This window comes from Schistocerca gregaria, chromosome 1, assembly GCF_023897955.1.
Source record: "Schistocerca gregaria isolate iqSchGreg1 chromosome 1, iqSchGreg1.2, whole genome shotgun sequence".
Lineage (NCBI taxonomy): Eukaryota > Metazoa > Arthropoda > Insecta > Orthoptera > Acrididae > Schistocerca > Schistocerca gregaria.
The window spans coordinates 472,361,513-472,569,659 of record NC_064920.1 but is presented as its reverse complement, the minus strand read 5'-3'; the positions used below and the strand labels follow the sequence as shown (position 1 = coordinate 472,569,659).

The window sequence follows — 208,147 nt, the reverse complement described above, 5'->3', positions numbered from 1 at the left end:
GTGTGTTGGAGGTCTCTAATCCCATTATCATTGGTTTGTACTCATTAGGCAGCCCACCTAACAAGATATATCCCAGCCACTCGTCTTTCACTTCAGAGTTAAGATCATTCAATTAACTCGAACAGTCCATGGGTACACTGCCGGTTCATTGTGTCCAACGGGCACAATATTTCGGCGATCAGACATGTCGCCATCGTCAGGTGCGCTGACGAACTGAGCTCCTGAGGGCGGGCGGCCGATTTAAATCCCCTGCCCCCATTGGCCGCTCTCTTCGCCGTCCGCGCTCGCGCGCCGGCGGTCGCGGAGACGTGGGCGTCGGAATCTGTCATAGCGTCGATGTTCTTGCTACGACCGCCCTGGTCGACAATTCGTACTTCTTGCTGAGAGTCTTCTTAATTTCATTCAAAGCCTTGCTGAGATTGTAGGCGCAATCTCGGTTGATAAGATCTTCCCTGGTGCGAATTTCGATAGAATCCCATATAATGCTGTCCAAATATTTAGAGCTCTGAGTCAGGACCTTATTACGCTCATAATCCATCTCGTGTTTCTCGGACAACCAGTGCTCTGCTATCGCCGACTTATTTAGATGTTTCAGCCGAGTGTGCCTTTGATGTTCTCGGCAACGATCTTCGATGGTGCGTACTGTTTGTCCGATATAAGTCTTCCCACACTCACAGGGAATTTGGTATATGCTGGCCTTCCTCAAACCGAGGTCATCTTTCACACTTTCCAGTAATGCCCATGTTTTATTGGGCAGGCAAAAGACGGTTTTAACTTGGTGTTTCTTTAATATACGGCCCATTTTCCCCGATAGTGCGCCATCGTACGGAATAAAGGCAGTGGCTACCTCCTCTTCCGTGACTCCATCCGTCTCCACAGGTTGTGCTGTGATGGTTGGACAGAGAGCGCGTCTAATATGCCATTCCGAGTACCCGTTTTTTCGGAACACTGTTTTGAGGTGTAGACAAAACACAACCATGTTAATAGGAACGTCTATAAAAGCGTCCGTGTCAACTGCGGCAAAGATAAATATGTAGCAGAGGCATCGATTCTAAATTCCAACAGATATGTTACCCTTAATGTTATTTTCCAAATATGACTGATGTGTTCTCTCCAGGTCAACTTGGAGTCAATATGGAATTGTAAAAGTTTAATCGTTCTATTTTCAGTATTAGTAGATAGTCCTAAAAGAAGACAATGGGTCTTGTCACGGTTACATAGAAGTCTGTTACAGGAGAACCATTTAACTGCAGCATCCTGTGACTTTTGTTGTAATACTGATGTATCTTGATGAGGTGTAATTGTCATCATGTCATCTGCAGAACAGTCCACAGATTTGGGAATATGATGTGGCAAATTGTTGGTTGCATTTATGGAAAAGAATGGTCAAAGAACTGATCCCTATAGTATGCCTTCTCAACAGTTTTCTTAAGAGAATTTCTGTTCTCACTGAGACTTATTGTTTTGTGTTACATAAGTCAGAAGCAATTACTTTTATTGATTTATTATACACCCCATAAAATTCAAGCCTCTCAAACAATATTTCACAAGGAATACAATCAAAGGCTTTACTTAGGTCTCATGAAACAAGTGAGAGCTCACTCTTATTTTCACAAGCAGTGATTATCTGGCTTACAATGTTGAGAACTGCTGAAGTGGTTCTTTTTCCTGTCTGTAACCAAGCGGAGTGTTTCAAAGAACATTATTTCTTCAGTCTGGATGACTTTCCTGATATCTTCCCCTTTTCCTAGACCTCTCCTTCACCCCTCTTCCTTCCCCTTCAACCCTTCTGCCTGAAGAAGGAGCCACTGGCTCCGAAAGCTTGGCTAATTACAACCCTCTTTTATGAGGATGTTCTGCTGCCGCTTTGATGAGTAGATTTTTTATCTTTCCAGTTAAATTATTTTGTCAAAAATTGATTGTTCTGTTGTTATAATAGCATATGTAACTGAACCTAAACAGTTAAGCAGATCATCAAAGTGTTCCTTGCGGTTCAATTTGTCATCAATGCACACACCCAGAAATTTTGGATGTTTTGCCCTAGCCAAAGACTTCTGTTCAAAGTCGGTATTTATCATTGGTGTTAAGACATTTGCTGTACAGAACTGTACATATTGTGTTTTCTGAAAATTTAGTGAGACTCATCTAGCAGAGAACTTTACAATTTCTTCAGCTAATTCTTGTTTTTTGAGTGTGACTACTATACTTCTACCATCAGCAAAAATAAGCAGTTTTGCATCTTCTTGAATATAGAGTGACAAGTGATTAGTTCATATTAAGAACAATAAGGAACCCAAGACTGAACCCTGTGGGACACCATTCTTGATACATCCTCAATTAGAGGGCTGCTGATTTTTGTGGTCTATCTGAACTGTTAATTTCAACCTTCAGCATTCATCCAGTTAAATATAGATTAAACCATTTGTGCACTGTCATACTCATACCACGATACTTAAGTTTATCTATGAGAATTTCATGATTACACAGTCAAATGCCTATCAGAGATCACAAAATATCTCAATGGGTGATGTTCTGTAATGCAGAACATTTAATACTTGATCAGTGGAAGCATATATAGCATTTTCTGTGGAAAAGTCATTCTGAAAACTAAATTGACATTTTCTTAGTACTTCATTTTTACAAATATGTGAAGTTACTCTTGAATACAATACTTTTTCTAGAATTTTGGATAAAGCTGTCAGAAATGGGATTTGGTGGTAGTTGCCAGCATCAGACTTAACCCCTTTTTTAAGCAATGGCTTAATAATAGCATATTTCAGTCTATACAGAACACTGTCATTTCACTGAGCTATTATGTATGTGGTGAGAAACTTACTTATCTGTTGGCAACACACTTTTAGAACTCTATTGGAAATGCCATCACTTTCATGCAAGCTTTTACTTTTGAGTGACTTTATAATTCTCATAATTTCAGTAGCAGGGATGTGTTGAATTTCAATTTTATCAAACTGTATAGATAGTGCCTCTTCCATAAGTACAGCCTTGCATTTTCTAATGAACGGCTGGATTCTATTTTCTCTATAAGACTTAAAAAATAATTATTAAAAGTATTTTCTAATTCTGAATTTTTGTTAACAAACTTTTCATTGAGACTGATAGTCTCCCTGAGCTCTCTGTTGCACTCTTTCCTTTTAACAATATTCCAAATTGTTTTAATTTTATTATCAGAAGTGCTAATTTCAGACATAATGCACATACTTCTGTACTTTTTAATAAATTTCCTTAATGCAGTGCAGTAGTTTTTATAACATTCGACTGTTTCTGGATCATTATTCATTCTAATTGTAAGATACATTTCCCTTTCCTGTTTACAAGATATTTTTATCCTTTTAGTAAGCCATGGCTTTTTAGATGATTTCTTATAATTATGTTCCACTGTTTTCTTAGGGAAACTGTTTTCAAATATATTCATAAGCTATCATGCAATGGGTTAAATTTTGATTTACTGGTGGGTTCTGTGTACACCTATCCCAGTCTGTCTGTTGCAAGCTTTCCCTAAAATTTGCAACTGTTAAATTGTTAATTGAACACACTATTTTGGATGACTGTTTTGAATTGCCATATGGAGCTATGTTATATACTGTAGCTAGTTGTGCATCATGACCAGAAAGATCATTCTTAGCAGGAAAATTTTTATTAGATTAAATGTATCTTGGTCTACCAACGTACTGCTTTCCTGGACTACCCGAGCAGGAAAATCAATAACTGGTGTCACATAGAAAGAATCACATAATACTTCAAAATCATGATTTATAACAGACTCTTCTGCCTGACAGATAGCACAGCAGAAAATCCAAGATTTTCAGAAATAGCTGACTGCTTCCCAGTGGGGTCCTAAAAATAGCTACAGTTATAAAAGTATAAGTGGATGGAAGTGAATGACTGAGGATGGAAAAAATCACTTTCTCACACATTGTGCTTAAAAATAAGATATAAAACATTTTGAGTAGCATTTTAGGCATCAGTGAAGTGCAGGGATGTAGTCGGAATTTTCTAGAAAGTTTCTTTTAAACCGGATTTTTCCATAAAGTTCCAAAACCTTATAAGATATATATAGCTGAAAATTATAACAACATTACTATCAATATCTTTTCTTCGGTTTCCAAAATCTGAATGCTGTGCAATATCAAAATCAAATATATCAAATTTCGAATGTGAGTATAAGTTGCAGCTCGGATAACCATAGATAACATACATGGTCTATGTTTTTGACAGTCACATTATAACCATAACTGAGAGAGGATCAAAACCAAGAATACCAAAAAGTAAAAAGTAAACATTGAAATAATAAAGTGATTTGGAAAAAAATTACTACTCAAATAATAAACTGATTTCTTAAAGAAACATACTTTTTCTTACTATGTATTCAACTGTTTCCTTAAAATCTTTAACAAAGTGAGCATAAGCATTTTTTTACTTGTGTTATGTATTGCTAATGATTTACAGAAAGTCTTTGAGAGTACTGGATGTAACTCCCAAAGACTTAGAAGATAATGCAAGTGTAAAGACAGGAGTATCAATTTTCTAATATTGTCATGCCATTTTCTCAAATAACTGCTTGTCATTCCAATACTGACTCCAACGAATGAAACAAATGCCCACTTTAAAAAGTCATTTGTAAGGCAGCACATAAAAACACCTGAACAACTCATAAGCTAAATATAACAGGATATTATCAAAAATCATACCAACAACGCCAACAGCAGTAGCAATTGAAAAGTCACCAATAGCCGAAAGCTTACCAGCAACAAGAACCCCTATATCACACCTACGATAGCAGTAACAACACCAACATCAACTACAACCATCCCAGTGACAAGAGGAAGTTCAGCAATTCCAGTGAGAAGAAATGTAAGGCGACCATGTCAAATGTAATATTTTTTATTTCCAAAAAGCCTCAAGATCAAATTAGGATAAATAGTGCACCTGTCAACAACACCTCCAGTAGCAATCCTTGGAGCAAAAAAAGAAACCACATCAACATCAACCACACAAGAAGAATGACCAAAGATATGGAGAACTGCCCCTTTTCACCATCAAAACATTTTCTTATGACCAGTGGAGAAAACCAACTCATGCTTCAAGATGAGGAGGAAGATATCCCACATAATTTAAATTCAGGAATAAAGGTGTGTGGTCAATCAAGTACAATCAGAAAAAAAACTAAAATCTCACCAGGTCACTCTTCCTTATCAGAATATACAGTCACTTAGGAGTAGAGTAAGTGAGCTGGAAATCTTGTTATCAAATGAACTCAGATATGTTAATATACTTTGCTTAACTGAACACTGGCTGAAAGAAAATGAGATAAAGACAGTGAAAAATAATGGTTTATGTGTTAGCAGCAAAAAATTGTAGAAATCAGTTTACACATGGAGGGAACTGCATATACATAAAGAAACATATCGAATTCAATAACTTGGACAATGTTTAATCCTTAAACACTAAGAAAGATTTTGATATGTCAGGCATAGAAATTCCAGCATTCAAGTTAATTGTAATATGTTTACATAGATCTCCAGATAGTCACTTAAAAAATTCAACACTCAACTTGATACTTTGCTAAATAATGTAGTAACAAACCGAACAACAGTTCTAATATGTGGAGACCTAAATGTAGACTTTAATAAGTGAAGCAGTTCAAATGTTGATGAACATAGTAACAGCCAACAATTTGGAGATTACGATCCACTCCCCTACAGATGAAATGAATCATTCTAGTACTACCACAGACCAAATAATAATTAGCTGCAAAACAAAATATAAATAAGCTGTAATTAAAACTGGACTGGCAGGCCATCATGCATATGCTACAAGGTTTTGTATAAACACTAATTCATCCTATAATTATATGAGGAAGACTACACACGTGGGCAGAATTTTCAGTATTATCTGCAACAAGTATCATGGGAGACAGTATATAGTACAGAAAATATTTCTGATAAGTTTCAGACATTCAAGAATATATTTAAATATTATTTGGTCTTGCTTTTCCTTTGAAAACCAAAACAACCCAAACCACTAAATGCAACAAGTGGATTACTAGTGGTATAAGGAAATCTTGTGCTAGAAAATAGTACCTACACAATATTCCAAGAAGGTACAACACAACTCCGGAGTTCGATAGTTACTTCAAAAAATATAAATCTATCTTGAATAACATAGTAAAGGAGGCAAAGAAACGAGACTATGACAGATACATAGAACATGCTTCAAACAAAATCAAAGCAATCTGGCAAGTTGTACAGAAAGAAACTCAATCTGATAAAAATAGGTTAATAATATTGTATTAAAGGCTGGCTTGGAAAATATTAATAACCCAGAGGGAGTAGCTAATATACTTAATAACTATTTTATAAGTGTAACAGAGAAACTAGTACAACAGGCCTCCAACAGAAAACAGCATACAGAAACAGGGGAAAAGGTCTCAAGCAAATCAGTGTTCTTGTACTCAACAAATGTAGAAGTAGTACAGGTTACAATAAAAAGTCTCATAATGAAACACTCTGCAGGAATAGATGATATACTTGATTTCATTACAAAGAAATGTGGGGACCTCATTACTGAGTCCTTAACTAACCCACTTTTGCTATAGGAACTTTTCCTTCATGTTTGAAAATAGCAAAAGTAAAGCCATTGTACAATAAAGGTAACAAAGATGAAATTTGCAACTACAGACCATTGGCACTTTTGTCTGTTTTCTCAAAAATATTGGAAAGGCTCTTCAATAACAGACTTCTTAGAGGATACTGGCATTCTGTTAGAACCTCAACATGGATTTAGAGCAAACTGTTAAATTGAATCAACAGTTCACTTCATTCTATTTGAGGTGCTGTTAGCATTAGATAACAAAAAACTTACCATGGGCATATTTTTAGATTTGTAAAAGGTATTTGACACTATAAATCATGAAAAGTTGTTACACAAGCTAGAAAATCTTGGCGTCAGAGGAACCGCTAACAACTGGCTCAGCTCTTATCTTAAGAACAGGGAACAGTATGTGGAAATAGATCAGGAAAGGCATAATGTCATTAGGAAATACACACTTCTAATCAAGCTGCGGAGCTATGGGGTATCGTCTCAGTTGTGCGACTGGATTCGTGATTTCCTGTCAGGAAGGTCGCAGTTCGTAGTAATAGACGGCAAATCATAGAGTAAAACTGAAGTGATATCAGGTGTTCCCCAGGGAAGCGTCCTGGGACCTCTGCTGTTCCTGATCTATATAAATGACCTGGGTGACAATCTGAGCAGTTCTCTTAGATTGTTCGCAGATGATGCTGTAATTTACCGTCTAGTAAGGTCATCCGAAGACCAGTATCAGTTGCAAAGCAATTTAGAAAAGATTGCTGTATGGTGTGGCAGGTGGCAGTTGACGCTAAATAACGAAAAGTGTGAGATGATCCACATGAGTTCCAAAAGAAATCCGTTGGAATTCGATTACTCGATAAATAGTACAATTCTCAAGGCTGTCAATTCAACTAAGTACCTGGGTGCTAAAATTACGAACAACTTCAGTTGGAAGGACCACATACATAATATTGTCAGGAAGGCGAGCCAAAGGTTACGTTTCATTGGCAGGACACTTAGAAGATGCAACAAGTCCACTAAAGAGACAGCTTACACTACACTCGTTCGTCCTCTGTTAGAATATTGCTGCGTGGTGTGGGATCCTTACCAGGCGGGATTGACGGAGGACATCGAAAGGGTGCAAAAAAGGGCAGCTCGTTTTGTATTATCACGTTATAGGGGAGAGAGTGTGGCAGATATGATACACGAGTTGGGATGGAAGTCATTACAGCATAGACATTTTTCGTCGCGGCGAGACCTTTTTACGAAATTTCAGTCACCAACTTTCTCTTCCGAATGCGAAAATATTTTGTTGAGCCCAACCTACATAGGTAGGAATGATCATCAAAATAAAATAAGAGAAATCAGAGCTCGAACAGAAAGGTTTAGGTGTTCGTTTTTCCCGCTCGCTGTTTGGGAGTGGAACAGTAGAGAGATAGTATGATTGTGGCTCGATGAACCCTCTGCCGAGCACTTAAATGTGAATTGCAGAGTAGTAATGTAGATGTAGATGTAGATGTACCAAGCTACTGACTGTTAAATACGGTGTACCACAAGGATCAGTAATGGGTTCAGTCCCATTCTTACTCTATGTAAATGACCTAAACATAAGCACTGACAGCAGTAAAATATTTCAATTTGCTGGTGGTACAAGCATTCTAATTACAGGGAACTCAGAAGAAACCCTTGTAAAAAACATAAGAGAAGCCACTGACAGGCTAAAATGTTACTTTGACTTAATAACCACTGGGAAAACTGTAGCTGTGGATATACACACAGCCCAAACAAAACAATCTGATATAACCCAATTTAGAGCTATATGGACAGATGATTACCAAAACATCCCATACCAAATTTCTTGGATTTCATCCACAAGACAGCTCAAGGTGGAAAGTACATATTGAGCAAATTAACAAAAAATTAAAGACTTCTTGTTTTGTGTTGTGTATATTAAAAATTTGTACCAGCTACAACACTCAACCAGTTGTATATTATACAGATGTACAATCTCACCTCCGGTATGGGATTATATTGTGGGGAAATTCTGGAGATGCCATCAAAAATTCAAAATTTAAAAAAAAATTGTAATAATAATGGAAGGGGTAGATAATTGCAAATCATGTAGATGATAGTTTCAAAAAAGGATGATCCTGCCTCTTGAAAGAAACTTCCACATGCATACATATCTTCTCCGATGGCAATAGGATCCTTTCAGTAGTAAAACTGTCATTTTCACAAGGCCAGAATCATGTGGCAGGAGCTCGTGCAGCACAATAGTGAAGTGTTGTTGATGTCTTGAGCTCCAAATTTACCAAATCTGAACATGATGGAACACATCTGGGACACTATCAGTCACCAGCTTCATGCCCACAAACCATCTTCCTAAAATTTACTGGAACTATTTGACTTCTGCATAGACACCAGGAAAATTGCAAAGGATTTGTTGAATCGATGTGGTATAAAATCTTGGCTGTATTGCATTCCATAGGTGGACCAACATTCTATTAAGCTGGTGTTCATAATGTTCTGACTCATCAGAGTTCAGAGTAAAGTATGGGAAGGTAATGTATTGAATTCTGGCTCTAGTCAGGACAAACAGGCCCTATTGACTGCCATGTCATCCTCAGCCAGTGGCACCATCGAATGCAGTAGGGGGGACCATGTGGACACCAAGTCTCTCTCCCAGTCATCATCAGGTTTCTTGACCTCTGAACCAATACTAACCAGATGAGTAGCACCTCATCTGGTCTCACAAGGCTGAGTGCATACCATCCCAATCCTTCCACGAAGGAAAAGTGTGTGGCAGCACCAAGAATCAGGTCCAGGTCGCCTGCATGTCAGTCAGCCAAGTTGACCACACTGCCATGGAGACAGGTAGTGTAAAGAAAATAAGTGAGTTATAATATAATGCAGAAAATTCTTTTTTGTTTCAGGCACTTTTGACTAAGTAGATAAAGAGAGCTGTTGACTTTCACATGCATGTACATTTGGAAGCAAAAAAGGATTTTGTTGCTGTAGATAAGTTAAAACACACGATACAATTCTCATTAAATGAGTGTATAAAAACAGTCTGTTGTATCTGTCTCATTTTATTTAATCATTTCATAAAACAATAAATACTCCTTGATTTTTCTTTTCATGTCGAGAGCCAAGAACATAGGTACTGAGAATAGTGTATATGAAATATAAAAATGGCAGCATGAGCTACAAGAAATACACAATAATTCTGATCATTTAGAGCAAAGTAGATCATAAAGATATCTTTCTGGACAAAAATAGGTTCAAGATGAGATTTTTCAATTAGCTTTTATAAAGAAACTGCCACTCATATGCAGATAATCATTTTATTTGTATAAAACTGACATCTTATATATAGCTTTTAAGGAATATATATTAAAGAGTGCAGTGACTGCCACTTCATGTCACTGCCAGATGAGAAGCAACACAGTCCAAGCAATGAAGGCACAGTGTCTGGCTACAACTACCTTGGACAATCCACCAAAGAGATAAACAACAACAACACTATCCACAGCGTGCTGGGAAGACTCACTGGCTAGCCAGCAGGCCAAATTCTATATGACGAATAGAGGGCTAACCATCGTGACCTGGAAGCAAGTCTTGCCTTCCCCTATCACCACACTTATGCAGGCACAAATACTATGAGCGGCCTTATTTAAATGAGCATGCAAGCTCCTACAGCCATTTCATCTCGTGTCACTATGCTAGTTGCTATCGATGCCAACAATTTCAATTTAAAACCATGCTCCGAATTCTGGGCTAGCATTTTGGTGTCTTCTATTATTGACTGTCTACACTTGACCTGACTACCTGGATACTGTTAATTAGAATGGACTCTGGTGTGTGAACTGGACTTGTATTTTCATTGTGTGCAATAAAAATGTGTCAGTAATTGATCTTGCGTTCTTTCAGTCATAATAAAGAGTAAAATGCAATTCTCTTTTTTAAGAATAATGTTGTACTAAAGTATTAAGTTCGTTATTGGTCCTTAAAGCTACTGATACTTTAGCAAATACTGGATTGCAAATAAGTTATTTTACAGGCAAATTCTCACAGTGCATTTTTTAAAAAAACAAGCAGCATTTTTGCGAAAACAGAATTAAGTTATTTCATTCATGACGTGGTAACTTTATGAGAGAAAAATTTCCTGTCGGTACACAATCAACATAGAGTTTTTCAAATCTAACCTCTTTTTGAATACACATTACAGCTGATTACTTGTGGTTCTCTTTCCAAACTACTGTGTTAGCTCCTGCCACACTGGTGAGTATGGTGTGTGTGAACATTGCTCCAGCTTTGAGTTGGAAAATTTTGTCTGTACAGGATTTCTTGTGTATTAAATTTTAGTTGATAAAGATATCTTGTGGTATAATGTATGCAGTCAGGTTTTACCATATATTATTTAAATTTGTGGCACAAAATTTTATCCATTACCTTGTCTCCATTTTATTGAGGTTTTATGAAACAAAGATCACTTATATGTTTCTAGCTCTGGTCTCATTAATAAATTATCCTAAAGGTTGATAGCTGGCAGAACATACAATAGTTGTCACAGTTGCTGATATCTCTCATAAACAGAAAACAAGAGCAGATGTTTGTCCTTTATAAGCTACGAAAATTTTGCAACTTGATCCCTAAATGTTATGTGCAGTGACTTTGATATGGCGAAAGGAAGGAACTGTGCAAATATACAAATACTTATTAGTGCCCATATAACTTCAGTGTTTTCCATAAACATAAGTATACCCATTACCATATGTAGTAAGTATCATTTCTACATAAAGACTTCACTCTGAATACAGAAAACTGCTTCTGGATTTAAAAAAAGGGTATATCAAAAATTCAGGAAATCAAACTTTTTATGAAGCAACTTGCCCTGATTGCAGTAATGATGTGGTGGATTATCATAATGCCAATTACACTGAACATAAAATTATATGCTTCCACTCTTTATTCATAAATATTGCAAATGTATGACTATTAGAAACACAAAAAACAGTTCTCCACTAAAGTGACAGTCATTTTCTTTTGATGGAAACTGCCATCTGCTGGCCTGTGAAACTTTTCCTGTCAAAATACTTTTATCACCAATGATATATAAATTTATAAAAAACTGCCAACCTGACAGTGTCCAAGAACATACTGGCAAAATTTTGAATTAATTTTATATTAACATTGTCCTAGGTTGCAGCCTTGTGTTGAACATCCACAAACATATTCATCCAAATATTAGTATCCTTTATGTGAAGCACATAGATGGATGCGATCTGTTGCATTGGTATATTCTTCAAAATCCTGAGTATTGCCGTAGGAATCAGTCCAGTTACCTGAGAAAATATAATTAAATTTTTTTATAGTATACAGAAAACAATAAAGAGGATGACATATCTGTCTCTCTCTCTCTCTCTCTCTCTCTCTCTCTCTCTCACACACACACACACACACACACACACACAATCACCACACTTTTCTAAAAGGATTTGCTCCTTTCGAATGCCATGATGTCTTCCTGTGGACATGTTACTTGTTAGTTTAAAATGTTCTTTTGGGATATTATCAAAAAATATTCTCATCATGAAACCATATCATAGCATTCTTTTGAGCTGGAATGCTATTATCAGTATCTTGCAATTGAAGCTCAAAAATATTCTCATCATACAAACATATCGTAGCATCCTTTTCAGCTCTGATGCAATTGTCAGGCTCCTGCACCTGAAGCTACAGTTGTGTGTCCTTAATCTCTTTTTTATATTTCTGTGATAGGAAGAGTGGAGGAACTTCATAGCATTTTTAGGAGGCAAAAGATGTACATGTTAAGGGCCCATCTATGACATGATGTAGTGTAATTTATAGAACATTGGCTTGAAACTGAGTAACCTTTCTGTAATTCATATTACAAACTATAATGCACATTAAAAACTATTTCAGAACTTTCAAAAGAGGTGGTGCTTATGTGATATTACTTAGGAATAGTACTCAGTTTTTCAAACTATAGAAAAAAGTGCCTTAATATTTAGAAACATTTTTCTCTTGTTGAGATTAGGCAATCAAAACTTATCATTATCTGTATCTAAGGTGCAACAGATGGTACCTATTTCAGTGAAAATTTGAACAAATTATGATCCTCTGTATGACCAAAAGCAAAGAAATTACATTGTGTGATGATTTAAATAATATTAACTTTGCAGTTGAATCAACTGATTTATCTACTGAGTACATTATTTTTGCAAACATGGCCAAACTACAAACAAGAGTAACACTTCAGTTGATGCCATGTTTATGAAACCTATCTCTACAGCAGAACTCAATTTACATAATTTGACAAATGGGCTTTCTGACCACGGAGGCTCCCTACATAAAACACAACAGATGCACATGAGTAGAAACAGATCATAATTACCAAAACTGATCTTCAAGTCTCATATCAAAGATTACAAGAATTTAACAACAAAAGGGCAGGGTGCAACCAGCTGTGGAATGTGGTGCATGTTGGAACAAATGATGCCCATCATCTGGACTCTGAGACCATGCTAAGATTATTCCAGTGATTGACACAAAATAATAAAAAGAGCAACCTTGCTTATGAGATTCCAGTGAAGCTTGCAATCTACAGCTTTGCTCCAGAACTGATCTTGGCCCCAAGGTTCTGAATCAAATGGAAGGCCTGAACCAGAGATTTTGAAGGTTGTGTGACAACCTAGGCAGTGACTTCTTATGTTTGGATCATAAGAGTTGATAATTACTGGGTTACCATAATTGGGTCTTGATAACACTACACATCAGTTGCTGCTACAAAGGTAGCCAAGTGTGCTGCTGCAGGTAGCTGACTGTCAGTGTGGTGCACACAAGGTTTTTTTAGATTAGGAAATTCTCCATCCAGTCCAGAAAATGACAGCTGTAGGAGACCATGAAGTATTATTGTAAGATATAAAGACAGGCTCCTAGGGGTGAGAGTACTAAGATCCAAATGACCAACTGCTGAAGCAATTGCAATGAAGCACCAGAGTTTGAAGTGCTCCTCATAGCTCACAAATACTGGGGCTTATGGGCGCTCAACATCGAGGTCATCAGCGTCACAAATACTAAGCACAGGAAGTTGGTAAAAACTTAAAATTGATATTAGTGGGATTTTTGGGGTAATTTAAATGCACATAGTAGGACAGGCTAATGGGATGCGAAGGTTATGTATTCATTGCAGTAGACTCTCAAGCTCAGATATAGATATGGAAACGGCATGTGACATCCTTTGGGCAGGGCTAAGTATCAATGGTGGGCATAAACTGAATAGTAGGTCTTATCAACCCCCTGACTCACACCCAGATGTAACCAAAACTTTAGAGCAGGTATCACCTTGCTAGTAAATGTGTTCCCAAGTCAAATTATCATCAATGAAGGAGATTTTCATCATACAACAACTGACCAGGTTAATTACTGCTTTGTAAATGATGGACATGTCAAAACATCATGTACAACAACGCTAAATGATTACTCTGTAACCACTTAGAAAAGATAGTTTAGAAGCCCACTAGTAACAAAAATATATTAGAGCTATTGGAAACAAGTTTACTTCCCTTCTTTGAGGATATTCACATTGAATCTCATGTCAATGGCCATGAGATAGTTGTAGCAACTACATAAAGAGGCAGAAGTACATCTCAAGGAGGAATCTGAAACATTTAGTTTTGGGCAGCAGGATGTAGAAGAACTGTGGCTCAAGTTTTGTAGGATAGTTTACCAAGCACTGGGTAAATATGTACGTAGCAGAATAGTTCATGATGAGAGAAGAGTCGTTGTAAAGAAACCTCTAGAAATCCGTGACTACTGCACAAGAGATGTAACACAATACGTAGGGCTGTAGGTAGAGAGACACTAAAGGGAACATGTTTGGTACTCTAAAGAGATGTGCTTGACCTGGCAGACTGTATTAATAGCAAACTAACACCTTTCACAGATAAACAGTTAAAAATACAATGAAGTAATGTCTCAAAATAACTGCTAAATATTCGACCAGATCTTGAAATGTTTCAAAATAGTGCAAAGAGTCTCAATTTGCTTTAAGTGAACAGAAATGGAAATATGTCAACATTCTATGAATACAACATCAATTTAAGTCACAGATGAAATCAGTCGACTAACACAAATACACTGAAGAGGCAAAGAAACTGATACACCAACCAAACATCGTGTAGGGCACCCGCGAGCATACAGAAGTGCTGCAACATGACATCGCATGGACTCAATGTCTGAAGTAGGGCTGGAGGGAACTGATACCATGAATCCTCCAGGGCTCTCCATAAATCCATAAGAGTACGAGGGGATGGAGATCACTTCTCAACAACATGTTGCAGGCATCCCAGATATTCTCAAAAATGTTCATATCCAGGGAGTTTGGTGATACGTGGAAGTGTTTAAACCCAGAAGGGCGTTCCTGGAGCCACTCTGTAGCAATTCTGAATGTGTGGGGTGTTGCATTGTCCTGCTGAAATTTTGCAAATCCATCGGAATGCACAATGGAGATGAATGGATGTGGGTGATCAGACAGGATGTTTATATATGTGTCACCTAGCAGAGTCATATGTAGACATATCAGGGGTTCCATATCACGCCAACTGCACACACCCCACACCATTACAGAGCCTCCATCAGCTTGAATAGTCCCTGCTAACATTCAGAGTCCATCGATTCACGAAGTTGTCTCCATATCTGTACATGTCCATCCACTCAATACAATTTGAAATGAGACTCATTTGACCAGGCAACATGTTTCCAGTCATCAACAGTACAATGTCAGTGTTGACCAGCTCATGTGAGGCATAATGCTTTGTGTTGTGCAGTCATCAAGGGAAAAGGAGTGGGCCCTCGACTCTGAAAGCCAATATCGACGATGTTTCATTGAATGGTTTGCATGCTGATACTTGTTGATGGCTCAGCATTGAAATCTGCAGCAATTTACAGAAGGATTCCACTTCTGTCACATTGAATGATTGTCTTTTGTTGTTGTTGGTCCTGTTCTTGCAGGATCTTTTTGCGGCTGCAGTGCTATTGGAGATTTGATGTTTTCAGAATGAAATTTTTACTCTGCAGCCCGAGTGTGCACTGATATGAACACAGTTTTAATCTGCCAGGAAGTTTCATTTGATGTTTTACTGGATTCATGATATTCACAGTACACTCGTGAAATGGTCATACGGGAATATTCCCACTTCGTCACTACCTCACAGATGCTGTGTTGCATTGCTCATGTGCCAACTATAACACCATGTTCAAATTCACTTAAATCTGGATAACCTGTGATTGTAGCAGCAGTAACCAATCTAACAACTGCATCAGACACTTGTTGTCTTACATAGGCGTTGCTGACCACAGCATCATATTCTGCCTCTTTACATAACTCTGTATTTGCATGTGCACGCCTATACTAGTTTCTTTGGTGCTTCAGTGTGGCTGGTTGGCAAAATTTTTCGAGATATGAAGTGGAAAGATCATGTAAGCTTCATTATTAAGCAGGAGGCATACTTCAAGCTCATTGGCAGTATACAAGGGAAATACAACCTACCTACACATAAGACTGCTTACAGAACATTACTGCAACTCACCACATAATATGCTTAAGTGTGTAGAATTTGTATCAAATAACACTGACCGGAGTACCTGGACTCATGAATGTAACTCTGCAGAACTTTAGTATTCATACTGGATAGACCATGAATTTACCAATATACAGAGAGCTAATACTGTTCTGTATGAAACAATATACTTTGTTTGAAGTATTAGATAATAACAGCAGCTGTGTAGTATAGAAGGAGAGGAGTGGCTTTTTGCAAAGTAGCTATTTTTCTCCTAACATACATATATATAACGTAATTTAGATGTAATCCCATAATAATCAGATTGAGTACATTAGAATTATTCATAATTTGTTGTTAGTGTACTTTAGAGTAGTAGCCAGCAGTGGTTGTTTCTGCCTGTTAACTCATTCCATATTCCTGAAGGCTCTCCTTCCAGATGGGACTGACAGAAAACAGTGTATGGATGAATGAATGGTCACAGGTTTGTCTGATCCATGAAAAGGCATCAAAGAAAACCTGAAAAACTTGAACTGGTAGGCATTTGAATACAGCCACTTATGATTCACCAAAAGCCAAGTTACAGTTCAAGAACCAATGTATAATGAGGTATCTATGAATATACTGCGACCTTTTCCCATTCAGGTAACACTGACTTTGTGGCATCATTTACCATCCACTATAAAGTTGAAGTAGTTAGTATACTTTAGAGAAGTAACCAGCAGTGGTTGTTTCTGCCTGTTAACTCATTCCTTATTCCTGAAGGCTCTCCTTCCAGATGGGACTGACAGGAAACAGTGTGTGGATGAGTGATGGTCACAGGTTTGCCTGACCCATAAAACGGCATGGTTGTCATGGTTTGCATGCTGTTTAAGATAAAAGAACATACAAATTCAGCTGCATACTGGCTGTTAACAGGGGAGTAGATCTAGCTAGAGATGTGGTTGTCATTTTGTCAGCTTTTCTCTGTGCAACTTAAGAGAAATTCCATTTGTAACGTGTTCCGTATTCAAAGTTAATACAGAGCTAAAGCCTTTACATTTGTTGAATGAGCCACATTACTTCATAATTGCCAACACTTTCCCTGAAACTGTAAAGCTGCTGTTGCCACAACTTGTGGCTAGAACAATTTAAAATACTGAGTGTTCTCAGGGACAGACGTTTCAGGTCACTAAGGTGTGGCAACCTTGAAAGTTTCATGTTAAAAGTGAGACCCACAAAACTCATGGTGTCTTAAAATTAAGAACAGTATCCCTCATATTCAACTCAGGAAAGTTTAAAACTGAATGGGAATTGTTAAAAGTACACACACGGACTTCTTGCTTGACAATTTAAAACTTCTCCTCCAACTGTTGAAGAGTCACTTACATGTGACAAATTGTTGCAAGGCATGAAGAGGAAATTCTCAGCAAAAAAGGGCACTGGACAGGATATTTAACAATGGACATGATCTTATTAATAGCTATGGCCAAGACAGTGACACTTAAGACATTACCTAGAGGGACACTATTCTCTTGCTCAAAGGAATCAGAGAGGACATCACTGACTCAATGTCTAAAATAGCAGAGCGAGGCGAAGGATGTTATGAAGATGGACAGACTTCCTCAAAAACCCCATTCATGGAGCTGCCCAAGGATAATATTCTACCAAAAGGTACTGTAGGCCTTCTTGATGTCAAAAAGTATAGCCAGGAGATGACGCCAGTGCATTAAAGCCTATTTTATATCTGTTTCTAGAAGAGCTAGCTTATCAAAGGTGATGTGATACCCCCTGAAGCCACACTGAATGCATCTAAGGAGCTGTCTGGATTCTAAGATCCAGAGAAGGCGCTATTTGGCCATCTGCTCCATGGTCTTTCCCACACCATTAGAGAGGGCAACAATATGATAACTACTTGGGTATGCTCAGTACTTCCCACGTCTTAAGAATGGAATTAAAATGCCCTCTCACCACAAGTCAGGAAGGTGACAGATGCCCAAATGTGGTTAAAAAGACTAAGGAGGATTTCTTTGCTACACCATGTGAGCTGCCGTAATGTGCTATAAGTGACCCTATGGAGACCAGGTGATGTGTCACAAGCTGCAGCTAGGGAAGAATCCAGCTCCCTCATGGAGAAGGGGCAGTTGTATTCTTCATCAGTGATTGAATGGAAGTTTCAACTCTGGAAATCTCAATTCTGGCTGACAGTGGTGGTAGCTATTGCAAAATAGGCCACCATAGTCTGGGCAATGTCTTGCAGAGTGGTCTATAGACTTCTGATCACCTTTACAACAGCCACTGTGCACTTGACACCTCTTCCAGAAATCCTCCTAATGGCCTTCCATATAACTGTACTTTTAGTGGAATGGTGTAGGGTTGTCAGAAACTGTTACCACACTCCCTTCTTGTGCTCCGTAATAAGTCAGTAACACATTGCCCTTGCTTCCCAAAAGGCTCCAAGGTTCTCTCCAGTTGGGTAGCATTTGAACCTGGGCAGAGCAGCCCACCTGGACCTGATTGCAGAATGGCATTGATCATTCCACCAAGAACAAGTTGCCTTTCCAACTGGGCTGAAGAATGTGGAATGGCTTACCCTTTTAGCCAGTTCCTATACTATCCTCTTTCTCCTTCTTCAATAGGGACTGATAACATCAGCAGTTTGGTCCCATAGGACATTACCACAATTTTTCCTTCTTCAAACAGATTGCAGTACCAGATCTACCTTTATTTACACTATTTTCACAAAGTATTAAACTTCTTGTCTCATTGTCCTCATCAAAAGAAAAAGCGATTCCTTTTTTTTCTATCATGAAGACACCAATTTTAAATGTAGGATGTTACATATTACTACATAGTTTTGCAAGAAACTAGTTGTAAATGAAACACTGTAGTTTTGTTCAAAACAAAGAACTTGAAATTATGGATACACTAGGTGGGTCAAATTTACTGTTTCTACTTCAGGCATTGATTACTTATTCTTATGATGAGACAAACATGCTATCTAACTTAATGGAAATACTGTATACTGAAAATCTTTGTTTAATCCACCCCACTCATACTTTAAAGTATTATTCATTAAGTTTGAAGTATTGGAAAATAAGGAAAGTTTTGTGGTAAGTAAATCATTGTAAAGTTAAGAATCTTGTAAATATTACAAGATTGATGATGCTGATTTGCTATACTGCATCTGTTTTCATTATGGTTTATGAAATTTTTATGATGCTGACATTTGCTGGTGGTATGACTGTGTATAATAGAATCTAACTACAGTGCTGAACACACACTCTTAGTTGGCCCCTCTGTGATCCATGGAAGTTGTCTAATTTTGTGCCACTATGGAATAGTTATGTTCAGTGTCAACCGTAGCTATACAACAGTATTGTTCCCCCTAACAATAAGTAGTTGTTGTGAAAATAGTGTTGATCTGTGTGCACTGTTGTGTGTAGTGATTGTTAATATTATTTACAAAAATGAGCAAAGAGGCTGTGCCTGATCCTTCTAGTGACTCACTATACACTTCATGACATATGAATCTACGACTTGTTTGTTTAATTTGTACACTATAATCTGGCTGCTTTGGGGGAAAGGAGGTGGGGCTTGTCTCAGTAGCCAACGTGCTATGAACTGATCGCAAGCTTCTGCTCTCAGCATATTCCATTCAGGGGCCAAGTAAAAGTGTGCAGTCAGTACACTGATAACCTGTAGCAATCAGAGACGTAGAAACCTATAAACTAAACTATATATTGAACTTGTCAACAGCTGAGAGGCAATTTCTTCTTTTATGTTTTAGCCTCCTGGCCTATCACTTCAGTATCCTGTCTTCTGGGTTTCTCTGTGGTGAGGTTTTTATTATATGAACAATGATGCACTGTGTTCATGATGTTGTTGTTATGTGGAAGGTGGTTGTGACACTGTTGTTATCAAGATGATGATGATGATGATGATGATGATGATGATGATGATGATGATGATGATGATGATGATTGCAGAGTATTATGGGAGCTTATGAAGTATTATGTGAGGAATATGTTGATTTTATGGTTAGGAAATAATTGTTATAAAATATCAATTATGTTCATGGAATCATATGGCAATGAATACACAATGAATTATACGATTCTGGAGAGCAATTAATAGTATAGTTAATGACAAGATAGAATGTAAAGTGGTAATTGTGATTTACTGGTACTGTGTGTGAAAAACAGTGGAAATCCTTGGTTCAAATCAATAACTTTATTATGAATACAAGTACATGGGATAATGATTCATTCTTAAACAACTAAACAATCATTAGAAACTGTCTTGCTATAATTACTGTTTGGAATGACACCAGACTGGAGGAGGAGGGGGGCGGGGGAAGAGAGAATCTTCTAATGAAACACACTGTCTGTGAAATTGTGCCTGCAAATGCAATATGTTCACATTATGCTGGGGGAGGGGGAGTTAACACTTGAATAACTTGTTATTGACATAGTTAACTAAGGATTATTTTTCAACATTACACTATGTGGAGGAACTGCAATCCCCATTCTTAATCAAGAGCTGAAACTAGAGATGGCAGAGACCTTGGATGCTGGTGCATGGAGCAAAGTTGTGCTGATATGATCATCATCTCCAACCTGCTCATCTGTTGTACACAATAAACAATGCTGTAAAATGTGTTAAAACCTTCTGCATTTAACATTTTTCAAGTTCAATATGGTTATCACACTCCAACCATAAAAAACACCTCTGTACCGTAACAACCACCTCTTGTGTAATTCACTCTTGGCACTCCACATGATGGATGGAAACACTCTGCAGACATTCCCAAAACCAAAACTCTTCAAGTCTACTTCACAATCACATCACAATCACATCACCTGCTTTGGCAGCTACAGAAGGGCTGAGATGGCTCTGATGGATTTCTGAAAATTGTAATATGGAAGGAGAATCGTCAACTTAGGTTTGTGGGGTTAATTTTAGAAAAGTGTTGTTCATCTGTAAAGGAGACCATGTCTAGAAGACTAGTGTGACACATTCTTGAATACGGCTCAATTGTTTGGAGTCTCCACAACCAATTCACAGATGGTTACTAGATTTATTACCACTGCATTTAATCAACATCCAAGTATAACATAGATGCTTCAGGAACTCAAGTGGGAATCCCTGGAAGAAAGGCGATGTTCTTTTTGAGGAACACTGCTGAGAAAATTTAGAGAACTGGCATTTGAAGCTGACTGTGGAATGATCCTACTGCTGCCAACAGACATTTTACATAAGGACCATTAAAATAAGATACCAGAAATTAGGGCTCATGCGGAGGCATTCAAAAACATTACACCAGTCTATCTGCCAAACTGCAGTCCTGGCTTATGTATTCAGCCAGCACAATGTATCTAAACAGATATTGTGTGTGTGTGTGTTTGTTTCAGTGAGTTAGCGAGTTTGTACCTTTACTTCTTAATTAATCACATTCAGCAAGAGCTTTTTATACCATACTGAAATGCAATACTAATTTCTAATGTTTGTCCAGTATCCTAATCTGATTATCAATAAATGTACCTATTGCCTCATGCCTGTATTTTCATTGTGGATGTTCACCTGGGAATGTGATATGTCCTATCAGCGAGGCACAAACCGTGCCCAGAATGCAGGAGCTGTCTCGATGATGCCTGGAATGTTGCTGTCTGGCAAAGGCATGCCATCTGGCTCGACTGAAAAGTTCTGCAGGAGTGTCGAGAATGTGAGAAACAAATTCTGGCGGGAAAAAGTCTCTCCAGCACACAGACGTTTACCTGCAACATAGAGGGGTCTGTATGTGTACATATTCTTCTTCTGTTATCAGCAAAAGTCTAGCAAGTCTTAAATGACATGCAGTAAGACAAAGATAAAAACTGGGGTTCAAATATAATTGTGGCAATTTGTTATGACATGAACAACTCAATGATAGTGAGTACTTTCTCTCTCTTAAACACAACTTATATAATACTTTTCTTGTAGTGATGCATTGTTCAAAGGTGGGTATCAGTGTTACCAGATTGGATTCTTGGTAAATCTAAAAAATGACTGTAACACTAAAGAGGCAGTATACATACCAGCCCCAAATGGCAGGGTAAAGTCTTTCTTGCTGAGTTTTCCATCAGTATCCAAAAACCGCTCAGGTCTGAAGTTGTTTGGATCACCCCACAGATCTCCATCCATGTGTATGCTAACCAAGCATGTTATCACAACAGTTCCCTACAATAAGAAAATCACATATTCAGTTCTTTCACATATTGTTTTAATTTGTAACTCACATACAAGGAAGGAATTAGTATTCTGATGGAAAATTCACTCTCAACTGAAAGTCAAGAATTATTCATTACCCCCATGTTTTTGATATTCACTGAAGCTGAAGCCTGTAACGCAATCCCTTGTTCCAAAAATACCAGAAAAAGATTCAAAAACAACAGTATATAAATCTGTATACAGTGCACAAGATCTACAATCTAGACTAATCCTTGTTTGAACTAGTTTATTCTAATACTGAAATAAATGAATGTTAGTACAGATTGCTACTCATCACATAGAGGAGGCTTTGATTGAGACAAGCACATTTTCCACACACACACACACACACACACACAGGCACTTCTAAATCCAATGAATCGGATAGCTTAGATTACTTTTCAATATACTTTTGCAAATGCCGGTCTGTCACTCAACACTTCCTCTATGGGGTAATTTATATTGTTGTTTAGACATAGTTAAGGAAGTATTCATAACTGAAGACTCATGGAAACTTCTTGCACTTAAAAATCTGACTCTGCTAAGAATTACTTGTTTTAGGACTCACACATCTTATTTGAAACCCTCATTTTGTTCTTTACAAAGAAGAAAACTTTATCTTCCTTGAGAATTTGTGTAATTCAAAAAGTTTTTTATTCAACATATTGTTGTGAAAATAATTCCACAATGTTTTAATCTTAAAATGTAATTGTTTTAAAATTTTAGTGTTACTGTCTTGTAGCCATTCTTCCCTGTGTCAAAGAATGCATCATTTTACTGCAAAAATATGTTTCATATACCAACTTTTCGCTAGGCGTGATGTACAGTGCCCCTGGCAGACATTCTCTATCAGTCTCCATTTAGCAATCAACTTCAATACTTTAAGAAGTCAGTCTCAAAACCTGTTTAGCAAAGAAATTAACATGTTTTTGTAAAATCAGCCTCAGTTTAGCCGCCTGCAATAAGTTATCATCTGCATAGTTAGTCTCTGAACTTAATTTTCAATAAATTTTCAAGAAAATTTGAACTATGAAGTTGACCACTGTTAAAATGACACTGACTAAATCACAAATATTGATGGATAGCAAAGTAGATGAATTAATTTGAATATTATCCTAACTATCAGTTCCTGTATACAACATTTGTTAGCTCAGATATTGAAAAGGACAGTATTAAATGCATCAATGACACAGCTAATTTACACACACCAAGAGAATTTTTGGAAAGGTAAGTATACTTTCTTATGTTAGGAGTGTGTTACTCTGGTTTTGTTGCTATTGTTGTTGTATTCAGTTCAAAGAGTGGCTTTATGCAGCTCTCCATGATAATCTATCCTGTACAAGCATCTTCATCTCAGAACAACTGCTGCAACTTAAATCTATTTGAACACACTTAGTATAATCATACCTTGGTCTCCTTCTACAATTTTTGCTCCCCTCACTTCCCTAATTACCAAACTGATGATTCCTTCTTTCCTCAAGATGTATCCTGTCAACTGAGTTCTTCTTAGTCAAGTTGTGCCATAAATTTCTTTTTCTCCCAGTTTGACCCAGTACTTCCCGATTATTTAATCTACACATCTAATATTCAGCATGCTTTGTACCAACATACACTCCTGGAAATTGAAATAAGAACATCGTGAATTCATTGTCCCAGGAAGGGGAAACTTTATTGACACATTCCTGGGGTCAGATACATCACATGATCACACTGACAGAACCACAAGCACATAGACACAGGCAACAGAGCATGCACAATGTCGGCACTAGTAAAGTGTATATCCACCTTTCGCAGCAATGCACGCTGCTATTCTCCCATGGAGACAATCGTAGAGATGCTGGATGTAGTCTTGTGGAACGGCTTGCCATGCCATTTCCACCTGGCGCCTCAGTTGGACCAGCGTTCGTGCTGGACGTGCAGACCACGTGAGACGATGCTTCATCCAGTTCCAAACATGCTCAATGGGGGACAGATCCGGAGATCTTGCTGGCCAGGGTAGTTGACTTACACCTTCTAGAGCACGTTGGGTGGCACGGGATACATGCGGACGTGCATTGTCCTGTTGGAACAGCAAGTTCCCTTGCCGGTCTAGGAATGGTAGAACGATGGGTTCGATGACGCTTTGGATGTACCGTGCACTATTCAGTGTCCCCTCGACGATCACCAGAGGTGTACGGCCAGTGTAGGAGATCGCTCCCCACACCATGATGCCGGGTGTTGGCCCTGTGTGCCTCGGTCGTATGCAGTCCTGATTGTGGCGCTCACCTGCATGGCGCCAAACACGCATACGACCATCATTGGCACCAACGCAGAAGCGACTCTCATCGCTGAAGACGACACGTCTCCATTCGTCCCTCCATTCACGCCTGTCGCGACACCACTGGAGGCAGGCTGCACGATGTTGGGGCGTGAGCGGAAGACGGCCTAACGGTGTGCGGGACCATAGCCCAGCTTCATGGAGACGGTTGCGAATGGTCCTCGCCGATACCCCAGGAGCAACAGTGTCCCTAATTTGCTGGGAAGTGGCGGTGCGGTCCCCTACGGCACTGCGTAGGATCCTACGGTCTTGGCGTGCATCCGTGCGGCGCTGCGGTCCAGTCCCAGGTCGACGGGCACGTGCACCTTCCGCTGACCACTGGCGACAACATCGATGTACTGTGGAGACCTCACACCCCACGTGTTGAGCAATTCGGCGGTACGTCCACGCGGTCTCCTGCATGCCCACTATACGCCCTCTCTCAAAATCCGTCAACTGCACATACGGTTCACGTCCACGCTGTCGCGGCATGGTACCAGTGTTAAAGACTGTGATGGAGCTTCGTATGCCACGGCAAACTGGCTGACACTGACGGCGGCGGTGCACAAATGCTGCGCAGCTAGCGCTCTTCGACGGCCAACACCGCGGTTCCTGGTGTGTCCGCTGTGCCGTGCGTGTGATCATTGCTTGTACAGCCCTCTCGCAGTGTCCGGAGCAAGTATGGTGGGTCTGACACACCGGTGTCAATGTGTTCTTTTTTCCATTTCCAGGAGTGTATTTCAAAACCTTCTATTCCATTCTTGTCTGAGCTGCTTATCACATTTCACTTCTGTACAAGGCAACACTCCAGAAATACAATTTCAGGAAGGACTCGCTAATTCTTAAATTAATATTATATGGTAACAAATTTCTCTTTTTCAGAAATGTGTTTCTTTCTTTTGCTATCTGTACTTTATATCCTATTTAATTCAATTCAAACACCAAACCCAACTGTTACTTTTAGTGTCTCATTTCCTACTCTAACGCCTTCAACATCACCTTATTTAATTCAACTACATTCTATCAAACTTGTTTTACTTCTGTGGTGTTCATCTTATAGGCCCTAATATCTTTTCAAGATGCTACTCATTCCTTTACTGTATGTGATAGAATTACGTCACTGGCAAACCTCAAAGTTTTTATTTCTTCTCACTGAACTTTAATTTCCTTTACAAATTTCATTACATTTAAGTTGAATGAAGCTCTCATCCTAGATTGCCACCTGATGTGACCAATGACTTGTTGCACCCAAGTCGTTTTATGTTAGGAGAAAGTTCTGCTCCTAAATAAGGCTAACAAAAGAACTGCATGCTTTTCTACTTAAAAATGACTACAGGCAGTGGCAGCTGCTGTGTAAGAGCATGTGAACATCCTAACTTTCGATACCTTACAGATTTAGTGGTTATTTTTCTCTGATTGCTTTTAAATTAACATAAATGCTGCAATGTGAAAGATACGGTACTTAAATGTAACATATTACTGTTTCTCTAGACTCCATAAAACATGGCATCAGCGTCACAAGCACACATTTTGTTATGCACATTTTTAGGAACTTTTTTGTGTATGTGCAACTCGCATGATGTAATTGCCTCATGTGCCAAATTCATACGCATTAAACAATGTGCTCAACTAGAAGTTCATATCAGTGCCACCAGGTGATAGCACATTGCGGTAGACTTTTATCCTCATTCACTCGGCATAAATCCTACTATAAGAGTAAGCCTGATGCAAGCAAACAAAGTATCTTGGTGTAACCTTGGGCTCTCATCTTAACGTGGAGCCCCACATACATGAGGTCTACAGAAAGTTATGTGCCAGAATGTCCATCCTACACCCAATCCTCAACACATTTAGCACCCTTCCCTGCTCAGTAGGAGTAAATGTGTATCAGGCAATTAATTATATGGCCAGTAATGCAGTATGCATGTCCTGTCTGGGGAAATGCGGCGAAGCAGCATCTGGACAAACTCCAGAGGCTCCAGGACTGTGCCCTCAGGAGGGCACTGCATCTACCCCTGGGTTTCCCCACTGATGTTCTGCACGCCACAGCTGAAATCCTCTTCCTGAATGAGGATTTCCAAGAACACACAGAACATTCATGATGTTACACAGACATCCAAAAATCACAACAACAAAAATCACACACACCATCAAACACTTGGAGTAAAAGCCCAAACAGTCCAAACTCCTCAACACACTCCCCCAAAGAGGGGAAAGTATCAGATGAGAGTGAGGGAAACAAACGAATGCAATAATTGGTCAGCAGCCATAGCCCTCGTACCCCATGGTCTTTTGGAAGTAGATCTACCTTACGTATTAGATATCTTATTACTACGTCACTGTAAAAGCATCTTTAAGACATTCTGATGTATTAACAGCCACCAACGTTTTTCTTAATCATACTTTCAACTATGCAACTTTTATTTTAAAAATCATACTGTGAAAATGGATAACACTGCTTCCTGCTTCAAAGTGAAACATGCACGCAGAACACTGTCAATGGCGAGAAATGAGTTGTTCTTAATGTTTTTCACAAGATTACATAGAAAAATCAGCTTTTGATGTTTTCAAGACACACTATGTAATAAATAAAAGAGAAAGTATGTTACTTGTATGCGTGGCGTAATCGGTAGCTTAGTGGAATGATTATCGTGTATTCTGGCGGGTGGCGGTTAAACTTGTTGTGAGCTACAATGTCTTTATGTTTGGTTTGAATTCTGAAGTCATTTAAATATAGGAGTCATCAAATGTACATTAATTAATTCATATTTAACCACCATTTTTCAAGAAAATTGGATGTCTTCCAGTTTCTAATGACATATCACACCTAAAACTTTGGTTTTCATTGCAAATATACATTCTTAATTATCGAAATTTACAAAAAATTGTTAAAGACTTTTGAAATTAAGAGAACATTACACAATTAAATTTTCTGGAGAAAAATGAAAAATTAAATATTCTTCATTTTAATATGCCAATTGTTTTGTAGGATAGATGTGGTCTCTCAAGAGACAGAGTGAAAAGCATTGTAGAAACGTGGAAAACAATTTTCACGGCATCGAGCACACTGTATAAATGTTGCATTTTTTAGTTGTCTCCATAATATTGCAATCTGAACCCAATATAACTGATCTGGAGGCAAGTTAAGGGATCTGTCACGAGAAATAACAAGACATTTAAGCTGCAACATGTACTGGAACTAATGCACTAAGCTTTGTAACACGTCTCTGCCGAGCGATGGCGAAATGCAGAGCAGCACGTCATGAAGGAGGAGGAGAAAATGTGGATTTTTTTGTTGGCTTGGGATTTTGTTGCTCATTGCCTCATTATCAATGTAGCAAATGTAATGTATGCCCTCGGAGTACAATACGGAAGGAGTTTAAAGATTACCAGACGAGTGACTGTAATACCTTCAGTAACTTCAACCAGTATTTAACTATATGGAAAATCAGCACCTTTATGCCACACATAGCTCATGAAGAAAAATTACCCTTCTTAAAGTCAGGAATTCTCATCACTTTTGTCTTCAATTACAATACTATGTTAGGTAAGATTGAGAGCACGTTATGTTTTCCGTCCAGTCACCTAAGAAGCATATCGCCTGAGTTTTGCCATATATTACTTCATTCTGTTTAAAAATTAAATGACATTCAAAGCTATATTGTTTTTCTGCTCGTGTTTTTATTCGTTTTCACATCACAGCAGGTTAGTAGGATCACTTGCCTGGCCAATGCTGTCCAAGTAAAAAGCACCGGTAAAGCTGTTGCCTCTTATCATCACTGAGTTGATGTATGTGTAACACACAGCATAAAACATATCCTAATTATTGTATTTTGACTGTACTCGAGACAGCTTGGCTTCCGCTTCACGTGAAATGAAATTTAATGAGATTCCAGCAAACGCAAAAGATTACATAGTGTAACGTTTACATAAAGTTTGTTCTTATCATGACAGCATACTCTTCAGATTAATAATTCATTCAATGTTGAGAAATTAGATCAGACGCCAGTATATGTTAATGTTGTACTGTCAGCAAACATATTTTGTGGATTTCTGAATGAGTTGTAGTAAGTTATGTATTTTATAATACAGTAATCCATTTGAGGTGCTGAGGATCATAAGGGTCTAAAGCACATCACTGTCAGTTATGAGACTGGAGCTTTCATTCATGCTTCTGATGTCTATTGATCCTATGGTGAGTCAGGTTTGCCTGCTTTAGGCCCACATTATATATATGAAAATTGACGAAAAGCTGTATCACTGGTTTTTCTGATGTTCACTCAAATGAGGGATCGACGGTGGTGTGATTTAGGCCCTTATGGATCTCATTTGTATTCTAGTCAAGTGACCATGTTGATAGACATTACTACTTGAATTTAATCATTCCCACAAATGGCACTTCGTGTTTAGAGTTGGCTGTTTACTGTGTGGGAATTGGCTTTCGAACTACGTTGTTGAATTTATTTTAATTGCTAACAAAAAAGTAAAGCTGTGAGGATGAGTCATGATTCTACTTGGGTAGCTCAGTCGGTAGACCACTTGCCCACGAAAGGCAAAGGTCCTGAGTTCGTGTCTCGGTCTGGCACTCAGCTTCAATCTGCCAGGAACTTTCATATCAGCGCACACTCCGCTATAGAGTAAAATGTCAATCTGGCAACAGAAAAGTAAATTGCCAGGAAAAGTTAGCTGCAAAGGAACTAGGGCTTTTGAGAACACATCCCTTGGGTGAGAGAGCAACAAAAATCAAATAAGCATGACTACAAGCAAACATTTAACAAGAAACTGTGAACTTAGCATAAGTTGTTGTATAGGTGCAGTGTAAGGATATCTGATTTTCAGCCCAGGAATAAATTCGTGAACAAAAAAATCTGTCAGGGATCTTGTAAATTTGTCCAAAAAATGTAAAAGTATGGAAACTCCCACTTACACAGAAGAAGAAAGGAGAGTCTACACATTATTTCGTTATTGTCCTAACCTGTACTTAACTATGTAAAAAACAACACACTACCACAAGAACAATTCTTTCTTGTGTCAGATAAGTTATGCATCTTATTATTATTATTATTATTATTATTATTATTATTATTATTATTATTATTAAACAATGGAAAATCCAGAATGGAATGCACAGATATTATGAAAAGGGTATTTGCTACTCACCACAAAGCAGAGATGCTGAATCCCAGAAAGGGACGACAAACAGACTGTCGGAAAGTTAGCTTTCAGCCAACAAGGCCTTTGCCAACAGAGACTGTGGTCATGAACAAGTGAGTGGTGTGTGTGTGTGTGTGTGTGTGTGTGTGTGTGTTTGGAAAAGGCCTTGTTGGCCGAAAGCTAACTTTCCGACAGTCTTTTTATTGCACTTTTCTGTGAGTCAGCTTCTCCAGTATATGGTGAGTAGCAACTATCCTCTTCATAATATTGTTATTATTATTGTTGTTGTTGTTATTATTGGCAGGAGCTGTAGCTGTATAAACCTGTTGATAAGTATAACTGTTATACAGCAGATGCTTCACACTCTCAAATTTTTTTGAATCTAAAAATTTGTGAACACCCAGAATGTTTACTCACAAGCTGCCACTGACTGCACATCAAAAGATAACCTTCTTTACATCATGTCTCCATTGTAGTTTACTCTTAAATGTCAAATCAAGATAGACTAAATTCCATTTGTTACAATACAAGACCAAGTTATGAGATACATATGAACACAAAAGATGTGGTTCAAATAGTATTAAACTGTGTATTAGGTGAGCTATAAATATAAAACTATTTGTAAAAGACACTTCTTTAAAAAGTCTGTGATGATATTTCTCTTGTGGACTTGTGTATAAATAACCTCACAGCATATTGGCCACTGCAGCATGTGCATACTTCTTTAACCCATGATACAAATTGCTCATTAATTTTTTGTAAAATTTCCAGCTCACTTGCAGATTTTTTGGTTCGACATATTCACTGCAGAACTAAAGAAGCACATAAATAAAGACTCACTTTGGGCACAGTATAACCCTGGAGGGTTGTGTCTTCCATGGCCTTATGGAGTATAGAGATGGGGGTGACGGTTCGAATCCTCATCACCTCCCGTAGTGTTGCTTCTGTATACGGCAGGCTGCAAGAAGAAAGGAGCATAAGCACTCCAGTTTTCATGTGATATAGCTTAAAATGAATTTTAAATTTGGAAGTTGATGAGAAACTTGAAGAAATGTGGAATATTCATTGAAATTAATGGAGTAGCGAACAAAGATTAGCGAGATTTGTCCACAGACTGTGTTATGAAATTATGGTGAACCTTTTATTTTTATGTAATAGTTATCACAGTTTTCCATAACCACTAGATGCCAAACCATACATCTTAGGGCAAATAAATAAATAAACAAATCTGTGAGCAGATTTCCATTCACAAATAAAGAAGTAGGGGAGTGGGACAGTTTACCTAGAGAGGTCTTAAATCCCTAGTCTGAGACATTGCAATGATTCAGGAAAATGAAACAGGGATGAAATGAAACTCAGTGATTGTGGAGATACATAAGAATAACCTATATAACTAATCATATATATTGCAACAAAAGAATAAAATTTTCATTGCCAAGTAATTTAATTACAATAACAAGAATAATAATAATAAAAGAAGAGGGTCATTCAATAACCAAACAGACAAATAGTTGTACAGCAACCTGGTTTACTTAACCAAAACAACTTTCATTTTTCATTTTCCTTGAAATACCCTACAACTTATGTGCACTCTATATGTAAATAGAAGATGGATGACTGCTGTCAGCCAGAGCTGCCTTCACTTTACATATAATGTTTTTACAGCGGTGGGATCTTTGTGGTGTCTGTTCTTTGAAAGGAACAGACACCATGCATTCAAATAGTTGTATGCCCTCATATCATCATCTTTCAAATCTTCTTTCTTTGTGAAAAACTGTTTACCTTCATTTCGAAACAAATGTTGAACTTCGTTATTTATCTTTGTTTTACCATTGGACTTGATGTCATGCAAAGCTTCTTTCATGAGACCAAACAAAGACCCGAAAGGGCAAGGTCAGAGCTGTAAGGAATGTGAAGTAGGAACCATCCCATCCATTCTACCAGTAGTCTGCTGCATCGGTTGTAGTGTATGTGGTTGTACTTTGTCTTGAAGAAGCGGCATGCATTTCCTCTGCCCTCCTGGAAATTTCCTCCTCTGTGTGGGCTTGACTCTGTTCTCAGTCATGCCTGAGTAGTGTAGGCTGCTGATAGTATATTGCTCCTCTAAAAAATCACAGAAAATGTGGCTATGGCACTAAGAAAGATGGTTGATATTAGCATACCAGCCAATGGTTGCATTTTGTATTCATTATGAACAGGTGATCCAGAGTGTTTCCACTGCATGCTTTGACTCTTGGGGCTCTGGCACATAATTATGTACCTAAATTTCATCATAAGTTAAAATAAAGAAGAGGATACTTCACATACCACTATCATTTTCTCCTTCTTTAGTGTTGCATCTGCATATGATGTGTGGTAAGAATGATTGTTGGGGGCCTACATATAAGCTCAAATTTCTCTGAATTTACTACCAGCCTAGTAATTTCTACAGACCCATGCCTGAAGAAGTAAAATGGTTATCAGAAATTCAACAATAAACCTCTCATCTCTATGCAGTAGAAAATTTCTCATAGCAACTGCCATACGATTTTCATGAGCACCTCTGTAATGCTGTCATACTTACTAAATGAAAACCTGATGAAAATTTCAGCTTTTCTTTGTCTATTCTCTATCTCCTCTGTTCGTGTGAGAGTCCCAATTTATGAGTAATACTCAAGAAATGTCAAAAGAAAGATTTGCTAACTTCCACTTTCGTGGCTGAATTATATTTCAGTCAGATACTTCTAATAACTCTCAATCAAGCATCTGACTTTCCTGCAACAAGTTTTATGTTCATTTTCCATCTTCATTTATCCTGGAGAGGCACTTCTCGATATTTTGCCATTGTTGCTGTTTCTAGATATTGATTTTTAATTATGTAACTGAATAGTTATTTAACAAAATAATAGTGAACTGTTCACCTGTTTAGTTGCCATACATTACATTTATTTAATGTTAAAGGTTAACTATCAGTCTCTGTACAATTCTTCTACATCCTGCAGATCTTCCTGAAGTTCACTACAATTTCCTGATGTTACTGAGTTTACAACTGATTCACCATATCATTTTCATACACCAATGAGCCAAAACATTATGACCACCTGCTTAATTGCCACTTAATATAACTTTGGAACACAGTGCAGCAGAGATTTTGTGTGGCACCAATTCGACAAATCGTTGCTGGGGGTTCCAGAGATATATGGCACCATATATCTACCCACAGGTCACACAATTCCCCCATTCCCCTAAATTATGAGCTGCTGGTTTGGGAGCATGGAGCTAGTGCCTAATAGCATCCCAGATGTGTTCTAGTGGGTCAAATCAGAAGAATTTTGTGGCCAAGACATTAATGTGAGTTTTCTATCATGCTCTGTAAACCACTGCAACATAATTATGAACTTGTGGCATCGACAGTTATCCTGCTAAAAGAAGCTATTGCCATCAGGGAAGACATAGAATATGGATGGATGCAAGTGATCTGCAATAATGCTCACATAGTGTACAGCTGTCACTGTACCTTCAGTCACTACCACTGGCCTCTTGGAAGCCCAGGTGAGTGTCACCTATACGATTATACCATTCCCAGCAGCTAGCATCCGTGGCACAGTATATTTTTTGAAGATCTGTTCACCTACATGGCGACATATCTGATCATGACCATCAACTTGGTGTAATAAGGAATGTGATTCATTTGGCCAGGCAACATGTTACCACTGGTGCACAGTACAATCACAGAGAGCCAGTATGTGTTGAAGTCATAACTGAAAGTGTTGTTCAGTCAACATGGTAACATATAGGAGTCAGACATGGGTCTGTAGAAATTACTAGGTTGGTAAATTGAGAGAAATTTGAGCTCATATGTAGGCCCCCAACAATCATTCTTACCACCACATTTGCAGATGCAACACGAAAGAAGGAGAAAATGGTAGTGGTATGTGAAGTACCCCACGTTCGACAACGTGAGCTCAAAAACAAATGCGCCTGTACTAGAATAATACTCTGTCATCAGATCTGCTTTACAGAATAGGCAAGCCTCCAACCTACACATTCTGTTGTAAGATGAGGACATACAATACTTTGTCACCTACTCATGTTTTCAATCATTTTCCATAGGTGCTCATGACAGTAACACATGAGTAGCCAACCAGCTTCATCGTTTCAGAGATTCTTGTTCTCAGGTGCTGGGTTATAATAATCTGCCCTTTATTGAAAGCAGTTGGATTTTCCCATTTGCAACCTGTGTTACAAATTCCCTCCTCATCTCTGCCCCACTTGCATTCTTTTTTTACTACATCACATACCCACAATGGCACCAGGACAGATGCCTCATCAGTGTTATATCTGTCTGGTTAATTTTAGAATGACCCTCGTAGTAATGTGTATAAATATAAAGTCTGCTGAGATACGTGTGACATGCTCACTTGGGCCGATCGTCTAGTGTGGGTAGCCTCCCACGGCCCACGACTGCATCCAATTCGTCCTGCACCTTCCTCATCACTTCTGGGTTGTGAACCACATAGATGAGTGCCCACGTCAAGGTGGCTGATAGCACAGAGGCAGTCGGGAAGAAGAAATCCAGCAGAATCAGGGACAGCTGCTCTGCTGTAACAGCCAATGTTTCGATCACACTGCTGGCATTTTACTCAGATTACTGGATACCAATTTCTCATAATATGTGAGATGTGTAAAAATGGAAAGGAAAATTTGTAATTTGTTATGCTGTAACAGTCCAGTTTGTCGATATTTCCGTTGTTGTGCTGCTAAATACGTTTGAAAAGTATGTGTACAGTGTCAGCCATAGTAGATATTTAGTATGTTGTCATGTGTCAAAAAGGTAACATGTGTGAAATTTGAGTTTCTACCACCAAATAAAATTTTCAAACAACTTATGGGAATGCACCCGGGTGATGTCTTTGACAATAGCCAATGTTTCGCTTTTACGTTTATCTTTATTGATGTTGCATCATCTATTTGGACCATTTATGGCATTACATTTCATTGCAAGTAGTATGAAAGACGTTTTTATTTAGTTTACCAGTTTTTGGCTTACAAGGCCGTTATAAGACTCTGACTATCGTGATATGAAACTCTGGGCAGTGTGAAAAATATCTTGCTTTCCCAATCTGTTAGTGCATATATCCTCCTCTAGGGGCCCATTGTCAAAGAAGTAATTTTGTTGGTTTTTGTGACTGTCTCAGTGCTCTATTTCCAAGTTTTGTGACTTTTGATTAGTTTCTTCTTTGTTTGTGATTGGTAGGTGTTCAGTTTTGTGTGTTGTATCGGTTGTGGTCTGATGCATATGGATCCATCCATCTGCTTACGTGATATAGTCATTGTCAGGCTGTTGTTTACCACATACTTTCTTGGCTGCTGATGCTGTCGTTACGGATGCAGTCATTGTTACGTTATGGAAATTGATCTCCTGCGCGTGGTGTTTTTTTTCTGAGAATCTGTTTCACCCTCTGATAGGAAGTGTACTGCCTGCCTGCACTGCCAACTTTCTTTTATGTTATTCCTTTTTTTTTTTTTTGCATTGTGTCCATCGTTACTTTGCAGTCTCTGCATCCTCTGGTTACCTGTCTTATTCAGTGTGGTGTGTTGGTTTGCGTGTTCATCTTGTGTGTCTGGTCTTAACTTGATCTGAACGATTTGAGCGATATATGCCTCCAACAAAAACAGGGGTGCTGCTTGTGTATACTTTTATTTATATATGTTGGCAATGCTGACGCTGATTTTGTTTTTATCATTTGATGATGCCACTATGGCACCAGTATATTACGACACGTTTTCATAAGAAAAAGATCTGAATATGATCATTGCTGACCGAAACCGGTAGTCTGAGAACTTAAAAATTTGTGAACATAGACGTGAGGTAAAGCAAATTTAAGTAACAGTAAGACGGCTGAGTTGTGAGGGGAGTGTGGGGAGGAAGGCTTGGAAGTAAAACTCGCTTTAAATGTTGTTCGTAAACGAAACTGAAATCGTCATATATATATATATATATGTCTACTATGCGCTCACAAACTATTCCTCCGATTCCTATGAAATTTTGGTGATTTGTTCTCCGTACGCCCACGAAGGTTCCAAGCCGAAAAAGAAGAAATAAGACACATTCTTGGGGAGATATAACGTCATAAACAATGAGATGCCACCGCGGGAAAATACCCAAATTTATGCATCCACTATTTGAAAATGAGAGCACTTAGCGACTAGCAACAAACGTTACATACAATTTCAAACCTTTACGAAAATTTTTCTCGCTGACACCCCCCACAAAATATTGAAAGGAAAAAAGGTTGTCGCTTACTACATTTTCTCAGTACATACCGCAAATCTGCCGCAGTAGGCATGACGTTTTAATGTATTATTTCGTTACTATTAACTCTAATCCCAACATATTTCGCATACAGTATCCACATATATCAGTAAATGCACCGGCAAATTTATGTCTCTTTACGACATATAATTCAGGAGATATTACGTGGTAAACATCGAGATGCGTGAAAAAATTGCTGAGTCAGGCATAACGTTTTGTTCTATTATTTCTTCACTACTAACACTATTCGCAACACGTTTCGCAAACGTATTAAAAAGAAGTATAAAACCACGGGCGTATTCCTAAAAAACGTTGTGCCAAAATTTTAAATCAATCGGTCGACAATTTTCCGAGATTTCTTCCGTTGCGAAGCACGGGCGTACAGCTAGTGTTTAATAAATATCTTAACTGCAGCAATGAAGTACGCTTATCGCAAGGAAAGGAAACAGTCTGAAATAGAAATAAAATTTACGACGCAATGAATGGCAGATTGTTTTTAGTATTTATTCGAGATGTCATACTTTTGTAAAAACATTTAAAACCATGTGGTCCACCGTTTTCAGTGTCACTATGTTACCTTTCTCTGTTTGATTAAAATAGAACAGCTCTCACTGAAGATTTGTAAATGGGGTGAAGCAATTTTTTCTGCTCCCTTTCCCTTTCGCAGCATTCAACCACACGCAATATAGTTTTGCGAGCATCGCTACATAATACTAGTTTCCTTCTAACCGTGGGCCTACCAGTAGGGGCTGTTGGCGACTCCCGAGATGGGTCAGCAACTGCCTCTTCATTCATTTTGATAATGTTTAGCACAACTGCACAATAAAAACACGCAGAACAGTACAGCGCAAAACAAAAACGAAGCAGACGACAATGGCTACCTTGTACAACACAATCAGCTACGTAATGTTGGCAGCAGTCGAAACTGCCTACCGAAGCTACCCGACGTTTACCGACTTCTACCGATTCAGGACTAGGGACAGGTGTGCCATCTAAAAGTTTACACACTGTAGGAGGTACGTCTGTTTGTGGGTCACTTCTTTACACGTCATTGTTACAAACGGACGTTACACCTCTATATAGACACAAATTTAAATACAACGAGCAGACACGTCAATATCCGGGCGACCCGTTCGTAATTTTTTGAAAAAAAAAGAAAGAAAATAGTGCATGAGGGAGATTTGAACCCAAATCTCCCCCATCCGTAGTCTAACATCGTGACCACATGACCACAACGCCACTGTCCGACTACGTTACACAGTGTTGTAAAGACTGATCTGCGACCGTTCACGACGCACCACGAAGGAATTATCTGAATGGGATGGAAATCGGTAGATGTGATGTAGATGCACAGACAAACAAATATTCCCGCTACATTCGATCATTACTTCGTGGTGCCTAGTTTTTTTTATATATTTTATTTTGCTGTAGTGTACAAGCCGTATTATCGTCCTTCGTCGGCGTATCAGCGCCTACTGAGGGTACACATTTCCTCGCAGAGTGTTCTCTCGTTGCATTTGTGCCTTGAAAGTGATGGGTGTTCCCCCGTCCAAACGTCAGCGGTTGTCAAAGTCGTCACCGTCTGCAGTTGTTTGAACAAGATACATGGATTTTGGTAGTGTTGGCGTTTATTTGTTTTGTATAAAAATGAATGAGGAAAACTGTATTGAATTTTGCTGTAAGAAAGGTACAAAGAGCAGCAAAGTTTTATAAATGTAAAATATTGCTTTTGGTTAGTCTGCCTTGAGTTGAACAATGAGCAGTATAAGGGTTTCGAAGAAGGCCGTCAAGATGTTGAAGATGGTAGGTGTTAGTGATTGCCCCAACATACAATCAGCACACGAAATCGCAAAAAAGTGCAAGAAATGATTATGAACGATCACTGAATCCCCATCAGATATGTCCCAGATGATACTGGAGTATCAACCGACTCATACCACGAAACTTTTTCGGATGTTTTAGCTACGAAATACGTGACCACAGAATTTATTCTCAAACTATCAAAATTCGCCGAATAAAAGTTGCCCAGAACTCGCTAGATGAGGTAAACAACAATGCAGGAGACATGAAACACGTCCTAACAGAGGAGGAAACCTTTATATAGGGATGTGACGTCGAAACCAAAGCTGAATAGTCACAGTACAAACATTGTGTATTGCCTTCAAAGAAGAAAAACATTGACAAATGCAATCGAATGTAAAGGGTATGCTCTCCGTATTTTTCGGTTTTAACGTCTTAGTGAACCGTGAATTCTTCCTACTGAAACACGAGCAAGGAAAATCCGAAAGAAAGACCCAGATAGGGGGCTAAAAATTAATCAGTTTTGCACCATGAAGATGCAACTACTCATCCCTTGTTACCTGCTCCTGAATAATTTGGCCGAAAACAATACTGTAATGATGCCCCAGCCTCCAGATTTCCCAGACATTGGCCCATGTTCTGGTCCTAAATATAATAAAAACCTTAAAGCGGCATCGTGTCACAAGCATAGAGGGGATTTAAAATGCGTCGCTGAGAGAGCTGAAAGCCATCCCACAGGTTGAGTTCCAGAACTGTTTGGGGATTGGAGAAAGCGCTGGTGTAAGTGTATAATATCCAATAGGGGCTATTTTGAAGGCTGTAACACTGACGTAAATGAATTAACAAAATCATTTCTAAAAAAATAAATTGCCATTTTTTGAAACTCGTTGAACTGTGTGTCACATACTTTGAGAGTCAAAATTATAAAGGCGATTGAGGTATAGAACTAGCGGTCAGAAAGTAAGAGTTAGCGTCTTACATTTTTCAGCAGCAAGTTAAGTTCGCAGTAACTCTTCGGTTATTCAGATAATTGGTTACTCAGGGCGTCCATCCTAAGAGTCATTGGCAACGTTTTCTCTAGTATTTCGGGAGAAATCTGCAACTTTGGGAATGTCTAACTGGAGTCTGCGCAACAAACAAATACTGCCGATTACGTCTTTCATGTGACGCCCAATGTCGACAGAAAGCGTCATTTTGTCTTCCGTTATAAATAAAATGATTTTTAAAGAGGAATTTTACGTACCCATGTGATAGAGCGGTCCCAAATTAGTCTAGCTCGCGATGTTCGCTTTAACGATGCGTATTAACAAGGACAACGAAACTCGAGGAAAAACCAGTACTCCAGCAGCAACTGAGCAGTGCTGCTGCATAGCAGTAGCAGTCGGCGCGGGCCAGGGCAGTGCTGTCGCTGCTGGAGGAGTACGAGTTATTCTTCGAGTTTCACTGTCCCTGTTAATACGCATTGATAAAGCGAATATCGCGCGCTAGACTAATTTGGGACCGCTCTATCGAATTGTCACGTAAAATTCCGCTTTAAAAATAACTTTGTTTGTAGCAGAAAACAAAGCGGCGATTTCCGTCGACACTAGGCGCACGTTAAACACTTGATGGGCAGTATTTGTTTGCGCTGGCTCCAGCTACAAAGTGCAAAAATGAACTAGAAAATATCTGCCGATACATCAGAGAAAACGCGCCTGACGATTCTTAGGTGGGACATTCTGTATATTACGGGGTCACTTTGCATGATAAATCGTAACGACGTGCAGTGGGGCAACTTAAGACTACTAACATGAGTTCGCCAGGCAAAATATTAGTCATCTCATAAGAGAGGACACTGTTCGCTTTGCAGCAGAGTAGATGGTACAGAACTGGTATCAGGATGTCACATGACCTTCAGCTGCTGGCGCGTCATGGCAGTGAAGCGGTGTCTTTGTGCCAGCCAATTGCATGGAATCAGCGCAATACAAATGGTCGTCGCGAAGAGGTGACGGATTGACAGAAAGGAGTAATCGTGTCTGAACGTTCCCATGACCAAACTGTGCATGCACTTGCCCGATTTGTTAGTGTAGCAACACACATTGCCCAGCGTGTCTACAAGGAATTCTAAACCAATTGCAGCAATGCAACATAGCATAAAAAAGAATGGTCATAAAATATTCTGAGGGAGCAGAGTGTAAACGAGCGTCACGCGTTATCAGTAACAGTCGGCTCTGAGCACTATGGGACTTAACTTCTGAGGTCATCAGTCTCCTACAACTTAGAACCATTTAAGCCTAACTAAACTAAGTGACAGTCGGGTTTAAACTCGACAGGAATTGCTGCTGTTAGTGAATGCAAGTACCTCTCAACCAGCTGTTGAGCGAACATTGCGTAAGCCACTTGACGGTATATGGTGGAGGGTATTTTTGGTACCGCTAACTGATTTACCTCCCCCCCCCCTCCTCTTTCCCTACTCCACTCGCGAATGGTGCGTGGGAAGAACGATTCTCAGTAAGACTCTGCATTAGCTCTAGTTTCTCAAGTTTTCTCGCGAGATGTATGTGGGAGAAAGTAATATGTTGCCCGACTCTTCCCGGCCAGTACTCTCTCGAAATATCAGTACTAAACCTCTACGTGTTGCACGACGTCTCTCTCGTAGCGTCTGCCATTGGAGTTTGTTGAGCATCTCTGTAACGCTCTCGCACCCACCAGTCGATCCCGTGACGAAACGTGTCGTTCTTCGTTGGATCTTCTCTGCCTCTTCTATCATTCCTATCAGATGAGGGTCCCCAAATTGACGAACAATATTCAAGAATTGGTCGAACAAGAGCCCTGGATATTACTCCAAGATATTTTACCGTAGGATACCGTTTCCAGCAATTTTGTCGTAATAATGCAGTTGTGGATTTCTTTTCCTATGGATGCGAAATATGTTACATTTATTTACGTTCAGGGTCAACTGCCAGAGTCGGCACCATTCATCAATTCTCTGCAGGTCATTCTGCAAATCGATGCTCTCTTCAGGTGTTGCTACTTTGTTATAGACAATCGCCTCATGTGCGAAAAATCTGAAAGCTATTCCGACGCTTTCTGCTAGATCATTTATACACTTTGTAAACAGTAATGATCCCATTATACTTCCTTGAGGTTCTCCGGAAATTACCTTTAGATCTGTCGACTTTGTTCCGTTAAGAGAGACGCTTAAGTTCTGTTTGCAAGAAATCTTGACCCTGTCGCAAATCTGATCCGATACTCGGTAAGCTCGTGCTTTTTTCACTAAACGGTAGAGCGGGACGGTGTCAAATGTCTTCCGGAACTCAAAGAACACGTCATCAACCTGAACGCTCTCGTCTACAGCGCCATGGATTTCATGGACGAACAGGGCGAGCTGAGTTTCGCGAGCTGAGTTTGCGGAATCCATGTTGATTTTAATAGAGGAGATTTTCATTCTCCAAAAAATTCATAATTTTTTAACATAAAACATGTTCCACAATTCTACAACAGATTGGCGTCATCGATACAGGCCTGTAATTATAGTCTATTAAGTAAGATCGTGGTCGAGTTAATCAGTATGGAAATGTGTTTGATAACAAACTAGAACATATACATACATCATATATGATCTCCGAGACATGCTCGAAACCAAGTTTTCCGCATATTCATGTGGAAGAGACCTCCAAATGTGTCGAATTTGCGTTGACGGGTGTTTAAAAGTGAAGATCTTTTTTCCTTGCAAACTTCTTTTCGATGTAAGACCACGCATTTTGAATAGAATTAGCGTCAGGCGACTGTGAGGGCCAATCCAGTTCTTGCACACGTTTCTCCTTTCTTCAGTCGCTGCAAAACCTGCTGCGGTGCTTTGGATCATTGTTCTTCTGTAGTGTCCAATTTTCATTTTTGTCGATGAGGCAATGTTTGACAGGTGGTATGAAACATCTTTGACAAACGCGAAAGGTAAGCTCCACTCATATCTCTTGTTGTGTATCTCAGTCAAGGATTCAAAGTAAACTAATCCTGTATTGACACTGCGTGAAGGACAAAGGTTCCCTCTGTTGGCCTGTAAAAGTACTAAGGCAATATATGTGTGTGATGACGACCACGTTGTTACTTAACAGACTGTATGTGCATTGTCGCACGATCTTTCTAGAAAATGTGAATGACCTACGTTTTTCTCCAGTCGCTAGTTACACCCTTCGTTGATTCGGCGAACTACGATAAACTGCTCCTGGAAGGGGAGCAAGTTCTTTCGCATAATTTCTGTAGATTATCTCATCTGGCCCTGATACGTTTACGCTACTAAGCGACTGTAGTTGGTTTTCTGTTCCACTGCCGGCTATCTCACAATCGGTCATTTTGAGGTTCGTACGATGGTTGAAAGGAGGGACAGTGTAATCATCTTCCGCGGTGCAACAATTTCGGAAGACCGAATTCAGTATTTCCCTCTGTTAGCTTCCGTTTCGGTGCCAGTATTGTCACCGAGTGACTGAATACATGATTTCATATCGATTACTGATTTTACGTAATACCAAAACCAGGTAGGTTTTTTAGTCAGGTCGGTTGATAAAATTTTATTTTCAAAATCTTTGAACGCTTCTCCCGTTGCTCTTCTTGCGCTCATTTTCTCTTCGTTCAGCTTTTTTTTTAAAAAAAAGTTAGGTGCATTTTGACTTCCTTTGAATCGGTGGTACAGCTCTCTTTGATTATATATCAGTTTCCTAATACGGCTATTAAACCCTGGTGGGATTTTCCATCCCTTAAGGCCTTGCTCGGAACATACATTTCCGGAAAAAAATTAGTAAACGTTTCTAGAGGTATTCAGTTCACTCAAGATTTATTGTTGCAATACTGCATAAGTAGTGCATGAAATGATTATTTACAGTCAATAGCACAGGCGGTTCTGAGGTACTAGGTATCAACCCATGCTGAAACTTCCACATTAGTATGTGGCGTAGCCTCCAAGGGCGGCAATGCCGGCATTGGCTCTGGGATCGAGTCGATCGTGCTGATGGCGAATACTGTCCTCGGACCCGTTATGCCACGCCTGCTCGATCTGCTCACGTAATTCTGTAAGAGTTGTTTGATGGGTCGCACGAGTCACTTCTCGTCTAGTCATATGCCACACGTGCAGAGGTCATGCTGGCAGGGAAGTTGCCGCACGTCTTGCAAAGACGTTGATTTTCACGGGCAGCGCGTGGGCGAGCATTATCCCGTTGGAAATACACGTCATCTTCCTGTTGGAAGAACGAGTCTAACAACGTTCTGCACGTACCGAGCACTAGTTAGTGACCCCTCCAGAAACATCAAAGGTGACCGAGAATTGTAGCTTATCGCGCCCCAGACCATAAGGTCTGGGGTGCAGTCAGTGTGTCTTGCAAGAATGCACTCTACAAGAAAACGGTCACTTGGTCGATGTCGTACGCGCAAACGGCCATCACTTACATGCAGCAAAATGTGTTTTCAATGCGGAAGGCCGCAGCGCACCGCTCCATCTTCCAAGTGATCCTTTGACGGCACCAGTCGAACCGTGCGAGTCGACGCTGTTGCGGCAGTGCAGGCAGGCTAGAGATGTGCATGCCCTTAGTCCCACTGCTAATAACTGGTTCATAACAGTGCGTGTTGACACGTCTGGGCTCACAGCCTCTTATCTTTGCCGTGGTAGCTGTACGATCTGCCACTGCTGTCCTTGCAGTATGACGATCCTGGCAGGCGTCTGTTCTACGTGTGAGAATGTTCACATGACTCACGCAGCACGTCCAACTTGTGTGGCAGTTCTCCGAATGGACCATCCCGCCACAATCTGACCACCTTCAAACTCAGTCGGCTTAGGAAGTACGTTTTCTGCTTGCTTCACACGTTTGCACCACACTGTGCTTTCTGACGACTAACGTTCCCTATCAAAGGGTAAACATACATGACGCTCTGGTAGCTATGTCGCTAATGATCTGTTGGCGGATAACGGTGAAACCTTTATCAGTACATCTACCATCCCACAGGTGGCATACGCCGTCATTGGATCAAAATGGACCTTGTCTTTCCAGGTGTACTAATTTTTTTTCCGGCAGTGTAGTTATACTGAAAGATGCTTTTGAATTTTTTTTCACTTGCACTTCGCATCTTCGTCTTCAGCAAGAAATATTTGATGTTGCTACTACACAGATGCCCTGTAATTTTGTAATCTGCCACAACTGCTAAGCAAATGTTTTCCTACCTTTCTTAATATTCCTTGTAATAACAGCAGTTGTAGTTACTATCATAGCTTTATGATGATCGATACCTTCCTCTACGTTAACAATTCGATAAGCTCAGGACTGTTTGTTGCTAGGACGTCTAATACGTTACCTTCACGAGTTGGTTCTGTAATTTGTCTTCTCCAAGTAATTTTCGGACGAGACATTCAGGAAAGTGCCACATCATCCTTCCCTGTCTCTGGCACCAGTTTTGATTACCCGACTCTCGCAATCTATACCTAGCACGTTGAACTTACCACCTATTACAACGGCATGATCAGTGAGTTATTAACCATAATCTGCAAGTTCTCTCTGAAGCGCTCTGTCACTACAGCTCCTGACGCAGACGGTCTATAAAAGCATCTGTTTACCATTTTGATGGACCTTTGATGCTTAACTTCACCCAGTTTAATTATCATTCGGCATCCGTGATTACCTCGCTAGATATTATCGAATTCTTCACGGAAATAAATACCCCGCCACCATTGTAGACTAACACATCCTAACGACAAATATTCCGACCTGAACTTAGGACTGCTTTGCTATTCACTTCCGGTTTCAACCAAGTTTCTGTTCCTAATAGTATCAGGGCATTATGATCTTTGCCGGCCGGAGTGGCCGTGCGGTTCTAGGCGCTACAGTCTGGAGCCTAGCGACCGCTACGGTCGCAGGTTCGAATCCTGCCTCGGGCATGGATGTGTGTGATGTCATTAGGTTAGTTGGGTTTAATTAGTTCTAAGTTCTAGGCGACTGATGACCTTAGAAGCTAAGTCGCATGGCGCTCAGAGCCATTTGAACCATTATGATCTTTAATAAGCGATACTAATATTGGGACCTCTCCTTGGATGATCCTGCCGTTCACTAACATCACATTAACCTTCCCATATCTCATCTACAAGGACGAACCTTCCCTGAGAATATTCTGACTGATGCAACTTCGATTTTGGCAGGCGTTTCTTCTTTGAGCCTAAGGGAGATTTCCTCTAAACTAAAAAAAAAAAAAAAAGGCCACGTGCAACTCCGTGCCATAGAATCGGCTTCCTGCGTATAGCGCACACCTGACCTATTAAAGGAAACGCTACAATTCTCCATCTGATATCGGAGGTCGAGAAAATATCATCTGATATCACTGAAGAATCGCCTGAGCCTCTGGTTTGGACCTTTCACTCTGCTCGAGACTAGAAGATGTGACTGACCTGACTACGATGCAACAAATAGTGAGCTTACACTGCACCCCCCTCCCCCACTGTGCGATATTTGCTGCCTTCACCAAATCAACCATCTGCCGAAAGGAACCAAGTATGACCTGGGAACCCAAGCCGCAGGTGTTATTCATGCCCTCATGTGCCACTATTTCCAGCCCCTCGATAGCCGCTGGAAGGGTCTCCTCAACGTCTTGGACGAGACCCTCAGGCATACGCACCAGGTGCACACTGGCATTTATTTCCTCCCCTGCGTGCTGTTTTCCTGAGGAGGTCCATTACTAGCCTGACGTTGCAACTCCCATACGCCCTCTGCACTTGTCCGGACTGGGCAGAAAAATCGGCCGCTGACCGAACAGTAAACGAACTTGTACCGCGTCAGAAGTATTATTAACACTGGGTAGCAGCTCGCACCTGTTCTTAAATGTTAAGGAGCCAGACGTGCAGTGTGTCCCCTCTTTAGTATTCTGCCCAGTGATATGCAAACCCACCTCTGTCCGCCACTCCCTCTGCAGTGAAAAGGGACTGGTCAGATATTGTGTGTCGGAAGACGCAGCGATAGGCAGATCAACAGCGAATTCCAGAGGCATCAAAGGTGGCGCATGCCACGGCACTGTCGCCCGATGTCGCCGCAGCTTTGAGCACTAACCAGAAGTCCGCCGACCGTGGTCAAAGCAGCTTTCAGCTGTTTACAGACAGGAGCCAACTCTCATTGTGTCCGGCCACAACAATCACAGCTCCTAGTCATATTTTACTGTGCAAAGAAACTGACTAAGATCTAAAAAAAAGAAGAAAAATTGTCAGGTGTGACTGAGAAATATCCCCGCAAAAGAGAATATTGTCCGACAGTCCGGCGGCCGGAAGCTACCCGAGAAAGTTGCTTCATATAAAGACATGCACTAAAATTTATGCAAGAAACCTTAGAGTACGTTAGTAGACATTAGTCTACAGAATAAAATACACAGATGCACAGTTATGAAGGTGATTCTAGTGAAAACCTTAAATTTGTAATAACAAATCGAAATTTCGCTCCGTTATCCTGTAAGTTGGTAAGCGTGCTACAAACAGCGTGCAGAATGGCCTGTAGGTGGCAGCGTACTGTAACGTCGCAGTTTCAGTATAAAGATGGCAACCTACTTGCGGCTTGCACCAGGGAAGAACAGCGTTCTGTTATTCGGTTTTTGCGTAGTGAAGGTGTGAAACCTATTGAAATTCAGCGACGGTTGAAGGTTCAGCGCAGTGATGCATGTTTGTCACAGCAGCAAGTCTACGAATGGAGAAGGAAGTTCGCAGTGGAAGATGCTCCTCGTCCAGGTCAGGCACAACGAGTTGTGACTCCACAGAACATTGCAGCAGTTGATGCCATAGTGAAGGAAAACCGCCGAGTGGCACTGAATGACATTGCAGCATGTTTACGGATTAGTCATGTGTCAGCACACCACATTGTGCATGATGTGCTCCAGTTTCACAAGGTGTCTGCAAGATGGGTGCCACGGCAACTGACTTCTGAAATGAGAGAACGACGTGGTGATGCTTGTGAAGAACTACTGCGGCGCATTGAATGAGAAGGTGAGGGCTTCCTTGCAAGAATCGTTACTGGGGACGAAACCTGGGTTCACTTCCATCAACCGAAAACGAAGAGAGCGAGCAAGGAATGGCGCCATTCCTCATCACCAAAACCAAAGAAGTTTCGAACAGAACCATCAGCAGGGAAAGTGATGCTCACTCTCTTTTGGGACGAAAAAGGCGTTATTTTGCAGCATTACATGCCTAGAGGGACCACTGTCACTAGTGCATCATACACAGATCTCCTAAAAAATCACCTGTGGCCTGCAATCAAACCAAAGCGACGTGGATTGCTGTTAGCAGGTGTTCGTTTGCAACATGACAATGCAAGGCCCCACACTGCCCGTACAACAGTTGCAACAATCACAGACCTGCATTTTGAGTGTCTTCCTCATCCACCATACTCACCAGACCTTGCCCCAAGTGATTTCCATATGTTTGGACCACGCAAAGACGCAATGGAAGGAAAGAAGTTCCGCTCTGATGAAGAGGTATGCCACGCAGAGCATGAGTGATTGCGCGGACTACCAAAAGGATTTTTTTCTAAAGGAATTTATGCACTTTGTAAGCGCTGGAGGACTTGCATTGAGCGTGGGGGAGATTATGTTGGAAAGTAATACAGCTTTGTGCCACTTCTGCACAATAAATAATATTAAAAAAAATTTTAAGGTTTTCATTTGACTCACTCTCGTATTAAAATAACGGTAGTGTAGCTACTAGATACACAGACATGCCAGAAATTTGAGAATTTAGACTAAAGTGCACGCACTAAATGATATCAAGTCACTTCTAGTTATTAAAAGCTCGTAACAACTCACAAACGAAACGGTGTAGCCTGACATGTTGCTGACGGTAGGGAACAGCCGGGTACCTTGGAGAATGGCTTGTCTCACAACGGCACTTACAGTTGCACGCTTTCAGTGAGCCAAACAACACAGAAACTGGACAGCATCTGACTGGATGCTTGTGGTGTGGTCCACGAGTCGCGATTTTGCCTCTTTTCAAATGATGCCGAATATGGCGTGGGGCGAAGCTAGTTCAAACCAGACAAGTAAATATCAAACTTACACACTAGATAAGTACTAATTTCTGAGTAAATAGAATTACAGGTCAAATTTCCTGTGGATAAACATCATGTGTCTGTAATGCAGTGGTTTCCATTACCTTCTGCATCTTCATGCCGTTGACCATAGCTGATTCTTCAGTCTTCAGTGGCAGTATCCCACCCAAAGAGCAAGAGGGTGCTCTGATCTCTATCCACTTTCCCGCCCTCTTTGATGAGGGAGCTGGAAGGATCAGGGTGATTCCTTATACAGAAAATTTTGGGCCGCCATTGCTTAAAATTTTTATTCAAAATGTAAGCAGTGGCTGGGATCAAAATATGACATGAAGTAGTGATAAGCTGTAACGAACCAGCCAGAAGACTGACACAGACCGTCCCGTATAATACGTTTCTCTTGTGTTTGAGAATTAAAAAAAATTGTCCTGTATGTAACTTGTACCAGATGCTAAAATCCCCTTTTTTACTATTTCTCAGCTAATTTCTGCTATTTTTGTAAATCAATTGTCAAAATTAGGTTAATTTTACGCCTATATGTAGCTGAACAACGTACCGAAGTATGAATGTCTTATAAAACGTTTGTCAGAATGCGGTTCCGTACATCACATTATTTGTACAGTGCATTTCACTTTGAATTTGCTTTAGTTAAAATGTAGCCTAAGCCAAATGAGTTTGAAAAGTTGCGACAGCAAATTAATGTAAACGAGTCCAATACTGACTGCAACTATGAATCAACGGTGATTACCTGTACACAACAGACGTCGATCGTCAACGGTCGTCACTTGACATTACTTGTTTGTCATCCGAATACTATTAACATCGAAGTAATAATGTGTAATTCGCCTTATAGACGAATTAAACGACTATGTGTTTACCTGCAAAGATGGAAAAGAAGTGTCCTTGACTAGGAAGCGTCAAGAACAATTCATTCAAAGTGAAATGCGCGTACAATTACAGTTGTCAGTATGTTTTGAAATTGTTACGAATGACAAGAAACTGTTGACTAAACTAAAAGAAATAGGTGAATAGTATTTGTCAGAGGTTAGCCTCATGGTAAAGTTGTGTGTTACTGTACAGTGTTTAAATTCTTCAATGTTTTGTAAGCGTTTATACATTCAGAGTTCTCAATACAGTATTTTAGACTAAACTGATTAGCATTTGCTTTCTGGTTAATGCGTAGAGCATATCCTTCCCTTAATAAAAATTTGGAGTTGTAAAAATGTGGAGTTGTAAAAATGTGGAGTTGTCATTGAAGTCTCGTTCTGGGATGCTATAGAAGTTGGCAACTCTAATATGCACTTCCTGTGAAGTTCTTCGAGAAAAAGACGTGAGCACATAAAATACTGCCTGCCATCCTTGTCATACAGGAGCGAGACGACTGCAGTGAGGTAACAAAGTTTTCCCCGACTTACAGGTAAACGCTGTCGGTTCTCCAATCTTCTTTCGCTCTTCAATTTCCCGCAGGTACGAGTCGATGAAGTCCCGCATGTATTCGTCGGAGTACGTCTTCTTGTGTTCTTCAATACATTGCTGCGTAAATGCGAAACATACAAATAACAATGTAAACCAGAGTGAGAAGAAAGTGAAATAAAAAGAAGCCTCCGGCAGATGATTAAATATCACATAAAGTACGAGAGTTGTACCAAAAGTAAGGTTCCTAGTGAGCTACGGGCTCGAGGGAAGCTGCTACGCTAAATCCGACAACAGTGCCGTGTGCAGTGGTTTCCCCACTCTCGAGCCCGCCCGTCCGCGATTCAAATGGCTCTGAGCACTATGGGACTTAACTGCTGTGGTCATCAGTCCCCTAGAACTTAGAACTACTTAAACCTAACTAACCTAAGGACATCACACACATCCATGCCCGAGGCAGGATTCGAACCTGCGACCGTAGCGGTCGCGCGGTTCCAGACTGTAGCGCCTAGAACCGCTCGGCCACTCCGGCCGGCCGTCAGCGATTCGCTACGTCGCTCAGTGTTGGCTTGGCAGCTGTCAGAGATGGGAGCGTTGATCGCTGCTCCCGCCAAATGCGAGGTTCGAGCAGTAATCCGGTTTCCCCACGCAAGGAAGTTACCGCCTGTCGATTTATCGGCAAATGACAGGTTTATGGTGAAGAGTGCATGTCCATTCAGCAAGCCCGCAAATGGTGCAGGGCTTTTGCTGAGGGTCACACGGAAGTTCACGATGAAGAACGGAGTGGAATACTACCAGTTTCGGATGTGCTTGTCCAGAAGATCAACAGCGAGCTGCTCAAATATCACTGTCCGTGAACTTGTTGAACGCATTCCTGAAGCTTCCCATAGCACAATTGAAAGAACTTCAACAGAAACGTTGGGTTATCGCAAGATGTGAGGTCGCTGGGTTCCCGGATGCTGACTGATGGACACAGCGAGCAACGCCTCGACTGTGCTGGCAAGTTTCTTCAACAATGTGAGGGGGGAGGAAACAAGGAGAAGTGGTTGGACTCTATCGTCATGGGAGATGAAATGTGGGTGTTTCATTACACCCCCAAAACAAAACAACAATCTCGTCAGTGGCGTCACTCCGGTTCACCGCCACCAAAGACATTCAAACAAACACAGTTGGCAGAAAAGGTTATGGCGACTGTGTTTTGGGATCGGAAGGGGGTATTCCTCATCGATTTCATGCAACCCGAGACGACAATAAACTCAGACAGATATTGTGAATCATTGACCAAACTCCAGCGAGAAATCCAGAATCGCCAGAGAGGACGACTGATGGAGGGCATAATGCTTCTTCACGACAATGCTCGACCCCACATCGCTCGTCAGACACAGGAGGTTTTGAAGAAATTTGGGTGCACTGTTATGCCCCATCCCCCATACGGCCTGGACTTAGCTCCCAGTGATTATCAACTCTTCCCAAAGCTAAAGGAACACTTAGGAGGCAAATGCTTCAAGAGCGACGATGAAGTCCGATCAGAGGTCACATGGTTCCTGAACGGGTTGGCGGGAGACTTGTTCGACTTAGGAGTACATAAGCTGGAACACTGTCTTCAAAAGTTGGTCGAAAAAATTTGGAAATTTGCTGAGGTCACTGGTCCGTAGGTTTACACACTAGTTAATCTAACTTACGCTAAAGACAACATACACAGCCATGACCAAGGGAGGACTCGAACCTTTGATGGGGACAGCCACGCGAACCGTGGCAAGGCAGCTAAGACTGCACGGCTACCCCGCGAGCAAAAATGGAGACAGTGTTGAAAAATAGACAAAAGTGTAAGCTTTTCAATGATGCATAAATTAATAACAGTAAACAATGTTTTCTATTTGTAAAAAATATGGGAACCATACTTTTGGTACAACACTTATATGAAGCTAAAAGTGAATATTCACATCTGCTGAATAAATTTGTGATTCAACAATGGGATAATTATTAGCGGTAACCAAACAAAAGTTACTTACCAGAATGCATCTTTCACTCTGCAGTGGAATGTGATGTTTCGAAAGTTCCTGGCATATTAAAACAGTGTGCTTCTCCACGACTTCAACCCAGAACCTTGCCTTACCAACTGAGTTACCCAGGCTCTACTCACAACTCGATAACGGTGGATGTAAAGCTGTGATAGTGGATCGTGATTTGGCTCAGACACTGCCCGTGAATGGCAAGGTTTTGAGACCGAATTTCAGGTCAGCACACAGTTTTAATCTGCCAGGAACTCTAAAAATTAGTTAGTCACTCAAAAGCATTATGAATACTTTCTCCCTAATTCATGTCCATACTTATTAACACATTTATAGGGATTTTTAAAACGTTAGTATCACCAGATTGAACTAAAATACTGAAATAAATGGTTGTAGTTGTATCAGAAGTTGTACTGAGAAATATCTTTTTTTATTCCATGGTGGTGACTATTTTAGGACACCTGCGTCCATTTTCAAACCATCTGTATCGTAAGTGTGACATTACAGGCGGCAGCCTGTGTACAAAAACTGCTCCTGCAGTTACGATCAAAGCGGCACTATGGCCGACCATAGCAAGCGGACCACGTAGGATGGACATTAGAGAGTTTTCTAGTTAATCTCCCGTGCGAACTTGCTATTTGTAAAATATGGTCTAATAATACTTGCTGAAAAATGCTCCAGCCGGCGCACACCAAAGGCGAATATGGTCGTATACATCTATACCCTCTTTAAAAGACTAACAGAGAAGTGGGGAACCAACTACCTCAATATTCATTCCGTCTACGCTACCAAAAATGTTGGCATGTGAACGTGTTCACGCTCTTTTAACACAGCACATTCTAAATCCTTTTGCGGAGTCTCTCTTGTCATTAAGTTTTCATGATTAACACCTACCACTCACAGCCAATGTCCATGTATGTCTCTCGCCCAGAGCCTTCTTTTTCTCCCATTGATATACAGTACACTCCACCGCCACTGTCTCCTCTTTCGCTCACACTTTCTCCTTTTGTGTTTATTTCCTACTCCCGCTCTCCCCACCATACCTCGGCATTTCAGAAACTCTGGTTGTCCAACTTATTTTATCCCTGCACCTACGTGTTTCAAATTTCGGTCCAAATGCGCCCTCTTCTATGCCTACGTGTTAAAGTACGTCGGTCTGGGAGGATCTAGATCTCTAAGCCTATTTATATGGTCTACATTGAGTTGTATTTTTTGTTTCCACTGTCCCCTCTCTCTTTTGATCCCACTGATTCTATCTCCGTCCATCTCACTTTGTGTTTTACGTCCACTGTTTCTCACCGACCATCAATATCTTCTCTCTCTTTGGCTTCCACTGTTGCTGTCTTCATCAATCTCTCTCTCTCTCTTTCACTGCCACTTTGTCTTTCCCATCACTGATTCCTCTCTTTTCATTTCCCAATGAGGAACGGAAAATACGTTCAAAAATGAAAGAACGGGGAAAATGGAAGAATGTGGAAAACAGAGAAGGAAAAATAATGTGAACGAAACTGAAACTTAAATTAAGAATAAAAACGGAACATGCAACAGAAAAATGGATGTCCGGTGTGTGGGTCCCTTTTTGGATTAAAGTAAGAGCTTTAAACTCTTTATGTAGATCGTACTTGTTCTAGTATTAATTTTGAAAACTGAGCTGTTTGTTGGAAAACAAATGTGTTATATACGGCAAATTTCTTTACGGAGAGAAGAAGTAGATCATATGCCCAGTTTCTTGAACAGGCTTCTACTTTGCCATGAAGAGCCCCCCAAAAATTATGGTAGCCTAAAAATGTCACTGAGGAAAGAAAGTAAGCAAAGTAATCTACCTACTTTAATTTTATGTCACCTATGATAACATTCACATTGCAAATAAGGATTTATCTAGCCGCTAGGATTTGTTTAGCCGTTTCAGCAGTTCTGTGGCATGCTTCTCCCAATCAAGTTTATTGTGACGTTATAATCCTAGGAATTCTACACTGTCATCCTTTTCTGTTTGCTCTTCTTCATACTTTATGAATATGTTGGTTGGAAACCTTGTACACGTAATGAACTGCGAGCAGTGAATATTTTGAAAGGTTAATGGCAGTGAGTTATTAATGTACATGATAATATCAGTAGCAGTCCTTTCTAAAACTGTACTCAACTTGCTACTTACTGCAGTTATTGTATCATTAGAAAGCCTCTCTGCATCTGGCACTGTAACTGATAAGAGATCATTACTATATACAAGAAAAAGTAATGGCCCTAAGATGGACCGATGTGAGACAGAAAACATAATTAATTCCCAAGCTGATGATGACTGATAGCTTAAGACACTGGTTTGTCGTACTGGCACTCTTTGTTTCTTGTTTATGAATTATGATTTGAACACTTTCAAAGCATTGCTCGTGTTGAAACAGTATTCTAATTTACTTAAAAGGATGATGTAATGTACATAGTTAGATACTTTTGACTAATCACAGCAGAGAACTGCAACTTACAATTTATTATGTAATAAATTAAGTGTATTCTCACTATACAGGATGACTCTTATTAATGTTTTGAAAAAAACCAAAGCGACGTATGTGACGCTGAGACAATTAATTTAACGTAAGACACATGAGGTCGTAAATGTCGGGAAAAATGTTGAACATATGACGTCACCAGATGACCTTGCCGCACGTGCAATGGTTGGGCTTGCGCCTGAAGGGATGATTGAGCGATGCAATACTTGCACTCGTACAAACTGTGAAAATTTCGCACACTTTTTGTAAATGTAATCTCTTGTAAACACAGAAGTTACAAAATTATTACGATACGATATTGCAGTGCCTGTGTTATTCTGAATTACCATACAAAGTTCATTTGGACATGCATGCATGTCCAAAAGATCAGCGACTGCGGCGTTAGGAAATACATTAAATGTGCAGACAACCTTGTACATAGGACATTGGAATTCGGCTGTTTTATTCTATGACCTACCGCCTTTGAGCGGTGTTTTGTTTTAACGGACAACTAATGTTGGGTGAAAAGGTTACGAGCTTTACCCCTCTAATGTTTTAGTTATGTGAGTACTAGCATTTTGATACTCTCATGTAAAAGTTTTTAGTATTTTCTAAAATAATTTTAAAAATATTATAATCATCTTCCACACCAGTGTATATCTAAGGGTTGTTATTACTTCTGATTTATTGTTATACAGATATTCACCTGAAAATAGTGATCCAATAATAGAGGATTAAATACCCAAGATGTCATTAAATGTAACAGCAATTGCGAAAATGAGCTACCGTCAGCTGTAGAATGGAATGATAACAACGTAAATTTGTGTCGGACCGGGACTCGAATCCGGATTTCCCGCATATCGCGAGCGGACGCCGTACCATTTGGCTTACCGTGCACGACTCAGGGCCACACCCAGATTTCCATATTATGTAAACCAAGCGTGTACAACCTGTACTCGAACATCCATTATGTACGTTTTCGTACAGGTGAGACATTTTACTTAAATGTCGGCAGGTAAATATGATATTGCAGTGCCTGTGTTATTCTAAATTACGATGCAAAGCTCTTTTGGCTATGTATGCATGTCAGGAATATACATAATGGATGTACGAGTACAGGTTGCAGACGCATTGTTAACGACATATGGAAGCTTGGGTCTAGCTGTGAGCCGTGCACGGATGGTTTATTTTTTATTTTTGTTGTTGTAATTCCATTCTACAGTTGATGGTTGTCTGTATACATTTAATGTACAAAATTATTGTCCTCACTGTAACCAAGTAAAAGCCGTTCTTATTTTGTGATTGTTTCCTTTTGACCCTTCTTTTTTTTATTTAAAGACATTCTTCAGTAAAGAAAACGTAGGTCATCTTCTGGTAACGAGGCAGCTCGGATACTCATACGGTTGTGACGCAATATGGGAGGTTTTTGGTGTTCTGTACTTTGCAATAAACCAGCGGGACCGGCAAGCAAAATGATAAATCTTATCTCACAATAAATACAAAACTGTCTAATGCAGTGCAAAAAATACTACCTGGCAGACGCAAGACTCGGACCCTGAGCTCCACGCACTAAAGTCGCCTAAATAGGCCCAGAGCCACACGGACGTGAATACTTGACTTAGGTTGGGACGGTGAGGTGCGACAGACCGACAGGCTCAGCCGCTGCTCGTGCGGTGGTGTACGTCGTCTCTTGATGCGACTTGTTCAACATTTGTCAACCACTTTTGCGGTTTTCCAAACACTTGCGACCCCATGTGTCTTACATTAAATCACTTGTCTGAGTGTCAGTTACAGCGTTCAGAGATTTTTAAATGTTAGTAAGAATCACGCAGCCTTCCTCAGTACCCAAACTCTTCAGAAGTGCAAACTGTGTTTTGGACTGTATGTTATAAGGGGCGATCAAAAAGTTTCCGTTTGAATGCATTGCTGCAGCCGATATGCAACGCAGCACAAGTCAGTTGCAGGTATCGAAGCACTGACATTTAGGCAAGGGACTAGTGTGGTGTTCGTGTCTTTTTGATGTGTGTGCAGTAAATGCGGACACGTGGACTGTGTCGACGCTATTACCAAATGCATCCAAACAGGACCAATGTGCTGCCAAAGGAGAAACACCATTGGATGTCCATTGGAGAATGAAGAACGTATACGGGACAGCTTGTCTGTCGAAAACCACAATTGTGGAATGGTGCGCCAAGTTCCATGCAGCTCACGATTCGGAAGGAAGGAAGATTAGTCACGATTCGGCAGATCACACTGGTCGATCTGAGAGGCCAGCCTCACTCAAGTGGAAGACACTCGAGCACTCGCCCTATAGTTGTGACCCCTCCCCGTGTGATAATCAAGCCCTCAGTTGCTTAAAAAGGCTTCAAAGAGTCGACCATTACTGTCAGACGAGGATGTGCCGCAGGTAGTTATGCACCTCTATGCACTGCAGGACGCGGATCTTAACAAACAGGTGTCTTCAATCTGGTGCATTGCTGGGATGATCGCCTGTGCTCACGGCGATCTTCCTGATTGGCGTAGCGATTCTGGACAGTATCGCCTTTGGACGGAAACTTCGTGACTGCCCCTTATATTGTGGTCAGATGGTTAAGAAGCTGACTGTGCACTACCTTTTATAATAATAATCATCATCATTTAAGACTGATTATGCCATTCAGCATTCAGTCTGCAGCATAGCCCCCTTATAAAATTCCTCCATGATCCCCTATTCAGTGCTAACATTGGTATCTTTTCTGATGTTAAACCTATTACTTCAAAATCATTCTTAACCGAATCCAGGTACCTTCTCCTTGGCCTACCCCGACTCCTCCTACCCTCTACTGCTGAACCCATGAGTCTCTTGGGTAACCTTGCTTCTCCAATGCGTGTAACATGACCCCACCATCTAATCCTGTTCGCCCTGACTGCTACATCTATAGAGTTCATTTCCAGTTTTTCTTTGATTTCCTCATTGTGGACGCCCTCCTGCCATTGTTCCCATCTACTAGTATCTGCAATCATGTTAGCTATTTTCATATCCGTAACCTCAATCTTGTTGATAAGGTAACCTGAATCCACCCAGCTTTCGCTCCCATACAACAAAGTTGGCCGAAAGATTGAACGGTGCACAGATAAATTAGTCTTGGTACTGACTTCCTTCTTGCAGAAGAGAGTAGATCGTAGCTGAGCGCTCACTGCATTAGCTTTGCTACACCTCGCTTCCAGTTCTTTCACTATGTTGCCATCCTGCGAGAATATGCATCCTAAGTACTTGAAACCGTCCACCTGTTCTAACTTTGTTCCTCCTATTTGGCACTCAATCCATTTATATTTCTTTCCCACTGACATTACTTTCGTTTTGGAGATGCTAATCTTCATACCATAGTTCTTACATTTCTGATCTACAGGGTGTTTCAAAAATGACCGGTATATTTGAAATGGCAATAAAAACTAAACGAGCAGCTATAGAAATACACCATTTGTTGCAATATGCCTGGGACAACAGTACATTTTCAGGCGGACAAACTTTCGAAATTACAGTAGTTACAATTTTCAACAACAGATGGCGCTGCAAGTGATGTGAAAGATATATGTAGAAGACAACGCAGTCTGTGGGTGCGCCATTCTGTACGTCGTCTTTCTGCTGTAAGCGTGTGCTGTTCACAACGTGCAAGTGTGCTGTGGACAACATGGTTTATTCCTTAGAACAGAGGATTTTTCTGGTGTTGGAATTCCACCGCCTAGAACACAGTGTTGTTTCAACAAGACGAAGTTTTCAACGGAGGTTTAATGTAACCAAAGGACCGAAAAGCGATACAATAAAGGATCTGTTTGAAAAATTTCAACGGACTGGGAACGTGACGGATGAACGTGCTGGAAAGGTAGGGCGACCACGTACGGCAACCACAGAGGGCAACGCGCAGATAGTGCAGTAGGTGATCTAACAGCGGCCTCGGGTTTCCGTTCGCCGTGTTGCAGCTGCGGTCCAAATGACGCCAATGTCCACGTATCGTCTCATGCGCCAGAGTTTACACCTCTATCCATACAAAATTCAAACGCGGCAACCCCTCAGCGCCGCTACCATTGCTGCACCAGAGACATTCACTAACGATATAGTGCACAGGATTGATGACGGCGATATGCATGTGGGCAGCATTTGGTTTACTGACGAAGCTTATTTTTACATGGACGGCTTCGTCAATAAACAGAACTGGCGCATATGGGGAACCGAAAAGCCCCATGTTGCAGTCCCATCGTCCCTGCATCCTCAAAAAGTATTGGTCTGGGCCGCCATTTCTTCCATAGGAATCATTGGCCCATTTTTCAGAGCCGAAACGATTACTGCATCACGCTATCTGGACATTCTTCGTGAATTTGTGGCGGTACAAACTGCCTTAGACGACACTGCGAACACCTCGTGGTTTATGCAGGATGGTGCCCGGCCACATCGCATGGCCGACGTCTTTAATTTCCTGAATGAATATTTCGATGATCGTGTGATTGCTTTGGGCTATCCGAAACATACAGGAGGCGGCGTGGATTGGCCTCCCTATTCGCCAGACATGAACCCCTGTGACTTCTTTCTGTGGGGACACTTGAAAGACCAGGTGTACCGCCAGAATCCAGAAACAATTGAACAGCTGAAGCAGTACATCTCATCTGCATGTGAAGCCATTCCGCCAGACACGTTGTCAAAGGTTTCGGGTAATTTCAGTCAGAGACTACGCCATATTATTGCTACGCATGGTGGATATGTGGAAAATATTGTACTATAGAGTTTCCCAGACCGCAGCGCCATCTGTTGTTGACAATTGTAACTACTGTAATTTCGTAAGTTTGTCTCTCTGAAAATGTACTGTTGTCCCAAGCATATTGCAACAAACGGTGTATTTCTATCGCTGCTCGTTTAGTTTGTATTGCCGTTTCATATATACCGGTCATTTTTGAAACACCCTGTAGATCTGAAATATTACTCTGAAAACTTTCAATCGAATCTGCCATCACAACTAAGTCATACGCATATGCAAGACTGCTTGTTTCGTGTTCACATATCTTAATCTCACCCAGCCAGTCTATTGTTTTCAACATATGATCCATAAATAATATGAACAACAGTGGAGACAGGTTGCAGCCTTGTCTTACCCCTGAAACTACTCTGAACCATGAACTCAATTTACCGTCAACTCTAACTGCTACCTGACTATCCATGTAAAGACCTTTAATTGCTTGCAAAAGTTTGCCTCCTATTCCATAATCTCGTAGAACAGACAATAACTTCCTCCAATGAACCCGGTCATATGCCTTTTCTAGATCTATAAAGCATAGATACAATTCCCTGTTCCACTCATAACACGTCTCCATTATTTGCCGCAAGCTAAAGATCTGGTCCTGACAACCTCTAGGAGGCCTAAACCCACACTGATTTTCATCCAATTGGTCCTCAACTAATACTCGCACTTTCCTTTCAACAATACCTGGGAAGATTTTACCCACAACGCTGATTACCTCTGTAGTTGTTACAATCTTTTCTGTTTCTATGTTTAAAGATTGGTGTGATTACTGCTTTTGTCCAGTCTGATGGAACCTATCCCGACTCCCAGGCCATTTCAATTATCCTGTGTAGCCATTTAAGACCTGACATTCCACTGTATTTGATGAGTTCCGACTTAATTTCATCCACCCCACCTGCTTTATTGCACTGCAATCTATTGAGCATTTTCTCCACTTCCTCAAATGTGATCCTATTTCCATCATCATTCCTATCCCATTCTACCCCGAAATCTGAAACATTGCTGATCGTATTTTCACCTACATTGAGCAACTCTTCAAAATATTCCCTCCATCTGCCCAAAGCATCCACATGATTCACCAGCAGTTTTCCTGACCTGTCCAAAATACGTGTCATTTCCTTCTTACCTCCATTTCGAAAACTGCTAATTACACTCCAGAATGGTTTTCCAGCAGCTTGACCCATAGTCTCCAACCTGTTTCCATAGTCTTCCCAAGATTTTTTCTTGGATGCTGCAATTATCTGTTTGGCTTTGTTTCTTTCTTCAACATAACTTTCTCTGTCTACCTGAGTTCTAGTATGTAGCCATTTTTGATACGCCTTCTTTTAAAGGCTGCCTTGACTGTGTCATTCCACCAAGCTGTTTGATTCATCCTACTTTTACACACTACTGTCCCAAGACATTCTTTAGCCACTTGTAGTACTGTGTCCCTGTACCTTGTCCATTCCTTTTCCAATGACTGTAATTGACTACATTCAAGTAACTGGTACCTTTTTGAGATCGTTGCTATGTACTTGTGCCTGATTTCCTTTTCCAGAAATTTCTCCACTCTTATCCTCCTACATATGGACCTGACCTCCTGCACTTTCGGCCTCAGAATCCTAATTTCGCTGCAGATTAAATAATGATCAGTGTCATCAAAGAATCCCCTGAATACACGTGTGTCCCTCACAGCCCTCGTGAGTTCCTGATCTGTTATTATATAGTCAATGAAAGATCTGGTTCCCCTGCCTTCCCAAGTATACCGGTGAATGTTCTTATGTTTAAAAAATGAGTTTGTGATTACTAAGCCATACTGGCACAGAAATCCAAGAGTTGTTTCCCGTTCCTGTTGGCGTCCATATCCTCTCCAAATTTACCCACAACCTTTTCATACCCTGTCCTTTACTCTAACAACTACATCACTGAGTGCCTCATAAAAACTATCCATCTTATCTTGATCTGTCCCTTCACAATGCAAATATACTGACACAATCCTAATTTTCTTGCTAGACACTGTCAAATCTATCCACATCAGTCGTTCGTTTACAACCTTATTGCAACTACGCTGGGTTCCATTTCTTTCCTGATGTAAAGCCCTACACCCCATTGTGTTATTGCTGCTTTGACTCCTGACAGGTAGACCTTGTATTCTCCCACTTCCTCTTCTTTCTCACCCCTTACCCGAATGTCACTAATAGCTAAAACGTCCAGCTCCATCTTACTTGCAGCCTCTGCCAGCTATACCTTCTTCCCAGAGTAGCCCCCATTGATATTAATAGCTCCCCATCTCATTACCATTTGTTTGCCAAGTCGTATCTTAGGAGTCCCTGGTTTGTCAGTTAGAGGTGGGACTCCGTCATCTCCAAAGGTCCGAGGCATTTTGCTCTGATTGTTGCCAGCATCATATTTAAAGTACCAGGGAAGCAGGTTGCTAGCCTTACTTGCCCCGAGTCCCATTGAGTTTTACCCCTAACGGTTGAGGGACTAACCGGTGGATTTGGTAGTCTTTGCCGTATGAGCACAAAGGTGACCACGGCTCAGAATATGTCCGAGATGCCCTGCCTTATCCCAATTTAACTGGTATCTCGACTGTCGTGACCACTTACTCGCTACTCATACGTTGCCCGTGGTTCATGAACTAGGACATGACTACAGGAAGCCACACCATGAACCACCTTTTATAAAATTTCCGAAAATTCTGGAAAAAGTGAAATCCGTCTTTAGTTGACACCCTTTCTTTACGGCTAATTTTCGGGTCAAAAAAATTGGGAATCTGGCGTGGGGCTTGTAACAGCGCAGGGCTCTCGTAACATGTGCTGTGTGAGTAAACTGGCCCTGTAAGAAGAATGTGTATAGGACAGCAGAACTGTCGAAAGTTGTCATTGTGGAATGGTGCGCCCACTTTCATGCTGGTCACGATTCGACACATGACGCCAGTCGATCTGGGAAGCCAGCCTCACTCAAGTGGAAGACAATCGAATACCTAATCCCCATGAGATTATCACGTATTCAGTCCCTCAAAGAAAGCCTTGAAGGGTCGACGATTCCTGTGGGACGAGAATGTGCAGCAGGCAGTTACGCTCTTCTTCGCGCAGCATGACACAGCGTTTTACCAAATGGGTGTCTTCAACCTGGTGCGTTAATTGGACGATTGCCTCAGTGCTCATGGTGATTTTTCCTGATTGGATAGCGATTCCGGACCGTGCAGTATTCGAACAGAAACTTTTTGACTACCCATTACATTTGTGGTCAAATGGTTAAGAAGCTGTATGTGAGTCGCCTTTTCTGAAATTTTCGAGAATTCTGGCAAAAGTGAAACTGGGCTGCACTTTCTTGATTTTAATGTCAGGATATTTCACCCAATCAGAAAATGTTCTAATGGTTAATTTTCGCCTTGTAGAAATTGGGAGTCTGGTGTGGAGTACATGACAGCGCGGGACCCACGTCGCATGTGCTACGTGGGTAAACTGTCGCTGTGAGAAGCTCTGCTGACCTCCAGGAAGAGACGCATCTGCTCGGAGCTCTGGATGTGATCCCGGTAGCCGGAGAGGCGCGGCGCCAGCCACGACAGCCAGGGGTGGATCGTGAGGAAGCCGCCCGTGGAGTCGCTGGCCTTGGTGAACTGGAGCGCCGCGCGCCCCAGCATGCGGGCCGTCGCGTCCGCGGAGCGCGGCAGCCGCGCGCCCGTGTACACGTACAGCAGCCCGTTGATGAAGCCTGGCGCCAGCGCCTCCGGTAGCAGCACGCTGCTCGCACCTGACGACGGCCGCACCACCGCCTGCCAAAGCCACACACAGTGCCACGTGTAGCTTAGGGTTCCACTTCTTTTACTTGTTTCCTGTCCACTCAAAAGGTTCAGACTCGACTACGCTTGGACGAAAAAAGTAATCATATAGCAATACGCACATATACTGTTGGCGGTAGTGTCGCTTACACAATGTAAGGGTAGGGCATTGGCGGAGCCGTCATTTATACTCAGGTGATTCATGTGAAAAAGTTTCCAACGTGACTATGGTCGTACGACGGGAGATAACAGACTTCGAACGCAGGTTGGTAGTTGGAGCTGGATGCATGGGACATTCCATTCCGGAAATCGTTAGAGAAATCAATATTCCGAGATCCGCAGTATCAAGATTGTGCTGAGAATATCAGATTTCAAGCACGATCTCTCACAGCGGACAGCGGTCTTCACTTAACGACCGAGAGCGGCAGCGTTTGCGTAGAGTCGCTAGTGCAAACAGACTAGGCAGAAATCAATGTGGGACCTAGGACGACCGTTTCAGCCAGGACAGTGTGGAAAAGTTTGGCGTTAATGGGCTACGGAAGCAGCCGACCAACGTGAGTGTCTTTGCTAAGAGCCTGCACCGCCTCTCCTGGGCTCGTGACCATACCGTTTGGACCCTATATGGTTGGATGAGTCCCGATTTTAGTTGCTAAGAACTGATGGTAGGTTCGAGTGTGGGGCACACCACACGAGGCCGTGGATCCCAATTATCAACAAGGCACTGCACTATGAAAGTTGGTGGTGGCTCCATAAGGGTGTGAGCTGTTCTTACATGAAATGGACTGGGTTCTTCGGTTCAACTGAACTAATCATTGACTGGAAATGGTTACGTCCGGCTACCTGGAGACCATGTGCAGCCATTCATGAACTTCATGTTCCTAAACAACGATGGAATTTTTATAGATCAGTGACAATACACCCATGTCACATGGCCACAATTGTTTGCGATTGGTTATAAGAAACTCCTGGAGAGAATGGTTTTGCCCGACATGAATCCCACCGAACACTTACGGGACATAATCGAGAGGTCAGTTCGTGCACAGGATCCTCCACCAGCAACACTTTCGCAATTATAGTCGCCTATAGAGGCAGCATGGCTCAATATTTCTGCAAGGGATTTCCAACGACCTGTTTAGTCCATCCCACGTCGATTTGCTGCAGTACTCCGAGCAAAAGAAAGCCCGACGTGGTATGACTTTTGTCCCCTCAGTGTAATACAAAATAGAGTGTTGACCTTTCATGCGAAGTGCTGCGTTTTTGGTAAGTTAGTAGTGAAAATGGCAACGGCCTTGCCGCAATGGACACACCGGTTCCCGTGCGATCACCGAAGTTAAGCGCTGTCGGGCGTGGTCGGCGCTTGGATAGGTGACCATGCAGGGCGCCATGCGCTGTTGCCATTTTTCGGGGTGCCCTCAGTCTCGTGATGCCAGTTGAGGAGCTAATCGACCGAATAGCAGCGGCTTCGGTCAAGAATACCATCATAACGGTCGGGAGAAGCGGTGTGCTGACCACACGCCCCTCCTATTCACATCCTCCCCTGAGGAAGACACGGCGGTCGGCCTGAAGACGGAGTGAGTGTCGTCACCCGTGATGATTTTTTTCTAGAACATAATTGCCCACGTTTTCCATTTCAACCAAGTCGCGGCAGGCGTGCACAAGGTGTTGTTTTTCTTCGGAATTCACGGAGACGGATAAACTTTGCGCACACTTTTCTCTTCTTCAAAAAATCCTGGAGAATGTCTTGAACACTTGAATAGTGACGTTTCTCAATTGAGATTTGTGACACAACAATGTTGTTCGTACTTCACGCTTGAAACACTGCCTCCTCAAAACCGCTGCTCCCCCGTGTGTGTGTTGTCCTTAGCGTAAGTTAATTTAAGTTACATTAGGTAGTGTGTAAGCTTAGGGACCGATGACCTCAGCAGTTTGGTCTCATAACACCTTACCACAAATTGCCAATTTTCACAATTGGCTCGTCGAATGCAATCCGTTGTTTACAGTTGTTAGTTTCAGCTGCCAACATAGTTCCTGCACTAACATCGCTTATATGCCAGGAAGAAAAACAGTCTAAAAGCTTTTTGTTGGACGGTGTGTATATGAACGTCCTTACACTGAACATTCGTGAAGCAGAATTGATTATTTCTGCAGAATATTGTACTATTATAATTAATTTCATTAGAGGCATTCCATTAGAGATTAATTCTATTAGAGCACATAATTTTACATTTCTGAACTTGCCAATCTTCGCAGCACTTCAAAATCTTATTAATGTCTACCTGAATCCTTATGCAACTACTTCATTATAGATACCTGCATCATCCACGTCACATCGGCAAGGTGACTAATAAACAACATGAACAGCAAGAGTCCCGCACACTTACCTATTCCATAGTTGAAAATACTTTTAATTCTCTCGATAACTCACCATCCAACATTCCTTGTCCCTCCTATCAGATAATCCTCAGTCAAGTCACAAATTTCGCTTGATACCCGATACAGTCGCAATTTCGATAACAAGCGTAGGTGAGATATTGAGTCAAATCTTTTTCAGAAGTCCAAAAATTATGCATCTGTCTAACAGCCTTGATACTGATAAAATCCGGAACTGGAAGTTACACGCCTTCTTAAACGTCTAAGCGATGTAAATTTTTACATAACGGGTAATATCAGATTTTTGTGCTGAAAGTGTAAAAATTTGACTTGCGTTTCATTCACTTATCGCTGAGGAAAAAGGGGAATGGTTCAAAAGGCTCTGGGCACTATGAGACTTAACTTTTGATGCCATCAGTCTCCTAGAACTTAGAACTACTTAAACCTAACTAGCGTAAGAACATCACACACATCCATGTCCGAGGCAGGATTCGAACCTGCGACCGTAGCGGTCGCGCGGTTCCAGACGGTAGCGCCTAGAACCGCTCGGCCACCCTAGCCGGCGAAAAAGGGGGGGAATGCTTCGCTTAAATACGTAAGAAGCATAATTTATGACGGCCAATCTAGGTCATCTTTCATGCACTATTGTCAGACAGATGCACAGCACTATAGGGTTATATCAGTGACCCCTGTTTGTTGTTCATTTATGGAACCCCTTATACAATCACGTTTTATTATCTTTTTCAAGAATAAATATCTCCTCTATAGGGACTGAAACGCATTGTGCAAAAACTAAGATTCTTTGAAACTCACCTAATTCCATTCACCGACCAAATCTCATAGACTGTAAATAGCGTCGCATATTTTGATGATGTGTTCCTTGACTTTCGGAAAGAGTTCTATGATCTGCGCTATTACCAAGAGAACAAAATGCAAGTTTGTGGAATGACTGGTTCAAATGGCTCTGAGCGCTAAGGGACCTAACAGCTGAGGTCATCAGTCCCTTAGAACTTAGAACTACTTAAACCTAACTAACCTAACGACATCACACGCATCCATGCCTGAGGCAGGATTCGAACCTGCGACAGTAGCGGTCGCGCGGTTCCAGACTGAAGCGCCTAGAACCGCTCGGCCACACAGGCCGGCTTACAGAATATCTGACCGACTCAGTGATTGGGTTAAGAACTTCCTGGCCGATACAACTCCATGCATTGTTGTTGTTAACAGGCGTCAAATCAAGAGGAATAAGAGTAACTTCAGGAATATCGCAAGGCAGTGTTATACACTGAGGAGACAAAAGTCATGGGATATCTCCTAATATAGTGTCGGAAAACCTTTTGCCCAGCGTAGTGCAATAACTGGACGCTGCATGGACTCAAGAAGTCGTTGGAAGTCCCCTGCAGAAATATTGAGCCATGCTGCCTCTATAATCGTCCATAATTAAGAAAGTGTTGCTGCTGCAGTATTTTGTACACGAACTGAACTCTCGATTATGTCCCATAAATTTTCGGTGGGATTCACTTCGGGCTGCCTGCATGGCCAAATCATTCGCTCGAATTGTCCAGAATGTTCTTCAAACCAGTCGGGAACAACTATGCCCCAGCGACGTGGTGCATTGTCGTCCACAAAAATTCCATCATTGTTTGCGAACATGTAGTCCATGAATGGCTGCAAATGGTCTCGAAGTAGCCGAACATAACCATTTTCAGACAATGACGGTACTGTTGAAGTAGATGACCCAGTCCATTCCACGCGGCACAGCCCACACCATTATGGAGCCACCGCCAGCTTGCACAGTGCTTTGTTGATAACTAGGGTTCACGGCTTCGTGAGGCCTGCTCCAAACTCGAATCCTACCATCAGCTCTTACCAACTCTTACCAACTCTTACCAGCTCGTAACCACGACTCATCTGACCAGGCCACGACTTTCCAATCATCTAAGACCAACCGCTATGGTCATGAATCCAGGAGAGGCGCTGCAGATTTCGTATTGTTAGCAAAGGCACTAGCCTGTTAACGCCGGATTTCGCCACACTGTCCTATAGGATACTTTCGTCGTACTTCCCAGATTGATTTCTGCGCAGTCTCTTAGCACTGAAAACTCTACTCAAACGCCGCTGCTCTCAGTTGTTAAGTGAATGCCGTCGCCACTGCGTTGTCCATGGTGAGAGATAATAACTGCATATTGGCATTCTCGCCAGGCTTGTCACTGTGGATCTCAGAATACTGAATTCCATAACGATTTCCGAAATGGAATATCCCATGGGTTTAGCTACAAATACCATTCCGCTTTCAAAGTCTTAATTTCCGTCGTGCTGGCATAATCAGATCGGCAACCTTTTCACACGAATCACCTGAGTGCAAATGACAGCTACGGCAATGCACTCTCCTTTATATCTTATGTACGCGATACAACCGCAGTCTGTATATGTGCGTATCGTTGTGCCATGACCAGTCACCTCATTGTAGTATCTTTATTGTTTACATTTTATGCTAATGATCTAGCAGATAACGTCGGGAGCTCTGTGAGGCTGTTCACGGATGATGTTTTTGTATACAGCAGAGTGACAATGCGAGCCTTTACTGAACACTGCCCGGCTGGAGTGGCCGTGCGGTTCTAGGCGCTACAGTCTGGAACCGAGCGACCGCTACGGTCGCAGGTTCGAATCCTGCTTCGGGCACGGATATGCCCTTTAGGTTAGTTAGGCTTAATTAGTTCTAAGTTATAGGCGACTGATGACCTCAGAAGTTAAGTCGCATAGTGCTCAGAGCAATTTTTGCACTGAACATTGCCATAATACACTAATGAGCAAAAACATCACGACGACTGCCCACGGCAAGTGTGAGTGCTGCCTGGAGGCTTCGCAGGCACGTGACTTTAACAGACAACTAGGCAATAATTCTAGTCATGACACGAGCCAGAAGTGGGGAAATCGACTGCCATAAGCGACACTGACCATGACTAATGTTGTGTCTCACGCTGACACCCCTGCTGAGTACGCCTCCCCTCCATCGTATCTGCGATCGGCATAGCCCACATTAGCAGTAAAATGAGCTCCACTGGTCGTTCAAAGAGGCCCCAAGCACCGGCCGGACTACTTTGCCACGCCCACCATGTGCGCCAACCAAATACAACGAAGACATGATTGCGCTTGGAGAGCCGACTGGAAGGAGTTGTGATCTGCAGCAACAGCAACAGCCAGTCGCCTGTACGGTGAAATTACGTGCGGCCCGCCAGTGTGCCAGACACACATTGGCCAGCAGTCTTCAGTGTTCAGTCTCCAGGGAGTTCAATATTTCGTGGATAGTCAGTTGTCTGGGATCCAGTTCTTCAGCAGAATTCGTCTGGAAATAGCAACTGCATATTAGAATATGGCATTAACGTAAATAGGCACCCATAGTGCAGTGCGTGCCTACAGATTTAGTCTCTGGGCAAGTGTTCACTACTGGAAGTGACTATCGACAACAGAACTCTGTTCTCAGTCCGGACAGATTAAATGTGTAATCCGAGATAGATGTTAAGGCATTTGTGAATTACCATAAATAAGTGTTCTTGTGCTGGAGTCATTTATTTCGTGCACCTGTTGCAGAACTCTTACATTGGCAGTGCGTTACTGTTACAACAGGCAGACTGTGATGGCTCAGCTTCTGGAAGGAGCATCTCTGATGCGGCGAAGTTGGTTGCCAGTTTGCGTTCTATTATCGCTTGCATCTATTGAAAGTAGCCGGCGGATGGTGAAACCATGAGTAGACGACAAGGAGTTGGATGTCCACGCCTCACCAGAGAGCATGGAGGTGAGAGGCTCGCCAGCTGTCCGAGGCAGAACAGATGGCGATCAGTGGCAGATCTGACGACAGAGGACAATGGCGGTGCTGGTACAAGTGTTCTGGAACACACCATTCACTACAAGTTACTGGACATGTGGCTTCCGTGCACCCAACGTCACCATCAATTTCGTATGCAGTGGGTACTGGATCACCGAGACTGGACAGTGGAGCAATGGAAACCTATCACCTGGTCTGATGAGTCACGTTTCCTCATACACCAGGTCGTGTTCGGATACGCCGTCATCCAGAGGAACGGCTGCTAGAAGCATTCACTGCGCCAGGGATGCATGCTGTGTGGTCGGTATTATGCTACGGAGGACATTAACCTGCACTTTTATGTGGCTAGTGGTGGTAATTGAATACATTGCGACACCCATGCACTGCGTAAACATTACTGCAGACCTCCAGCATCCATTCGTACTTTATGTCTTCCCTGATAGTGGCAGCATCATCAAGCAGGATAATCTCCGTGTTGTAAGGTAAGAATAGTTCTAGAATAGTTTGAGGAACATGATACTGAACTCATGTTGACGTCTTGGCCACCAAATTCGCCTGATCTGAACCTAATGGAACACATCAGGAATGCTGTTGGGCGTCAGCTTCGCCCAGCAAACCAGTGGTCCATAATTTAGGAAAACTGCGTATCCTGTACGTACATAGGTGTGGCGTACACCCTCTGAAAACCTACCAAGGACTAGTCGAATGCATGACAAGCAGAATCGCTGCTGTATTGCGATTTAGAGTTGGAACAACACGCTGTACAGCGAAGTTTTGGCTCAACTGTGTACCAGCAATGGCAGTTTTAGAATCTTGCAGCTCTCTTATACATTTCTGTAGACTCATGTTGGAGCAGGTTATGGACGAAATCGGGGAGATTATCTTTTTAAATTGTTGGCGTATTCTTTGGCGACAGGGAGAATCTGGCAGCAAAGCAACCTTGACCGTCATCTAGAGTCGTAGCAGACGAACCCAGTAGGCTAGCAGAGAGACAGAGACCTCAACCCACCTGGTCTTCGCGTCCCCCGCGGATCAACTCCACCAGGTCTCGCAACTCCGCCCCCAATTCGGCCTCCAGCTTCTCAGAGCGACGGCCGAACCCGAAATCCCGCATGTTCCTCAGCGAGAACCGCCGCTGCTCCAGCCACTGGGGGCCATCCGTGAAGACGATGCCTGCAGAGCGACAACAGACATGTGTACAGCCGATGTCCTGGAAGCTAGTTGCTATCAGGAAATAGAAAAGTCCTTACACATTTTAAACTAATGGCTTCGATACAGAAAACATATTGCAGTTACAAGAATCGAAGGACATGAAAGGGAAACTGTAGATGAGAAGGTAATGAGGTGGGATTTTAGCGTATTCCATATTCAGTCTATGAACTGAGCAAGCAGTAACAGAAATCACGGAGAAATTTTGGAAAGGTGATAAAAGTTCAAGGAGACGAAGTTAAAAACCTTTATGTTTGTCGGTGACACTGTAATTCTGTCAGAGACAGCAAAGGAGTTGGAAGACACCTTGAACAGAGTGGACTACAGCCCTATACGTATCGCTCCATTAAGGATCTTGGAGACAAGATTAGATTAATTATAGTGCACACAGAGGCATTTAAACAGTCATTTCTTCCCGGCTCCATGCGTGCATAGAACGGGTAGAAGCCCTAATAACTGGTACAGTCGGAAGTAACCTCTCTCCACAGTGTTTTGCATAGCACAGATGAAGATGTTGATGTCTTGAAAACAGGTTATAAGTTGAACATAAGCAAAAGTAAAACAAGGGTAATCGAATGAAATACAATCAAATGAGATGAACATCTTCTGGGCTGTGAGCCCGTGGTCGATATATAAAACTACTGCTCGATGTTTCGACTCCGACTGCTGGAGACACTTTCGGAGGTAAAACGGCAACTGCATCAAAGGCTCGATGGGCAGCACAGAAGGCGGCACCACTCGTCACGTGAAGACAATTGAGTGATTAACTTTGATCGGCACCATCGTTCTCGATTAAAAGTCGTCGACAGTCATTCGGTTCGAGCAAAGTCGACATCGGCCGGCCGTTGTGACCGAGCGGCTCTAGGCGCTTCAGTCTGGAACCGCGCGACCGCTACGGTCGCAGGTTCGAATCCTGCCTCGGGCATGGATGTGGGTGATGTCCTTAGGTTAGTTACGTTTAAGTAGTTCTAAGTTCTAGGGGACTGATGACCTCAGATGTTAAGTCCTATAGTGCTCAGAGCCTTTTGAACCATTTGAAAGTCGACATCCATCTTTTATCTAACTTAATACCTAATTTTTTTCTATTAAAATTATTACGGTGTTTGTGAATCTCCATGGCCTCTGTATACAATGATCAGCCAGAACATGATGACCACACACCTAACAGCCGTTATGTCCACCTTTTACACGGATAACAGCGTCGACGCGTCGTGGTATGGAAACAGTGAGACCTTAGGAAGTTGGAACCGCATCTGCACACACAAGTCACCTAATTCCCGTAAATTCCGGAGATAGGGGCGACGAGCTCTAACGCCACGTCCCAGATGTGTTCACTGGAGTTCAGATCTGGCGAGTTGGGGGTCAGCACATCAATTGGAGATCGCCACTATGTTCCTCGAACCACTCCATCACATTCCTGGCCTTGAGAGATGGCTCATTATCTTGTTGAAAAAGTCACTACCATCAGGAAACATGTCATGAACGGGCGTACGCGGTCTGCAACCGGTTTACAATACTTCTTGGCGGTCATGATGCCTTGCACAAGCTCCGATGGACTCATGGACGCCCACGTGAATGTCCCCAGAGCATAATAAAGATCCCGTCAGCTTGTCTCCATCTCACAGTACAGGTGTCAAGGAGCTGTTCCCCTGGACGGCGACGATTCGCGCCCTTCCATCGGCATGATGAAGAAGGTATTGGGATTCATTAGAGCATGCAGCACTCTGACATTCCACAATGTCCAGTGCCGATGGTCATGTGCCTGTTTCAGTCGTGGCTGCCGATATCGTAGTGCTAACATTGGCACCGGCATGGGTCGTCGTCAGCGGAGGCCCATCGTTAGAAGTGTTTGGTGCACTGTGTGTTCAGACAGTCTTGCACTCTGCCCAGCATTAAAATCTGATGTTAGTTCCGCCACAGTTCACCGCCTGTCCTGTTTTACCAGTCTGCGCAGCCCATGTCGTCCGACATCTTTAATGAAGGGAGGCCGCCAGACCCCACGACGTCTGGATGTGGTTACACCTTGGCTTCGCCACGTGTTAAAAACACTCACCATAGCACTCCTCGAAGAACCAACAAGTAGTGCAGTTTCAGAAATGTTTGTGCCGAGCTTCCGGGCCATCATAATCTGTCCTCGGCCAAACTCAGCTAGATCACGCAGCTTCCCCATTCTACACACGAACAGCACACTCACTGATACTACACGCACCGTGCGTTTGTCTGGCTAGCAGGCATTCCTCGCCAGGTGACGCTGCTGTCACCTGGACGGGTTAATATCGATAGTAGGTCGGTGATCATAATGTCTGGCTGATCAATGTAAGCGCGCATGATAATGCGTTGTGATCGCAAACACGCTCGTCCCACTGAGTTTTATCTCGTGGTGTCCGTCACGGAAGAAATGTTATGCTATGGCTGATTTTAAATGAAAAAACAAGTTTACTGTTACCAGTCACCGTTTTAGTTATTTCCACGACGCGTTTCAAAGGTTTAAACCTCCATCATCGGGTGGTTCAAAATGGCTCTGAAGACTATGGGACTTAACATCTGAGGTCATCAGTCCACTAGAACTTAGAACTACTTATTCCTAACTAACTTAAGGACATCACACACATCCATGCCCGAGGCAGGATTCAAACCTGCGACCGTAGCGGTCACTCGGTTCCAGACTGAAGCGCTTAGAACCGCACGGCCACACCGGCCGGCCATCATCGGGTGGATTTACATTATTTAGTGTGACATTTGTGTGTGTGTTGTGTTACAATTTTTGGAGGAACGTGTGGCACTGCCTAGTGGAGAAAAAAGACACTATTTCAGAACATGGTTTTGGATTTCTTCTGAAAAAAATTAAACTGATATGGTAAACATGTTGTTGTTGTGTTCTTCAATCCTGAGACTAGTTTGATGCAGCTCTCCATGCTATTCTATCCTGTGCAAGCTTCTTCATCTCCCAGTACCTACTGCAGCCTACATCCTTCTGAATCTGCTTTGTGTATTCATCTATTGGTTTCCCTCTATGATTTTTACCCTCCACGCTGCCCTCCAATACTAAATTGGTGATCCCTCGATGTCTTAGAACATGTCCTACCAACCGATCCCTTCTTCTAGTCAAGTTGTGCCACAAGCTCCTCTTCTCCCCAAGTCTGTTCAATATCTCCTCATTAGTTATGTGATCTACCCATCTAATCTTCAGCATTCTTCTGTAGCACCACATTTCGAAAGCTTCTATTCTCTTCTTGTCCAAACTATTTATCGTCCACGTTTCACTTCCATACAAATACTTTCAGAAATGACTTCCTGACACTTAAATCTATACTCGATGTTAACAAATTTCTCTTCTTCAGAAACGCTTTCCTTGCCATTGCCAGTCTACATTTTATATCCTCTCTACTTCGACCATCATCAGTTATTTTGCTGCCCAAGTAGCAAAACTCCTCTACTACTTTAAGTGTCTCATTTCCTAATCTAATTCCCTCACTATCACCCGACTTAATTCGACTACATTCCATCATCGTCGTTTTGATTTTGTTGAGGTTCATCTTACACCCTCCTTTCAAGACACTGTCCATTCCGTTCAACTGCTCTTCCAAGTACTTTGCTGTCTCTGACAGAATTACAATGTCATCGGCGAACTTCAAGGTTTTTATTTCTTCTCCATGGATTTTAATACCTACTCCGAACTTTTCTTTTGTTTCCTTTACTGCTTGCTCAATATACAGATTGAATAACATCGGCGAGAGGCTACAACCTTGTCACACTCCCTTCCCAACCACAGCTTCTCTTTCACACCCCTCGTCTCTTATAACTTCTATGTGCTTAGTGTACCAAATTTTAAATAGCCTTTCGCTCTCTGTATTTTACCCCTGCCACTTTCAGAATTTGAAAGAGAGTATTCCAATCAACATTGTCAAAAGCTTTCTCTAAGTCTAAAAATGATAGAAACGTAGGTTTGCCTTTCCTTAATCTTTCTTCTAAGATAAGTCGTAGGATCAGTAAACATAAAATAAGTAAACTAGAGTACCTCCAGTGGTCACAGGTTCCTATTCACTGTCGTAACACATCACATGTATACTGTCACATTTGTATTTGGAATGACGTTATTCTTGAGATAATTCCTATTGAAGTGTGTTGTGTCGTCATTGCGACCTTTTCTGTACTGTTTTTGTACTCGAAAATAGCCTTGATTGCCTGCATGGGCAATGTCAACAACAGTCACGGTAAAACCTAACCTAAAATGTTCGCATTTAAAGTATAGCTGATTTGTCAGATTGTTCCAGGCGGCAGTTAATTTTGTGTTCAGCAATGAGCGTGTTAACACTTACAAGAGCTGCAGACAGCCAATAAACGACCAGCTTAGTCTCACAGAAGCCTTTTCTAAAGATCTTGGAATTCTTACACTCATTTCCCAATACCTTTACTCCTTAATAACTTTAGGCACTGACAATAAAACTTAGTTTCAGCTAAACTGTAATGTACATAACCACAATACAATACCTATAAAATTTTTCATCTGAACTTTGACTCCCTAGTTCATGGTTGATTGTGAACTCTGGTGTAAAAGTCTTCAACAAGCTACCCTCTAACAATGAGCAAGAAGTTTGACATCTCAACCAATTCAAAAGAATACAGCTGTATCGAAGACTTCATATGCATGCAAAAGCTTCTTTGTATAAAACTTTCGAAGTATTATGATTGGGGATATGAACGTGCGAAAGGCAGCTGCACTAAGGTCCACGCCCGCAACACAAATCATCTGTCCTTGTGCTTTGTTTATGGTCATTGTGCGGTGATATCAACAGATATCATGCCTTTACCCGCGCGAGTGTTATCTTTGTCTTTGTTCTAAGCGTCAGTGCTCGTAGCAAGTGATGAATGTTCACATAGCACATGTGTATGCTTTAGCACAATAAATCTATATGTAATATCACTCACAATGTTATGTATTAATAGAGGTGAAGCAATAATTCGTCCGTAGTAGTGACCGCAAGGTGAACGGTTTTCGTGCCGCTACATTCCATTTCCGAGGAAGTGCTTTACGAGGCGATGAATGGAACAATGGACACGCTTGGCAAACAAAAAAGTGAAACAAGAGGAGCTTTCAGCTCCGCAGTCAGTGTTGCATTCAGCGAACACCAGACCTCCGTCTTTTCCGGTGATAAGCAATAATCAGATCCTCGTAAGTTGCTCACCCAGGATCAGCAACGTAAAATTTTCTATATTCTGGCCCACCAAACCGAAGCTAAAATTCACACAAGTGAAATTATTTTTTGGTAACACGGTATTAGTAATGACTCGGAGAAGTTCATAGTGATAGTGAGTGATGGAGCAAATCGACCATGCTACATCTCAGGCCTCTCAACCCTGTCAGTCATAGCGAACGGACAGTTTTCATCCATAAGGACTTGCAAAGCTGTCAATTCGTGTGGCTCAGAGACGGTTCCGTACAACCTCCGTACTCACTCCACTATTCCGAGCCATTTAGGGCCTTTTTTAGGATAGGAAACTCGTTCGTCATTGCCAGAAACTGCACGCGGAATACAATGTCCATCGAACTGCTGAAGCCTGCACACGGACAACGGAGCCCTCCTCACTGCATATACCCCACACCCATTAAATTTGCTGTGGCCGAGCGGTTCTAGGCTCATCAGTCTGGAACCGCGATGCTCCTACGGTTGCAGGTTCGAATCCTGCCTCGGGCATGGATGTGTGTGATGTCATTAGGTTAGTTAGGTTCAAGTAGTTCTAAGTCTAGGGGAACGATGAGCTCAGATGTTAAGTCCCACAGTGCTTAGAGGCATTTGAACCATTAGATGTGCAGGCACATACCAACATCAAAAGACTGCGAGCTCCCGCCGCCTCGCAACCCTGCACCTCTTCGTACATTCTCTGGCAGGATAGTAAGGTGCAAGTTCTCGCAGGTGAAAGAAGCTTCTGGTTTCACGTCGACGGCGCCACGTCAAGATTCAGCAGATCGAGCGTATTGGCCAATGGCCAGCGGCTTACTCGATCCGTGAAAGATCTTACGCGGAGGAAACGGTGGTAAATGGTAAACGGTTTTTTTTGGCATCACTTTCTGCGCACTGCCAATGCAAGTCGTTGAAAAGAGCTCATTTCTGTTCCGCGACAAGCCACAACACAGTTAATCGCCTTCCCCAAAACTATTAGATAGGCAGAAAGATGTAAGTGATGTTTGCATCGTTTCAAGTCATCAGTAGGGCACTACACGGCATTCATCTCTTCAAAAAAAGGGAGGAACTGATGTGACAACATTGGTACATATCGTGTCGTCGCCAGTGGGATTATGAACGTTATCTCAGACTCATGTCTGTTATCTTTGTCGTGATATTGAGCGCTTGTAACAAATGATGATTATTCATGTAGCACGTGTGTATGCTATAGCACGATAAAGCTATAATTAATATCTCTCATCGTGTTCCACGTTAATATAGAGAATATAATAACCAATCCCCATAACGGTATAACAAAAGCTCATAGGGAATTGTGCACTTTTAAATCGAAATGGTAATTTATTAGGAATAAGCGGCATTTGGGATGTAAAAATTCGCTCCTCTGCGCCAGTTACCGTCAAAATTTCTGCTTGTGTGAATTTGCGTTGGAGGAAAGTGCCTTTAAGCCTGTGTGAGTGAAGGGTTCCGCGGAGCGAGATAACAGCATGTTGCTCTCGAGCAGACTTACATCGCGCCTCGATTTTGGAAGTGATTTCCAAAGTGCGAGTTACAGCCTGACGTTCTCGGGCTGCAGCAAATCTCTCCTCACGATTTCCAATGGATTCTTGAGATCACGTAGTCCTCAATCTTTTAGTCGTTCTGGTGTATCAAGAAAGACATGACCATTCTCTAGCCATGTTTATTCATGAATGAAACGAAATCAACATGCAGCATGTAGGCACCCAAATCACAAAGCAAACTAAGTAAATTAGATTCTTCTTAGCAAGAATATAAATAAAACCCATCGGAAGAAACAAAACAATGTCGTTAAGATTTTAATACACAAAGCGAAATCAGTATATCCATAGGGTATATCCCAGCCAAGTAAATTCAGTGTTAGCTGTCTTCATAAAGATAAGATTGCAGTGCTGACATAAATTTCTGAAAATGTTTCTGGCACTGATATAAAAAATAAAGCTTTCCTAGGAGAGAAGTTAAATATAAATGAAACCTATCGCAAGAAGCAAACCAATGTTGTTAAGTTTTTATCACACAAAACTAAAACAGGAAATCCGTACATACTAACCAAGTAAATGAGCTATTAGCCTGTATTCGTAATATCGCGGTGGTTAATTCTGTCACTGATATAAACTTTGGATAGCACATTTGTTACTGAGTTAAAAGAACTAGCACTGCCATCTACTGGTTCTTTGGCGAACAACGAAAACAACAGTCCCATAGATCGGCTCTTTGGTGTACTATGCCGTGTTGATTAAACATCGGAACTGTTAAGCTGAGCAAACAAGTTTGGATAAAACTTTAAATTACGATAGCTATTTTTTTCGTTTTCTGATTTTGCTTAAATAAAGCCTGTATGCTGTCCTAAGCTACGCTCAAGTTACCTGTGAAAGCACCATGAAAATGCATATAGTAGTTTGGATGTTCAAACAAACGGATCCGATGGTTTTTCACTTTTATTATTAGTATAAAAAATGGTTCAAATGGCTCTGAGCACTATGGGACTTAAAATCTGTGGTCATCAGTCCCCTAGAACTTAGAACTACTAAGGACACCCATCACACACATCCATGCCCGAGGCAGGATTCGAACCTGCGACCGTAGCAGTCACGCGGTTCCGGACTGAGCGCCTTAACCGCTATTATTAGTATAGATATAGTTATATGAGAGGATAGAGTAGGTCGTTTTTGTGCAGCTATTGTAAAACATACACACTTTGTTGCTTTCAGATATTTTGCCTCTCTTCTGGGAGAACGATAGTAGAAAAAATATCAGGTCCCCGCGAAACCGTTACAACTCGACACAGAAACAGAACAAACAAAGAAATGAAGATTAAGGAGACAGAAAGTACATTCTTATGGTAAGAGGATGCTCGGTGGGAATAGCTTAACTTACGATGTTTGCAGACTACTCCGTAGTCGTCAGATCTGCGCTTGTGCGCCGGCTGATGTGCCCGAGCGGTTCTAGGCGCTTCAGTCTGGAACCGCGAGACCGCTACGCTCGCAGGTTCGAATCCTGCCTCCGGCATGGATGTGTGTGATGTCGTTAGGTTAGTTAGGTTTAAGTAGTTCTAAGTTCTAGGGGACTGATGACCTCAGAAGTTAAGTCCCATAGTGCTCAGAGCCATTTGAACCATTTTTTGCGCTTGTGCAGTTTACAGTATATTCTAGATTTTAGAACGCCACACGCTGCACAGTCAGCTGATTACTGGCGCCACTATCCCATACCTGACGTGATTGTCGGCTCATTTACATTTACATCGAGAAGTCGATTTTGACCAGAAAGTCGCTCATATAGAACAGGTTTAAAAGTTAAGCTGCCGGTAGCAGATAAACAACGGGCATGCACTGTTAACAGTGTGGCCAGCTTTTTCCAAAGTAACAGCTTTCTTACTAATTACTTGATTAAATTAGCTGCCGTAAGTACGAATATCACTATGCAGTTCATTGATAGTTTCTTCTTGCCACCTATACATATTAAGTTTTTATGATTTGATTGTCTTATGTTAGCGTGTTCCTCGAATCTTCCCGCGTTGCTGCATATTCTTCTTCTCGGAGGGGTCTACAAAATGGTTCAAATGGATCGAAGCACTGTGGGACTTAACATCTGAGACTATCAGTCCCCTAGAGTTAGAACTACTTAAACCTAACTAACCTAATGACATCACACACATCCCTGCTCGGGGCAGTATTCGAACCTGCGACCGTAGCAGCAGCGCGGTTCCGGACTGAAGCGCCTAGAACCACTCGGCCACAGCGGCTGGCATATTGGTCTACAGAACATGATAAATGAGAAGTTTTCCCTTCATTGGGAGGGAGGATATTATGAATTTGTGATTACCTAGTTTCTTGCCGAACATCCTGTGCTCGAGCCCGATGTTGACGACGCGTCCCTGTAGGTGCGGGTTGTTGAGCGCCTCCTTGACCGACTCATAGTCACAGGCAGCGACGGCGGGGATGTTCCCGAAGTAGAAGCCGATCACTTTGCTCTTGTAGAGGCGCGTTAGCGGGTCCAGCACCTTGTACGGGTACTTGTAGTTGAACAGCAGCATCTGCACGTAGTTGCCCCATATAGGCATCGGAGGCGGCCCTGAAACATACGCACAGAAGATAAGCACTACCATGCACTCCCATCTCAGTAGGTCGTCTAAAGAACACTAACGCTGCTCACAGATCTTTAGGACAGTGCTACCCACAGTGTCAACGAGAGTTAATCTGTCAGTCATACACTATCTAGACAACACATACCCCTATTTAACGGGGAACTGACCACTACGTGTCACGGGAGGCGGTACCGCCAGCATAAAAGAAGGCTGGGAGCATAGCGTTGTCAGCAGAGTAGCAGTAGCAGCAGCATGGGTCGGTCAGGAGAGCTCACTGACTGGGAACGTGGACTAGACATTGGATGTCATCTGAGTAACAGATCCACTAGGGACATTTCAACCCTTCTGAAGCGGGCCATGTTGACTGTTGGTGAAGTGGTTGAGCAGTGGAATCGTGAGAGAACAACCACAGCAAAACCGTGATCAGGCAGACCACATCTATTGTAAGACAAGGACAGTCGAGCATTGCGTAGGATGGTTGTGAAAAAATGTCATGAAATCAGGGGAAGATACCAGTCGTGAGTTCCAAAGTGCTCCAGCAGCCCAGCTAGCACAATGAATGGGCACAATGGTCTAACAGCTCCTCATAAGCCACTTGTTTATGTAGGCAATGGTAACAGCAATATCCATGGACAGTGGATGACTGGGAACGAGTGATTTGCGGTGATCACTCTACATCCTGTGACAATCCGATGGAAGGGTTTGGATTTGGTGAATGCCTAGAGAACACAATGAAACAAATGGAACGCCGTTGCTACGAGCTAGAACGTCGACTTTGCACCAGACCCCAACGTCTAACATCGCTACCTTCTCTGGTTTCGGCTCCTGGGGAAGAATGGGCTGCCATTCCTCGACAGACATTCAGACGCCTCATCGGAAGAGTCCGCGGCAGAGTTAAAGCTGTCATAAAAGCTAAGCGGTGACACACGCCGTATTAGTGTTCACTAATAGGTGTCCCGATATTTTTGAGCTGATAGGTATGCCACGTATTGCAATAAATGGGAACCTTTGAATTAACAGATTATTAATGTAATGTGTTCTTAAATTTATTTATTTATGAGGTTACGTGAGACCGTACAAACCAAAGCTAATTGATTACGGAATGAGTCGGTACATAGATTATAGAATTCTCATCAGGTTGCCCTCCTGGTTAGGAAAACAGGAAAAATTGATAAGATGGAGTACAAGTAAATCACAGTGCAGAAAAGAACGTGAGGTGTACCACAAGGAGACCTTTCAACTTAGATTTGAACACTTGAGGTTTATAAATTTATTCAGTTCTTATGTAATGCTATTGCAAACGAAACCTCCTGAATAATGCACATCTTTCTGAACAATACTTGAGGAAGGCTTTGACGAAGTGTATATCGTTTTTCCGTTTAGCGTTCACTGAATGAATTAGTTTCTTCTGAATGAGTCAATGTTGTCAACAACAAACCTCACAATGGAGGGTATGCACAACGACGGCAGACAGGGTTGTCAGATTTCCCGATTTCAGCGGGACTGTCCCGAATTTCCAGTTGGAAACCCGACTTCCGATTAAACATTCTCGAGATAGTTAAAAATCCCTAGCAGACAAAAATGGACAATATATCATATAATATTATACTCTACTATTGAGGACCGAGTTCAAGAGTGAAAGGTGTAAAGTTTACTCTTGGCTTCAAAAAAGTAAGGATATTCATAATTCTCCCCCTCCTCCGTTTGTGCCGGTCCCTTGTCCGTTCGAAACTAGACTATGGGTGTTTCGTTTATGCATCTGCACCTCCGTCTGTCTTACGCCATCTTAATACAATGCACCATCGTGGTATTCGTTTGGCCACTGGGGCCTTTTACACTAGCCCGGTTGAGAGTCATTATGAAGAAGCTGCCAAACTACCGCTGACATACCGGCGTGATTTTCTTCTCAGTAGATACGCATGCCATTTGTCTGCCATGCCTGGTCTCCCATCCTATGTCTCGTTCTTCGACGACTTCTTTGATGTCAGTAAGAGGCGCGACCGTCTTCTCTGTTACCTCATGGAGTTCGCTTACGGCTCTTGCTCCGGCGGCTTAACTTCACGCTACCGGCCACGTTCCCAACGGGTGTGAACCCTTTACCACCTTGGCTTCGTGCGGTGGGCCGTGTTAACCTTGGTCTTCATTCGCTTCCTAAGGGCCTCACTCCAGACTCGCTCTATCGCCACAAGTTTCTCGACCCTCTCACGGAACTTCGCGACATTACCTTTGTGTACACTGACGGCTCTCGTACTGACCGTGATGTCAGGGATGCCTTGGTCTTTGGCACCGACGATTTTCGGTGTTGGCTTCTGGAACGCTGCTCAGTATTTTCAGCGGAACTCTTTTCCCTGTATCAGACTACATAGTACACCCGGCAACACAGGCTTCTCGACTGTCATCTGCTCCGTCTCTCTCAGTGCCCTTCAGAGCCTCTGTGTGATGTACACCGTCCATCCTTTAGTGCAACGGATCCAGGAAAGCTGTCACTTGCTTACTCTTGATGGAGTCACTGTGATGTTTATGTGGGTTCCTGATCTCTTAGGTCTGAGGGGAAACAAGGCCGCTGACGCTCTCTGTGTTGCCGTGTCAGCAGGTGGTGTCACTTTGGCATCGCCACTGACCTTTCGTTCATGGGAACAAGCGCCGGACAATTAAACCTCTCTCACCGGCTTGGCCGACCTCCTCTCGGCCCTCTCGCCGCGAAGGGCACTGTCTTTTTAGCCATCGCCATTTGTTAAGTTGTGATCCCCCATCACTTTGTGCTCATTGCCCTCAACTTTTGACGGTTCACCATTTCCTGACGCAATGTCACTTTCTTAACCGTTTACGTCCCCATTTATGTTTGCAGCCTGAGTTGTGGGCCGTTTTAGCGAACGACGCGCGGGCTGTCGACCGCGTTTTCATTTTATCCGCCGGAACAATATGGCGAAGGACATTTGTAAGTAAGCTGTTTAGGTTTTTATGTTGGTAACGCCACGTAGCGCTCTGTATGAAAATGACTAACTTTGCTGTGTGCAGTCTGTGGCTGCATTGTTGTAATATTCGCTCTTGTAGTGTTGGGCAGTTGAATGTGAACAGCACGTAGCGTTGTGCAGATGGAGGTGAGCCGCCAGCAGTGGTGGATGTGGAGAGAGAGATTGCAGAATTTTAAGAGCGGACGATCTGGACGTGTGTCCGCCAGAAAGAGTAAATTTGTAATACTGGATATCATGAACTGATATATACAGGGTGTCCGAGCTATCTTGTCCACCCAAAATATCTCTGGAACAATAACAGCTATTGGAAAACGACTTTCACCGGTATCAATGAAGGACTGGGGCCCATGAATGTACATATTTGGAAACATTCTAAAACGAAAGCATATGTGTTTTTTAACACAAACTTATGTTTTTTTTAAATGGACCTCCTATATTTTTTCTTCAGCAATCCATAGCATGACAAAGCACATACACAATGGCGTTGATTGCATCACAATATTCCCATTACGTCCCGAGATATTGAGACGCGAAGTAGACGCTTGAAACACCCGACATACGCTGCTAGCGCACGTCCTGAGGCTCAGGCGTGAACCCCATGCTGCCCGTAATCGCGATGTGATTGACACGTGTAATCACATCTCCATACTTATCAAGAAGTCCGAAACGAATAACACGGTCTGCTGCCATCAACTCTCATAAGCACATAATGGTTTCCCTCTTGCACGTTTTACGTATCTACGAACACAATATGAACCAGTACCGATCGGTGTACACCCGTCAAGTCGTCTTATTTATTCTGCACACCCAAAATAAGGTTTATCTAATGCGTTATATGACCCATTGTGCCTGTCGCGCTGGGCCTGGCTCTACCTAGTCAAGTGTCCAACGTAGTTCCCACTACTGCCACAGTTACCACTTCGCCTTGTTTATGATTTGCGATCCATGCAAACTCATGTACTCCACCACCCTCCGAGCATCCCATTTGTTGTTGCTTTGGCGTGCAGTACACCGCTTGCCAGTGTAGTCGTGCATCATAGTAATCTACTGACGGCACTGAGGTAGTACACATTGTGAATAAACGTTGTGTTGTGGAACTTATACTGTACAGTATAATGTACACACATCAAGATATGGTAGAAATGCTGCTGATCTATGGACAATGTACGTTGACGGGAAATACGTAATGAGATTGCTTGTTTGTTGATAGTACTGTTAGCGAACATTATGATTATTAAGTTAATATGTCTGTTTTCTACCCTACTCTACATACCTGTACTGTACCCTGTTGTAGGTGGACGAAATGCTGTTCAGGCAGAACGACTGTACAGAAGACGATTCCCTGACAAGCCATCGCCTTCGCGCCGTATGTTTGGTTGTCTCACATCTCGTCTACGTGAAACGGGAAGCTTAAATCCAAGACCTCGACATCGTCCTAGAACACGCACAGATGAACGTGCTGAAGTTGCTGTGCTCGCTACCATAGCTGTGAATCCTCAAATCAGCACACGTCAAATTGAACGTGAAGTTGGTGTGTCGAAATCAAGTGCACAGAGTATTCTTAAACGTCATAAATTTCATTCTTACCATGTTCATTTGCACCAGGATCTTCATGGAAATGACTTCCGCAATAGGGTAACATTTTGTCGGTGGGCTCAGTAAAAACTTCTGACTAATCCAAATTTTTTTGCAGATGTTGTCTTTACCGACGAGGCTTCATTCTCCAACAAAGGAATTGTCAATATGAGTAATATGCAATATTGGTCCACAGACAATTCAAAAAGGCTCCGTCAGGTAGACCATCAACGTCCGTGGAAAGTTAATGTTTGCTGTGGGATTATTGGAGATACCATTATCGGACCTTTCTTTATAAATGGCATCCAAAATGTCAGACAGTACTCCGGATTTATACGACACAATCTTCCTGTTCTCTTGGACGCCGTACCTCTGAATCGGAGAATGTTCATGTGGTATAAGCATGACGCATGCCCTGCACATAACGCCTTACGAGCACGACGACTTCGGAACCGTAAGTTCCCTGGTAGGTGGATTGGACGAGGTGGCCCAGTTAGGTGGCCTGCCCGATCTCCGGACCTTACACCGTTGGATTATTTTCTTTGGGGAGCAGTGAAGGATGCTGTTTACCAACATGAACCAACAACACCAGAGGACATGTAACAACGCATTATTGATGCTTGTACAGCCATCAAAGAGGAAACAGTAGCACGAATTAGGGCATCCTTCATCTGCAGAGTGACCCTATGTATGCAAGCCAATGGGCATCACTTTGAGCATAAGATGTGAACGCTATGTTTAGTATGTAGTGCTGGTATCACAGTGGAAGTTTCTACAAAGGGCCATTTTACCCAGTGATGTTAAGAAACATTTGTTTGCAACAATTTGTCATTTAACACATTAGATAAACATAACATTGATAATTATGTGATAATAAAACTAATTGGTTAAACATGTTAACATTCATCTTCTATGTCCTACCTGAACTTCCCAAATCAAAACATTTTTACCTAAACAACGGTAAAACTTTTAGTCCACTTGCTCGTTTCACTAAAACCATCAACATGAATTTTACTATTACGAGTGAATGATTAACTGCCACTTGCGCTAGATCTACAGTAAAGTAAAGTTTTAACGTTGAACGGCATTACCTTTTTAGTAACGGATTGACGATAAGCGAAGTTAACTTTGTGACTAACGTTGCGGTACACAGATATGTTACAGAATCGCATCACCCCTAGCCTATGGGATAAATAACTGCTGGAATGTACGACGTTAATGCAGGATGGCAGCAGACCGTGTTATTTGTTTCGGACTTCTTGATAAGTATGGAGGTGTGATTACACGTGTCAATCACATCGCGATTACGGGCAGCATGGGGTTCACGCCTGAGCCTCAGGACGTGCGCTAGCAGCGCGTGTCGGGTGTTTTAAGCGTCTACTTCGCGTCTCAATATCTCGGGACGTAATGGGAATATTGTGATGCAATCAACGCTATTGTGTATGTGCTTTGTCATGCTATGGATTGCTGAAGAAAAAATATTGGAGGTCCATTTAAAAAAAAAAAACATAAGTTTGTGTTAAAAAACACATATGCTTTCGTTTTCGAATGTTTCCAAATATGTACATTCATGGGCCCCAGCCCTACATTGATACCGGTGAAAGTCGTTTTCCAATAGCTGTTATTGTTCCAGAGACATTTTGGGTGGACAAGATAGCTGGGACACTGTGTATATTATGACTTTTGAACATTATTAAGGTAAATACATTGTTTGTTCTCTATCAAAATCTTCAATTTGCTGACTATGCCTATCTGTAGTTAGTGACTTCAGTAGTTAGAATCTTTTATTTAGTTGGCAGTAGTGGCGCTCGCTGTATTGCGGTAGTTCCAGTAACGGAGATTTTTGTGAGGTAAGTGATTCATGAAAGGATAGGGTATTTTTAGTCAGGGCCATTCTTTTGTAGTGATTTTTGAAAATCAGATTGCGTTGCGCCAAAAATATTCCGTGTCAGTCTAGTGTTGATCAGAATAAGTAAAGAGAGTAATGTCTGCCGGTCGGGGTGGCCGAGCGGTTCTAGGCGCTACAGTCTGGAACCGCGCGACCGCTACGGTCGCTGGTTCGAATCCTGCCTAGGGCATGGATGTGTGTGATGTCCTTAGGTTAGTTAGGTTTAAGTAGTTCTAAGTTCTAGGGGACTGATGACCTTAGAAGTTAAGTCACATAGTGCTCAGAGTCATTTCAACCATTTTGAAGAGTAATCTCCGATTACGTTCAGTTTTGCTCAGCTGTTTGAAAATCAAATAACGTAGAGGTTTATTAGCACAGTAATTCATTCATTTTTCAAAGGGGACGTTTCACATTTAATCTTTAGTTCAGTACCTCCGTTGTCTCTATGGCGTAATTTATTGACCTTTCGCCAAGTCCCTGTTTTTAGCTGTCTTTCCTTGCGTCGATTGGGCTTAACGTGTTGTCGTTTGTATCTCCTTTTTCGTCTTCATGTTCTACGGTTCTCGCATGGGCACGTATGATCCTAGTTATTTTTGTGTCCTTAAAACAATAATGCTCCCTGTATTGTGTGCACGCCATATTTCAGTATTTCTCATGGAGACAAAAATTACGCTAAGAACACTCAAATACTGCAACACACAGAACTGCTGTTAAAGCTGTCGGCCTCTAAAACTCAAAGAGAAGTAAGTTCTTCTTTTACCTCCCATGGAACTGTAGAACAAGAAGAAGTAATAGCTGGGGAATCATCCTTTGTACTTCACAGAGTTAAATATAGGCATAGTTATGTTTCCGTGGACTGCTGCAGCAATTTGTTCCTGTAGTTGTTTCCAGATTCGAAAATATCTGAGAAATGTTCACGTGGACGCACGAAAGCAACGAAAATGATTTCGTCAGTAGTAGGTCCGTATTCAAAAGAGCGGACAGATAAGCAGTTGGACAACTCTGTTTATTATTCTGTTTCTTCGGGTACATCCAGCAAAGGACACATTAAATCCTTTCCACTGGTAGTGGATTACTTTTTTCGTAAATAAAGTGCATGTACAAAAGTTCTCCCACTTTGTGACAATGAAACGTTTGACTTAATTGCAACAGGAATTAAAAGTGAGTTTCCCAAAGCATCTTTATCGCTGAAGAAAACCAGCAGTTTTTCTGTTCATTAATTTTGGGAAGAATAAAAGTGTATACGTCGACCTACGTAAAAAAGAAAAGCTCCTTGATTGTCGCAATATGTAACTGTTGTCTCTTGAATAACGTCCCGAAGCAAGGAGTAAATGCATTTAGAAGCCGTTGTTATTAAAATATATAATGAGTTCCATCGCTCTACTAAAACATTCAATGAATTAAAGGAATTTTGTGCATGGATGGACAATGAATGGCAGGAGATTTTAAAACACGCACCAACACGCTGGCTCTCTTTACTTCCAGCTGTAGAGCGAATAGTGAAAACCTTTGACCCAACGGTATCGAACATAATCTGGGATATTATCGCTTTATAATACACATTATTGGTTATTTTGCATCATTAAATGCAAAACTTCAATCCGAATCTTATAACAAACATATTTGAACTTACGAACCACTTTAGAACCTCTGTATGACAAGAAAAAAAGGAAAATGTGATAAATTTTTATTTTTACCGTCTCAGTTTCATAAATATACACTTTATTTCTGCAGTGGTTAAAGGTTTCGGCCTGACTCGCCCACTCTCAAACAACACATCTTTTCCCTAACAAAAACTAGCTGTGTCACTTCAATGAGCGTCTTTGTGTATTTGTTGTGTATATTTTGACTTTGTTGTATGAAGCAATTCGTGCCTTTTGGCACAGTGTTGTGTAACTAGTAACGGTTAATAACAATGTATGTGTTTTGAGAATGGGTTAGCCAGCCCGAAACCGGTAACCACTGTAGCAATAAATTGTATATTAATCGAATTTTCATCGGTATTATACTGTTGAGGACCCACCATCCCTAAGCAGCATGCTTCGAATCAACAAAGAAAGGAAAAACAGTGTTATGGCTCTGTGGTCCCCTCGATCGTCTTGAAGTCAGTAAGTGATGATCGTATCAAAACATGTGAAAGATAACCGGCTGATTAGATTACTTGGACCGTGGTACAGACTATGTTGCCACACGACCTGACTCTGAAGGGAAAGTGTGTACAGCTTTCGAAACATGTTCCTTAAAAGGGAAACAGTGCTCAATTTCAGAATTCATAGAAGTAATTTCTCGATATGACATTCGTGTAGACAAGGGCATGTTGCTCGAAGAATGTGTGCAATTTAACACGTTTCTCGAGACAGGAGTACTTTTTTAGTTTGAAGTCTGATGATAAATGGGTGAAAGTTTTTCGTTGTTATGAGAACTGTGGAAGTTTTTTCTAAGTTACCTGCTTCGTGTTTCGTATACTCCATTCCAGTGCTGCTCCAGAAAGAATTTTCAACCTCGTGAGGAACACTTGGCTAGATAAAAGAAGCAGTTAGTCAGAGACTACATTAGAAGCTGAATTAACGGTGAATATTAATTACTCATTTATGTGCCCGCAGTTTCGTCGTTTTCTCGACGCGGAAGGGAAGATCCTACTAAGGACTTTGAACAGCGAGCGGAAATATCAATAAGGCGAAATGCAGCGCTTTGTTGTATTGTATTTTGAATTTTAGCCTACGTGGTTTTGATCTGATGGAAGGAGCTACGGTTTCATTTAGACATATGAGTCTCAGCTTTATATCCATATTGATAGAAGGTAGTTCATGCAACTGTCTTAGTCCTACTGCTAATGGTTAGCACTTCTGCCTACTAAGCAGGAGACTTGGGTTCAAGTTCCGGCCATGGCACAAATATTAATTCATTTCTTCAGCTTCCATCATTACGTGGTTTTGTCTAGTTCCGTAAAAAATTCCGATTATGTTCAGAAAAAAGCCTCGCTTCTATGGAAGCAGAGTCAGAATTCCAGGGCACCTGAACAATGGACCACACAGATTTCGTGGACTGACACCGCAGACCAGTCCGACCACGCTTTTCTAGCTAAGTAGATTCTCGGCGAGTGCACAGAGTTACCCCAAAATATAACAACATACGGCATAACAGACTGAAACCAAGCAAAGTAAATAAGTCTTCATGTTTCAGTGACACAAACAGTGGAGATAATCCTTATAGTGAAGAGAGCAGCATTCAGTTTCAGCACAAGCTTTTGAATATCACGCCTTCAACAAAGCTTTTCATCTATCCTCAGTCCTGATGATTTAAAAATTTGGACTTCACTGACTGATCACAATGGAACAATATAATTTCGCCTTTACAAGAGTTACATGTCAGAAACCGTATGCACTGCGTTTTGATGCACTTAAGCGCTAATCTGTTCCCTGAAATCCACATAGTGATGTCACTGATAACCCTATTAAGTAGATCATTTACATTACAGTCCAAGTCTTTCACAGTAACACTTCTGTCAGTTGCAAAGCCAATAAAGATTGAATGGTCTGTCATGTTTACTGGCATATCCTTGTTATAAAGAGTGTTTACCCTGATGTCAACATTAAATATTAATTATATTTATGATGGTAACGTCTGTTTTTTTGTTACAGGTCCATTAGAGAACCCATGAAGTTTCTGTACAGCTTTGGTTGGTTGATTAAGGGGAGTGGACCAGACAGCGAGGTTATCGGTCCCATAGGATTTGGGAAAGATGGGGAAGGAAGTCGGCCGTGCCCTTTCAAAGGAACCATCCCGGCATTTGCCTGATGCGGTTTATGGAAATCACGGAAAACCTAAATCAGGATGACCGGTTGCGGGTTTGAACCATCGTCCTCCCGAATGCGAGTTCAATGTGCGAACTGTACAGCTGTGTCTCGTTCAACACTTTCGCCACGAGAAGCACCGTGTGAGCTATATCGTACAAATGACTTCCCCTCAGGAGACAGCTCGGTGTGCTGTGTGGTTAGCAGAAAAATTACCGATAATTGTGTAGCGAAAGTTTGTGTCCCATTGTGGAAAGAAAGCATCTGATGACAAGTTAATCAGAACCTGAATGGAAACCTTTATAGCAACTGCTCGGTTGAAAAACACAAGCAACGGCAGACCATCTGCTTTGAAGGATACCGTGCAGGCAGGTCAAACCGCATTCACGAGGTCGCCATAGAAATCGATGAGACAAGCTACGTGGGAGCTTCAACCGCCAAAGTGCGCAATTCGTAATTTGGTTCACAAACTTTTTAAACTGTAAGCATACCAGGTCCGAATCGCTCAGACATTACAACGAGACGATCGCCTAGTTCTATAGCCCCCGAGATCACCGGAAATTATCCTCTTCAAGAGAATGATATTGTGTACAAAACAGTAGTTTCTGACATTGTGACATTGCAACAGAGCCTCTGAGATACCATTGCCACAATCACACCAGATATGTCCCAGAATGTGTGACAACAGATTGCAGGCGCCGACCGCAGTCACCGCAGCTTACGGTATTGTGCGTTACAGCTATTGCGAGCCCCGTATTTCCTCCACAACAGTACCCTTCACTGCATTTCACACATGACAGCCTCGACCTTACCTAGCAACATTCTAACGGATAATTATTCAAGTTGAGTAGGCGCGGCTCTCAGCCATTCTGCCAAGTCAATAACAATCTTAAACTTTGTATAGAAATTTCATTAGCGAATCCTATCGTTGAGAGGTAACTTCACGTTCCAAAAAGAATCAGGATATAACTTGTTCAATTCATAACTAAAAGTGCCTTTGTGATTTCTCAGAATTTTTGCAAAATAAATAATAATTTTCGTTAGTTTCATGTTTTTCTGACACTAACTAGCACTTCTCCAGTACCCAAGTATTGCACTAGTTACGTAAGAAATTTTGTAAATTTTTGTGTCATTTCCTTACAGCGGGCGACTCCAGAAAATACTCATTGCTGAAAGTTTTTCAGGCATTTCTCTTTAGAACGTTAGGAGCGCCTGTCTGACTTCTGTAGTAGTGTGGGGGTGGAAATTGCATCGTGCAGGAGCCACAGGGTAAAGGGTATATCTCAGATCAATCCCATGCTCACAACTGTACTTTTGATAACAAATCGTGTGATATAAAATGATCAATTATCCTTACATACACAGCCTTTTCAATAACTTTAGCAAATAGGTCTAAAATTGTCTACATTATGCCTTTCTCCCTTTTTATAAAGCGGCTTTACTTCTGAGTACTTTAATAGTTCAGGAAACTGACCATTCTAAAAGGAAAAATTACAAATATGGCTAAACACAGGGCTAACATGTGCAGCACACTACTTTGATATTCTGCTAGGCACTCCATCATATCCATGACAGTCCTTAGTCTTCAGTGATTTAATTATTGACTCTTTGTCTGTATCACAAAGGAGTATTTCAGGCATCAATCTCGGAAAGGCATCTGCCAAGAAAGTTATATGAGTCCCTGTAGAAACTAAATTTTTATTTAATTCCCCCGTAATGCTCAGAAAATGATTGTTAAATACTGTACATATATCTGATTTATCAGTAACAGAAATATTTTGCTACGCACTGACTTTATATCGTCGACTTTTGCTGCTGACCAGACACTTTCTTCACAACTGACCATAAGGTTTTAATTTCATCCTGTGAATTAGCTATTCGATTTGCATACCACATACTCTTTGCCTTCATGATAACATTTTTAAGGACTTAACAATACTGTTTGTAATGGACTACTGTCGCTTGATTGTGACTGCTTCTGACGTTTTAATATAAGTTCCGCTTTGTTCTACATGATATCCTTATCCCACTAGTCAGCCACCCAGGCTGCCTATTACTGCTAGTAGGTTCTAATGGAAAGCAACTCTCAAAGACCATGAGAAATGTATTAAGGAAAACGTTATATTTACCATCTATGTTACTGGCACTATAAACATCCTGCCTCCCTTGTTCCTTGACAAGATTTAAAAAATTCTTTATTGTTGTTGGGTTAACTTTCCTACATAGTTATAATTATATGTGACATTTGTTTGAGTAAAAATGTCTTTTAGTGTTAAAATTTGTGCATCATGGTCTGAAAGACCATTCACCCTTTTACTAATAGAATGCCCATATAGTAATGAAAAATGAGTAAAAATGTTGTCTATGGCTGTACTACTTTTCCCCTGCACCCTAGTTGGAAAAAACGCAGTCTGCATCAGATCATATGAATTTAGGAGATCTACCAACATCCTTTCTTTTGCACCATTATGTATAAAATTTATACTGAAGTCAGCACGTATACTGGCACTTCCTACAAAAAGTGAATCAAGAACCCCTCAAGCTCGAGGAAAAGTGCTCTGAAGTCAGAGTTAGGGGACCTATAAACAACAACAGTTAGAAGTTTAGTTTCACTAAATTCAACTGCCGACCGCTGTGACCGAGCGGTTCTAGGCGCTTCAGACCGGATCCGCGCTGCTGCTACGGTCGCAGGTTCGAATCGTGCTTCGGGCATGGATGTGTGTCATGTCCTTACGTTAGTTAGGTTTAAATAGTTCGAAGTCTAGGGGACTGATGACCTCTGATGTTAAGTTCCATATTGCTTAGAGCCATTTGAACTAAATTCAACTGCCCCCGCACAACATTCAAATATCTGTTCAGTGCAGTGTCGGGATATGTCTATGGACTCAAATGGAATACTGTTTTTTACGTACATAGCCATTCCCCGACCCCGCAAGGAACTCCCTGAAAGACAGCCAGCTAATCTGTATCTTGGTAAAAGATGCCTCTGAATTGCCAAATTATTTAAGTAGTGCTCCGATATATCAATAATTTCAGAGTCAACATCTATAAGCAGTTCACTAACTTTATCTCTAATACCTCTTATATTTTGATGAAATATACTAATTCCTTTTTATATTTCATCAAAATATAAGATGTATCAGAGATAAAGTTAGTGAATATACTAATTCCTCCTCCCCCCATGAACCATGGACCTTGCCGTTGGTAGGGAGGCTTGCGTGCCTCAGCGATACAGATAGCCGTACCGTAGGTGCAACCACAACGGAGGGGTATCTGTTGAGAGGCCAGACAAACCTGTGGTCCCTGAAGAGGGGCAGCAGCCTTTTCAGTAGTTGCAAGGGCAACAGTCTGGATGATTGACTGATCTGGCCTTGTAACAATAACCAAAACGGCCTTGTTGTGCTGGTACTGCGAACGGCTGAAAGCAAGGCGAAACTACGGCCGTAATTTTTTCCGATGGCATGCAGCTTTACTGTACGATTAAATGATGATGGCGTCCTCTTGGGTAAAATATTTCGGAGGTAAAATAGTCCCCCATTCGGATCTCCGGGCGGGGACTACTCAAGAGGATGTCGTTATCAGGAGAAAGAAAACTGGCGTTCTACGGATCGGAGCGTGGAATGTCAGATCCCTTAATCGGGCAGGTAGGTTAGAAAATTTGAAAAGGGAAATGGATAGGTTACAGTTAGATATAGTGGGAATTAGTGAAGTTCGGTGGCAGGTGGAACAAGACTTCTGGTCAGGTGACTACGGGGTTATAAACACAAAATCAGATAGGGGTAATGCAGGAGTAGGTTTAATAATGAATAGGAAAATAGGAATGCGGGTAAGCTACTACAAACAGCATAGTGAACGCATTATTGTGGCCAAGACAGATACGAAGTCCACACCTACTACAGTAGTACAAGTTTATGTGCCAACTAGCTCTGCAGATGACGAAGAAATTGAAGAAATGTATGATCAAACAAAAGAAATTATTCAGATAGTGAAGGGAGATGAAAATTTAATAGTCATGGGTGACAGGAATTCGGTAGTAGGAAAAGGGAGAGAAGGAAACGTAGTAGGTGAATATGGATTGGGGCTGAGAAATGAAAGAGGAAGCCGCCTGGTAGAATTTTGCACAGAGAACAACTTAATCATAGTTAACACTTGGTTCAAGAATCATAAAAGAAGGCTGTATACATGGAAGAAGCCTGGAGATACTAAAAGGTATCAGATAGATTATATAATGGTAAGACAGAGATTTAGGAACCAGGTTTTAAATTGTAAGACATTTCCAGGGGCAGATGTGGACTCTGACCACAATCTATTGGTTATGACCTGTAGTTTAAAACTGAAGAAACGGCAAAAAGGTGGAAAGTTAAGGAGATGGGACATGGATAAACTAAAAGAACTAGAGGTGGTACAGAGTTTCAGAGAGAGTATAAAGGAGCAATTGACAGGAATGGGGGAAAGAAATACAGTAGAAGAAGAATGGGTAGCTTTGAGGGATGAAGTAGTGAAGGCCGCAGAGGATCAAGCAGGTAAAAAGACAAGGGCTAGTAGAAATACTTGGGTAACAGAAGAAATATTGAATTTAACTGATGAAAGGAGAAAATATAAAAATGCAGTAAATGAAGCAGGCAAAAAAGAATACAGACGCCTCAAAAATGAGATCGACAGGAAGTGCAAAATGGCTAAGCAGGGATGGCTAGAGGACAAATGTAAGGATGTAGAGGCTTATCCCACTGGGGGAAAAATAGATACTGCCTACAGGAAAATTAAAGAGACCTTTGGAGATAAGAGAACTACTTGTATGAACATCAAGAGGGCAGATGGAAACCCCGTTCTAAGCAAAGAAGAGAAAGCAGAAAGGTGGAAGGAGTATATAGAGGGTCTATACAAGGGCGATGTACTTGAGGACAACATTATGGAATTGGAAGAGGATGGAGATGAAGATAAAATGGGAGATACGATACTGAGTATAGAGTTTGACAGAGCACTGAAAGACCTGAGTCGAAACAAGGTCCCCGGAGTAGACAATATTCCATTGGAACTACTGACGGCCTTGGGAGAGCCAGTCCTGACAAAACTCTACCATCTGGTGAGCAAGATGTATGAGACAGGCGAAATAGCCTCAGACTTCAAGAAGAATATAATAATTCCAATCTCAAAGAAAGCAGGTGTTGACAGATGTGAAAATTACCGAACTATCAGTTTAATAAGTCACAGCTGCAAAATACTAACGCGAATTCTTTACAGACGAATGGAAAAACTAGTAGAAGCCGACATCGGGGAAGTTCAGTTTGGATTCCGTAGAAATGTTGGAACACGTGAGGCAATACTGACCCTACGACTTATATTAGAAGCTAGATTAAGGAAGGGCAAACCTACGTTTCTAGCATTTGTAGACTTAGAGAAAGCTTTTGACAATGTTGACTGGAATACTCTCTTTCAAATTCAGAAGGTGGCAGGGGTAAAATACAGGGAGCGAAAGGCTATTTACAATTTGTACAGAAACCAGATGGCAGTTATAAGAGTCGAGGGACATGAAACGGAGGCAGTGATCGGGAAGGGAGTGAGACAGATTTGTAGTTTCTAAAAAAAAAAAAAAAAAAAAAAAAACGTTCAAATAGCTCTGTGCACTATGGGACTTAACATCTGAGGTCATCAGTCGCCTAGAACTTAGAACTACTTAAACCTAACCAACCTAAGGACATCACACACATCCATGCCCGAGGCAGGATTCGAACCTGCAAGCGTAGCAGTCGCGCGGTTCCGGACTGTAGCGCCTAGAACCGCTAGACCACCGCGGCCGGCGTTGTAGTCTCTCCCCGATGTTATTCAATCTGTATATTGAGCAAGCAGGAAAGGAAACAAAAGAAAAATTTGGAGTAGGTATTAAAATCCATGGAGAAGAAATAAAAACTTTGAGGTTCGCCGATGACACTGTAATTCTGTCAGAGACAGCTAAGGACTTGGGAGAGCAGTTGAATGGAATGAACAGTGTCTTGAAAACAGGATATAAAATGAACATTAACAAAAGCAAAACGAGGATAATGGAATGTAGTCGAATAAGTCGGGTGATGCTGAAGGAATTAGATTAGGAAATGAGACACTTACAGTAGTAAGGGAGTTTTGCTATTTGGGGAGCAAAATAACTGATGATGGTCGAAGTAAAGAGGATATAAAATGTAGACTGGCAATGGCAAGGAAAGCGTTTCTGAAGAAGAGAATTTTGTTAACATCGAGTATAGATTTAAGTGTCAGGAAGTCATTTCTGAAAGTATTTGTATTGAGTGTAGCCATGTATGGAAGTGAAACGTGGACGATAAATAGTTTGGACAAGAAGAGAACAGAAGCTTTCGAAATGTGGTGCTACAGAAGAATGGTGAAGATTAGATGGGTAGATCACATAACTAATGAGGAAGTATTGAATAGGATTGAGGAGAAGAGAAGTTTGTGGCACAACTTGACCAGAAGAAGGGATCGGTTGGTAGGACATTTTCTGAGGCATCAAGGGATCACCAATTTAGTATTGGTGGGCAGCGTAGAGGGTAAAAATCGTAGAGGGAGACCAAGAGATGACTACACTAAGCAGATTCAGAAGGATGTGGGTTGCAGTGGGTACTGGGAGATGAAGAAGCTTGCACAGGATAGAATAGCATGGAGAGCTGCATCAAACCAGTCTCAGTACTGAAGACCACAACAACAACAACATACTAATTCTTTCTCTACTTGGAATCATGACTTCCTCTGAGTGTAAGCCTTTAGTTAGAGGGACTTCCTTTAAACATGTATATCTATGAGGTGACTTCAATCTAAAAAAGGTGCAGCTCTAACACCAACTACCACAGGAATTTTTCCATGAGTGATCCCACCACCACCCACTACACTGTCACCCATAAGCTTTGAAAGACACCCATTTTAATACCTATTGAGGTGCAGGCCACACCTAGTGAAACCCGTTTTACTGATAGATCCAACTGGCACCACTGAAATGTGACCCATGCACTTTGCCATCAGCGCCCCCTTCATCCGCATGTTAACGCGCCTGACAGCCGCGTGAGGATGAGGCCGATCATGATGCTCAAACAGTTGCACGAAATGCACATCAGTGCCACCAATTTGAGTAGCTATCTTTTACCAGGTCACCACCTACATCACATTCCCCGTCCCTATCAAGACTATCCCCTGCTCCACTCACAATCACTACCTGATCTTCCTTCGTAAAATTCCCAATAATTTGCCTAAGCTGTCAGTCACCTGAGCCAACCCTGCACTAGGCTTCACAATGCTGGCGACCTGGTACTCAATCCCCAACACTTGCTGCTACTGATGGCCCACACCTCTACCGTGCGAACTACCTAGCAACAGAACCTTTTTCTTTCTGTTAGACTTTGTAACTGACCTAGGCCACCTAACTACTGAACTGCTGTAGGAAACACCGTCCGTCAATATAAACATGAAGACAGGGCAGAAAATCTGACACAGACAGGACGTCCAAGGGCATTTGTGAGGAGGGAAGAGAGGGCAATAGTACAAAAGGTCAAGAAAGATCCACGAATCACAGCTACACGAATTGCCATTGAGGCTGAGAAAGAGTTTGGGAAGAAGGCTGCTCCTAGACAAGTACTGTACAGAGAATATTACCATGGGTGAACTGCATGAAGGAATCCTTACATCAGATCTGCCAATAGGAAGGAGAGGCTGCTATTCGCAAGGGAACATATAAACAAGAACATGGAGTGGTGGAATCAAGTAATTTTTTCAGATGAATTAAAATTTAACATATCAGGACCGGATAGACGAATAACGGTCTGGCGGCAGCCAAACAAAGTGCTGGAAGAAAAATATATGCAAGCTACAGTGAAACATAGCAGGGGCCATGTTGTGGTTTGGGTTGTATGTCGGCCAAAGGAGTGGGTGGGCTAGTCTACCTTGACGAAACAATGGGTAAAAATGTATACCGTCAGACTCTACGGAACAATCTGAAGAAGAGTGCAGAAAATATGGGTATTGGAGACGCCTATATTGTACGGTTGTGGAACTTGTACAACTGTCCAAAAGTTGTCAATCCCCCTCCATTAAGTCCAGACATGAACCCTATAGAGAATTTATGGGATGCTTGAGAAAGATATATTCGAAAAGTCTCCATATAGTCCAAACAAAGCGTCAGGAGAAGACTGCAAGAAAAAGGGAAAATCTAAGTATTTCGTACTTGCAGACGCTTGTACAAAGTATGCCAAAACGGCTGACACAAGTGGTACAACATCGCAGTAGAAGTACAAAGTACTAATTCCTCATTATTACCTAGTTTTTGGCTTATTTCTGTACTTTGTCCCAAAACTTTTGCGATGGAAGATCTACGTTATTTCACGTAAATACTAAAATATTTCTTTTTTTCTAGTCATTGAATGAATTTCAATTATTGCTCAGTGAATATCATATAATTCCGTCTGTTGGAATAACAAATAAAATGCGTTTAACTGTTTATCTGTTACTTCTCAAAGTGGATACAAAATTATTCTGTTTGTCCCAAAACTTATAAAAGTCACTGTAGATACCTAGTGATTAAGTACCGGATGCAATCGAGGAAAAAATAAATTTATGCCACAACATAAACTTGATTAAAAGAAGGTATCAGTTCACAGGACACATCCTTAGGCACGAAGGAATAGTCAGTTCGAAAAGTATGTGTGAGGGAAGGGGTGTAAAGGGGTGTAAAATTGTAACGGGAAGAGATTACTTAACTACAATAGGCAGGTTCAAGTGGCTGTCACGGTGAAGTCGAACCTGAACACGTTGTCTGTGCTTGCAGCCCTCTCATTGGCCTCTTCGACCATTTGTTGACACACACCACGGCACGAATGCGCCCACCACTGCTTCGCTAAATGCGTAAGTAAAGGCACTGCCACTGACCTCACATTATTTGCCGATTAACTTCAAGCTTCAGCTCAAACAAAGTAACGTTCCCCTGCGCAACGATGCATTCATACGCCTGTTGCACTGTGCGCTTCGTTCTTTAGAAGCAGCTGTCTCTATTGTTAACCCATTCGTGGTTGATGGGACATATAAAGGGGCTGGACAGAAACGTGGAAACGCCGTGAGGAGAGCACGCTTGAACGTAAATGCGGATACTAGCTAAGGCTGCATGTAGCGTTGTTGTATTTGACACCTGTGCAATGCACTTAATATGCTGCGAGAATCAGTCGTGCTCAGATAAGTATTTTGTGTACTTGTGAGTGTATTACATCGGAGCCAAGTGTATTCGAGCGTAGGCAAATTGTTGGCCCCGTATAGTGAGCGCTGCCGTAACCAAGGTAACCGAAGTGTTTGGTGTTCCAAGAGGCACCGTATCGAAGATTTATATTGCATACATGCAAAGCGGAAAAATATCATCCGCTAAGTCACAAAATAGACGAAAGCGCTTATTGGGTGACATTGACAGACGGTCATTGAAGAAGATTGTGACGAAATATATAGGAACGACAGCTGTAAAAGTTACTGCAGAACTGGGGTCTTGTGAAGCTGGGGATACAACCCGTAGGCTTTGACCAACGAAGTCATACATTACTCATAGACAATAATGTCCTGACTCTCAGCCATAGACAATGAAACAGTTCTATGTTCCGGATAAGCGCTATCACTGTACATTAAAATAATTGAATGTGATTTTAAAAGAGATCGCACATATTGCTCAAAATATTCTTCGTGGGCATATATTTAAATAATTGGTTGTTTGCAATTCATTCGGTATTTAATTTGCTTCTTAGTGATATTGAGGTAATTTTCTTATTTTAGGACAATTTTTAGTATCTCATTTTCGTTTGTAGGTATGGATTTATCTGTTTCGATGAACCTGGATGATTTGAGAGAGGCTATTGGGAGTAGACATGTTGGCCACTATTTCTTTTTTATAATTGTATTGACTCGATGCCGAGTATGTTCAATGTCGCGAGTGCGGCGAACATACGCGCTTCACAAGTGTATCTCGCCACCATACTCACGACTTATTCGTATGGCGCTGCAGCAAAGATCGGTTGTGGCGGTTCGTTAGACGAGGGACGTGGTTCGAAATGGCGCTGCAGCAAAGATCGGTTGTGGCGGTTCGTTAGACGAGGGACGTGGTTCGAAAAATCTAAGCTCGCCTAGAGTGACATTATGAAAATCACGTACTGTTTTTGTTTGAGATATCCTGTGTGGCTGTGTGTCCATGAATGTCGTGTGAGTAAGCTTACAGTTGTGGATTGGTACTCTTTTTGTAGGGAAGTTTGTGGGGAATACATGAAATATAGGGGGCCGTTTGCAGGGGGGGGGGGAGGGGGGGTGTTATGGTCGAAATTGACGGGTCGCATTTTGTCAAAAGGAAGTACGACAAGGGGGAACCTTCGGTGGGATTATGGGTTTGGGGTTGTGTAGTTTCAGGTCAAGAGTGTGACGATGTAGTGTTTAGTATCCAATCGAAGGAAGTAAGTGGTGGTCAGCTTAACTTCAGATGGTTTTCCTTCATATAGGGATTTAGGGGAAAGGGGTTATCAGCATCTCGTAGTTAATCACAATATTGAAAATGGCTCAAACGGCTCTGAGGACTACGGGACTTAACATCCGAGGTCATCAGCCCCCTAGAACTTAGAACTACTTAAACCTAACTAACCTAAGAACATCACACACATCCATGCCGGAGGCAGGATTCGAATCTGCGACCGTAGCGGTGGCGCGGATCCAGACTGAAGCGCCTAGAACCGCTCGGCCACCAGCGGCCGGCCATCACAATATTGAATTCACGTCATTATACACATGGGCTTGCACAAATAGCATAGAGGGTTATTGGTCAGCTGTGAAATCTCTTGTAGGGAAGGTGAAACTCTGGATTTCCACACTTCAAAGTCACTTAGACGAATATTCATGGATGCGTAGTATTCCCCAAACTTATGTCCCGTTTAAATGTTTTCTTAAACGTGTTGGGCAAATGTACCATCCGAAATATGTCAGCTAATTTCACATTAGGATGGGGGATATATATATATATATATATATATATATATATATATGTGTGTGTGTGTGTGTGTGTGCGTGTGCGTGCGTGTGTCGGTGAGTGTTTTCGTAATGTTTTGTTTGTTGTGTATGTGGGTATATGATTTTGTTGTTGTCTTTCTAGGCGAGCTTCGGTTCTTTTAAGAAGTTCCCGTGTGGTAAGTGTGGTGTCACCGCCAGACACCACACTTGCTAGGTGGTAGCCTTTAAACCGGCCACGGTCCGTTAGTATACGTCGGTTCCGCGTGTCGCCACTATCAGTGATTGCAGACCGAGCGCCGCCACACGGCAGGTCTAGTCTAGAGAGACTTCCTAGCACTCGCTCCAGTTGTACAGCCGACTTTGGTAGCGATGGTTCACTGACTACATAAGCTCTCATTTGCAGAGACGACAGTTTAGCACAGCCTTCAGCTACGTCGTTTGCTACGACCTAGCAAGGCGCCATATTCAGTTACTATTCTGAATAGATAATATTGTGAATCATGTCCCGCTTTCTGAATTCTAATTCCTTGTCATGTCCTTTACACTGACACTACCTATTCGAAAATAACGACATATGTAACATTGATGAGATTTGCCTACGTATGTCAACTGGAGAGCAGGATACAAATGTTGTGTACAGCTATATAGCTCAACTAAAGAATGGGATACTATTGTCACTGCTGTGATGAAAACTATAACTTTCGGTCGATACTATTAGCAACGAAGGCGGAAAAAAACTGTACCCCATAGCGAAGTACGGTATACAAATTGTATGCGTGTCGTCTTGTTGCCTGTTCGCGTACTTCAACTGAGGTACAGGTTGCAAATGTAACGTACGTCCACTTCCACGTTTTCGTTAGCAGTGTATACATATATAGGTGAACGGAAGTATGGGATACAAATATTACGCACGTAGCTCCTTCTGCCCGCGGTAGTAGTACTATCTACGTAAGAACAGACTTAGTAGTAGCGGAGAAGAAGGAAACAACACATGCAAAATTTGTATTCGTGCTTCTGTTGACCTATATAGCTCAGCTGAACAACAGGATATTAATGCTAACGAAAACGAAGAAATCGACGTACGCTAAATTTGTATCCCATACTGCAGTTAACCAGTACAGATCGAATGAGGTTTGAGATAAAACCCATATATATATGACGTGATGTATTCTTTGTTACTAATATTTCCATACAAACTGTAAGGTGTCAGGCAAATCCAACACCTTACATGAAAACCCTGACATGATAAGCAAATCCAGTAGTACGTCACATAGCTCCGAATAAATTGTGACATTAAATTAACCAAAGTAATACGAGCAACGAGTGAGCAAATGGAATACCACAGACTAACACAAGAATGCCTAAATGCATGTCGTACCTTCCCACCGTGAGGCAGACGCAGTTCCGAGGGGAGAAACGAGGACAGAAGCCGAGAGCAGAACCGTGTTAAGCTAGAAAAGAGAGGGGCTGGGCACCCACGCCACGAGCCTACCTGTACAACTATACAACCCGCACGTTTTAGCGTGGGGCTTTTTCGCGTCTCAGGTATGTCAAGGACAACCCCCAGCCCATGTTAAAAGCTAGAGCCCTCCAGAAAAACAGTATAGATCTTACGATAACACAAAAAGGGCCACTACCACCCGCAAGTTTTAGCGTGAGACTTTTTCGCGTGTCTGTTACATTAGGATCACTCCCCAGCCCATGTTAAAAGATAGAGCCCTCCAGAAGAGCAGTATAGATCTTACAATAACGCTAAAAGGACCACACTAGCTGCAGGTTTTAGCGTGAGACTTTTTAGCGTCTCTGTTACGTTGCAAACTTTAAAAACATTGCCCCACCACGAAAAGTATAACGTTTCTTATTGGATAGACAGAATTTTTGTAGGCGGAGCTTAAGGTTAACATTGAGACCCTGATTGGTCAGATGAAAACACAGCCAAATAGTTTTTTAAACTAACTTCGGTAAATTGCAGTAAGGAGAAGTTAGAGGAGAGTGGGTTCCGAGACGGCGAGCTGGATGGCTGCTGCGCCGGCCGCTGCCGCCCTGACGCTGCTTAGACACCGACAGGGTAATGAACGCACGCGATGCCGCATTTTTGAGCGCATAAGGCTTCACTCAGAACTGCAGAAATCTCATCTGTTACACCCCTTTTCTCCGTAAAACTAATGGTGGTCGTTAATTAAAACTCATGGTGTTCACATTTGCCACTTGAAGAACAGATCTGAAACGCGATGATTTTTCTTTTATATAGTTATTGAGAAGCCACATCAGCCACTGTAATTTACGACAAGTTAGATAAGTTATTAAAAATAATTGAGGGTCACTGTAGACCATTTTGATAGTTTTCTCTTTTGTGAAACTTAAATTAAACCTAGATTATAGATGTGATATGGCATAGGTCATCCTTCGATCGCTTGTAGAACTTGGAAACCCATTTAGGGAATATTCGTTCACATTTTTGTTGAACGCTGTTGGTTTTTACCATCCTGTATTAAAACATTTCCTTTTATCAATAGTGCAATTTATAAACGATGTTTTGTGATTAGAATAAATTTCCAATGGTAAACTTAACTGCTTTTTCGACGTTATTTTACCAGCTAACTAAAAATAGGAAAGCCTTGAACCCTTTCCACTATTTTTAGTTAGAATTAAGATTCTTTTACAGGGAGTGCAGTGGAGCTGACGCTGAGATCATTTAGTATTTGGTTATATCATCGCTAGTCTCACTGAACTCTTCTGAATTCTACATGTCATGTGTGGTCTGGCGTCTCCTTACCAGCAACAGGTCCCAGGTTCAAACTAGTTCCCTAAAAAACACGCTCAGAGCTTCGTTGCGCGAAAGTGGTAGGGAGACACGATATAGTACAATCAGACACCACCATGAATGTTTAGAAAATGGCGACCCTGCCAGGACGGTAAAATACCGTGATTGAAGGTCGACCACATGCCTAACTAGGTCAGAAAAATATCTTGTTGATAATTTTTTGTAATAATTTTTTTTATCTAAAGTTATACATAGTCAAAAACGGTAGCTGCAGCGATAGATAGTAAAAGTGTTCAAGTAAAAGTGAGAATTCTAACAGTGGCAATAGCATAATTAAGTTATGAATTTTGAAAATTGTTAGAATTAAGTTTTCTCTCCAATGCAAGCGCACAGGTGGCGGATACATCGTTGACAAGTTGGTTCTGAACCAACAAGTAAGTGAATGGATTGTCAGTCTTGGTAGTGTCAAATCGAGTGAACAAAAAGTTTATGAAACGTGTGAGGTCGTATGAGCGCATGTTGACGCGAAGTAGGGCGTGTGAATTGCTTTTAAAACATAAAATAAGGGATTCGGAAAGATTAGCAATGGCAAATCGAGACCTTGACCAAATTGAGGTAGAGACCCAGCATGAAATTGGACAGAGAATAGAGGACAGTACAACAGACGATGCAGTATCGCGGGAAGTAGGACAGATAGCGAACCATAACGATCATAATGTACGCCAAGGCACAGAAAACGTAAGTCAGTGTACGACAGAGGAGCAGGAAAGTAGAGAGGCAGTCGATGAGGATTCTAACTTGCGTCTTGAATACGTAGAACCCATAGTACAAGTAATCAGAGCTCCCTCACCACAGAGTACAAAGAATGCGAGCAGAAACGTGCCACAGCACAGTTCAATGCAATCGGTTGCGAACCAACACTTGGGTGAAAACACAGAGCGTAGGACGTCGGAAGAAAACGCAATATCCTTAACGTAAAAATACTACTTGCCTTGATAGATGTCAACTATATTTTTCGTCTCTCGTATTCCTTTGGTTCTGAACAGTCTTGTCAGCTCTTTTATCTGTGTAATAAATGCTCTCTGGCCAATTCTGACGTCATTGGTCAGAGAAGACGGGTTGTATCCCCTGCTTCACTATATCCCAGAACTGAATGTCGCACTCGCAACTCTGTCAGCACTAAAATGAAACTACTGGAGCCCCATAAGCTGGGACTTGCTGGGTGAGGTGGAATTCCAAAACCACATAAGAGATGCAAATGCCCCTAACAGAAAAACCTGGTGCCGAAGCCATAAAACCTGGACAGTGAAGCAATGTAAGGAAGTCACTTTGTCGGATGAGTCTTGTTGCATACTGTTTCCAACTTCTGGTCGAGTTTGTATCTGGCTTATGTCATTTGTAGTCTACGATGCAGACTGCTGCTTGCTACCGGGAGTGAAACATAACGGGTGTTCGGTCGCCTTACTGCCAAGGATTATGTGACCATTTTGACTGGTCATATCCGTCCCATGGTACAATATTTGTTCCCCAGTGGTGATCCTGTGAGCCAAGATTACATTGTCCTCGTTCACAAAGTTCGCATCGACCCGGACCGGTTTTGTGAGCACGAGGACGGATGGTAGCTTTTCTCCTGGCCATCACAGTCGCCGGGTCTCAATAGTATTGAGCTTTTGTTTTCTACTTTGGATAGAAGGTTACACGATCGCTATCAACCTCCACATCGTTATGTGAATTCGCCACTGTTTTGTAGGAACAATGGTATAATATTTCCTTTAAAACCACACAGCACATATATTTATCCATTGTGAGATGACAGGGAGCTGTTTTGACTACCAACGACTTTCCTACATCGTATTGGGCGTGGTCATGTGTCGTGCTTTTGGCGTTTCCATATTTTTGTCCACCCGCTGTATGTCTCACTTAACAAAATGCATTTTTGATCGTCTCTGTCCCATATCTGATTTTAGTAATACCACTAAGCAACGATCTTTCGGAATAGTGGGCTGCATATATGGAAAGCTGTGCGCCGGCGTGCGCTAATAGGTGACACAGTCCAAAGACGCCCACACCGGCAGGAGCGGTGGGAGGGGGAGGGGGCTAACTCTCGGAGCAACGAAGAAATATAGTATAGTGAGCTGTTTTTCTTTCAAGAAAATGATTTAAAGGCCTGTATTATGCAGGTTTTTAACAGGGTCGGAACTTGAATTTTTTATGTCCACTTATAAGTGGATATTAACCTTCCATAATATTAAAAATACTCCATATTCCCAGGTCCAGATCCTGCCCCCCACCCTACAAAAAATCGTATGTGCGCCCTCCGCACAGTGAGGGTATTTGACGAAAAATCAAATCCAGTCACCAACTCCTCCGTTCCAAGAACGTCTCAAGTGAGTAACTGTGTTTCCTTATAAACTGTATAGACACTCTTTAAAAAAAAGTCTACGCTACTCACTACTATTGTTGATTTTTATTGCATTGCAGAGAGAACGCAGATTTCATAGAATGTAAAAAAACCGTTTGTGGTACGTCAACACCATCTCCATATGTTATGTTGAAAATTAGTATGTAACATTTCATGTTTCCATTGTCATCAGAATAAATGTGTTTTGGCACAGTTTTCATACACTTTTGCTGAATTTATCGTCCTGATAAAGTACCTCTATAAATAAAAATTTAAGTTTGAAATTCCAGTTTCAAATGAAACATGACCACAGTTAGGTTCATGGGACCCTCGTATCCCACCACATTGATTTTTCAGAATCGGTCAGCTTAAAATTTCGTTGTTAGTGAAACTGACGCATTAATCATGAGGAAATGATGTTTTTGATTAATGAAACTGACATACTAGTCATGGGTTGGTTGGGTTGTTTGGGGGAAGAGACCAAACAGTGAGGTCACTGGTCTCATTGAGTTAGGGAAGGACGGGGAAGGGAGTCGGCCGTGCCCTTTCAAAGGAACCATCCCGGTATTTGCCTGGAGCGATTTAAGGAAATCACGGAAAACCTAAATCAGGATGGCCGGACTCGGGATTGAACCGTCGTCCTCCCGAATGCGAGTCCAGTGTGCTAACCACTGCGCCACCTCGCTCGGTATTAATCACGAGAGAATGATGTTTTTGATATTTTGTTTTCTAAATAAGTGGAAAACCACGAAATGTTTAATGCGGTCATTTTCTTATTCAATATTCCAGTCAGAGAGTATTGGTTCTAGCCGTCTCTATTGCCTAATTATTGGTTGTACTGGCAAAACCTATCAAACCCATCGTTTACAGACTCGCTACCTGTAACTTATAAATTCTGGGAGATATAAGTTTGTATGGAGACTTCAACTCTTGAACCACAGCACCCATGACACGCGACGGTCATTTGCAGCGGTGCGCGCACAAGAGATCTGGGCCCCCGTACCACTACATTGTCCCCTCCCATGCCGTGCCGTCTACGCAGGCTGAGGTCAAGTTGTTTTGTACGGACTCTGCCAGCGTGTTTCCATTCGTCTCAGCGGCCACAAGTTTGAGATTCGTACATATTTATGTTTCCCAATGCATGTCAGCCTATTGACGATACAAAGTAAAACTGTTTCAGTCTGTAGCACCACCGGAAGTGACTTTCGTTTGTCACTTGCAGCAATTCTCTTTCCGCCACACTCATCTATTCTGCGTAGGTGTATTTTTTAGGTATAAACGCATCATATTCTGCACGCATTACGTGTTTCAGTAATATACGGATTTAGACCGCGCGACTTACTTCCATTCTGCTGGCTGTACAATTTTAATTATAAAAGTATGACATTTGCATACAGAAGTATAAAGCTACGAACATGGCAAGTATACAACACGTGCAAGATGCCAGCATGCAAATATTTTGACGATCATACATCCAACAAATGTATTTTGGTACTTTAAGATGGCCTAAGGCTGAAATGGTACGATTGTGCCAAAAATAAACCAAAAACTAACAGCTGCAGGCGGGAAGGAATCATTTAAAATAGAGGTAAAATTTGAGTCATTTCATTCTATCATTCGCATAGTTGTTTTCACAGAAAGCCGTACTGCATCCACAGGTTATTTTCACTATTGTGACAGCCGACTGCATTACACTAGTAGACTGTGAACTGTCTCTCTCAAACGAGATATGATTATCAAGCTTGCAACGCCGGTTAAAGTGCAACTGACAGCCAATGTGACATCTCGATGATTCGACATGGACCATGGACACGTGAGCTAGGTGTGATACTTTGTTTGATATCGGATAATCTAGTAAGTATCAAGTGCAGTGTTAATATCTGTATACAAAGGTCTCATGATATTCAACATATTACTTCTCTGCAACAGAATGCTGAGTGAAGGCTACGGCTGATAAGCAATACAGAAACAAAGTAGCCTTATACGCTCACCATTGTATTCACTGCTTGTGTCAACTCCGAGTAAAGAGGAGCAAAAAGAGTTGCAGTTGGCGGAGGCATTTTCAACATCTGAAACAATACGGTACAATATAGCCTGAAGTGCAGGGAAGAGGGTGCTTCCCGTAGTACTATGTGTTATGGTTATTTCCAGTTACACTCGTATAAGGAGTGCAAGAACAAAGATTGCTTAGACACCTTTGTGAGAACTGCATTAAATCTTATATATTTATATGTATGGTATCTGTTGTTTTGGTGCTGCCGCGCGGGATAAACCGAGTGGTCTCAGGTGTTGCAGTCATGAACTGTGCGGCTAGTCCCGGCGGAGGTTCCAGTCCTCCCTCGGGCATGGGTGTGTGTGTTTGTCCTTAGGGTAATTTAGGTTAAGTAGTGTGTAAGCTTACGGAATGATGACCTTAGCAGTTAAGTCCCATAAGATTTCACACACATTTGAACATTTTTTTGTGCTTTTGGACACGTGCCAATAACGTGGACACCATTCGTGTTTGATTCTGTAGCTGTATATGTACATGACGAAATTAAAATTCGGACATTAGATGCAGTCGGGCATTGAAATAAATTTAGTGGCTGCAAGCGAAAATTTGTGCCGGACAGGGGTTCGATCCCAGATTTCCCGCTTTGCGGTAGTGGTCCCCTTATCGCTTTGCCTACGCTTCACGCTCAAGGGAAATTCCTAACCTGTCGCACACTAAATACGGACACTGGATAAAAAATAAATGGTGTCTGCTTTTTCGGGGCACGGCCGAAAGAATAGGAATCACACAATGAATATCTGCATTTCGACGGCAAATAGTGATTGTTCAGAGCAGACGCCTTGTTCGTACAATATCTTACGGTGATCGGCGTGAGGCTGCAAGCAGTGAAGGTAATGAACAGGGGACGCTGCGAGTGAAATGTGCGCGAAGTTGGGAATTTGGGTTCCACATTCTACGATGGGGCACGAGTGGTTCGTAAGCAGCCTTATTTGTAACGGACTGCATTTTCCTAGTATCCTACCAGTAACATGAAGTCAAAATAATTCACGACAGATGCTGCTAAACAGGACCATCCTCGGGAAATCACACGACGTTCAGAATAGCATAGTCGATCCAGATCGCCTTCCATTGACCAGGATTAGCAGAAGAACAGCCCATTCTCTGTAGCCAGGATAATTACTTCCTTGTCCCGGATCCCGGAAATCGAACCCTGACTTCCACAGTAGCAACTAGACAAACACTCAGATGCCATCACGAAATGATACGCTGAGTGTTCAGCGCAGCCGGCTCCAGTGCATGGCGCCCGACTTTGATTCCCGCCAGAATCGGAGATTTTCTCCGCTCGAGGACTGGGGTGTTGTTTTCTCTTCATCATCGACACGCAAGTCGTCCAAGTGACGTCAAATAAAAATACTTTCACTAGGAGGCCGAACAACACCAGATGGAGGTCTCCCAGCCAATACGATCATTTCTTTTCACGTATAGACAGTCTGATGATGGCTACTGGCGGCTCGAAACAGGTAACTGTATTTTAAAACGTATTTATAATTTTTCTTGGAAGAAAAATAAAGCAAGATAAATGACTCATTCTCTTATTCTCCGCTAACAACACGTTATTTTTTCTAACATTTCAGCATCAAAGAAAGGTGAATATACACGTTGACAAAAAAAACTATATTTCGTACCTAATATTAAAACAATAACAAAAGGACTGCCACATAAATTAATATAAACGAAAATAATTTAGTTTCTATGAATGCGAGGCGATTCATTGTTTCTTTGAAAGACTCTGACGATCAATGGTCTCGATGGTGAGGCCTGCAAAAAAGTTACCTTATTTACTCATCTTGCCATCTGTTCACTGCTTCCGCTCTCATCAGAATAAAAACAGTCGCCGGTCTTCCGACTTGTCGTCTCATATCCAGGCCACTTTAGCTCACACGGTGAAATTTGTACCGGCTTCTGGCTTCTACTAAAGCGACTCCAAGCAAATAGCGCCTGTCATAATTTGGAAGGGTTATACAGTGTGTATCATATTTAATAGCGAAAAATGACACAGCTGAAATTATGTAACGTTCTTCTTCCTCTTTCGTTGCTTTTTCCACTTTTCTTTGGGATTGGCATTCTTATGGGTTTTCGCAGTGTAAGAAGTGTAAGTGGCTAGATGCCTTTCCTCACGCCACCATATCCTCCTCCACCCCTCCCTTCTGGAAAGGAATCTGTGCACCCCATCTGTCTCTGCATCTAGAGTAAATCTCATGGTCAAGTGTGGGAAAGTTTCCAAAATGTTTGCGTAGCGTGTGCTTGAGGCGGGACGTGGGTACCAGACCGTATTTACCTATACATGAAGTGATATCGCAATTTGTGAATACGATTATAAATCATCTGTGCCGGACTGGGACTCGAACCCCTATTTTCCGCTTATCGCAAGCGGTCGCCTTAACTACTTTGGTTATCCGAGAACGTGTACAGTAGCGACCCAAACTTCCTTATTTGCTAGTGGGCGTGCTCGGATAGCCGAAATGCTTTAGGCGCACGCTCGCAATAAGCGGGAAATCTGGGTTTGAGCCCTGTTTCGGCACAAATTTTCTTGTGTTTCTACAGCTCACGTATAATGGCATTCACAAACTGCGAATACTTTGCATGTTTTTAATGTTAGGAGAAGCGGTGTTAGCGGACTACCTAGGAGAACTGCTATTGGTGATATTGACCGCTGAAGGTTTCTTTTTCGTTTTCAGTTTTACTTCTTAAGTTACTTCAGTGCACTGTCTCCATAGGTTGTTAGTGCATTATGTTTATCGTACTAATCCGTTATACTTAAAAATATGGATAACGATCCAAGTAAAGAAAGTAATGTAAATACAAAAACAATTTAAATTTATGTTACAAATGCAATCCCTCCCGCCGTAGGTTCGAGTCCTCCTTCGGGCATGGGTGTGTGTGTCGTTCTTAGCATAAGTTAGTTTAAGTAGTGTGTAAGTCTAGGGACCAATAACCTCAGCAGTTTGGTCCCTTGGGAATTCACACACATTTGTACATTTGAACAAATGCAAATAAACATATAACTATAAAATAACATTTTTTATCTGTATGACTTGCACTCCATCAAAGCCGCAGTTAGGTCATGAGGGGGGCGGGGGGGGGGGGGGGGGGGGGGAAGGGTATTTCGTTCGAAAAATAAAGAAAAATGGAAACAAACTGCTGCTGCAGCAATAACGAGAAAATAACATTTTCTCTCTATGACATCTTTTCAGTCAAAGCCACCATCTATGTCAAAACGCTTTGCACACACGTACTGAACACTTCCAGCACATGGAACACATATGAATTTCTGCTCTGCACACATAGATTTTTAGTTTTGTTCTAACTTTTGCATCCTCTTATCTGACAGGTCTCCGCACCGGTACCTTAAGTATTTCAGTAATCGCAATGATTGTATGAATAGTTTCTTCCCTTCATTGTAAATACACAGAGGAGAGTTCTTGTGCTGATATGAGAAGAAACATTCGCTGGCTAACTCTTTCTCTTTTGTCTCCCTGTTAAGGATCCGGGCGTTGATTGGGCAAGGTTTAGGACACGGGTGGGCAACAAGTGGCCCGCGGCCGGATGCGCCCTGCCATTAATTTGAGTCCGGCCCGCAGACGATATCCCCGGGAGAGGACAAGGTGCTCACACTGTACTCCGCCTGAGACGTATTTTCGGGGAGCGAGCGAGGTGGTGCGGTGGTTAGCACACTCGACTCGCCTTCTGGAGGACGATAGTTGAATCCCGCGTCCGGCCATCCTGATTTAGGTTTTCCGTGAAATCTCTCCAGGCAAATGCGAGGATGGTTCCTCTGAAAGGGCACAACCGACTTCCTTTCCCGTCCTTCCCTGACCAGACGAGACCGATGACCTCGCAGTTTGGTCTCTTCCCACAAAAACCAACGTATTTTCGGGTATTCCTGGCAACGCTCGCCTGGGCTTGGCACAGGTTTACAGCTCATGGTGCAGACCCATGAATGTTCTGGCGTAACATCAAGCGCCGGCACGTCGGCCAGGAATGTAACAACAGAGAAGGCACTGAGACGTCGTCAGCCAATAGTACGTTGACTAGGACCGCATCACGACAGGAGCGGCCCCTATGCGGAGAGAATATACGCGCCCCTCTGCCAAGCCTCGGTCTCCTGGAACGCCATGTGCTCCGCCTCGCCTATCGCATCCGCCTCTCCTCCCCCACGAAGATCCTCATCCTCTACGGCTTAATTCCGTTCCCACAACTCCTCTTTTACCTGGAACGGTTACATCCCCCACAATTTTGATCCCCCTTGTCTCTCCCATCCTTTCCCACCCCCGTCCACTGCTGCGACTGTACTCCCACATCCCACCCGCTCTCCATCTCTCCACACTCCATACCCTTGCTCAAGGTGGCTTCCGACAACACCCCCTCCCTGATGATGCCCTCATCCCCTCCATCTACCCCTCCTACCAACTTTGATCCTCCCCTTCCTCTCCCTGTGTTCTTCCTCCAGAGCACCCTCTTTGCCTTTTCTCCCTCCTCTCTTCCTCTCTCCCTCCCCTTGCCCCCCACAACCCCTCTACCCCCTACCCTCTTCACTCCCCCTCCCTTCTCCTTTCCCACTTGCATCAACACCCTCCCCCTCTCCCTCCTCCCCACACCTCTTCCCTCTGGCAGGTACCCATCTATGTGCGTGAACAGTGGGCCGGAGGTCGTCGGCAGTGCTCGTGTGTGTCTTCGCGTCAGTGCTTCAGTGTCTCTCCGTTTGTGCTCCTCCGTTCACGTGTGTAACTCGTTTTTCCCCGCTATGTTCAGAACTGAACTTTTTTATCCAATCAGTACACCCGTGAACGGCTTCATTTATTTTTACTACGTCTGTCTCCGGTTTTTGTCCACCATGTTTGTTTGTTTTTCTGTCTTTCTGTTTCCTGAATATATTCACTGTGGCCGAAGAGCGGCGTAGATATTGCCGCTGCCGGCCTACCTTTATTGTAAAGGTCTTAAAATAACAATAAAGAAACAAAAAGCATCGGCCGCACTAGAAGAACCGCTCTAGAAGACGAACCATGATCCAAACGATTTAGTCGTGACTTGTGATCTATATTAATTGCTTGCATGGAAATTGTATATATCGAAGAACGTTGATTATTTGCATGTCGCCAATTGCTTGCGACACCTGCTTGTAAAAAGGCAAAGTTAAGTATTGCCAATTCAATTTACTGTGATAAACTCCATTAATATGATTTGCTAGTTGTTTAGCTATCCGAAAAAACAGTTTGCTAGGCACCCTATATTAGACGAGTGGGCTGGATCTTACAGTGAAAGTCTTGGCTAGATAGAAAGCCGCCTAGTGACTTGTCTCAGGCCGTGGCGGATGACCGGTGTTTACAAGGCAAGGGACGCCACACAGGCAAAAGGGCTGCGCGTGGTAGCCGTGCGGTCTCGGGCGTCTTGTCACGGTCCCCGCGGCTTCTCCCGACGGAGGTTCGAGTCCTCCCTCAGGAATGGGTGTGTGTGTCGTCCTTAGCTTAAGTTAGATTAAGTAGTGTGTAAGCTTAAGGACCGATGACGTCAGCAGATTGGTCCCATAAGACCTAACCACAAATTTCCTATTTATAGGCTGTGGACGCGCCCGATACCTCATTAGCAGCTTGTATCTGTAGAACGGTACAGAGCTGCCGCCCACCGCTGCTGCAGCACAGCAGTCAAACGCGCACGTTATTTACGTCCTACGTCTGTGCTACACATTGATAGAGTGCAAACGCTTATAGGAGGCAACAGTGCCACTAAAATTACCAACTGACCGCGAAATGTGCCGACTTCAACAACGGCAGCAGGTGCCGTTGAACAAAATACACTACTGGCCATTAAAATTGATACACCAAGAAGAAATGCAGGTGATAAACGAGTATGCATTGGACAAATATATTATACTAGAACTGACATGTCGTAACATTTTCACGCAATTTGGGTGCATAGGTCCTGAGAAATCAGTACCCAGAACAACCAACTCTGGCAGTAATAACGGCCTTTATACGCCTGGGCATTGAGTCAAACAGAGCTTGGATGGCGTGTACAGGTACAGCTGCCCATGCAGCTTCAACACGATACCTCAGTTCATCAAGAGTAGTGACTGGCGTATTGTGATGAGCCAGTAGCTCGGCCACCATTGACCAGAAGTTTTCAATTCGTGAGAGAACTGGAGAACGTGCTGGCCAGGGCAGCAGTCGAACACTTTCTGTATCCAGAAAGGCCCGTACAGGACCTGCAACATGCGGTCGTGCTTTATCCTGCTGAAATGTAGGGTTTCGCATAGATCGAATGAAGAGTAGAGCCACGGGTCGAAACACATCTGATATGTAACGTCCACTGTTCAAAGTGCCGTCAATGCGAACAAGGGGCGGAAGAGACGTGTAACTAATGGCTCCCCATACCATCACACCGGGTGATACGCCAATATGGCGATGATGAATACACGTTGCCAATGTGCGTTCACCGCGATGTCGCCAAATACGGATGCGACCATCATGATGCTGTAAACAGAACCTGGATTTATGCGAAAAAAATGACGTTTTGCCATTCGTTCACCCAGGTTCGTCGCTAAGTACACCATCGCAGGCGCTCCTGTCTGTGATGCAGCGTCAAGGGTAACCGCAGCCATGGTCTCCGAGCTGATAGTCCATGCTGCTGCAAACGTCTTGGAACTGTTAGTGCAGAAGGTTGTTGACTTGCAAACGTCCCCATCTGTTGACTCAGGGATCGAGAGGTGGCTGCACGATCCGTTACAGCCATGCGGATAAGATGCCTGTCATCTTGACTGCTAATGATATGCGGCCGTTGGGTTCCAGCACTGCGTTCCGTATTACCCTCGTGAGCCCACCGATTCCATATTCTGCTAACAGTCATTGGATCTCGACCAACGCGAGCAGCAGTGCCGCGATAGGATAAACCGCAATCGCGATAGGCTACAATCCGACCTTTATCAAAGTCGGAAACGTGATGGTACGAATTTCTCCTCCTTATACGAGGCATCACAACAACGTTTAACCAGACATCGATAATCCACTGCTGTTTGTGTATGAGAAATCGGTTGGAAACTTTCCTCATGTCAGCACGTTTTAGATGTCGCCACCGGCGCCAGCCGTGTGTGAATGCTCTGAAAAGCTAATCGTTTGGGTATCACACCCTCTTCTTCATGTCGGTTAAATTTCGCGTCTGTAGCACGTCATCTTCGTGGTGTAGCGATTTTTATGGCTAGTAGTGTAGTTCTCTTTTGTCACTTCTAGCGTGAAGTTCTGTGCTAGTTGTTTCTTAATTTCGTGCAAGTTTCTCTGTGCGTCGAATTTATTCACAAAAGTCTGGCGTTAAGAAGAGGAAAGTAGATGCTGAATGTCGGCAATTCCACGAGAAATGTACTGATGATTACCTCTTCACGATTCATAACAGTAAACCTGTTTGCTTGTTGAGTAGTGAATCATTATCTGTTGTGAAACAATATGACATGAAAAGGCACCTTTCTACGACACACACCGCCCAAAAACAGCTTACAGGGCCACTGCGGAAAGACGAAAGTAAGTTATTAATTTCCAGTTTGGAAAAGCAACACAAAATGTTTGCCAAACCGAGGACACAGTGCGACACTTGGGTTAAAGCTAGTTTTATTGTGAGCAGAAACATTGCCAAGTCATTAACGACTTTTTCTGAAGACGAATTCGTGAAGGAGTGCCTCTTGGACATTGCAGATGTACTATGTTCTGATAACAAAAAGTGATTGAACAAATAAGTTTGTTCGACGAACCACTGTTAAAAAAAGGTTGTGTGATCGTGCTGCTACATTTTCCATTGCTTTTGACGACAGCAATGATTTGTCAGACACATTTCAATCAGCGATTTTTGTTCGTGGTGTAGATGTGGACTTCAAAATATTGGAAGAATTGTTAGCATTACAGGAATCAAAAGGAATCGCTGCTGGTGAAGATTTTTTTTCACTAATTTGAAAAAAATCATCGGAACCTTCAACCAGCAATGGAGTCTACTCGCTGGAGTTTGTTCTGATGGAGAACATGGTCGATTCACGAAAAGGTTTTATTGGCATATCAAATGAAAAATCTTCTGAACCAAATATCGTCAAAGAAAGTTATACAATTCTTCACCGCATCTATCACCAGCAAAATTTGTGTGCTAAATCAATAAAATGAAACAAGTCATGGACGTAGTTATAACTAGCGTCAATATCTGGTAGTCTCACGCACTAAATCAGCGGCAAGTCAAACAGTATTTGGACGACGTGTGCTCCGAACATGAAGATTTAGCTTACCATTGGGAAGTGAGACGATCGAATAAGGGCAAAATGCTAAAATGTTTCTATGATCTTCGACAAGAAATAGCAGATTTTATAGCTATCAAAGGGAAACTATTGGCTGAAATAAATGATCCCCAATGGTTTTGTGATTTAGCGTTTCTGGTTGACATCACAGCTCATTTAAATGACTTAAATTACAAACTACAGAAACAAGGGCAGTTAATTCACGAATTATACAGCCATCTGACAGCTTTTCAGGCAAAGGTGCGCTTGTGGCAAGATGCAGATGAGAGCTGGAAACTGTTACCACTCATCTACGGAGTCAACTCATGAAAATTTTGATTGTGTTACTTATGCTGATAAGCTGAAATCATTATTAGTGCAATTTACTACAAGGTTTCTTGACTTCAGGAACGCAGACAGCGTATTTGTTATATTTGCTCAACCAATAACATGTGATGTATAAAAGGCCCCCAGAACCTTCAGATGGAACTTATTGAACTCCAGGAAGATCGGTTTTTACAGTCTAAATTTCAAGAAGTAATCGTGGTCCAATTTTATAAAACTTATTTGATCGAATAGCAATATCCGCAACAGAGATATCTGCGAGAAGGAAAATTTGGCTTGTTGGAAGCACATATAAGTGTGAAAAATTTTTTTTCCTGATGAAAACAAATAAATGCAACATGCCTACAAGATTAACAGCCGACAACCTGGAAAATACCTGAAGACTCAGTATCAGTGACATAAATACAGATATCAACAACCTTGTGTTAAAAATTCAAGCGCAGAGCTCACATTAATCTGCTGTTGAATATCTTTCTAAATCAATAAACCACTGTAAATACATTTATTGCGTGTAACGTTTCAGCTTTCCTAATGGCTGATGGCAAAATCTGTGTGTTTAGCGTACTGGATTTAGACAAAGGCGGCGTTTTACTTCGGTATCTGTGCTATCTCATGACCAGGAAAAGTTTTATTTTGGGGTATGAGTTTTATTGTAAGGAACCAAGATGCCGAACTAAAGCACGGCGCGAAAATCATTATAAACACCTGAAGATGGGGTGTTGTGTATTGCCAGTCACGGACGACAGAATTCCACCTTATTCGCTGGGCAAGCTGCTGTCAAGTCAGGTGATTTTCCTTGTGGCCGTATGGCCGAGGTTTTTGATGCCATTAGAATCGAACGTGTAAGCACTGGGTTACTCGTGTGTTTTTGTACGGGTTCTGAATACTCATCTTCCGGCTCTCATGATTCGCCCTGTTCAGTTTCATGGGGCTGATATTCCGTAACATCTTTGTACTCTTTGTCATCTTTATCATCCAGCTCCATATTCAAAAATATCTTCTCCTTCAGAATCTTCTTCTGCTAATCTGTTCACGTTATTAAGTAATTCATCTGAAAGAAAACACTGGCGCCCCATACAACGAGGAGGGCCGTAAACTTCTGCAGAATACAACAACGCATAGACAGAAAATGTCTCTGAGCACTATGGGACTTAACAGCTGAGGTCATCAGTCCCCTAGAAGTCAGAACTACTGAAACCTTACTAACCTAAGGACATCACACATATCCATGCCCGAGGCAGGATTCGAACCGGCGACCCGAAGGGCCTAGAACCGCTCGGCCACACTGGCCGGCCGTATTGACAGAGGACAGCAACCGAAGTATGTCCACTCTTCCGCTAAATAAAGTAAAACGTAAAGAGAGAGATGGAATGAGATCACAAGAATGAAATAAAATAAGCTAACAGGATGAGAAAAATTCGTTGTTGCGCCTTTACAGACATCAAATGTAAAAACTATCTCACCGGACAGAACGACCGGCTGCGGTCCTTTAAAGTAGAAATGATTATATATTATTTCAGTTTTTGTGATAGACGTTATCTTTTACAGAAATTATAAGCCACCAAGGTACATTGAAAGTCATAAAAAATAAGGCACATAAATTAAAACGAATGCCATTTATTAAATATTAAACAACGCTCACCACCACTTTGACTGGTACGGTCCCTCAAGTGTTAATACAGTTGTAGATCGTCGGCAATGCCCGTTCCTTCATGCACCTATGTCTGAGAGGCATTTGTATTGAATCACACAGACACTAAAAGATAATTACGATACACCTTCTTCAAAGAGCTTTTAAATCTGTAACTTCACAGTACATAAAATAAGGTAGAAGAGAGGCGATATAAAATTTAACGTTCCATCGATAACAGGAACATTGGGAGAGATTTCGTGCTTTCTGGGTGACACTGTTTCAGGGGATGAAGCGCAGCGTGTAACTCGAACGTTATTCTAGTATGATGACTGCGTGCAAATTGTAAGGCCGTTTAAACGCGTTAGAAAAAGCAAGACGCGCAATAGTCTCCGTTCTACGACGGTTTCGGTTCAGATGTTTAACTCCATCCAGTTTTGCTTGAGGAACTGAATTAGGCGTGACACAGTGCAATTATTAGGTCACAATTTCAAAGGAAATATAAGGAAACCTCCATTTTTCACTTAAGCACATTTATTTGTATTAACACTCAAACATCGATGCATTACAACTACGGCTCGATATAGCGACTACTGCCGGGCGGTGTGGCCGAGCGGTTCTAGGCGCTTCAGTCTGAAACCGCGCGACCGCAACGGTCGCAGGTTCGAATCCTGCTTCGGGCATGGACGTGTGTGATGTCCTTAGGTTAGTTAGGTTTAAGTAGTTCTGAGTTCTAAGGGACTGATGACCTCAGATGTTAAGTCCCATAGTGCTCGGAGCCATTTGTAGCGACAACCAACGTTGTTAGACATCGTACCTACGAAGCATGTTCTGGTACACACGCTCCGTCCCACATGGCGTCTCTTCAATTTCTAGTGCAGCGGTGAGAGCTCTGTCGCTGCAGGAGTCTCGTAAAGCAGCTCTTGAGACTTTTCTCTTTCTCCCAGCAAATGTAGACGGGTTACACATCTGGAACGTGAGTTCCTATTTAAAATATTATGTACTCACTCTCCTCGACAAGTCCTAGACGCTTGTAACGGGAATTTCCGAACACCTTGTATGATCAAGCAATGTTGGCTGAATCGAAGGAAGAACTAAAATTTATGATGTAGAGGATCGTAAATGGGAAAAGTGTATGGAATGAGGATAAATGTAGGAAACACCAAAGTGCTGAGAATCAGCAAACATGTAGATACTACGGAATGTCTTTGGAATTGAAGATTTTCGAATGAGTGAAATACTTTCTGTACATAGGAGTTTCCGTGGCGGAAAACGGAAGCTACATGGAGGCAATTAGAAGTAGAATATTTATGGATAAAAGAGCTTTCGAAAAGACTAAAATCTGTTAACAGCAAAAAGAATCACTATAGAATTAAGAAGGACATCCGTCAGTGTTTTGTCTGGCCTGTGGTGCTGTATAATAGCGAATCGTGAGCTGTCAAAAGGAAAATGCAAATGCTTGGATAGCTTTCAAACGTGGCTCTGGAGAAAAATGCTAAAAGTGAAATCGCCTGACAGAATGACAAATGAAGAAGTACTTATACAAGTAGGGGAGGGAAGAAAAGTAGTAGAAATGATAAGAACGAGGAGAACATCTTGACTAGGACATACAATACGAATAAATTGTTTGTAACGAAGAGTCATTGAAAAAATGATTCCAGAAAAGAGGAAGACGGTAAAAATGCACGAATTTAGCATCAGCCTAAGGAAGGAGGCACAAGACAGAGGAAAGTGCCATGCTTCCAGTCGTAAGACAGATGTATCAAAGAAAAAAAAGTGTGTTATTGACAGGGATGGGAGAAAAGGGAGATGATGAAAGCTGGTAGTTTTAAGAATGTGCATTGGATAAGAGATGTAAATACTGTGTTATTTGCGAAACTGACGTCAGAGTCGTTAACGGTAGCATGAAAAACAACGTAATTCTACGATGAAGACCTTGCGACCTAATTAGGCGCCGTGTGAGCTCTTGCCAACAGCGTCATTTGGATGCGGTAAGAGCGGTTTAGGAGTGCGTTTAAAATTCACTGTGAAAGGATATCCATGATAAGATTTGTTGACTACGTTGCTATCCCCAGTGAAAACTTTGAAGAACTGCACGACATGTTCAATGGTAAGAGCAGTATAAGGAGCACTGCGTATGGAATGAGAGACTAAATCGAAGAAACACGGAAGTAACGAGTAACTGAAGTGAGATTAACGATGAAGGTTACCATCAAAACCGGCTGCCACGAAGTAGGCGAATTGAAGGAATTCTGCTGCTTTGGAAGCACATTAATATATGATGGACTGAGCAAGGAGGACAGAAAATGCAGACTAGCGTAGAAGAGCTCATGAGAGAAAGGTGCTCAACTAGGTTCGAGACCTTTACTACAGATTATGTGAACTAGTTCGCCTCCTAGCGGCAATTTATCGAAGGCTACTGAAGCAATGAAGCAATGAAGCAATGAAGTGGTAACAGCGCATGGAAATTACGCAGGTCATTCCAGCTCGGAAGGAAAGTTTTGGAGAGACGCGTATTATTGTCCTATATCGCTGACGCCAACCTGTTGTACAAATATGGAAAACATTTTTTTCTCGTTTATTATAAGTTTTTTGGAGGACGAATACTTTCTCTATAGAATCAAAATTTGTTTCGCAAACAGCGTTCATTTGAAACTAAGCTTGTTATGTTTGTCCATGACATCTAGAGCATATTAGGCATAGTCGCCAAAGTTGATCCCGACTACCCTGACTTCAAGAAAGTATTCGACACTGTTCAGCACTGTCGCTTGGTGAACTAGATACGAGATTACCGAGTATGGGATCAGATTTGTGAACAAGTTCAAAAGTTCTTAGCAGATAGAATGCAATATGTCGTTCTTAACGGAAAATAATTTCGGGCGTCCCTCAATGAAGGGTTATAGTGTAAGTAGGCTGTTTAGGTTTTTTTATTGGTAACGCCACGTAGCACATTGTACGAAGATCACTGGGTGTGCTGTGTGCAGTCTGTGGCTGGTTGGCATTGTTGTAGTACTCGCCATTGTAGCGTTGAACAGTTGGCTGTTAACAGCGCGGAGCGTTGCGCAGTTGGAGGTGAGCCGCCAGCAGTGGTGAATGCGGGGAGAGAGATGGCGGAGTTTTGAAATTTGTAAGACTGGATGTCATGAACTACTATATATATTATGACTATTAAGGTAACTACATTGTTTGTTCTCTATTAAAATCTTCCATTCGCTAACTATACCTATCAGTAGTTAGTGCCTTCCTTAGTTTGAATCTTTTAGTTAGCTGGCAGTAGTGGCGCTGGCTGTATTGCAGTAGTTCGAGTAATGAAGATTTTTGGTGATGTAAGTGATTTGTGAAACGTATACGTTAATGTTAGTCAGGGCCATACTTTTGTAGGGATTTTTGAAAGGCAGGTTCCGTTGCGCTATAAAAAAATGTTGTGTGTCAGTTTAAGCAAAGTTATGTATAATTTTGCTAAGGGGACGTTTCAATAGGACCGTTGTCATTGACAACGCTTATGATCAATCTGGTGCGTGACGTCGAAAACTCTTTGAGGCTGTTAGATGGCGTCGTTGTTTCCCCAGAAGGTGGTGGCGAAAAGCAGGAAGACCCGCGGAGAACCGATGGTTGGTGCAGGGATTTCTAGTTGACCGTCAAAAGAAATAAGTGTAACGTACTGTTCACAAATAAGAGATGAGATCCCATTATGCCATTAGCGAGAAATGGTTGTGAACAAGGGCTACAGTAAAAATATCTGAGAGTAGCCCTGTGGAGCAACCTAAAGCGGAACGACCACATAAAACTAACTGTAGAGAAAGAAGATGGCACGCTGAGATTCACTGAAAGTATCTTAAGGACATGTAAACCATTCATGATAGAAATGGCTTACAAAACACATGTAACACTAATACTTGAGTATTGCTGGTCTATCCTAACATATGCAAATACGTTCTGTAACCAGTATCGATGTGCAGTGTAGGTTCTTTGATTTGTTCCCTTCGGGATTAGCCGAGCGGTCAGAGATGCTGCAGTCACGGACTGTGCGGCTGGTCCCGAAGGAGGTTCGAGTCCTCCCTCGGGCATGGGTGTGTGTGTTTTTGTCCTTAGGATAATTTAGGTTAAGTAGTGTGTAGGCTTGGGGACTGATGACCTTAGCAGTTAATCCCAATAAGATTTCTCACACATTTGAACACATTTTTTTTTAATTTGTTTCGATCGGTGACGATGCAGGTGGTTTCCGCCTGCTCCCAGTGAATCAGATGGCTAGCGGGTTACTTGGGCCATGGTCATTATGTCTGAGATACACTGTTGGAAAGAAGTTAGTCCACCCCGAAAGACGACGTCGATTTCAATCCGATGGCGGCATATGGTTCAAAATGGTTCAAAGGGCTCTGAGCACTATGGGACTCAACTCCTGTGGTCATCAGTCCCCTAGAACTTAGAACTACTTAAACCTAAATAACCTAAGGACATCACATGCATCCATGCCCGAGACAGGATTCGAACCTGCGACCGTTGAAGTCGCACAGTTCCAGACTGCGCGCCTAGAACCGCGAGACAACCGCGGCCGGCGGCGGCATATGCCACCTGAAGAATAGTAGATAATGGTTTCAGCGTCGTCCATCAACAGATACACTAGTGGCATAGCTAACAGAGCGCCATCTGTGTCTTCCCTTTAGCCGGGGATTAGAGGTCTTTCTCGCGTCTCTGTTACGTCAAGAACCACCCCCCCCCCCAGCCCATGTTAAAAGCTAGAGCCCTCCAGAAGAACAATATAGACCTTACGATATCGCTAAAAGGACCACACCAGCTGCAAGTTTTTGCGTGAGACTTTTTCGCGTCTCTGTTACGTTGCAAACTTTAAAAACATTGCCCCACCACGAAAAGTATTACGTTTCTCATTGGATAGACAGAATTTTTGTAGGCAGAGCTTAAGGTTAGCATTGAGACCCTGATAGGTCAGATGAAAACACAGCCAGATAGTTTTTTTTAAACCAACTTCAGTAAATTGTAGTAAGGAGAAGTTAGGAGAGAGTTGCTTCCGAGATGGCGAGGTGAGTGGAGCTGTGCTGCCCGCTGCCGCCCTGACGCTGCCTAAACGCCGACACGGTAATGAACCCATGCGATGCCGCATTTTTGAGCGCATAAGGCTTCACTCAGAACTGCAGAAGTCTCATCTGTTACACCTCCTTTTTGAGTAATACTAGTGTCGATCATAAATTAAAGCTCATAGTGTTCACATTTGCCACTTGAAGTAAAAATCTGAAACGCTATGATTTCTCTGCTATTTAATTATTGAGAAGCCACATCAGCCACTGTAACATTGAAATCATTAAGTATTTGGTTATATCATCGCTAGTCTCACTGAACTCTTCTGAATTCTACATGTCATGTGTGGTCTGGCGTCTCATTACCAGCAACAGGTCCCAGGTTCAAACTAGTCAATTCCCTAAAAAACACGCTCAGAGCGTCGTTGCGCGAAAGTGGTAGGGAGACACGATATTGTACAAACAGACACCACCACGAATGTGTGAGTTAGGTGGGTTAGACAGCTGTGGATTGTGAGGTAAAGATCTCATGCCGATTTTCGGTAACTGTTACATGGTTCTTTTGCAGCTCTGATGGAATGACAAGTTCTGGCTACGGTTGTACCCGAAGGCGAGACTTGGAGTTTGTGAAATCCTTGGGATGCATGGAGGGGTAGAATGTACTGCAAGGGAGTTGGTGCCGTCAACAGGTTCGAGGAGGTGCACAGGAGGATTTGGGCGTTGGCTGTGTATAGGAGATAGAAGAGTAGTGGCAGGACGGATAGTTGTGGCACGCCTGCAGTTAGGTGGGAAATTCGGGAGTGGCTGCTGTTCTGACGTATATGTGATTGTTCAAAAATGGTTCAAGTGGATCTGAGCACTGTGGGTCTTAACATCTGAAGTCATCAGTCCCCTAGAACTTAGAACCACTTAAACCTAACTAACCTAAGGATATCACACACATCCATGCCCGAGGCAGGATGTGAACCTGCGACTGTAGCAGCAGCGCGGTTCCAGACTGTAGCGCCTAGAACCACTCGGCCATCCCGGCCGGCTAAAGTGGATAAGAAGTAAAAAAAAAAGTCGAAAGGAATGAGGATTTGTAGAAGTGAGATTAGTGATAAACTTAATATCAAAGTAGACGAAGTTAAGGTACGCTGCTGCCTTAGAAGCTGAATCTCACATGGCAGATGAAGTAAGGAGGACATAAATAGCAGACTACCTAGATCTACATGACAACTCCATAGTTCACAATTAAGTTCCTGGCACAGGATTCTTTGAACCGCCTTCAAGCTTTTTCTTGAATCTTTTGAGCTCTGTCTCTTATTTGACTACAATGATAATTTCTCCCTGAGTAAGTGGGCACCAATTAAATATTTTCGCATTCAGAGGAGAAAGCTGTTGACTGAAATTTCTTGAAAAGATCCTGCCGGAACGAAAAAACGCCGCTGTTTTAATGATTTCCATCCCAAGACGCACATACAGACGTGGCACTCCCTCCCCTATTTCGTTATAATAGAAAATAAGCTGCTCTTCTTTGGACTTTTTCAATGTCCTCCGTCAGTCCTATCTCGTAACGATCATACTGCACAGCAGTACTCTAGCGAAGGACAGACAAGCATAGTATAGACCTTTTGCATCGTCTAAGTGTGCCAATAAAACGCAATCTTTGATTCGTCCTCCCCACAACATTATCTTTGTGTTCATTCCAATTTAAGTTATTCGTGATTGAAAATATTAAGTATTTATCTGAATTGACGCCATTCAGATTTGTGTGATTTATTGTGTAAAAGAAATTTAGCGGATTCATTTTATTACTCATGTGGATGAGTTATACATTTTATTATTTAGAGTCAATTGGTACTTTTCGCATCATTTAGAAATGTGTTTAAGTCATTTTGGAATTGGTTTGGATCCTATGATGACCTTACTAGATGACAAACTATTTAAGACGGCTGCTCAGATCGTCTCCAAAATCGTTTGTATGGAGAACGCCGGATCTAATTCTTGTTTTATTCAATGATTCCCCGTCGATTACTATATATCGAATCCAGTTGCACAAGTGAAGCGACACTCCATAGGCGCGCAGTTTGATTAGGAGCCTTTTGTGAGGTAAAGTGTCAAAAGCGTTCTGGAAAACGAGAAATATGGAATCAGTTTGAGATTCCCTGTTGATTGCACTTATTACTTCATGGTTGTGTTGTGCAGCAATGATATTTTCTGAAACCGTGCGGACTATGTGACAGTAGACCGTTTTCATCGAGGTAATTCACAAGGTTCGAGCACAGTGTATGTTCCAAAATCCTACTGCAGATCGATATCAATGGTAAGGATCTGTAGTTCAGCGGATTACTCGTAGTTCCTTTCTTCAGTATTGGTGTGACTTGTGCAACTTTCCAGTTTTAGATGCGGATCTTTGGTCGATGTTGCCGTTGTATTCGATTGCAAGTGTGGAGTATTATCAGCATACTTTGAAAGGAACCTAATTGGTATACAGTCAGGACCAGAGGACCTGCCTTTATTAAGTGATTAAGCTGCTTCGATACATCAAGAATATCTGTTTTTAAGTTACTCATTTTGGCAGCTCATCTTGCTTCGTTCTGGAATATTTATTTCGTCTACTTTGGTGAAGGAACTTCGCGGCACCCGGTGTTGTAAGGGTCCTTTAATGGCACTGTCATCTGTAACAATACCATTGCTATCGTGCAGTGAAGCTATTGCTTGTTGTCTTTCCACATGTGTATTTCACATACGACCACATGGAAATGAGGCATTTCTGTCCAAATGAAGTCTGCTGGCATCAAACACTGGCCATGATTAGAGAAGAAATTTCTGAGAACGCACGTTTGCAGCACATCATTATATGGAAGTGAATCACGGACTGGGGAAAATGGGAAAAGAAGAGACTCGAAACATCTGTAATATATTATAAACTGAAGTGCCAAAGAAATTGGTATAGGCATGCGTATTCAAATACAGAGGCATGTAAACAGGCAGAATATGACGTTGCAGTGGCAACGACTATATAAGACAAGTGTCTGGCGCAGTTGTTAGATCGGTTACTGCTGCTAAAATGGCAGGTTATCAAGATTTAAGTCAGTTTCAATATGGTTCATAGTCGGCGCACGAGCGACGGGCGCAGGATCTCCGAGGTACCGATGAAGCGAGGATTTTCCCGTACGACCATTGCCGAGTGTACCATGAATATCATGAATTCATTAAATCATCAAATCTCTGCCGCCGGAGAAAGATCCTGCAACAACGAGACCAGTGACGACTGAAGAGAATCGTTCAACGTGACAGAAGTGCAACCCTTCCGCATATTGCTGCAGATTTCAATGCTTGGCCATCAAGAAGTGTCAGCATGCGAATCATTCCACGAAACGTCATCGATATGCGCTTTCGCAGCCGTAGGCCCACTCACGTATCCTTGATGACTGCACGACACAAAGCTTTGTCGGAGTTACATGGGACTCCTGATATGTCTAGACACAAATCTGAAATCTGACAGGTGACACGTACGTAAGCATCCTGTCTGATCACCTGCATCCATTCATGTCCATTGCGCATTCCGACGGATTAGGCCAATTTCAGCACGACAATGAGACACCCTACACGTCCCGAATTGCTACAGACTCATTCTTATAAGTTTAAACACTTCCGCTGGCCACCAGAGTCGCCAGAAATGAACATTTTGAGCACATCTGGGATGCCTTGCAACGTGCTGCTCAGAAGAGATCTCTACCCCATCGTACTCTTACTGATTTATGGACAGCCTTATAGGATTCATCTTGTCAAATTCCTCCAGCACTACTTCAGAAATTAATCCAGTCCATACCAAATCGTGTTGTGACTCGTCTGCAAGCTCGTGAGGGCCCTCTACGATATTAGGCAGGTGTACCAGGTTCTTTGGGCGTGTGACATGGCAACTAAAATAAGAATAATGATTCCACTCGCAAATGACTGCACATCTCTCCAGGCAAATGCGACGATGGTTCCTCTGAAAGGGCACAATCGACTTCCTTCCCCGTCCTTCCCTGACCCGACAAGACCAATGACCTCGCAGTTTGGTCTCTTCCCACAAAAAAACCAACGCTCGCCTGGGCTCAGCACAGGTTTATAGCTCATGGTGCAGACCAATGAATGTTCCGGCGTAACATCAAGCGCCGACACGCCGGCCAGGAATGTAACAGCAGAGAAGGCTCTGAGACGACGTCAGCTAATAGTACGCTGACTAGGACCACACCACGATAGGAGCGGCTCCAATGCGAAGAGAATATAAGCGCCCCTCTGCCAAGCCTCGGTCTCCTGGAACGCCATGCGCTCTGCCTCGCCTATCGAATCTGCCTCCCCTCCCCCACGCAGATCCTCATCATCTATGGCTTAATTCCGTTCCCACACCTCCTCCTTTACCTCGAACAGATGCAGATCCTTTACTCCCCCCACAAACTTGATCCCCCTCACCCGCTTGCCTCTCCCATCCGGCTGCGCCTGTACTCCCACATCCCACCCACTCTCCATCTCTCCACACTCCATACCCTTGCCCAAGGTGGCTTCCGACAACTCCCCCTCCCTGATGATGTCCTCATCCCCTCCATCTACCCCTCCTACCATCTTTGACCCTCCCTTTCCTCTCCCTGTGTTTCTCCTCCAGAGCACCCTCTTTCCCTTTTCTCCCTCCTCTCTTCCTCTCTCCCTCCCCTGCCCTCCACAACCCCCCTCCCCTTCCACTCCCCCTCCCTTCGCCTCTCCCACTTGCATCAACACCCTCCCCCTCTCCCTCCTTCCCACACCTCTTCCCTCTGGCAGGTACCCATCTACACTCCTGGAAATGGAAAAAAGAACACATTGACACCGGTGTGTCAGACCCACCATACTTATTCCGGACACTGCGAGAGGGCTGTACAAGCAATGATCACATGCACGGCACAGCGGACACAGCAGGAACCGCGGCGTTGGCCGTCGAATGGCGCTAGCTGCGCAGCATTTGTGCACCGCTGCCGTCAGTGTCAGCCAGTTTGCCGTGGCATACGGAGCTCCATCGCAGTCTTTAACACTGGTAGCATGCCGCGACAGCGTGGACGTGAACCGTATGTGCAGTTGACGGACTTTGAGCGAGGGCGTATAGTGGGCATGCGGGAGGCCGGGTGGACGTACCGTCGAATTGCTCAACACGTGGGGCATGAGGTCTCCACAGTACATCGATATTGTCGCCAGTGGTCGGCGGAAGGTGCACGTGCCCGTCGACCTGGGACCGGACCGCAGCGACGCACGGATGCACGCCAAGACCGTAGGATCCTATGCAGTGCCATAGGGGACCGCACCGCCACTTCCCAGCAAATTAGGGACACTGTTGCTCCTGGGGTATGGGCGAAGACCATTCGCAACCGTCTCCATGAAGCTGGGCTACGGTCCCGCACACCGTTAGGCCGTGTTCCGCTCACGCCCCAACATCGTGCAGCCCGCCTCCAGTGGTGTCGCGACAGGCGTGAATGGAGGGATGAATGTAGACGTGTCGTCTTCAGCGATGAGAGTCGCTTCTGCCTTGGTGCCAATGATGGTCGTATGTGTGTTTGGCGCCGTGCAGGTGAGCGCCACAATCAGGACTGCATACGACCGAGGCACACAGGGCCAACACCCAGCATCATGGTGTGGGGAGCGATCTCCTACACTGGCCGTACACCTCTGGTGATCGTCGAGGGGACACTGAATAGTGCACGGTACATCCAAACCGTCATCGAACCCATCGTTCTACCATTCCTAGACCGGCAAGGGAACTTGCTGTTCCAACAGGACAATGCACGTCCGCATGTATCCCGTGCCACCCAACGTGCTCTAGAAGGTGTAAGTCAACTACTCTGGCCAGCAAGATCTCCGGATCTGTCCCCCATTGAGCATGTTTGGGACTGGATGAAGCGTCGTCTCACGCGGTCTGCACGTCCAGCACGAACGCTGGTCCAACTGAGGCGCCAGGTGGAAATGGCATGGCAAGCCGTTCCACAGGACTACACCCAGCATCTCTACGATGGTCTCCATGGGAGAATAGCAGCCTGCATTGCTGCGAAAGGTGGATATACACTGTACTAGTGCCGACATTGTGCATGCTCTGTTGCCTGTGTCTATGTTCCTGTGGTTCTGTCAGTGTGATCATGTGATCTATCTGACGCCAGGAATGTGTCAATAAAGTTTCCCCTTCCTGGGACAATGAATTCACGGTGTTCTTATTTCAATTTCCAGGAGTGTATGTGTGTGAACAGTGCATCTTTGTAGGCCGGAGGTCGTCGCCAGTGCTCGTGTGTGTGTTCGCGTCAGTACTTCAGTGTCTCTCCGTTTGTGCTCCTCCGTTCACGTGTGTAACTCGTTTTTCCCCGCTATGTTCAGAACTGAACTTTTTTATCCAATCAGTACACCCGTGAACGGCTTCATTTATTTTTACTACGTCTGTCTCCGGTTTTTGTCCACCATGTTTGTTTTTCTGTCTTTCTGTTTCCTGAATGTATTCACTGTGGCCGAAGAGCGGCGCAGATATGCCGCTGCCGGCCTACCTTTATTGTAAAGGTCTTAAAATAACAATAAAGAAACAAAAAGCATCGGCCGCACTAGAAGAACCGCTCTAGAAGACGAACCATGATCCAAACGATTTAGTCGTGACTTGTGATCTATATTAATTGCTTGCATGGAAATTGTATATATCGAAGAACGTTGATTATTTGCATGTCGCCAATTGCTTGCGACACCTGCTTGTAAAAAGGCAAAGTTAAGTATTGCCAATTCAATTTACTGCGATAAACTCCATTAATATGATTTGCTAGTTGTTTAGCTATCCGAAAAAACAGTTTCCTAGGAACCCTGTATTAGACGAGTGGGCTGGATCTTACAGTGAAAGTCTTGCTTAAAGACTTGGCTAGATAGAAAGCCGCCTAGTGACTTGTCTCAGGCCACGGCGGATGCCCGGTGTTTACAAGGCAAGGGACGCCACACGGTCAGCACGGCTTCCCCCAACAGAGGTTCGAGTCACCCCCCAGGCATGGGTGTGTGTGTCGTCCTTAGCTTAAGTTAGATTAAGTAGTGTGTAAGCTTAAGGACTGATGACTTCAGCAGTTGGTCCCATAAGACCTAATCACAAATTTCCTATTTATAGGCAAGAGCTGGCTGTTGCTGCGTCAGCTGTGGAAGAGGCCGATACCCCATTAGCGGCTTGTATCTGTAGAACGGTACAGAGCTGCCTCCCAACGCTGCTGCAGCACAGCAGTCAAACGCGCACGTTATTTACGTCCTACGTCTGTGCTACACATTGATAGAGTGCAAACGCTTATAGGAGGCAACAGTGCCACTAAAATTACCGACTGACCGCGAAATGTGCCGACTTCAACAACGGCAGCAGGTGCCGTTGAACAAAATACACTACTGGCCATTAAAATTGATACACCAAGAAGAAATGCAGATGATAAACGAGTATGCATTGGACAAATATATTATACTAGAACTGACATGTCGTAACATTTTCACGCAATTTGCGTGCATAGGTCCTGAGAAATCAGTACCCAGAACAACCAACTCTGGCAGTAATAACGGCCTTTATACGCCTGGGCATTGAGTCAAACAGAGCTTGGATGGCGTGTACAGGTACAGCTGCCCATGCAGCTTCAACACGATACCTCAGTTCATCAAGAGTAGTGACTGGCGTATTGTGATGAGCCAGTAGCTCGGCCACCATTGACCAGAAGTTTTCAATTCGTGAGAGAACTGGAGAACGTGCTGGCCAGGGCAGCAGTCGAACACTTTCTGTATCCAGAAAGGCCCGTACAGGACCTGCAACATGCGGTCGTGCTTTATCCTGCTGAAATGTAGGGTTTCGCATAGATCGAATGAAGAGTAGAGCCACGGGTCGCAACACATCTGATATGTAACGTCCACTGTTCAAAGTGCCGTCAATGCGAACAAGGGGTGGAAGAGACGTGTAACTAATGGCTCCCCATACCATCACACCGGGTGATACGCCAATATGGCGATGATGAATACACGTTGCCAATGTGCGTTCACCGTGATGTCGCCAAATACAGATGCGACCATCATGATGCTGTAAACAGAACCTGGATTTATGCGAAAAAAATGACGTTTTGCCATTCGTTCACCCAGGTTCGTCGCTAAGTACACCATCGCAGGCGCTCCTGTCTGTGATGCAGCGTCAAGGGTAACCGCAGCCATGGTCTCCGAGCTGATAGTCCATGCTGCTGCAAACGTCTTGGAACTGTTAGTGCAGAAGGTTGTTGACTTGCAAACGTCCCCATCTGTTGGCTCAGGGATCGAGGCGTGGCTGCACGATCCGTTAGAGCTATGCGGGTAAGATGCCAGTCATCTTGACTGCTAATGATATGCGGCCGTTGCGTTCCATCACTGCGTTCCGTATCACCTGAACCCACCAATTCCATATTCTGCTAACAGTCATTGGATCTCGACCAACGCGAGCAGCAGTGCCGCGATAGGATAAACGGCAATCGCGATAGGCTACAATCCGACCTTTATCAAAGTCGGAAACGTGATGGTACGAATTTCTCCTCCTTATACGAGGCATCACAACAACGTTTAACCAGACATCGATGATCCACTGCTGTTTGTGTATGAGAAATCGGTTGGAAACTTTCCTCATGTTAGCACGTTTTAGATGTCGCCACCGGCGCCAGCCGTGTGTGAATGCTCTGAAAAGCTAATCGTTTGGGTATCACACCCTCTTCTTCATGTCGGTTAAATTTCGCGTCTGTAGCACGTCATCTTCGTGGTGTAGCGATTTTTATGGCTAGTAGTGTAGTTCTCTTTTGTCAGTTCTAGCGTGAAGTTCTGTGCTAGTTGATTCTTAATTTCGTGCAAGTTTCTCTGTGCGTCGAATTTATTCACAAAAGACTGGCGTTAAGAAGAGGAAAGTAGATGCTGAATGTCGGCAATTCCACGAGAAATGTACTGATGATTACCTCTTCACGATTCATAACAGTAAACCTGTTTGCTTGTTGTGTAGTGAATCATTATCTGTTGTGAAAGAATATGACATGAAAAGGCACCTTTCTACGACACACACCGCCCAAAAACAGCTTACAGGGCCACTGCGGAAAGACGAAAGTAAGTTATTAATTTCCAGTTTGGAAAAGCAACACAAAATGTTTGCCAAACCGAGGACACAGTGCGACACTTGGGTTAAAGCTAGTTTTATTGTGAGCAGGAACATTGACAAGTCATTAACGACTTCTTCTGAAGACGAATTCGTGAAGGAGTGCCTCTTGGACATTGCAGATGTACTATGTCCTGATAACAAAAAGTGATTGAACAAATAAGTTTGTTCGACGAACCACTGTTAAAAAAAGTTCGTGTGATCGTGCTGCTACATTTTCCATTGCTTTTGACGACAGCAATGATTTGTCAGACACAGTTCAATCAGCGATTTTTGTTCGTGGTGTAGATGTGGACTTCAAAATATTGGAAGAATTGTTAGCATTACAGGAATCAAAAAGAATCGCTACTGGTGAAGATTTTTTTTCACTAATTTGAAAAAAATCATCGGAACCTTCAACCAGCAATGGAGTCTACTCGCTGGAGTTTGTTCTGATGGAGAACATGGTCGATTCACGAAAAGGTTTTATTGGCATATCAAATGAAAAATCTTCTGAACCAAATATCGTCAAAGAAAGTTATACAATTCTTCACCGCATCTATCACCAGCAAAATTTGTGTGCTAAATCAATAAAATGAAACAAGTCATGGACGTTGTTATAACTAGCGTCAATATCTGGTAGTCTCACGCACTAAATCAGCGGCAAGTCAAACAGTATTTGGACGACCTGTGCTCCGAACATGAAGATTTAGCTTACCATTGGGAAGAGAGACGATCCAATAAGGGCAAAATGCTGAAACGTTTCTATGATCTTCGCAAGAAATAGCAGATTTTATAGCTATCAAAGGGAAACTATTGGCTGAAATAAATGATCCCCAATGGTTTTGTGATTTAGCGTTTCTGGTTGACATCACAGCTCATTTAAATGACTTAAATTACAAACTCCAGAAACAAGGGCAGTTAATTCACGAATTATACAGCCATCTGACAGCTTTTCAGGCAAAAGTGCGCTTGTGGCAAGATGCAGATGAGAGCTGGAAACTGTTACCACTCATCTACGGAGTCAACTCATGAAAATTTTGATTGTGTTACTTATGCTGATAAGCTGAAATCATTATTAGTGCAATTTACTACAAGGTTTTTTGACTTCAGGAACGCAGACAGCGTATTTGTTATATTTGCTCAACCAATAACATGTGATGTATAAAAGGCCCCCAGAACCTTCAGATGGAACTTATTGAACTCCAGGAAGATCGGTTTTTACAGTCTAAATTTCAAGAAGTAATCGTGGTCCAATTTTATAAAACTTATTTGATCGAATAGCAATATCCGCAACAGAGATATCTGCGAGAAGGAAAATGTGGCTTGTTGGAAGCACTTATAAGTGTGAAAAACTTTTTTTCCTGATGAAAACAAATAAATGCAACATGCCTACAAGATTAACAGCCGACAACCTGGAAAATACCTGAAGACTCAGTATCAGTGACATAAATACAGATATCAACAACCTTGTGTTAAAAATTCAAGCGCAGAGCTCACATTAATCTGCTGTTGAATATCTTTCTAAATCAATAAACCACTGTAAATACATTTATTGCGTGTAACGTTTCAGCTTTCCTAATGGCTGATGGCAAAATCTGTGTGTTTAGCGTACTGGATTTAGACAAAGGCGGCGTTTTACTTCGGTATCTGTGCTATCTCATGACCAGGAAAAGTTTTATTTTGGGGTATGAGTTTTATTGTAAGGAACCAAGATGCCGAACTAAAGCACGGCGCGAAAATCATTATAAACATCTGAAGATGGGGTGTTGTGTATTGCCAGTCACGGACGACAGAATTCCACCTTATTCGCTGGGCAAGCTGCTGTCAAGTCAGGTGATTTTCCTTGTGGCCGTACGGCCGAGTTTTGTGATGCCATTAGAATCGAACGTGTAAGCACTGGGTTACTCGTGTGTTTTTGTACGGGTTCTGAATACTCATCTTCCGGCTCTCATGATTCGCCCTGTTCAGTTTCATGGGGCTTATATTCCGTAACATCTTTGTACTCTTTGTCATCTTTATCATCCAGCTCCATATTCAAATATATCTTCTCCTTCAGAGTCTTCTTCTGCTAATCTGTTCACGTTATTAAGTAATTCATCTGAAAGAAAACACTGGCGCCCCATACATCGAGGAGGACCGTAAACTTCTGCAGAATACAACAACGCATAGACAGAAAATGTCTCTGAGCACTATGGGACTTAACAGCTGAGGTCATCAGTCTCCTAGAAGTCAGAACTACTGAAACCTTACTAACCTAAGGACATCACACATATCCATGCCCGAGGCAGGATTCGAACCGGCGACCTGAAGGGCCTAGAACCGCTCGGCCACACTGGCCGGCCGTATTGACAGAGGACAGCAACCGAAGTATGTCCACTCTTCCGCTAAATAAAGTAAAACGTAAAGAGAGAGATGGAATGAGATCACAAGAATGAAACAAAATAAGCTAACAGGGTGAGAAAAATTCGTTGTTGCGCCTTTACAGACATCAAATGTAAAAACTATCTCACCGGACAGAACGACCGGCTGCGGTCCTTTAAAGTAGAAATGATTATATATTATTTCAGTTTTTGTGATAGACGTTATCTTTTATAGAAATTATAAGCCACCAAGGTACATTGAAAGTCATAAAAAATAAGGCACATAAATTAAAACGAATGCCATTTATTAAATATTAAACAACGCTCACCACCACTTTGACTGGTACGGTCCCTCAAGTGTTAATACAGTTGTAGATCGTCGGCAATGCCTGTTCCTTCATGCACCTATGTCTGAGAAGCATTTGTATTGAATCACACAGACACTAAAAGATAATTACGATACACCTTCTTCAAAGAGCTTTTAAATCTGTAACTTCAAAGTACATAAAATAAGGTAGAAGAGAGGCGATATAAAATTTAACGTTCCATCGATAACAGGAACATTGGGAGAGATTTCGTGCTTTCTGGGTGACACTGTTTCAGGGGATGAAGCGCAGCGTGTAACTCGAACGTTATTCTAGTATGATGACTGCGTGCAAATTGTAAGGCCGTTTAAACGCGTTAGAAAAAGCAAGACGCGCAATAGTGTCCGTTCTACGACGGTTTCGGTTCACATGTTTAACTCCATCCAGTTTTGCTTGAGGAACTGAATTAGGCGTGACACAGTGCAATTATTAGGTCACAATTTCAAAGGAAATATAAGGAAACCTCCATTTTTCACTTAAGCACATTTATTTGTATTAACACTCAAACATCGATGCATTACAACTACGGCTCGATATAGCGACTACCGCCGGGTGGTGTGGCCGAGCGGTTCTAGGCGCTTCAGTCTGAAACCGCGCGACCGCAACGGTCGCAGGTTCGAATCCTGCTTCGGGCATGGACGTGTGTGATGTCCTTAGGTTAGTTAGGTTTAAGTAGTTCTGAGTTCTAAGGGACTGATGACCTCAGATGTTAAGTCCCATAGTGCTCGGAGCCATTTGTAGCGACAACCAACGTTGTTACAGACATCGTACCTACGAAGCATGTTCTGGTACACACGCTCCGTCCCACATGGCGTCTCTTCAATTTCTAGTGCAGCGGTGAGAGCTCGAGCCAGCTCTGTCGCTGCAGGAGTCTCGTAAAGCAGCTCTTGAGACTTTTCTCTTTCTCCCAGCAGATGTAGACGGGTTACACATCTGGAACGTGAGTTCCTATTTAAAATATTATGTACTCACTCTCCTCGACAAGTCCTAGACGCTTGTAACGGGAATTTCCGAACACCTTGTATGATCAAGCAATGTTGGCTGAATCGAAGGAAGAACTAAAATTTATGATGTAGAGGATCGAAATGGGAAAAGTGTATGGAATGAGGATAAATGTAGGAAACACCAAAGTGCTGAGAATCAGCAAACATGAAGATACTACGGAATGTCTTTGGAATTGAAGATTTTCGAATGAGTGAAATACTTTCTGTACATAGGAGCTTCCGTGGCGGAAAATGGAAGCTAAATGGTTCAAAGGCTCTGAGCACTATGGGACTCAACTGCTGTGGTTATTAGTCCCCTAGAACTTAGAACTACTTAAACCTAACTAACCTAAGGACACCACACACATCCATGCCCGAGGCAGGATTCGAACCTGCGACCGTAGCAGTCGCACGGTTCCGGACTGCGCGCCTAGAACCGCGAGACCACCGCGGCCGGCAAATGGAAGCTACATGGAGGCAATTAGAAGTAGAATATTTATGGATAAAAGAGCTTTCGAAAAGACTAAAATCTGTTAACAGCAAAAAGAATCACTATAGAATTAAGAAGGACATCCGTCAGTGTTTTGTCTGGCCTGTGGTGCTGTATAATAGCGAATCGTGAGCTGTCAAAAGGAAAATGCAAATGCTTGGATAGCTTTCAAACGTGGCTCTGGAGAAAAATGCTAAAAGTGAAATCGCCTGACAGAATGACAAATGAAGAAGTACTTATACGTGTAGGGGAGGGAAGAAAAGTAGTAGAATTGATAAGAACGAGGAGAACATCTTGACTAGGACATACAATACGAATAAATTGCTTGTAAAGAAGAGTCATTGAAAAAATGATTCCAGAAAAGAGGAAGACGGTAAAAATGCACGAATTTAGCATCAGCCTAAGGAAGGAGGCACAAGACAGAGGAAAGTGCGATGCTTCCAGTCGTAAGACAGATGTATCAAAGAAAAAAAAGTGTGTTATTGACAGGGATGGGAGAAAAGGGAGATGATGAAAGCTGGTAGTTTTAAGAATGTGCATTGGATAAGAGATGTAAATACTGTGTTATTTGCGAAACTGACGTCAGAGTCGTTAACGGTAGCATGAAAAACAACGTAATTCTACGATGAAGACCTTGCGACCTAATTAGGCACCGTGTGAGCTCTTGCCAACAGCGTCATTTGGATGCGGTAAGAGCGGTTTAGGAGTGCGTTTAAAATTCACTGTGAAAAAATATCCATGATAACATTTGTTGACTACGTTGCTATCCCCAGTGAAAACTTTGAAGAACTGCACGACATGTTCAATGGTACGAGCAGTATAAGGAGCACTGCGTATGGAATGAGAGACTAAATCGAAGAAACACGGAAGTAAGGAGTAACTGAAGTGAGATTAACGATGAAGGTTACCATCAAAACCGGCTGCCACGAAGTAGGCGAATTGAAGGAATTCTGCTGCTTTGGAAGCACATTAATATATGATGGACTGAGCAAGGAGGACAGAAAATGCAGACTAGCGTAGAAGAGCTCATGAGAGAAAGGTGCTCAACTAGGTTCGAGACCTTTACTACAGATTATGTGAACTAGTTCGCCTCCTAGCGGCAATTTATCGAAGGCTACTGAAGCAATGAAGCAATGAAGCAATGAAGTGGTAACAGCGCATGGAAATTACGCAGGTCATTCCAGCTCGGAAGGAAAGTTTTGGAGAGACGCGTATTATTGTCCTATATCGCTGACGCCAACCTGTTGTACAAATATGGAAAACATTTTTTTCTCGTTTATTATAAGTTTTTTGGAGGACGATTACTTTCTCTATAGAATCAAAATTTGTTTCGCAAACAGCGTTCATTTGAAACTAAGCTTGTTATGTTTGTCCATGACATCTAGAGCATATCAGGCATAGTCGCCAAAGTTGATCCCGACTACCCTGACTTCAAGAAAGTATTCGACACTGTTCAGCACTGTCGCTTGGTGAACTAGATACGAGATTACCGAGTATGGGATCAGATTTGTGAACAAGTTCAAAAGTTCTTAGCAGATAGAATGCAATATGTCGTTCTTAACGGAAAATAATTTCGGGCGTCCCTCAATGGAGGGTTATAGTGTAAGTAGGCTGTTTAGGTTTTTTTATTGGTAACGCCACGTAGCACTTTGTACGAAGATCACTGGGTGTGCTGTGTGCAGTCTGTGGCTGGTTGGCATTGTTGTAATACTCGCCATTGTAGCGTTGAACAGTTAGCTGTTAACAGCGCGTAGCGTTGCGCAGTTGGAGGTGAACCGCCAGCAGTGGTGAATGCGGGGAGAGAGATGGCGGAGTTTTGAAATTTGTAAGACTGGATGTCATGAACTACTATATATATTATGACTATTAAGGTAAATACATTGTTTGTTCTCTATTAAAATCTTTCATTTGCTAACTATGCCTATCAGTAGTTAGTGCCTTCCGTAGTTTGAATCTTTTAGTTAGCTGACAGTAGTGGCGCTCGCTGTATTGCAGTAGTTCGAGTAATGAAGATTTTTGGTGAGGTAAGTGATTTGTGAAACGTATACGTTAATGTTAGTCAGGGCCATTCTTTTGTAGGGATTTTTGAAAGTCAGATTGCGTTGCGCTATAAAAAATGTTATGTGTCAGTTTAAGCAAAGTTATGTATAATTTTGCTAAGGGGACGTTTCAATAGGACCGTTGTCATTGACAACGCTTATGATCAATCTGGTGCGTGACGTCGAAAACTCTTTGAGGCTGTTAGATGGCGTCGTTGTTTCCCCAGAAGGTGGTGGCGAAAAGCAGGAAGACCCGCGGAGAACCGATGGTTGGTGCAGGGATTTCTAGTTGACCGTCAAAAGAAATAAGTGTAACGTACTGTTCACAAATAAGAGATGAGATCCCATTATGCCATTAGCGAGAAATGGTTGTGAACAAGGGCTACAGTAAAAATATCTGAGAGTAGCCCTGTGGAGCAACCTAAAGCGGAACGACCACATAAAACTAACTGTAGAGAAAGAAGATGGCACGCTGAGATTCACTGAAAGTATCTTAAGGACATGTAAACCATTCATGATAGAAATGGCTTACAAAACACATGTAACACTAATACTTGAGTATTGCTGGTCTATCCTAACATATGCAAATACGTTCTGTAACCAGTATCGATGTGCAGTGTAGGTTCTTTGATTTGTGCCCTTCGGGATTAGCCGAGCGGTCAGAGATGCTGCAGTCACGGACTGTGCGGCTGGTCCCGAAGGAGGTTCGAGTCCTCCCTCGGGCATGGGTGTGTGTGTTTTTGTCCTTAGGATAATTTAGGTTAAGTAGTGTGTAGGCTTAGGGACTGATGACCTTAGCAGTTAATCCCAATAAGATTTCTCACACATTTGAACACATTTTTTTTTTTTAATTTGTTTCGATCGGTGACGATGCAGGTGGTTTCCGCCTGCTCCCAGTGAATCAGATGGCTAGCGGGTTACTTGGGCCATGGTCATTATGTCTGAGATACACTGTTGGAAAGAAGTTAGTCCACCCCGAAAGACGACGTCGATTTCGATCCGATGGCGGCATATGGTTCAAAATGGTTCAAAGGGCTCTGAGCACTATGGGACTCAACTCCTGTGGTCATCAGTCCCCTAGAACTTAGAACTACTTAAACCTAAATAACCTAAGGACATCACATGCATCCATGCCCGAGACAGGATTCGAACCTGCGACCGTTGAAGTCGCACAGTTCCAGACTGCGCGCCTAGAACCGCGAGACAACCGCGGCCGGCGGCGGCATATGCCACCTGAAGAATAGTAGATAATGGTTTCAGCGTCGTCCATCAACAGATACACTAGTGGCATAGCTAACAGAGCGCCATCTGTGTCTTCCCTTTAGCCGGGGATTAGCGGTCTTTCTCGCGTCTCTGTTACGTCAAGAACCACCCCCCCCCCCCAGCCCATGTTAAAAGCTAGAGCCCTCCAGAAGAACAATATAGACCTTACGATATCGCTAAAAGGACCACACCAGCTGCAAGTTTTTGCGTGAGACTTTTTCGCGTCTCTGTTACGTTGCAAACTTTAAAAACATTGCCCCACCACGAAAAGTATTACGTTTCTCATTGGATAGACAGAATTTTTGTAGGCAGAGCTTAAGGTTAACATTGAGACCCTGATAGGTCAGATGAAAACACAGCCAGATAGTTTTTTTTAAACCAACTTCAGTAAATTGTAGTAAGGAGAAGTTAGGAGAGAGTTGCTTCCGAGATGGCGAGGTGAGTGGAGCTGTGCTGCCCGCTGCCGCCCTGACGCTGCCTAAACGCCGACACGGTAATGAACCCATGCGATGCCGCATTTTTGAGCGCATAAGGCTTCACTCAGAACTGCAGAAGTCTCATCTGTTACACCTCCTTTTTGAGTAATACTAGTGTCGATCATAAATTAAAGCTCATAGTGTTCACATTTGCCACTTGAAGTAAAAATCTGAAACGCTATGATTTCTCTGCTATATAATTATTGAGAAGCCACATCAGCCACTGTAATTTACAAGTTAGATAAGTAATTAAAGATAATTGAGGGTCACTGTAGACCATTTTGATAGCTTTCTCTTTTGTGAAACTTAATTTAAACCTAGATTATAGATGTGATATGGCATAGGTCATCCTTCGATCCATTGTAGAACTTGGAAACCCACTCAGGGAATATTCGTTCACATTTTTGTTGAACGCAGTTGGTTTTTACCATCCTGTACTAAAACATTTCCTTTTATCAATAGTGCAATTTATAAACGATGTTTGTGAGTAGAATAAAATTTCCAATGGTAAACTTATCTGCTTTCTCTACGTTATTTTACCAGCTAACTAAAAATAGGAAAGCCTTGAAAACCTTTCACTAAAATTAGTTAGTATTAAGATTCTTTTACAGGGAGTGCTGTGGTGCTGACACTGAAATCATTAAGTATTTGGTTATATCATCGCTAGTCTCACTGAACTGTTCTGAATTCTACATGTCATGTGTGGTCTGGCGTCTCATTACCAGCAACAGGTCCCAGGTTCAAACTAGTCAATTCCCTAAAAAACACGCTCAGAGCGTCGTTGCGCGAAAGTGGTAGGGAGACACGATATTGTACAAACAGACACCACCACGAATGTGTGAGTTAGGTGGGTTAGACAGCTGTGGATTGTGAGGTAAAGATCTCATGCCGATTTCCGGTAACTGTTACATGGTTCTTTTGCAGCTCTGATGGAATGACAAGTTCTGGCTACGGTTGTACCCGAAGGCGAGACTTGGAGTTTGAGAAATCCTTGGGATGAATGGAGGGGTAGAATGTACTGCAAGGGAGTTGGTGCCGTCAACAGGTTCGAGGAGGTGCACAGGAGGATTTGGGCGTTGGCTGTGTATAGGAGATAGAAGAGTAGTGGCAGGACGGATTGTTGTGGCACGCCCGCAATTAGGTGGGAAATTCGGGAGTGGCTGCTGTTCTGACGTATATGTGATTGTTCAAAAATGGTTCAAGTGGATCTGAGCACTGTGGGTTTTAACATCTGAGGTCATCAGTCCCCTAGAACTTAGAACCACTTAAACCTAACTAACCTAAGGATATCACACACATCCATGCCCGAGGCGGGATGTGAACCTGCGACTGGAGCAGCAGCGCGGTTCCACACTGTAGCGCCTAGAACCACTCGGTCATCCCGTCCGGCTAAAGTGGATAAGAAGTAAAAAAAAAAAAAGTCGAAAGGAATGAGGATTTGTAGAAGTGAGATTAGTGATAAACTTAATATCAAAGTAGACGAAGTTAAGGTACGCTGCTGCCTTAGAAGCTGAATATCTCATGGCGGATGAAGTAAGGAGGACATAAAAAGCAGACTACCTAGATCTACATGACAACTCCATAGTTCACAATTAAGTTCCTGGCACAGGATTCTTTGAACCGCCTTCAAGCTTTTTCTTGAATCTTTTGAGCTCTGTCTCTTATTTGACTACAATGATAATTTCTCCCTGAGTAAGTGGGCACCAATTAAATATTTTCGCATTCAGAGGAGAAAGCTGTTGACTGAAATTTCTTGAAAAGATCCTGCCGCAACGAAAAAACGCCGCTGTTTTAATGATTTCCATCCCAAGACGCACATACAGACGTGGCACTCCCTCCCCTATTTCGTTATAATAGAAAATAAGCTGCTCTTCTTTGGACTTTTTCAATGTCCTCCGTCAGTCCTATCTCGTAACGATCATACTGCACAGCAGTACTCTAGCGAAGGACAGACAAGCATAGTATAGACCTTTTGCATCGTCTAAGTGTGCCAATAAAACGCAATCTTTGATTCGTCCTCCCCACAACATTATCTTTGTGTTCATTCCAATTTAAGTTATTCGTGATTGAAAATATTAAGTATTTATCTGAATTGACGCCCTTCAGATTTGTGTGATTTATTGTGTAAAAGAAATTTAGAGGATTCATTTTATTACTCATGTGGATGAGTTATACATTTTATTATTTAGAGTCAATTGGTACTTTTCGCATCATTTAGAAATGTGTTTAAGTCATTTTGGAATTGGTTTGGATCCTATGATGACCTTACTAGATGGCAAACTATTTAAGACAGCTGCTCAGATCGTCTCCAAAATCGTTTGTATGGAGAACGCCGGATCTAATTCTTGTTTTATTCAATGATTCCCCGTCGATTACTATATATCGAATCCAGTTGCACAAGTGAAGCGACACTCCATAGGCGCGCAGTTTGATTAGGAGCCTTTTGTGAGGTAAAGTGTCAAAAGCGTTCTGGAAAACGAGAAATATGGAATCAGTTTGAGATTCCCTGTTGATTGCACTTATTACTTCATGGTTGTGTTGTGCAGCAATGATATTTTCTGAAACCGTGCGGACTATGTGACAGTAGACCGTTTTCATCGAGGTAATTCACAAGGTTCGAGCACAGTGTATGTTCCAAAATCCTACTGCAGATCGATATCAATGGTAAGGATCTGTAGTTCAGCGGATTACTCGTAGTTCCTTTCTTCAGTATTGGTGTGACTTGTGCAACTTTCCAGTTTTAGATGCGGATCTTTGGTCGATGTTGCCGTTGTATTCGATTGCAAGTGTGGAGTATTATCAGCATACTTTGAAAGGAACCTAATTGGTATACAGTCAGGACCAGAGGACCTGCCTTTATTAAGTGATTAAGCTGCTTCGATACATCAAGAATATCTGTTTTTAAGTTACTCATTTTGGCAGCTCATCTTGCTTCGTTCTGGAATATTTATTTCGTCTACTTTGGTGAAGGAACTTCGCAGCACCCGGTGTTGTAAGGGTCCTTTAGTGGCACTGTCATCTGTAACAATACCATTGCTATCGTGCAGTGAAGCTATTGCTTGTTGTCTTTCCACATGTGTATTTCACATACGACCACATGGAAATGAGGCATTTCTGTCCAAATGAAGTCTGCTGGCATCAAACACTGGCCATGATTAGAGAAGAAATTTCTGAGAACGCACGTTTGCAGCACATCATTATATGGAAGTGAATCACGGACTGGGGAAAATGGGAAAAGAAGAGACTCGAAACATCTGTAATATATTTTAAACTGAAGTGCCAAAGAAATTGGTATAGGCATGCGTATTCAAATACAGAGGCATGTAAACAGGCAGAAAATGACGTTGCAGTGGCAACGACTATATAAGACAAGTGTCTGGCGCAGTTGTTAGATCGGTTACTGCTGCTAAAATGGCAGGTTATCAAGATTTAAGTCAGTTTCAATATGGTTTATAGTCGGCGCACGAGCGACGGGCGCAGGATCTCCGAGGTACCGAAGAAGCGAGGATTTTCCCGTACGACCATTGCCGAGTGTACCATGAATATCATGAATTCATTAAATCATCAAATCTCTGCGGCCGGAGAAAGATCCTGCAACAACGAGACCAGTGACGACTGAAGAGAATCGTTCAACGTGACAGAAGTGCAACCCTTCCGCATATTGCTGCAGATTTCAATGCTTGGCCATCAAGAAGTGTCAGCATGCGAATCATTCCACGAAACGTCATCGATATGCGCTTTTGTAGCCGTAGGCCCACTCACGTATCCTTGATGAGTGCACGACACAAAGCTTTGTCGGAGTTACATGGGACTCCTGATATGTCTAGACACAAATCTGAAATCTGACAGGTGACACGTACGTAAGCATCCTGTCTGATCACCTGCATCCATTCATGTCCATTGCGCATTCCGACGGATTAGGCCAATTTCAGCACGACAATGAGACACCCTACACGTCCCGAATTGCTACAGACTCATTCTTATAAGTTTAAACACTTCCGCTGGCCACCAGAGTCGCCAGAAATGAACATTTTGAGCACATCTGGGATGCCTTGCAACGTGCTGCTCAGAAGAGATCTCTACCCCATCGTACTCTTACTGATTTATGGACAGCCTTATAGGATTCATCTTGTCAAATTCCTCCAGCACTACTTCAGACATTAATCGAGTCCATACCAAATCGTGTTGTGGCTCGTCTGCAAGCTCGCGAGGGCCCTCTATGATATTAGGCAGGTGTACCAGTTTCTTTGGGCGTGTGACATGACAACTAAAATAAGAATAATGATTCCACTCGCAAATGACTGCACATCTCTCCAGGCAAATGCGAGGATGGTTGCTCTGAAAGGGCACAACCGACTTCCTTCCCCGTCCTTCCCTGACCCGACAAGACCGATGACCTCGCAGTTTGGTCTCTTCCCACAAAAAAACCAACGCTCGCCTGGGCTCAGCACAGGTTTATAGCTCACGGTGCAGACCAAAGAATTTTCCGGCGTAACATCAAGCGCCGGCACGCCGGCCAGGAATGTAACAGCAGAGAAGGCTCTGAGACGACGTCAGCTAATAGTACGCTGACTAGGACCACACCACGATAGGAGCGGCTCCAATGCGAAGAGAATATAAGCGCCCCTCTGCCAAGCCTCGGTCTCCTGGAACGCCATGCGCTCTGCCTCGCCTATCGAATCTGCCTCCCCTCCCCCACGCAGATCCTCATCATCTATGGCTTAATTCCGTTCCCACACCTCCTCCTTTACCTCGAACAGATGCAGATCCTTTATTCCCCCCACAAACTTGATCCCCCTCACCCGCTTGCCTCTCCCATCCTGCTGCGCCTGTACTCCCACATCCCACCCACTCTCCATCTCTCCACACTCCATACCCTTGCCCAAGGTGGCTTCCGACAACTCCCCCTCCCTGATGATGTCCTCATCCCCTCCATCTACCCCTCCTACCATCTTTGATCCTCCCCTTCCTCTCCCTGTGTTTCTCCTCCAGAGCACCCTCTTTCCCTTTTCTCCCTCCTCTCTTCCTCTCTCCCTCCCCTGCCCCCCACAACCCCCCTACCCTCTCCACTCCCCCTCCCTTCTCCTCTCCCACTTGCATCAACACCCTCCCCCTCTCCCTCCTCCCCACACCTCTTCCCTCTGGCAGGTACACATCTATGTGTGTGAACAGTGCATTTTTGTGGGCCGGAGGTCGTCGCCAGTGCTCGTGTGTGTGTTCGCGTCAGTGCTTCAGTGTCTCTCCGTTTGTGCTCCTCCGTTCACGTGTGTAACTCGTTTTTCCCCGCTATGTTCAGTACTGAACTTTTTTATCCAATCAGTACGCCCGTGAACGGCTTCATTTATTTTTACTACGTCTGTCTCCGGTTTTTGTCCACCATGTTTGTTTGTTTTTCTGTCTTTCTGTTTCCTGAATGTATTCACTGTGGCCGAAGAGTGGCGCAGATATGCCGCTGCCGGCCTACCTTTATTGTAAAGGTCTTAAAATAACAATAAAGAAACAAAAAGCATCGGCCACACTAGAAGAACCGCTCTAGAAGACGAACCATGATCCAAACGATTTAGTCGTGACTTGTGATCTATATTAATTGCTTGCATGGAAATTGTATATATCGAAGAACGTTGATTATTTGCATGTCGCCAATTGCTTGCGACACGTGCTTGTAAAAAGGCTAAGTTAAGTATTATCAATTCAATTTACTGTGATAAACTCCATTAATATGATTTGCTAGTTGTTTAGCTATCCGAAAAAACAGTTTGCTAGGAACCCTATATTAGACGAGTGGGCTGGATCTTACAGTGAAAGTCTTGCTTAAAGACTTGGCTAGATAGAAAGCCGCCTAGTGACTTGTCTCAGGCCGTGGCGGATGACCGGTGTTTACAAGGCAAGGGACGCCACACAGGCAAAAGCGCTGCGCGTGGTAGCCGTGCGGTCTGGGGCGTCTTGTCACGGTCCCCACGGCTTCCCCCAACGGAGGTTCGAGTCCTCCCTCAGGAATGGGTGTGTGTGTCGTCCTTAGCTTAAGTTAGATTAAGTAGTGTGTAAGCTTAAGGACCGATGACGTCAGCAGATTGGTCCCATGAGACCTAACCACAAATTTCCTATTTATAGGCTGTGGACGCGCCCGATACCTCATTAGCAGCTTGTATCTGTAGAACGGTACAGAGCTGCCTCCCAACGCTGCCGCAGCACAGCAGTCAAACGCGCACGTTATTTACGTCCTACGTCTGTGCTACACATTGATAGAGTGCAAACGCTTATAGGAGGCAACAGTGCCACTAAAATTACCAACTGACCGCGAAATGTGCCGACTTCAACAACGGCAGCAGGTGCCGTTGAACAGAATACACTACTGGCCATTAAAATTGATACACCAAGAAGAAATGCAGATGATAAACGAGTATGCATTGGACAAATATATTATACTAGAACTGACATGTCGTAACATTTTCACGCAATTTGGGTGCATAGGTCCTGAGAAATCAGTACCCAGAACAACCAACTCTGGCAGTAATAACGGCCTTTATACGCCTGGGCATTGAGTCAAACAGAGCTTGGATGGCGTGTACAGGTACAGCTGCCCATGCAGCTTCAACACGATACCACAGTTCATCAAGAGTAGTGACTGGCGTAATGTGATGAGCCAGTAGCTCGACCACCAATGACCAGACGTTTTCAATTGGTGAGAGATCTGGAGAATGTGCTGGTCAGGGCAGCAGTCGAACACTTTCTGTGTCCAGAAAGGCCCGTACAGGACCTGAAACATGCGGCCGTCCATTATCCTGCTGAAATGTAGGGTTTTGCATAGATCGAATGAAGGGTAGAGCCACAGGTCGTAACACATTTGAAATGTAACGTCTACTGTTCAAAGTGCCGTCAATGTGAACAAGAGGTGACCGAGACGTGTAACCGATGGCACCCCATACCATCACGCCGGGTGATAAGCTAGTATGGCGATGACGAATAGACGCTTCCAATGTGCGTTCACCGCGATGTCGCCAAACATGGATGCGACCATCATGATGCTGTAAACGGAACCTGGATTCATCCGAAAACATGAAGTTTTGCCATTCGTGCACCCAGGTTCGTCGTTGAGTACACCATCGTAGGCGCTCCTGTCTGTGATGTAGCGTCAAGGGTAACCGCAGCCATGGTCTACGAGCTGATAGTCCATGCTGCTGCAATCGTCTTGGAACTGTTAGTGCAGAAGGTTGTTGACTTGCAAACGTCCCCATCTGTTGACTCAGGGATCGAGAGGTGGCTGCACGATCCGTTACAGCCATGCGGATAAGATGCCTGTCATCTTGACTGCTAATGATATGCGGCCGTTGGGTTCCAGCACTGCGTTCCGTATTACCCTCGTGAGCCCACCGATTCCATATTCTGCTAACAGTCATTGGATCTCGACCAACGCGAGCAGCAGTGCTGCGATAGGATAAACCGCAATCGCGATAGGTTACAATCCGACCTTTATCAAAGTCGGAAACGCGATGGTACGCATTTCTCCTCATTACACGAGGTATCACAACAACGTTTAACCAGACAACGCCGGTCAACTGCTGTTTGTGTATGAGTAATCGGTTGGAAACTTTCCTCATGTCCGCACGTTTTAGATGTCGCCACCGGCGCCGACCTTGTGTGAATGCTCTGAAAAGCTAATCGTTTGGATATCACAGCATCTTCTTTCTGTCGGTTAAATTTCGCGTCTGTAGCAAGTCATCTTCGTGGTGTAGCGATTTTTATGGCTAGTAGTGTAGTTCTCTTTTGTCAGTTCTAGCGTGAAGTTCTGTGCTAGTTGTTTCTTAATTTCGTGTGCGTCGAATTTATTCACAAAAGCCTGGCGTTAAGAAGAGGAAAGTAGATGCTGAATGTCGGCAATTTCACGAGAAATGTACTGATGATTACCTCTTCACGATTCATAACAGTAAACCTGTTTGCTTGTTCTGTAGTGAATCATTATCTGTTGTGAAAGAATATGACATGAAAAGGCACCTTTCTACGACACACACTGCCCAAAAACAGCTTACAGGGCCACTGCGGAAAGACGAAAGTAAGTTATTAATTTCCAGTTTGGAAAAGCAACACAAAATGTTTGCCAAACCGAGGACACAGTGCGACACTTGGGTTAAAGCTAGTTTTATTGTGAGCAGAAACATTGCCAAGTCATTAACGACTTTTTCTGAAGACGAATTCGTGAGGAGTGCCTCTTGGACATTGCAGATGTGCTATGTCCTGATAACAAAATGTGATTGAACAAATAAGTTTGTTCGACGAACCACTGTTAAAAAAAGTTTGTGTGATCGTGCTGCCATATTTTCCATTGCTTTTGACGACAGCACTGATTTGTCAGACACAGTTCAATCAGCGATTTCTGTTCGTGGTGTAGATGTGGACTTCAAAATATTGGAAGAATTGTTAGCATTACAGGAATTAAAAGGAATAGCTACTGGTGTAGATTTTTTTTCACTAATTTGAAAAAAATCATCGGAACCTTCAACCAGCAATGGAGTCTACTCGCTGGAGTTTGTTCTGATGGAGAACATGGTCGATTCACGAAAAGGTTTTATTGGCATATCAAATGAAAAATCTTCTGAACCAAATATCGTCAAAGAAAGTTATACAATTCTTCACCGCATCTATCACCAGCAAAATTTGTGTGCTAAATCAATAAAATGAAACAAGTCATGGACGTAGTTATAACTAGCGTCAAAATCTGGTAGTCTCACGCACTAAATCAGCGGCAATTCAAACAGTATTTGGACGACCTGTGCTTCGAACATGAAGATTTAGCTTACCATTGGGAAGTGAGACGACCGAATAAGGGCAAAATGCTAAAATGTTTCTATGATCTTCGACAAGAAATAGCAGATTTTATAGCTATCAAAGGGAAACTATTGGCTGAAATAAATGATCCCCAATGGTTTTGTGATTTAGCGTTTCTGGTTGACATCACAGCTCATTTAAATGACTTAAATTACAAACTCCAGAAACAAGGGCAGTTAATTCACGAATTATACAGCCATCTGACAGCTTTTCAGGCAAAGGTGCGCTTGTGGCAAGATGCAGATGAGAGCTGGAAACTGTTACCACTCATCTACGGTGTCAACTCATGAAAATTTTGATTGTGTTACTTATGCTGATAAGCTGAAATCATTATTAGTGCAATTTACCACAAGGTTTTTTGACTTTAGGAACGCAGACAGCGTATTTGTTATATTTGCTCAACCAATAACATGTGATGTATAAAAGGCCCCCAGAACCTTCAGATGGAACTTATTGAACTCCAGGAAGATCGGTTTTTAAAGTCTAAATTTGAAGAAGTAATCGTGGTCCAATTTTATAAAACTTATTTGATCGAATAGCAATATCCGCAACAGAGATCATCTGCGAGAAAGAAAATGTGCCTTGTGGGAAGCACATATAAGTGTGAAAAACTTTTTTTCCTGATGAAAACAAATAAATGCAACATGCCTACAGGATTAACAGCCGACAACCTGGAAAATACCTGAAGACTCAGTATCAGTGACATAAATACAGATATCAACAACCTTGAGTAAAATCATTATAAACACCTAACTAACCTAAGGACATCACACACATGCATGCCCGAGGCGGGATGCGACCTGCGACCGTAGCAGCAGCGCGGTTCCGGACTGAAGCGCCAGAACCGCTCGGCTACAGCGGCCGGCTATGTGATTGTTAAGCAGAAAGATTGCAAATTAGGTGGGTGTAGCTAACTGGAAGCACGTATCGCAGGCGTTTGGAAAGGAGACTAGAGTGCAAGACTGCGGCGGTATCTAACGGTTACTGCTAATGTATTATTTCTTCCTAAACAGCATCCCATACGAGCAAACCAGTTGCGTCTCTACTTGTGGTTACTCGAACTTTGGGTACTTGGACTACGCGCAGCTCTGTTTAAACAGAATATCTGAATGTAGTCACAGGGGCGACTGGTTTCATGCCCTGTAGCTAGCTGCAATCCTGCAGTCAAATAGTCTGTGTACTGACGAGAACTGCGAGTTAATAAAATACACGGAAATACAATATAAAATTTAAATGAATAACTGAATATTAAGGATTCTATTCCAGTGTCTGTAACTGATGTAGACAGACTGGCTCGTATCGGTCACCTAGCCAGAAGCCGAACTGCCTCGGCGCGCCCTGAAACTTGCGTGCGCTAGTATTCAGACGTATAACAAATTCATCGTAACTTGTATCAATACTGAGCAGTCGATTAGCTCGCCTAATATACACCTAAACTTACAAGACACGGCGCTTGTCGTGGCTGTATACGGCTCGCCTAGTCCGCTGTTGCAGCGAGTGGATTCCATCGCCCTTGACTGACCTTCTCCAAGCAGTTCTGTGAGACAGCGCCTAGCCGGTATTTGCTACTTGCTGTTTACACACACTGTGCACGCTGCAAGGACGCCGCGCTCTCTGCTCACCGATCGCGAGACGTGGTGAAAGCGAGACTCTACTGTGAAGTGTGCTGCAGACGGTGCTTTTCTTTTAGCATATATCCAGCAGTTCACGACTTAGTGGTTGGACTGAAATTGAACAAGCCACTACATCTGAAAATGACAAATATCAAAACTCCAAACGCAATAAACATTTTCAACACCCATAAGCGGACTGACTACATTCAGTCAGATACAATGGTGGGCAGCACTAAAGGACGAAAAAGACGATGATTACGCAGAAACCACCACAGTTTATGATAGTCCCCTGGAGACTACAAAAGGCAGGACATCGTTATTAATATGGTGTGTGGTGACCACGGGCGGCAGTGCACGTACTGCAACGTGCAGCCACGCTAGCCACAAGGCAGGTAAGGAATTCATGTGGTGCAGCGCTCCATCCCTCCAGCAGCGCCGTTCACAACTGTCAGTTGGTCATAATATGTAAGCTTTCACGGCCGGCGTCTTCATTAATTAAATCTTCCGGGCTGAATTGCCGCCTAACGGAACATAAAAGGAACTGTAGATTGGGACAGATTGACAAATCAGCTGTAGAGGAACACTTTTTCAAAGACGGTGATCACGAAATAAAATGTAGTGAGACAAACGTGATATTTAGGACCTCACATTATTATACTCGCATGTATAGAGAAGCTATTGAGATCTACAAGCACGGAAATAATTTTAATAGAAAAGAAGAAGGAGACAAGATATGGCGGTCGACTTTGTACCAACGAAATGACAATCGATTACCTGTAATCGAGAGAGATGGTACTAGCCAGAGATAGTTTTAAAGTCGAAAGCACGTGACGAGTGGTGGCTCCATCTAAGCGCTCTATATAAACGGGACCACCAGCGCCCAGCAGCCAGACGCCGACTCACCCCAGAAGATGTTGCCCGCAGTAGGCAACGAAACGTCAGGAAGGAGAAGAAGTTTTATATATGGACCACGGCAATTCAAGTTTTAGTTAATGTCGGATGGTGGTTGGTGCATGAGGACCTGCTGCAACACGCCTGCCTTAACGTATCCCAAACGTACTCGGTGGGATATAAGTCGGGGGTACAAGCAGGACCGTCAATTTGCGGAGTATCCTCCAGTTCCACAAGCGTTGTCCGATGCAGGCGCTTATTTTCATCCATAAAAACGAAATGCACCCATGGAGGAAGGAGTATAGTGTCAAAATAACATAATTCGCTCAGAGTACCGTGTTCAAAGATTTGAAGATCAGTACGCCCATGCAACGTTATTTCTCCCCGTACCATAACATGCGGACAACCGAAACGATCGTGTTCGACGACTTTCCATATGAAGGTATGTCTAGTATCACTTTGCAGACTGAATCTGATCTCACCCGAAAAGTGCACGCGAGCGCCACTCTTGGTTGGTCCAACCCTGTGTTCTTGGCACCATCGCAAATCTTTGAACACGGTATAACGCACCAGTCATATTCTGACGCTGTACTCCTTCCCCATGTGAGTCTTTTCAGGACTGCTTTCAGCCCCGACTTCACTTTTATGGATCACAGTGCGCGACCGTGTCCAACAGCGCAGGTAGAGAAGCTCTAGGAAAGAGAGGATATTCGGCGAATGGACTGGTTTGCTCTTTCCCCCGACTTAAATCCCATCGATCAGGCGTGGAAGGAGATGGGAAGACATACTGCAGCACGTCCATATGCATCAACGACCATGAAGCGCTTATGAATGGCACTGGTGGAGGAATGGACGCCCTGCTACAAGAACTCCGTACCAGACCACTCACCTTCATGGCAGCAGGTTGCACAGCAAGCACTGCCACCCCTTGGTGATCAAACATCCTATTAACAACCATGTTCTGCGTTTTTCTATGTCGAGAAGACGATCATAAAGCGACGCGACTTCTGTGTAATTATTACCTTCAAATAAAAGTGTATTTTAGGTTCGTCTCATCCTGTACTTCTTTCAGTTACCTTCTGTACTGCACTGTAGCAGTTGTTTCTATGTATGGTCCAAGTTTCATCGAGCTAGGATACTTGGCGTTGATACAGAAGACGAAAGTTACTTCTGTCCTTAAGTTTGACTCACCAGTGTATTAAGCACGAAAGATAAGGCTATCTGATGACACTGCTATCGTCAGTGTGAATAAAGAAGAATTACAGGGTCTCTTGAACAGTCTAACAAGGACAGAAAATGGATATGGTTCAAATGGCACTGAGCACTATGGGACTTAACTTCTAAGGTCATCAGTCCCCTAGAACTTAGAACTACTTAAACCTAACTAACCTAAGGACATCACACACATCCATGCCCGAGGCAGGATTCGAACCTGCGACTGTAGCGGTCGCGCGGTTCCAGACTGTTGCGCCTAGAACCACTCGGCCATCTCGGCCGGCTAAAGTGGATAAGAAGTAAAAAAAAAAGTCGAAAGGAATGAGGAGTTGTAGAAGTGAGATTAGTGAAAAACGTAATATCAAAGTAGACGAAGTTAAGGTACGCTGCTGCCTTAGAAGCTGAATATCACATGGCGGATGAAGTAAGGAGGACATAAAAAGCAGACTACCTAGATCTACATGACAACTCCATAGTTCACAATTAAGTTCCTGGCACAGGATTCTTTGAACCGCCTTCAAGCTTTTTCTTGAATCTTTTGAGCTCTGTCTCTTATTCGACTACAATGATAATTTCTCCCTGAGTAAGTGGGCACCAATTAAATATTTTCGCATTCAGAGGAGAAAGCTGTTGACTGAAATTTCTTGAAAAGATCCTGCCGCAACGAAAAAACGCCGCTGTTTTAATGATTTCCATCCCAAGACGCACATACAGACGTGGCACTCCCTCCCCTATTTCGTTATAATAGAAAATAAGCTGCTCTTCTTTGGACTTTTTCAATGTCCTCCGTCAGTCCTATCTCGTAACGATCATACTGCACAGCAGTACTCTAGCGAAGGACAGACAAGCATAGTATAGACCTTTTGCATCGTCTAAGTGTGCCAATAAAACGCAATCTTTGATTCGTCCTCCCCACAACATTATCTTTGTGTTCATTCCAATTTAATTTATTCGTGATTGAAAATATTAAGTATTTATCTGAATTGACGCCCTTCAGATTTGTGTGATTTATTGTGTAAAAGAAATTTAGAGGATTCATTTTATTACTCATGTGGATGAGTTATACATTTTATTATTTAGAGTCAATTGGTACTTTTCGCATCATTTAGAAATGTGTTTAAGTCATTTTGGAATTGGTTTGGATCCTATGATGACCTTACTAGATGGCAAACTATTTAAGACGGCTGCTCAGATCGTCTCCAAAATCGTTTGTATGGAGAACGCCGGATCTAATTCTTGTTTTATTCAATGATTCCCCGTCGATTACTATATATCGAATCCAGTTGCACAACTGAAGCGACACTCCATAGGCGCGCAGTTTGTTTAGGAGCCTTTTGTGAGGTAAAGTGTCAAAAGCGTTCTGGAAAACGAGAAATATGGAATCAGTTTGAGATTCCCTGTTGATTGCACTTATTACTTCATGGTTGTGTTGTGCAGCAATGATATTTTCTGAAACCGTGCGGACTATGTGACAGTAGACCGTTTTCATCGAGGTAATTCACAAGGTTCGAGCACAGTGTATGTTCCAAAATCCTACTGCAGATCGATATCAATGGTAAGGATCTGTAGTTCAGCGGATTACTCGTAGTTCCTTTCTTCAGTATTGGTGTGACTTGTGCAACTTTCCAGTTTTAGATGCGGATCTTTGGTCGATGTTGCCGTTGTATTCGATTGCAAGTGTGGAGTATTATGAGCATACTTTGAAAGGAACCTAATTGGTATACAGTCAGGACCAGAGGACCTGCCTTTATTAAGTGATTAAGCTGCTTCGATACATCAAGAATATCTGTTTTTAAGTTACTCATTTTGGCAGCTCATCTTGCTTCGTTCTGGAATATTTATTTCGTCTACTTTGGTGAAGGAACTTCGCAGCACCCGGTGTTGTAAGGGTCCTTTAGTGGCACTGTCATCTGTAACAATACCATTGCTATCGTGCAGTGAAGCTATTGCTTGTTGTCTTTCCACATGTGTATTTCACATACGACCACATGGAAATGAGGCATTTCTGTCCAAATGAAGTCTGCTGGCATCAAACACTGGCCATGATTAGAGAAGAAATTTCTGAGAACGCACGTTTGCAGCACATCATTATATGGAAGTGAATCACGGACTGGGGAAAATGGGAAAAGAAGAGACTCGAAACTTCTGTAATATATTATAAACTGAAGTGCCAAAGAAATTGGTATAGGCATGCGTATTCAAATACAGAGGCATGTAAACAGGCAGAATATGACGTTGCAGTGGCAACGACTATATAAGACAAGTGTCTGGCGCAGTTGTTAGATCGGTTACTGCTGCTAAAATGGCAGGTTATCAAGATTTAAGTCAGTTTCAATATGGTTTATAGTCGGCGCACGAGCGACGGGCGCAGGATCTCCGAGGTACCGATGAAGCGAGGATTTTCCCGTACGACCATTGCCGAGTGTACCATGAATATCATGAATTCATTAAATCATCAAATCTCTGCGGCCGGAGAAAGATCCTGCAACAACGAGACCAGTGACGACTGAAGAGAATCGTTCAACGTGACAGAAGTGCAACCCTTCCGCATATTGCTGCAGATTTCAATGCTTGGCCATCAAGAAGTGTCAGCATGCGAATCATTCCACGAAACGTCATCGATATGGGCTTTCGCAGCCGTAGGCCCACTCACGTATCCTTGATGACTGCACGACACAAAGCTTTGTCGGAGTTTCATGGGACTCCTGATATGTCTAGACACGAATCTGACATCTGACAGGTGGCACGTAGGTAAGCATCCTGTCTGATCACCTGCATCCATTCATGTCAATTGCGCATTCCGACGGATTAGGCCAATTTCAGCAGGACAATGCGACACCCCACATGTCCAGAATTGCTACAGACTCATTCTTATAAGTTTAAACACTTCCGCTGGCCACCAGAGTCGCCAGAGATGAACATTTTGAGCATACCTGGGATGCCTTGCAACGTGCTGCTCAGAAGAGATCTCTACCCCATCGTACTCTTACTGATTTATGGACAGCCTTATAGGATTCATCTTGTCAAATTCCTCCAGCACTACTTCAGACATTAATCCAGTCCATACCAAATCGTGTTGTGGCTCTTCTGCAAGCTCGCGAGGGCCCTCTACGATATTAGGCAGGTGTACCAGTTTCTTTGGGCGTGTGACATGACAACTAAAATAAGAATAATGATTCCACTCGCAAATGACTGCACCTTTATATGCATCCGAAGTACAACAGCGCATGCGCTAGATGCAGTGTGCACGGGCTCTACCATTCCTGGTGCCCCCTATCGCAAAAAGAGTTGCAGCGCCTTCAGTGGTGAACACTGTCGAAAACGATACATCGTTACAAATGATTATTCATATCCGGCCGAGTGAGAGAAACGCAAGTAGTTGCAAATCCTTCGTGGTATTAGGATTGTTTTCTAAAAGAATCTGTTGAAATCACACTAACAGATATTACCATTAATCGTGATAATGGATACCCGGTAATTAAAACGTGGAATCGTGTTTTATCAGACATGATGAAACAACGGCATCTGTATCGCCCTGCTATGAATAATCATTTGTAACGATATTTCGTTTTTGACAGTATTCACCACTGGATGCGCTGCAAGTCTTTTTGCGCCAGGGGGCAGCAGGAATGATTGAATGCGAGCGCAATGCATCTAGTGCATTCACTGTTGTCTTCCGATGCATATAAAGGTGCAGTCATTCGTGAGTGGAATCCTTCACACATAGAAATCCCTGATCCGCTCCATCCTTTGTCATGTCAGCGTTGCTTGGATTTCCACCCCTCTCAGGTTCTATAAGGCCCTCCAAATCCTCGACCGCCATGCACTCCACCTCGTCTTCCGCATCTGCCTACCATCCACCACGTGAATCGTCTACAACTTCATCCCCACCCCCCATCTTCTCCTTTTTCTTGAACACATCTGCACCCTATATATTGTCCGCCACCTCGAACCCCCTCACCGGGTGCTGTCTCCCTTCCTCTCCACCTCCAGCCCATTGCCGCACCTTTACCATTGTGTCCCACCCTCTTTCCATCTCCACACCCTCCACATCATTTCGGAATGCCACTTCCAGCATTTATTCCTCCCAGATGACGAGCTTCGCCCTGACATCAACCCTTACTACCAATTCAAATCCCACTTTCCTCCTGCCTCCTCCTTAGGGCCCCCTCTCCTCCCCCTCCCTTCTCCTGAGCGGCTTTCCCCTCATAGCCCCCTCCCTCTCCTGTGCTCCCCTTCAGTGTCTCTGCACTCCCTCCTGCCTTGTCTTCGCTCTTCATCTCCCGCCCCACCTGTCTACTGCATCTTGGTGCACCTGCTGGCGCCCCTACTCTTTTCATCCTGCCCCCTCCCCTGTTCCACCTTGCTGTCTCCTTCCTTTTCCATCCTCTCTGGCCTCTCGCTCGACAGTTCCTACCTGGCAGTTTTTTTTTTCTTCATCGTGTGTGCTCCAAGTGAGTTTAAAGTGTGTTGTTGTGGAGTGTTTTTAATACTGTGGCCAACGTTTAACCTGTGTGTGTGAATTCAGTGTCTTTCTTGTGCTCTACGAATCGCCAACTCTGTTTTTTTAACTTCATGTGACGTTTTTAATTGTCCCCCCATGAACGTTTCCATGTCAGTGTATTTTTACCTCCATTATCTCTCCTTATTCTGTTTATGTCCCCATTTTTTTGTCGCCTTTGTATGTAACATTTTCTTCTTGCATTAGATGTCATGTCACTCGGCTGAAGAGCGGCGGATTGTGCCGCTGACAGCCCTCCCCTGCCGATATGGGGCAGGGAAATGAAATCACAATAAAGAAAAAAACGAGTGGAATCAGTTATGGGCAAGAGCAGTGAAGCTTTTCTCACCTGATGATGGCGGCCAGATGGACCACTGAAATATTGTGCTCAGATGACAGTTTGATCCGGCTGGAAACCTAACAAGAATGTGATATACTAATATGCCGGGAAAGTTTACATAGTCACATAAAATTTGAGTCGATTTTATTATCACTGAAGTAGCTTCACATCTTGTCAAATCCGAGAAGGTTCATTTCGTTTCATCTTCCTGTTCAGTGTCCCTCACCTTTCCTTGTAAGGCAGTGTATATTGATCACTCAGAATCACTCGCTGGAACCTCCATATATGCAACGTAGTTGAAACCTCAGCTCCGCCCCACAGGGCCAACAGCTTCCCTCCTGTTCCTCACATGGGCAGCCGGCTGACTCCCCCATTTGGCGAGGTGTAATGCACAGCACGAAATTTATTTTTACATTCAGGCCTTCCTCCCTAACTGCTTCAGGCGCGTCACGTCTTTTCAAAATAATTCACGAGAGATGCTGCTAAACAGGACCATCCTCGCGTTTAGGATAGCATAGTCGATCCAGATCGCCCTCCATTTACCAGGATTAGCAGAAGAACAGCCCATTCTCTGTAGGCAGAACAAAAACTTCCTTGTCCCGGATCCCAGAAATCGAACCCTGACTTACACAGTAGCAAATAGACAAACACTCAGATGCCATCACGAAATGATACGCTGAGAGGTCAGCGCAGCCGGCTCCAGTGCATGGCGCCCGACTTTGATTCCCGCCAGAATCGGAGATTTTCTCCGCTCGTGGACTGGGGTGTTGTTTTCTCTTCATCATCGGCGCGCAAGTCGTCCAAGTGGCGTCAAATAAAAAGACTTTCACTAGGAGGCCGAACATCCCCAGATGGAGGTCTCCCGGCCAATACGATCATTTATTTTCACGTATAGACAGTCTGATGATGGCTACTGGCGGCTCGAAACATGTAACTGTTGCCATTGCCAGTCTACATTTTATATCCTCTCTACTTCGACCATCATCAGTTATTTTGCTCCCCAAATAGCAAAACTCCTTTACTACTTTAAGTGTCTCATTTCCTAATCTACTTCCCTCAGCATCACCCGACTTAATTCGACTACATTCCATTATTCTCGTTTTGCTTTTATTGATGTTCATCTTATATCCTCCTTTCAAGAGACTATCCATTCCGTTCAACTGCTCTTCCAAGTCCTTTGCTGTCTCTGACAGAATTACGATGTCATCGGCGAACCGCAAAGTTTTTATTTCTTCTCCATGGATTTTAATACCTACTCCAAATTTTTCTTTTGTTTCCTTTACTGCTTGCTCAATATACAGATTGAATAACAACATTGGGGAGAGGCTACAACCCTGTCGCACTCCCTTCCGAACCACTGCTTCCCTTTCATGTCCTTCGACTCTTATAACTGCCATCTGGTTTCTGTACAAGTTGCATATAGCCTTTCGCTCCCTATATTTTACCCCTGCCACCTTCAGAATTTTAAAGAGAGTATTCCAGTCAACATTGTCAAAAGCTTTCTCTAAGTCTACAAATGCTAGATATGTGGGTTTGCCCTTCCTTAATCTAGCTTTTAAGATAACTTGTAGGGTCAGTATTGCCTCACGTGTTCCAACATTTCTACGGAATCCAAACTGATCTTCCCCGAGGTCGGCTTCTACTAGTTTTTCCATTCGTCTGTAAAGAATTCGCGTTAGTATTTTGCAGCTGTGACTTATTAAACTGATAGTTCGGTAATTCTCACATCTGTCAACACCTGCATTCTTTGGGATTGGAATTATTATATTCTTCTTGAAGTCTGAGGGTATTTCGCCTGTCTCATACATCTTGCTCACCAGATAGTAGAGTTTTGTCAGGACTGGCTCTCCCAAGGCCGTCAGTAGTTCCAATGGAATGTTGTCTACTCCGGGGGCCTTGTTTCGACTCAGGTCTTTCATTGCTCTGTCAAACTCTTCACGCAGTATCGTATCTCCCATTTCATCTTCATCTACATCCTCTTCCATTTCCATAATATTGTCCTCAAGTTCATCGCCCTTGTATAGACCCTCTATATACTCCTTCCACCTTTCTGCTTTCCCTTCTTTGCTTAGAACTGGGTTTCCATCTGAGCTCTTGATGTTCATACAAGTGGTTCTCTTATCTCCAAAGGTCTCTTTAATTTTCCTGTAGGCAGTATCTAGTGAAGAAGCCTCTACATACTTACATTTGTCCTCTAGCCATCCCTGCTTAGCCATTTTGCACTTCCTGTCGATCTCATTTTTGAGACGTCTGTATTCCTTTTTGCCTGCTTCATTTACTGCATTTTTATATTTTCTCCTTTCATCAATTAAATTCAATATTTCTTCAGTTACCCAAGGATTTCTGCTAGCCCTCGTCTTTTTACCTACGTGATCCTCTGCTGCCTTCACTACTTCATCCCTAAAAGCTACCCATTCTTCTTCTAATGTGTTTCTTTCCCCCATTGCTGTCAATTGTTCCCTTATGCTCTCCCTGAAACTCTGTACAACCTCTGGGTCTTTTAGTTTATCCAGGTCCCATCTCCTTAAATTCCCACCTTTTTGCAGTTTCTTCAGTTTTAACCTACAGGTCATAAACAATAGATTGTGGTCAGAGTCCACATCTGCCCCTGGAAATGTCTTACAATTTAAAACCTGGTTCCTAAATCTCTGTCTTATCATTATATAATCTATCTGATACGTTTTAGTATCTCCAGGGTTCTTCCATGTATACAGCCTTCTTTTATGATTCTTGAACCAAGTGTTACCTATGATTAAGTTGTGCTCTGTGCAAAATTCTACCAGGCGGCTTCCTCTTTCATTTCTCAGCCCCAATCCATATTCACCTACTACGTTTCCTTCTCTCCCTTTTCCTACTACCGAATTCCTGTCACCCATGACTATTAAATTTTCATCTCCCTTCACTATCTGAATAATTTCTTTTGTTTGATCATACATTTCTTCAATTTCTTCGTCATCTGCAGAGCTAGTTGGCATATAAACTCGTACTACTGTAGTAGGTGTGGGCTTCGTATCTATCTTGGCCACAATAATGCGTTCACTACGCTGTTTGTAGTAGCTTACCCGCATTCCTATATTCCTATTCATTATTAAACCTACTCCTGCATTACCCCTATTTTATTTTGTGTTTATAACCCTGTAGTCACCTGACCAGAAGTCTTGTTCCTCCTGCCACCGAACTTCACTAATTCCCACTATATCTAACTTTAACCTATCCATTTCCCTTTTCAAATTTTCTAACCTACCTGCCCGATTAAGGGATCTGTCATTCCACGCTCCGATCCGTAGAACGCCAGTTTTCTTTCTCCTGATAACGACGTCCTCCTGAGTAGTCCCCGCTCGGAAACGAAAATAATTTAGTTTCTGTGAATGCGAGGCGATTCATTGTTTCTTTGAAAGACTCTGACGATCAATGGTCTCGATGGTGAGGCCTGCAAAAAAGTTACCTTATTTACTCATCTTGCCATCTGTTCACTGTTCCCGCTCTCATCAAAATAAAAACAGTCGCCGGTCTTCCGACTTGTCGTCTCATATCCAGGCCACTTTAGCTCACACGGTGAAATTTGTACCGGCTTCTGGCTTCTACTAAAGCGACTCCAAGCAAATAGCGCCTGTCATAATTTGGAAGGGTTATACAGTGTGTATCATATTTAATAGCGAAAGATGACACAGCTGAAAGTATGTAACGTTCTTCTTCCTCTTTCGTTGCCTTTTCCACTTTTCTTTGGGATTGGCATTCTTATGGGTTTTCGCAGTGTAAGAAGTGTAAGTGGCTAGATGCCCTTCCTCACGCCACCATATCCTCCACCACGCCTCCCTTCTGGAAAGGAATCTGTGTACCCCATCTGTCTCTGCATCTAGAGTAAATCTCGTGGTCAAGTGTGGGAAAGTTTCCAAAATGTTTGTGTAGCGTGTGCTTGAGGCGGGACGTGGGTACCAGACCGTATTTACCTATACATGTAATGATATCGCAATTCGTGAATACGGTTATACATTAGCTGTACCGGACTGGGACTCGAACCCCTATTTTCCGCTTATCGCAAGTGGTCGCCTTAACTTCTTTGGTTATCCGAGAACGTGTACAGTAGCGACCCAAACTTACTTATTTGCTAGTGGGCGTACTCGGATAGCCGAAATGCTTTAGGCGCACGCTCGCAATAAGCGGGAAATCTGGGTTTGAGCCCTGTTCCGGCACAAATTTTCTTGTGTTTCTACAGCTCACGTATAATCGCATTCACAAACTGCGAATACTTTGCATGTTTTTAATGTTAGGAGAAGCGGTGTTAGCGGACTACCTAGGAGAACTGCTATTGGTGGTATTGACCGCTGAAGGTTTCTTTTTCGTTTTCAGTTTTACTTCTTAAGTTACTTCAGTGCACTGTCTCCATAGGTTGTTAGTGCATTATGTTTATCGTACTAATCCGTTATACTTAAAAATATGGATAACGATCCAAGTAAAGAAAGTAATGTAAATACAAAAACAATTTAAATTTATGTTACAAATGCAAACCCTCCCGCCGTAGGTTCTAATCCTCCTTCGGGTATGGGTGTGTGTGTCGTTCTTAGCATAAGTTAGTTTAAGTAGTGTGTAAGTCTAGGGACCGATAACCTCAGCAGTTTGGTCCCTTGGGAATTCACACACATTTGTACATTTGAACAAATGCAAATAAACATATAATTATACAATAATATTTTTATCTGTATGACTGGTACTCCATCAAAGCCGCAGTTAGGTCATGAGGGGGGCGGGGGGGGGGGGGGAGGGTATTTCGTTCGAAAAATAAAGAAAAATGGAAACAAACTGCTGCTGTAGCAATAACGAGAAAAAACATTTTCACTCTATGACATCTTTTCAGTCAAAGCCACCATCTATGTCAAAACGCTTTGCACACACGTACTGAATACTTCCAGCACATGGAACACATATGAGTTTCTGCTCTGCACACATAGATTTTTAGTTGTGTTCGAACTTTTGCATCCTCTTATCTGACAGGTCTCCGCACCGGTACCTTACGTATTTCAGTAATCGCAATGATTGTATGAATAGTTTCTTCCCTTCTTTGTAAATACACAGAGGAGGGTTCTTGTGCTGATTTGAGAAGAAACATTCACCGGCAAACTTTTTCTCTTTTGTCTCCCTTTTAAGTATCCGGGCGTTGATTGGGCAAGGTTTAGGACACGGGTGGGCAACAAGTGGCCCGCGGCCGGATGCGCCCTGCCCTTAATTTGAGTCCGGCCCGCGGACGATATCCCCGGGAGAGGACAAGGTGCTCACACTGTACTCCGCCTGAGACGTATTTTCGGGGAGCGAGCGAGGTGGTGCGGTGGTTAGCACACTCGACTCGCCTTCTGGTGGACGATGGTTGAATCCAGCGTCCGCCCATCCTGATTTAGGTTTTCCGTGAAATCTCTCCAGGCAAATGCGAGGATGGTTCCTCTGAAAGGGCACAACCGACTTCCTTCCCCGTCCATCCCTGACCAGACGAGACCGATGACCTCGCAGTTTGGTCTCTTCCCACAAAAAAAAAACAACGTATTTTCGGGTATTCCTGGCAACGCTCGCCTGGGCTCAGCACAGGTTTATAGCTCACGGTGCAGACCAATGAATGTTCTGGCGTAACATGAAGCGCCGGCACGCCGGCCAGGAATGTAACAGCAGAGAAGGCTCTGAGACGACGTCAGCTAATAGTACGCTGACTAGGACCGCATCACGACAGGAGCGGCCCCTATGCGAAGAGAATATACGCGCCCCTCTGCCAAGTCTCGGTCTCCTGGAATGCCATGTGCTCTGCCTCGCCTATCGAATCCGCCTCCCCTCCCCCACGCAGATCCTCATCATCTATGGCTTAATTCCGTTCCCACACCTCCTCCTTTACCTCGAACAGATACAGATCCTTTACACCCCCCACAAACTTGATCCCCCTCACCCGCTTGTCTCTCCCACCCTGCTGCGCCTGTACTCCCACATCCCACCCACTCTCCATCTGTCCACACTCCATACCCTTGCCCAAGGTGGCTTCCGACAACTCCCCCTCCCTGATGATGCCCTCAGCCCCTCCATCTACCCCTCCTACCATCTTTGATCCTCCCCTTACTCTCCCTGTGTTTTTCCTCCAGAGCACCCTCTTTGCCTTTTCTCCCTCCTCTCTTCCTCTCTCCCTCCCCTGCCCCGCACAACTCCCCTACCCTCTCCACTCCCCCTCCCTTCTCCTCTCCCACTTGCATCAACACCCTCCCCCTCTCCCTCCTTCCCACACAACTTCCCTCTGGCAGGTACCCATCTATGTGTGTGAACAGTGCATCTTTGTGGGCCGGAGGTCGTCGCCAGTGCTCGTGTGTGTCTTCGCGTCAGTGCTTCAGTGTCTCTCCGTTTGGGCTCCTCCGTTCACGTGTGTAACTCGTTTTTCCCCGCTATGTTCAGAACTGAACTTTTTTATCCAATCAGTACACCCGTAAACGGCTTCATTTATTTTTACTACGTCTGTCTCCGGTTTTTGTCCACCATGTTTGTTTGTTTTTCTGTCTTTCTGTTTCCTGAATATATTCACTGTGGCCGAAGAGCGGCGTAGATATTGCCGCTGCCGGCCTACCTTTATTGTAAAGGTCTTAAAATAACAATAAAGAAACAAAAAGCATCGGCCGCACTAGAAGAACCGCTCTAGAAGACGAACCATGATCCAAACTAGTCGTGACTTGTGATCTATATTAATTGCTTGCATGGAAATTGTATATATCGAAGAACGTTGATTATTTGCATGTCGCCAATTGCTTGCGACACCTGCTTGTAAAAAGGCAAAGTTAAGTATTGCCAATTCAATTTACTGTGATAAACTCCATTAATATGATTTGCTAGTTGTTTAGCTATCCGAAAAAACAGTGTCCTAGGCACCCTATATTAGACGAGTGGGCTGGATCTTACAGTGAAAGTCTTGCTTAAAGACTTGGCTAGATAGAAAGCCGCCTAGTGACTTGTCTCAGGCCGTGGCGGATGACCGGTGTTTACAAGGCAAGGGACCCCACACGGTCCGCGCGGCTTCCCCCAACAGAGGTTCGATTCGCCCCCCAGGCATGGGTGTGTGTGTCGTCCTTAGCTTAAGTTAGATTAAGTAGTGTGTAAGCTTAAGGACTGATGACTTCAGCAGTTGGTCCCATAAGACCTAACCACAAATTTCCTATTTATAGGCTGTTGCTACGTCAGCTGTGGAAGAGGCCGATACCCCATTAGCGGCTTGTATCTGTAGAACGGTACAGAGCTGCCTCCCAACGCTGCCGCAGCACAGCAGTCAAACGCGCACGTTATTTACGTCCTACGTCTGTGCTACACATTGATAGAGTGCAAACGCTTATAGGAGGCAACAGTGCCACTAAAATTACCGACTGCCCACGAAATGTACTGACTTCAACAACGGCAGCAGGTGCCGTTGAACAGAATACACTACTGGCCATTAAAATTGATACACCAAGAAGAAATGCAGGTGATAAACGGGAATTCATTTGACAAATATATTATACTAGAACTGACATGTCGTTACATTTTCACGCAATTTGGGTGCATAGATCCTGAGAAATCAGTACCCAGAACAACCACCTCTGGCCGTAATAACGGCCTTCATACGCCTGGGCATTGAGTCAAACAGAGCTTGGATGGCGTGTACAGGTACAGCTGCCCATGCAGCTTCAACACGATACCACAGTTCATGAAGAGTAGTGACTGGCGTATTGTGATGAGCCAGTAGCTCGACCACCATTGACCAAAAGTTTTCATTTCGTGAGAGATCTGGAGAATGTGCTGGTCAGGGCAGCAGTCGAACATACTCTGTGTCCAGAAAGGCCCGTACAGGACCTGAAACATGCGGTCGTCCATTATCCTGCTGAAATGTAGGGTTTTGCAGGGATCGAATGAAGGGTAGAGCCACAGGTCGTAACACATTTGAAATGTAACGTCCACTGTTCAAGGAGCCGTCAATGCGAACAAGAGGTGACCAAGACGTGCAACCGATGGCACCCCATACCATCACGCCGGGTGATAAGCCAGTATGGCGATGACGAATACACGCTTCCAATGTGCGTCCACCGCGATGTCGCCAAACATGGATGCGACCATCATGATGCTGTAAACAGAACCTGGATTCATCCGAAAACATGACGTTTTGCCATTCGTGCGCCCAGGTTCGTCGTTGAGTACACCATCGTAGGCGCTCCTGTCTGTGATGTAGCGTCAAGGGTAACCGCAGCCATGGTCTCCGAGCTGATAGTCCATGCTGCTGCAAACGTCTTGGAACTGTTAGTGCAGAAGGTTGTTGACTTGCAAACGTCCCCATCTGTTGACTCAGGGATCGAGAGGTGGCTGCACGATCCGTTACAGCCATGCGGATAAGATGCCTGTCATCTTGACTGCTAATGATATGCGGTCGTTGGGTTCCAGCACTGCGTTCCGTATTACCCTCGTGAGCCCACCGATTCCATATTCTGCTAACAGTCATTGGATCTCGACCAAGGCGTGCAGCAGTGCCGCGATAGGATAAACCGCAATCGCGATAGGCTACAATCCGACCTTTATCAAAGTCGGAAACGTGATGGTACGCATTTCTCCTCCTCACACGAGGTATCACAACAACGTTTAACCAGACAACGATGATCCACTGCTGTTTGTGTATGAGAAATCGGTTGGAAACTTTCCTCATGTCAGCACGTTTTAGATGTCGCCATCGGCGCCAACCTTGTGTAAATGCTCTGAAAAGCTAATCGTTTGGATATCACAGCATCTTCTTCCTGTCGGTTAAATTTCGCGTCTGTAGCACGTCATCTTCGTGGTGTAGCAATTTTTATGGCTAGTAGTGTAGTTCTCTTTTGTCAGTTCTAGCGTGAAGTTCTGTGCTAGTTGTTTCTTAATTTCGTGCTAGTTTCTCTGTGCGTCGAATTTATTCACAAAAGCCTGGCGTTAAGAAGAGGAAAGTAGATGCTGAATGTCGGCAATTCCACGAGAAATGTACTGAGGATTACCTCTTCACGATTCATAACAGTAAACATGTTTGCTTGTTGTGTAGTGAATCATTATCTGTTGTGAAAGAATATGACATGAAAAGGCACCTTTCTACGACACACACTGCCTAACAGCAGCTTACAGGGCCACTGCGGAAAGACGAAAGTAAGTTATTAATTTCCAGTTTGGAAAAGCAACACAAAATGTTTGCCAAACCGAGGACACAGTGCGACACTTGGGTTAAAGCTAGTTTTATTGTGAGCAGAAATATTGCCAGGTCATTAACGACTTTTTCTGAAGACGAATTCGTGAAGGAGTGACTCTTGGACATTGCAGATGTACTATGTCCTGATAACAAAAAGGGATTGAACAAATAAGTTTGTTCGACGAACCACTGTTAAAAAAAGTTTGTGTGATCGTGCTGCCACATTTTCCATTGCTTTTGACGACAGCACTGATTTGTCAGACACATTTCAATCAGCGATTTTTGTTCGTGGTGTAGATGTGGACTTCAAAATATTGGAAGAATTGTTAGCATTACAGGAATTAAAAGGAATCGCTACTGGTGAAGATATTTTTTCACTAATTTGAAAAAAATCATCGGAACCTTCAACCAGCAATGGAGTCTACTCGCTGGAGTTTGTTCTGATGGAGAACATGGTCGATTCACGAAAAGGTTTTATTGGCATATCAAATGAAAAATCTTCTGAACCAAATATCGTCAAAGAAAGTTATACAATTCTTCACCGCATCTATCACCAGCAAAATTTGTGTGCTAAATCAATAAAATGAAACAAGTCATGGACGTAGTTATAACTAGCGTCAATATCTGGTAGTCTCACGCACTAAATCAGCGGCAAGTCAAACAGTATTTGGACGACCTGTGCTTCGAACATGAAGATTTAGCTTACCATTGGGAAGTGAGACGACCGAATACGGGCAAAATGCTAAAACGTTTCTATGATCTTCGACAAGAAATAGCAGATTTTATAGCTATCAAAGGGAAACTATTGGCTGAAATAAATGATCCCCAATGGTTTTCTGATTTAGCGTTTCTGGTTGACATCACAGCTCATTTAAATGACTTAAATTACAAACTCCAGAAACAAGGGCAGTTAATTCACGAATTATACAGCCATCTGACAGCTTTTCAGGCAAAGGTGCGCTTGTGGCAAGATGCAGATGAGAGCTGGAAACTATTACCACTCATCTACGGTGTCAACTCATGAAAATTTTGATTGTGTTACTTATGCTGATAAGCTGAAATCATTATTAGTGCAATTTACCACAAGGTTTTTTGACTTTAGGAACGCAGACAGCGTATTTGTTATATTTGCTAAACCAATAACATGTGATGTATAAAAGGCCCCCAGAACCTTCAGATGGAACTTATTGAACTCCAGGAAGATCGGTTTTTAAAGTCTAAATTTGAAGAAGTAATCGTGGTCCAATTTTATAAAACTTATTTGATCGAATAGCAATATCCGCAACAGAGATCATCTGCGAGAAAGAAAATGTGCCTTGTGGGAAGCACATATAAGTGTGAATAACTTTTTTTCCTGATGAAAACAATTAATGCAACATTCCTACAGGATTAACAGCCGACAACCTGGAAAATACCTGAAGACTCAGTATCAGTGACATAAATACAGATATCAACAACCTTGAGTAAAATCATTATAAACACCTGAAGATGGGGTGTTGTGTATTGCCGGTCACGGACGACAGAATTCCACCTTATTCGCTGGGCAAGCTGCTGTCAAGTCAGGTGATTTTCGTTGTGGCCGTATGGCCGAGTTTTGTGATGCCATTAGAATCGAACGTGTAAGCACTGGGTTACTTGTGTGTTTTTGTACGGGTTCTGAATACTCATCTTCCGGCTCTCATGATTCGCCCTGTTCAGTTTCATGGGGGTTATATTCCGTAACATCTTTGTACTCTTTGTCATCTTTATCATCCACCTCCATATTCAAATATATCTTCTCCTTCAGAGTCTTCTTCTGCTAATCTGTTCACGTTATTAAGTAATTCATCTGAAAGAAAACACTGGCGCCCCATACAACGAGGAGGGCCGTAAACTTCTGCAGAATACAACAACGCATAGACAGAAAATGTCTCTGAGCACTATGGGACTTAACAGCTGAGGTCATCAGTCCCCTAGAAGTCAGAACTACTGAAACCTTACTAGCCTAAGGACATCACACATATCCATGCCCGAGGCAGGATTCGAACCGGCGACCTGAAGGGCCTAGAACCGCTCGGCCACACTGGCCGGCCGTATTGACAGAGGACAGCAACCGAAGTATGTCCACTCTTCCGCTAAATAAAGTAAAACGTAAAGAGAGAGATGGAATGAGATCACAAGAATGAAATAAAATAAGCTAACAGGATGAAAAAAATTCGTTGTTGCTCCTTTACAGACATCAAATGTAAAAACTATCTCACCGGACAGAAAGACCGGCTGCGGTCCTTTAAAGTAGAAATGATTATATATTATTTCAGTTTTTGTGATAGACGTTATCTTTTACAGAAATTATAAGCCACCAAGGTACATTGAAAGTCATAAAAAATAAGGCACATAAATTAAAACGAATGCCATTTATTATATATTAAACAACGCTCACTACCACTTTATTGAATCACACAGACACTAAAAGATAATTACGATACACCTTCTTCAAAGAGCTTTTAAATCTGTAACTTCAAAGTACATAAAATAAGGTAGAAGAGATGCGATATAAAATTTAACGTTCCATCGATAACAGGAACATTGGGAGAGATTTCGAGCTTTCTGGGTGACAGTGTTTCAGGGGATGAAGCGCAGCGTGTAACTCGAACGTTATTCTAGTATGATGACTGCGTGCAAATTGTAAGGCCGTTTAAACGCCTTAAAAAAATTGCAAGACGCGCAATAGTAGGAAAAGAATGGATAATGCTAAATAATTAAGTATATATATAAGATGCCCGGAAATTCCCGTTACCAACATGATTTGAGAGGAAGTGAGTACATCATATTATGAATAGTTTCCGTTCTACGACGGTTTCGGTCCAGATGTTTAACTCCATCCAGTTTTGCTTGAGGAACTGAATTAGTCGTGACACAGTGCAATTACTAGTTCACAATTCCAAAGGAAATATAAGGAAACCTCCATTTTTCACTTAAGCACATTTATTTGTATTAACACTCAAACATCGATGCATTACAACAACGACTCGATATAGCGACTACCGCCGAGCGGTGTGGCCGAGCGGTTCTAGGCGCTTCAGTCTGAAACCGCGCGACCGCAACGGTCGCAGGTTCGAATCCTGCTTCGGGCATGGACGTGTGTGATGTCCTTAGGTTAGTTAGGTTTAAGTAGTTCTGAGTTCTAAGGGACTGATGACCTCAGATGTTAAGTCCCATAGTGCTCGGAGCCATTTGTAGCGACAACCAACGTTGTTACAGACATCGTACCTACGAAGCATGTTCTGGTACACACGCTCCGTCCCACATGGCGTCTCTTCAATTTCTAGTGCAGCGGTGAGAGCTCGAGCCAGCTCTGTCGCTGCAAGAGTCTCGTAAAGCAGCTCTTGAGACTTTTCTCTTTCTCCCAGCAGATGTAGACGGGTTACACATCTGGAACGTGAGTTCCTATTTAAAATATTATGTACTCACTCTCCTCGACAAGTCCTAGACGCTTGTAACGGGAATTTCCGAACACCTTGTATGATCAAGCAATGTTGGCTGAATCGAAGGAAGAACTAAAATTTATGATGTAGAGGATCGTAAATGGGAAAAGTGTATGGAATGAGGATAAATGTAGGAAACACCAAAGTGCTGAGAATCAGCAAACATGAAGATACCATCGGAATGTCTTTGGAATGGAAGATATTGGAATGAGTGAAATACTTTATGTACATAGGAGTTTCCGTGGCGGAAAATGGAAGCTACATGGAGGCAATAAGAAGTAGAATATTTATGGATAAAATAGCTTTCGAAAAGACGAAAATCTGTTGACAGCAAAAAGAATCGCTATAGAACTAAGAAGGACATCCGTCAGTGTTTTGTCTGGACTGTAGTGCTGTGTAACAGCGAATTGTGAGCTGTCAAAAGGAAAATGCAAATGATTGGATAGCTTTAAAACGTGGCTCTGGAGAAAAATGCTAAAAGTGAAATCGCCTGACAGAATGACAAATGAAGAGGTACTTATACAAGTAGGGGAGGCAAGAAAAGTAGTAGAAATGATAAGAATGAGGAGAACATCTTGACTGGGACATACAATGCGAATAAATTGCTTGTAACGAAGAGTCATTGAAAAAATGATTCCAGAAAAGAGGAAGACGGTAAAAATGCACGAATTTAGCATCAGCCTAAGGAAGGAGGCACAAGACTGAGGAAAGTGCGATGCATCCAGTCGTAAGACAGATGTATCAAAGAAAAAAAAGTGTGTTATTGACAGGGATGGGAGAAAAGGGAGATGATGAAAGCTGGTAGTTTTAAGAATGTGCATTGTATAAGAGATGTAAATACTGTGTTATTTGCGCCACTGACGTCAGAGTCGTTAACGGTAGCATGAAAAAAAAACGTAATTCTATGATGAAGACCTTGCGACCTAATTAGGCGCCGTGTGAGCTCTTGCCAACAGCGTCATTTGGATGCGGTAAGAGCGGTTTAGGAGTGCGTTTAAAATTCACTGTGAAAGGATATCCATGATAAGATTTGTTGACTACGTTGCTATCCTCAGTGAAAACTTTGAAGAACTGCACGACATGTTCAATGGTAAGAGCAGTATAAGGAGCACTGCGTATGGAATGAGAGACTAAATCGAAGAAACACGGAAGTAAGGAGTAACTGAAGTGAGATTAACGATGAAGGTTACCATCAAAACCGGCTGCCACGAAGTAGGCGAATTGAAGGAATTCTGCTGCTTTGGAAGCACATTAATATATGATGGACTGAGCAAGGAGGACAGAAAATGCAGACTAGCGTAGAAGAGCTCATGAGAGAAAGGTGCTCAACTAGGTTCGAGACCTTTACTACAGATTATGTGAACTAGTTCGCCTCCTAGCGGCAATTTATTGAAGGCTACTGAAGCAATGAAGCAATGAAGCAATGAAGTGGTAACAGCGCATGGAAATTACGCAGGTCAGTCCAGCTCGGAAGGAAAGTTTTGGAGAGACGCGTATTATTGTCCTATATCGCTGACGCCAACCTGTTGTACAAATATGGAAAACATTTTTTTCTCGTTTATTATAAGTTTTTTGGAGGACGAATACTTTCTCTATAGAATCAAAATTTGTTTCGCAAACAGCGTTCATTTGAAACTAAGCTTGTTATGTTTGTCCATGACATGTAGAGCATATTAGGCATAGTCGCCAAGGTTGATCCCGACTTCCCTGACTTCAAGAAAGTATTCGACACTGTTCAGCACTGTCGCTTGGTGAACTAGATACGAGATTACCGAGTATGGGATCAGATTTGTGAACAAGTTCAAAAGTTCTTAGCAGATAGAATGCAATATGTCGTTCTTAACGGAAAATAATTTCGGGCGTCCCTCAATGGAGGGTTATAGTGTAAGTAGGCTGTTTAGGTTTTTTTATTGGTAACGCCACGTAGCACATTGTACGAAGATCACTGGGTGTGCTGTGTGCAGTCTGTGGCTGGTTGGCATTGTTGTAGTGCTCGCCATTGTAGCGTTGAACAGTTGGCTGTTAACAGCGCGGAGCGTTGCGCAGTTGGAGGTGAGCCGCCAGCAGTGGTGAATGCGGGGAGAGAGATGGCGGAGTTTTGAAATTTGTAAGACTGGATGTCATGAACTACTATATATATTATGACTATTAAGGTAACTACATTGTTTGTTCTCTATTAAAATCTTCCATTCGCTAACTATACCTATCAGTAGTTAGTGCCTTCCTTAGTTTGAATCTTTTAGTTAGCTGGCAGTAGTGGCGCTGGCTGTATTGCAGTAGTTCGAGTAATGAAGATTTTTGGTAAGGTAAGTGATTTGTGAAACGTATACGTTAATGTTAGTCAGGGCCATACTTTTGTAGGCATTTTTGAAAGGCAGGTTCCGTTGCGCTATAAAAAAATGTTGTGTGTCAGTTTAAGCAAAGTTATGTACAATTTTGCTAAGGGGAAGCTCTGATGGAATGACAAGTTCTGGCTACGGTTGTACCCGAAGGTGAGTCTTGGAGTTTGAGAAATCCTTGGGATGAATGGAGGGGTAGAATGTACTGCAAGGGAGTTGGTGCCGTCAACAGGTTCGAGGAGGTGCACAGGAGGATTTGGGCGTTGGCTGTGTATAGGAGATAGAAGAGTAGTGGCAGGACGGATTGTTGTGGCACGCCCGCAATTAGGTGGGAAATTCGGGAGTGGCTGCTGTTCTGACGTATATGTGCTTGTTCAAAAATGGTTCAAGTGGATCTGAGCACTGTGGGTTTTAACATCTGAGGTCATCAGTCCCCTAGAACTTAGAACCACTTAAACCTAACTAACCTAAGGACATCACACACATGCATGCCCGAGGCGGGATGCGACCTGCGACCGTAGCAGCAGCGCGGTTCCGGACTGAAGCGCCAGAACCGCTCGGCTACAGCGGCCGGCTATGTGATTGTTAAGCAGAAAGATTGCAAATTAGGTGGGTGTAGCTAACTGGAAGCACGTATCGCAGGCGTTTGGAAAGGAGACTAGAGTGCAAGACTGCGGCGGTATCTAACGGTTACTGCTAATGTATTATTTCTTCCTAAACAGCATCCCATACGAGCAAACCAGTTGCGTCTCTACTTGTGGTTACTCGAACTTTGGGTACTTGGACTACGCGCAGCTCTGTTTAAACAGAATATCTGAATGAAGTCACAGGGGCGACTGGTTTCATGCCCTGTAGCTAGCTGCAATCCTGCAGTCAAATAGTCTGTGTACTGACGAGAACTGCGAGTTAATAAAATACACGGAAATACAATATAAAATTTAAATGAATAACTGAATATTAAGGATTCTATTCCAGTGTCTGTAACTGATGTAGACAGACTGGCTCGTATCGGTCACCTAGCCAGAAGCCGAACTGCCTCGGCGCGCCCTGAAACTTGCGTGCGCTAGTATTCAGACGTATAACAAATTCATCGTAACTTGTATCAATACTGAGCAGTCGATTAGCTCGCCTAATATACACCTAAACTTACAAGACACGGCGCTTGTCGTGGCTGTATACGGCTCGCCTAGTCCGCTGTTGCAGCGAGTGGATTCCATCGCCCTTGACTGACCTTCTCCAAGCAGTTCTGTGAGACAGCGCCTAGCCGGTATTTGCTACTTGCTGTTTACACACACTGTGCACGCTGCAAGGACGCCGCGCTCTCTGCTCACCGATCGCGAGACGTGGTGAAAGCGAGACTCTACTGTGAAGTGTGCTGCAGACGGTGCTTTTCTTTTAGCATATATCCAGCAGTTCACGACTTAGTGGTTGGACTGAAATTGAACAAGCCACTACATCTGAAAATGACAAATATCAAAACTCCAAACGCAATAAACATTTTCAACACCCATAAGCGGACTGACTACATTCAGTCAGATACAATGGTGGGCAGCACTAAAGGACGAAAAAGACGATGATTACGCAGAAACCACCACAGTTTATGATAGTCCCCTGGAGACTACAAAAGGCAGGACATCGTTATTAATATGGTGTGTGGTGACCACGGGCGGCAGTGCACGTACTGCAACGTGCAGCCACGCTAGCCACAAGGCAGGTAAGGAATTCATGTGGTGCAGCGCTCCATCCCTCCAGCAGCGCCGTTCACAACTGTCAGTTGGTCATAATATGTAAGCTTTCACGGCCGGCGTCTTCATTAATTAAAACTTCCGGGCTGAATTGCCGCCTAACGGAACATAAAAGGAACTGTAGATTGGGACAGATTGACAAATCAGCTGTAGAGGAACACTTTTTCAAAGACGGTGATCACGAAATAAAATGTAGTGAGACAAACGTGATATTTAGGACCTCACATTATTATACTCGCATGTATAGAGAAGCTATTGAGATCTACAAGCACGGAAATAATTTTAATAGAAAAGAAGAAGGAGACAAGATATGGCGGTCGACTTTGTACCAACGAAATGACAATCGATTACCTGTAATCGAGAGAGATGGTACTAGCCAGAGATAGTTTTAAAGTCGAAAGCACGTGACGAGTGGTGGCTCCATCTAAGCGCTCTATATAAACGGGACCACCAGCGCCCAGCAGCCAGACGCCGACTCACCCCAGAAGATGTTGCCCGCAGTAGGCAACGAAACGTCAGGAAGGAGAAGAAGTTTTATATATGAACCACGGCAATTCAAGTTTTAGTTAATGTCGGATGGTGGTTGGTGCATGAGGACCTGCTGCAACACGCCTGCCTTAACGTATCCCAAACGTACTCGGTGGGATATAAGTCGGGGGTACAAGCAGGACCGTCAATTTGCGGAGTATCCTCCAGTTCCACAAGCGTTGTCCGATGCAGGCGCTTATTTTCATCCATAAAAACGAAATGCACCCATGGAGGAAGGAGTATAGTGTCAAAATAACATAATTCGCTCAGAGTACCGTGTTCAAAGATTTGAAGATCAGTACGCCCATGCAACGTTATTTCTCCCCGTACCATAACATGCGGACAACCGAAACGATCGTGTTCGACGACTTTCCATATGAAGGTATGTCTAGTATCACTTTGCAGACTGAATCTGATCTCACCCGAAAAGTGCACGCGAGCGCCACTCTTGGTTGGTCCAACCCTGTGTTCTTGGCACCATCGCAAATCTTTGAACACGGTATAACGCACCAGTCATATTCTGACGCTGTACTCCTTCCCCATGTGAGTCTTTTCAGGACTGCTTTCAGCCCCGACTTCACTTTTATGGATCACAGTGCGCGACCGCGTCCAACAGCGCAGGTAGAGAAGCTCTAGGAAAGAGAGGATATTCGGCGAATGCACAGGTTTGCTCTTTCCCCCGACTTAAATCCCATCGATCAGGCGTGGAAGGAGATGGGAAGACATACTGCAGCACGTCCATATGCATCAACGACCATGAAGCGCTTATGAATGGCACTGGTGGAGGAATGGACGCCCTGCTACAAGAACTCCGTACCAGACCACTCACCTTCATGGCAGCAGGTTGCACAGCAAGCACTGCCACCCCTTGGTGATCAAACATCCTATTAACAATCATGTTCTGCGTTTTTCTATGTCGAGAAGACGATCATAAAGCGACGCGACTTCTGTGTAATTATTACCTTCAAATAAAAGTGTCTTTTAGGTTCGTCTCATTCTGTACTTCTTTCAGTTACCTTCTGTACTGCACCGTAGCAGTTGTTTCTATGTATGGTCCAAGTTTCATCGAGTTAGGATACTTGGCGTTGATACAGCAGTCGAAAGTTACTTCTGTCCTTAAGTTTGACTCACCAGTGTATTAAGCACGAAAGATAAGGCTATCTGATGACACTGCTATCGTCAGTGTGAATAAAGAAGAATTACAGGATCTCTTGAACAGTCTAACAAGGACAGAAAATGGATAAGGTTCAAATGGCACTGAGCACTATTCGACTTAACTTCTAAGGTCATCAGTCCCCTAGAACTTAGAACTACTTAAACTTAACTAACCTAAGGACATCACACATTCTCTCCCCTATTTCGCGATAATAGAAAATAAGCTGCTCTTCTTTGGACTTTTTCAATGTCCTCCGTCAATCCTATCTCATAACGATCATATTGCACCGCAGTACTCTAGCGAAGGACAGACATGCATAGGATAGACCTTTTGCATCGTCTAAGTGTGCCAATAAAACGCAATCTTTGATTCGTCCTCCCCACAACATTATCTTTGTGTTCATTCCAATTTAAGTTATTTGTGATTGAAAATATTAAGTATTTATCTGAATTGACGCCTTTCAGATTTGTGTGATTTATTGTGTAAAAGAAATTTAGCGGATTCATTTTATTACTCATGTGGATGAGTTACACATTTTATTATTTAGAGTCAGTTGCTACTTTTCGCATCATTTAGGAATGTGTTTAATTCATTTTGCAATTAGTTTGGATCCTATGATGACCTTACTAGATAGCAAACTATTTAAGACGGCTGCTCAGATCGTCTCCAAAATCCTTTGTATGGGGAACACCGGATCTCATTACTGTTTTATTCAGTGATTCCCCGTCTATTACTATATATCGAATCCAGTCGCACAAATGAAGAGACACTCCATAGGCGCGCAGTTTGATTAGGAGCCTTTTGTCAGGAAAAGTGTCAAAAGCGTTCTGGAAAACGAGAAATATGGAATCAGTTTGAGATTCCCTGTTGATAGCACTTATTACTTCGCGGTTGTGTTGGGAAGCAATGATATTTTCTGAAGCCGTGCGGACTATGTGACAGTAGACCGTTTTCATCGAGCCGGCCGCGGTGGTCTCGCGGTTCTAGGCGCGCAGTCCGGAATCGTGCTACTGCTACGGTCGCGAGTTCGAATCCTGCCTCGGGCATGGATGTGTGTGATGTCCTTAGGTTAGTTAGGTTTAAGTAGTTCTAAGTTCTAGGGGACTAATGACCACAGCAGTTGTGTCCCAAAGTGCTCAGAGCCATTTCCGTTTTCATCGAGGTAATTCACAAGGTTCGAGCACAGTGTATGTTCCAAAATCCTACTGCAGATCGATATCAATGGTAAGGATCTGTAGTTCAGCGGATTACTCGTAGTTCCTTTCTTCAGTATTGGTGTGACTTGTGCAACTTTCCAGTCTTTAGAGGCGGATCTTTGGTCGATGTTGCCGTTGTATTCGATTGCAAGTGTGGAGTATTATCAGCATACTTTGAAAGGAACCTAATTGGTATACAGTCAGGACCAGAGGACCTGCCTTTATTAAGTGATTAAGCTGCTTCGATACATCAAGAATATCTGTTTTTAAGTTACTCATTTTGGCAGCTCATCTTGCTTCGTTCTGGAATATTTATTTCGTCTACTTTGGTGAAGGAACTTCGCAGCACCCGGTGTTGTAAAGGTCCTTTAGTGGCACTGTCATCTGTAACAATACCATTGAAATTGTGCACTTAAGCTATTGCTTGTTGTCTTTCCACATGTGTATTTTACATAAGACCACATGGAAATAAGGCATTTCTGTCCAAAAGAAGTCTGCTGGCATCAAACACTGGCCATGATTAGAGAAGAAATTTCTGAGAACGCACGTTTGCAGCACATCATTATATGGAAGTGAATCACGGACTGGGGAAAATGGGAAAAGAAGAGACTCGAAACATCTGTAATGTATTATAAACTGAAGTGCCAAAGAAACTGTTATAGGCATGCGTATTCAAATACAGAGGCATGTAAACAGGCAGAATATGACGCTGCAGTGGCAACGACTATATAAGACAAGTGTCTGGCGCAGTTGTTAGATCGGTTACTGCTGCTAAAATGGCAGGTTATCAAGATTTAAGTCAGTTTCAATATGGTTTATAGTCGGCGCACGAGCAACAGGCGCAGGATCTCCGAAGTACCGATGAAGCTAGGATTTTCCCGTACGACCATTGATGAATTCGTTAAATCATCAAATCTCTGCGGCCGGAGAAAGATCCTGTAACAACGAGACCAGCGACGACTGAAGAGAATCGTTCAACGTGACAGAGGTGCAACCCTTCCGCATATTGCTGCAGATTTCAGTGCTTGGCCATCAAGAAGTGTCAGCATGCGAATCATTCCATGAAACGTCATCGATATTCGCTTTCGCAGCCGTAGGCCCACTCGCGTATCCTTGATGGCTGCAGGACACAAAGCTTTGTCGGAGTTACATGGGACTCCTGATATGTCTAGACACGAATCTGACAGGTGACACGTACCTAAGCATCCTGTCTGATCACCTGCATCCGTTCATGTCCATTGCGTATTCCGACGGGCTATGCCAATTTCAGCAGGACAATGCGACACCCCACACCTCCAGAATTGCTACAGACTGGCTCCAGGCTCATTCTTATGAGTTTAAACACTTCCGCTGGCCACCAAAGTCGCCAGACATAAACATTTTGAGCACATCTGGGATGCCTTGCAACGTGCTGCTCAGAAGAGATCTCTACCCCATCGTACTCTTACTGATTTATGGACAGTCTTGTAGGATTTATCGTGTAAAATTCCTCGAGCACTACTTCAGACATTAATCGAGTCCATGGCACATCGTGTTGCGGCTCTTCTGCAAGCTCTCGAGGGTCCTCTACGATATTAGGCAGGTGTACCTGTTTCTTATGCTCTTCAGTATAGAAGGATGCTGAAAATTAGGTGGACCGATAAGGTGAGGAACGAGGTTCTTTGTGGAAACTGCGACGAAAGTAACACAGAGAAAACATGACGAAAGAAGGAAAAGGATAGTAGCGTATGTGTTAAGATGATAATTGACTTGCAGGGTACTAGAGGAAGCCGTAGAGCGCATAAACTGTTGGACAAGATAAAGATCGGAATACACGCAACAGATAACTAAGAGCGCTGGGTGTGCAGGGCCTGGACAACAATATGGAAATACCGCGAGAGATGTGTGCTTGAACATAAATGTAGTTGCTACAGGTTGTGCTGTTGCTTGACGAAGAATGGCACCTGTCCAGTGTCCCCAATTCGTTGCCAGTGTCAGCCATGTTCAGAATAGTGTTCTGTTTAGTTGTGAGGGCATTATAGCGGAGCTAAGTGAATTCGAACGTGAGCAAATTGCTGGTGCTCATATGCGGGATTTTCTGTAACCAAGAGAGCTGAACTGTTAAGAAGTAAACAACCGAAGATTTACACCGAATACAGCAAAACCGGAAAATCATCACCCGCTAAGTAAGAACGCGGACGAAAGTGTCCGTGATCATGACAGACAGCCAGGGAAGAGGATTATGACGAAAAATAAAAGGGCGACAATTGCAAAGGTCTCAGCGGCACTGATTGTCCCACTCGCGAACTTCGTCAGCACTAAAACAACACAAAGGGACCTCCATAAACAGGGAATTGGCGTGCGAACTGGAATTCTAAAACCTCTCATCAATGATGCATATTCCTGCAACAGACGTGGTGCCGAAGCTATAAAACCAGATCCATGGAGGATGGAATAATGTCGAAAGAGTGATATTTCCCATTGTTTCCAACTTCCGGCCGAGTTTACATCCCAAGAATGATAACGTTTTGAGTTTGGCTCTGAGCACTATGGGACTTAACTGCTGAGGTCATCAGTCCCCTAGAACTTAGAACTACTTAAACCTAACTAACCTAAGGACATCACATACATCCATGACTGAGGCAGGATTCGAACCTGCAACCGTAGCGGTCGCGCGGTTCCAGACTGTAGCGCCTAGAACTGCTCGGCCACTCCGGCCGGCAACATTTTGGGGGTTCGGTGAACATTTCGGCAGCAATATTGTGGTATTCCATGGATCCTATGTTTATTCTCCAAGATCGCGTTATTGTAAAGCATTTTGAGTGTTTAGGTCCATCTCATTGCAAAATGTTTCATCCCCGGTGGTGATGCTCTGTTCCAAGACGGCAGGGGGCTGTTCACACTGTTCATATCGTCCATGACTCGTTTAGTGAGCACGAGGATAAATCGTCACAGCTCCCATAGCCACCAGTCACCATATAGTGTCAATGACCCATTGTGGTCTACTTTTTTTTACTGGAAGAATGAGCACAAAGTTCCCTTTAAAACCATACAGGATCTGTGTTCGACTGGAAGCCGCTGGCTACACTGTCTTAGGCACGATAATACCACTAGTTTTGGTGTTTCTAATTTTTTGTCCAGCCCCTGTACAGAGTGAAACTCAACAAAACCGGCAAACTGCGCGGACGGATACCTGACTGAAAATGAAGGAGAGAAGGTCCAATGTACATGTGCCCAGAAATGCAACGTTGCTGCGGTAGGTGGCACTGATTGGTGAAAGTTGCTCTGATATGCCCTGTGAGTTCCGTATGTGTTGCAGGCTGTGTGATTGACGCAGCGTATTGCAAGTAGCAGAATGATCCGGTATTCAAGTCAGGAACAAGCCGATGTTATTGTACGGTCAAGCTGATGAAAACGATCGAAAGGCAGCATGGTTACACCAAAATAAGTACCCTCACAGACACTAACCAAATCACACAACATTTCAAGCTAATTTTGGTGTTTGTGTGATCATGGGTCCTTTCAGACAGACAAACGTGCAGGGAGGCGGTGGACTGTGCATACACCAACTTTTGAGGACGGGTTCTACAGGATATGCTGCCTCTCGACCGTTTCCATCTGCTTGGCCATACACAAACTTGTTCCGGACCGTTCTGCTCCTTACAGTACGCTGCGTCAACCAAACAGTCTGCAACACACAAGGAACGCACAGGACGTAACAGAGGAACTTTCATTCGTCAGCGCCATCTACTATGGCAGCGATACATTTCCGGACACATGTTCTTAGGACATTTTTTCCTCCGTTTATAGTCAGGTATTCGTTCCTGAAGGTTGTCGGTTTCATTAATGTCCACATTGCATATGGTACTCTTGAGATGAAGAGGTTGGCACAGGAGAAGAATTACTCATGGTTTGCCACATCACTCCGGTCTGATCATCGTCCTCCTCATAAAAAAAGACTCACTCACCGATGGAAAGGTGCACATCTAAGATTTTGGTGAGACCACAGTTTGTACAGACTCCCCACGCCCTCAAATATTACTTCTAGTCACGCCTACTTTTAAGATGCCACGGATGTCTATGATTCATAACAATAATAATAAAGTATATAAAATGATTTAATATCTTCTTCTCCTTCGCCCTTCGTGGATTAGGCGACTTTACCTACTCTATCCCGTTGGATAGAGTAGGTAAAGGTCGAGCTATGTCTTCCTTGTTGTACCCCTCTGTCTTGTCCCTCGTGGTTTGTATTCAAGAATTCATTCTGGAAGTCTGCCTTCAGACTTTCTGAATTAATGGTAAGTTAAACAAGGCAAAAACGGATGTTTTAGTACAAAAGTAATCATGGGCAATGTATTGTTTGTAGCAGGTTATGCTGAATGCCGTTTGCAGGTGTATCTGACTAGAATACAACACAGAATCACAACTACAACTGCAAGCATTCCATACCATTATAATTTACAAATGGCAGTATCAGTTTGTTGATAAACTTGATAAATTTTACAAATTCGTTCCTGCCAGTATACAGAACACTAGTTTAAACAGTGTGTAGTCAATTAAATTTGTATCTAATTTTTCTTTGGAATGAAAATAGCGCAAGCAGCATTCACATACAACTGAATGGTGATGACCAGCAATTCTACTATGTACTAGCATCAAAATGTGTTTTATGCGATATAAATTACATGCATTTGTATTATCAGACTTCAAAATTAATAGATTAATATGTTCCTCACAGCCGGCCGGAGTGGCCAAGCGGTTCTAGGCGCTACAGTCTGGAACCGCGCGACCGCTACTGTCGCAGGGTCGAATCCTGCCTGGGGCATGGATGTGTGTGATGTCCTTAAGTTAGTTAGGTTTAAGTAGTTCTAAGTTCTAGGGGACTGATGACCTCAGAAGTTAAGGTCCATAGTGCTCAGAGCCATATGAACCATTTTGTTCCTCACAATAGTTCTTTGTAACATATAACGTCACTACTCGAAATTCTTTATCATCTTTCTTGTAACCTATTGCTGTACACTCATAATCAGAATATTGGATGCCATAGACATTAACAGAGATGCCCTCGTTCCTTTTCTCTAAAATATGAACATGCTTCAACTCTGCATGAAGTGGTATGTTGGTAAAGTTTAATTTGTATGCATACAGAATATATTTAGACGCATATTCTGCATACTTATTTACAGGGTATAAAGACACCAGAATTGACCACTTGAAATAGTCATTGTCCTTTGACTGAATATTTATTATTGCGTGTTCATCTGATACCATCTTGGACAGTTTTGTATTTAGTCTGATATAAAATCCTATATTTTCATTGACATTAACATGCATTTAAACTACTTTCAAGCCCAACCGGAATCTCTCTCTTGAAAAGTCTCTAATTTGTTTAACAGCTTATTGATAACGTTAGTCGTGTACCAATCAAATAATTTCGGATTTTATTGAACTTGCATTCTTTATATTGACGTAAAATTATTTTGCTTTCGTCTGACTTGTGCAATAGAATCTTGCAGACAAGTGGAAAATTGATTTTAAGCCTTTGGTTTATTAGGCGAATTCTGTTCTCAAAAACGTGAAACAGGCGTCCTAGAAAAGTCTAGGATCCTTAAACTCAACACTGTTAGGTATCACACTTGTGTATATTCGACATCTAAATACAGACTCAGCAACACCCCATTCAAGAATCATTGACTGCGTCCAATTTAATATGTTTTGGTGCCGGTTCATCCATCATTACAAACTTGACAGAAATGTTATGATATTACAAACTTGGCAGAAATGCTATGCTATTACTAGGTTTGTCTCAAAGTCTAGTATCGTGTCCCGATGTTCAGTCTACAGAGAGACTTGGCCGTCGTCGGTCTGCGTCAGTCTTCGATTTGCAATCTGCACTAAATGACAGTAGCTGCAGTTCTTCAGTCACTGCTCCTGTGCGTACTAGATGACAGCTGGTTGCAGATTCTTCAATAAAGCAACCCTGAGTAGAGTAAGAAGATGAATGTGAGGAAGGTATCGTGGCTGTATTCACAAATATTGCAAGGTCTGAATAGACTGGAAACTGAGAAAAGGAATGTACTCAGACTTACTTTTTTTTTAGTTACCGCACGTGTTTGAAGGTTCGAATTTCATGACGACCGAGTGTATTTTCTGGGAGATGACAGTCACTTCTCGACTCTCTTTCAGCTCTCTCTTCCAAATTCGGAATGAGAAGCACGCGTAAGTTCCAGCAAGTAATTAGTGAGTGGAAGATGTAAGATACTCGTCAATGTCGTTCAACGCTTTTTTTCGGACATGTGTGCAAGAATATACATTCATCATCCAGAAAATTATGACCACCTAGCTAGCAGCCGATATGTCCGCCTTTGACATGGATAACAGCAACGACGCGCCTTGGCATGGAAGCAATGAGGCCTTGGTAGGTCGCTGCAGGGAGCTGACACCATATCTGCACACACAAGTCACCTAATTTCTGTAAATTCCAAGGAGGGGGATGATGAGATCAATCACATCGCAGATATGTTCGATTGGGTTCATATCTGGTGAGGTGGGAGGGAGGGGGGGGGGGGGGCAGAACATCAATTGGAACTCGCCACTACATTACTCAAATCCTTCCATCACACTCCTGGTTTTGTGCCATGGCGCATTTCCTTTGCTGAAAAATGCCAAAGCCATCTGGAAACATGATCCACATGAAGGGGAGTATGTGGTCTGCAACCAGTGTACGATACTTTTTGGCCGTCATGGTGCCTCGCACGAGCTCCACTGGACCCATGGATGCCCATACGAATGTTCTCCAGAGTACGATGGACCTACCGCTTCCGCCGGCCGGGGTGGCCGAGCGGTTCTAGACGCTACAGTCTGGAACCGCGCGACCGCTGCGATTGCCGGTTTGAATCCTGTGTCGGGCATCGATGTTTGTGATGTCCTTAGGTTATTTAGGTTTAAGTAGTTCTAATTTCTAGTGGACTGCTGACCTCAGAAGTTAAGTCCCATAGTGCTCAGAGCCATTTGAACCTACCGCCTCCGTCCTCAGTCCAGGTGTCAAGGAGCTGTTCCCATGGAAGACGACCATTTCGCGCCCTATCATCGGCATGAGGAACTTCATCAGGCCATGCAACACCATGACACAGAGCCAACGTCTAGTGCCGATGGTCATGTGCCAATTTCAGTCGTAGCTGCCTACGTCGTGGTGTTAACATTGCCACATGCAGGGGTCGTCGACTGCAGAGGCCCATAGGAGTGTTCGGTGCACTGTGTGTTCAGACACACTTGTACTCCGCCCAGCATTAAAGTCTCATGTTAGTTCCGCCACAGTTTCCTATTTTACCAGTGTGCCCAGCCTACGCCGTCTGACATCAAAATAAGGAAAGCCCAACCCCACGACTTCTGGACGTGGTTCACCTTGGTTTCGTCACCCGTTGAAGTAACTCACCACAACACTCCTCGAACACCCGACAAGTTGTGCAGTTCCCGAAATGCTCGTGCCGAGTCTGTGGGCTATCACAAGCTGCCCTCAGTCAAACTCAGATAGATCGCGCGCCCTCCACATTCTACATACAGACAGCACGTTCACTGGTACTACACTAGTCTCCAAAATTAAAGTAACAAATCGAAATTTTGCAAGGTTTCGTTTGTTTTGGCTCAAAACAGTATAAACAAGTAACAGTAAAGTAGAAACAGTATAAAGAATACAGAACGTAATCAACTGCAACATACGTAGCGGTAGGCAAAAATGATATTCATTTTTTTCCAACTTAAAGAATTTGTGCACACATTATGGCAACTGGTTAATGTACTCAGTATGGGGTGTGACCAACTCTGGCTCCAATATGGGCCTTACAACGATGGCACATGCTGTGAATGATGTCATCAATCTCATACTGAGCCAAAAACGCCCATTCTTCCTGCAGAGCTGCTCAAAAGTCTTGGAGAGTGGTTGGTGGATGCTGACGTGATGCAACCCCTCTCCTTAATGCATCCCAAATATACTCTATGGGATTCAGATCGGTAGAGCGAGCAGTCCACGCCATGCATGCAGTATTTTCTGTTTCCAAAAAAACATCAGCTACCCATGCCCTAAGAGGTCGAGCATTATCGCCCATCAAAACAAAGTCTGGGCCCACAGTACCTCGCAACAACCGCACATGAGATCCCAAGATCTCCTCACGGTACCTGACAGCAGTTAAATCTTGCTGATTCACCTTTACAATTTCGTGAAGAGGTGTTTGAGTGGTCGACACAATCCCTGTCCACACCATTAGGAATCCTTCTCGATATCGGTCTCTTTCCACAATGTTTGGGTGCCGAAATCGTGTTCCACGATTGCTCCAGATGCGAATGCGTCGATAATCACTCTCCGTCAAAATCTGGACTCATCTGTGAAAAGAACATCCAGATGACATGTTGATGGCTCCACACTAGATGTTCCTTGCTGTGAAAACACTTCAGAGGTAAACAGGTATCAGGTCTCCAACAATAAAGGCCGCTCTGCTGAAGCCTTCCGTACACCGTTTGCCTCGATACACTTCCACGAGATGCTGCGAGGTGAGATGCCAGTTGCAGTGCAATACTAAGAAGGTAACGACGTGCCCTTACAGCCAAATAACGGTCCTCTCTTTCTGATGTCACACGTGGTCGGTCCTGGTTTCTATACCCTCTCGCCTCATCCGAGAAGCAGCAGAATGATTCACATTAAGCCATCGCGCCACAGCAGTTTGCGACTCTCCTACTTTCATTCTTCCTATGACACTCCACAGCAGTCTGTAGGCATCTCCTCAGAGCCATACTGCACCGTCTGTGACTGCGTACAAACGATTGTGAATGTGGGACCACCCTGTAAACACTACCCCGCTTGATAGGCACCCTGACATCGTTGTTAGCGTGGTTGTCCGTTGACAGAAATGTCATCTTCCGTGCGGAACACAATATCAATGATATCTGTTGGCAGTTTGTATGATTATGTCGTGAATTAGACACAGGATGGGGGAAACAGCATTTTGATGCTTGAATTTTAGACACTAGTATACGTGCACTGTGTGTGCGTGTGTGTCTGACTAGCATTCATTTCTCGACAGGTGACACTGCTATCTCCTGAACGGGTATTTTTGGAAATGTTAAGTCTATAATGTTTCTCAGATATGTTTGTGTATGTGTGTGCTTGTGGAAAATAACTGGCGCAATAATGGTCAGCTGATAGGGTGTTTCCATTATCCCATATATTATTGAACGAGGCAAAAATAGCCAATTTGAAAAAAATAATAAAAAATGGTTCAAATGGCTCTGAGCGCTATGGGACTTAACGTCTGAGGTCATCAGTCCCCAAGAACTTAGAACTACTTAAACCTAACTAACCTAAGGACATCACACACATCCATGCCCGAGGCAGGATTCGAACCTGCTACCCTAGCGGTCGCACGGTTCCAGACTGAAGCGCCTAGAACCGCTCTGCCACAGTGGCTGGCACCAATTTGCAGGGTGACTGCTATAACGCAAATACTATTGCATGGACAATAATGTTAAGTTTACAGGGCAATTGACATTACCATCCACACAGTATTGAGTGGGGCAATGACAGAGTTTACAGAATGACTGCCGTTACCCCGAATACTACTGGACTGGGACGATTATAGGGTGATTGCCATTACCCCACAATTTCATTTATGTTGAGTCAATGAAATATGATATACTATGCTTATGTAATTTGACAGTTACACTGTGACTGGCTGTTCTATTTTAAAGCCTGCTAAAATACTAGTTGGGTTTGGCTGTTTCATTTTAATGGCCAATAAAATACTACGCAGATTTTAGCTGGAGAAGGAAGGAGGGAGGGAAAGGAAAGTGGGAAGGGAGGAGAGGGGCATAGTTTATCATGTGCTGATCATAACGCCATTCATAATGGTGATGGCCTCACTCATAAGGGAGTAAGGCTTGGTATGTCATGGGTATTAGAGCTATGCAGTTTGTAGCCCACACGCACTCCTCAAGCTGGTTTAAGTGCAAAGTGATTTCACTCCCACACTGTTACAAAGTTGCTCATTATTCTAGTTCATTTTATAGCTCACTTTATATATGTTTTACATCACTTTTACATCATTTAGCGAAAATACTCCAGGTATTTTAAATCATAAAAATCCAGGCTCTGTGATTACGAAACAAATATTGACTAGGATCAGCTGCCCTCTCCCCTTTACCTCCCCGCCCCCCTCCTCTGCATGCGTCCCTGTTGAAGGGATTTGAAATTTGCTGTGGCCTGGTTAGACGTTAGTGAATATACAAATACACCAGAGACATTTTATCTGTGCCATGTACAAGTATAGGCAAGACAGAATGAGATTTTGACCCTGCAGCGGAGTGTGCGCTGATGTGAAACTTTCCTGGCAGATTAAAACAGTGTGCCAGACCGAGACTCGAACTCGGAACCGTTGCCTTTCGAGGGCAAGTGCTCTTCCAACTGAGCTACCCGAGCACGACTGACGGCTCTTCCTCACAGCTTTACTTCCGCCAGTACCTCGTCTCCTACCTTCCTGCAAGGTTCGCAGTAGAGCTTCTGTAAAGTTTGGAAGGTAGGAGAAGAGGTACTGGCAGAAGTAAAGCTGTGAGGAGAGCACCTGAGTCGTGCTTGGGTGGTTCAGTTGGTAGAGCACTTGCCCGCGGAAGGCAACGGTCCCGAGTTCGAGTCTCGGTCCGGCACACTGTTTTAATCTGCCAGGAAAAATTTATAGGCAAGACAGTCAAATATCATAACAGGAAACAGTACCGATATACCGATAAAATAAGAGGTACTTACGATGTGTCGCCTTGTCGTATGAATCAGGTTTCTTACTACAAAAGGTAGATGGTCCTGTATGATACACCATCACCTATGTGAACGATTGCTAGGAAGATGCGCCTTACCAGGGATGCAGTCTCATGGGGGTATAATGACACATTTCCCTGGGCTTCCATGGGACCTGTGGTAGTAATCGAAGGAACCATGATGGTTGTGGACTACGTGAACATTAGTGAGGTCAACCTGCATCTCTTCATGCGTCGTGCTTTCCCTGAAGGTGCTGGCATCCCAACAGGGTAACTATCTGTATTACAATACCAGTATCGAGTTACAGTGGTTTGAAGAGCAAGACAATAAACTTAGTTTGATGTCTTGACCACCAAATTCGCCTAATCTGAACTCAATGGGACGCATCTGTGACGCTATTAGGCACCAACCCGGCGTCTACAAATCACCGGCTCGTAATATACGGGAATTTCTTGACCTGTGAGCAGACACCTGATACCACATACCTCTGGAGACATACCGAGGAGTTGTCGAATGGATGCCATGCAGAACAGCTGCTGATTGCATTCGAAATGTGGGCCAATGCGATATTACATAATGTTTTGGCTTATATACACATAATCTCCAGGACAGAGTACTGTTCAGGAAGACTATGCGTCCTTCACATTTATCTGAAGATGGCCGTTTGAGACGCTCTTAACCGGTAACATAAAAGAAGAAAACGGACAAGCGCTAGGAGGAATCGCGCTCCGAGGGTTCAGAGCCAATTTCATTATGTATGTTCACTGAAGAGCCAAGGAAACTGATACACCTGCCTAACATCGTGTGGGGCTCCCGCGAGCTCGCAAAAGTGCCGCAGCATTACCTGGCATGGACTCGACTAATGTCTGAAGTAGTGCTAGAGGGAACTGACACCACGCATACTGCAGGCTGTCCATAAATCCGTAAGAGTACGAGGGAGTGGAGATCTCTTCTGAACAGCACGTTGCAAAGTATCCCAGATATTGTAAATAATGTTCATGTCCGGGGGTTTTGGTGGCCAGCGGAAGTGTTTCAACTCAAAAGAGTGTTCCTGGAGCCACTCTATAGCAATTCAGGGCATATGGAATGTCACACTGTACTGCTGGACGTCCCCAAGTCCGTCGGAATGTACAATGGACGTGAATGGATGCAGGTGATCAGACAGGATGCTTTCGTATGTGTCACCTGTCAGAGTCGTATCTAGACGTATCAGGAGTCCCATATCGCTCCAACTGCACATGTTCCACGCCATTACAGAGCCTCCACCAGCTTGAGTAGTCCCCTGCTAACATACAGAGTCCTTGGATTCATGTCGTTGTCTTCATACCCGTACACGTTCATCCACTCGATACAATTTGAAATGCGACTCGCTGGACCAGACAACGTGTTTCCAGTCGTCAACAGTCCAGTGTCGGTGTTGACAGGCCCAGGCGAGACGTAAAGCCATGTGTCGTGCAGTCATCAAGGGTACAGGAGTGGGCTTACGGCTCCGAAAGCCCATATCGATGATGTTTCGTGGAGTGGTTCGCACGCTGACACTTGTTGATGGCTCAGCAGCGAACTCTGAAGCAGTTTACAGAAGGGTTGCACTTCTGTCTCGTTGAACGATTCTCTTGAGTCGCCATTGGTCCAGTTCTTGGAGGATTATTTTCCGGCCGCAGCGACGTCAGAGATTTGATGTTTTACCGATTAATGACATTCACGATACACTCGTGAAATGGTCGTACGGGAAAATCCTCACCTCATCGCTACCTCGGAGATGCTGCGACCCATCGCTCGTGCGCCGACTACAGCACGGCGTTCAGACTCACTTAAATACTAATCTCGGCATCGTAATAGCAGTAATCTATCTAATAACTGCGCCAGGCACTTGTTGTCTTACAAAGACGTTGCCGACCGCAGCGCCGTATTCTGCCTGTATACATATCTCTGTGTTTGAATGCGCATGCATATACCAGTTTCTTTGGCGCTTCAGTGTAGGTTTTGATGATTGAGCTCGCGAGTATCAAATATGTGACATAAATTTACTTAATCTATGATTGTATTAACTTACAAGCTTACATTTTTTAACGGCCAATGGACCGTTGACCTTAGTATTGACGGAATTTCAACTTGATGACGCTACCCGTTCCTGAGAAAAAAGGATCTTAATAGAGAGGAAACAAAGTGATCCTATATGGGATCCGTTTGTAATCATTGGGGTACGGAAACCAAAACCGGTGTTTCTCGGAAACCAATAACGGCCTTTCTGTTAGGAAATAAACTTTATTCTAGCAAAAACAGAAATCACGGTTATTCCAAACCATGGAAACGTAGCAGTTCATAAAATTGCATAATATATTTAAAAATCTGAGTTTGTAATTACTAGAAATGTGTACGCCCTCTACCCTACGGAAGGAAGTGTAATAGGAATGTTCCCAATGCAAGGTAGATGTGTCATGTGAGGCCCGGTAAAACCGGAGCACTGCTCACAACTGAATGTATAAGCAAGATCTGGACGGTGGTAGCACTTGTTAAACCTTCTACTAGTAATCACGCTACGGCGCTAGTAATGAGTTTCAGCTGTGATTAGTGTTGTTGCTATTAAGTGCTACTTTTGACCAGCTTCGCGCAGTGAGACTTTTTTGAATATCATTGTGATTAACTTTGCGAAATTATTAGTGTTATGGAAGTAGTCAATAACTGAACAAGGAAAAGTAGGAGGTCTCTAATAAGGCCAAGGTATCTCTTGCTTCATTCATTGGTTGTAACAATAACAGTAACTTGTTTTCTTTAATGAGAAGCACAACATACTGTCCTATGTCGTAATTATTTGTGGTTTATGTGAGAGTTGAAACCTGTGAACATTCTTCTGACGGAGAGGTTATTAAGAAGAGTGGAAGTGACGATTTTGATTTGTTTTGGTAAAGTAAATAAGCCTAAATCAATGACAATTCGTTCCTCCTTTCAGAAACAAATCATGAAAAATTATAACAAAGCTAAACGAAAGGACATTTGTCACAGGAGGTGTTAGGAAGAGCGTTAGATGCAACTGCACATGGAGTGAGTGTGAGAATCGTTCTTATGCAATTTAGAATCCTTCAACAAAATTCCCGCAGTCACAGTAATGAAACAGAAAATTTGAAAAACGAACATTTCGCTGTTGGCTTAAATAGATTTTTCTTGCTTCATTTTACACTTGTTTTGTTTTCTTAAATTTTTCTGTTTATAAATGCCGTGGTTTTTTTTCAGTCCATGAGCGCTTTTACTTTTATACTAGAGTCATTTGCAGTTAGGTTACTTTTTTACAACAATGTAACTATATTTAATCTGATGCTGTGTTTTATTTTCTATTTCTCTAATAACAATGCTCAACAGATTTTTTAAATTTTTGCTTCACTTCATGAGCAAATTCTCACTAACTTCGTTTTAGAAAAACGAATATGAGAAAGAAAAATTTTTAGCAGCCTCTAGTTTCTTTGATACACAGTAAGTTGAAACGTTTTATTGTAATAGATTGAGAAAAATCGATAGTTTTGATTGCGTGTTCCAGCAACATCGAAAGCCCCTTTCACCTTTTTTAATGATAAATGCATTTGAAGTGTTCCAAATTGATGGAAGAATACTTGGCATTTGGTTGGGTCTAAAGGGAATTATGTGGTGGCTTTATGAGATAGTTGTCTTTTGGCTTACCTCTTGCGAGTTCCGGAACATTACACACAGATTATCCATTGTGAAGTAATACAGCTTTCAAACTAAGCTGGAGAGGTCTATGAATAGCCTTCAATCAGTTACATAATGATTCAAATTCAAGTATTTTCATCGAGCTATTAACTTCGCAGGAAGCAAAAAGATTCTTTTCCTTCGGAAGGAAAAGGAATCGGATCTCTATGACGATGTCTCTACTGTGAGACTTTTTCATGACGTCTTCACCCCAGAAGTTCTGCCTTCTTCTTCGACAAATCAAGGTCTCGAATGAGATTGCTCAATTACACTTGACTTAGTGTGTGAGGTTTATCACTTCTTTCGTCAAAATCAGACTCACGGGATGTAGATGGCTTACAAGGGCTCTTTTTCTTTCGTACTGCCTTTAACTTTCACTTGAAGCTGTGACGGGAGTAGGAACTGGCAAACTACCTGAATAGTGGCGTAGGTTGAATGGCAGGTGGGATTTCATTCACAATCTTACCTTAATACGTGGACTCGAAAAGATATAATTATTTTTGTGATTTGTGGCTTCCCGCCAAACCTTAGGAACACCAAAAGCCATAGAATTTTTTTTTTAATTTCTCAGCCATTCTCTTGATGTAATTGAAAAAGAGTTGCAACGTAAATACGGAGCACATGACTTATTCCGGTCCCCTACCTTCATACCAAAATAATGCTGATAGACAGTCTTCACAAGAGGAGTCATATTGCGTTTCTGTGACGAAAATGTTATTTTACTTCAAATTTAACAAAAATTAGCACTGAATTTGCACATTCTCGTGGCGTTTTGATTCGACGCAGTTATACTTCAAAAGCAGTCGAAAAAGGTAACTCTGCGCCAGTTACAACACGAATAACAAGAAACACACGGTCACAGAAACAATAATAGTGTTTATAACATACAAACAGCTGGAGTCCTTCAACAGCTGTGACACCTCGAAAAAGATAATTACCCCCTAACTAAAAATGTAGACAAGGAAAAATGGGCGTCTTTGTATCTCCAAATCAAGAGCTAATCTGTCATTTTTATCGTGATTTTTGAATTCGGCAGGTGGGAAAACATGATAATAAGCATTTTTGGAGCCCAAAACATATCCATTGTTGGGCAGTGCATTGAGTGAGGGCCTTTTCTAGGACACACGGTTGTAAGACGACCGAGTTGACGACTAGCTGTTAATTGTTTACAACACACCATGCAATGTTATGAAATCTTTAATTTCCCGTTTTTTCACATAATAAAGAAGTAAATTGTCTTTCTGTAATGCAGAACCTTAATTGACACAACTACCTTACGTAGACAATGTATGGAATAAGACCAGCAGCGCTATAAGTTTGGTCGTTGGGATGATGATGTGTGCAGGAAAGCATCGTCGTCGGACAGTGTTAAGGAAGTGCGGAGAGACTTGGATAAGATTTCCAATTGGTGTAAGGAATGACAGTTCACGTTAAATGTGCATATATGCAAGGTAATGTCCATAACAAAGCGAAAGAACCCTATAGCGCGTGATTATAACGTTAGTGGTAAAGATTGCGAACGCGCCACGTAGCTATACGGAATGGGAAGATCATGTAAAATCAGTATTAGGGAAGGCAAATGGAAGACTTAGATTTGTTGGAAGATACTCGAAAAGTTTGGTGGGTCTGTGAACGCAGTCACATACAGTGCAATAATGTGAACATTTCTAGGGTATTGTTCCAGAGTTTAGATCCTTATCGACTAGCCATGATAACAGACAGATTGAATTCAGAGACGCACTGCTAGGATTGTAGCGGATCGGAATAGCCCATGGGGGTACTGAGCGCCTATAATTAATGCGCAGCTACTCACGGAGTTCCTCTGTGGGCTGTAATTACCATATGGCAGTGAAACCTGGTAGACATTCTAATGCGTTAATGTGGAACCAATTTACGCTGGAAAAAATCATTTCCAGTTTTGGGCACCAAGTGCAAATGTGGGGCTGTGAATGCAAGAAGAGGTATAGAAATATTAGGAACGGGACCTGGACAGAAAAGGCCAAACAAGTGAGCAAGGCATAACGTGGTTTTATTGTTAACCGCCGCTTGCTCAAGTTTTTAATGTGAATATTGGAGTCCTCGACAAGATGCTGTAGAGCGCCAAATTTTCACCTGATGGCGAAAAATATTGGAACTAATTTTTCCGGCGTAAATCGGTTCTGCATTAACACGTTAGCGTATCTACCAAATTTCGCTGCCGTGCATAATTAAAGCGCACACTAGACCTAAGTGAGTAGCCGCGCTTTAATTACCTTTATCCATCTGGTATAATTAACGGAGTTGTCATGACGTCACATACTTGAAGAAGGCAACTGTCATGTTAGTATGGGTAAAAATTAACTCCTGGTTGAAGTGTTTTGATAAAAACAATGACAGCTTGCATCATTTACAGATGCACTGGACGTTCTGATTAATGTGAAAGAATAACGTTTCACTCGTACCAGCTAGGTTGCCAACGGCCATACCAAGTTGAATACGCCGGTTCTCGTCCGATCACCGAAGTTAAGCAACATCGGGCCCGGTTAGTACTTGGATGGGTGACCGCCTGGGAACACCGGGTGCTGTTGGCTCCCATTCATTAAACGCCGGCACGGTAACTCAGCATGTTCGGCCAGAGGGTTAGCTGCCCTCAGCAATAAAAAAAACTGAGTTAATGGATCAACTACGAACTGAATCGGGTGTCTTCCGACGTCCGCCCCGAGCAGATACAACGAACGAAAACGAACAAAAAATGAGATAACAAAAAAAAGCGCTAATGCCCTGCTTCGTGGACTCAGTTAGGCGCGTCGGTCCCGGATCGAATCCGCCCGGCGGATTACGGACGTCGGCCGCTCTGCCGGCCGGCCTCGATGTGGTTTTTTTTTCGGGGGGGGGGGGGGGTGTTACACATCCCTCTAGATGAATACTGGGCTGGTCCTCACGTTCCGCATCAGTTACACGACTCACAGACGTCTGAACACGTTTGCTCTAATCCAAGGATTACACTAGACGCTTACAGCTGGGGTACACTAATTCCATCCCAGGGGATACGGGGTGGCGACAGGAAGGGCATCTGGCTGCCCTTTAAAATGAACCTTGCCAAATCCGTTCTAACCGTGCTGACCCTGAGAAACTGTGGGACGAGGCACTACCACAAGAAGAAGAATAATCATGTTTCATTCGTAAGTGGACTCATTCAAGGGATATTTTCTTTTATATACATGAGTATTAGTTGCCATGGTTACTTTTGCTGTAGTGATTTTATTTCTGTAATTTGACTTAAGATTTCCTGCTTTGCAACTCGAAGAGCGCTCTGGCTGAACGCTGTGGGAAATGAATACTGCAAACAGTCCATACATAGCAATATATCGTGATCTCAACATTTTCGGGAAGTGGACATAGTGGGAACATCAATTTCCTCATTCCGTATTAAGGAAAATGCTGGATTGCGAAAGCAACATTTTTACGTCACGTACTTCTCTTCCTAATTATTCGAAACGTGTAACCTGTACCAAAACGGAATTTACGTTACCGAGGCCAAATGCGTCGAATGACTGGATTAAATATGCCTTTAAGACCTGAAAAAGTATGGAAATGGCTCGCTGACACAGAGTTATTCACGAAAGCTCTATAATATTCACTGTTTAAAATGACTGTTGCAAGGACACTACAGAAATTAACGACAAGAAGCAACTGCATAAATTAGTTTGCTACCCCCCGTGAACCATGGACCTTGCCGTTGGTGGGGAGGCTTGTGTGCCTCAACCATACAGATGGCCGTAACGTAGGTGCAACCACAACGGGAGGGTATCTGTTGAGAGGCCAGACAAACGTGTGGTTCCTGAAGAGGGGCAGCAGCCTTTTCAGTAGTTGCAGGAGCAACAGTCTGGATGATTGACTGAACTGGCCTTGTAACATTAACCAAAATGGCCCTGCTGTTATGGTACTGCGAACGGCTGAAAGCAAGGAGAAACTACAGTTGTAATTTTTCCCGAGGGCATGCAGCTTTACTGTTGATTAAATGATGATGGTGTTCTCTTGGGTAAAATATTCCGGAGGTAAAATAGTCCCCCATTCGGATCTCTGGGCGGGGACTACTCAGGAGGACGTCATTATCAGGAGACAGAAAACTGGCATTCTACGGATCAGAGCGTGGAACGTCAGATCCCTTAATCGGGCAGGTAGGTTAGAAAATTTAAAAAGGCAAATGGATAAGTTAAAGTTAGATATAGTGGGAATTAGTGAAGTTCGGTGGCAGGAGGAACAAAACTTTTGGTCAGGTGAATACAGGGTTATAAATACAAAATCAAATAGGGGTAATGCAGGGGTAGGTTTAATAATGAAAAAAAAAGGAGTGCGTGTAAGCTACTACAAACAGCATAGTGAACGCATTACTGTGGCCAACATAGACACAAAGTCCACTCCTACTACAGTAGTACAAGTTTACATGCCAACTAGCTCTGCAGATGAAGAAAAAATTGATGAAATGTATGATGAGATAAAAGAAATTATTCAGGTAGTGAAAGGGGACGAAAAATTAATAGTCATGGGTGACTGGAATTCGGTAGTAGGAAAAGGGAGAGAAGGAAACATAGTAGGGGAATATGGATTGGGGCTGAGAAATGAAAGAGGAAGCCGCCTGGTAGAATTTTGCGCAGAGCTTAACTTAATCATAGCTAACACTTTGTTTAAGAATCGTGAAAGAAGGTTGTATACATGGAAGAACCCTGGAGATACTAAAAGGTATCAGACAGATTATATAATGGTACGACAGATTTAGGAACCAGATTTTAAATTGTAAGACATTTCCAGGGGCAGATGTGGACTCTGACCACAATCTATTGGTTATGAACTGTAGATTAAAACTGAAGAAACTGCAAACAGGTGGGAATTTAAGGAAATGAGACCTGGATAAAATGACTAAACCAGAGGTTGTAAAGAGTTTCAGGGAGAGCATAAGGGAACAATTGACAGGAATGGGGGAAAGGAGTAGAGCAGAAGAAGAATGGGTAGCTTTGAGGGATGAAATAGTGAAGGCAGCAGAGGATCAAATAGGTAAAAAGACGAGGGCTGGTAGAAACCCTTGGGTAACAAAAGAAATATTGAATTTAATTGATGAAAGGAGAAAATATGAAAATGCAGTAAATGAAGCAGGCAAAAAGGAATACAAACGTCTCAAGAATGAGATCGACAGGAAGTGCAAATTGGCTAAGCAGGGATGGCTAGAGGACAAATGTAAGGATGTAGAGGCTTATCCCACTTGGGGTAAAATAGATACTGCCTACAGGAAAATTAAAGAGACCTTTGGAGAAAAGAGAACCACTTGTATGAATACCAAGAGCTCAGATGGAAACCCGGTTCTAAGCAAAGAAGGGAAAGCAGAAAGGTGAAAGGAGTATATAGAGGGTCTATACAAGGGCGATGTACTTGAGGACAGTATTATGGAAATGGAAGAGGATGTAGAAGAAGATGAAATGGGAGATATGATACTGCGTGAACAGTTTGACAGAGCACTGAAAGACCTGAGTCGAAACAAGGCCCCCGGAGTAGACAACATTCCATTAGAACTACTGACAGCCTTGGGAGAGCCAGCCCAGACAAAACTCTGCCATCTGATGAGCAAGATGTATGAGACAGGTGAAATACCCTCAGACTTCACGAATAACATAATAATTCCAATCCCAAAGAAAGCAAGTGTTGACCGATGTGAAAACTACCGAACTATCAGTTTAATAAGTCACAGCTGCAAAATACTAACGCGAATTCTTTACAGACGAATGGAAAAACTGATAGAAGCCGACCTCGAGGAAGATCAGTTTGGATTCCGCAGAAATGTTGGAACACGTGAGGCAATACTGACCCTACGACTTATCTTAGAAGAAAGATTAAGGAAAGGCAAACCTAAGTTTCTAGCATTTGTAGACTTAGAGGAAGCTTTTGACAATGTTGACTGGAATACTCTCTTTCAAATTCTGAAGGTGGAAGGGGTAAAATACAGGGAGCGAAAGGCCATTTACAATTTGTACAGACAGCAGATGGCAGTTATAAGAGTCGAGTGGTATTAAAGGGAAGCAGTGGTTGGGAAGTGAGTGAGACAGGGTTGTAGCCAATCCCCGCTGTTATTCAATCTGTATATTGAGCAAGCTGTAAAGGAAACAAAAGAAAAGTTCGGAGTAGGTATTAAAATCCATGGAGAAGAAATAAAAACTTTGAGGTTCGTTGATGACATTGTAATTCTGTCTTTGTCGTGGCATTCATAGCCTGCCGGAGAGATGGGAGAAATGTATAAACAGCAAAACAGCAATGGAGACTATTTTGAATAAAATATTGTTTATCAATTTCAAACAACAAACGTGTAATTTTTGCAACCAAATTCCGGTTTCATATTTCTACACCAGGCATTTGTCACAAAATTGATGAGAGAGTTTCATGGATAATATTAGCGAGTCGGAGTGACAATAACTGAAAAGGAGTTTCTTTTGTTGTTGTTGCGGCCAGATCTTTCCACGAAATTACGATCACTAACTTTCTCCTCAGAATACCAAAGCATTTTGCTTACTCCAACCTACATAGGGAGAAATTACCATCGTGATAAAATAACAGAAATTATAACCCGCACTGAAACATTCAGGGGTTCATTTTTTTTTTTTCGCGTGTTATTCGAGAGTGGAACGCCAGAGGAACAGTCTGAAAGAGCTTCCATGCACCCTCAAGTGTGAATTGCAGAGTAGTCATGTAGGCGAAGATGTAGATGCAGAGCCACCACCGTTCCCTGCACTGGTTTTGAAACCGTTCATTTTGTTTTCCTGTAGCCATAAATCTGGAACATACGATGCAGTAGGGATGTAGAGATGTCTGTGCTTCTTATGATTGAATCTATGTGTTTATATTCCTTTGATATCAACGCGGTAAGCTACAGTTCTATCAAGTGTTTCTTTACGAATGTGTTGTAACCCGCCACTGGATTCATGATTTATATGCCTACTTGCGCTTACTTTAGAATCATTTTGAGAAACATCTGTATCTTCTGATATTACACAAACTCTTGGAGATCAAAAAATAATTCAAATATTTTGTAAATCATGTAGGAAAGGGATGAAAAACAAATATTTCGCCCACGATGCATCTGAAGTTCTCCTTTCTCGCCGCTTGGAGCGCTAGTGTCGCTCCAGCTGTCATACGGTAACGACTTTTACACCAGTGAGTGTCGCGACTGTTATGGTGGTGGTAGTGGTTAGTGTTTAACGTCCCGTCGACAACGAGGTCGTTAGAGACGGAGCACAAGCTCGGGTTAGGGAAGGATTGGGAAGGAAATCGGCCGTGCCCTTTCAAAGGAACCATCCCGGCATTTGCCTGAAACGATGCAGGGAAATCACGGAAAACCTAAATCAGGATGGCCGGAGACGGGATTGAACCGTCGTCCTCCCGAATGCGACTGTTATGTTTGACTGTGTTTATACTCAGGTAGCGGGTACCCACCTGGTGGGAAGTTGTCAGGCCTGGAGAAAGTGACGAACAGCAGATGCAGCAGCAGGCCCACGGCCAGGGCTGCTAACAGGAAGCCGACCAGAACCATGGCGTTCGTTCACCGGCGGTGCGCGAGCGGTTCTGGCTGTGGCCAAGGCACAGCAATACTCCCCAACGAGTTCCCCCTCCACCACAACCAGCTGTCCCCACCAGCAGCAAGAGCACAGCGGCTGCTTTCCCTGATAGGATATTCTTCATAACTGGGAGTACTAAGACGCATTCTGATAGCGCGTCGTGTGTTTGGATCAAATGAACCTTATGCCTTCTTTGCAACACAGCAAATGGAGGGGAACACAGACGAACAAGTACTCGCATACGATTCAGCTTTTTCATTACCATTCGCTTGTACCTGTGAACAAGCGTCCATACTGGAGGAAACGGAAGAGAACGACCATAGCAAGTCATGCGTACGAAGTGGTTGTCAACGAAATGTGTATTTGAAGGCCGTGCCTACTGCGTGACTTCATCAGGCGCTAAGCGATGTGATTTGTCCGCTTCACAGCTTTTCTGCCATATACTTTACACATTGCAGAACGAATGCGCAAAAAATATCGATAAACAGGAACATCCACATTTTTCGTAATTATATCGATATACATATATCGTTAATATGAATGTAGGATATACCGACGAATCGGCATTAAGTACTGAACTGTGAAAGTGATTGTTTTTTTTATCTGACTTTTCTTGACTCATAGGCTACTATAGTTCTCATCGACAGATTTTTCGGAATTCGGAAATTTGTGGTAAGGTCTTATGGGACCAAACTGCTGAAATAATCGGTCCCTAAGCTTACACTCTACTTAATCTAACTTAAATTAACTTACGCTAAGGACGACACACACACCCATGCCCGAGGGAGGGCTCGAACCTCCGACGGGGGGACCGGCAGATTTATTGCCTATTCCAGCTACTAACGATCTTTGATATCGAACGGTAAATGTCTTTCAATGACTTAATTTAATTCGGTACTCAGTTCAACAAATAACCATCAGATTTGAACATGAATGTATCCATGCTGCATATTCGTGACAGTTTGTTACTTCCGAGTGTGCCATATCTACCATTGCAAATGACAGATACGAGGTGCAAAAATGAACACGTTTGGTGACAGCACTATATGACAGTGGTGAAATTGCCAATCCCTTCTCCCAACTATAAGGCAGAATATGCGCTCTCGTTCCCCCTGAGTGCCTGGATAACAAAAAAGATAGGTTAGATTAGATGTGCTTACGGAGACCAATAGTCAGGTGATCCTTTGGGACGTGGAATACGTCAAAAAACGAGAATACACAATAAATATTTACGAAATATGAAAAGATATGCTAATGTACCTTCCACACATCCCAAATGAAATCGCCCTTGGGGATGTGGATATAAAAGTTGTCACCAAATATTAAGCGTTTAGTATATTTCGCCGCAAATGGTAATTCTTAGGCTGTTGTAGGCACACATCATCAAATAAAAAAGTAAAATAAAAACAGTGTTATAGTACTTATTTACAATGATCGCATTACTGCAAAAAATTTGTACAGAAGTCAGATTGCACGCAATATTCCCATTATGTGATGTTATTAATAACATACACACATCAATCAGTACAAGGTGTTGGCCACCAATAAATCCTTTAGATTCCTTTCGAACTGAACTTTGTTATTAGTTAAACTTTTTATGGATTCTGGAATGTTATTGAAAATGTGTGTTGCTGAATAGTGGACACCTTTCTGAACCAAAGTAGGAGCAAGAAGGTGCTTAAAGCATCAATGTAGGCCTGTGCTGTGATAGTGGCACGCAAAACAACAAGGGGTGCAAGCCCCCTCCATGAAAACCACGATCACACCAAAACACCGCGGCCACCGAATTTTACTGTTGGCACTACACACGCTGACAGCTGACGTTCACTGGGCATTGGCCATACCCACACCCTACCATCGGATCGTCATATTGTGTACCGTGATTCGTCACTCCACACAACGTTTTTCCACTGTTCAATCGTCCAATGTTTACGCTCTTTACACCAAGCGAGGCGTCGTTTGGAATTTACCGGCGTGATGTGTGGCTTATGAGCAGCCGCTCGACCATGAAATCCAAGTTTTCTCACCTCCCGCCTAACTGTCATAGTACTTGCAGTGGATACTGATGCAGTCTGGAATTCCTGTGTGGTGGTCTGGGTAGATGTCTGGCTATTACACATTACGACCCTCTTCAACTGCCGACGATCTCCGTCAGCCAATAGACGAGGTCGGCCTGTACGCTTTTGTGCTGTATATGTGCCTTCATTTTTCCACTTCACTATTATATCGGAAACAGTGGACCTAGGGATGTTTAGGAGTGTGGAAATGTCGCGTACAGACGTATGACACAATTGACATCCAATCACCTGACCACGTTCGAAGACCGTGAGTTCTACGGAGCGCCCCATTCTGCCCTCTCACGATGTCTAATGACTACTGAGGTAGCTGATATGGAGTACTTGGCAGTATCTGGCAGCACAATGCACGTAACATGAAAACCGTATGTTTTTCGGGGTGTCCGGATACTTTAGATCACATAGTGTAGGTCTTACGGAGTTATAACCAATAAAAGATTTTTCCTGAAATTTAGTAACTTGGCTAATATGAAGCCATTGCAAAACTGTATATGGTTAAAGTAAAGCACGATTTCCATTTATTTTACTGTTATTGATCCGTCGAATCTAATAAAACATATCCCAGATGTGTATCTGCAGTAGTTTTCCAGTACATCCAGAGAAGCAAGAATTATTTATACAAGTAAATTTGCTTACTTTACATTAAGAATGTAGAAACGTTTATGTCATTGTTAGCAACCGTTAGTGAGTTGTATCAGTCGTTTCCTAACCTTGGGCGGCCTATGTGGCCGTGCGGTTCTAGGCGCTAAAGTCTGGAGCCGCGTGACCGCTACGGTCGCACGTTCGAATCCTGCCTCGGGCATGGATGTGTGTGATGTCCTTAGGTTAGTTAGGTTTAAGTAGTTCTAAGTTCTAGGGGACTGATGACCACAGATGTTAAGTTCCATAGTACTCAGAGCCATTTGAACCTAACCTTGAAACGAGTTAGTATTCCGTATTGTTCAGTGAAAGAACATAATAACAACAGTGTATTTAAGTGTAACCACATAGTAGATGTCGTAGTTACCGTTGTTATTATGTTCTTTGCGGACCTATGTTTGTATGAATTTTTTCCTTTAGTTTTACTAAAATATTTGCATATGTTCGTTCATCATCCTGTATGCAATGAAGTTTTTTTTATGAATGGGAAACTTAAAACGCTTTTTTTTCATACCTTTTCATATGTGTTCAATATGCTCTCCTTGAGATGCACGGCATATGTCAACGTGGTATTCAAACTGTTTCCGCACTGCAGCGAGTATGTCTTGAGTTCCAGCTTCCACAAATGCTGTCATGTGATGTCTCAGTTCATTCATTGTTGCTAGTAACAGAGGCACATAAAGTCTTTTATAAACCCCCACAAGAAATTATCACATACAGTCAGGTCCGGTTACCCTGGAGACTATTAATGTAAGGCTGAATCATCTGGTCCAGTGCGACCGATCCATTGTTCAGTAGTCCTTTGATTTAAGAATTTCCGCATTTCCAGATGCCAATGTGGCGGTGCCCCATCCTGTTGGTAAATGAAGTCGTTCGAATCAGTCTCCAACTGTGTGAAAAGAAAGTTCTCATGCATATCGAGATATGTGCTTCCTGTAACAGCGGCCTCAGCAAAGAAAAATGGACTACACACCTTTTCACGTAAAACTGCACAAAACACATTACATTTTGGGAAGTCCCGCTCATCTTGTACAACTTCATTTGGTTATTCCGTGCCCTATATTCTCACATTATGACGATTCACCTCTCCATTTAAATGGAATGTTGTCTTGTCACTAAACACTAAGCGTACAAGAAAACTACCATCTTCCTTCTTGCGAAGAACGAAATACACAACTTCAGTCGTTACCGTTTGTGACCTTTACGAAGAGCTTGCTGAGTCGTGCCTGAAATGAAAGTTTCGGCAGTTGCACGTCGCACGAATTGTGATGGAGTTAAAGCTTGTTGCGTGGATTCGCAACATAAGAAAAAATTTTTTAAAAGTATTTCGATTCGTGACTGGATGAAGAAAAGACGTCAGCTCAGTTGCTCAGCATCCTCGCTGAAATAATTTATAACGGAAGATCCAAGAAGTTCTTTTAATTATCTAAGAGCGTCATCAGAACTGTTCACGTTTATTCTAATAGAGTTAATTATGCGATGAGGAATAAAGGTACTGTAATGCATGAGGCACTGTCGCCAGAGCTGAAATTACGGATCATATCGCGTGCATTACAATCGAGCATGCTACAAGATGCGGTTTAAGTTGGTGATGACGCTTTTTCATTAACACCAACAATTATTAACATTAACAGCAATAATTATTCGAAGCAGGTCGCATTAAGAAGAAAATGGTTTTGCAAACTACTCTCTTGAAGATAGATCTGAACAGTGGCAATATTTCAAAATTCTAACCTACGTGAAAGGGGAGCACTGCAGCGACGTTTTAGATAGTTGAGTATTGAATAAAGAATGCAGCTTCTTGAATTTGTATAGCCTTCCCTTCTGTCAACAACATTGCTTAACAAAGAGTTGGATAAATCTTTTAGACGAGAGGATTGCCACAGCTAGAATTACACTTGCTTGTATTTTTCTTAATTCAGTTGCATATGTGCCCCTAACTCAATTAAATTTTCCCCTGCAATTCGGATTTGGTCAAACCATCTACGCTATGATCGCACATGACGGTCTCAGCGGCAGCAATGTGTTACTTATTCTTGTAATCAGCATCACTGAAATCCCACAAACACCTATTCAAAGCAAAATATCCAAAAAGCGAACATTATTCTCCGTTCCTCCTTCATATTTCAGTTTGTCTACACTCTACGAACACACACATCCTCAAAAACTCATGCAACTAGTGTCGCCAAAGTTGAAACACGCCGAAAGTGTTTAGTTTCACCAACGAGTTACGCAGACGCGCGGCGTGCATGCGCAGTGGCCGGTAGCGCAGTTGCATGCAACCTAGTGTCGTAGTGTAAACTAGGCTTAACGGGTTGCTGTGGGCTCCTTGTAGAACTAGGAGGATGCGTTAGACGTCTGTGTGAGACCCTCGGGGAAGGCACGACGATTTGCCTATACACAAACAACCTGTTTTTCCAAATTCTTCGTGCCATCGTCTAATGCTCTGTGCCACACTATACCTAGTACAAAAGTCACGCTGAACAGTTATTACTGACCTGCACTGCGCAAAACGTAGAACACAAAACACTTTCTATTGCCCCGATACTATTTTTACTAGAACTGAAGTGGGCGCATACTGCTGCTACCTAGCGAGAACGATGTAAAACTGGAGAGTTTGCTCTTTCCAACAGTACGTTCCTCACGCACGTATCTCAAATTAACATAATAGTTATGATTTTTTTTATCGAATGATTCTTTTTGATACACCCTGTATTTTAACTACAAATTTCTTTAAGGTATAAATATGCTGAGAAGCAGTAGTTCGTATCCCCAGGTCCTTCAACAGCCCTCTGGATGACATTCTTGAGTTCACAATATAAATGATTCGTATTGCACATTTTTGGGCTCGGAAAACTTTGGCTTGGCTTGATGAGTTACCGTAGAAAATAATCCCGTATGACATTATGAAATCAAAGTAAGCTCAGCACACTAACTTCTTCTTATTTTTATGTCACCTGTTTCTGACAACAATCGCATGGCGAATAGAGATTTGTTTAGGCGCTTCAACAGTTGTGATATGCTCCTCCAATTTAAATTTATTATGAAGCTGTAAAATTTATCATCATCAATGATACGTTAGCCATGGAATTACAGCCACCGTGAACGTAAGAAACAAGGATGATCAGGTCTCTCTGTATACCTTTAATTTTAAATAGCATAAAAGAAACAAATGCACACTTGTCATGTTGAATAATCGGGTTTCTGCCGGTTAATCGCGTCTTTCTACATCTTCATCTACATCTAAATCTACATGGATACTCTCACATTTAAGTGCCTGGCAGAGGATTCATCGAACCACCTTCACGATTTTCTATTATTCCAATCTCGTGTAAGGCGAGGAAAGAACGAACGCCTATCTATTTCCGTACAAGCACTGATTTCCCTTATTTTATCGTGGTGATCGTTTCTCCCTATGCAGGTCGGTGTCAAGAAAATATTTTCGCATTCGGAGGAGAAAGTTGGTGATTGGAATTTCGTGAAAAGATTCCGTCGCAACGAAAAACGCATTTCTTTTAATGATGTCCAGCCCAAATCCTGTATCATTTCAGTGACACTCTCTCCCATATTTCGCTGTAATACAAAACGTGCTTGCCCTTATTTGAACGATATTCCTGCACGATATTTCAACTGTGTGACTCGTAGTGTTCTTCAGCTGCTGTTTGATACTGATTCCAGTATGGAAAGAGTACGGTACTTAACGCCTATGTTGTGCTAGGCGCCGTCCAATGGCAGGGTGTGCACGTTGCGCTCTACGCGGACGATACAGCGCTCTACGGCAGAAGCATCAACGCCAGGCTGATGCGTCACCGCCTGCAATCGGCTTCCGACGTCCTCGGAGCCTGGGCCACCAAATAGCGGCTCAAGTTTAACGCAGCCAAAAGTGATGCGGTGATCTTCACCAGGGAGAAGATTCCTGCCGACCTCCAGCCAATCAGTTTCATGGGAGACCCCATCGCATGGTCACCGGACGCTACCTAGGCGTCACTCTGGATCGGCGCCTGACGTGGAGGGCGCACATCAGAGTAGTAAAGGGTAAAGCGCTTGGCAGATTGCGCTTGCTATACCCCTTACTGAACCCAGCGACGACCCTGCCCCCACACTGCGGTGTTACACTGTACCTAACATTGATCAGGCCATTGTTAGAGTACGCTGCTGTGGTGTGGGGCAACGCGGCCGACTCGTCCATCGCCAAGCTGCAGACGGTCCAGAACAAGGCGCTTAGGTTAGCGCTTCACCTGCCACGACACTTCAGCACCGGAGAACTCCACAGAGTAGCGGGAGTTCCGCTGCTCAAACACCGATTCCGGCAGGTGGCGCATCGTTTTTACACGGCTGCCCGTGTGTCGGAGGACGACATCGTCCGCAACTTGGGCAAACAAGTGCACTGGCGCCCGACCACAAGGTGGCCAGACCTGTTGCTGGAGTAAAGGCACGCCGCAACATGAGCCAGATGAACTAAAAGAAACAACGCAACCGTGAGGAAGATTCAGATGAGAAAACTTCCAACACCCCCAGGAGGAAGTAGGAAATGCGTGATCCGCTCGCCCTACAACACACCGGAGTACGAAGCTCCGTGAATTTGCGTAGCGTAGCGCCGACCAATAGAACAGGACGACCTCCTCCAAGCCAAGCAGCATGCAATGCGATAAATTCCAAACCCAATACCTGATTATGTCACATGACATGCTGAAAGCAATCGATTATGGCAATCTTGTAAATGCAGTGCTTCTTGACACCTGGAATGTATTTCTCTTAGCACAACACAAATGCTTACTAACGAAAGTACTTGGGGTTTCACTTGAAATTTGTGAGTGGACTGTAGACTTCTTGGTAGGGAGGATGCAGCGTTATCACGGATGGAGAGTCATATAAAGATGCAGAACTACGCTCTCAGACAAAGAAAAAAAAAAAGATGCACCACGAAGACGTTATGCAGTTTGCTGAGAAATTTATATTTGCACAGCTATCGACAGGAAATGGCAAACTGTAAACATTGGCGGTCAATGGATGACGCTGTAACGCAGTCGCATCGCGCAGCTGGCAAGAACATTAAACAGGGGACTTGTCGATACCATTCAGTCCGTGCACTCACTTGGACGGCAACTCTACCTTGTAGAAAGGCGCGTGAAAAATATACGCAGGTATCAGCATTTCAGAGTGGACGGATAGTTGGGCTTAGAGAAGCCTGTTAGAACAATCGGCCAGTCTATCGACATATTAATAGGAGCGATGACATTGTTCGACGATGTTGACAAGAATGGGTAAACCGAGGCCGAACACAACCTCAACAAGGAAGCGGTACACCTAGGGTGACGACAGAACGTGAACACCGAGAAATTGTTAGAGAGGCACTCAGAGCCCTGCATTTATCATTATCATCCATCCTAAGTGCAACCTGCGCTTCAGTGAGCACAAGGACCATTTATTGGCGGCTCACAGAAAGGTCGCTGAGCTCGCGGCGTCCGTTGCGTCTATTACCATTGACCTCTGCCCACTAGCAAGCTCGTCTGCAGTGGTGTCGGGCACATTCAGCGCGGAACCTCGTCGGCTGGAGAAGGATTGTCTTCAGTGGTGAGACCCGCTTCGAATTGAGGCCAGACGGCCAGTGAATACGTTTCTAGAGATGTCCCGGTCAGCGTTGGGGTACCAACCCGACTGTCGCTCGCCTTACGGCTTGAAAACACAGTGATGGTCTGTGACAGCTGTGCAGCGTTGTCTGATAGTTCCAGTCTGCCTCATATGCAACAGCAATGTTGTTGCTGTTAAAACTGCCAATTTAAAGCAACGCTACGAAACAACTCATCAGTAGCTTCATAAAAATTTTGCTCTGGATAGTGAAGCAAGTCAAGAATGGCCTTCCTGTTTCACTGTACGTGAGAGAGCAGGGAAAATATAGTGTTGCCAGCTTAGGGGTTTTCCCCCCAAATTTAGTGGGAAGATAGATAGAAAGGGTTTTCTGAAGGGGCTTCATTTTTGGGATTTTTGGGAGGATTCTGAAAGAAAGACAGAAAGCGCCCGCGAACGAAGCGGTTGAGATCACGGAGACTAGAACAAAGGAGTGTGCACAACGTGCTTCAGCAGTGGACACGAAATCCATACCTCTTGTGGCGGCGTTGCTGTCGGCAACATCTAAGACGTACATATATGGAGCTATGATGTAACGATTTACTCTAGTCTCCAAGGCAACGCGAAAGAGTTTAGTACTGCGCAAGCGCTGTACGGTATTGTACTGCTATTGGTGGATGTTGCGCATCTTCGCGCCGCTTGCGGTAGAACACAGAACTATCGAAAGAATGGATTTCCAGTACGCTGGTACTACATATTCTCCTATCCTCTGCACACTCCTTCACTCTATTCTCCATGGCTGAAATCCTAACGTGGCCAGGTACCTGATGGCCTGTGTAGCAGCGTATTCTACTCTTTAAAATTACAAAGTAAGTGATAATTGTCTTTCTAAAGTACCACG

General features: G+C 42.9%; 1 protein-coding gene and 1 non-coding gene across 4 annotated transcripts; one reads left to right on the top strand and one right to left on the bottom strand.

The window, feature by feature from the left end:
• Positions 1-11,534: 11,534 nt before the first annotated feature.
• Positions 11,535-199,000, bottom strand: LOC126353281 (probable cytochrome P450 304a1). 3 transcript variants are annotated; one of them, XR_007565197.1, is made up of 10 exons: positions 198,843-198,973; positions 78,848-79,096; positions 69,625-69,788; positions 62,129-62,413; positions 49,392-49,509; positions 34,251-34,431; positions 30,691-30,808; positions 22,229-22,370; positions 21,696-21,928; positions 11,535-11,933 (listed from the first exon to the last, which is right to left on the bottom strand). XR_007565197.1 is itself a non-coding variant. In XM_050002751.1 (10 exons), the coding sequence occupies exons 1-9, from the start codon at positions 198,937-198,939 to the stop codon at positions 21,756-21,758; spliced, it is 1,527 nt and encodes a 508-aa protein (XP_049858708.1). In that variant the 5' UTR covers positions 198,940-199,000; the 3' UTR covers positions 11,535-11,933; positions 21,735-21,755. The 3 variants fall into 3 exon arrangements, 2 of the variants coding, with proteins under 2 accessions (XP_049858708.1, XP_049858709.1); XM_050002751.1 differs by having other exon boundaries at positions 21,735-21,928; positions 198,843-199,000; XM_050002752.1 differs by lacking the exon at positions 198,843-198,973 and adding an exon at positions 150,172-150,239 and having other exon boundaries at positions 21,735-21,928.
• LOC126287272 (5S ribosomal RNA) lies at positions 193,836-193,954 on the top strand. The gene has a single exon (XR_007551767.1). It is a non-coding gene; the product is annotated as a 5S ribosomal RNA (ribosomal RNA).
• Positions 199,001-208,147: the final 9,147 nt, after the last annotated feature.

What these genes read in the sequence shown, in the direction of transcription:
- LOC126353281 (XM_050002751.1), bottom strand. Translation starts at nt 198,939, where the DNA reads ATGGTTCTGGTCGGCTTCCTGTTAGCAGCCCTGGCCGTGGGCCTGCTG. An exon ending in GCGGGGGACGCGAAGACCAG is followed by an intron (nt 62,414 to 69,624) that starts GTGGGTTGAGGT and finishes TGGCTTTGGCAG; the next exon opens with GCGGTGGTGCGGCCGTCGTC. An exon ending in ACACTAGACGATCGGCCCAA is followed by an intron (nt 30,809 to 34,250) that starts GTGAGCATGTCA and finishes TTCTTCTTGCAG; the next exon opens with CCTGCCGTATACAGAAGCAA.